Consider the following 288,358-nt stretch of genomic DNA (forward strand, 5'->3'; position numbering starts at 1 on the left):
TAATACAAACTAATTATTAGAATTGTGGAAAATAATTTTTAAGAAAAGCTTCCATTTCTAATGGCATAAATCTTCATTATCACTTATAACCGTGCTTTCCTCAGGCATTTTCTAGCAGTGACTCTTTTAGCTGCAAAAGAAAAAAGCTCCGAAGCACTGTGATTGAAAGTGTGCTAAACCTTACTGACAAGGAAATATCAAGGCTTTGGAGGACTGTGGAACAGAAGCCTATGGAGAAATAAATACATGATGTATAAGAATACATTATAGAGTATGCCCAAAGGGAGAAAGTAAGTAGACTTGAACAAGTGTGACAAAGAAGAGGCTTCTAGCCTGGGTGCTTACATTCCTGTTAAAATCTGCTGCGGAGAACTGATCAAGAGGCTGAAATCAATGAAAGACAACTCACAGGTTTTACACAGCAGTGAGCCACTTTAAGTCAGTCGGATGGATAGGAGAGACAGACTGGGGAAAGATGTGGCTGCTCACTTTCTGTTAGAAATTAGTAGGAACTAGGTTTTTAAATTCCCTAAGGGACTTAGGAAGAAGTGAAATGTAACTTCACTGTCATAAAAACTCACAGGTTACTGTGAAACTGCATGAAGTTAAAAGATGCATGGAAATGAAGTAACTGTTAGCAAATAGGAAATTTCAGCCTGGATTTCTGCACACACATGGCAGGCAGAGTCAGCAGGCATAGGAAACGCCTGGAGATCCAAATTTACTCCAGACCTTGACAAAAGCAAATAAACAAACAAACAAAAATTGCAAAACAAAAATAAAACAGTAACCAGCTGACAACTGGATTTATATGGCCGCGGCCAAAAGCCTTTCTCATACAGTTCAAATTCTCTAGTGATCTTAGTAGTGCTTTGGTTTGGGGCAGTCACATGTGCTTTGGTGAGAAGCTCCTCATGTTTCAGAAACTTAGTTCCACTATGGAGCTTACTCACAATTATCTTAAAAATGAGGTGTTGTTTCATAATTAGTACAGTTTAATCCAGGCATCTCCAACTTGTGTCCCACTGCCTGCATGTGGCCAGGCACAGCCCTGACTGCAGCCACTCCGTGCCATCATGCATACATTTGTGAACAATTATTGTCAAGGATGAAGCACAGGGAAAGTAAAATTTCATCAAAAATCTCTGATGAGCACCTTGAGAACTCACTAAGAGTTGCCACCACTGCCACTGAACTAGACTGATGCATTAGCTTCACAAAAACATGGTAAAATATCCCACTACTTTTTGTTTTTGTCGCTGTCTTTTAAAAAATGTTTTAATAAAAGACATTAAAAATTAAAATATGTTTTGTTATTTATATATATGAACTGTATTATAGATCTTATGAGGGCTGCTCTGAAAGTAATGCCTTCTATTTTTTGATGTTGGCCCATGCCTTCAGAGGTGAATGTTGGTGGGATGGCAGTAGGGGTTGAACCTTCCCACCAATATTCTTTTGCATGTTGTTGCTGTGTGACAGATGGCAGCAGAGGGGCAGTCTGACAAAATGGTGTCTAGAAGTGCATATGGAGCAATGGTTTGTCATTGAATTCCTTCACGGGGAAAAAACGGCACCCACTGACATTCACTGACACTTGCTGAAAATTGATGGAGACTGAACAGTGGATGTGAGCACAGTGAGGCAGTGGGTGGTGCGTTTCAGCAGTGGTGACAGCAACAGTGCCACCTCCACTGGAGCAGATTGTTGTGAGTGCAGCATGCAGGCTCTTGTTCATTCCTGGTAAAAATGCACAGCTAATGGTGATGACTGTGTTGGAAAAAAAAAAAAAAAAGAAGAAGTGTTTTGTAGCTGAGAATTTGCTCTATTCAGTAGTGTTACTGTGCTCTTTGTATTGGTTGTAGTTTCCATGGAAATAATCAGGAGGCATTACTTTCGGAGCAACATCTGTTGATGTGGCCTAAGACAATTCTTCTTTACTCACTGTGGCCCAGGCAAGCCAAAAGGTTGGGCACCCATAGTTTAATCCGTCCCAGAAGACCACTCCCAGCATCCCAATCAGGTGACTGCCTGGCTGAGCTTTCCAGACACTATATGAAACAAATGGTTTAAGTTCTAGCAAGGTCGCACATGCCACCATTTTAACCTGCAATAACAGAGAGAGTAATTGTTTTCCAGGAAGACTGTTATGTTTAACACAACACAAATGCCACTGTAATCTACTGGAGTCCTTTCTTCCCTGCCTCTTCACACTTTCTCAGAGTCCTGCTTAGGGTTCCCAGCTCATCACAAAGGAGGACTGAGCTCCCCTTTACTCTGTGGGACACCCCCAGGAAAGAGGAGCTGTTCTGTGACTTTAGCTGGCCTAACTGCAGCTCAGTGACAGAGTGAAGTTTAGTGCCCCATGGCACTCTTTTTAAGTTGGAAAAAGCTGCTGGAAGCCGCATTCAAACCTGCTTTCCTGTTCTTGTTAGTGCACATATTGCACAGTCCCAAGCAATTGCTCTTGAAATGCTGGTTGCAAAAATAGTGCTTGGATCGTTTGCACACTATGTTTCCATCTGGAGCAGATCTTTTTTTCAGCTTTTTCAAACACATGGAGATGTAATGGACCCAACTGTCACAGCTTGAATAATGGCACCATCAAATAGGGAGCAAAACTCACTGACTGATGAATCCCAAAGAGCACTGAGTCCTCCAGGTCCAATTCTGCAAAGCTGTTAAGCATGGATGTACATTATTTTAAGCAACCTGCTATTACAGCACCTTGCAGGATTTATTGTTGGTATGCCAAAGTCACAAATTGATTACTATTATGGGCAGAACTGAAACAGTCATTACAGAAATTGTATTTAGAGGTGTTACACCTGGAGCACTGTATCTTGGCTCGCTGTTCCAGCCAGTTTATCTAGGCAATCTCTCTGCTCTTGTACCTGCTCATCAATATCCCATGTGCAGCTATCCTGTTTTGTTTTTCAAGCAAAACTTGTTAAAGCATCTCAAAATGTGATTGATTCTAAGATCACAGCTAGGCCCACTGAGCTCCACAGCCACACCCTCAGGAAACATTTGATAAGCCATCTGTGTGTGCAAAAGCAGTATTTGCTTTTCTTTGTCAGGCACAACAAAATACAATTCAATCAACTATCTCCAAGTCTATCTCAAAATGTAATGAATGACTGGATGTAGGAGCAAATTCTGCCTGATGCACCAGATCAAATCCATCACTGGCTGAACTCTGAGAAAGTCCATAGAGTTCTGTGACTGCAGACTGTGGGGATCTCTGCAGTAGAACAGGACTTTTCATACTTGATATACTCTAACAACATATCTCAGCTATCTGGATTTATCAGCTTTTCACGTTTAAAAAAAATCTGCAATATTTGGGGCTGTAATCTCTAGCTAGATTGATTTAAAGTTTGGAAATTGGCACTAAATTAACAGAACAAAATGTATGTATTTATTTCAACTGGTTCTTTTTATAAAGCCCTATGATTTCTCCCACGGTGCCTGTGATTTTGGGCTCCTTGATTTGGCAGTAACCCGACAGGTTTTGTGAATGACAGTGAGGCTGTAACTTGGTGGTTCCCATACGATTTAATCACAGTCATGCTAATGAGATAATATAGTATCAAACTGCATTTACGTCTGTTCCTGCCTTGCAAACAAACAATACGCCAGCATTATGCTGGAATCATCCCAAACTGTGCAATATGGCTATCTCAAGATGAAATGTGGCATAGAGCACTTAATGTCGAATACTACAAGGATGGGGCTCTATTAAAGGCTGCTGGAAACCAGCTCACAGCAGGGGAATGTCCTTCCTAAGGGGCCAAACACAGGTACCTTAGGCAAAAAAATAACTGGGGGGCCCCATTCCCACAGAATGTGAAGCCTGCACCAGCTTTCCTCTCATTACCACACTGGTGCTGGCTCACAGCCAACAGAGATAGGCACCCTTAAGGTCTTAAGGTCTGTACAACCCCTCAACTTTCCTCTTTCATGTTTGTAGTGCTGTACTCACAAATTAGACAGGTTTGCTTATTAGCACCCTGTACTGACAGCCTGGCCCTACTAATGACCTTCTCTTTGAACTACCAAACTCTTCATGGTTCCTTCTGGCCTCTAAAGGCCTTCTGGATTCCTGTTCCCTGATTTAATGAATTACAGTGAGATTTGGATCATAAGAACTGCAATAGCTCTGTCTTTCAGAAGAGCTGTTTCCTGGGTGGATGACCAGACGGGCCCTTAGAAGAGAAGGCCAAGCACACACATCTGCAGCGTGCAGGCAGTTTGGGTTTCAGAGAATGGCAGCCTGTTTTAATAGACAAGCATTCTGACATGCATGAATCCTCATCTTCCTGCTAGAGCCAGAATCTGTAAGATGGGATAAAAATGACTGCATGCTACACTAGTAGCAGCACCTAGTCCAGTTACAGCCCTCTGCTCTCCATCTTCAATATACAGCCAGGCCACTCCATGCCAGCCAGCGTGCCAAGCTTCTCCCCCGGTCAGGATTAAAGGCGCCCATGCTATCAGGTTCCTCAAGTGAGGTGCTGGCAGCCCATCTTCCCAGGCATTGTGTGCAGCTCACAAATCACTTTGTCAGTGGGGTTCTTCTCAGACGAGCCACTCAGTCTCCCAGGCAGAAGCTGCTGGATGCTTTCTCCAGTTTGGCAGTGATTGAGCGGTGTATGCAGGTGTCCAAGGAGCCAGCTGTTTGTCAGCCATGGCCGCAAGGCCTCACAACAGCTTATTGCAGACTCCAGATTTGATAGTAAAATCCCCGCTGGTGTATGCAAGGTATCTGGTGGCCTTTCATGTATAAACGTCAGATCTAAATGGAAGCTAACCATGAGGAGGCAATAGAAAACCTTCCTCTTGTGCCAGGTACAATGAAAATTTTAAATAGACAAGGTATAAATCAGACCTCATGTCAAAGGGAAAGCAACAAGATGCATTTTTCCCAAGTCTACAGTGTTTAGCTTCCCAGCCTGTAGCTACTAGTCTGAATTTTGTTCTCAAGTGTTGCATGTTTGCACTTGTTCTTAGACAGCTGGCCAAGGTCCAAAACCCATTAAATCCATTGAGTCTTCATTTACTCCCAAGTCCAGATCCTCTCAACAACTGTTTAAATATGACTAATTCAAACTCTATCGCAATAAAACTGTTTCAGCTCTATAACTGTATGTATGGGAAACAGCTAATTATTTGCAATAAAAAATGTATTAAATTTCACAACTGCATTTCTCATTCATATTGGGTTTTTTTTTTCTTTGTTTGTTTGTTTTGCATGGTAATGAAACCTTCTGGAGAATCACAATTATTCACTGCATTACTGGGCATAGAGTACTTGTTCCATTGCAGGCAATGTACAGCAGTCTTGTTACAAAAGCTTACGTTAAGACACACACTGAACCTAGTCTCTGAACAGAGCAGAGCTCAAAAATTCCTAGTTTCTATATTCTTCAGACCTACAATACACGTAACTGCTACCGATGATCTCAATGTGTTTTAGCCTGCTATACATTCAACACCCACATACACCTGAGTCGTGAGATGCAGGCACAGTTTCTTGAGCAACCTCAAATAAAGTATTAAATATTGGAAAAGGTAGGCTTGTTAGAATCTGACGAATATGGATTTGCAAACAATGTATCGATCCATAGTTTTACATCGATTTCTTTCATTTATATGGAATGAAATCTGATATAATAAGAGGCTGTCCTCTAGAGAAGTGTCATTCTGACTCCATCTATAACATATGGAGTACAACAAGCAAGCTGCCGTATCAAGAGCTAGGAAAAAAACATCCATTCTAAGCAACCACTGCTGCAGATAGCATCTATCTTTTGTACTTCCACGCTTTTTAGATGATGGAATACTTTCTGCACAAATGCTAGACTTCTACTTGTTATTTCACATCATCAATTTGTTATTTCACACTGTCAGTTCTTAAACAACAGATAACACTCCATTTTGAAGCCAGCTCTTCATCGGCTTGAGAAACACAATGATACAGGATCCGAATTCTTTCACATTGAGCCTGCTGCTGTAGGGACAAGCTCACAGGAACTCTGCTTTCCCCAGGAAAATCTTTTCCAGTACAGCAAGGGGACTGTATGAAATCCAAACAGCAGTTACATCAGAATAAATACACTGAGTAAACACAGCACTGTGTTAGTGTGAAATAAGCCTGAGTCACCTTTTGTGCTTTCCAGTGAGTGCGTGAAGAATCCCATGTGGGCGTGCAAGTGCAGAATTTGGGCCACAGTGTTGAGAGAACAGCCCTGAAAATGATTTCAGAATAAACAGAAACATATGGAGTTCAAAGAAAGCTTTCACACAAGCCAGACTGAACAAAAAGTCCAAGCTTTACCGGGGACTTTTCTGCTAAGAGCTGCTGCATGGAAAACATCATAATGGATGTAGTGAAGCTTTAATAATGGATATTAATGAACATCATCATTGATGGTAATTCTTTTTTATGTACAAGGGACGGGGCTGTGCTTACACACAGAGCATGCAGCTACTTGGATTTCCCTCAGTATAAATCTCCATCACAAATGGCTGTGCTATACCTGATCCTTTTCTTTTTGCCTTTCCTTTCCATCACCTTTGAGCTCAGCGGCCAACAAGGCCTGCGTATTTCAGGGATCCAGTTATCTCCCCTTTGCCACTCACCTCAGAGGTGGAGCAGGTGAGACAGGTCCGAAGCACTTAGGCTCTGAATGGACTGTGGGTACAGGGACCCCAGTAGGAAGAACTTGGTTCTTTATCGTCCCGCTTTGTACAGGTACCTCCTGTCCCATGCAAGCTAAAAGTTTACAGTGTGCTTCAGGCCCTCCAGGAATGATGAGAATGGTTAAGTGCTTTTCTCACAGTCTTTTTATGTTTCTCATTCCTTCTCTCTGTACTTAAGGGAAGAAAGTTCATATCTTCTGCTTCTTGTCTGGATATATATATAGATAACTTAAGCATGTAAGTTTGTTCACATTGGGTTTGACCAAAGGTCTTTCTAGTGGAGCAAAAATGACACTAAATATTTTATACATTTTACACATACATGTATATATTTGCAATTGTTATTATTTTTCCAACTCTAGTTAATTTTTGCCATCAATACCATTCTTTAAGTGACTGCTGCCTTTCTCCTTGACTAGTACAAGCACCTACAAATTCGCTTCCCTTAATTTTTATATTGGCAAGTACCAATTTGCAAAAGATGTTGACAGTGTTGTATTTTCACTGGGAACAGGCACAGCAATAAACTTCCCTGACACTTGCTATGTTCAGAACAGCTTCAGCTGAGGAGCTCAGGGGTTATTCACAACCACCTCTTCCATCTGCATTACATTGCACAGGTCTCAAAAGCAGGTTCTGGAAAGTTTGGAAAATTCAAATGCTATTCTTATGACGAGCAGCTGAGGGAGCAGGGATTGCTCAGTCTGGAGAAGATGAGGTTTGGGGAGACCTTATTGCTCACTACATCTCTCTGAAAGGAGGTCTCCAAGTGGAGGTCAGTGACGAGTGGCATTCCTCAGGAATTGGTGCTGGGACTGGTGTTATTTAACATCTTTGTAGGTGACACGGACAGTGGGATTGAGTGCACCTTCAGCAAGTTTGCAGATGACACCAAGCTGAGTGATGCAGTTGACACGCTAGAGGGAAGGGTGCCATCCAGAGGGACCTGAGCAGGTTTGAGAGGTGGGCCCATGCCAGCCTCATGAAGTTCAATAAGGCCAAGTGCAAGGTCCTGCTCCTGTGGCACAAGGCACAAGAAACTGTGGAGATGCACTACAAGGATTTAGCCATCATCTTGCCTACCCGGAGGAGGCATCACAATAACACAATTATATCAGTTCTCTTCTATAGAGAATTTAACTGTGCGTCTTTACGGCCTACCACTTCCACTCCATTGTGTACTAATGCACTGTGACCAAGGCTACCTGCAGCAGCACTGCACCAAAAGAAAGGACACGGCTTGGTTTCAAAAGGTCATGAATATTACCTTGGATCCACAGAAAAAATGGTGCTTTGAGTGTTGTGTAGAAAAAAGACTCTGCTTTAAGACCTCCTGCAATTAAAATCTTTTGTAAAATACACAGTTTCTTCTAGTACATTGATTTCATGAGCAATAATAAATTAAAACTATATAGCTCAATTTTTAGTTAGTGCTACCTTGTTAATTGCAAGGCGCTTTATCACAACTATCAAGTTCAGAGTATGGAGTCTTTAGAAAAGTTCACAAAAATCTTTGCAGTACTTTTAATTTCAAATAGGAGTGAGTTCGATTTTATACTTCAGCAAATAGGAATACATTCATAAATTTAGCTCAAATACAAGATTTATTGATTTTCTTACTCAAAATAGCATTTTTCCCTCTGCTGATTTTCCTACTAATTAAAGAGCAGATATTTATTGCTGCATGAGCACTCTCAAGTTACAAATAAGCAACGAAGCACACCAAACAGTGCAATGCATCTTGTCTTTTTATTGTTATAGACAAAGAGGAGTACATCTCATCAATGCTGTCACATCTGTAAACTTGCAATGTCACTCTGGTCCCTTTGGGAGCCAGAGAACATCCACTCATCAGTCATTCCACCTTTTTATCATAATAAGCTGCATATCAAAACTCAGCTGTGTGCAACCACTTTTCTAAATAAAAACACAGCCAAAAAAAAAAAAGAAAAAATAACCCCAAACCAGCATTTGCTAACAGGACTTTGCCGCATTCTTTAAGGTACCAGCAGAATAAGCATGCACAACAGCAATACAAAACCACAGACATGCTGCCATCCCCAGAAAGTGAGCTGCACTGAAAAATTCACAGGTTCAGTGCTGAAATTCTACCTCCTGCCAAAAATCAATTCAAGATCTGTGCATTGCTTATGTCCGAATCTAAGTGGGAGTAAAGCAACCTAAGGCTGGTATTTGAAAGCAGTTGTGTTATGCCTACTGTTTTAGCTGTAAAATAAACCACTCTGTTATGAGACTCTCTATTGCTTCCCCTCAGCCAGTTTCCAGTGCTACAGTGGAGTGTAATGCTTCTAGAAGCAATGTGTTGCTGTGTCATGATGCTTCTCTCTTATACAAACTGGGTCCTGATGACCTATAAAGGGTTTTTCTAGAATGCTACAAAGGACAACAAAATTCCTACATAAAATGAAGGTGGAAGGATGCTTTTCCTTACTGAGAACCAGCAGCCTTTCAAACGACTTTGGCAGAGTGTATTCTGTGTATTACTGACTGTGACTGCACACAAAATATTTTGGCAGTGGGTCACAGTTCCCTGTGCCTGCAGTGGTGGAATAAAATGGAAGAGAAGAGGCTTGGAAACACAGAGGTTATTAGCTGCCATCATACATCACTGAGCTGCCTGACAGCAGAACATCAGCTGCTTATGGAGAAATGGGCATTTTAATAAGGGTTGATAAAATAACTTTGAAAACCACTGTTGTTAATACTGCTCCCAAACTCCTGCGTGTATAAAATTACAGATTCGTACATAGAAGCTCTAGCTGATCTACACATTTCCATTCAATACACTTTGGGGAAGATAGCTGAAGTTTTATGAAAATCTGTTATTCTGTACCATAACTTTCCACTGGGGGAATCTTCTGTTTTCCCCATCCCGCCCACCCCAAATAAAAAGGAAAAAAAAAATAAAAAGGAAAAGAAGGGGAAAGGATCTGCCACTGTTTTTCAAAGTATAACAAGGTGCAATCTTGTCTACCACTGCTACACTGCCTGAACCGTTCTGTCCTCTCATCTCCCACTGACTGCAGCAGGAATATTAATAGCATCAGCGCTGTAACCCATCACTATGGAGTGAAATTCCTCCCCGCGTAAGTCCGTGCAAGAGCTGTGGGCCATTTTGCTGGAACCCAAATATTTAAAGAGTAGAGTTTGCAGGAGGCTCCTGGGTGCGCGGCGCTGTGCAGGCGTTCTGCCAAAACCCTCTGACGCGGCCAATGAGAGCGGCTCAGCCCAGTCTGCGATTTGCTTAATGAAAGACACTTCTCCGGAAGATTTTGGCAGACGCAATCGGTTCTACTGCCAGGCAGCATTCATGTGATTATAAACGTTAGTGATCGCATTAGATACTTAATAAATCCCTCCAAAAAGATCACAGCGACTGTGTGGCTCTGAAGAAACAAACGCTGGGTACAGATTACTGTTTGCTGTGCACTGGATTATTGATACAATCGGGAACAAATACCTTCTGTGGGCTGCCAAGCAGGCAGTGACAACTATTAATTTCTGTATAAAAGCATGACTGCTTGTTTGCAAATTTACAGCTAAGCATCACTGCAAAGCAGCTTCCTTTTCTTTTTAGAGACACATTTGTAACATAAATATATCAAAGAATTTGACTCTACTTACTTTCACAGATCTATGGCCATTTACATAAGCTGAGGAGTTGGCCTGAGAGTCTAAGGATAATTTTTGGCTTGAAATAGCAGGAAAGTGAGATGCTGTCCTCACACAAAACCCAGGAGTGAGACACTAATTTTTCTTTTGACATCTCAGCAGATACAATATCACATACAGTACTGACAAAATACATCAAAGCAAATATGATCTAACTGGGCTTTAACTGTTTGGATAAAAATTGTTTTCTTGTGGTGTGGCATTCTGTATCTTCCTGTAATTTATTCAATAGTGTTTTAAAAATGAATACATAATACATGTCCATTGGCCTAATCCCAGCACTCGTTTCAGTGTATTGCAGGAAAGCAGTCACACAGGCCTCTCTTCTCTGCTCTCAGGAGGAGGGTTTCTGTCTGCAGAAAAAAAAAAAAAAAAGAAAGATAGAAAAAAAAGAAAGAAATAAAAAAAAACTGAAAAAAGCACTTCAAAAAGGTATGAGTATATAATTGATTAGACCTAATTTTGCTACATGGCTGTAGTCAAGGTGCTTTGCTGAGTGAAAAATCATAGTTATTAGACTTGGTTTCCATCCAGAAAAAGTGATACAAAGTAAGTATATTCAGAATCAAGAGGCATGGAGAGTAGTTTTGTAATCCAAATGTTTTCATTTCCATAGTTAACTTCCAGGGACAGGGCTGTCAATATTATTAAAATATCCTTTCTAAATGCTGAGCAAAATTCCACTTTCAGCTGCACTGCTCTTAATTCCTTCCCAGTGATTGATGGCTTCCTGTTGATGAAGCCTTCAGAGCTGTATAATTTAATTGTGCCAGACAGCATGTGCTAAGGGGTTGATTGTGCTCTCTGCGTTACACTGCTGTTTCTCCAGAATAAGTCTAGGTTCAATCCAGCTGTCAGTCTAACCATGTTGTCTGAAACTCACCACTTTTTTAGGGCAGATCTGGACTTGAGCTCGTGGCTCTTATTTCAGCCTGAGTTAGTTCAGTGACAGTCACCTTATTACCAACTCCATTTGGAGCTGAGCCTCCAGAATCCCATCAAAAGCTTAAAAACCATTCTCTGTACAAATCATTTAAAGCTATTTGTTCTTGGTTTTGGAGTGTCTTGGTAGGAAATCATTTCCAAGCTTCTGTTTTCTCTGTATTCCAGGAAAAAAAATAATTTCAGATTCTCAAAGATATTTAAATATCACGCATTATTACAGCTTAGACCTTTTGTTGGCCTTGGTCTCACTTTTTGAGAAACAAAGATTGAGCTTCCCAAATACCACCATCATTTCAGAAGTGGAGTCTCCTGGAAGACTCACAACAATGGCAACAACAGGCTGCCCAGGGAGCTAGCGGAGTCACTGTGCCTGGATGTGCTCAAGAAACATCTAGACAAGGTACTTAGGGACATGGTTTAGTGGGCAATATTGGCGGTAGGTGGACAGTTGGACGAGATAATCTTAGAGGTCTTTCCCAACCTTAATGATTCTATGATTTTAAGTGTAATCACAACTGAAGAGAAACATTTTCCTGAGCATAAATTTGTGACTATCAACCTGTGGTCTGTGGTCCCTTAAGTAGTTTGTAGACTGACTTTGAAGTTTCTTGGGAAAAAAAAAAAATCCTTAAGCCTTTCCAGGCTTAAATTCAACATAAATGGGTTTCCCATTTGTATTAGAGGAAAAAAAAAAAACAACCAAGCAAATAAAAACACTAAAGCCCTGGAGATTTCTTGTTAAAAGATCAAAAAGTTCTGCGAAACACAAACTCTTTAGCTGGTGTCCCCCTTACAGGATGCTTCCTGACAGCTTAAAACCAGCAGAGGCCTAATTAATGAAGATACCCAGTTCCCATAGCAGTAGCTGGGCACTTCTACCCAAGGATCTACTCTGCTGAGCCCAGACTCCCTGCCCACCACCCCAGTCCCTGGGCTCTCTGTCCCCAGCCTCTGTCCCCAGCTGCTCCCACTCTGCTGCTCACCTCTTGATCTCACAGTGCAAACTTTGCAGGCAGAGGCTGTTTGAGAGATGCTTTTCCCTTCCCTCCCTCTATCCTTTTCAGCCCAAACTTTTGACATCTACCTTTGCATTAAAGAGGACTTGCTCACAAACCTTGTCTGCTTTCACCTATCAGCTTAGTGCAGTGGCAGGCATTATCACTGTACACGCAAGAAGAATTAACTGTGGCCATGTTGGAATTGGCATAGGAAGTCCCTGACTGATCTGTCCTCCATAGGGTTTGCCCTTAGAACAAGAATTTTAAAGGCTCAAATAGTTGTCCAATTAAGCTGTTTGTGTGTAAAACATAAGAAAATAGAGTTGGGTCAGCATCAGCCAAGCACCAGCAGTTAAGTGAAGATAGGAAGGCTGTACCTTTCTGAGAACAGAGGACCATTTGTAGAGGTTTGGCCACTGCCTTTCACTTTCGTAACTCTGCATCGTTCAATAATTCGTACTTCACTGAAGTATCTCTTCCAGAAAGGTCTTTGGAGTCTCAGTACCTCCTTCATATGGTCATGCATAGGCACAAAACATTTCAGACGCATCTAATCCAAACAGGTGGTGCCCAGCTGTGCACCAGAGCAGCCCAGCCCAGCTGGGGTGGAGCTCCTCTATGTGCAGCCTGACGCCTAGCAGTTATTGAGTTTTAGGCTACTGCATGGGAAACTTCTGCAGTGTAACCCACGCTGCACACAGATCTCTGGCCTAATCAGTTCACTATTGATAGCTCATGAAAGCTCAAGTGACTCTACCCTCATTGTCTGGGGCCCTACGTGATTGCCCAAGGTCACAAGAAACCAAAGGCAAAGCAACATAATTGCCGTTCAGTGATACAGCTTGAGACATAATTTATTTTACTTCTCTGTGGCTGACTGCTGTGAATGACAATTTGAGCAGAATGTGACTTTGAAGGAACGAGGAGCCCTACCCACCCACCAATAAAGATGGCACTGGCCAAAAGCAGCCACCCAAAGGAACTGCAGATGAGGCTCCAGTCTGACTGCACTTAGCAAAAGTTGCTTACTGTCATGTTGCCAATGTATATGGAGCTGTTAGGAAAGCAGAGATAGTACAAGGCATACGGGAGGGCTTTGTTATAGAATCATAGAATTATGTGAGTTGGAAGGGACCCTTAAACTTCATCTAGCCCAACTCCCCTGCAATGAACAGGGTCTCCTTCAGCTCCACCAGGGTGCTCCTTGCACCCTCCTGCTCCTTGCAAACTTCAGACAGCATGGAATCACTTGTGAATTTTCATTCAGCCCTACCCCAGCCAATATGCATGTATATTTATGAACCCACATATGTAGGCAATGTTGAAATCAGGGCAATTTATTACACTCTCATGTTTTGATTTTTGGGACCTCTGCAGCACAAGACAGGCAGGCGAGGATGCAAAATGCCCTGTCTGCTGTGACAACTGCCCAAGGAAATGTGCTTTCCCCTTTTTTCTTGGAGAGTATCAATACATGAACAAGGAATATACATGCTTGTCTTTCCTCTCTGCCAGCCCTGCTTGCTACCTTCTTGCTATCCCATTCATCTGCTGCTCCTGCCCAGAGGGTGATGAATCCACTGCTCAAAAGCAATGCTACGAGACAGAGAATAAGCCATCTTTCTCATTCTTCTCTCCTGCACACATCTTTTCTTCTTTATTTTATGCATGAACTGTCTGTGGTAATTCTTTAGCCTGTTATGCAAGGAGTCAGGCTACTGAAGCACTCCAGCTGGGTGGAAAATAATCTGCAGTTGGTACAGTCCTATTTGCTGGAATGAAAGTGAGTCAGCAGAGATGTCGTGTCTGCTGTATGCAGACAGGCAGACCTGGCTGCTTGGAGACAAAGGCTAAGGAAAAGTTTGTCTACAGAAGCACATACCCGCGTGTCTAGATTATACGCCATCTTCTTTAAATCCTGCAACGCCCTCTGCATGAACTCAAACGCATGGCAGTCAACACAAGGACGGCCTGGAAAAAGGTATAGAAAAAAGACATCACTGTCGCAGCATGAAATTTGGAATGCAGCAGTACAAAGGGGGAACAGTCAGAGACCTTGTAATGCCAGGAGAAAACCCATTTTACCAGGACCCACACCTGCATCTGTGCAAAGTTAGGGCTGCCTATGGCCAGGGCTCTACCTGTCACTGTGCAAACGCTCACTTCTTGAGTGAGGACCAGCAAAAGCACGAGACTGCTTTGCTGCGTGGCCTTTTCTGAACACAGCCCAAGCTTTGTTCTGCCAGATGCTGAATGCCTTCAGCCCCATCTTCTCTCTTTGAAATGAAAATCCCCTGTTTCTCCTCACACATGGGTTAATTCTCCACAGATCTACTGCAAATAGCAGTTGCAGTGGATCAAAAATCAGGCAGCCAGCTCTGTTTTTACAGGAGCTCTTACAAGAACAGCTTGGTAAGGGTCAGCACCAGAGCTGTATTTGCTTCCTTCACCTGCTGCTGTGTTTTTTCTCTGCCAGGAACGCAGTGTCCCACTGGCTCTGCAGCCGGTGGCAGTGTGCGTGCACAGAGGGGCAGGGCAGGGGGAGGGCAGAGAGAGGAGGAGGAAGGGATGTGCCAACAATCTGCTGCCTCACTGCTGGGCCTGGGCATTTCTGCTCTGCCAGGATTCACCCTGCACTGACCTCATGCCCTTTTGTTACAGAGTAAATGGAGCGCACACTTTCAGAGGAAGAAATTGCAGACACTGGAGGACATGCAGGGGAATGGAGAAAGATGAAATTTTACATTGATCACAGAGCCCTGACAGTGTATATTGGCAATGCTAAAATCTTTGTCCCCAGGCAGCCACTTGTGCTGCTCTGACAAAGCAAAGTGAGTGCAAAGCTGCTGCTGAGATGGATACAGAGCTCCCTGCAGTCTGTTATCAGTATTTTGACAGTCAAACTGTTCTCACTTCTGAGCATGGAGGAAGAACCTGAATACTCAGTGTGCTGTTGGCAAATCTGCCATTTGCTTGGGGCCGTGGCCTACTCCTTCCTATTGCAGTGCTCTTCTCAGAAAGCAGCCTACCCTGGCCTACTTGCCTGCCCTGAAGTGACTGTCACCATACTGCATGCGGAACCAGGAGCCGCACTCAGTGATCCTCGTGGGTCTCTTCCAGCTTGGGATATTCTATGACACTATGACATCCCGGGATGGCAACATCCAGCTGTTCAAGCTGCCCTGTCACTTTGACTTATGGTGGCACAAAGAGAGCTCACTGAAGCAGCACCACTGCAGATGAGGAGACAGCTGTACCTGGGAGGGGAACAGCCAGGAAGGCAGCTGGCTGTGAACCTTCCACTCATGCAGTCCTGCAGAGCATGCATCTGAGCAGAGCTCTGGAAGTTAAGGCATTGTTGAACTCACCGTCGAACTTCTTGCACTTAGCACAGAACAACCTGAATGCTGTTCCCCAAATAAAACAGGGGCAGCAAATCCCCTCTGTCTGGCAATACTACAGCTACAGTCTGATTTTTATCAGCAGGAACACACAAGCCCTGACTCTGGCTGAGCTTTTAAACTATCATACTAGCCAGGTTCTTGCAGTAGACAATACCAGACACTTTGATGATGTCTAAGATTAAGCACTTGGTTGGTTGTTGTTTTTTTCCTTGAGTGTTTGTTATTTGTTTGAGCAAAGCTATGGGAAATGGGATGCAGCCCCACAGGGTCAGAGCCTTTGCTCATGTGCCCATGCACAGGATTTACCCATTCCCCTAAGCTGAGGCCATCTCACTGCTGTGGGGCAGGTGGTGCTCACTGGGTGTTCTTCCATACACTATGTACTGTTGTTAGTGATAATGGGTATTACTGTTAGTGATTCCTAACCGGCCTGCTGCAAAGGGTGCAGGTGTGCTCATCATGGGGTCTACTGCTGGAGTCCGAGGGGGCTAAAATTAACCTGTGGTACTCCCAGAGACAGGAATTAATAAAAAATAATTGCAATAATTAATAAATAACCCCGGTTTCACAGTGGTGGCCATGTGAATGTGTCCAGCATTGCTTCAAGCAGGCAACTGATGTAAAAACTCTCAATAGGAGTAATAGCGGGGTGGGATGGGATGGGATGGGATGGGATGGGATGGGATGGGATGGGATGGGATGGGATGGGGTGGGGTGGAGTGGGGTATAACCTACTGCAGGGAAGCTGCTTTAGCAGGGGGGTTGGACTGGATGATCTCCAGAGGTTCCAACCCCTACAACTCTGCGATTGTGTGATTAAACCTCTAGATTAGACCTCTAGCAGTGTTATTCTAGGCTACTAAGAGATGTGAAAATAGACATTCTGAGTCTTGGACCTGAGAAGTCCTCCATGGATTTTTCTCACATTATTTTGACACATTGCTTCTTGAATCCATGGGAACTTTCAGCATCTGCAGCATTCTATGGCCAAGTTCCACAGCTCAGCAGCTCACTCTATGAGCAAATTTTCAATTGTGTATGCTCTGAAGTTAACTTCTACTGGTGTCACTTTCTGCCTCCAATTTTTGCACTGAAAGAGACATTTATTACATAATCACCATCTTTGCCCCACTTCTGACTTTGCTGATCTCCATCACTCCCTGCCTCAGTGTCACCCTTCCAGACAGAAGAGCTGGCCTGCAAGCTGCTCTATCTAGCTGGGCTCATCCTCTCTTTATGCTCACTACATTTTCACTAAGATGCTCGTGGACATTTCCTCCAAGTAACTCTGCCTGGTTTCACATGGGAGTTAAGCAAATCTAAGCACATTCTGCTTTCTGCCCTTGGCTGCGTGTTCCCACACTTTCCCTTGCTCACAGCAGCAGTGACCACGCAGTTGCTTGGTCAGCTGAATTGCTGATGACTTTTTCTCCAGACCAGCTCCTGAATGCACAAGTCCTAGGGCCAGAATGAGGACAAGGGAGAAAGTTACAGTGAGAAGGGCAGAAGTAGCACAGGCTTACACCGGCTTAAAGCAATTGCGGAACCAAACCTTAAGTCCCATCATAGCAAAGTACAGCAGAGTGCTATTAATTCCTTGCTGACAGCTGGGAACAGGCTATCATTCATAGGGAGACTTAACAGGTTTGTGGATTAACATAATGAGAATTATCAAGAGTCAGCTATAATTCTTTAAATGGATCCTGTCAGCGTGAAGACTGTGTCTGCCTTTGTGTGTTTGGGGAGAAGTGGGGGAGGAGAGCTTAAAATATGCTTTTTGGCTTCTTCTTGGTGAAAAACTGGAACTGAAAGCACTGTAAAAGTCTAATTTACTTTCCCTCGCATAAACATGGCATTTACTCTTTGTATTTCTTGCACCTTGGCTAATGCAACCAGACTGACCGGCTTCTGTTCTTCAGTTCCACACTTCAGCCTTCACAGTGGGCGATCTGGGCTGGAAATGCAACGGTAGCTTGGGGATATTGCTTAATTATTTTTTAGTGGATTGCTCTGAACTTTAAAGAAAATACTCTGAAAGCATTAGCAACACCACTTTATACTTGAACAGTCTTTGTAAATGCAAAGCAGTGTTTATAAAGTATAAGGACTTGATTAATCACTCCTAATTAGCATTATTCATTAAGAGCTGGCCTGGTTCTCTGACTGGCAGACAGGAAGCAAAGTGGAGCATAGGAGTTGGCACGCCAGACCAGAGATCAGTGTCACACAATAGCACAGGACCTCTACAGCACTGAGAAGATAACACGGACTTAAGCATAACAGCAGCACTGACCCCAAAAGGAGTCAGCGCCCAGGAGGACAGAGACCTCAATGAGAAATAGCCTGTGGAGCTGACATCAAGCAGGGAAAGATTCAGGAATGTCTGTACTAGATCACATCAAAGCTTTGTCTGGCCCAGTGTCCTGAATTCCAAGCACTGCATCTCATTTTACGCGTCTAGGAGCATTTCCAGGCTTTGAGAGCAGCTGGCACTGATGGGCAAAGGAGGGTACCTGGAGCACTGAGCAACTGTGCAGCGTTTTCTCAAGCACTGGCTGATGAGGAGCATTGCAAGCTCCTTGTTGCTTTAAAACTCTGTCCCTACAGCAGCAAAAAAACAATTTATAATTCATGATGAGTCAGGAGCCTCCCTCCTGGCCTGGCCTCAGACATAAACACCATCCGTGCATTCACAGCAATGCTGCCAGCCTCTGTGATTCAGGGCACAGCAGCGTGTCTCTGCAGAAACACTGAGTGCCCCTCATTCCTCATTCTCACATGCAAGAACAAAACAAGACAAGGAATCTTTCTCAAGGGCTCCTCAGGGGACTTAGTAGCCTGGTCCCAGGATATCAGAAAGATTAGATCTGATTTGGAGTCGGTGGCCAAGTGTTTGTTCTACAGATAAAATGGGAGTTTCCACTACACGAGAGGAACAAGGAACCATCACATACTTTTCCTCCAAGACGTGTTGACTTACCTCTGCTAACACAGAAACACAAAAGTCACATTGAATTTATTTTTTAAGCACGATATTTTCCTTGAGAAGACAGTATAAACCACTTGCCACAAAACTTATTAAAGTTAATGAATTCATGCCTGGAAAACAGACACAAGCTAGAGGTGAGGCCTCTTTTAGAACAGAGCAACACTTATCTCTAATTGAAAAAGCAGAAGAACAAAAAAAGAAGGGAATTCAGCACTCAAGTCCTGTGGAGGAAGTCATGGGTGTATTTAAAAATTAAAAAAGCAATTTTAGGAGAATAGGACGCAGTGACTAAATCAGATCTCATACTAAATATTTGAGTAGTGAGATAAAAAGATAGCTGTGCTACAAAGTGCGGCTAAGAACGAGAGAATGGTTTATATGCAATTACATTCTGTTTAAAAAAAAAAAAAAGAAAAAAACATAAAAACTCCCAGCAGGTATTTAAGCTTTCAGTGAGCAGCTACTTCAAACTTCCTGACCAAAACACCCTGAGAACGCTGACTTTTCCCTCGTGTCTTCCCACCATTGCCTCACTGGAGAGCTGAGGAAGTTTAACTAGACACTTGCTCAAAATGATAGAAGAAATTAGTACAGAGCTGTGATCCAAAGCCAAGAGCTCCCAGCTCCAAGCTGTGTCTGAGCCAGTCAGCAGGGTACCCCCGGAGCTGTCTGTGTAGGGGTAAGAGGAGGGCACAAAGCAGGACGCGTGCAGCGGGGCATGAGCGCAGCACGGCAGTACGTACTTTCGGCAGGAATGACACTCCCCGAGTCCTGGCTGGCCCCCACAAGCCTCACGCTTAGCAGGCCCAGCACCGAGACGAACGGGATCGCCACGCGCATCACACTCCAGGCAGACGGCAACGCCATTGCTCGCGTCAATAATTCAAGCTCTCTCCCCAGCCTGGAATGAGGAGAAAGAGTGAAAATCGGCGCTTTGTTCCCTACAAGGAAGGAGATGAACGGTGAGATGCAAAGACCCACACGTACATGCAAGGCCACATGCACGCGTCACGGTGCTGACATGCTGTGGGCTGCAACATTCCCCAAGGACCAGTTTGCCCAGTACCTGAGCTTTCTCTTCACCCGTGGAGCAGCTGAAACAAGCAGGCGAGACTCCAGCATTCGATCTGAGCATGCGTCCCCCTGCATCCCCTCTTCCCCGATTAGGGTCATTGCCATGGAGATTTGCTATAGCAACACGGAAAAATTGGAGCTGCCAAGTGGAGGAGAAGATTTAAAGGGACCACAATGCCGTGGATAGTCACTGCTGTTCTCCTCTGCCTCCACCCCTTCCAAGGCCACCTCCTCAGTGGACACCAGCTGCTGCCATCCATGTCAGAGGGTCTTGGGCAATGTTTGGGTTGGCTGCTTTTATTCTTGAAGGGACCGTGCTGCACAATGCAGCTCCCATCCTTTGCTTTAACTGTAACTCACTTAAAGTGAGATTTTGTTCCCAGAGATTTCAAATAAGAAGGAAACTCAGAAGTTTGCTTGGACGAAAAAGAGATCCAGTAACTGTTGGTGGTGTCTCAAGCCGCCTTGGGTAGAAGGTCCAAAAGTTGTTCTCAGCCACTGGGATCTTCTTAAGGTGTTTCAAGGCATGTGTGTCCACCAAAATATCTCCACTGACACTATGAGAAGATAAGACTCCCAGCCCAAACTCTGGAGTTGGGTACCTGAGGTGAGGCTGTGTGAGATGGCCCAGGTTAACGCTGTCTGGCTTCAGATGCCTGCTAAATGAGCAGCTCCGCAAGAGCCAGGATGTAATGGAACAACATTGTACAGTTTGACTGTACACTCATCTAGGGCTGGTCACACAGTCTAGCCCTGATCTGCAGTTTTAAATAACACCAAATGGAAATTCTGGCACAAAATCTAAACCTTACACTTCCATTTACCCTGGCATATGTGTTTCTTGCACATTCACTCATTATGGTCCTGTAGACCATATCACACTCCTCATAAATGAACTTAAAGAGGAGGACAGAAAGCAATTACCTACATATGCAATGGCCTTTGTTATGGTAGAAAGCAATGTTTAGCCTAATATTTTTTTCAAGGTACCAATATAGTCCTTTCTATAGTTGTAAAGATTATATAAAATCATTTTCATAGTTGCTTGGTCTTTTCAGTAGGTAGGTAGAACAAGCAACACAACTCACAATGAGATAAGGAAAGAAATACGACATCCTGGGGAAGGAAAGCAACCTCAGAATTAAGCAGAGGTTTTTCCCATCTTAAGTATGGGAAGTATAAAAGGGGATAAGAGCAGAGAACTTGGGAAAATTTGGAACAAAGGGAAGCTGAATGTCCTGAAATATGCCATTCCCAGGATGCCAAGACTCCAAGGATACCTACACGTAGTTTGGTTATAACCTATTATTAGGGTCTAGATATCACAGCTTAGTTTTGCTTACTTGTGTCTACATGCAATACAGCTTATTTGTTAGTGGATGGACTGACTTTGTCTTGTTTTCTGACTGCTCAGCCACCCACTATCCAGGCTTAACACTGTGATAGCACCACAGAAGGAGTACTTGCTGAATTGGACTACTGCCATCCAGACAGTGCAACACCACTGAACCTGCTCCCACTTGTACCAGTGGGAGAATCTGCAGTAGAGCCCTCTCTATCCACAATCTAATGGGTGGAAGGTGTTACTTCTGTATTAAAACACACTACTAAGCTTAAAATAATGCCCTTTTTTTTTCAATTGCTTGATGCCAACATAAAATAATCAGACATTGCACTTGCAGAGTCTGTCCAGTTTTTGCCTCAAATACCACGGTCTTTAAGAAGCGTGAAAAACATTCTCAATACCTCTTGTTAACACAAGTGTATGGTCCAAGATGCATTTCTCAATTCATAGGGAAAAGAAGCAGTGTCTGTGGATAACTTCCAGAAATCTGTGTTGCTCTATCACCTCCAGCAAAGCTGAAGAAGAGAGAAGGAAAGTACTTGAATGACTTCCTTTGCTATTACATTCACTATTGCATACCTCTATGACTAAAAGACATCAGTATAAATTTGCTTTGAAGAATGAGAAAATTCCAAGAGAATCACAGGAGTCCATTTGCTGTCTGAAGAAGGTCACAGTGAATCCTAGAGGGCTCCTAGAAATATTTATTCTTCATTTTCTCTTTCTATCTAATCTATATCTAATTATCATATGCTAACAAAAAAGGGGTTTCCTGCAAAATAATCAGAAAAATCCAGACACATATTGGAAAGATGGTTAGTGAAGAAAGGCACCTGGTAGCTCCCTAAAAAAGTCTTTCATTGACTTCTAAATGTTACAGGTATTGAAAGTTACATCTTTGCAATGAAGGAAGAAAATGTATACACCTAGTTAAAACCACTAACCTGAAAGGCCTGAGTTTAGATATGTTTGCACAAAAGGAAGATGCGGGCAAGTGCTCTAATGTTAGAACTCCGTTATCATGGTTATGGGTGCACATGGCAAAGTTAATCCCAGTCTAATTTGCAGTGCTAAATCATTGCCTGTTAACATGGCTGTAAGTCCTTTGCTGAACTCAGAAGAAAGCACAGAGACAGAAGAATCTGGGTCTGGTTACTATTAGTTGAATGGCAAGAGAACAGAGGCACAACACCAGAATGGTCAAGAAAAAAAAATGTGATGCAACTAGTAAGAAGCACGAAGGCTTTGTGGGTAGGGAAAAGCCAAATTTAATCAACTTCAGGCAGGTTTCTGCCAGGGTGTCACACATCACTGTGAGGAGAAAAGCAACAAAACTGTTACGGGGCCCACAGAACTGGCTGGGTAACTGTACATCGTTATCAGTGGGTCATCATCACCATGGAGGGACACATCACATGGGGTCTGGAAAGATTCAGTTCAAGGGTTATTCAGCATTTTGTTAGTCACCTGGATACTCAATAAGCAAAGTGATTATTTAAGATGTAACACCAGCCTAGAAGGTTATAAGAAACACTGGGAGAGGGGACTAGAATAGTAAATCATACGGACAAGTTGGAAAAAAAGTCTAAAAACAGAATAAAATTGATAAGGATGAGGACAAGGTGGTACACTTCATCAGGAATAATCAAGAGCTTCCATTTAGAATGGGGAACAGCAGGTGAAGTGGCACTTCTGTGGAGGAGTTAGGGAATCATGAGCTGAAATCAGTCTGCAATATTCTGTCATTGCCAAAAAAATGGCAATTATACTGGGATGTACAAAAAAGAGTGCAAGAGCTCATATTCTTTCCATGATGAGGTCTCGGCAGTTGTACTACATCTGGTTTGGTCACCGCAGTACAAGAATGGTAGGAACTAGCAGAAATGACCGAGGTTTAGGAATTGTGCTCTCCGAAAACAGTTGGAAGAACTGAGGTGATGTGGTCTGAAGGAGAGAAGGGGACATGAAATTTCTTCAAGAATATACAAGGCTGTTGCAGAGAAGGTATAACATATTCTGGGCATCTCTGAAGGATCAGATAAGAGGTAAGAGGTTAAACTTTATCCAAGAGGCACCACCAACAGCCCTAGAAAACTTCTTTATGATAAGAATGGCACTGGAATGGATTGCCTGTGAAAACAGGGGGATATTTAAGACTGTAAGTAGAAATTTGACATCTTTTAGGAATAGCATGGGGATAGTTGGCCCTGCAATAAGACAAGAGGTAGACTGGGTGATTTCTTATGGATACTGTTCCTTTCCTGCTTTTTGTGATTCTACATATGATTACGAGAATCATTTTGCTTCCCAAGTTGTTACTTCTCAGCTGCCTGTGTAGCTACTCCAGCATAAACACAAACACTCCTGGGAGAAAAGTACTGCCTTCATGCAGCATCTGAAATTCTCCTTCCTCATTTAGAAGGGCAAAGGCAATGCTTTTCTGGTCTAAACAAGTAAGGTGTCAAGAGAGCATTCCCATTTTGGGACAGTCATTGATAAAAGAATTTAGAGACATTCAGCTGCAGGGCAGCTTCCAGGGTCCACAGGGTCCTAATGCTCCTTTAAATTATTATTTTACACTCCTGCAGATGAGTTGAGGGCTGACAGGCTGGTGCACTGAAGATGTTTCAGCACATAAACAGAATACACTGTATTGTTTTGTTCTGACAGACAACTCAAGCCCTGAGATGGACTGAAAATCAAAGCACCTTCTGCATGTTGTATTTTATGCCATGAGACAATGATTCACCTTGGCTTGTTGGCTGATAGCTCGATGGCTTTAAACACTAAGTCAGAGTTCTGGCAGGGAAAAAAAAAAAAGTCTCCCTCATGTGAAATGATTATTTTGCTCTTGTCAACATTGCTTGACAAGTTCCTCATCTTAGGGCTTCCTGGAAAACCCTTCAAGATTCCAACCACAAGCTGAACCCTGGTCAGACTATGAGTCTTTAAGACACTGCAGCTGTTCCAACAAAGCGCACGTGACACTGCAAAACAAGAATGTGGCGGCAAACAGGGAGCAATGATAGAAACTCAGTGCCAAGATACCCTTCAGTGCAGGAAATAATCAACTCCAAAAGGCCTCCTGTAGCACAGTGTAAGATTTTGGGAAAGATTCAAGCTTGATCAATTTGCAAAAAATCCACTGAAGCCATGGGTGACAAGCATCCTGAGGCGATCCCTAAAGCCTAGAATGCTACATGGGAGGGGCAGCAGTCAAGTTATTGTGAAATGAAGGTCAGTTCATGATTTTGGTTCCAAGAAAAAACAAGAACCACTGGCAAAATATCAGAGTTCTCCTAGTTTACATTTGAAGGTTTGCATCAGACTACTGCAAAACCAGCAACTGTTCACCGTGCTAAGCAGGGCATAAGTTTACAGCATAGGCAAGAGTGATGTATTACATGTCCACACACTGCCTGAGCACCATGGAAGGAAAAATCAATCTATTTGCCCTGCTACCGCTGGTATTATCCCCGCCTGGGAAGCTGAAAAACGCATCATTTTTACTTGCTTGAGAGCTATGTATGAAAATGCCTTCTGAATTCAGGTGTTTCGAGAGCAGTTGATGCTCAGGAAGAACCTCCTGGCACTTCTTTAAGTGATGAGAGTTTTGGCAAATCATTCTGTGGCTACCAAAACCAGCGCTGCAGAAGGGGCAGGCAGCTCTCCTCTGAGCAGCCTGCATATGCAGACAGAAAGGGGAGAAGGTCTCATTTTGTTCTAGAAAAGCTACTGACATCTAGGACACGGTTCAACCCTCTGTGGGTAAAATACAATTTGATTTTACATCATATAAAACCATACTTCAAATCTGCAATATACTGGCTGTCAAATGGCACTTAAATATTGTTCAGCTCCCTCTTCAACACAAGAGTGAACTGTGCATTAGTTATATTCAGTGGTGTTGGCTGAAACCAAGCACTTTTCACAAACTGGATGTTTTATTACACTGTAGATGTAGCCCAGAAGAATTCAAGAGGCATGTGTATCAAACTTACTGCATGGATGATTCGATGATTTGTCTTTAGATGGGGAAGAGAAATAACCCACGCTGCCTAAAGATTTGAAAGTCAATTTATAGTGCTAAAGATCACTTCCAATGAACTATAAGCATTCACAAATGCTAGCAACTTTGATTCTGGTCCCAAAGTTTGTGCCTGTCTCTGGCCCCTACATTAACCTGACAAGTTTCAGAGTAATACCATTAATTAGATCTTTCTCAGATGGTCACCTTTTTAGGTTGTGGTTGACAGTTCAATAGATACAACCTCATTAAACCTGGTGTCATTGGAAACTTTAAAGTTAGTTGGGATTTATGCATAGGAAATTGTCAAGTTTAGGCAGTTTCTGTGCAGAAGCCACAAAAAAATGACCAATTTTATCAATATGGTTTGACAAATGAAAGTTGTTTTGCTCAAAAGTTAGTCCAGATTTGACATATAAATGTACTTTATGATAGCGTATCTTTCGTTAATTTGGACTAGACACAATTTTGTTGTACAAACAAGCTCCTACACTTTCTGCTCGTTTCTTAGAAGAGCCACTTAGATAATCTAATAATCACACCAAATAAGCATGCATGAAAATTTCTCTGCACTTAAAGCAAAACAAAAGCTGTGATTTGGCTCTTCTTTCTGTAACGATGAACACAAGACCCAAACTGCTTCAGTGAAACAACCGACACTTTACAGAGGAAGAATACAACCCTGCAACTCTTTTTTTTTTCCTAACGTTTGGGAACTTGAGGGCCTTGAAAACACTATTTTCCCAACTCCCCATAACACTACAAAGTTAGAGTTGGAATGGAATTGCGTCCAGGCCTGGGTGCCCCAGCACAAGAAGGACATGGAGCTCTTGGAATGAGTTCAGAGGAGGGCGACCAAGATGATCAGAGGGCTGGAGCACCTCTCCTATGAGGAAAGGTTGAGGGAACTGGGCTTGTTTAGTTTGGAGAAGAGAAGGCTCCGGGGAGACCTCATTGTGGCCTTCCAATACTTGAAGGGAGCGTATAAACAGGAGGGGGAACGACTGTTCATGAGGGTGGATAGAGATAGAACAAGGGGTAATGGTCTTAAACTGAGACAGGGGAGATGTAGGCTAGATATCAGGAGGAAGTTTTTCACACAGAGGGTGGTGACGCACTGGAACAGGTTGCCCAGGGAGGTTGTGGATGCCCCGTCCCTGGAGGCATTCAAGGCCAGGCTGGACGTGGCTCTGTGCAGCCTGGTCTAGTGGTTGGTGACCCTGCACTCAGGAGGGGAGTTGAAACTCTTTGAGGTCCTTTTCAACCCAGGCCATTCTATGATTCTACGGCAGCTGGAGTAGGGTTACAGAATGTTTACATGGAGTTTAAACTGCAAACCCATGCTTAAAGAGAAATACTTTTTTGAAACTAGAGCAACAGTCCAGCATATTTGACATTGTGAATTGTATAAGTTCACAACACCTGAAGGTGTGACAGCCACCATCCAGTGCTATAAATAATTTGTTTGTTCCAAACAGCTTTCAGCGCAGTCCCAAAGCAGCAGACAACCACATAATGCAGTATAGGATAAGAAACAGGACAAAGTGAACAGTGAGAAGCATGCATGCATGCTCTGATGGCCCTGTCAAATGCATACAAAACAACAGTTTGGATTTAATGGGGCTCTTGGGATTTTGAGTTAAAAAAATCAGTTCTTGTAGGATGCGCAGTGGTGATATTAAGTATGATCAGAAGAGAAGGTCAGCCCGTTTGTACTAATTCTTCCTAGCCCTCAAACTTGCATTTCTCACGGCAAAGCCATAGGGCAGGGGACGAAAGCAAGGCAGGACCAGGTTTGCGTAGTACGAAGGAGACTTTAATATCTGAGTAACTCTATAGCTCCTTCTTGGCAGTAGGCAAATGGTTTGCAGTATCATTTCTTTCCCTTCAAAAAGGAAACTTTACTCCTGCTTTCGAGCAGCCTCTGCAATGTACTGGGCTGCAGAAGCATGGCCACTGACCTACTTAAGGGAGAAGGTTTGTGCTGTGAATTTAGGAAGCAAGAGTTCATTTCTACACATAAGGACAACTGCACCAGATCACACCACAGATCATTCCAAGGCCAGTGTCTTACCCTTGGCAGCATCTATATTTGGGAAAAGCATAAAACCAGGGCAACTACAAAGCCTTCCTAAAATGCTATTAAATGGCAACAACTTGTGGTTCAGGGACTTCATGAGTGCCTTTTTTTTTTTTTTTTTTAAATCAAAATCCAAAAGTCTACAGTAGTTTTCAGGCTTGAGTCTGAACATCTGCTTTTTAAACTTATACAAATATTTAAAATCAGCAACACCCTGTAGTGACCACACTCAAAACTTTAACATGCAGTAAGTTATGAGTGTCATCCTTCTATTTGCTCTGACTCCACCACCAGCTGGTTTTAATTCACTGCATCTCTCTTCTTGTTTTGGAAGGGACAGCAAGCAGTCATTCTCAGGACACTCACGATTTTGTAAACCGTCGTCATCTCCTTCTTCAATCATCTCTTGTCCAGACAGAAACAAATTTCTGATTTGTTCTTTGCACATTACTATGCATAATCCCAGTCACTTTTATCTGCATTTTGCCTGGTTCTGCTGTATCCTTTTGCTCTGTGAAAATAGTCTTGACTCTCGCCATTGTGCCATATTAAACCTGAGCATACATACTCAAATCATTCAAAAGTTTCTGTTCACTTGCCCAGAACAGACATTCTGGTTGATGGATGTAATTTCCAGACCTCCTTGCCAATCCTTTTTTTATAATTGTGTGCCATGTTAGTTGTTTTCTGCTCTCCTGCTATTATGATGGTATTGAACAAGAAGTAACACAGGACAGTCATTCAACTAAATTAAAATAGATAAAGTAGGTTGTGAAGAAGCATACAGCAATTACCATGAGGAAGTTCCTGATTCTGATGGATCTTCTGCAGGCTGAAAGGAATCTCTCATTTTTCAGATTCTGAGCAAAAGAATGAGAAATTTATTCCCTTTCCCTCTCCTACAGACAGGGAGTGACATATCAGTGTTGCTCAGCACCATGTTCACTCACTTCACAGCAGGTGGGAATACCACACATTGCTCCTGCGGGGTTGTTAGCTGGATCTATAGGGACAGCAAACCAGAGGAGTATCAGTCCCAACACCCACATCTGCAGCAACTTACACACACAATCATCAGGATGGGCACCAGGGGTTCACCAAGAAAGTCCTAGGCTTAGAGAGCAAGTAATTCCAGACTGGAAGGGGGAACAAAGGTTTCACTGGAAAGGAGAGCCAAGGCAGGTCCAGAGCAAGTAGAACAACAAAGCCAAGCTAGAACAAGATGAGGAAGACCCGACTGCAACAAAACCCAAGAAACTCTGAGAAGCTATTCCACTCTAACCAGGATCAGCTGAAGCCCTCTAAAGGCAGCCTGTATAAATACTAGCAGAGCAGTCTCTAAATCTCCCCTCTTATCTACTTACAGTAAAGTCCCAGCAGTTTAGTTAGAGAGGTAAGGCCACAGGCAGGAGGGTAAGAAATTGAAGACTTTAATTAAAGACAATGACACTCTTACACAGGATGCCAGAAATTCAGCACTAACATATAAGCTCTTCTGGTCTAAACACAGCACACATATACCTCCTCATAATGCATGCCTCTTCACAGCCAACAGGATGTTTGAATGTGGTCGCAGTGTAAACAACAAACAGGAAGGACTTCCATCACCTTTAATACACCAGCAAAGCCCACAGAGACCACAACCACCTGTCTCAGTATAATTGGGTAAGTTGTTACAGAGATATGCTCTAAAATGTTAGAGACCAAAACCAGCTGCAAGCATCTCTAGAGCATTGTTGGCTCTATTTATCCTGTGGGTTACACTTGGCCAACTGTGATTTAAAAATCAAAGCAAGCAAAATTTTTCCCCACTCTAATACCAAGTAGCAGATTTACTGAAACTGAGCCCTTACTGGCAATGCAGTGACGCGAAAAGAGAGGACTATTTAAAATCCATCAAACAGAACAAACACATAACACACAACCCCCATTTCCTCAGTACAGTGGGATGTATGAGCTTGCAACGTGAGCTCCAAAAAGCTGTGTTTTATACAGCTGCATTTTAAAAACCGCTGAACAGGCAATACAGTTGGCCTCCTGGATTCAGTTCAGCAGATTTGCAGTTACACAGTCACACAGATTTCTCTTTTCCACCTGAAGAAGCAGTGTTTCTGTCTGTAAGAGGAGGAGACAAAAGCAACATAAAAAAAACGAAACGTCAGCACTGTAAAACCAGTTAGCTCCCAAAGAAAAGTCAATCTCACTTCTGTTCTGAAATTTGGAATTAGTTGTATGAGATGAGTCCTAGCATAACAATCAGAGGTATTGCTTTCTGGCTGCAAAGTAGTTTAACTTCTGCATGATTAATTGGCATACACACATGGCAGCGCTTCACGTGATGCGGAGAAATTCCGTCTGGTACCCATTCATTTTTTTCACATTAGCACATTCAATATGTGTCTAGGTGCTGCTATTTTTTTTTTTTTTTTTGTCTTCCTTACAATCTTACTTCAATTGTGCACACTGGAGCATAAGCTACAAAGTTAATGAGAGGTTTATGAAAAACACAAAAACCTACCAGGAATTCTCTTTCATTTAAAAACAGGCTCAAAAAAGTTAAATTTAGAGTACTGCAGTCTGGTCTAACTACCGAAAGTTACACAGAGAAAGCAAGGTATAATTTACCTGTTTTAACTTCTCTTGTTTCACTACTGTTATAGCTAACATGCTGTTAGCCTAAAAAACACTAGGTGCTGAGTTAGCACATGGAAATATAGTTAAAACATGTGATGGGACTGCAGGCTTCTTTAAAAAAGGAAGTCCCAAACTTGAAAGAACAAAAGCCCCTCCACCTGAACCAGGATTACTGCCTGCAGGGTTTTCTGGAGCAATAAGGGTGGACTGGGAACTTCCTGAGCTGGAGCTGGGTACAATCTGAAATGCCTGCACCTGTGCAAGAGTGAGCTGAGAACCAGGGAATGGACAGCACAGCTGCATAAAGGAGATTTGTGAATCCCTCCTCTCTAGCACACACGTGCCTTGCTTTTCCTGTCTGTGTTGGGGAACCTGTGGCTTCAGTGGATGCATGAAGGAGAGCAGTGCTGCCTGACAGCAAGGTCATATCCTCATTTATTATACCCAGTCATCTCTGTCTATCACGAGAGGAAGATGTATCTGGGAATCGTTCTGATCCAAGAGAGAACTTCCTCCTTATTGCTATGGGACAAACTAGCTGTGCCAAGTCCGCCTACCAAATTACTAGTTACTGGTGTAAGCAGTTATACAAAAAGGGGCACTATAAAGACTATCACATCTAAATGCCAATGAAAGCCGCCCTTCACTTGCCTCTCTTGTGATGGCCACATGATTAAAGGCTATTTTTTAGAAAGTTATGATATCTATTGACCTACACAGCCAAAGGCACTCAGAGAAGAGCTGGGCTAAAACATCCTGCTTAAAACCTACCTTCCCAGTACAGGAAGAGGCATCTGTTGGGCAGGTCTTTTTCTCAGCTGACAAATCACTCAACGCAGCCCTGCGGTATTATCTTAAATCAGATATCACTTTCAATCATTTCAGCTACCCTGCAAGGCTGCAAAGATCTGATTAGACTTTGCTAATTACCTGAAAGATACTCAGTCACCACCTTCTAACCGTCTCCTCGACATCTTTTGCAATGGTTTGTCTAAGGGAAGCTGACAGCTTTGGAGTTAAGCCTCAAGGCTGCTTACCATCTTATTAAAGATATATAACATTTCCAAGCTTTGTTTTTACTTTCATGGGTACATCTTACTTAATGGGCTCTGAATGTTCCAAATAACCACTGACAGTTTAGAAAGAAATAAAGAACAAAATGAATGGCACTAAGTACATCTTTACTGACTGTTCTGTGAGCATGATTATAAAGTCATTTGCACAAAGATTTGTTATTATCCCCTTGGTGGGTCAAAGCACATCAAAGAAATACAAAAAACAGGGCAGAGCCCAGATTCTCAGCCTACAAAAAAGCTGGTAAGCTCCAGCTAAAAAAAATTAAAAAAAGCAGATCCAGAGCTTTTTAAAGTTGTAATGGAATAGCCACTGGTCAGCTCTGAAAAAATTGATTGGAATTTTGAAAGTGTTCATAGTGCAGATACATAGTGGATTGTGTAGCCCATGGACTGGATTTGTTTTATGGGAGCTGTTTTATTGCCTGCTCCCTGCTGGCCTCTGTCCTGAGCAACTTGCAGATGCAGCAGGGGGCTGGCTGTGGGCTGCTGGAATCGTTTTGATGGTAGTAGCAGTACAACAGCCCTCTCCTAGTTCGTGATAAGAGCTGCACCGACCAAATTTGGTTATTAAGTGGAAAATCATGGGTATTCCCAGAAAAGATTCCTCAGAGTTGTTTACTGCAGTTAAAACAATTAATCCAGCCTGCAGCCTGCTCCAAGGGGCCAGCAGCAACAAACAGGTGGAAAGCAGGATGTGGAAGGGGACAAACAAATCTGGTACCTGCACAAGTAGCAGCCAGCCTCTCAGAGGTGGTCTGAGACCCTTCTCTCACTGCATGAGGAAAATGCATCCAGTCCATCAGTCAGTAAGTGATCACCACTTCAGTGCAGGTTACAAGCATTGCTTGTCTCGTAAAAAGAACAGGCTATAGCTTATGACCTCCATAAAAAGTTAGGTGACCTATGCTGGAGTTATTCTGCTTTGTTAGGCACCATGCAGATCAACACGGGGCCAAATTAAGTGAGAAAACTCTGAGCTGTGCAAAAAAACTACAGAGTTTCCACTGTGCAGAACTGCAGAGTGAGATTTGCAGGAGGAAATTAATGGGAATTTCCTCTCTAAGCTTTTGGGAATCCCTCCCCCTCCAACACAGTTAGAAGCTGTTTAGTCATCAACTAAAAGAATTCTTCAAGGAAATGAGTGTATCCAGAGGGAATATTAACAAAGGGCATTGTATTTTTGGGACAGGAAAATTTACCCCACTCAGCCACAAAACAGATCAAAACAGTCAAATGTAAAATATATAAGTGGCTTTTTATATGTCTTAAAATACTCAATTTGCATCAAATTGGGCTACAGCAGAATAATAACCCTAAGAATTGAAACACTGTAGGCAGCACTTCCGTGATCCAAGTAGTCCTCAAATATTAAATATTTCCATGTCTTTTGAAGATTTAGGCAGAATTCCTTAGTAACTGGAATAGGCCTGTTCTATCCAGAGGCACTGAAAGAATTCAATATGGATTCAATTGTTCAGATTTGAAAGTGGTAAGAAAGAGAGAGATTTGTGGCAAGAATATAACACGGGGCTGCTTTTTCAGGCTTGCTGTCAAATCTACAACTGTGAAACTCAACTATAGGATACTCCTTTTCAGCAGAACCTTTTTTATAACCTTGTTTCCTTTCCTTGGCTGTCTTCACAGAATCATAGAATGGCCTGGGTTGAAAAGGACCTCAAAGATCATCTATTTTCAAGCCCCCTGCTGAGTGCAGGGTTGCCAACCACTAGACCAGGCTGCCCAGAGCCACGTCCAGCCTGGCCTTGTCTTTTATTTTTATTTTGAAATAGTAAAATACAGTTGCTGGTTTTGGGGCTCAGCTGCTCAGTCCTCATTATTAGCTTTCAGCTTTGGAAGTCTATGTTTTACAAAGCTTCACTCTCAACATACAATCTGTAGGTATCATAAAGGTAACTGCCATAGCCAGACAACCAGAGAAGATTTTAGTACTCGAGATATTTTTGAATTGATATTTAGAAATTCTAGCGAAAAGTTCAAAAGTTCTTAACAGAAGGAGAAGTTGTGATAGAATCACTTTTCAGCACAATCCGAACCTCGTTTTGGCTGTATACAGTACTCAGCAGATGTATTCATTAACAAGATTTCTTCATGAAAGAGCCCAAAATACACTTGACCTGTACCTACTGAACAGATTTTGCTTAACTGCAAATCCACTACACGCTAATTTGGTTCTGCTTGAACGTTTGTTTCTTGAAGTGTGTCACAATTCAAACCATCTTTATTCCTACATTTTCATCATGCGCTCTGCTTGGAGTTACTTCAAAGTATTCTTCAAAAATGTCAGTTTGCAGGCTTTGAACTGTGAATGACCCTGACTGTAGATTAGAATCGCGGAGAAGTTTAAATGCCTTCCGCTGAAAAGCCTGTGCAAGACGCAGATGCAGCAATTCACCTAAAGGGGACATGGGAGGTAGGGGAAAAGATGCCCTACCGAGGCACTACTATCTGACAGCAGCTGGGATGCAGCGAGCCACTGCAGGCTGCAGCAGCAAGGGACAGATTCAACTTCTCTCACAGAAGGGGGATACCAGCCTTGGCAAATTCTCCACACTGACTACAAGCCTAACAAGTTCTGTTTGTGATGCTCTTCTAGTTTGTGGCATGCTTCACCTTTATAGAACCAGAGCAATGTAAAAAAAAAAAATCTATGAGATGATGTTTCCTCCCTTAGCCTCTCTCTAAGGACAGAAACATGTATAATAGCGTATTTCAATTTAGTGTGGTTTTTTGTTTGAGCTGACTCTCTCCTTTCGGGCAGTAAGTATGATGTTCTGATCTTACTCCCCCTAACATAAAAATTAAGGTGTGCGCACTGCAGTGCTAAAGACTCTAACTTGTCCAAGGGAAGGATAGAGAGCTTAGGTCTGACAGTTCACTCTTTACTAAGCTTCCTAGTTTCTCTGATAACCCAACTGAGTATTCCACAGATTACTGCCTAGAGGAGTGAAATGTAGTTACCCAGCATCACCTTAGAAGATAGGACTCTACAGTCAACTGATAGTGCCCTGTGCAACATCCATCCACCTTATCTACTGCTATCCACAGCATTTTCTGCCATAATAAAATACAAAATCAAAGCAAGAAACAAGCAAACAAACAAACAAAAAAACAAAAAGAAGTTGAATGTTTCCTTACCCGTGTATCTAGATTATAGGCCGTTTTCTTTAAATCCTGCAGAGCCCTCTGCATGAACTCGAATGCATGGCAGTCAACACAGGGACGGCCTACGAGAGCATTTAGTAGAGAACAGAGCATGAAGTACTAAGTAGAAGGAATAAACAGTGATTCTGAGCAAGATGAACTACAGAAGAAGGTCCACAGTGAATACTGACATATGTACTCTTAAATAATCCAGGTTTTTCTAAGAGGTCCATCATGATGGTCCACCCCGTGTCTCAATGGCAAAAGAATGACTTTGACAAATTTGCATTAAAATAAAAAAATCGTATTTCTTTCTCCTGTGCTTCCTCCGTTGTTGTTCTCCACATACATCTTTTCCTCTTCCCCTTTCCACTATCTCTCTTCTCTTGTCACCATTTGTAGAAGTGTGGAAATACTAAACCTATAACTTGAGTCTTCCATTTTGTCCCACAATGCCTGACCACATGTTCAACCTCATCTTCTCCAGAAATGATCTCTAAAACTATGATCCTGTTTTCCCAGGAAAATTCTGTCTCCTAATCTCACAAACTTGAACTTAAAACACAAAGCTAATGGAATACAGATGATATCCTTATCACTAAGATAGATCACTTCAACTTCAACTTTGAATACAATACACCTTTGTAGGAAGCTAGTGAAGCAAGCAGCAGATAAACTCAATGCCCTATCATTAGAGGGTATTGCTGATAAGCAGAACTGATGCATTCTGGAATAATTGTAGTGTTTAAGATATCCAGATAATCCACGCTTAAGGTCACAAGGCTTGCTTTGCCTTGATCATCGTAACACAAAGCTGCTCTAGAACAAACAGCAGTACAGAGACTGAACAAATAGAGACATGATAAGATGTCTTAGAATGATAAGGCTCTGTATATACTCTTATTTGCTTCTCAGTGCCTGTGCTTCTCTGACAACTTTACAGGAAATATTGGGCAAGTAAGGAACTCTGAGCACAGGCACAGTTTCTCTTTGAAGTATGGTAAAGAAGAAAGGATAAAACCTAGACTGAGGTTGGAATATCCTGCAGTGTCTGTCTGCCTGTTTTGCAAACACTGATATTTGACTGATTACTACATTCCTGTGGTGAATTGGAGTAGAAGCCTCCAGCTCATGACCTGTGTGCTAACAGCAGAGGGGGATCCTGCCTGCATGGAGAAAAGGAGTCTGCCAAATTCTTTAACTGGCTAGTTTAAAAACAAAAAAAAAGGGGGGGGGGGGAGAGAGAGAGATAAAATAAATATCACGGATTAAAGACTCCTCTCTCACCGCTGAATCACAACTCAACCTTAATGTTACCTTACATACACTAGATACAAGGAGAGAACAGCACTTTCCACTTAAACAACTTGATGCATGGACCTGCCATTATGTTGATAACATAAATTAAACTCAATACAGATTAGCAAGGAGGCTTAGGTGGTTGAAGGTAGCAAGGCTAACAGTTGACAAGTTGTGCTTTCCTGACATCTTCACTGTGAAATTTTAAAATAAGAACTTCTAACTTTACCAAGAATGAAACAAAAGATGGATTTCAATGCCAGTTGAAATAAGTAAGTCTCAAGAATGTCTCTGAAAAGTAAAGGTAGTGATTCATGGCATAGAAAAGACTAACACAATGAAAGGGCTGCACAAAATAAAAAGTGCAGAACATTGCTGGACTGCATATGCAAGCAAGACAGCAATAGGCAGGAGACAAGGGTAAGAGACTAGAGAGCCTTGGATGAAGAAGGAAAACAGTACATACTTTCAGATCATAGTTTTAAAACAATGTAAACGAGAAACTTCCAAAACAGTCTAAATTATTTGGACAAGCTTCAGCAATGTGGTGCCTTGCAACATTAAAACTACAGTACAAGATGAATGAGAGAGCTGTATGGTACATACTTTCAGCTGGTATGGCTGTTCCTGCTTCTTGATCAGATCTAGCAGGCTCCATGAGAAGTAGTGCAGCCACAAAAACTAAAGGAACTGTTAGGACCAGTCTTCTCAGAAGGCAGGGTACCAGCATCGTGGGAACGGGCGCTTCTCTCTTTATCAAGGGACAGAAACAAGTCAGGGAGGAACATTACAAATTGTTACAAAGGACTTTATGTGCCTGATGGCTAAAGCATTGGCTGTTCTCCTTTGAAAGAAAAGAAACAACAAAATAAAACTAATAAAAAAGCAATCAGAAGATCTATAGCACAGACAGAAGTTCTCTATACTTTTCCAGCATTGCACATAAAACCCAATGGCGAATGTCCATAGATGTGAAGGAGGCCTAAAGTCTCTGGTTTTGGTTTCATGTGAATACCGGGATGCCATCAACTTTGCCCCCACTGTGACTTCAGTCTTTTTTCTAACGACACAGTCAGAGACCAGAACATGAATCTGGACTGCTGGCTTGCTGTTAGACCTTGAGATCAAGCTTGTAAGGACATTTTTAGAGCTGCCTGAGATTGACTTGAACCTCAAAACAAGTTTTTTGCTTTATTCGTTTCTGAATATCACAGCCAGGCCACACCATGTCCTGAATACAGGTACAATCTGGTCCTGCAACACCCACTCTTTCGTACAAATGTTAAATGTTTGATAAGTACAAAGGCATCAAACAAAGTATTTTCTTGATCCAACAAGTAAACTGTTCAGATCAAGAGCAAACACAGGAACCTTGGACTGGCTCAAGCTGCAACTGCCTGGTAGAGATTTCAATCACAAGCCTCAAGCATCCTTGCAAACTAAAAAGATGATCCTTAGTTCAGCCAAGTTGACCTTCCGGTCCTGTATGTTCAAAGAAAAGAAAGAATCAAATAAGATTGTAACAACACAATAAAATCCACATGAAGAATTTCTTTAGCTAAGTCCAGGAAAGCAGGACAACAGGCCATTTCTTCTTCATTTTTAAGTAGGTACCTACTAAACAAAAGATGCTGCATATGAACATCAAGTGCACGTGTGCTGAATGCAGGAGAATAGCATTCCCCCAAGTAGCCTGTACTTCACATGTGGAAGTACCATAGAGGGAGACAGAAAGGGAAAGGTTTTTTCCCATCTTGCCACAAATACAGAATTGAACAAGTCTACTCTTTGATACATGCCAAGTCACTGTTACAGACACAGCTAACCTGAAGCTGCAAATTCTGTACGAACACTTGCAGCCTGTTCAAACCAGCCATTTATCCAGGAAAGGTGCAGCATTACACACATCCCCTTCCTGTGCACCTCAATCTAAACGTAGGATCAGAGGATGGCTCAGAAGAAAGACACACACAAGCACATATAGAGTAATAAATGTATTTGCACCCATACCAAGTAATACGTCTGATAATTTCTGTAATCCCAGAACAGGGTTTCCTATTCCTCCCATTATTTAGAAGCAATCTGCTGTGAAGGCTGTTCTCACAGTCAACTATCAGTGCTACAGAGGTTCAAAAAAACAAGGCAGATAGAGTGCTCAATTTTTTTCATGGTACCTCACACACTGACCACCCCAACCTCACCTCAGCTTCCTATGTGAGCCGTGCTGCCAAATAATTGCTCCCTGAGCGCAGCAGTCACCTCAGGCCACATTTAAGTACTGCCTCTCAGTAATTCTGTGGGAATTTGCTATCTGTGAGGAATGATCATGACAGGCTTCCAGGGTGGTCTCTCTCTGCAGTGTAACCACAAACACAGACATGTGCACGGTTCTATTTGTAAGAGAAAAGTCGCCCCCTCCAACAAAGGAAAAAAATATCAGTACCTGATCTCTCTCGTGTCTTTGTGGTGGTCTCTTTGAAATGGCCGCTGCGAACTGCTAACAGAACAAGTGCAGCTTTTCTGAGCATGTGCACTGTCTCTTTTTAACCTTCCCTGAAAGAGGTTATTACTATGGGGAGATTTCTGCCATGGCAACAATGCAGAGCACTGCAGCACACAGCACAGATTTAAAGAGGAACAAGCTGTGTCTCTCAGGTCCGGGGAAGGATGTTTCTGCTTTGACATGGGAGTCCCAGCAGAGACTTACCTGCTGTGGGTATGGTTTTTAAAGCCAGGCCATTTGAATCATCTTACTTCAAGTCCACTGCATGGTCTTCCCCAAGTCTGCTCAGCTGGATGCAGTGCCTAATTCAAGCAACATGCTTCCTCATGCCTGAAAATAATCACGAAAATTACACCTGCTTTATGGGAAACTAGGAAAAGCTATTTGATCGTACTCAGGAACCGCAGTGCATGTCACAGCTGAGATTTTGGGGAAGGCCAGGAACTGTTCAGTCCACAGTCTGCCACATGAATAGTTCTGAGCTACGGGGTTGTAAGCACTCGTGCATTCTTTCCCGGATGTTTCTGCAATCCCAGCCTCAGAGCCATCAGAAACAGCTGCAAGTGAGAAGGCAATAAACTCTGAAAGGGAACTGGAGTCCAAATCCAGAGTAAACTTCACCTCCCTTTTCCAGACTGCATCTCTGTTCCCCTCTCAATACCTCATGAGCTATACTGCACAACAGCACACTGCGGGTGTTCCTGCTGAATGCAATGCAGGCATGGAACACAGATGATCAAGTACTGTCGTTAAAGCAGAGCTAATTTCAGGGGTTTCCCCATCAGAAATTAGACACTACCAGTTGTTGTTGAAGTGAATGAGCACAGCTGAGGGCAGCTGCAGCACTGGGAAGCATGCACAGATCTTCTGAGGGATCATGCTCTGCGTCTGCTTTTAGCCACCTCAGTAGGGACTCAATCTTAAAGGCTCTTATGGCAAAATCTGGGGGCACACTGTGCCCAGGAAGGTTGGGAACAATCTATTGTCTACCATGAGCAGAAAGTCCTTTTTCAGAGTTATGAATAAATTGCTGGCTAACATTTTTCTTTCCAACATGCTCTAAATCCTGTCTCTCTTGTACAGCCCTAGGGGAATGTTTTGCTCCCATTAATTCAACTTTTCAAGTCAGATGCTGAGATTTCTGGTTGTTCAGAGTGCAGCCATGATGTGATACGAAGATCCTGCATCCATGAGCAGTGTCAAGGGAGGATTCATTACAGCACTTCCGTTCTTATACATCAAAAAAAAAGAGAAAGAAGGGGAAAATAATTTTTAAAGACTGTTCTTTGGGCAAACAAGATTTAGCATTGTTCTGGGAGAGATAACTTTATTCATGGTCCTTGTCAGCCATCTAATCTCACTTCCTGTCTTCCTGATACATAACATACATATACACATATATACATATAAATACGCCTTTTCTTAACCTGTGCTCTTGATCATTCCCAGTAAATCTTACCTTGTTCTCCCAGCTCCTGTCCCATCTCTGTCACAGTGGTAACAACAAGCAGGCAATCTGGGCATTACCCCTGATTGATTCCCCCACGCAATGGGCTACTGACTCCTCACTAAACGTAAAAAATCTGCATCTGTCATTCCTAGCTGCCAAGTTCCTTGCTCTAATCATCTCATACCAGATGCTGAGACTCCCTTCTTCAGCCATCCTGCAACCACAAGGACCGACTTCCTTCTTGGAGCTTTCATCACATTTCCCTTTCACTCACCTCTCCCAGTTCTGTACCATGCTGAGCACCAGCTTTTCTCCTCACCAAAGCTCATTATTTTCTCAAGTGAAAAATACCAGTGTACTAAAGTGGAAGTTTTCCATGGAGAAGAAATAAACCCCGTTTTAGGACACTTTTACTTGAAAAAAAATGTTTTGGAAAAAAAAAATCATTTTGACATTTCAAATTGATTGTTTCTGGCTCTGTGCTTCAAAATTACTTCCTTCTCAATCCCACGATAAACAGAGTAAAAATATATGTCATGCTCAGTAAATGAAATTGAAGAGTGGGAGCAGCTCTTATCTTAAGGAAATTAGAGCCCATCCCCACCAAAACTGTACAACTGTGACAAAATCCTTCTGATTCGTACTTCTCTCATGTAAGAAGCGTAGGTAGAGCAGATGCTAGCCCTAGGGCACCCAGATTTCATCCCCAAGGTCTGCGGCTGCACAGCACTGCATAGCACACTCAGGGGGATTTCGCTGGCTGTGCCTGAAGCAGCAGCTTGGGCTGAGCACTGAAAGTGGCACTGGGTGAAAGCTGGAAGCTCCTGTCTGTCCTGCTGCCTGCTGGGATCGTTCACGAGGAGAGCAGCGAGAACGCACAGCTTCTTTGCATGATGAAATCGAACATAATGGATTTCTTCTTGAGAGCCCCAGCAGCTAAAAAACATCGAAACACTGTTTCTGAGGTTTCCATTTTTCATCCTGATAGCGCATGTTTTGATACTATAAATATTTCTGTGGGATTGATAGAAGAGCTCAAGCCTTTCCTCTAAGCTACTGCTTGGTCTCTCCTTAGCTCTTAAATCTAATTCTCTGTCACAGCAGAAAACTTTCTTCTCTGACTAAAGATAACACATTCTATCACTTCTCCTTCAGACACCTCTATGCTTTCTCACAGCCTGCCCTGTAAATCATGGTAAAAATCTCCCCGCAGAGGTGCCATCTTCCCTTGCATCAAACCCCCGTTAAAGCTTTCCCTCTGCCACGAATCCTACAAAGCCTGGCAGAACCTGGGGAGAAAACTGGCTGTGACTGCTGCCGCTGTGCAAACATGCTGGTTCTAGCAATTTCTGCCTCACACCTCTCCCCAGCTCCCCTGTTGCCATCCATCCCACAGAACTGCTTGCTGAATGCTGCAGGGCAGGGCCTGGGCCTGTTGATGTGGCACCGCATGGCTGCAGCGCCGGCTGAGGCCTGTGGGCAGATGTGAGCAATAATAACACTGAACACTCAGTGCTGATCGCATCGCCCCACACGGGCACCTGAGCTATTTGCAGAGCAAGGCTCTGCTTGTTCTCCTTCCAATTTAAAGCTCTTGGGAAGTGTCAGAGTGACCAGATGAAGAAACAAAGCCTTCCTTTGTTCCCCAAACACGTCTCGCATAACTTGGTTGCAGCAAATAATTGTAACGGTTCCTCCTCCCTTTTCCCCCGTCCAGTAATTTTAGGAGTAATCTCCTTGTCAGTAATTCCGATTCCTGCAGTCCCTACCTGTCAGAGTATGGCTCATCTGAAATAATTCAAGTCCCCAAAGTGTTGAGTTCCAGCACAACCCCAAGGCCGGGCTCACGTCCGACCCTGACTTCTCTGCATGGCTCTCGGGGAGACCTGCCCTGTCAGAACAACTTACTGCTTTTTGGATCAGACATCAGAATAAGGGCAAATCTTGCAGCCTCTCGCTAGGATTTGAGAAGCATTTAAAGATCCCAAGGCAATTTGCAGGAAAGGTTACCATTAGCTGAACTATCCTTGGCTTGTCCTGTTCCCATCCACCATCCTGCAAACACCTTTGGGGAAATAAACTTGTGTTCCAAGCTGTACTTGAGCTATTTCTAGGTACATAATTGTTGCAACTTTAACTATTTTGCAAAGTCCACAGAGATGCCTTGAGTATTTCGCTATACAAATAAGCACACACGTGAACGTGCGACTCCTTGAAACAGAGGGGAATAAACTGCCCTTTTTCCAAGATTTCCACTCTAGAACCAGAGCTAGAGAGCTTTCTCTTAGCTAAGAAGCCATGCGGCAACACCAGTTTCCTTGCAAATGCTCCTTTGAAAAACAGCAACTAAGGAAACTAAAGAAAATTAGATTGAAAAAGTTGTAAGATAATCAGTGACCTTTTTTTTGCTCCAAAATACATATAGTCTGCCCCAAAATATATAGTCTGTGCAAGGACTCTCAGGCTTCAGAATCCAGAATACTCATATTCAGGGGGCTCTAAATCAATTCCCTCCTCTGGGAACCAACTCCTTTGCAAGCAGTCACCTGAGATTGATCCAGAATGACTTGTGACAGCAGTATGTAGATCTCATTAGTAATAATTCTAGCATTAAGATCTCTCTGACTTAACGGCTTAAAGATGGATGCATATTTGTGTTTGAAAACAGTATCTTTAGCCTGAGTTCATATTTACAAGATATTTGCAAGCTGATACACATGGCTTCTCCTTTCTATAATTTTCTTCTTGTTTTCTACAACTTCAGTGCTACAAATTGCAAGCTGGTTAGTACAGTATTAACCTAATGTTGCACAAACTGTAGCTGCAGCTTCCAGCTAAAGGTTTACTCATGTATTCAAAATGTCCTGTTTACGAATTCCTCATTTGTGACCCAAGTATACTTTTAGACACTGGCCAGTGATGAATGAACAATGAATACTCATGAAGGGTCATTATAGTGGTCACCATCTTGGCTGAGATGATGGAGAACAGCCAGAATTAACACTGCTAAAAGCATAACTAGTTTCAACATAAGTCAAGAATCACTGATCAGAGCAGGAACAGACTCCATTTACGGGAGGCCTAGAACTAGCTCTGGCAGGGATCCCACACTCATTAACAGATTACACTCCTCAAGTCCTCAAACTCACCTTATTATCTTTCTAGAAGTGGGAGACAGTGACCACAGGGGTAGAACATATCTCATGTTCCTGGGAGAATTTTTCTACAATTTTTTCTATGCAACTGCTGGCAAAAAAAAAAAAAAAAAAAAAAAAAAAAAAAAAAGGTGCAGGTATACCACCCTCAGTTTACATTCGTCTGAAGGAAAAGGTATTGGGCAGGAAGGACCTATATATTACTCTTCCCATTTACTAACTTAGTAGAAGCAACAACTGTCAATCTGTGATAGCACCCCCCATGCAAGATGTGCTGTCCAAACGTTACGCAGGGCCTTTCTCACACTGTAGCTGATCACCTTCATGTGCTCTGACATCCAGACAGTCTCGATTTCTAAACAATGCATCCTGGAAAATATTTTTGCCTTCTTCCACACTTGTTCTTCTAGATGTGTTATTGGCTTTCACTGCACAATGTTGTAAATCACAAGGATGTAAGCAGAATGACAGCATGTAGGCTCCAGTTAGTACAAGATCTCCATCCAGTTTTAGGCAGACAAATGCATGGCAGCTCTGCTTTCAGACTGTTCATTCACTGTTCACTCCCAATGCCTGTTAGAATACAGTAGTCGCTCATGTCCCAGCAACATCAAACTCATCTTAAGAAATACCACAGCAGATCTACAACAGTGAGACTATGTGAAATATACTTTAAGAGAGCCATGAACAAATCAATCTTATTGAGAGAAGCTTGCATGTACAAGTAGCTTTAGAAGTAAGAATCAGAATTTGGTAATGCTGCAAAATCTTCCCCTTCATAAAAGCCCTTCAATAACTGGCAACCTCCTTAGAGGCTGAAATACTCAAGTGAATGCTCCTTTTTCTCCTGATCTCTTTCTTCATATCTTCCTGTTTTAAAAGCAATAAAAATCCCTGCCACATGCAAAAGCATGTATTCCAAGGGGATAAGGATGCTGAAGAGAAACAAAGATACCATGATGTTAGGGGCATTAACCAGATGGTCATATTAACAGATAGCAGAAAATCTTAGAAAACTGAAAAGCCAGGAAAATGAATGATTTCCTCTCGTGAACAAAAAATAATAAGCTGCCCATCCATGCAAAGAAAATTCTCCTCGTACTTTCCTCCTTCTTCATGGAAGGACAGAGATCCATCTATAACTCAGCCACTAACACAAGAAAGAGTTAATGATAAAGTGAATCTTGCCAAGAAGTTTGAAGGTCATGTAGGAGCAGCCACACAGGTCACATTGGAGGGAGATTTTCTTTTGTGAAGAAAAGAGTGAGTATGGTCATGCAAGATGCAAACAAAAGTAGGGAAGTGAAGTTAACATACATTAACTTCACCTCCAGTGAACAGCTGCAGTGCAAAGGCGGGATACAATGAGAAAGTAGGTTGGGTAAGGGAGAGAAAAAAAGGCCAATTTAGCTGTAAAAGGGGAGGAAAGATCCATGTTCTCAAACCTTCCAAGTCCTCAGACAAGATAGCTATAACTGTGATAGACAAGAGTACTTTATATCTAGGGATGAACAACAAATATTTTGCTCCATACCTCACGAAAAATATCAATAGTGATGTACAGCACTCTGAGGAAGAAACAGATATCCTGACCTTGAAGATCTAGAACTGATCTGTGAACCACAAAACGTGGTTCACACAGGCAGACAGCTGAGCACCACCGAGCTGCTCGCTCACTTCCCCCACACACCTAGCAGCACAAGGCACCACAGGAGGAGCCGTGAGGAAAATTAACTCCATCCCAGCAAAACCCTGTACAGTTGCTTGAGGAACGTAGACATGAAGGTAATATATCATAAGGAATGGAATGCCATAATACAGCTTTATTGTACGGGGTGTTCTGCAGACATGACCCTTCGCTATGACTTCTCTGGATTACTGTTTTTAGAAACTTAAATCTCACCGAATCAGGAAAAATAGGATTTTCACTGTCACACTGGAACCCAGAACTGTCACAAAGCCTTAAGCATTTCTGTCTGACAGGTGAATCTGCCTGCCAAAACAGCTGAACACCTCTTCCAATACTCAGCCCTGCCTGAGTGGGAGTTGGATAGATGCTCATACAGTTTTAATAGCCTGAAACAGTGCTTACACTTAAAAGTAGGAACAGGTTATTTACAGTGCTACCAAATTTTCAAGGTGAGGAAGAAGAGAAATCATTTTACCGTGTGCTTAGAGATGTACGCAGGACATCTACCACCTTAGACCTCTGCCAAAATATTACTGCTCTCTAGAAAGGTGGCTGGAGCAAACGTATTGGCTTCTCATTCCCTTGTCGTTGATAGCCTGGCGTACTAAGCCACAATGGATCACCGAGTGCTTTATAAAGGGCAATGTGCTGTGTCATTGGATGACTGCATGCTCGCCCCATCAGCCAGAATTAGCATCAGCTTGGCTGCCTTTCTGCTCCTAACATGGCCAGCTCCAAGCAGTGCAAGTTGTACACAACGATGTAAATGGATGTAAAAGACAGACTCCGGCTTTAAAATATTCTGTAACCACCCAGAGAACTTCAAACATGCACGGAATTCACTCAAAATATTGCAGAGATGGTCAGTGGCATGGGTTTCCCAAGATCAGTCAATAAGCATTGGGACTGTGCTGAATCAGTGCACATTAGATATGAGGGGACAGTAAAGCACAAACATACACTCCTTACATAATAAATATATAGGATGGGCTGAGAGAAAAATCCGTCCAACTCATCTCCCTCAGAATAACTGCTAGCTCTGAGCTGAATCTTCAGACATTACTAGGAGGCCCTAAGATTGCTGAAAATGCCTTAATCAGAATTTTCTCACCTTTTTCACGTTGAGGGTCACCTTGTCTTTTGTAGGACTTTCTACCTGTTTTTAGGGAGATGGGAAAGACTGGGCAGTAAGCACTCAGTTATTCCTGTTCATTGCTTCTGGATGAGGAGCCTGAAACAGGGAGGACCACCCTCTGTCCAGGAATGTGGGCATCCCACAGTACCATTTACATTATTTAAAATATTATGTCTGAATCTGTGATAATGCACAAATTACTTCCCATCGCCTCAACTCAAAAAAGGAAAGAAAAAAAAAGGCAGAGCTTTCAGTTGCATAAAGAGTTTTCTCTTGCCAAGGAATCTTCTCTGGGCAGGCATCCTGCATTTTTATCCCCAGAGTGCAGCATCCTTTCCTCAGACAGCAGGTATCTTTAACTTACTTCCCCACTGTGTTCTGGAAATGGCATCAGGAGTGAAAAGAAAAAAAAAAAAAGATTATGTCAGTTAAAAGATCCTATTATTCAAAGTGCTTGCAACGTCTATGCTAGTGGTGTATTTGTGATATGCTAATTTTGCTAATATCACCAGACAACTCTCAAGTGTTAGTCTAATCTACTATATCCCTGAATCACTATGGGGTGATGGGTTCACGTATAGGGCATGTGACTGCCATAGGGGGAGATATTTTAGTAGGCAATTTGATGCAAATATTTTTCAAGATTCCAAAAAAAAAAAAAACCAACACTTTACTGAATTTATGTCAACTTTACAGCACAGTTGAAGCAAAGAATGATCTTCCAGTAACACTAGATGAAGTATCCTTTCAAAAAGGAAGCACTTAGGCTCTCTGTAGTGTCTGGAAAAGCACACCCTATACACGGCAGATAAACGTGGCTACGGTGTTCTTGGTTATTACAGCTGAATTGCAACTTTTATTGTGATCCTCACTTAACCTCTCCCATTGCTAATTTTTTCATAGACTGCCCTGGCACAGAAGTAAATTTAGGGAAAGCACTTTAAACAGAATTGATGCACTGGTTTGAGAACAAAACAAGCCTACCATTCCTCCTTGCTTCCAGTGGTATTTTCTTTATGAGCCCCAAACATTCATAGTTGGTTCAGCTGTTATTGTATTTAAACTTGAACAGCTCCGAGTTAAAAAAAAAAAAAAAAAAACTGTTTAGCAGTTTTAAAGCTAGAAGTATTTAACATTTCTCCCTTGATATGCATGGTTTGACTCAGTGCCCTGTTGTATCAATGTTACTGGAAGGGCTTCATGCAAGATTTAGAACGGAGAACAGCAGCGCAGGACATTCAAGATGACAAGCAGGCAGACAGCATGCTGTTGAGCTGGGGCAAGGCCAGGAACCACAGCATCTTTAGAGAAGCATTTTTGAGAGGCAGTAGCTCTCAAATTGAGTTCAGATTGAGTCCTGAGTTCAAGCAAGAGGAGCTGCTGCCTTCCAGAGAGGCAAGGTACCTCCCATTAGCTACCCAGGCTCAGGATCTTGTTAACATAAGAGGTAGGATTTCCTTGCTCCAGCCAGGTTTCTGCAGGAATCAATGTCTTTTTCCTAAGGAGAGAAAAACAAAGCACCTCCAGACTAGCAGTGTAGCTCTCTTTACCCTGCACCTCAGGAATGTCTCTCCTCATCATTATCACTCATCCCTGCTTTTCTGCTTGCTAAAAAGAAAAATAAACAAACAAACCCAATCACATGCACATACCCTACAATTTCAAGACTTAAAGAGAGGAAAATATTTGCTGTTTTACCATCAATTATTTTATTATTTGGACTGGTTTTATTTACTCAGCTGTTAATTGGAGAGTGTCAGATGCACCTTTTTTAAGAAAGCCTGTAATTAAGCACAGTCAGGAGTCATTAAACTTACTCAATAAGCCTGCTGCTTCCTATTAACTAATAGCAGCTTCCAAAACAGATTATTTTTTTATTGGCTAGGCTTGGTTTTAATTGTAAAACTATCTTTGAGGGCAAACACACACACTGTACTTTGAGATCCCACCTTTAGGACTTTGTACTGGACAATTAGTTCCTTCTAAACTGGAGTTGAAAATTTCTTCTTTCCTAACACCTAGCTTAACAGAGGATTAATCTGTCACCTTTTGCATAAAAATGAGCTTTGGAGATTGACTATGTCATGAGTCACCTTTCACCTTGAGATCAGCCATTTAAATTGCAGGTTGTGCATCTTTGCTAGTGCTTTTCATCTATGTAGGAAAGAGACCAGATGCTGTTGTGGAATGCTTCTGAATCAGCGAACTATTTTGTCTCTAAATAGTTTTAAATTGCAAATGTTACTATAGAAAGACAGGAGGGTACAAAGATATTAGAAATGGCAACTCTGAGAATAAAGAAAATGTAATTTTAAGACCCTACTTTCAGATGAGACAGGCAAATGTTTAAAAAAAAAAAAAAAAAAAAAAACCTTTTATTGCACTAGCAAAAAAAGCCATAGGAAAATGTTTGGGTGCTGTTCATGTCACACACCATATTATGTTGGAATTTCCATTTGACACACAGTCTTGTCAGTTTGGAGCATAGCTGTGAACTACAGATGCTTTTAAAGTAAGGGATAGAGGAAATTTATTCCCATTCAAAATAGAACCTGTGCTTAACATTTATTCCAGGTCTAAAAGAGTCTCAGATGTACTGGTCATACAGTCAATTTTCCAGTTACGCTAACACTGAAAGAGACAGAGTACATACCGGGTGCCCTCTGCCCTTTATCTTTCAAGCTGGTTTCGAAATCTCCAAACAGAAATATTTCTTCTGTTTCTAGAGACCAGCTGTTCAACAAGAGGTGGGAAATACAGAGAGCAACATGCAAGCAGCTTTGAAATCTGCTCATGCTGGCATGGCAGAACTGAATTAACTCATCCTTTGGTTGACAGCATGCAAAAGACAAGACAATTCACAGAGGATTTTCCCACCTGTGCATGTTTAAATATACAGAAGAAATTGAGTTATAGTCTCTTTTTGCCACCTCTCCAATGGTAAGCATTTAACAAAGGGTGACTGGAGAGGGGCATGCTTCATTCTTGCGGTGGCTGGGGTTCAGCAGGTGCACGACCTTTTGTTTAATCACCTCCCTTAGGAGCCCCTGCAGACACTGTGGATAGGTGACTGAACTGAGGACAGATTAAACAGAAGGGCAAGCTGCAGATGCTGTCAGCCCAGGAGCAGCCATTCACGCAGCAGACAACAAGAGAGGTGCTGACAGCAAACTACCCACTGGTGCTGTACTGCTGAGGCGCATCTGCCTCTCATCTAGAAGAGTTTTGTCTTCAGTCTGTTATCGACTCCCAAGAAATGCATCTATGTTGGCAGTCATGACTGTGACAAAGGATTACAAGTCTTCAGCCATGTCAGTGACCTCCCCTGCATCTGTATGCTGCTTTGCAACACCAGCTTCCACATTGTGCTCCTTAGTTCTCCACCCAGCCCTGTCTATTTCTTCATTTTCTTCATTAAGTCCTGCCTCTAGTTATGGGCAACAAAGTAAGAGGTATAGTGCCGCATGGGACTGCTGCTCACCACTACCCACACTTGTAGGCTGCAGCAGGCAGGTGAACTACACGTATCACATTGCTTCAGAAAAGCTTCTGAATTCAGACTGAGCAGCTGCTGGGGTTTGTACTTTGGGCATTTCTTTTATAGGCAGCTGGTGAGCTCAGAAGTGACCCTAAAATCTGCCACAATTATTAGACATATTGTTAACTTTCTGTGTATCTATTCTTGAGCTGGCAAATGGGGTAACCAAAGTTCTCAACTCTCTCAAGCACAGAGAGGCTTTATTCACCCTGGTACAAAGCTTAATAGCACGTCATAACAGTGCTGTTAACCACAGCCAACACCCCAGAGCAGTGTCTTCTACTGTCCCCAAGCTAGGCCAAAGAGCAGCTGGAAGATCATGACTGAGACCCCAAGTTTGAGTTTGGGAAGGCAGTGCAGAGAGCAAGAATCAGTCTGATATGTTTGTGGGTGCCTTGCTACAGAACACCTGACAGTGTTTGACAGTGTTCTGTAGCAGTTGTGCTTCCTGAGGACTTGTGGCATTGTGCCTAGTATACAGTACCCCTGCAGATCTGAGAGTAGGTGATACTTCAGAATGGCTTTCTCCTCCTCCACATCTCTGTACCAGCCTAAATGGGAAATGGTTGTCTTTGAGTATCTTTCCAGAAGCCTACAAACTGATGTACTCATGCAGCAAAACTCTACTGGTACATTCTTATCCTTTTCACTTTGGTATTCACACTGCACAAAGAATTCATCCCCCTTTTCCCCTTTGCTGCTCCTTCAGATGCCCACCAGCATTTTGTCTAGTTACCACAGCAGGTAGTAGCTAAGTAGGAACAGAACTGAGTTCAAATCTGACAGATCAATAGTATCTGTCAGATACTACTGGCACAAGCTTCTTAACTAGTTGATACAATTGTTAGGCTTCAGAGATATGTGTCCCTCCTGAAGTTACACACCTGAACTGCAATTTAACCCCTCTTCAAATCTCAAGGCCCATCTGGCTGCCTACCTTTGCATCCTTCTATAGGGAACCTGCTTTAGCGGGGGTTGGACGTGACAATCTCTAGAGGTCCCTTCCAACCCCCATGATTCTGATCTCCAAAAGTCAGTCAGACTGCCACTGAAACAACTGAATAAAATCACCAGTCCTTGATCTATTCCTGCTTCTATTTAAAGGTGATAAACAGATGAATTCACATCAGATCTCATCAATGTTCCTTAGTCAGCATGATTGTTCTGGACTTCCTGGCATTCCTACAAACTGAGCAAGTAAGGTTATTTAGGGGCTAGGACAGAGGGGAAGGGAAAGTAGATAATATGCTGCCACCTTTTGGTTGCAGAAATGAGAACAGGTACTATCTGGAAAGATCTATCTGGAAGAAATTAAAGAACATCTGTGCTCATTTTCTGTAATGAAGCAATCAGAAAGACCATATAGTGAGAGAAGCATCCCATCATGTTCTACACTGTTGCTATAAGTTCAGCACGTATATTTCATACTTTTCAGTCCTGTTTGGGATAGTAAGTAGTAATCAATAATAAATTAATAATTTCTCTCATTTAAAACACATAAAGTTGACAACAGTCACCTAAAATGAACCCTCTGCATTGCTAAACAGGTTTGACACAACACAGAAACAATGTTGTTTACAATGGATACTGCATGCTATAACTCCCACTTTACTACTTACATAGATACACACACTTAAAGTAGCCTGACACCAGCGTTACTAGCTTCGTTATCAGTAACTCATAACTTTTAACCTTAACTGTTTGGGAAAGATTTTCTGTGCTCGCTGACTGCTGAGGATCTGAAGAGTATTTTGCTTGTTTTTCAAAATGTGTCTAAGAGAGCAAGAAGATAGAAGAACGTCCATTGTAATATTAAGAAATGCAAGACTGTTCTGTCAAAGATTTTGTGCACGTTCTACGCTGAGGCAGAGCCCTGAAATTTAACAGAGGAGCTATCTGTATCAGGGATGTGCTTCTCACTGCTCCTATGAGTCACTGCACAAATTTGCACCAAGCAATAAGCCTTTGAAAATCCCAGTTCAAATATGTTCTGTGAAGGCTCATGGGGGCTTGTGAGCTCAAGTCCGTGATGTTCTGTTACTGTTAGCTCCTACACACCAGAGGCTCTTTACATTTACTGTGTATACAGACTCACTGAGTGTGCCCTATTGCAGAGCATAAAAATCTATCCAAGACTTGATCTTCTTGTTTCTCCAGGCTAGCAATGAGTTTTCAATCGTTCCTGATGGCAAATGGACAATGTAAAGGAGGAGAATCCTGCATGCCTGTTGCAGAAGGGACAGGAATTCTCCACGCACCACCAAAGCAGTGTTGATAAGTCTGTATTGCCCTATATTAGTGACACATTGGTCCTTGAGCCCTGGAACTCTTTACAGTTTGCAAGCTCTAGCTCTGAGATTACTTGACAGGGTGTTCTGAGGGTCTCCTGGGTGGAACACCAGGACAATACACCCTAAGAGTATCTGGCCAGGAGATCACCTTACAGGACACTGTTCATACAACTTGTGCACACTGCACTTCGGTGCACCTCCCACCTGGCATAGCCCCAGTCAGTCAACCATGTGCAAAACTGTGCAGCAGACCTGAACGAGGCCCTTGTGCTATATCATGCTGTCATTATAGTTCACACATGGCTGCTTATGCAAAACGTCCCTGCCTCAAGAAAGATTTGCAGACCTCAGATATACTAATGGTGCCACCCTACACTGTCCACTGACTGCACTACCCTCCAAAATCTGTGTCAGAAAGGATCCTAGTGCCTTTACAAGTTCTGTGCTTTCTTGCCATTTGGAAGAGTTCCCAGAGAATGAGAGAAAAGCACTAAGACTTATCTTTTTTATGCATTGATCACTCACTGACAGTCCCAGCAGAGGCACTCACAACCATCATCAGATAAAGATCAAGAAGTTGAAGGAACCCTACAACAAGGTTGTTGGTAGGAATTTTAAGGTAAAACAGTCCCAGTCTCTACATTCTTCAGGGAGTTTAGCTCCATCAATCATCAAGAAAAGGGTAAGAGGAACTGATTTTATCTTCCCCCTATAAGGAAGGATGTGGTGCATGGATTTATGATACAGTGCCTGACTCAACCTCTCAATCCGAGCCAGCTGTGGGAAACAGCAAGACATATCCTTCCAAGGGTAAATATGAAAGTTTCTTTTCCTAACAGTAAATTCCCCCAGTCCTCTTGGCAACTAGGATTCCTCTCCCCATCTCAGCACTAGTTTTTCATATATCGTATGAACTTTCTCACCCATCTTCCAGGGCTGGGTTTCTAATCCAATTTACAACACTGTGCCATGTTGTCTTCCCAAATTATGACAGGGCATGGTATACCATTACATCTTTCTACTGAAAAAAAAAAATATCTACAAGGGGAACAATCTGCTTATTTCTCCTGAAGACTTCCAGCTCCACTGGGAAATCTCTTCGAAGGAAACATACCTAAGTCAAACTCTGTGCCTCTATAAGACAACTCTGCTGGCTGTGGGAGGAGGTGGAACACTGGCAACACACAAGCAATGACATGTATACTGGGAAGATACAAATCCATGTCTGGCTGTCAGCTACCCACAACCCTTGCCTACATGTGTATCGTGCCATAGCTGAGGTACTCCTTGCACTGTTCCAAGCCGTCCATAACAACATGCCATCAGTGTCCTGGCTCCTGTGCACCTAAAGTTGGATGACCCCAGAGAAAGCTGCAGGAAATGGATGCCCTCTGGGAATGTCCTACACCCTCAGCACTAACAAAGATAAGGAGTTGGCCAAAGGTTAGAGAGGAAGGAAAATAGCTGGACCATCAGGCCTGCTAGAAAAGCTCTCAAGGACAGGCTTTTTGTTTTCCTTTCCTTACATCTGTAGTTGTTCTGTCATTTTTAGACTGGTATATCTGGCTTGCTGGTATCCAACTATATATAGCTACAGAATGAATGAAGATGAGTCAGGATTATATAATGAATCAGATGTTGTCCAGTGGATCCTGCGCTCATTGAGTGCAGGAAGAAAAAGAGTGCCTGCTGCTCAGGACTGGATTCTACTTTTGTCTTTAACACAGACTAGTAAATTACTTAAAAAACATTTTTCATGGGTGGCCATGAACTGGGCCCTAAGTTTTCCTAAAAGGCTGAATTCTAACCTTGTGCTTTTAATGCTAAAAATGTGGCTGCAATGTAATGTCAGTAGCTGTAATGCTATCTTCTCCTTACCATATCAGAATGCATTGAATTCTGTTTGTGAAACTCTGTGAAGCTCCTACATTGTTGTTTACCACTCAAAAGACTCACAAAACTAGAAACTGTCTCCAGAGCAGGGTTTGAACAGTAGGTAATAAGGCATGGAGTCCCACATTAAGCAACAAAGAGAGAACAAAATATTGAATAGCTGCTCACTAAGTAACTACCATCCTTTCCGTGCACTGAATGGGCTCGTGTCATTAATGACTACCATTTAACTGAACACAATGAAGGCAAATCAAAGTTTCTGCAAACAACATGACTTCTGACGTTTTCTAACTTCAGAATGCTTAACTTTGCACCCTTACAAGCTTCAGAAGAATTTTTGTGTGGAATTTAATGATACATTATGTAGAAAAGCATTATGAACCATAAAAGGAATCCCTGTAGATTAAAAGCACATTAAGACTGACATTTCTGAGACTTCTAGAAGCATCCATTATCGATGCACACAGAGCTGGCAGAGATAACAATTTAATTTCTAAATTTCTTAGCACAGAGAAATTGTTTTAACCCTGATTACTGTGGATTAATTTGTACCTATAAATGTATCAGTGTAATCTTTATCGTAATATTAGAATTGTAAAAGAGTCTACAGAGTTTTGATCTAGCTTAAGTAAGCTACTGCCAAACAGTACTGAAGCAGTGCAACTCTGCGCATAAACAGACTTAAGAAAATAAGAGACAGGGAACGTGTCAATGAATGAAGAGTATTTTGCTATTTAAACTAATTATCCCCTTTGGAGCATCACACTGATATAATTATGCCTGTAGCTAACATATTTGGGCATCTATGTCCCATGCTTCAGTGTATAGCTGACACACTTAGCCCTGGGTCTGTGGCACTGCACTGACTGGTGTTTACAGCTCCTTCTCTGTCTTGATCCACAGAGGATATAGTTTGTTTGAGCTGTCAGCAACAGATCCTGCCTCTTTAGTTCGTGCTGTACGAAGTAAAACACAACCCCAATACATCAGCCAAGAGGGTACGATCACACTTGTAATTCAGCTATCAGAACACCAAGTGTTTTCATGTTTATGGTTCTACACAGAAGATCTCTTTCTATGCCCACTTTCATCTGTCCTTGTATCTCATAAAGCTGCCAGAAAAATGTATTCCAAAGATCTTTAACTGAATTTTCTCAATGATCTACATGTGTGACTGAACTGCCCTCCTCTGAGCTTCCTCCCTGCATTCCTGCAAGTTCTTCTGAAAAGCTGGTTCTGGAACCAGTTTGTAAAGGTTTGTACATGAACCGTCAGGGATGAGCATTTCATTCGTGAACGTTTTAACAGCAAAAAATAAAAAAGAGAAAGATGATAAAAAATAATAAAAAAATGTAAATCCATCATTGTCTTCATGTTCATAACCATCCCATGCTTGGCTGGGATCAGCTTTCCCTCTGCTTGCCCATTTCCTGTTCTACATTTTCCTGCCATGTTGTCAAATGTGCAAAGGTTTACCCCTGCTCCTCCAAAATCAGTGTTTTACCATGTTATTCTCCCAGTTACTGTGGAAAGGTTCAGTGCAGCCTGCAAGTTAGCACTATGTATTTCCACTTCATTTTTTATGTGTTAGGTTCAACAGACACCATTATGAGGTACCTGGCAGTTCTGCACTTGGCAATTTGCAAAGAAGATGGTTCATAGTGGTGGAGTGACTTTCCTTGTTTTATATCATATGGTATGTAATTAAGATACAATTGCACTACTGGGCTTTTCTCATGTCGCTGTACAGACAGTCTATTCCACTAGTCACAGTGTATTAAACACTCATAATCATTCAGTGAAGCAGTATAGCTAGTACCTGTGAGTCAATTGTACTCGACAGACAGATTGCTCTGAGTTCAGCGTGTTCATTTTCATGCCCGATCTGACCACTAAGCTCAACAATGGTGCCCCACTGATTAGAAAAAAAGAAACACCTGTGATTTTAAGAAATAGGGTGAAAATTGCTATCATTAACTTTTTGTAAAACATTTAATGATATCAAAATGTTTATATAATCACTATTTTTAAAATTTTCTCATTTTTCTCTTCCCTCTTTTCACACTTTCCTTCTCCATCAGTCTGAAAACCTGTCTAAAATATCTGCTTTAACACAGGCTTTTAGAGCTGTAGATCAAAAAGTCTTACATAGAAGTGTCAATTCAATACATTTTCCTTCAAGCTAATTTGTATCACCCTAAGAAAAAAAGGAATTAACAGATTAAGCTGGATTTAAACATTCCCTTTGCTAACAACTGCAAATTGGGAAGAGTACAATGGTATTTGTAACTCCAGCTTTCTCCTCCGAGTTTAGTGCAGTTAAATTTCAAAAGAGTTAAAATGAAGAGGAAAAATCATCAATTGGTTGCTGAAGAACTGAGTTAAATATCTGCCTCAGATAGACTTCCTACCTGGTGCACAGCACATCATTTCATCGCTCTTACTTCTTAGCTCTCTCTTTGTTAAACAGGGTAACGCATACAAACTTCACAAAATTGCTAGAATTATCACGGATTGGTAATCAGTAAAATCCAGCTGCAATAAGAACCATATCTACAGACACAAATAGTACTTGTAAAGCAAATTTATGCCCTCTGAAATTCCCTGTAAATGTGTCCATCAGATCATCATCACAGGTGTTAGCATACAATAAAAATTCTTTCTAAAGTGGTAATAAGAAAATAAGATCAAGAAAATTCTCAGCACATCAGAAGGAAACAAATAGTACTAATCAAAAACCCATGGAGAACTGTTTAAAAAATTTATTTACCAGGTCTATAATGAACATGCAATGTCAGTTGGTACAGAGAGTAGCAATGTCTCCAGAATACATAAACAATCACATACTAAATACTCTAAATTTGCCTTCAAAAAATGCAGCTTCATAAGCTGGAAGGAAAATCCAGCCATGTTGTATAAATCTATGCTGAAAAATGAAGTTCGTAAGGACAGGTAGTAACTTTTATTAGATGAAATCAGACCGAATGTAAGGACTGTGACTGTAGAGCCTGTACTTAACATTTTAGCAATTCTGATAGATCTACCTTTCTACAAACTCAACCTTTCCAGTAGACTACAATGTTATTGCTTTAAAAAGTAAAAGTTTTTACAAAAAAACACTTTAATATGGTTGGTAAATATCAACAAAGAAATTGACATACAAATGGCATAATAAAACTTGGAACCTTTCTTTCATAAATAAAGTTTAAGATAACTTAGAACTGAAACAGATTAAAAGATCTAAAATCATTTTCACTGTTCTTTACATCATTTTCACTGTTCTTTACATCCTAAAACTCCGTAAAGCTTCCTGTTTGTTTGGATTTTTCTCATAGCAATAAAAAGAACAAAAATTGAAAACCTGAAAAAGTGATTGTAAAAACATAAAAATGTGTGGAGAAAATTCACTGGCGTGAAAAAGAACTTGAAAAGCATTTAGTCAATTTTGTCTATAAGTGACTATAGTTCAAGTTCACAGGACCCCTTGAACTATGAGAGATGCTTTAATTTCAGCAAGGCTCCTCAGTTACACATATCTGTTCATCACCTTTGGAGGTCTCTGTCCTTTTTTTCCACTACAATCTGTTTTTCAAAAAGACTTCAGTTCTCAAAGTAGTATCTGACAGATTAATGCTAGAGATCTTCATTTACACTAATTTACATTTACTGTCGGTTTACTCAGACAAGCTGGAAAGCTTGTATGCACTTGAAATGTATTGTGGTTGAATCTGTGTAATTTTATAATTAATGATTCACATCAACTAGTTCCTTTTTTTTAGTGAATTCTCTGGCTTTGTATAAACTATTATTAGAACTCCTTTAGAAAAAGTATTACTCAAGCAATGCTCATTAATCAAAGCATGTATTAATGAATCACTGTCCTGAAGCTACTATTTTGTAATTGCTAAGTGCTAAAAAAAAATCACAACTTTACTGGTTACCAGGACTGACCTGTGTACTGCTCTTACAGATTGCTCCCAGACCCGGATCTATTGGTGTTCCAACTTCGGGCACATTCCCACAGCAGCAGACAGGTATTTTCACAGCCAAGCTTCACACGACAACGTGGTCTGGTTCTCAGGTTTTGATCTCATTGTCCTCGGAAAAGAAGTACATGCTGTCCCACTGGAATTCTGCCCAACAAGCTGCACAAACACAGAAGCGGGTATCAACAAATGAACTAAACAATCTGAACATGAGCAAATACTGCAATAGGAGATTTCTCTTTTAATTATAACAGTAAGAAATACACCAGCCATAAGTTTGGCAAGCTCCTTGGGTCAGCAGCTACCTTTAAATTAGGAAACTTTGCCTATGGCTGCTTCTAGCTGGTAAATTCAACTGTCTCTCTCCTATGTAGCTACCAACAGAATCCAGAGTCCAGAGCAAGCAGAGATGGGCTGTGAAATCCAGGTTCTCTGTAAACTCATAAATATGAAAAGAGTTTCAGGCCCAGATACCTCCAGCTCCTAAATCACACCTAGAAGATCCCCTGTGAAGTCTCTCAAACAATGAAATAAGGAATCTGTGATAGAACATGACTTTATGGTAAAACTAAAGTAGCATAATTTCTGTTGGAGTATTTTAGCACATCTTTTCTCTGCCACCTGGACTTTAAAATATTTTCCCAGTGCTCAGTATGGAATCTATGCCTAAAAGGTTACAAATTTTCAGTTCTTTTCTACTTTAATTTATACAGTGACACAAAAACGTTCATTCTCTTGGAAAGCATGGGCTAGGCCACCACTCAATCAAATGTTTTGAAAACTGGCTGGACAACCACGCTCAATCAATAAAGACCAAAGACGGGCATACAGCCAGTGAAGAACAGCATTCAACATCTACATCAGGCCCAGATGATGACACAGAATGCACTCTGCACAAATTCATGGACACCAGACTAGGGAGTGGCTGACATGAGGATTGGGAGAACTTAATACAGAGTGATCCCGGTACGTTTGAGAATTAGGCAGATACCTCGCCGAACTCAACAGAGCAGAATAACCTCAGGAATAAGGATAGGGCTGATGCTACCTGCCTGTAATAGCCCTCATTTGGGAGCACAGTTTAATTCCGAAAGCTGGCTAGAAGCATTACCACTTGTAACAAAAGAGGAACTTTATGTTTTATACAGCATATGCCATGGCATGTCAAGTAACAGATGATCCTGAAAGATTCTCTTGAATCCGTTATCTACCAAGCAGGGTCCTTCTACCACTTTTTCATATCATCATAAGCAGAGAGCTTTTGAGGCACCATGCATGCACGAGTAAGAGGCTTTGGAAGAACGTGCATGCAGCACTTTGTGTTTTAGGTTCTAATGGTTTTTAAAAACTCCTAATGGTGTTTAATTTTTCACATTGATACATCTGATTTATGCTTACTGTGATTGCATTCTTGTTTATTAAAATGTAACTGAGAATTGGGCTCTGCATTTATTTTACATTCTAAATTATATTTTAATACCTCCTTCTGCTACAATAACGCATTAAGCAACTTACCACAATCAAAAGTGAAAGAAAGGCAGTGTAGGAGGTAGCAAATGCAGGTGAGTGGCCGTGTTAGCATCAGTGGAAGCAGCTGTGGTGGCTGCAGGCAGAAATGCTCACAAAAAGCTGCAGTGTTTAGAACTCCAGTTACACACGCGAATGTAGAAATAAAATTGCAGATAAATCTAATTTTACCTCTGAAAAACTCAGTTATTCAAAGTTAATGGAAATGTTTTAATGGGGAATGGAGGGCACACTGCATAGTAGCACACAACTGCTTTGTCTGCCTGCTGAGGCTGGCTCCTGTCATTGTGGTATGAATCACCGCCTGAACCCTTGTTGGCTCAGAAACTGCCATACTTGCCATTGCAGGATGGGATGCCAGTGGAAACTCAGTGCTGCTGCTAATACTCATGTCATGTTTATTGCACATGCCTCGTTGCTTTCTAAAACACAGTAAAAGCAGCTTCCTGTTCCCTGAGAGCTGAATGCCAACACCAACTTCAAACATCTGCCCGCTAGTGTACCGCTCCTGGTGCTCAGCAAAGATGCACTGCCACTTCCCCTCAGCAAAAGGAAAACCCTAAGCAGCTGTAACTCCTTCTGAATATACACAATTATTTTCAGGCAGACAGGCAGCACAGCACCCTGCTCTCACTAGGGCAGGACTAATCTACCCAGTATATTTGTTTTTCAAAATGCAGCCAGACAAACAGCAGGATGAGAAACTCCTGGAGCACTTGTTCTTTTACAAGGTGAAGACATGCTTTTCTTAAAACAATTATAAAGTGGATTCAAAGAGACAAATCTTTGTCTATACCCATTTGTATTTGAATTCTATCACAACTGAGCAAGTGAAGGTAGGCTGTCTCCTCCCAGTCTTTCTTGTAGCATGCATCAAAGTTTCTCAGCAATGTGATGTTCAGCATCACCAACTTTGAGACAGGAGCTTGCAACTAAGAGGAGAAACCATCTCCAGACAGTTGTCTGTGTAATGCAACTTCAGATGGGATTAAAGGACTTCCAGAAAAATCAAGTATGCCCTTTCTAGCCTGAGGAATGAGCATTTTTTTGTATTTGAAAGTAAGTACTCAAACAAAACCAAATTTAAATAAATAAAGTTTTCTTATATTCAAGCATAAAGTTAAGGTACTAGTAACTAAATGGGACAAAAGCCTCTTCCTAAAGTTATCTGGCACTTTGTCTTAACGTCCACAGCATCTGCATGCCCATTCAGTTAACAGCTGATAGGGACGAATTTGCAGGTGGTAGGACCGGAGCCATAGCAACTATGTAAAACCTTATATTCCAGATATGCTTCACTGAACAGGCTCTCTATTCAAATCACACTTCAGATAAGAATGTAAGTGATTGCACTAGGTCATACCAGAGAGCTACGCAGCCAATAGCTTTAACTCTCAACAGTGGCCAAAAATAGGTGCCTCAAGGAAGGTATAGGAACAAGCTACATAATAATACTCCCCTAGTTTCCGTCAGGGCGTAACTTCAGCACTGCCTGAGAAATTGCTACCTAATCCATACAAAGTTTACCAGAACAAAATTACCCTTTCAAAAACATTCAGCCCACGTGAACTAAGTGGTAAATCAACGCTGCACAATTCCACACTTTGTTCTATGGAGTCGTATTTGTCAAATCTGGTGTTTAAAAAACATTATTAGAACGAGTCCAAGTCTCTGTGTTAACTACTGCTTGAAGAAAGCTGCTGTACAAACCACTGCACATTCCATGTTTTGCTTCTTCCAACCCACCTCTAAAAGGAGCTGCTACTCTTCTCCTCCATCTGAAGGTGAAATCGCTGCTAACTTTCCTTTCCTTCCACAACTAGATTTTTTATAATTACAGTATCTCTGGGATTACATATTTTCAAAAGTTTTTTTTTTTTTTTTTAAGGAAAAATATAGCACAAAGCAGAATTAAGAGTGAGATTTTAAAATTATGACTCACTTGTAGATTTGGGGAATTCTGTCACAATTGTGCCACACTGCACTTTTCATTTTCAGGATGTTTTCTCACAGCAGAATCCATAACCTCAAATAAAATCAGATCTGATTCTGTGGGAGATTACATTAAGTACAGAATCTCACACTCACTACCCCGGGCAACCTACAGTCCAAAGCTTGCCCTCCCACCGCACAACAGTTCCAGTGAACTCAATGGGATTTTGCACTACAGATAAGCAGGTGCCTAAGTTTTAAGAACTCAGCATTTGGGTATTAGTAAAAACAAAGTGCAGCAGGAGTTGGGAACAATAAAATACCATAAGTTTTAACATGGTTTAGTGGGCATAGTGGTGATGGGTTGATGGTTGGACTAGATGATCTCAGTGGTCCTTTCCAACCTTAATGATTCTATTTCCCAAAACAGTTTTGAGGAAACATCGAGAACATAAAGTTCTCCAGCAAGAATTTCTCTTTTGTCCTGGAGAAGTCCGGTTGTAAACAGCCTCCTTCATAAGAAGGAATTTGTAAAGAAAATGTTTGCATTCAAAAGCTTGGAACAGCAAAAGCGAGTTTGCTGCACACTCCTACCTCATCTTTGCTTTGTTTTCAGCTACAGACACTAAAATGAACCGTTTATGCCACACTCCGATAATTCCAAGTCTTCTGGGACTTAAGCAATGGATTAATTTTCATATTTAAATAACAGGGAGCTGAATCACAAGGGAACATGAACGTATGCTTAATAACCCTCCATTTCTGAGCACCTACTGCTTGTCTCTCAGTCACAGAGATACCCTCCTACATCCCTGAGGCACCCAGCACAGAAATCTCCGGGTAAAACGATGGAAAAACCCACTCAGCCCCGCTTTAGTCAGCTGGCAGCATTACAGGGGTTTTATCACCCAGCTTGCTGTGCCAGCAGGCTGAAAGGAATGCTAAAGGCGGACAGACTAAGGGAGCAATGAAGAACCCAGAAACAGGGAGCTGAATGCGCTTTGACTTGTTATTAGCTAGAAACACAGCAGCAGGGTGCTGACAGGGCTTCGTGGGCGCCACTGAGGAACCGTTAAAGGTGAAGCGCAGCCCTGGGCTCTGTGAATAAAGGCGACGCGGGGCTGCCCAGCGCTCCGCCACCCGCCCGGCAGCAGGCCCAACCCGCGGCCGAAGGGCGGGCTAGCAGTGGGGCTTTGGCCCTCCTCCCGCCTTCAGCTCAGCGCGCCGGGCCACGGGAAGGGCGAGCACAGGCTTCTGTCCCTGAGCCATGCTGCGCGGCGCCTGGCTGCCAGCCCTTCAGTCCCCAGGAGAGCCTTCGGGACGTTAGGGAAGGCCATGACGCACAGTGAGCGGGAACTAACAGAAAAACATCTCTGCGCTTATGCGGCGCCATCTTGCATTACGGAAGAACCGCGATGGCAGGCGCCATTTTGCACCTGAGCGGGAGAGAAGAACGGCCTCGCTGTTTTCCGGTTGGGCGCCGCCATTTTAGGTTACGGAAGAATCTCCGCCTTCCCTAAAGCAAACTCATAGGGCGCCGCCATTTTGGGTTACGAACGAGCCTGCGACCCGCAGGGGTCCTCACCCCCTCCCTTCCTCCTTTTAGGTGTCTTCATAAAATGCCTGTGGAGAACCCCCTCTTTTTTCGCTCCGCTCCCAAGATGGCGTCGATGCGGGAGAGCGATACCGGCCTGTGGCTACACAACAAACTGGGCTCCACGGACGAGCTGTGGGCGCCGCCGAGCATTGCCTCGCTGCTCACGGCGTCGGTGATCGACAACATCCGCCTCTGTTTCCACGGCCTCTCCTCGGCCGTCAAGCTGAAACTGCTGCTGGGGATGCTGCACCTGCCCCGTCGGGCGGTGGATGAGGTGAGCGCCGTGTGGAGGCAGCGTGAGGGGAGAAGGGGGCTGCGGCAGCGCCGGGATCATCTCTTCCACCTGCCTTTACTTTTTTATTATTTTTCGAAGCGTAGTCCGCGGGGCCGCCGCCGCCTCACGCGGCCTGCGGGCGGTTGAAGCCGGCCCTGAGGGAGGGGGCGGCCGCGCCTCAAGGGCAGCGCCGGGCAGGGGAGGCCGAGCCCCGCTTCTCCTTGCTCGCCGTCTGGGGAGGGGAAGAAGCGAAATGCCGGCCCGTAGGGCCGTCGGCTGGGGCCCGGAATGTGGTGTGAGGGCTCGGGTTCCTCTCGATAAAGGAGCGCAGTGCAGGTTTTACTGCTTGTTTGGGAATCTGGCTGGTTCTCGTCTTCTGAAAGCAATTTGGACCCCAAACCTTTCTCACACCTCCACACAGACCTGTAGTTATAATATAGGTTCCGTGCTGCTTTGGAGAAGAGGGCTTCTCAGAGCCCGCTTTTGGTCCAAGATCAGGAGTAGCGGTACAGTTCCACTGGCAAGGCACAGGGATGTGTGTAGGGCTGCCTGCACTCCTTCCCCAGTAGTAGTGGCTGCCTGCATAGGTGTCCTGAGCTGAACATTTCACGTTTAGGAAGGACAGCAGCAAGTGCTGAAACTTTAGGAATGGAAGATCTGGGGTCTGCACTCAGCAGTGTTTTTCCCCAGCTTCTTGTAGTTGGTTTTCCCCTCAAGCAGGACCTGACACATCTTGCTTCGTGTTACCTGTCTGGGAACAGCTGGTGCTTTCCTTTCCTACCCTACCCAGTTTATGAGCTGGCTCTGTCAGCAGGCTTCATAGATCCAGAAGAGCTCCTTCACTGGCCCTGGACCATACCTCATCTGCAGCTGACTTATTCCTACCAAAAAGCAGCTGCATATAGTCAGGACAATAGTCAAAGAACAGCTGAGAAACATTAAGTTTCTTCTGCCAGGTTTGAGGAATTTCCACTAGTGCCATGTGTAGCGTGGTTTGTGGTCATGGTTATGGAGATAGTGCACATTTAATTACTTAGACAGATTGTTGCGTCTCCTTCTCTGGAGATATTCAGGACCTGTCTGGATGCTTTCCTGTGCAACCTACTGTAGGGAACCTGCTTTAGCAGGAGGTTGGACTTCATGATCTCCAGAGGTCCCTTCCTACCCTTGTGATTCTGTAATCTGCACCTCAGCTGTGCTTGCACCAGCCTCTGGGATAGGACACAGCTGCTTTGACTTTATTTACATGTATACTAAGCATAGTGTGGGGAGATTGTACATAATTCTGGTTGTGTGCTTGGCTTTTATGTACTTCTAAGTTGAAAATGAGTGAGGATGGGGGACTACACATAGGCTCGCATAGGCTGTTGGGTATGTGAAAATTGCCTGGAGCATTGTGGAGAAATTATAAAAATTGTCTTTAAAATGATTCAAATAGAGGAACCTTTACCTGTAACAGCCTGAAAGCAAAATTCTTCATTTGGGAATCACTCCCATATATGAAAATGATTTAACTCAACTTTGGAAGTGTTTTTTTAGTCCCGTTGGAAAGTCATATGTACGTTTTCCATGCCACGTGCCAGTCTGTAGATGATGTGTGAGGAGTACCAAGCTGGCATTTGGAAACTTAATAGTGTTAGAAAATATATTGCATCAGCTTTGTAAAGCTTTGGGCATCTTGATAGTGGATGCAGGATATAATAGAGGTGTGTTATGCAACACGTTAAATGATATTCCCTTCTCTAGATAACAGATTGAACTTAGTTTTCTTCTCAAATCTTTTTAATATTTTTTTTCTATATAATAGCATTTTAACTGGCGTAGTATAACATGGAAACAATTTGGGAACAGACATCTGAGTAAAAAATTGTGTGGGAATCAGGAAAAGTGTGGTATTACTTGGCTTTGAAGGGATTTAATTGGCTGCTGGTCTTTCTAAATCTCTGTGAAGGCTGCAGTCTAGACAAGCAAATCTTCAGTGATCTCTCTTGAAAGCTCGGTCCTTAGCTGAAGTGTTACATTTCTTCTTAAATGTAATATCCTGCAGTTTGACACTATATGTTTTCATTCGCTGCTCCAAATATTGTATACATTTTAGTGCCTTAATCCCGTGGGATAAGTAATGAACTTAAATTTTTATCATGCTGTGAACCTCATTACAGCTCGTTTGTTCCTGCTGACTAATAAGAATAATTGGCTCCCATTTTCATTTTCACAGTTAAGTGTTTTGTAGGCAGTTATCAAAAATATCCTTTCCTGCTGCAGTTCTCTGGCAGAATTTTCAAACTCTTAAATCTCTCTGCCTCCAAGCTTTTTGCTGCTATTTTTTTTTTTCTAGATTATCGTGCCTATTTTAAACGATGCCTAATGCTCAGTGCAGTGCTGACCAGAGTTTGGGTGGTGATTTTGGCAGATATTGCTTCTGTTTGGTTTGCCTGTTACGTTCCTGTTAACTCGATGCACAATGGCAAGATCTTGTGTTCAGTCTCAGACTAATGCTAGAGTCAAGGCTGGAGTGAGGACTGTGTGTCTGTGCTCCATGAAATATGGTGAAAGGCAGGCACTGCCTGTCCCTGTAGTTCTCTGCCCTTTTATGACAGTTGCTATGGAGAAGAGAGCGCAGACTTTCTTCTTGCTTGTATGAACCAGGAGCCTTCTAACCACAGAATTGAGAGCTGTGGAATAGTAGCACGCAGGAGTAAGCTTTTGCCTCCCTCTTCGGAAGAGGCAGGCTGTTCTTTTTGGCCTATGCTTAATGTTCTTTGTTTTTCTGGGTGTAATGTGGTTTATTTTAATCTAATGTTACTCTTGGCCACTTCTGTGCTTTTTCATGATTAAAATACAAAACATACGATGATGCTATTTGATCCATCCTAGTTTTGTATTGCATAAATATTAATACTGCACTTTCCAGTGCTTTTAGCTTAATGAAAATGCTCTATAATATTACAGATACTTATTAAACGTCACCTTCTCTGTGGCCCTGAAAGTTTAAAACTTGACTGGTTTTATTAGCCAGCTGTTGATGCAGTTGTGTAAAGGCACAGCTACATGTCAATTTAGGCCTAATGGAAAGCAAATTAATGAGACTGCTTTACAAGGAGTCTTTTTGGAGCTATGACTTTGTGAATTCCTAGTAATATTTCCTTTTTTTTTCTAAAACTCATTCCCACAGTGCTGATTCTATGCTCTTCCTGCACAGCCATTATTAATCTCCCTTTGTCTCTGTTCCCAGACTTTTTCCATCCTGCCTGATCCTTTCTTCTCATGTTTCTAGTGATGTCCTATGCCAACAGGCTGTGAAAAGTACTTAAGATCCCTGGCTTTTAGATGAGAGAAGTGCCAGAACATGTTGCTTCAGATCTTGACGTTCATGCTTAACAAGACTCTGGCTGGAGCCGATTGGGCTCTTGCTTGACCCGGTGTTGCAATCTTAATTATAAGTTTGAGATTATGGCTGTGCTTGGTTGGAAAAAACATAGGATTCTCTCTTAGTGAGTTGCACTTCACAAATCCTCGAACTACAACTTTTTCTCAGCTGTGGGTTCAACGGCAAAGGGAGAACGTATATAAAAATCACAAATTGAAGAAAAATCTGAATCAAAACATGAATCCAAGCTGACTAAATGCAAACCTGTTCTCAGGCAAGATCTCCGCTGAGCTTACAGTGTCTGTTAGCGTGCTTCACTTGACTGTGTGACAGTGACTGTTCTTTCTCTGGCTGCTATGAGGCTTTGTGGTAGTGTTGCTTGTCTGGTGCTAGGCAGACAAGTTGTTCTTCAACTCCTTCCTTGAGGGAACCAAAATCATGAGGCACGGGAGCTTGGGCAATGTTAGGTGCCTGAGCTCAGACTGCCCTGAGTGTAGTGTGGGTGCAACTGCTTGACAAGAGCTCTGCAGGAACGTAAATAGTACAGGCTGTAGCTCTGTGATTATTTATTAATTTGCTGCAAGGATGAGTTTTGTGGAGCAGACATGGAGGGTCACGTAGGAGGGTACAGCAGAAATCTTTCTTCCAACCATTATCTTTGAGTTTTTGCTAGAAGAAATTGTATTCTACACGCTTTGCCTGCATTTTTGGTATCCAGAGTCCAGCTGGTAAACAAGTTAGAAATCAACCTCAACTTTGTCAGTTATAGTTACGTGTTTTGAGGTGTTTTGTGTAAAGCAGTGGTGTTGGGAAGTGCTAGTTTTCGGTCAAATTTGTTGGTGAGCATTAACGTGAGCTTTAAACAAGAATGCCTAAAGGACAAACTACCCCGTTTTATACCTGGCTAAAGTCAGAGGGCAATAACATTGCGTGATTGAAAGGAATTGGGAAACGTCAATGTTTGTCTGCCTCTGAGTGCTGAGGTTTAAAAGTGTTTGGGGGAAAAAATGGAGGGCGAAAATTCAGCTTTCATTTCTTGAAGTTGCATTAGATTAAGCTTATGAAATCTTTTTCATGAGAAAAGACCAGTTCTAAATAAAGGGAAAGAATGACAGCATTAAGATGAAGAGGAATCTTTTTGCTTATTTCCCTGTGTTCAGAAACAGGTAGACATAGTAATTAGCTATGTGTGCCACAGTAGGTTGTGAGAATTCAAAAGTCAAATATTTTCCCTGTACGTATTATAACTTTTAATGCTAATACCATACAGATAGATTATGTCTAAATACTTTCCATGGCTTTATTGTTCTATTGCTGGACAGATAACACAGTACATCTCAGAAATCTCAGTTCTTTGAAGCTACTACTTTTAATGCTTATGTAAGAAGAACAATAGAAGAGGAGTTCAGTCTTTATTTTGGGGGGTTTAAGCTGACTATGAATGAAGTAAAGCAGCTGATTTAAGAAATCATAATTCACTCAGTAAAATCCCAGCTGTGGTCTCTTGATTTTTCTTTCCATAATGCTGTCACATGTTGGTCAGTAATTTAAAAAATGACTGTGACCATCTTATTCATTCATATTACATGTTTTTTCCTCTTCTTCAAGACAGATAATTGAAAAATATATTTTTCTCCCTGTTGAAACTTTGGCTAGGTGGAAAACCTTGCTACTTCTGGTAGTAGAGAGCTGGGTGCACTACTTCAATAAGCAGATTTTGTCGAGCAATAGCTTATTAGCATGAAACATAATTCTTGGCCGAACTAAAATTCTGGGGATTTGGCTTACGTTGATGTGATGTAGATATGATCGGTCTGCTGTTCTGTATCACAAAAAGGGGTCCATCTTCATTTAGACACCTGCTTAAATACATTGTTTTCAGGTTGAATATTGTTATCACTGACTAAGGTGTGGGTACATTAAGTTGCAAGTGGGCTGGAGAACGTACTGAGACAATACTGTAAGAATCTGGCCTGTTTTTAGTTAAAATTATCTGAGGAGAGCAAAGCTTTGAGCTGTGAGAAGCTGAAAATGTGCTTGTTGAATTGACCAAAAGCAACGTTAAAAACAAATCTTGGTTCATTCTTTGCTTTGTTCTAGAGTTAATGTATAACTGTGACGCAGTCTCCCTCTTCCCTTCCCTAGTAGTAAAATGTTGTGCATGTTTATCCTAGTGTCTAACAAATATAAAATTAACCCAACTTCAACGTGTTTAAAACTGTTTCCAATTGGCTGATTTTCTTTTTCTTTTTTTGTTAGATGAAGGGGGCACTGACTGAAATTGTCCAGCTCGCTACCTTGGATTCAGACCCCTGGGTCTTAATGGTAGCTGATATTTTAAAATCCTTTCCAGATACTGGCTCCCTTAACCTTGATCTTGAAGAACAGAATCCCAATGTTCAAGATATTTTAGGAGAACTTAGAGAAAAAGGTAAGTGTTTGCTGAAAACAGCAGAAATATGACTCCTCTTTTCAGGAATAGCCTGCCTCTGCACAGGCAGTTGAGGTATCTTAGCGGTATTGGTGTTGGGACAAGCAGTATGTCTTCTCTCAACTGCCGCAGTTCATGACCTGGTATATTCCTGAATTGGCAACTGTGATACTTGAGGAATGTTAACCTCTTAAATTATCTTTCCACAAATCATCAGAACTTGCATGTCAGGTCCCTAAGTAATTGTGAAGGGCAACATAGAAGTTAATGTGGTTTCACTAGTTTTGTAGACAGACTGTGGAGTATTAGGTAAAAACAGCTCAATTTATTAATATGCAGTAACACTTTAATATACTTGTTCTGTATGTTGTTGTATTAAAGACAGCAGTAAGACTTTTTTTGCAGTACCTTGTAAGTTTGGAAGCAGCAGCATTTGCATTGGGAATGTGGGGTGCCCTCTGTTCAGTCTCCCTTTATCCAACAAATGGAGGCGTGAGGGGGACTGATCAAAAGGAGAATTGAGTTGCTGATGTCCATCTAGCAAAGCTATTCCTACTTCAGTGGGTTTGATTCAGCAAATTGTCCCAGGGAAAAAAAACAAACTCTTAGGCATCAGTGGTCAGAAATGGCTTTGAAGTTAGGACTGCTGTAAGCCAGTAATGGAATGACTCAAACTTGGTTCTTTCTGTGAAAAAATGAGCACCTTCCCTACAAGAACAGGCTGAGAGAGCTGGGACTCTTCAGCATGGAGAAGAGAAGGCTCTGAGACCACCTTACAGCGGCCTTCCAGTTCCTGAAGGGAGCCTTCACTGAAGCTGGGGAGGGACTTTTAGAAGGGCATGTAGAGACAGGATGAGGTGAAATGGCTTTGAACCGGAAGAGGATAGATTTAGACTAAATATTAGGAAGAAATTCTTTACTGTGAGGGTGGTGAGAAACTGTAACAGGTTGCCCAGAGAGGTTGCGGATGCCCCCAACCTGGAGGTGTTCAGTGCCAGGCTGGATGGGGCTTTGAGCAACCTGGTCTAGTAGGAAGTGTCCCTGCCTATAGCAATGGGTTTGGAACTAGATGGTCTTAAAGATCCCTTCCAACCCAAACCATTCTGATTCTGTGATCGTTTGTGCATTCACAATTTTGGTTTGGATTTTCTTTCAGTAGTTTCCTTTTCATGTGCAGTTTTTGAAAGAAACTGAGAATTTTATAATTGCTGTCATTTGACTAGGTGTAGTTAGTATGGGAGCGTACAAACTTAATGTAGAAAACAAACACCCTAATATCTGGCTACGTACTGTTCAGATCAGAACTAAATTACTCATAGTGCTTAAATGAGTAATCTAAACTTCAGTAAACACCTATAGAGTCTAGTTGTAGAATGTTTTGTAATGCTCTGTCAAAGAGATGCTTATACCCCTGTGTGCTGTGTTAACTCTTTATGCAGTAAGTGAAGGTGAAACATCAGCTATGTTGCCACTGGAATGCCAATACTTAAACAAAAATGCCTTGACAACACTAGCGGGGCCACTTACCCCCCCAGTGAAACACTTCCAGCTGAAAAGGAAACCTAAAAGTGCCACTCTCCGAGCTGAACTCTTGCAGAAGTGTAAGTAGTGTTACAGCCAGTTATAATGCTGAGTAACAAACAGTGAAAGGAAAACTTGTTGGTCTTATTGTGCAGTATGGAGACACATGCCAAAATTGCCTGTTATAAGAAATGTGACTGATTGCACCTCAGCACCCTCTTGATACCATGTGTGGAAGAGCACGTGCAAGTCATTCTAGCCATGATTATATTAAAATGCTAATCTTGATTTAAATGCTGTTCAGACTTGAAGTGATACAAAAAGCTGTATCTTTTTAAAGCATAGATATGTTGTCTCATAAGTATATTTAAGTCAGTGGTGAGGGCTTGAGGGACAGCTTTGGTTAAAGCTCCTGAAACAATTTAATACGCCATATGTTGCTGCAACAGGGAGCAAGAGCTGCTAATTAATGCTTCATTTTGCTCAGTATAGCTGTATAGGGGGTGAAAGCCAATAGAGTTTTCACTAACAAAAGGCAGCATATGTGTGCATCTATATATTGGTAGCTAATCTGACTGATCTTAAAATAGTTCCCTGAACCTGCTGCTGTGTTGGAGCAGCTTGATACTTTCTTGCTTGTGACCCAAGAAACTGGTGTTAAAAAAGCTGTAAATCTTATATGAAGATGTTATATCTAAATCTTATGTGGATCTTAAATTATTTCAATCTTTATTGAATAAATTGTCTAATGATTTATTGTAGCTCAGACCATCCTGTCAGTTGCAGTTGTACCTGTTTTACATTTCTCCAAGTAGTGTATTGATCACAAACTGCTTGTTTTTTTTTAATTACAATATACTTCTTGTTGATATTCCCAGTTTCTTATATATTAGCTGATAACATTTTATATAGGAAGCCTTGTATTTTCTAGCACAGATATTATAATAACTGAAGCTTTGGGTTTTGTTTCCTTTTTGTAGCGACAGAAACTGCTCAACAGCTCAAGAAGACTGCAGGAGTGCCTTTTCATGCCAAAGGCAGGGGACTGGTCAAAAAGATTGATACAACAAGTATGGCTCACTCGTATCACTTGCCTGAAAGAAAATCTGATAAAATAGCTTTGAGGACTGAAATTACTGTTTCCTACAAAAGCTTAATTCATTCTGAAACAAACGATTTATCCCCTTCTTTGTCTCACTTTACTGCTTTGAGTGTTTTTAACAAGTCTAATGAGAAGGAAGGGTGGTGGTTTGTTAAGATGTCAGTGTATCTGCCATGCTTTTCTAAGATGCATGCAGCTAGATCATGCCTACAGACTTAGTAAGAACTTAATTTGCATTAATCCAGGAATAACTTCTGAGTAAGCTGCATTGCTCCAAGAGGGAGCAGAGTGAGTGGATCACAGTAATCCGTGGTCTCAGAACTACTGTGAAGTGGATTGAATCTAGCTTGGATTTATATAATTCCCTGTGGAAAAGGGGAGAGGAAAATATGAAGGTAGTGCATGGAGTAATTTATGATTACTCCAGAGGATAGTTTAAACATAGGAAATAAGGAAAGTGCATGTAAAGTAAATCTCAGTCACAGATTCAAGCAGAGATAAGGAACACTTAAGAGCTGACAAATCATTCTGATATTCTGATCTACTTTCTAAGTGTTAACTAGTGCAGTATTTTAGTGGGAAGGTACACTTACTGTAGCTAAGACTGCATAGTGTGGCTTCTATTCAACAGACATGAAAAATTTAATACCGTGTTTAGCCACGCGTTTGTGCAGGACATGCAAGAAATGTGGTTTTAATTTGAACTAAAAATTGTCCCAGTGTAAAAATTGACTGTCGGTTCTGTTGACATTTCTGAGTTCTAATTTTTATTTAAACCACTGAATAATAAAGCCAGTCTTTAGAGCCAGGTGGTTTCTAGAAATACCAATTATGGGACCAGCTGGGGTTTCCAACGCTGAAACTTACTCTGGTTAGAATTGTCCTATGCTGAAAATGTTTTTGGTAAAACATACGAAGGGATTCAGAGTATCCGGTCTCAAACCAAAATTGTATTTGACCTAAAATGTAGATTTTTCAATCTGTAGGGCATAACGCTTGAAGACCTGACAAATATATTTGACTGCCTAATTTTTTAGCAGTTGGTGAATGAATGCTGTTTTTGGTGCTTATTTAAGTGTGATGTGGAGGGTTAACAGTGTAAAGTCTGGGGAAACAGCTTCATAGGTGTAGCAACTTCTGCTGAGCATTGTGACAGCAAGTTGTTCTGTTTGTAGTATGGAGCTAAGTTGGATACTTCCTGTGCAGACCATAGCTCCAGCATTTTAAACCCTTCAGTGAAGTGGTAATTTATCATTCCACTGGATTACAAAATGTTCGAGCTCTGCAGAGCCAATATTGCAATGTAATATAACTAGCTAAAGACTGTCTGTGTCTGAGGCGGCATCCCACCTTGCAGAATGTTGAAGCTATATCTTCATTTCTCCAAACTCCAAGGCATTAATGCTTTTATTCCTTTGTGTCTTAAAGGCAGGAACTGGGGAAATTGTGAGCCGTGGTTGTAGAAGTTGTAGAATCACAGAATTTCACAAGTTGAATGGGGTCCACAAGGATCATCAAGTCCAACTTGTGGATCCCCATATGACCGCTCCAAATTCAAACCAAATTTCTGAGAGCGTTGCCCAAATGCTTCTTGAACTGCAGCAGTCATGGTGCTCTGACTGCTTTTCTGGGAAGCTTGTTGCAGCTGCAAGGTGTAACAGTCATTTTTGTGAAGGAACCAAAAATTAAAATTTGGATTGATGTAACTTCAATAAAAAGTGGTGATTTGGGACGCTCTGGAAGAGCTGGGCTGGCTCCCCTGCTGCTTAAGAACTCTCCAGGTGTGGCTCCCCTGACAGTGCATTCTTGCACAAGAGTTGTGCAGTGTTGACTGCCAGCCTCGAGTGGTGGCACCCTTGATGAAGGGAGTATCACAGTACTTCTGCTGTGATGTGCTGCCAGAGCTCTCCTGCCTTCTTAACTCTCAAAGGTAGGCAGCTGTGTGTTGTGGCATATAAAGTTAGGTAGGTTGATCATCCTGCAAAAACTTGCCTTGAATAAAAACAATTTGTATTCCACAAATGCTCTGTGAATCTTGGTTATTCATGATATTCTGTGCGTTATGGCATCCACCAATAAGTCTGATTCTGACCCCTTTATTCCTAATACAGCCTGTGCTGTGTTGAGACTCCTCAGTAAGCACAAACAGTAAGCTCACTGAAAGGAAGGAAGCTAGTGGGAGCACTGGATAATCTGCTACAGGAATTCTAACTGCTTTTGGCCAGAGTTCTTAGATACAGTTTTACCAAGTAACTAGATCTAAACTTCAAGAGTAACTGAAAGTAGTAGGATTCAGAACATTCACACTTAGTAGCTTTTTATGGGTTTGAACTTTGTTTTTTGTAAGTAAGGAAAGTATCAAAATGTGTAGAAGAGTATATTCTGATAGCAGTGTACTGATTGGATTACTTCATTTAGAACGTGTAGGAAAATACTCAAGATATAACTGTAGTAAAAATTACTTCAGCTTTGGGATTGCAAACATTAGTGGGGAGTCACTCTTTCTCCTTGTTTGAAGGGTAAAACCCAATCAGAAGTTTGAAGAACATAGTATTTTGTAGACAGTTCCATTTTAGAGACTTTTGAAATTAAGGGGAGTGTTAAGAAGGGGAAAAAGTGAAAACCTCATTGTGTTATTTGTAATCAGTGAAGCAGGTATTTTAATCGTTGCTTTTTTTTGATCTTACTTAAGCACCACTCAAAGGAATACCAAAACAAGCTCCATTCAGGAGTACTTCAGCACCTAGCGTATTTAACCCTTCTGGAAACAGAAATCCTATTCCTCCTTCAAGAACACCTCTGCGTAAAGAAAGAGGAGTGAAGGTAGGTGAATTCCTGCTCAGTTCTCCTCTCTGTTTTAAAATAAATTTCTGATGCTGTCTTGAATCAAGCATCAGCATGTTAAAGAAAAAATTAAGAATAGTATTGAGATAGTTTAAATTTACACTGCTGTTACTAAGATTCTGCTCTCTTTCCTTCAGCTTTTAGAGTTTTCTGAGCTGGATATGGTAGGTGCTGGCCGTGAAGCAAAGAGAAGAAGAAAGACATTAGGTTAGTATGGAACACTTCAAAGGCTGTTAATATACCAGCAACTATACCTCTTTTATTCTTGATGTGTTGAAACTCATCTTCTGCTGAGTTTACAAGAAAAAAGGGCAAAACCATCCTAAAGGGAGGAATTCCACTTTTTTTTTTTCCTCTGGTGTTGCTGGTTGTACTTCCATGTGCCTTGGTAGTAACTTGACTTGGTAGCATGAAAGGATTGAACCAGCCATTTGTGCTTTGCACAGCGAAGTTAGACCTGAAGCTAGTCTCACATCTGAAATTGTTCAGAGATTCTGATATGCTTATTTCTACCGGTTGCATAGCCAAGTAAAGAAATTCACAGTAATCTTCGTTTAAAAAAAAAAAACCTGTCTTCAAAGTTGTGGCTTAGATTTTAAGAAGTGAATAGTATCTTATACTCAAGTGACAGTACTACTTAAGCATATCAGGAAGATGTGCTAGGCAGCTTATTTTCTTATTAAAAAAAAAAAATCAGGGTTTTTTGGTAGCAAATACTGTCTCAGAACAAAATGATGGTTGCAATGAGAAGTTCTCGGTGCTTTTTAATATCAGGAAATTAGGCTAATTAGTGCTAGCCACTGCATCTTGATGGATTATTATATTGTGGTTCACTTAATCATTGGGCTGTTCATAAAATTGTGTATGGAGATTGCTGAAAGGTTACAGTAATGAATATACAGTATATGCTTCTTAAGCATGGTCTAGCAGACTCTTCAAAAATGTGATTTTTAGGTTGCTGTTTAATTCAATATTTAAGAATATTTCCTTGAACTGACTTTTGTTTTTATGCAATAGATACAGAAGTGGTGGAAAAGCAAGCCAAAGAGGAAACAGTAGTAGAAAATGCTACTCCAGATTATGCTGCTGGCCTGGTGTCTACACAGGTAAAAACAAGACAATAAAGGAAATAATCCTACCCCACAGTCAAATAACAGAGATGAGAAAACCATGATGCATGTTGTTCTAAAACACTTAAACACTGTAACAATATTGTTCTAAGGTGTTGAAACAGATTTCAAATTTAAAAAAAAAAAAAAAAAAACACCGTTCCATAATTATTTTAGAATTCCACTGCACTATCTTTGAACAATATTTTTTAAAAAAAATTCAGGATCATGGTGAAGCTTAGTGCTTTAAGGTATGGTATTTTTTTGTCTTTACGAAGCATGTACAATGTTGTGCTTTAAGTACAAAACAGTGATTCCTTTTGCTTGATCCAGGGTGATATCTGTGTCCTACACTGATGTTGGTTGCCAGTTTGAGTGGAGACAAAGTGTTACTTAAGCTTTTACCTATGGTTAGGCTTTCTGTATGCCTATGTCCCAGAGGCCTTCTTTGCATTCTTTCTGTAGCCATTTACCAGGCATAACACTTTTGTGTTTTCCAGAAACTTGGCTCACTGAACAATGAGCCAGCACTACCTTCTACAAGTTATTTACCTGCTACTCCCAGTGTGGTGCCATCTTCCTCATATATCCCAAGTTCTGAAACACAGCCAGGTAAGTAAGACACTTTTTTTTTTTGTGCTACTGGAACTTAATACCTCTGATTCTATTTGGTTTTACTGACCGACTTCTTTTATTTACCAACTTATTGTCCTTCAACTCTCGAGCTCTTGGCAGTCTGAAAAGCCATTGCAGGAACCTGGCCTTTAGGTTAAATGGCCTAAATGTCTGTACCTAAAAAAAAAACAAATAAAGGAAGTGCTTGTTCTTTAAGACTTAAAAATGGTTAACTGCTTTGCTTGCTTAATTTTTTTCTGTCCCTATTATAGGAAATACAACATTTTTTTTTAATTTCCAAAGAAACACTATTGATATACATATAAATCTTAGAGTATACACTCAATATATGCACACCCATCTCCATGCACTTAAAGAACTGATAATTGCTTTTAAGAGTCAGATATGTTCCTAGAAACAAGAACTATTTACTTTGACACAGGCATTCTTTTCCACTTTCCTTTTACCTTTTAGCAGGTCGGGTTGATAACAGCTGAGCTCCTGCATATTTTGAGGGGGTGAAAACCCACACCCTTTTGTACAAATCCTTTTTCTCCACCCTTTACTACGCTGGCCTTCAATCTTCCTTCCCTGCTGCATGTACAGTCTTACAGGAGCATATCAGCTTGCCCTAACAAATGTGCATGACTGAGATTCATTACCAGAGCTTGTCGTTAACAGGGAACCAGCACTGCGGTTCGTGTTATTTTTGTTCTTGCTTGTTAAATGTTACTGTAGCTTTTGCCTATGTGAGCTGTGGCTCGTTGGTCCCCCATAGAAAAAGTTGTACACAAAAACTAATCGCTTAACTTGTCTCTGAAACTGTTCAGAATCTCTCTGAAGGTCTCTGCAAATCTCTCTGACAGAAAATTGGCATCTCAGAAAGGAATGCAGCCAAAAGCGCATCAGTGTTGTCAGCAGATAGTATTATTTTCCAGAATGTTGGCAATGTATTCCACATCAGAAAAAGCCTAGTTTATAATTCTCTGTTGTCTTTGTCCCCTGATTTTTTTTTTCCTAACTCTCCTTAGACAAGGAATACTGTTTTCTTAGAGATCTGTGGATTTGGCTTCATATTATCTGAGGTTACATAATTAAGACATGTTACTTCATGCAAGTCAATTCTGACATGAGATGGAGCCGGTAATAAAACTGGAGATTTCTGCAAAATTAATGAGTAGCTAGTTATCTTACTGGCCAAGAGCCATATTGCTAAAGCCAGTGCTGTATCCACGCCTAGATGAATGAGGGTACTAGAACCTTCAAATTCTCTAAAACTTGATCTGAAGGGCATCAGCTGAGCTGTGATCTGTATCTGTCTTTTCATCTGTTGTGAACCCAGTGGGTATAGGTTACTTCAAATCTCATGAGACTTTTACAAGGTACTTAAGTAGCTGTGCCCATGTCAGAGAGCTGCAAAAGAACGTAACTGACTTGAACATGCACCGGCTGACTGCTGTCTGCTGGATAATGTGGTAACTTGTGATATACCTTACCTCTAGCTGCAGTCAGGTTTGGAATAGGGACTTCCTTGCATGGCTGAGTACAGGTGACTGAACCAACTAATCAACTTGAGAGGTTTTAGCCCTCTTAGCAGTTAGTGTTGAAATCAATTATTTTGGTGACTGATTTTAATTTTATCTGTTTATGTATGTATTTTCAGTATTTGTTACTGTCTGAGACTTAATTACTGTTTTCTTGGGAAGGTGCTGCTGCATTAGATTAAAAAAGAGGATGAAATTTTGTGGTTTTGATTTCTATGCAGCAGTATGACAATAAACTTGGTGGGATCAGCATACAGTTGTTATAGCAACGTATGTTAAAAAGTAGATCAATTTAAGTTTAATTTATGCCCATTAAAGGTTAAATTTGCTTCTAAATGGAGTGTAGTCCATACTGGAAATCTAGTCACTGTCTAATTGGTAAAGGCATTTGAGAGGGGAGAGCACTAGCTCTTCATGTTTTCAAATGGGTATTAGGTGGCATAGAGTCATTGTGATAAATAGAAAAATTGGAGATCTTAGATCCTTTTTAAAATCCATTGGTGTTGCTGAGCCTCATTTAAGGATTATACTTCTCATTACTCTGTTTCTTGCAGCTGGCTCTGCACGAGAGGCCTTGCAGACTAACAGACAGACTGAAGAGCCTGCAGCTCCAAATGCTACCACAACTCTTCCCGCGCAATTCAAGCAAAGAACACCCATGTACAACAGTAACTCGAATCCACCTGCAACTACACCTACCTCACCCCTCACACCTACCACACCTCCTGCCATTTCCCCTGCAGCGCAGGCACCGCAAGTGGCCCCTCAAACTCAGCAACAGCCACCACCGAAAAAAAGCCTCTCTCTTACAGTAAGTAACAGCTTGGTTGTTCTTAACTGCTGCTTTTGATGTAGATTGGAAAAGCAAATTTTTATTATTGATGTTACTTAAATTTGACCATTCCTAGCCTTAAGATCGTGACATAATTGAGACTGCTTGTTTACAACCAAAGATAAAATATTCTTGCTGCCTGAAATGTTAATCACAACTTTTTATTTGTGCAATGTTAGTGTTACAGTAAGATGTCTTTGTTTCCTGCTGTTCATTACATAAAATAATGTTGTGTTCCTTGTTGCAAAGAATTTTTGGGAGAAAGGCATAGTTCCAGCAGTGCCCTTAGCCTTGCCTATAGTGTAAGCTGCTAGAAGAGATCACATTGTTGCAGTGATAGTAATGAAGGTATCAGTAGAATAAAGGCAAAACTCCTGATTTCTCTGGGTCTCCCCCCACCTCCATCCATTATTGGTCTTTTAAAGCCTGAGAGTGCAGAGGTAACTAAATAGCAGTGACTTACCCTGAAGCTTCTTACTGCTCTTATGTTTGTATGTTATGTGCATGCTTGAAATTAGTCAGGTAACCAATGTGAGATACAGCTGTCTCTGAAGACTTCACAAAGCACCTCTGTAAGCCCAACTTACAAGATCTGAACCTTAAGAAACTGTGATTTTTCTGTAGCTTTGCTTCATTTAAAAAGAAAAATAACTTCTCTTTGAAATTACTGCAAGTCTGCATTTGTTAGAATGTAGAGACACTTTTTTTTAACTAAGATCATAAAGAGCACAATACATAGTGGAAACAGCAGGTCTCTGAGCACATGTTTCTGTAACTATTTAAAGTGTCTTCTTTTTCAGTTTAAGTTTCAGAACTGTCATTGCTGGAAGTGTTAGACATAAGCATTAAAGAGGAAAAGCTTTGAGGTTAAGGTGTTTATTTTATGTAAGTTACAAACTTTTCTACTGGAATTCATATTTGTTGTATCTGTTGCAGAGGGAGCAAATGTATGCTGCACAGGAAATGTTCAAGACTGCAAACAAAGTTACAAGGCCAGAAAAGGCTCTTATACTTGGATTCATGGCAGGATCCAGAGGCATGTATTGAAATAAAATTACTTTACTTGTCAATCTCCAGTCTGAAACACAGTGTAGCATTTCTGAATGTGCATACGTGAGCGCACGTCTCCTGCTTTACCTTCAGTCTGAGTGTGCTAGAATCTATTTTACTCTGGACTGTGTGTATGTTAATGGATTAAAGTTCTGACTACCTGGAAGTAGTTTTTTAGTCTTTTTCTAATAAAAATAGAATAATCTCAGAGCAGATTCTAAACACAAAGCATATATGCGCTTAGTTCAGTTCTGTATAATACTGCTCAGGAGTTGAGGAGACACAAGCTAAACAGCTGGAACAGTGAACAGACTGATTGGGTTCTAGTATTCTGTCTACAAGACAGAATGCAAATTCTTCCATGGCAAGCTGAGATACAAATTGCATAATACAGAGCCTCTTCTCTAGCTCTGTAGCATTAGAAATGTAACAGCTATTTTCTCAAACTTCAGGTGTAGTTGCTGTAAATCTTAAGGAGATCAACTGTCTAGGTCTCGTTGTATGTTGCCCTTGATAGACCAAGACTGTTCTACTCAGTCATCTACTAAATGTAAGATGAGAAGTTGCCTAAGTGTCTTTAAGTGAACTTTGTCATCTGCACTGGCTCTGCTTTCTAGGTTGGTATTTGAGGGCTCTTATCACAGGAGTGCTGGAGTCTAAATGTGGCTGATGTGTTTGGATTAGCGCAGTACATCATTCAAGATCACCAGGATAGAGTTGCTATGATGATCCCGGTGCTTAAAGAAAAGTTTGTGTTTATTACGTTCAAGGGTGCTCTTGGTACTAGATACCACTTCAGAATGCTGTAGCAGGATGTACTTTAATAGCTATATCGATATTTTTTGTGATGCAAGGGAAATGTTATTTTGATAGTGTGCGCGTGTTTCCTGCATGTATGAATATTTACATATGTGAATGTACATAAGTAAATAATATAAATTCCTAACTAGTAATGTTAACACTTCTTGAAAGCTGGGTAAATAACTGTCAACTGTGATATTTCTGATTTTCCTGGCTGTCAGTTCCAATAGTTGGACATGTAACGTTTGGTACTCGTGCAGGAATAGAACCAGGTCTTAGAGATGAGTGATTTCAATGAATCTGTTAAGGCTTCCCCAACTACTAAAAACCGATGAGTTTTTTTTTTAACTGTGAAGTGTGTCCTAAGCAGTGCAAGTTTGGTAGGTTCAAGCTTAGCAAATCCAGAACTTCTTACAGTTCTTGAGGCAGACAGAAGAGGCGTTGACACGCTTCCCCTGCACTGACTTGCTTTTGTTCTTCCAATTACTTTATCTTTGCGGTTCACCCCTTGAGGTTTGGTTTATTATAGGAAAAATCAAGTCCATGATGTATGGCTTAAAGAAGGTCTGTGGCCACATGGTATAGAGATAAACCCAGAACTAATAGAAAATAGTGAGGTTTTTTTCAGCGTAAGGTTTTGACTCTCCATCAAGTACTCATCGCTTTCTTATAATGCCAAAATGTGTAACTTGTTTCTGTTTTTGTTTTTACAGAGAATCCTTGCCAAGAGCAAGGTGACATCATTCAGATTAAACTTAGTGAGCATACAGAAGATTTACCAAAGGCGGATGGCACTGGCAGCACCACTATGTTGGTTGATACAGTGTTTGAAATGAACTATGCTACTGGGGAATGGACCAGATTCAAGAAGTACAAACCTATTACTAATGTTTCTTAAGAGATGCAGCAACAGCAGATTGGACCAAATCAAGCTTAGAGTCAACCAGCTCATAGAGTATGTCAACTGTACAAAATGGCATTCATGTGTACATTTATTACCCTCCAGCATAGAAGTTGTGGCTCTTCAACCTAACTGGGCTCAGTGAATGCAGAAGATGGTGTTGAATTTACTTCTTTCCTTTTTTTTTTATTATCTGGGAAAGGTGATCTTAGGGAGGAGGTGGTTGGTGGCTTTTTGTTCTGTTTCTTTTTTTTTTTTTTAATACAGTTTAAGATGCTGGAAGAAGAGAGGAGATCACAACTGAAAGATGTAAGATGGGAGCAGTTTACTTCTGAGTACCTGAAGACTACTGCACAGTCATTGACAGTTTACCATTTAAACAAGGGCACAGATCTTTATTGTTTAAAAAAATATTTTCTTTGACTACATGGGTTCCATGAGCACTTAAAGCACCACATGGGTGTTTAATTTTGTAATTCAGTTGCAGCGTAACTAAATACTGCAAGTGGTAGATGTCTAGTGTCTAATGGTACCCACTGTATGTTTAGCTTACTTATGCTTGAGCCATAGGATGGGATTGAGCAGCTTTAATTTGCTATATTGTCTATGTCCATACACAGCATGAGTTAATCTGTTTGGCATTACTTGAGATCAAAAGAAACTGAATATCATAGTTTTCTGAAGGAAAATAACAGCAAAACCAGGGAGAAATTGAAAGGTAGCAGTGGGGCTGTTGCTGTGTAGAAATTTCAGTTATTTGCCATGTCATTCTTAGGGTAAAAGCTTAGCAGTGGCTCTTGCATGGCAAGTCCTTCAAACAGCCTGGGAGGAAATGAAGCTAGAACATATCAAGACTGATTGCAGCATTTTTGTTTTTCAAATGGCCCTAGAGATGGTTGATGAATCTCTGAATAGGACAATGAGGAGGTGGTGGTAACGTATGTTTGGTTGGGCGGTCATAAGGAGCTTGATTACCTTATCCAAAAAGTTCAGAATGAATATAGCTGTGGTTCTTACCTGTGTAATTATCAGTATAATCATTAATGTGGCTGCAGTTATTCTGGCATATAAATGTGCCTTAGGCATGTCCCCTTCTAGTAGAAGCGCATTTTGATCTTCATAACTGTGTTCACACCACTAGTTTCACCTGTCCTTAACTGTTCACGTATAGCTTGCATTTATTCAGAGGGATTGTGTACATAGTTCAGGATTCACTGTTTGGAGACTTGCTTGCATTCTTTGAGGGAGACTTGGTTTAAATGTCTGGTTTCTGCCAGTGCTTGCATGTGCAGCTGTGCTTGGTTGGGAATGGTGCTTGGAAGGAAGGCGTACAACGCGGAGCAGCACAGTGGGTTTTGTGGTGCTCAGAGGGTACCTTAGGCTGACTAGAGGTTCATGTTAAAGTGGAACTCGTAGGACAAAATGAGGCTTTCCTCTTCTTTTTTTCTGGAAGGAAAGCAGACCAAATCCCTAACTTAAGGTATACTTAATAAGATGTTTAGGTAATGTTTAGAATATTTTGTATTGGGAAATTTTTATTGCGTTTTTATTTTTAGTTGTTCAAACTAATTATCCAACTGAACAGGGAAAGCATAAGTGACAAGAAAATCTGTATTTACAGCGTTTTAAAATATGACCAAAATTAGAGATTCCTTAATTTTATTTGAGCAAATATGCAGAATGTTCTAGCTCCTGTAGTGGGCAGGCTATTTAATGGTGTCTGCTGACATTACGGAGTGTTGTGCATGTTTTAGTGTGAATGTTAGGCTCCACATTTAACCATCGCACTGGGGGCTCTCCTCCACATCTTATTAGCCCGTTTCAGAAGCAATGCAGATTGTGGTTCTGATTGTGTGGTTGTTTTTTTTTTCCTTTAAGCAGCTAGAAACCATCCTGACAAGTGAGGATTAGTCGTGGGTTTTAGTTGTTAGAATGAGTTCAGTAAAAATGCATTTTCATGGCTATAACTTATCTGATTATATCTTACACAGTAAGGGCTAATAATAGAATATAAAAGCATTCATCTTTTAAAATAAAGGCTTAAAAGAAAGTAACATTCCTTTTCTTGTCTGCATTCAGATTTTTAAAGGTTTTTTTTTTATGAAGACCAGTTTTCTTTAAACACGTTTAATAGTTGTCTTAAATGTTCCTACTTGCTAGGTAAGCTGCAAGTACGAAATATGATTTTAGAATAAATGTTTTAGAAAATTGGGTGACTCGAGGGGCATGTACTGTTACTGTAAACTGCCGATTCAAGATCTGTTGCAGTTTGGCAGTGAGAAGCAGCTGCTGTGTGTTGACTCTTTGAGCTTTCTCGAGATCAGTGGAGGTACTTCACTAAACCTGCAGTCTGCACAAGTCTGTATTTCAGACCTGTGGTGCTGGGATGGAGACAGCTGCCCCTCTCTTCAAGAAGTCATTGTAGAATGAATTTGAGTCATCTAAATGGGGGTAGTGTATTGGAAGCCTACCGTGCTGCTACCAGTTCTTACTTGCTGTGTAACAAAGTTGGTCTCCAGGCCTGTTTGTTTGAAGTCATGCACAGTATATTGAAATTTTAAGCAGAAGCATAGTATATTTTTAATTCTGTTAGGTTATTAGGATGAGACGACGCTGCAAAATAATTTATTTTTAAAAGTGACTTTATGACCCTCAACACTATAGCATTACTGCAAGCTGACTTATGAATCTTGAAAGGTTTCTTAAATGCCTAAAGGAAGGGAAGCTTTTGCAACGTTACGGTAAGAAATGAAACTACATGGAGCTCTTTGGTTCAGAGAAAAAGTAGTGTGCCAGGCAATTCAGAAAGGGCAACGCTGACATTTAAATTCCAGTGTAATGGAATTGCTGCATACAGAACAACCTGGCCCTGGAACTTGATATTTTTTGTCTTAAATATTCAGTCACTTAGCTGTTAGCGGGATTCTATACAGTGATGCTCAGCGTGTGCTGCAAAACTAAATAAAAACTTTTGCTGACTCTGGAATGATTTGCTGATGTACTAACCAAACGGCCGCAGAAGTAGTTCAGAGTTTTCTTAGTTTTGCATTCTTTCCCTCTGCCCAAGCATGAAGCGTTAGGAAATAGCAAGCCCAAACTTAAGTGTGTTACTGGACCTCAGCAAGGCAGGATGTCCCAGCTTCTCTTGCCCTTGCTTGTAAAGAAGCAGCTGTCTGAGCATGTCAGGGCACAAAATGGACAAAATGTGGCTTGTAGCAATGAACGTGGCTTGTGGTTTTTTTTCACCTGCCCAAGTTTGTTAGGCGGGGAACGGAAAGAACACATACATGCATACCCAGGCTTCTTAAGAACTTGCCCTAGAAAGTTCTGGGTTTCTTCAGGCTCCGTTTTCTTCATGAGTGAGGACCAGAAAGTGAAATGAGTTTAATGAAGGTGAGCCCAAGGAGGATGCTGAGCAGAAGTACTGATTACAGATTCCTTCCTCCTCCTTTTTCCTGCTCTAGTGCTCTGTAGTTATCTCCATACAATGCTGTTGAGACTTTGTGTGGTTAACACTCTAGTGTTGGGCCAGTGTTCTGTGGGTTAACTTCGTTTTTCACTGGTAGCTTTGCCATTTAATCTTTCAGTTAAATGCCATAGGATACTGGATGCAATGGGGAGGAGCCTTTGGTTGCTCGATACCTCTGTGTGAAATTGGTAATATCACTAAACGATGTCTAAGTGCAGACTGTTGTCTGGAGAGAAGAAGCTTAAGACTTTGACATCATACAGTTTAAGAGTGAATCACATTCTCATAGTGTAATCTGACTGGAAAAGACTAAAAAATGTTAAGCCAGAGCCCTCTGGGAATCTGGTGCCTTTAACAAGAAATGTCATTTTGTGAAATGTTACATCTATTGCATAGTCTGTATGTTTTCTATTGTTTGTTGGTTTTTTTGTACAGTTGTAAATTCAAAATATGCTGTCTTTGGGTACGTATTTTCAGTGTAATACAGTATGTATAATAAAAATTTAGATTTTCTATGGAAGCAGACTATTTTTTTTAATAGATACATGATGCGCGTATCCATTCTAAATTTGTCACATTGAAATGTCAGCTTTGAAATACATCTACAGAAGCAAAGCTGACATACACTAGTTTTGCTGGTTAGGATATTTGTGAGGAGGAGGTGTTAGCAAAATACCTGCTTTTGCTTTCTGCGCTGATTCAACAAAAGCTGATCATCCCTGGGTGGTAAGCCTCCATGACGCGTGGGTGTGCGTGTTCTTAAGCACTCCAGCCCTAGCCTAGGCCTGGCGCTACAAGGATGTGCCCTGTGCGTGGTTGGCCCATGTGGCATGGAAGTGTGGAATAAGCCCTACCTGCTGTCTGCCTCCTGTGGCTGAGCTGCAGCAACGGCCGCTTCCCTCAGTCTTAGAGTGCCGTGGAAGACTTCTGTGGTTAGTTTTTGTCTTTATGCTTACAGACTGTAGTCCAGTTTGTGATAAATGTGAAGACTGACTTCCCAGTGTTGAGTGATACGGACATGTGTGGCTGGCCTCGTCCCAGCTTTCTTATCTTCGAGCCTTGTGACATGGCTCTGTTATGCTTGCCTGCTCCTGTGTGGTGCCAGGCATAGTCTGAGGTTTTTCTTTTCTGTCGCATCGACCTTATCAAATAGCTGGGAAGCAAATTCTGTTCCAGGTCAACTGCTCTGTTAAAGCACTTGTGACAAAGCTTTGAGAGTAGATTGGGATGTGCATTTCACTTATGTCGTGGAGCATTTGTTCTGTGAAAGATTCTTGGCGTCCATGTGGGTGAGTCACTAATACATTTTGCATGAATAAGGATGTGCCAGGCTGCCTTGTCTTCCTCAGAATGGCCTATTCAGAATCAGACTCCTCTATTTTTAGTGATCTCTGTCACTAGACATTTTGGACAGCATAGCTGGCTCAGGCAGCAGAGGTTTTATTACATGTTTAGGATTCTGTGCTAATACCAGGTTTCACAGTTGACCAAACATTGACCTTTTTAAGACCTGGACTAACTAGTCGGATACTGTCCTCAAGCTGTCCTGTATTCCTGATACCTTCAGATAGAGCACAGAAGTTGCTTTTCTCCCAGCGCTCTTGCTCTCAGGTGTGCATGAACGTGTTCTCCTGACAGCAGGAAGGGAAAAGTAAGGCATGAAACAAAACTGGTGAGTAGAAGACATGATCTCCTTTTCAGAACCTGCTGTGTTTCAAGATGGTTCCAGACCAGAGGAGGTTCTCCCAGCTGCCTTCTGGAGCGTGGTTTTTGAAAAGTATTTGGTATTAAAATATACTTACTACTTCCTGAGACTCATTCATGCTATATTTCATGAAGGAGGCAGGTCGTGGGAATGGCTCTGGGGTTATTACAGGAGAATCTGACATCTTTAGCTTGGTTGTTCAGTGGTTTAAATTCCAATGGGATATCTTTTTTTAAGGTATTGGAGAGTCTTCAGTTGCTGATGAGTGACTTTCCTGATGTGATAACATTCTTGGTGTCTGATCCCGGAGAGGTTCTTGGAAAACGTTTCAGATAACCACGCTTGCTCAGTTTTTACCAGAAGACTTCCCTTTGTGTCATTAAATTCTGCTTTGTATTCTGCTGTAAAGCAGCTGACTGGTGTGTGTTTATTTATTTATTTTGCCCTAGGCCTCTAGATGGGTTTGGCCTACGTCCTTACTACTGACTGTGCTTGAGAGGCTGACACCGGTCCATTTTGGAGTCATACATCACATTCTAAGAACCCCCTTTTTAACTCCTGGGAACTAATTGAGAAATTAAATGTTGACTGTTGTCTGGGAGCAATTCCTGCTGGACTCAGTTTTTCCTGTCATGCTTTTGCTTGTATAAATCATCAGATTCTTGTTACAGTAAGTTACCTTTCCTTTGGCTATTTTTTACTGTTTTTAATTCCCTCTAAATCCAGAAGATACACACCTCTCACGCTTCCTTTTTGAAGTGTTTGCTTCAGAGTAACTGTAAGAACAAATTACTTGGATTACTTCAGCTTCCCTTCCGGGGGTTTTGCCCTTCTATTTACACTGCGCTCATTATGAAGGTTTCTGCTGGTGCAATTCTAAAACATTGCTATCTTACCTTGGCTAAGATGGTTTTACTCGGAAGAGTATTGATGTGTCTTTCGCTTCTCAAAGCTGTGGTGCCATCGTGCGGCCACTTGGACTGGTACAGCTATCAGTCTGTCCGAAGCGCAACCCTCAGCTGTGCCTTGCTCTGCTCTGCCTGCGCGGAGTTGTCTTGGCCCTCCTCTGGGCACCTGCAAGGGGCGTTCTGGATTCCCGCGTGTCTGAGGGCGCTGTCCAAACGCTCCTCGAGCTCCAGCAGCTCGGGGCCCTGCTCACTGCCCTGGGCAGCCTGTTCCACGCCCACCGCCCTCTGGTGCAGACCCTTTCCCTAACCCCCAGCTGTCCCTCCCCTGTCACAGCTCCATGCCGTTCCCTCGGGCTCTGTCGCTGTCACAGAGAGCAGAGCTCAGCGCTGCCCCTCCGCTCCCTGTGAGGAGCTGCAGCTGCCATGAGGTCTCCCCTCAGCTCCTCTGCTCATCAAGAAAAGCCAACGTGGCGTGGAGGGCGGCAGCTGAGGCTGCTTATATGTGGCTCAGGTCCATCAACCAAGAAGGGGTGTGGGAAGGGCTGTGATGCTGGCACACCTCTCCAGGCTGTGCTGAGGAACGATTGGGATTTGGGTTCCAGTGCACAAAATGGTGGCTCACTGTGCCTTGTTCTGGGTGACCGCTGTGGATCAGCCGAGTCCTGATAGCTGAAATCTCGGTAGTGGGGGTAGGAACTGTCTTGGGAGCAACGTGCAAACACCTGAAAGGAGAGGAAGGAGTGGCATAAACAGTGAACAGAATAGCTGCTGGCACACACATGGAGAATGGGATGGGGCCTCATCTCCAAGTCATCATCACAATTGGTGACTCTTCAACTCTGGTGATAACCCAACACATCATGTCTGGCTTCCTGGGGATCTCCATCTGGAATTCAGTGCTTTGAGAACAGACTGAGCTCCTCAGAGCAGGGATTTGGGTTGTGGTGTGGCTTGTCTGCATTCTCCAGCACAGGAAGAATGCAGAGCTGCTGGAGCAGGTCCAGAGGAGGGCCATGAAAGGTGCTCAGAGGGCTGGAGCACCTCTCCTATGGAGAGAGGTTGAGGGAGCTGGGTTTGTTCAGCCTGGAGAAGAGAAGGCTACGGGGAGGCCTCATTGTCACCTTCCAGTACCTGAGGGGAGCGTATAAACAGGAGAGGACCGAATTTTTACACGGACTGATAGCAGCAGGAGAAAGGGGAATGGCTTTAACCTAAGGAGGGGAGTTCAGGTTAAACATCAGGAAGAAATTCTTCACTCAGAGGGTAGTGAGACCCTGGCACAGGCTGCCCAGAGAGTGCCCTGGGCAGCCTGATCTGGTGGGGGGCAACCAGCCTACAGCAGGGGTGGGACAGGATGGGCTTTAAGGTCTCGTCCAACCTGATGCGATTGTATCAGTTAAAATGGGAACTGCTTTGAGCTGTGGTTCTTCTTGAGTTGTTGTTCTTGCTGCAGGAAACCCCGGGTATCAAGAAGTGCAATCCTACCCCCTGAGGAGATCACGGGGCCTGGCCTGCAGCCCAGCCCAGTTCTGCCTGTTCCTCTTTCCTTAGCGCCTTGCTCCCCTTGAATGAGTTTCTGCATGGGAAGAGAATAAGGTTTGCTCTTCTGCTCCAGGTTTAGCATGCACTGCACCTCGAGGAGGCCTCACTGAGACCTGCCGCAGCCTCTGTGCACAAACACCCCCTCTTTTGGGGGGTTGGCTGATCCGGCTGAGCCTCATGATCACAGTCAGGTGACGAGCACAAAGCGGCGCGGGATAAGCAGCTCAGCGTGAGAGATCAGCTGCTGGCCTGGCCCCTCTGCGAGCTGTTAGTGCTCAGGGAAAATGAGCACCTGGACCCCTCCTCTGCTTTGGAGCTTGACCACAGCGTGTCTGACAGGTGAGCCCTCCCAGTGCCGCTTTGCTTTGTGGGGCTGAGCGTGGGGCATGGTGACACAGCGTGTGCTGGTGAAACCGCTGGGCTCTGCTAGCGTGGGGTGGACAGGGGGAAGATGAGGAGAGAAGTGCTGGGAACAGCACCTTAAAGACGCACAATGCTGCAAGTGGGCTGAGCAGCCTATCGCAGAATCATACAGTTGTTCGAGTTGGAAGTTGGACCGTTAAAGGCCATCTAGTCCAAGTGCACTGCAATGAACAGGGACACCTACAGCTCCATCAGGTGCTTTTTAAAGAAAAGAGTGTAAGTTCAGTTGCTCTGCAGACTGAGTGCACTGGCCTTTGTGTGGCCTTATCTGAAACCCAAAGGAAGAAGGTGCCCTACTACGTTCCCTTTCTTAGGGGTGTTCTGGTAACTAGGTCTTCCTAGGAGCATATATAAACATGCCTGAATATTTCTGTACTTGTGCCTCTGCTCCTGCAGCCCTCAGGCACTCAGTGGGTTGGGGACTTGCAGGGCCCATGGTCACCAGCCTTGCTGGAGCAGGACCCCACCAGCGGTGCTAGAACAGTGCTCCTCAGTTCCTTTTCCCCTGCCCACTAGGCAGCACTGCTGTGCTGGGTGGTGCCGGAGCACTGGCACAGGGACCAGAGGGGCTGTGGGATCTCCTCCCTGGGGGATCTCCAATAGCCACCTGGAGGTGGGCCTGGGCTCCCTGCTTATGGTGGCCCTGCTGGGGTAGGGCTGGGCCAGAGGGACCCTGAGGTTCCCATGATGTGAAAAGTTCTCAGAGCAATTCTCAGGCCATTACCTCTAATCCTAAAATGCCTGGGGAGGTGGTGGAGTCACAGTCTCTGGAGGTGTTCAAGAAACTTGGAGATTAGCACTGGGGGCAATGGCTAGGGTGGGGATGGGTTGGCGGTTGGACTAGATGATCTTAGTGGTCTTTTCCAACCTTAATGATTCTATGATTCAATTACCTGGCTGCCTTGTCATAGCTGTGTGTGTCCGGGACAGCCTGAGCGTGTAATGAGACATGACCTGTAGCCTGGCACATTCATGGAGTTTGGGGAAACTCAGAAACCAGTTATTCACATGTAGGAACTCACCAAAGATCATCTTTATACAGACAGCTATTGACTTGGTTATGTTTTATTTGGCTTGAAGAATTAGTTCCTTCAAGAAGCAATAGCAGACTGATGTGGGGGAAGAGAAACAAAGGGGCTGCCATCCTACTTTTTTGAGTTCTCAGCCACTGCCATGTGCTGCATGTTCTGTACATTATGAAGGTTCAGATCTGTCATCAAAGGTTCAGGAACCTTCTTACCACGACATCCTAATTGTTGTGACATTGTAAAGTGGACTGATTTAAGACTGCTGAGTTGGACAAGGGGAATAGTGCATCTTGGTGCTGGGTCAAAGTGTGGCCAAGGCAATGTGGCCAGGAGCTGCTCTCCCTGTGTAGGACGAGTGCTGATGTCTCCTGGTCTCTAGGATGTGTACCGTGGGCAAACAAACATGAAACAAAACCCTCACTGTTAAATGCAGTGTTTCTGTTTTGGGAGAAAAAACAGCAAGATGCAGGCAGTGGTGCAGATGACTGGGTGCTCATCTGCTGCCTCTCCCAGGAGTTACAGAAAGACTGGGTTTTCTGTACTCCTGAATACAAAGCAGTCAGTATATGCATAGGAGGGAGTGCTCTGAGCAGTCTGTTTCCATGTGATCTCAGGTTTGTAAGGACTCTTTCATTCAGCGTCATGATTTTGCTGTAGAAATACAACTGGTGTTACCAGCCAACTTCACTGATATGTTGTTGTTGCTTATGCTGAGGTGGTGCTGAGCCCCAGTGCTAGAGATGTCCAGCATTGTGTGGGTGGACGTATCTCAAAGAGTGAGAAATCAAAGGCTCAGGGAGAAGAAATCAAAGGAGGTCACTTTGGGAAGATCCTTGCAGTGACCCGTGCATCCCCAGCCACCTGGTGCCTGTCTGACAGCCTCCTCCTGTTCCCATTGTTCCTCATCCCAACCTCGCCGTTGGGTGTCAGCTGTGCTCTTCTGTCTCCGTCACCCTCCTAAAGCAGCCCCTTAAAATAGTCCTTCGGTTTTCCCTGTGGTGTCTGATGGATTCCGGCAGGCTCAGAGACCTGCGCTGGCTGGAAGAGTGCGAACATCGGGGAAATGTACTTGTGGGGCAATGCAGTACGAACTCACTACTTGTTGCATTTAGTTTTATGGGTTTTTCCTCCATCCTGAGACTGAGAAACATCCATCCCTTGTGGTCATGTGCTTCAGAGATCGCTTTCATCAGCAGGCACCATTTCAGTCTGTTGCATTTCACAGCAAAACAACCTGCAGTGCAGTAATACCCTCAATTCCCTGAAGATTACAGCTCCTTGGCTGTGAAGCACCCCTGCTCTTACAAGGGAGGGATTTTGGAATCAAAGCAAGTCTGCCCACAGCCCGGTTCCCTTTGGGTTACTGGATGCATCCAGAGCAGCTTAAAAAAAAATCCCAAACCCATGACTTTTCTTCCTTGATCCCTTTAACCAAGATGGGATGAAACAGGCAGCTACTTGACAAGCATCTTAAATCAGATTGAGGGATCTCAGGGTAAGCTGTGTTCAGCACCACCAGCAAAACCAAGTGTTTCAGGCAATTCTCACAACCCTTTATCTCAGAGAGTCAGACCTCTCAGCTCTGGGATGAAGAGCTTAAGGTTTTTTTCCAGTCTAAATGATTTTATGATTATAATGCATGTGCTTGATTGGACTCTCGTGTGCAGGCGATGCTGCACATGAGTCACTGTCTCCCACAGTATTCTCCTGGAGAAGCTGGCAGCCCGTGGCTTGGACAGGTACACTCTTTGCTGGGTAAGGAGCTGGCTGGATGGCCAGGCCCAGAGAGTGGTGGTGGAGTTAAATCCAGCTGGCATCTGGTCACGAGTGGTGTTCCTCAGGGGTCAGTATTGAGGCCTGTCCTGTTTAATGTCTGGATGAGGGCATTGAGTGCACCCTCAGTAAGTTTGCAGGTGATACCAAGTTGGGAGGAAGTATTGATCTGCCTGGGGATAGGAAGGCCCTTTGGAGAGATCTGGACAGGCTGGATCACTGGGCTGAGGCCAATGGAATGAAGTTCTACAAGACCAAGTGCCGGGTCCTGCACTTTGGCCACAACAACCCCAGGCAACGCTACAGGCTTGGGGCAGAGTGGCCAGAAGACTGGAAGGAAAGGACCTGGGGATGTTCAGTGACAGTCAGCTGAGCATGAGCCAGCAGTGTGCCCAGGTGGCCAAGAAGGCCAATGGCATCCTGGCTTGTATCAGAAATAGTGTTGCCAGCAGGAGTAGGGAAGTAATTGTCCCTCTGTACTCAGCACTGGTGAGGCTGCACCTCGAGTACTATGTCCAGTTTTGGGCCCCTCACTGCAAGAAAGACACTGAGGCCCTGGAGCATGTTCAGAGGAGGGCGATGAAGCTGGTGAGGGATCTGGAGCACTAGTCGTATGGGGATTCGCTGAGGGAACTGGGATTGTTCAGTCTGGAGGAGTCTCAGGAAATCTTATCACTCTCTACAACTACCTGAAGGGAGGTTGTGGTGAGGTGGGGGTTGACCTCTTCTCCTATGTAACTAGCGATAGGACGAGGGGGAATGGCCTCAAGTTGTGCCAAGGGAGATTCAGGTTGGACATTAGGGAAAATTTCTTCTCCAAAAGAGTAGTCGGGCACTGGAACGGGCTGCCCAGAGAGGTGGTGGAATCACCGTCCCTAGACGTGTTCAAGAAATGTTTAGATGTTGTACTGAGAGACATGGTTTAGTGGGAAAATATTGGTGGTAGGTGGATGGTTGGACTGGATTATTTTGGAGGCCTTTTCCAACCTTGGTGATTCTATGATTCTCTGATGCTCAGATGCTGCCAGTGTTTCTGCATTGCTCTGTAAGTGGAATAGTAGCAGAAGACAATTTCTGGACACCAAACAAGGACACAAAAGTTAAGCAGTTGGTTAGGACCTAATGGTAAGCCTTAATTAAGGGGAGAACAATAATTTGATCACTAATGATGGTTTTTTTCTTTCTCTTAGGTATTGCTTTAGGCCAGACAGCTACCACCCAGGCCCCTGTTGCATCAACCCCACTACTTCTGAGTGCCACCACCACCCAAGTCCCTGTTGCACCAACCCCAATGTCTTCTAGTGCCTCCGCAACCTCAGCCCCCACATCCCCATCTGCTGTTGGGACACTCTCAGCTGGAACAGTGACAAACCTCACGACCCCTACAGTTGTGCCATCTGCTGTCCCAAGCACAAACCCTCCCGCTCCAGCTCTGCCCACCACCCCACAAATCACTATGCTCACCTCTGGGATTGCGACCACAGCTCATGGACCCACAGCACCGATGGCCACATCCCACAGTGCCTGGGTCACCTCTCCAGATATGACCGCATCTCCTGGGGTCCCGTCAGTGGTCCCATCCCTCACCACCACTGAGCCCTCGAACTGCAGCAGAGTGAACGTGACAGCGTGTGCTCCTTGCTCCCCGGGGACCGTTCCCAGCAATGGTAAGAGCCAGTGCTCACCTCAGCTCTCCTACGCTAGGTGGCAAAGGGAATGACAAAGGGAGGCAAGACCAGCATGTAGTGGCTGCTCTAGGGTAACTCTGCAGAGGACAGGAGGTAATTTCCACCATCCTGTGTACAGGATGTGTCCTAGCAGGACCTTCTCCTCTTGCCCATGGTTAGCTCCTGCAGTGCCAAAGACTGGTTTCCGCAAGGAGCTGGGGCATGAATCTGCTATGTGCCACCACTGCAAGTCCCATACAGTTATTCTGTGTAGCTCAGATTTGTTTTGTGGAGCACAGACTGCCAGAGCTCATGTCTGGTGGGAATGCTGCGTTGCCCGTGCTCAAAGGAAAGCTGTTTCTGCTTAAGGCAGATTCTCTGCTTTGGGGTTTTCTGCTTCAGTTCTGCTTCCTACAGATGTAAATTTATCAGAAATCAAAAGGAGTGCATTTATTTTTATTGTTGTGTGGTGGTGGGGAAGAAGGAAAGCCCTCCTCTCTCCTCAAATTGGAAGAGGAAAGAGCAATCTTGGTAATTACCTGAAGTTCATGTTGATAGAATTGGGACCATAGATTGCCTCATGGCTGTTCTCCTGTCTAATGGTGCACAGCAGCATCACTAGCATTAATGCTACTATTTTCTACCCCAAAAACTGTCTTGATGGAGGAGCTGGATCCAAACAGCTGTGTTTATTGCTGTGACCCGTAGACAAGCCAAGGGGATGGATGAGGGGTTGAAGTTAAACCTCACAGTGCTGATCCTGCTCTCTCTGTCCCTGTTCAGACACCTGGAGCTGCTCGTGCTGTGCAGAGGGCTCATGCATGGACCCCGGTGCCTGTGCTCCTTGCCCAGCAGGGCACTACCAGCCTGCGAGGGGACAGCAGCAGTGCCTGCCATGTCCAAAGGGACGTTATGCCAAGTAGGTGATGGCCTCTGCTGGGCCTGGACATGGTTGTGTTCTCCCTCACAGTGCTTCCCCAGTTTGTCAGCCTTGGGGCCTTGCAGGACTCCAGGTGCCTCAAATCCCTGAGGTGTCAGCCGGGCCCAAGGTCTGTCCCTGCACCATGATGGGTGCCAGCCTTGGTCTAGCCCAGCCTGTGGCCTTGGTGCCTCAGGGCACGGGTGGCCTGCAGGCTGGGCTTCTGTGCCACGCCTTTGGAAATAGCACAGAATCACAGAATGGCTGAGGTTGGTAGGGACCTCAAAGCCCACCCAGATCCAACCCCGTGCCGTGGGCTGGTTGCCCCCCACCAGATCAGGCTGTACAGGGCCCATCCAAATCAGGATCTGTCCCAGGGCACTGCACAAATTCTTCTGAGCCAGAAGGAGGAGAGGGACAACGGAGAGGAGCCATGTCAGCTGCCCAGGGCTCCAACAGTAGCGCTTCACATTTGTAATATTTGGAGAACCCAGTGTCCCTGGCCTGTGAGTGGCTCTGGCTGACACAGAGTCCTGTGCCAGTTTGCTTTAAGAAGTATTTGATTCTATTCCTGTTGTCTTCTTATTCCCCTCCCCCCACAAATCTTGCTCAGCCTTGGGGTTTATGTCTTTGTTTTCCTCCTAAGCATCCCTGGCTGTTAACAGACTCCTAAACCCACGTGCTTGTGGCTGGGGATTTGGCCCTATTGGTGACAAATGCACCAGATTTCCTCCTCCACTGCCTTCCCCACTGTCCTCCCCCTCCTCCCAGAGGCCTGACATGGCACATCCCTATTCCCACAGTCCCTGTTAGTTCAGGTCAGGACTCCCCCACACCAGTGCCGGTGGTTCAGTACCCTTTCCATAGAATCAAAGAACTGTAGAAATTGGAAGGGAACTCTGGAGATCATCTAGCTCGACCCCCTGCTAAAGCAGGTTCCCTACAATAGGTGGAGCAGGAAAGCATCCAGGAGGATCTTGAATATCTCCTGAGAGGGAGATTCCACAATCCCTCTGGGCAGCCTGTTCCCTATTTCTAGACTTGGTAGTGAAACAGAGCTGTGCTCCGCTGTCTCGAGCACAGAGGAGCCTCAGTAGGAGAAAACCACACTAACCTCTGCTTGATTCCCCCAGCACTACGAGGAGCACTGCGTGCTCACCCTGCCCACCTGGCCACTACGCCAACGAGTCGGGGGCCACAGCCTGCAGCGCGTGCCAGGAAGGTAGAGCTGTTTGTATGCAACCCCATGCACTCCCATCAGACTGCACAGGCTTTTACCCATGGCCAGATGCAATTACTGCGTAACTTAAAAGCACCGATGAGTAAATGGGTTATTTTGTTCAGGCCAAAAATAGAACAGCATATCTCTTCCCACACTGTTACTGATGTTTTTATGCAAAATGAAAGAACAGGTCTCGCATGCAGTCACGCTCCTGTTTGCAACAAGCTAATAGCAATACCATAGGCAATGCTAAATAGCACATGCAATGCGGGAGCTATTCTGGACACCAATTAAGCACTCTTTACACATGCACAAGTCGTCCTTTGAAAATCTGTGCACAAAACTGCTCGTCTCACACCCAGATCTTGGCTATCATTTGCAGCGTTTGGGAGGAAAAAAGTAAATAAGCAGCAGTTGGAGGCTGTCATGGGTGACAGTGTGTGGCACCTCACTGCCTTAACTCAGTGAATTTTTACATTGGACCACAGAGGAGTCCGTGAGTGTGGCCCATGGATCATGCAATTATTAATGTTAATAAGCTGCTTTTCGTTTGGAAGGCGAGGGAGGAGGCTTTGCTTCCCTCCTGCTCAGCTGTAGCTCGTGCCACATGTTTCTGTGCCTCCTGCCCTCCTCCCCACCTTGCAGCGGGGAGTCTGAGTCCATTTGTTTGCATGCAGAACAGGAGCAGCCAGCAACATGGGGACAGGGATAATGGAGGAAAGATCCTGAGAACTTTCTCCTTTTTCCTCCAGGTTATTTTAGCTCACATCAAAATGCAGCTTTTTGTCTGCCTTGCCTGCCTGGATCGTTCTGCAAGTAAGAAATCCTCGCGTGACCTTAGTTGGGGTGGAGCAGCACATCTGGTAGCAGCCACTGAGCACCAGCAGTGGCCAGAGGGAAGACACTGTGGCTCTCCAGGCTGTAGGGATGGCGGTGCTGAGATTTGAAGGAGGTTCTCCAAAAGGGGGAGGATTCTGCCAGCTGTGTTGCAGCAAAGGGAAGGACAACTGTTGGTTTGTGTGTTTTGGGGTTGGTTCTATCCCCACTCCCACCTCAGCTGTTCTGGGGGCTTAGGGAGGAAGAGGGCACCTGGGAGAGGTGAACTTTGCTGCCGAAGTTCAGTTTTATTGCCACAAAAGCAGTGCTGGGGCTTTCACAGCCCTATGGCTGTTGCTCATTTCACCATCTACTGAGCAGTTCCAGTCAAGTGTGCTGGAGAACAGCCCCGGCTGGGAGATCGAGTTCCTCCAAGCTTCATGCAAATAAGAGACCAAGGAGAGGATAGAAATGCCGTCGTATTCCCAACCCTAATTAGACATATGGGAGAAACTACACTGGAGAGAGACACCACAAATGCCTACAATATGGTAAAAGCTGGCAGACAGCGGAGCATTCAGCCTCAGGCTGCGCGTGCATAAAGAAGCAGGCGGTGGGATGGGTTGGGTTGGGCTCTCAGTGCTGGGCTCATGGTGCTGTCTCGCTGCGCTCCCTCCCAGCACCAGCAGCTGCACGGTGTGTCTGGCCTGTCCTGCTGGGCGTGAGGCTCCACGTGAGGCTGCTGAGGAGTGTATGCTGTGCGGAGCAGGTGGGTCGCGTGACGGGTTGTGATGGTGGGCACTGAGCAACCTCAGTGCATTGCATGGTTAAGCAAAATAATAGCGTGTGACCCCACTGCCAGAATGGAGGGATTTCTTCCCAAAACTTGGTCCTTTAACCCAGAGGATGTTGCTCCCTGCCACCAGGAGTGGCCTAGCGGACAGCTGCTGAGCAAACCATTGCTGCCTCAGCGATGGAAAAGTGCTGCTGGCTGTCCCACTGTGGCAGGACGCGTTGTGCCAAGCCCTCCTCTACTGTGGGTACTGCTGGGCTGCACTGGAGCACGGCGGTCAGATGTATTTCATGCAAACCAGCATTTATCTCTTTGAGACCATGACTTCCCTGACCTGTCATTCCCACAAAGCTTAGGAAACTGAGCCTTGTCTTATACTGCACTCTGCAAGCTCCAAACAGCTGGGAAAGGTGCTTGAACCTGGAATTAGAGGGGATGAAACGCTGCTGACCTCTGACTCCTACCTTCCCTCTGCTTTAAAGCTGCAGCTCAGCACTAACCCAGCTCCCACCGTACTCCCACTCGAGCTGTTCTCAGATTTGAAACCAGGTATCGCTCAGTCTCCTTCCCTATGCTTTTGTTCTCCCCTTCCTGCCCCTTTGCCACCCAGCTACTACCAAAGTTCAGGCTCAGCTTTTGTCATGCACATGAAGTATTTCATGCTTTTTCTCCATGTGGCTTTGAAAGCAAACTCATCCATATGCAATTGCATATGGGTCCAGTCCCAGATGCTAATGTGCTCTTTTGCTATTTAGGTATGTTCAAAGGTCCGGGTGATGACGCCTGCAAGCCCTGTGAGCCAGGGGAATACCAACTGCAGCGGGGCCAGGAGAGCTGTGACCCGTGCCCAGAGAACCACTACTGCCCCGTGAGTCTGCTCCGGCTGCTTTGGCAGCTGGGATGAACAAGTACAGCTAATACACTTTTAATTAAGGCTAATTTTAGCTTAGCGTGTTTCCTTTTCTTAAATACAGATAGAGCCCTTGTAGAGCAGTGGGGTTGCAATCAGAGCACCAGCAGGCTGGCTTTGTTCCACCCTTGGCCTCAATGGGCCATCAGGGCACAGTGAGGGGATGAGGTATCCATTAACTAGGTACAGAAGTGTTTAAAACACCACAGGACCTGAGTTCCATGATAGCAGGTTCATTTATTGGTCCTTGGATATTGCAGGCCTCCAGGTGGCTGGCTGCTAGTTCTACTTCTGCCTCAGTTTGTCATTTCTAATATCTCTTCTGAGACAGCAAGGCAGCTGGTACTTTGTAAAACAGGTTTCACTGTATTCCCCAACTCAAGAAGGCATCATAGAATTGTTTGAGTTGGAAGGGACCCACCCATAAAGGTGGGTCAATTTCCCTGCAATGAACTGCGACACCTACAGCTTGACCAGGTGCTCAGAGCCCCTTCCAGCCTGACCTTGAGTGTCTCCAAGGATGGGGCATCTGCCACTTCTCTGGGGAACCTGTGCCAGTGCCTCACTGGAACACTCTACACACATGCTATATGTAGCACAGAGGCAATGCTTACCCTCCTGCCACCTTCTCTGCTGTTTGGCGCTGAGGAATTTGCCTTTCCTCTTGGTTAGAGCCCAGATGTGAACCCAATAAAGTGCCCTCCTGATGCCTTCTGCCCCGCGGGCAGCACCGCACCCCAGTACTGCATGGAGATCTTCCTGTACAAGGTGGGCAGCTCCTGCCAGCTGACACCACTGGTGATCATCTTCCTGGCCCTCTTCTCGGCAGGTGAGCATTGCTCTTCTTTGGTTATGTCTCTGCACAGTGCACGTTATGTTTCCTTAAATTTGGATTTCTAGTAAAGGTCTTTCTGGTTGCTCATCTCTTTAAAAGGGAGCAGAAAGCTGGTGTCCCTTCCTTGTTTCTAGCAAAAGGAGCTGCAGAGCCCTAAGCTATCCTAGTGCCCGTTCTTTCTTAAGGCTTCCCCCATCCTGACAGCACAGTGACCTGCAATGTCACAATATAAAAGACTGGAGTCAGGCTGAATTAACATGCTTAACAGGTTAAAAGTGGTTTAAATGCAGAAATTGTCCTTTAAAACGTGCCTCCTCCACATCACACAACCTGTCATTTTTATGCACTACTTTCTATGCAAATGATAGTCCTTTCCGCATTTGTAAGTGGGGATATGGCTGAATATTAAACAGGGATATTATACTAGTAAGATAATGGATTTCTGGTTGTTGTTCATCCTTGGGAAGCAGCTGTGTATATAGGCTCCAAAAGAGGCATATCTTTGCCCAGAAGAAAGAAAATGGACACTTTCCCTTCGTGTGTGAGACTTCAGGCTTCCTGCCCTCAGTTAATACTTTTCCAGCTCAAGATGAGCCATTCACTGCAGTGATGGGGAAGCAGGCACTGGGCATGGGAAATGCAGACACCTGCAACCTGCAGTAATTAGCTCATTAGTGGGTAGGGCAGGAAGCCAGCAGGTGGATGAGTTCTCAGCAAGGAAGCTACACTAGGAATGCTCATCCCAAAACAACAAATTGGCATTCGTAGTCCTACCAAAGGAAAAAGAATTGTGTAGTTTTAGGTCCAAGTCTGGGGGAAAAGTTTGATCAGAGGTAACAGTTATGATGCAAAGTGCAGCTCCTACTGTTTGAGACTGCAAAATGGGCAGAAGAGCAAGCTGGAATAGGGGTGTTCAAGCTGAGACTGATCACTGCACAGGCACGTAAAATGAACTGCAATGCTAAGTGCCACTTGTGCAAACAGCTCTCCTGCCAGGAGGCTTTCATCTCCTCCTGGTATTCAAAGGCATGAAAGCCACATACCCCCGAGTTTCTGTTTTAAGCTCAACAGTTCTGTGACCCCCTCGTCCTCCAGTCCAGCTCACCGCTGTTAGAAGGCAGAGGGGAGATCAGACAGATTTTACTCCTCACAGCAAACAGGGAGTAAAGCTTCTCCAATGACAGAGCAGCAGTAGCATCTCTTATCAAAATCCTGTCTTAGCTTAGGACTCAAAGGACATAAACAAGCACAAAAAGCACTGCTGTGCTGGGTGGGTGCTGGAGCACTGGCCCAGGGACCAGACAGGCTGTGGGGTCCCCTCCCTGGAGATGTCCAGGGGATGTAATCACAAACCAGGGACCATGCAGAAGCTCCTCCACCTCAGGTGCCCAGATTCTGCTGTGTCAGGCTACAGTCCAAAAATCTGCCAGGAAAGATGCCAGCTAAAGCGAATATTAATTAGAAAAAGTAGTTTTAAACGAAGCACATGAAGGGGCCATCCATGCAGGAACAATGGCCAATTAATCAGCGTTTCTGATAAACAAGTCTGAGAGTCACAGAACAGTGCTCTTCTGTGAAGCCCTGGGTGGCAAAGTTTGCTAAGAAGAGGGGCAAAAGAAGCAGCCTGCACAGGAACCTGCGAGCATTTCATGGCTGGGTAACAGCTCGATTGTTTGCTGTGAGATTGTCTGCTCACGCAATCCAAATTTGGATGCATTTGTCTGGACATATTGCATCACGGCGACAGATTCACGCTCTTGTGTTTAGATTAATTTTCCCTGATTATGCTTATGCCAGAAACAGACAAACAGAAATGTCACAGTACTTGATATCTTGCAATTATTTCCACGTCTATGCACAGCCTAAAAGAAATTTTTTCTGTCAGTCCCGATCCCAGTCTAGACTCACAGTTGATCTAGGTCAGTTACTTCTTGAACTTCATTATAAGCACCATACAGAGCAGAAGCATTTCTCAGCGTGGCCTTTCAGTGGGCTGGGACAAGTGCAACGAGTCTGCGTTGATAAGATGCCAGGTGGGAAATGAGAGTTCCGTGGAGCAGAGAGCAAACAGGACTAGAAAAGCAAGTAACTGAGTTTTTTCATGAAAACCCACTGCTGTTCTCCACATCTTTCAGGGTAAAGCTGAGATGCCAAAGCTGAGTTGTTAAAGTAAGCCACATTTTTTAGGCGTTCAAGCCAAAGGAGAAGAAAATACTTTGTTTAGAATCAAAGAATTGTTTGAGTTGGAAGGGACCCTTAAAGGCCACCTGGTGCAACCTCTCTGCAATGAACAGGGACACCTACAGCTTGACCAGATGCTCAGAGCTGCGTCCAGCCTGACCTTCAGTGTCTTCAAGGACAGGGCACCCAGCACCTCTCTGGGCAACCAGTACCAGTGTTTCACTACCTTTATTATAAAAAGCTTTTTCCTTATAGATTTACCAGAAGATAATACAGCAGTCAGCGCTAGAACAAACCTCATTTGATGCTTTACCTTCCTATTTGAAAGTTAACTATCATCGTTTTCATTCCTTACAGGTGCAATTCTTATAATCTTTGTACTAATTCTGAGGAGGAGGCAAGACTATAGCACGAGGTCTTTGAAGTCCCTGCTGCTACCAAGAGGATCAGGGCGGCACACAACGTATGGAGTGATGGAGCACACAGAGCCGGTGTATGCTGGCTGGTAGTGGGGGAAATGCTACCAGCAAGCACTGTGTTCCCTTTTCTACAGGGTAATGCACATGTGTGCATATGCAAAAAAACATTTAACTATCACCAACCTATTTCTGTATAGCTAAAATAACTACAGAGAAATGAAACACAAATAATTTTTCAGTTGTGACTTTTTGTGCTTACCAACCTGGCTGGATGCTGTTCTACATGAAATGGACTGAACAGCAGAAGCTTCCCCTTTAATTCCTAGCTCCACTCACAACAATTTCTTTTTTCTTAGCAAATTTCAGCAGTCAGCTCAACAGCTGGAGCAAAGAGCAGCTGCTCCAGATACTGGGGTTCCCACAACACAATTGTTTCTACTCGAGCAGGAACACAAATACGCTTCCTTTAAGGAACATGCACATTTACTTATTTATTTGCCATTCTCAAAGCTTTACCTATACTTGAAAGCAAGGGTCAAATGAAAAAAGGAATCCCAAACTTTCCCCTTCCTCTCAGCCGTGGGAAAATATGCGCAACTGAACTCATGGTTGATTCCTGGATAAATGTGTCCCTTCTGTTTCCTGCTGCAGTCTCTAATGCAGTGCTTCATATTACTCCATAGAGCTGCAGAAGGAACACCTTCCTCCTCCAGTGAAATTCATTCCCAAACCGGGCAGGCTGCAAAGCCCTGCTCAGATCATCCAGCTGTGACACTTCCACGGTGCTGTGCTTCATCAGCTCTGAGAGCCCTGGTAAAAACAGTACTTACTGTCATGAGAGCTGTGCTTTTAAGTGAGCGTGCACGGAGGTGAAAGCAGGTGTTACTGCTCACTGGAGTCCTTTCCCTGAGCTAAAGCGGCAGCAGCCAGCTGAAGGAACCCAGCTGGTAGGGGTTAAGTGGCTGCTGCCCTCCGCTGCTCATTCTTCTCATCCCAGGGGAGGTTATTGTGCTTTTTAAGAAAAAGGAAATAAACAACAACCAAAAAAGCAACTCTCTGATCTGTTTCAGCTCTGTCAGATGAGTAAATGGACAGGAAGACAGGTGTGTTATCCTCTGTGGTCAGCAGTGATGCAGATGGTAACCCTGGCACCTGGATCAGCAGCAGCATGGACCAACCACACACCAAGCTCAGTCCCATCCCAAGACTCTTTCTGCCCCGGGTCTCCAGTTACCCACTGAAAGCTGGTTACCTCCCGTCCTCGTGCTTTGTCCTCACTCCCAGCTACTTGCTTGAAATGCACTGGCTCTCAGAATCCCCCCTTCTTGGAAGAAGAAACGGGTCCTCGGCAGCAGTGACCACCTGGGGACAGGATGGGGTCCTCTCCTCATGGCTGATGTAGCTGCAGGAAATGATGCCCCAAACCCTCTTCTGTTCTTCAGTCCTGAGAGCTGGGGGGCCAGGGTGTGCGCAGCCCCTCTGCTGGGCTCTCTGATGCTGTCCACAGCACGCAGGCTCTAAGTTTCTCAGTGCACAAAGTCAGGGCTTTCCACAGGAGCAGCAAAAGGACGGAGTCCTGACAGCACAGCACCAGGTTATCTCAGCAGAACACTAAACCAACAGTAAAGCATGTTTCTGATTTGCTCTTAAGGAAGCGCAGCTGCAGTCGGGCATGGAGATTCCACCCATGAAGGAAACCGGCCCCAACCTAAAACCTGGCTGGGAAAGAAAAATGTGGTTGAATTCAAACCTGGCCGAACAGGAACAGCAGCAGTGACAGCTGGATGAGCCCAGCTGAATGGAGCTGGTAGCACTGCGTGCCTGCAGCTCAAAATAACTGCAAGTCTATAAAATTCTGAGTAACAGAAAACAGCACTGTAACAGGAGAAACGGGACTGCACAAAATGTCAATTTTTTTTATGGTAAGCAACACTGTGAAAACAAGCCAAAATACAATCATTGTCACCTCCACGTGAGCTTTAAGTATTATTTCCAGCAAGTCTCTTAGGAAATCCTAGAGTGCAAGTAAGTTTTCACTATGGAAACATCCAGTTCCTTCAGGTTTGAAGCTTGCTCAGACAGCACGCGTTTGACTAAAAAATAAATTAAGGAAAAAAAAAAAAAACCAAAACAGAAAAAACTGCAAAAATAACTACATAGATCTGTTTTTCCCCCAAAAGAATTAGCAACTTCTTAAATAACTAAGAATAAATTTTAATATTTAATAAGACACTGAAGGTTCTCAAACAGTCAGACATGGAATGTGATTCTACACTGTGGAAAAATCGCATTAATAATCTTTCAAGGTATTTTGCTTTTCAAAATAAATTCAAACAAAAGAGCCCCCCAAAAACTGACCATAAACACAAAGCTACAGGACAAAACAGACATTTAATTTGATTATTCTTCCTAGATCGTAAGCAAATTCTTCTAACATATTCAACTGAAAATGGTTTCTATGCTTGCTCACGTGATAAAGGAACAACAAATTCTGGATTTACCTATCAAGTACCAGCTTTGACGAGTTTGCTGGAAAAGGAAATACATATTTCTAATACAGTGGGCAAGATGCTAAGTACATAATTTAATGTCACATAATATGCCATACTCAGATGCTATTCAGTTGCTAAGAAGTATTGAGTTGCATCATGAGAAAGCTCAATTTTTCCAGGGTTGTTTTCCCTTGTATTTGAACAGTGGGAGAAGCAATAGTGAAAAAAACTTATTTTGTTGTCTTTTAAAAACAGTACTTCAGTCTCTTTTCCCAGTGCCGCAGAGTAAGGTAGAGGAGTCTTCATTAAAAACCACCTTTTCTGAACAGGAAGCAAAACTTTTATCAGGTCACCTTCTGAGTGAGGGGAGGCTCATGGGGTCAGTACATGTGTAAGGAAGAACACAGTCCACGCTTCTTGTAAGGATCAATCTCCAAAGCGTGTAATCAGCATAAGAAACGATTCCCTAGCAACTCAAAAGCAAACTTCTAGTTTGCAGTCTTTTTGTCTGTGATGCAAGCTTCCATTGGCCAAGCAGCTGAGTAGCAAAGAGCAGAGAAGAGGTAGAAGGAAGCAGAAAGTCAAACAGCCACTCGCTACCATCTGTTTGTGTCAATTCAACGGTATGAAAAGAGTGCTGAGAGGGATTGCTTTGAACACTGAAGTCTTTATTTACCCACAGACAGATACAAAAGGGGTGGCTGTCCTGCATCCTGCCATACTAAATGTGCTTGTGGCCCCACCTGTGAGGAAGGCAGGGAGTTGTAGGCTCCACAACCGATCTCAAAACCAATGGTGTTTCTGCAACAGTGACAGTAACTATTGGAGCTGGTGGTTTCTGGAAAGGGGAATCTGCCTATTAGGGCATCGGGAATAACTGTTCCGGGGTGCCAGAGTCTTTGTACGAAGAGAAAAAGCAATGAAACAACTACAAATTTAACAAATCATCAAAACAGTGGAATGTAAAGGTAAGATTTTATAATAACTTATTTAAAGGTATTCTTATAAAGTCTTCCTTACATGGTATAGTATTCAAACAAATAATGGTCCCAATGACATAAAATTCCTTCATTTTGTTTCAAAGTGATGAGGATAATCTTTCTACTTTACTACCTGATCTCACTTTCCTGAAGAAGTGATAGAAATGTACATAACACATTTTTTTGGTTTTCATTTTAGGCACAGGCCTATGCTTCAGTCCTGGTATAACAAATATCTATAGAAGAGGGAAAATTTCCCTCCAACTCAACTAAGAAACCTTCATTGTTTCCTTGAGTGCAAGGCTTGGCATACCAGTTTAAAAACACAAACACGTAACACTTTCCCCCCATTTTGAACTGAGCTATTTTTTCCATAATTATTCTGGGGAAAAAAACCCAACACTTTCCAACAGTGTTTACACAATGGATTAAAAGCAAAAAGCATTCGTTTGCTTACAAAATAGAAATCAAAGAGTTCAGGACAAGGGCAAGGCTACATTTAAAATCTGTTTCAGTTAATAACTCCTAATAACTCCAAAGTTTTAAGTGTTGGGAATAAATGGGGATTTCAATAATTCCAAAAACTAAATCTGTAATCAAATTCTCAAGAAAAAAACGTTTGGAAAGAAACATACATTTTAGGATATAGCAAGGCTTCAATTTCAAAATGGCTACACAGATTTTCTGCACTATCAAAGGCAAACTAAGCTAGAACATGCACAAATTCTTCAATGGACATGAAGGCACACATTCTCTTCACATAGGCTGGATAACATGGCACAAGTCAAAACTTATAACACTGCCTAATCAGCCACACACCAATGACACGCACTGGGAAGAAACAGGTAAAGACATTTTTCTCTACCATTTTTTCCTAGTTCTAATATTATTTCCATTAAAACTAGATCTTGTGTATTTATCTCACTGCAAGAGTAGGAACCCCACGGGAGCAAAGAAGTCAAAACAGCTTTGTTGGCACAATACAGTGGTCATCAGCTAGTCAAGAGCACAACTCCTAAAAGAACTCAAGAATGATTTCGAGCAGTCTGCCAAGTCAAGTAGCCAGTTCTACATAAATCGTGTAAAAAGGAGCTGAGTCGGGCTAAATTTCACGTTAAAATTGTTCCTCATATGCTTTTTTCAAAAATTGCCTTCACTTTTAATTAGTTGTTTGGACAAATCAGTTTTAGCACTTGGGCAGCTAGTCAAGCTTCAACTTCTGTTCCATTGTTTCATCCATGGTTTTCTTTTTTGTTCCTTGTTGGGCATTTTTTGCATTGCCGCGAAGTTGCAATGCCTGGAATCCAAGCATTCCAAAGAAATGTTTGCCTCTGCATTGTACTTGGCATTGAGAAAAGAAACTTTTTTTTCTTCAAATAGGCTTGGTATTATTTATTCTTATTAAAACAAAAAAAAAAAATCCTAGGGCACTGGGCCTAGATTGCAAGACGATATCCCTTCAAATCCATACCGGTACAGCTCTACAAGATCAAATCACTTCTGTTTTGCTGGAATGAAATACAGGAAAAAACAGTATAGAAAAAAGTCTCTTACAGGGCAAGATTTCCCATCTCTGGTACGGGGTGTGCCTTTCCCACCATGTACCACATTTCTTAGTGGGAAGATGCTGTAAAATATGTTTTGAGAATCACTGGAGAGTTATTTTATAAGAGCACAAACAGATTGTTATGTGTGTGGTTACTGTCGGGATATGCACCTGGATCGTGAATGGCATTCAAGCACTTGCTCAAAAACACACGAGGCAAGCAAATCTCACTGGGACCACAGACCAAGCCATTTCTCACTTAAAAGGACTCAAGAGCTAATATCTTCTTTCAAGGATATACTATTTTAAACATCTGTTGGTTGACAAATACTATCTCAAAATCTATGTTTACGCCTACCTGGTTTGATATTAACCTACCTCCAACCTGAAAGAATATTGGAGGGAACCTTATACATTCGTAACAATTCAAGTGTAACTGTAATGCTGAGTAATAAGTCTGGTTTGTCCTGAAATTTTCTGAACTATGTAGTTCGTTATCAGTGCAGAAGCAGCAGAAGACTGCTGTGGTTGGCTCAGTGGATTTATAAAACAAAACAAAACAAAAACAAAACAAAACAAAAAATCTCCCCCCCACGTAACCTTTACAGAATATATGTAAAATTGTGTCCTTCCCTGGTAATATTCACAACTTATCTACAAGATAGTGTTGGCAGCAGTAACTGCAGTCCATGTCTATTTGCATTCGGCTCTCATCCATCTGTTCCTCTCCTTTCTCTTAGGCTTCAACTTGTTCAGTTTTTTGCGGGGTTTCTCAGTCTTCTGAGTTTCAACAGAATCCACCCCAAGAACATGTTCAGAGCAGCATAACTGTCCGTTCAATGTAGAATTTAGTACTGTCCCATCTTGGTGTTCCTTGCAAAAAGAATTTGGGCAGAAGTGGCAGAATGAAACAGAAGGTTTGCCACAAACATCACAGTGGTGCCAAGGACACTCCCACTTCCCTATGACCAAAAACAAAGAACAAATTAGTAGCGAGTAAAAAATGTCATAGACTTTTAAAAAAGTTTTGCCTTTTAGCATCTGAACAACACACAGCTTCCTTCAGAAAACAAGATGAGACAGCAACTACAATGGCCAATCTCAAAAATCAAAATGCTACATTGTACTTCTGAAGCTCATTTGAAATCATTAAGTACCAGACTTGACATCATTTAAATACAGCAGTGAATCCAAGAAGAAGAAATTATTCAGGTTTTATACAATAGCATTTTACAGAACTTGCAAGCTGGCAGAATACTCAAGAAAGCCAATGGCATCCTGGCTTGTATCAGAAATAGTGTTGCCAGCAGGAGCAGGGAAGTGATTGTCCCCCTGAACTCAGCACTGGTGAGGCCCCACCTTGAGTACTGTGTCCAGTTTTGGGCCCCTCACTGCAAGAAAGACATTGAGGCCCTGGAGCGTGTTCAGAGGAGGGTGACGAAGCTGGTGAGGGGTCTGGAGCACAGGCCTTATGAGGAGCGGCTGAGGGAGCTGGCATTGTTCAGTCTGGAGAAGAGGAGGCTAAGGGGAGACCTTATCACACTCTACAAGAGAGATACGGTACCTCTTCTACCTGAATGGAGATTATGGTGAGGTGGGGGTCGGCCTCTTCTCCCTTGTAACTAGCGATAGGACTAGAGGGAATGGCCTCAAATTGTGCCACGGGAGATTCAGGCTGGATGTCAGGAAATACTTCTCTGAGAGAGTGAGAGTTTAGATGTTGTACTGAGGGACATGGTTTAGTGGGAAAATACTGGTGGTAGGTGGATGGTTGGACTGGATGATCTTAGAGGTCTTTTCCAACCTTGGCGATTCTATGATTCTATACACTGTGCACAAGTGAAGTTCTCACCATACAAAAAGAATGTTTTCAAAGAGATACTTGTGAGGGTTCTGTGAAATAAATGAGTTATTTATTTAGTCAAGTTAGGCAAGGTGACTCACCAAAAGGACGTTTCACCAAACCAAGACAGGAGAGATGATAGGCTTTAGTACAAGATTTCCTGTCGCACAATACCAGCTGGCCTCCATCACCACAACGGAAACAATCATCTTCAGATTCTTTCTTCCCTTCATTTTTTGTTCTACGTCTCCGTGTTCTCTTTTTGGTCTTTTTGCCTTTTTCTTCTGAGGCATTAGTGGAAGAATTCTAAAAGATTAAGTTGCAAATCTGTAAATGCCAGTTTTGCAAAAGAAAAATTTAACACAAATAAGCAAAACTGTCGGCATTCCTGGTAGACAATACTTTGACTTGATGCAGACCAGCATCCCTTCTCTTCTTTAAGGAACAGACAGAAGAATTTCAGGAACTATAACTGTGTCCAAAGTGCTAGTAAGAATACACCAAACCATATCCCTATTTCAATCTGACATTTTCTGCTTACATTTTATCCTATTCTATCCACCAATGCAGAGAGTCCTGCAGAATGGAACTGTAGCATTTCATTTCCTCATGGTTGTCTGCATAAACTGATCACGAGCTTATGTGAAACCCTGCTTAAGCTTCTCCCTTAAAGAAAAACAGCAATGTAAATTCTGGAGATTTTAAGCCTGCCCTCTGAAGCACCTGATGCCGTGCAGTGTGAAGGACCACAAGGGGGTTTTTATATCCACAGCTGAGAATTTTTTTTTTCACTTGGAAACATACTTGTGTCTTCCCTTGCACTCCTAGACCAGGTCTGGATGACAGTTTTAAATTAACATGACCTGAATCACACAGGCCATTTTGTGACACAATTTTACATCTATCTTTCCCCCCATTATGTTTATTTTTCAAAACTCCCACTTTTTACTCTTTAGTTTAACTTCAGTTGAAAGGTCTTTAATGAACTTAGCACACATTCTAGATTTTAGGAGGAGGAAATACAAGCTGCAAAGTCAGAACAACTTCACTGGCTACAGCCAGGCTTTTCAGGATAGGATTTACTCAGTGACATTCAGTTTTGTACTACCATCTCTCCCTGAATTCAGTCTAGTGCAGCACTTGAATACCTTTGGTCAGTTTGTTCTAGTGTCTAGTTCCTACAACCCCTCCCTTCCTTCATACTTCCAAGGGGACCAAGATCAATTGAAGGCTATTCCAGTTAGTGCCAGTACCTAGCCAAATTTCCTACTCAGGACCTGAAGTGATTAACTCTTACCACAACATAAAACTGGTCCACCTACACATATCTCAAAAGAAAAAACAAGGCTAACAGTTTGACAAGACACTGTCAAGTTCTCGTGACATATTACTTGCCTTTGGTCTGTCCCCAAGAAATCCACTGCAGTTTGGGGCACCACACTTGCAGACTGTTTTTTCATTGCCCAGACAGTCAAGGTTGTAATTGAAAGTCAGCTCTGTTCCTAAGTGAGATAAGACATACTGTTTTATTACAAAGGACAAGGTAATGAAGTCTATCAAAATTATCACAACAAACAAAAGTTTCATTATCCGCCTTCTGGTTTTGTACTTGCTTGCTGATCTATTCTCATAAGATTTTTTCCCCCTTTTTACTGATCACAAGCACTGACCACATAGACCATATACCTACATATCTATGTGTAGCTGTAGATATGTGTGATACAGCTTTAGCTAGACACGTGTGTCTGTGTGTGTGTACAGAAACCAGAATATACGTATTTTCAAACATCCCTTTAAGATTCACTCAAGTTTACCTTTTTCAGTTGAAGAAAAGATGCAGAAATACTGTTTGAGATCTCTAAAACAAAAACTGCTCTGCTCTTCTGACAGACAACACAAAACGAGTGCACAGATACTAAGGGCTCTTTGGTGCACCCTCAGAAGTAAGCAATAAAAAACAGCTATAGGATTCACTGATAAGAAGCAATACAGTAAAAGGAAGACCAAAAGCATCTCTTCCATGTGCTGAGTTCTCTACAAAAATACTTCTACTGAATCAGTTAGACCATGAGCTCCCATGATTTAATATAACCACATAAAATGTTTAGCTTTGTGAATTAAAATAAAACCAACATAAACTGAATTACCTGCAGGAATATCACACACAGCAAACAGGCCAACACGAGTATCTCCATTTACCGTCCATTTTAGAGTTTCACAATTTGGTTGGCAGCTGTGATTCATAAAACGAGAATAGTTTCCTTTGGGGCCAGCATCAATAATACGGTCCTGGAGATCAAACCAGCAACAGAATGAATGTTTTTACTTTCAAAACAGACATGGTTTTGCTACCCAGAAAAGTCAAAGTAAATTGATGTTACATGTTGTATTGAAAACTGTAGTGTCCCACGGGGCCTGAAATGAGACACTCCCAAAGCAATACTCTTGATCTAGCTCACATTGTCTCGGAACCCATCTCTGCCACGCGGCAGGATAAGTGTTCTTGTGAGCACTCTGGTGGTCCTTCCAAAAAAGCCTCAAAACTCAGGCTCAGTCTATTTACCTTTTGCTTTGCATTCAAAAAGCTGTTGTGCATTTACAAGTCCTATGCTTTATGTTATTTACCAAGTCACTGAATGATTACCTGCAGAGATTATCAGTTTCTCACCAGCTTTCTCTCCTCAAATCAGCCTATTTAACAAGCTGATGTTGTGTGCCAGTTTAGTAGAGGAGCGAGAAACTCAAGTGTTAAGAGAAACATGGTTTCATCATTCTCAGGCAATAATGCCTGCGCAATAACTCCTTGGTTACAGAGCTAACAAAAACCAGTAGTGGTAGAAATACAGAGCAGCACAGTCTTGGGGAAAAGTGATTCGGACTGCGAAAATATGCAGGACTGACATCCAACTCTTCTTTCCTTGGGGATACTTTTTTTCTCCTAAATCGCTGTCTGGGGACTAAAGCAATGAAAAAAGCACGTGTTTATAATCAATCTGCCCCAGTCTACTGGTTTCCCACTTTCTTCCTCTCAGGAACAAAACACTCAGAATGCTGCACAGAAAACTGCAGATGCTGAATTAATTTGCTGCACTGGCCAGAATCAATTTGTGCAGTGCTAGCTGGCTACTAATGAAGATGGTACACTCAGGAGAGAGTTGCTACAAAAACCATGAGCTTATTGTAGCTGTAAGCAAAGAAAGGGGTAGATAGTTGAAAATAAAAGTTCAAATGCCCAATATTGGACGCAGCCTTAAAATTATGTTCCACGCTGCACACAAATTATTCTTTTTTTACTTGAAATTTTAGTAAAAGTATCGTTTACAGGCACAGAAATACAAACTTGTGAATATTTGAAACAGCAGAACATCACAGGTAGCTGAGTGACCTACCAGGGTGATCAAAAGAAGGAAGAGAAGGGGAGAAATCAAAGTATTGTTACAAATAAAATCAGGGTATAATTTTTAAATACTCTACCTTATCAATAGTAAGCATATAGAAGTGAGTAATGTCATTTTCATGTGCATATTTGATTCTTGCCATACATTCCTCTTCATCAATGAGCTCACCAACGTACTCATTCACGAACTCTCCCTGAAAGATACCGAGTATCACTAGTAAAGTATATACCAAACCCACAGACAACATCACAAGTTAACAATTCTTTGCTAGGCAAGAATGATTCATACCTTTTTAATGTCCCTCTTTGCAACCAAACCCCACCCTTTCCCATCTGTTTTGATGATCTCTGTCTCAGGGTATTCACGTTTTGTGAAGCACTGGTTTTGGCATCGTTCTCCTGCTGGACAAACTTGTGGATGACATTCATACATCAACATCCGATTGAGGCACTCAGAATCAAAGCCACAAGGGTTTTCATCTGTGGGTTTGCAGTTGCACTTGGGAATCTCAGAAATGTCAGCAGTATATATCTGCACTTTACCACAAGGTTTATTCACCTGAATGATACATTAAAATAGTTCAAACATCACTTTAAAACATTTGTATTTATGGTAAGAATTATTACAGTTGTTAGTAAGTTGGTTTTGCAACACTAGATGTTCCAACAGTAATGAAATTTCCTAATTATGTGACTCTAAAGGAAGCACAGTTACCAACACATCATTACAACCTCTCCTCCCCATCTCACTATTCAGCTCTTCCTCTCCAGTGCTACCCTAGATCTCTGAGCACCCAGTGTCATTTCCTCAAACTTTACCTTAATATGCTTGTATGGTGGAGGTTTACGTTCACTTTCTTGGGTTTCTTTGGCTTCTCGCTGTAGCTTTATTTCTCGAAATCGAGCTTCAGCTTCTTGCAAAGCTTAGGAAAAAAAAGGACTGTTGTATCAACAAAAACACTAGAAATGCAATGACTCTCATCAAGTTGACCCGCTTGGTCCCTTGCGTGTTAAAGAAGCATTTCTACTTCCTAGCTAAACCATTAATTTTCTTGCAAACAATGCTTCTAGATGTTAACACTCTTAACAAATTAATTGGTTCTACTCTGCCTCCCAGTTCTATTCAAGCTTTGCTTCCCAAAAAGCCAAACCCATCAGAAAGAATTTCAGTTAGATGCTAGTATTTTACAAGTAACAGAAATAATGCTTTAATTCACAGCTAATAATAGTGACTACCGCACAGGACACCAAAACTGAGTTTTTAATTCATTACTGTAAAACACATGCACAGAAACAGTCTCAAGGCTACGCATGAAAATGTAAAGCATGGATGTAACAAGATTATTTTTCCTTTACTTCTAGCTATGTACCATTTTTGAAGACTTTTCCAATTCCTTTAATCCCCCGGTATCTACTCCCTCTGTCTCCCTCCATATAGGGGAACACCCGTGCTTGGTGCGTCCAAAAGTAATCCTTAGAACCAAAGAAAAATACAGGAAATTCTCCGATTTCATGCTTCATTTTCTGGATATTTGGGGGAACGTTTTTCGGATGGCAAACTTCTGCAGGCCACCATCTAGCACAGAAGTACAAATAGAAAAATACAAAATTTCTGTAAGCTTAACTAGGTCACCTTGTAGAGCAGTAACTGATTATTATTACCACATATAAGAAGAAAAAAAACAAAGTGCCCCAAAATAAAATACAAAACAAAACACCGTGAAGGAGATATGTTCCTCCCCACACTCCAGCTCACTAGGCACAGGAAGAAGACTGGGTAGAAAAGGCAAGTCTGACACTCAGAGCTGTGGGACTTCTGCCTGCTTGCAAGATACACATAAATCTCCTTGCATCTGGTTAGCAAAAATAACATCTTTAACGAAGTCTGCAATCTCCATATTTGTCAAAGATCAAGGTGCAGTGTATAACAGCTATTAATGCTTTCTAGGATAAACCCCTCCCATCTTTATCGCACCCAAATCTCAATATAAATGTAAAACAGCCCAAGTGACTTATCTCCGAGCCAAGGAGGGCAGGAATTTAGCCTATTACAAGTTATACACACTCAATTATTAGAAGGGAACTCTGAAACAAGGGGCTGAAGGTCTGAATGGCAAAAGCACACATCAGAAGTCAGCAAGGAGTCTTGTATGGGCACTGCCGTGGCAGAGAGCAACAGCAAAGCTTTCAAGTCTTGGAACAGGGGTGCTAAGCAAAGGCAAAGCTCTAAGGGAGATGTGGTTCCTAGCTTAGAGACGTGGGAAATCTGTGTGCAGCAAGGCAAGAAAAGCCAGCTGCACGACCCTTAATTAAAACATGCCAATATCACTGGAAAAGAAAACAAATTGTTCATCAGACCTGTAATTTCCCAGTTTAACCCAAATGATATCCTGGAAATGGAGTTTCTTCCCTGCCCTGCAGTCATTGCAGTACCAGCTCCCATCTGGCATTTCGATGTTTAAACAGTCCGGGTGAAACGCTGCAGGACACGACTCGCAGCACAGCAAGCTTCCTCCTTCCAAGAGAAAAAAGATTGAAAAACATCAAGACAAAAAGGAAACATTTGCATTCCAACCAGATTCAAAGCAGTGAGTTTTGTGGTAGGGTCTGCCAGAAAAAAATGGTTGAAACATGACAGCTTGCAACAAACACACATCGTTTAGCTGTGCACAGAAACCAAATGATCTTGACTGATTTGAATGCCTGGCAGACTCCAGTTAGTAAATACATACAAATTAAAGAGCAAGCTAATGATTTAAAAGCCAGAATAATGCACCGCAGGAAAATTAGTTTGTTTTACTTTAATGACTACAATATATTTAACACAGCTTAATATATATTAGTAATTCACCATACGTAACATTTTAACAACAAAAATTAAGCCTAATTAAATTTCTCTCTTTTTTTTTTTCCCCTGCAGAGAAGAGGTAGGGATGAGATTGTTTGTTCCATGAATTACCACTAGAAAGTTAGCTGCTGCTTAGTAAGCTGCTATGCTGCATGTTAATTCGTTAACAAATCAGGTAAATTCTCATTGCCACGGTTTAATCAGCACGATGCATTTTGTGCTTCTCAATACGAAATAAATTTATTGCTCAGCACAAAGCAAAATGCCCTTAATTAGTGGCACTCCAGACACTAATGTGGGTTCAATTTGCTGTCTGCTACTAAAGTAAAAGCGGCTCTTAAAATATTTATGTTTTAATATTATGTATTAGCAATAAGGAAACACAAAAAGCTTCAGTACACTGAGCACGGGGGAAAGAACAGAGGAAGATTTCTCATTGTGAGTCTCTGGTAAAGAACTAAATCAGTCTTCTGGTTGCTGGACAAGGTCCGAGTGAAAATATTCTTTAATAAATTATCTCTGCAAAGAAAGGACACTCAAAAACTAAAAGCAGCACAAGCCAGCTTGGGGGTATTTCAATACCTAAGGGAGTTGAACTTAGCACGCCACATTTCTAATAGCTTTCTGTAAAGAGATTAGTAAAATAAAATTTAAATTGAAGAATAACACATTTTGATGCTGCACATCTGTAAGAGCTTTGCATCCGTTTACCTTTGGAACACACAAAGCACCAGCTCACATTGACATGCGCGTGATGACTTTTTCCTTTCATGGCAGTGAAATGATTCGTACAAACAATGCTGTTGGAAGCGATGACTGCACATCCCGCAGCAATGCACACGTCTCCAGCATGGTATGCAACAGGACAGCGAACACAGCGCATCATCTTTCCTAGCAAAGCAGAACACTGCCATATTTATTTTCCAACAAAAACCATTCGTTATTCGCTCTTCAAAAACAGTATTACTGCTGGGAATAGCTGACAAGCACAAGAAGTGTTTCAATTGTATTTTTCAAGGTTTGCATCTTTACTTTCAGTGACGACACTGAATTAACAAAGGTCTTTAGAGGACATTATACTGAGCTTAAAGCACTACGACATTTAAATACAAAGGCTTCACCTATGAACAACAGAGCAGACAACCTTTCTTCAGTCACACAGTCGTGTCTACAAATGTTCCCCAAGGCTAAAAAAATGCACGGAATCATACAGAATCACAGAATGGTTTGGGTTGCAAGGGACCTCAAAGCCCCTCCAGCCCCAACCCCTGCTGTGGGCTGGCTGCCCCCACCAGCTCAGGCTGCCCAGGGCCCATCCACCCCGGCCTCCAGCCCCTCCAGGGATGGGGCACACACAGCTCTCTGGGCAGCCTGTGCCAGGGCCTCACCACCCTCCAAGCAGAGAACTCACTCCTAACTGTATCTGCAGATTCAGCAAGCCTTGCTGCAATATTTGAATCAATCAATACCTGAAATTGCAGAGAGGAACTACTACATGAGCAGATTCCTTACCTTAACATACCACAAACAGACTTAATTTATCAGTCATAAACATGCAAAAAATGAAACTACCTTTTGAAATTCGTGGATGGGAGGGGTTACTAACATGACAACTGAGGCAGCTGTGCAGAGGACATCGAAAACCCCTGTTCTCAAACACGGTCAGATGGAATTTTTTCACGCAGGCTTCATGGTAGAATTTTCCACAGTGGGATACGACACAGCGCTTCAGATCTGCCTTCCTCTCTTTACACACAAAGCAGGTATGCACACCTAGTGGCAAAAGTAATAAAAATCACGTCACTAATTTTTCATTTGGACCTGTGTATTTAAAACACTGCTGGGAATTTTTGTTGTGTGTGAGGGAGAGTTTTTTTTTTTAATTCCATTATTTGAAGCAGCAATTTATCTGCTTTAACTCTTCAGTGTTAAATACTGATTCGTTTAGATACAGATAAAACAAAACACAACAAAAATAAAGTTACAATGCAAATCCACACTCAAAGCCTCACTGATCTGCTTTTGTGTTCTTATTTCTAAGTGTCAGTATGGCAGGACAACTCTGAATTTTGTTTTTAAAGCAATGAAATAGGATGCTAGTTTGTCTGCAATCCTGTAAAATTTGGATCGTAGGCCCACAGAGTAAGGACAAATATCCTCTAATCCTCTCTCTGGACTGCTTGGAACAGCCTTGTTTAGAAGCACTCTTTTTTTCCAGCACGGTTCACCACCTGCACTGAACTGAGCTTATGAGCAAGAACACAAATCTTTTATGTAACATTTTGAGACTAAGAGCTCCCAAGCAGTTATTGCAGGATTAAAAGCAAATGAAATTAATAGCAGTGAGGTGGTCTTTCAATGGGAAAAGCAAAAGACTTATGCAGACACAAAAAGAACTGAGAAAGGACTTAAAATGTTTCACTTGCTGCTTTTTCCCAGTATTTCTCAGGTCTTTGTGGCAGACCTTAAATCTACTCCGTAATTGTACACAGAGATACGATCTGCAATTATTAAGGCAGTGGAATTCAGAGCAAATGAGCCAAGTCGCAAGAGATTTCTCACTGAAAACAGAGCGAGCATCCTAAACCACGGCACAGGTAATGAACATGAATTCCCACACCACCATGCACCAAAGGGTAAGTATAGTTTGTTCACAGATACATAATCTGTACGGGATGATTTCCTGCAACAATGTACGGGAAAACGACATCTTTTCTTTTTAAAATTTAATAGAAAGGGACAGACTTGCCTGATGTGCATTCACTACAAATGAATTTTCCTGCTGGTCTTCCAGAGAGCCCAAGGCAGCTCACGTGAAAAGCTTGATAGCAAAGTCCTTCACACAGCAGGAGATCACCTGTTTTTTCACATAGCTTTTACAACACAAAGGCATTGAATGTTAAAGAAAAGTTCATATGCAGAAAAAAAACTGTATTCACTATTCCTTTCCATACATTGCTCCTCAAAATCTCTTTTCCCGTGGTCGAAATCAAATTTAACAAGTGAAAGACAGCTCTACAAGTATCATCACGTGCCCTCGCTTCCTGTTGCAACAAATACTAGTCATTAAACTGCCAGAAATACCACTGATAGAAACACGGTACGCCAGAACACACCCAGAAAAAACGAAAAGAAAAAAGCTTGAGGAATTTTTCCCCGAGCAAACTGATGCATCTGAGCAGGGTTACGAGAATCCTTCTTTTCCTTTTCCTTGGCAAAAGGAAATTAATCTAGGAGACACAACGATACTTCTATATGCAGGCTGTCAGCAGTGACAGAAAACTAAAAACGAACTCCACAATAATGCTGGCAGAATTTAAGTGATTAGCCAACGTTTAAAGACAGATATAATCTCATCGCCGTTACGTGCAAGAAGAAATGGAAATATAACTGCTTTTCCAGCCTGCTGGAAACAACTTTAATCAGCCCAGAGCTATCGTGTTACCCTTTCACAATCTACGAACTCTGTGAGCACAGTTCCAGGAAGTGTTCTGCTTGCAGTGAGCATGCTGTAAGTGCAGGGCAGCCTGCGCAACCAACTGTGTCAGATTTCCTTCTCTGTATTGGCAGACAAGCAAGCAGCTCTCCACCATTTAACCCAGTGACCTGGCAACATTCATGCGCTGTCCTTGAGGTACAAATCACGTTTATTTTAGCAATCTGAAAACTAAAACAGAAAGGCTAAGTCTCTTATTTACAGATCAAGAAAAAAAAAACCAGGAAGGAAGAATTCCATTGACTGATCTGGGGACCTGCTCACTAACGTCTCCTCCACGCGATAGGCACAATAAACCTGTTTCTGTCCTAATACTGCCATTTTCAAATTTAAAAATACCTTTTCCAGGATAACTCGGAAAACACAGCTCCCTGCCCAGCTACCGTCTCTCACCTGACACACATATTCTTTTTTTGTTCCCGTTCCTCGCTCAGATTTTTTGGATGATATAGACACTTCAGTCTGAGTTTCATCAGCACTTTCATAGGGGGACTCTGAGCGCTCATCTCCTGGGCCATCGAAGATCTGAAGATTAAACATACACGTTAGAGAAAGCAGCCACGTATGTGAATTTTGTTCAGAACGTCAACCGAAGGAAGCAAACAGACTGCAATTCAGGCTAACGGACCGAGGTTAGTTCTTTAGGTTTTGTTTCCCCACCTTTAAGAAGAACGTTTGATTAAATTCAGAGTATGCACTTGTGGAAGTCTCATCAACAGGGCAATACAACAACTATTTTCACAAACTCAGCGGCTGCCAAAACAAAACACCAAGACTTTGTAAGATGGCATTTTATTTGTACTCAGTCCTATAACCCAGTTAGTCAGCGCCTAGCCGGTAACACAGGGACATTGTAAAAACCCATTGTGAAAGCTCGAATACACGCTTTACAAGGAATTAACAATGTATTTTAGAAAGAAAAGTAAAACTTCAAGCTGCAGACCAAAGTCTCTGAGTCAAATATTCTGCCAGAAAGTGGTAATGTTACACAGAGGAGAGAAAAACTACGCGTAAGAAACGTCATAGCTAACAGTGAATCCAAAATACTCCAAAAGATGACCTTGTCATGCATGAATCTTACATAAAAAGTCCTACCAAATGTATTAAAGTTAGAAGGTTTCTGAAAAATATATTCATAATTTACTTTAAGGACAAAAATCCTAACATTTAAGAGAAAACACCGCGCAGTTTTCAGTTCAACAGAATTCAGGGATGGGATGCACATACGAGTCATATGTCCTACATCTTGTTACAGCAGAAAATGCAGAATTTCAGATTGCTGCCCCCGGTCTGAACTCAAATTGTTTTGGCTACCAACATTCTCTAGGAGAGCATAATGATTTGCAACTGTAAAACAAACCTGTCACTTCTCTTGATGCTTGTTGTAATGGTTATTCACACACATCATCAAAAATAATGCCTCAGGTCCCTTCTGAGCTGTCTAACTGCTACCCATAGCTGATGATGCTTTCTTGAGGTATTTCATCTACAACAAAAGCCCTCTGGAATCACATTTTTCCTCCTGTGGAAGCATGCCACAATTAAACCCATTTCAATCCTTTTTGCTAAGCCACAATGCAGTCTAAATTTCTCACTACAGATTTTCTTCCAGCCTCAGGGGAATTTTGGTGAGTTTTCTCTAACTGGAGACAATATTCCCCAGGTCTCCAAGTACAACATTCAAAGCCAGTGAGCATCTGACTTCTCCTCTGCACGACCCCTGTTCCACTGCCTAAGCACCCGCCCAAACCTTTTCAATACAACATCGAAACTCGCTGTAAATTCCTAGAGTGCTCAAGAGATCACTTTGCCAAGAGCTGTTTGTCAGGACACAAACACCCCACTCTGTATGAAGAATTTGATTTCTGTTTTCATACATACAATCTTATATGCATCCGCATTAAAACACATTTGATCAAAACTGGTCCGGCTCACCAAGTAATGGAGACAGCAAAGTGCACGCCACTCCCTATCAGCCGATCTCCACGTCATGTGCAAATTTATTCATTTATTTTGAAATCAGAGATAAAAACATAAAGACATCAGGCCCAGTATTAGTCTTTATAAAATCCCTTGTGAAATGCTGGCTTTGACTGATCACTTCTCACCATTGCTGCCAGCTAACCTGCATTCCTCCATTTAACATTTGCTCTCGACTGTGTCTAAAAATATTTCATACATTGGACCTGACTTTTTTTTCAGATTATTTTCAAGACTTACATTACAAATGCATTTTCTCTGTGCGAATGCAAACAACTGAAGTGATTCCTACCTGCATTTCATCTACGAATACTTCTACAACTGGACTGATCCCGAGATTTTGCCCAACGGTTTTATAAGCGGTATCTTTCAGTGGGTTAAAAGAAACTGAGTGTAAAACCATTGCTTTGTTCAGATACCAGGAAATCTCTGATCTCTGGAAGGAGATGGAAAACAGCAAACTGCAACTGCACGCTGAATGGACGGCCAGGAGCAGCCAGGTTTTGCCGGGAAGCGGTGGATTAAGAAAGATAGTACTGGAGTTCAGCAGAAAACCAGAAGTGTTTTCCCTTAGGGTTTAAGTAAACCTACACAACAGTATTTATTTCTGTTTAAACTCTTCCCACAGAAACGCTACTTAGTATAAGCAGTGCGCTGCTCTAACTTTTCTTATTGCGTCATTATGTTCCTGTTAGAACTAGCCAAAATTAGTCACTTACAGAATAATATTTTAAAAAAAAAAAAGCTAGGCGTTAGATCTGTATTTCTCTTCTATTGAACGAAAAAAAAAAAAAAGGTAAGTTTTATGTTCTGAACAGAACAGGCATACACTAATTTAACACTACTGTTGCCCTCTGTATTTCCCCCACAGCAAAACCTTTTTCTTAAATCCTAAGTAGAAACTTTTGTTCACACATCTGAAGAGTTAAGAGAATTGTCTTCCCACTGTGCACCCCCTGGGGGAGAGCACCCTGCAGCCCTGGCTCCTGCTCTGAAGGCAGAGCACAGAAACAGGACAAATACGTATGCCAAGTCACAGGACAATAAGGCTTGCTGTAAAGCAACAGTTTCCTGACTTGTCTTTGGTTTACGTGCTTGTAAATACTCAAATGAAGGATGCAGACCTCTATATGGAAAGGCAATCCTATGGACAGATGGCGGCCTTCCAGAAACCCCTTAGACATGGGCTAGAAAACCACAGCCATGCATGAACTGTAGGTTGAAAACCATTTTCTTACAGACTTGGAATTTTACTGCCCTACTTAGAGTTAATGCAATAGCCCTTCATTTACGTTCAACGATTACTGAGCCAAAGCAGCGCTGGCAAGAATTGAATGCTACCATCACAGCCACAAAACCCAAATTCTTGCCAAATTCTAAGACAAAACTTGGCAGTTCACAGCAGCCTATAGATTCATGACAGATTTCAAGCATGAATACGCATAGCATGAACAAAATATAGATAGTCAATCAGCTACAAGGCTACCAGGCTGACAGTATGTTGCAGGAAAAATGTGACCTCTGCTTTGCAATCGGCAGGAGCCCTCAGCACATCACAGATCAGATCTCCACCCAGCACCAACTCTGCACTACGCAGCTGAGCAGGGACACACTGCTGTGATGCCAAAGGATCACTGCATCCCTAAGCTTAGCACTGGACTTTAATTGCTTCGTGCAGGGTGCTACGATCCCAAAGGTTCATCCCACCCAACACTCAGAGCTAGTATCATCAACACTTAAGTTTTCATACTGGCTAATTTTAGGGAGCAAATGAAGGGTGTGGCGAGCAGATTCCCCCTTACACTTTTAAGAGAGGGATGCCTTTCTGGAGGAGAATTCTGAGTTTAAACTCGTGTTCTTAATCTCACTGTCTGCTGGCCGCCTCCCTCGGTAAATAACCCTATTCTGTACCGTCATCTTTTGGGTCTGCTCCCTCTGTGATGAGAGTCAGAATCAGAGAGCTCAGCTCCCGAGGCTATCCAGGAAAAGCTGACGGAGATATAACAAAGTCAAACGTGTGCCTGTCCCCTGAAGGCCTGCGAAGGAGAGGCTGGGACAATCTGTCGAAAATGTTTCTTGGAGGACCTACAACAAAATGGTATGTAGAACAGGAAAAGGCTGGGGAGACTGCCTGCAGCCTGAGCATGCTGCGACAGCACAGCCAGGGCTCCCAGCCACCAGGGAACTGTTCCACAGTAAAAATACCTTCAGATTAAAAATGCTAACCAAAGAGGATGGATAGGACTGCTGAAAATCGCTTTCTACAGTAAAACAGTGCCACCTCTAAAATTAAACACTAACACTCCTGGGATTTGTTAACACAGCTAATACGTCACGTCATGACAGATGTGATGGATATGCATTCTGCAAAAACCAATACAAGTTTTTGAGGTCTTTTTTTTTTTTTTAAACTGTTAAGTTAAACGTAAATCTTCCCTGTGATCATGCCAGAGCTTGCCCTTTCCTTATTTTTGTAACATAATCTCCTTAGAAAAGAAATTGCACGTTAATTACCTCTTCTGATATTCAGGCAAAGGTTCAAAGGAAGCCACACTTAGATTAGTGGCAAAACCTGTTAATTAGTAATTTACAGCAGCTGCTGGTTTGCTGTTTTGTTCTGTTGCACGTGTCGAGTGATACCTTATTTCTCACAAAGTAAAATTTTTAAGAAAGCGTAAATTTAGGGAGAAAAAAGGCAAAGCTCTGCAGCTGTACAACCGTCAAGTTCCGGCAATGAGATCACTCCCAATCCTACAATCACCTGCGTTTTTCATTAGCAACTAATGATGTTGCAACGCAGAAGATACTGTTCTTCTGCGGAAGTTAGCACTGTCACAAGCACCAGCACACTTCATATTCTGCACGTCAGTCAGACTTTCATTGCAACTACAAAACAACTCAGTTCTAGAGGAGCTGCCGTCAGAGGCTTTCACACTGCGCTGGCTGAACACAGAGCAACCAGCTGATATTTGAGAACTCCCATCCAGGTCTTTTTACTGAAAACTGCGCATCTGTGAGCACGTAGGAGAGATGGGAGGGAGAGCGAAAAATCGGACCTGAAAACCTGGACTAACTGAAATCATCAGGAGCTTTACTTCCTTTTCCCATCAGATTCTCACAGCTCTTTCCTTTTGCATGTACATTATCCATTGCTCACACATGAGAGACTCAAAGGGAACATGGGAGGACATGCGCCTACTTAAAAAAAAAAAAAAATTTAAACATACTCTCTATAGCTTTGTTATTGGGAAAATATACATTACTGACTCAAACTGGGACAGAATTTCTGACATTTCTATAAAATCTTCGGTGTTAGTATTGTATTTTTATCACGTTTTAGCAATTGAAAGATACAGATTCTGGCAATAGATCACAATATTAAGAACTGGGTCTACTGATCTCAACGTACATTGGTCATACATCTTACGTACTTCAATGTTTGGATAACAGTTATTCAGACCTACAATGGTACAACAATCAGGGCACCAAGACTTCACATCTCCAACGTTGTTGTAATTTTCTTTGGAACCAAGCCTTTTGCATATGTTAAAATTCCCTATTCACTATAATCAAAAGAAGCATTTAATGGATTCTTTCAGACAAACATTGACCTACTTTTAGAAAGACTGCGGAAGAATGGTTATAAAAGCAATCTCCAGCATTAATTCTTCACTGAATGAAGATGCTTTGCATACTGCAATATTTGATGCATAAAGGCAGATTACACCAGCAACCAACACGCTGGGCAATTGTTTAAATGCTAAATACAAGATTTTCTACTGCTTAATTACTTCATCTAAAAGGTTGTGCAAAAGTGATATTCGTTGTGCACAGGGATGCGAGCACAGTTTGTAGAATGATGTACTTTCCTTCTCAAGGTTATGCTGAGTAAGAATTCATTTTCGATGGAGGCTGTTGGGCAGCCTAAGAAAGGGAGAAATGTGCGTGTATTTACATTTAAAATAATAAACTAGAGTACTAAAAAGAAGTAAATCGAGTCAGCAATGTATATAATGTGATTTTGTATGTTTATATTCTTATTTTTGATCTTTTCATTGAAGCTGTCTAAAAAAAATATGTGGGGAGAGGGCAGGAAAAGGATTCAACAGAGGCAGTATGTAAAAATCACTTTAAAAATGTTTTTCTTGTAACACTTTCCTCAGCTACACCACTGAGTTTCAGTTCACTGCACCATCAGCTAACGGCATTCAAAGGTGAAAGGATAAAGCACTGACGTATGGAAACATCTTTCACTCTTACATCATTCAGTACATCTAAACATTAAGCTCAACTCTACAACAATTTTCAAGTACTCTTTGCAATCAGACACTCGATTCCAGTTTCAGCCACAAATTCCAGCAGAAATGTGAGCCAATTCCTTATTCCCTCTTTTCTTTTTTTAAATTTACTTGCAAGTTGGTATGTACGCTCAGCTTGCGAATTTCTAGAATCATGTGGATGAACTCTGCAAGTGGCACCATTAGTTCCACATCTGGATGGCTGAAATGTCATGTATTTAAAACATACATATATATATATGGTACTGACATACATGGGATGACTGGATGGCAACTGAGAGTATAATACAAGAAAGGATGATGTGTAATTTAAGAAGTCAAACGATCCCGTGTTTCGAAGAAGTAAGGATGAAGTGAAATGCTTTGTGGATATTTACTCCATCCACCCATTTTTTTTTTTCCTATTCAAAATTTTCTACTCCATTTACAGTTTGCCCCTTCCTTTCTGACAGCTCCCAAATCACACAGCAAATACCAGTGCCAGCAAAACCACTATGTCATAACTTCAAGGAAAAAGATGTTCAGAAATTCTAGATCTGAAAACAAATGGGTGCACTCATCCAATCTGCAGTCCAAGAATTTGAAGAAAAAAAAAAAAGTTGCCAAAGGATGAACATAAAATGCAACTGTTCTGATCTTTAAGGCTGACTCTCAACCAGCTGTTGACCTGGCCGTTAAATGTGCTTTTTGTTTTAACTTTAGGATTAAGTCTTCATTTTTAAAAGCTGATATCTAAAAACCATTTTGCTGGCTCATGTTATCTCAGGAGTGGGGAAGGGGGTGTAGGTGGTGACCTTTTTCCTTCACTGTCTCTAAAGGATGAGAACATCAGTATTTGCTGAGGCGAAAGCACATGCCCCATGAAATGGAAGGTTTTCAAACACTATCCACTGTACATTAGCAGTTGCAAAGTGTAAAAGGTTCAAGTACACTTCAGTGCTTATTGGCATCACCAGGAATTCTCGTTTCCTAGAGCCATTTCAGACACGCTTTCCCTGCCCGGAGTATGAAGGTTCAAAATGAAACTGGAAATTTCAAGTGGGAAAGTTGCTAGCATTTATGCATCCATGGTGCACACACAAGAACGGGCTCCGGTAGTCATCACTCCACCAGCTGCAAAGCCCTTCAGATTTTTCTAGCTACCAAAGTGCAACTTTCATTAAAATGTACATACTCTTCCTCAGAGCACTTACTTCATCAACACATTCGGTCTTATGAAAGCAGTTCTTGTATTACTCAAATGTGCTTGTTAAACAGCACACATTAAGAATACAAGCAGTGGACTTAGTCAGATTACGATCAGGTTGCTCTTCTGTCATGTTGTGCTTAATCAGTTAGAAAATCAACTAAAGGGCAAATATTTTCAGACAGGAAAGGTAACCCTTCTGCTTCCCTTTGTTTGACTCAAACGTCTTTTGTTTTATAATCCTGGCTGTAGAACATAAAATGGAAACAAAATCCACAACGTAGACTTCCTTTAAAGCTAGGGGTACAGAAAATGAAAAGAGAGCATGGCAGAAGCAAGTCACCCCTGCTGCAAGTTCATCAAGATCCACACAAAAAAAGTAACCTACGACTTTCAGGTCACCCACTATCTCTAGCAGCTATTTTGCATCTTCTTGTAAGCATTTTAGAAGCATGTTTCCATGACTTCTGAATGCTGCTGGCTATTAAGCTCCACTGTGCTTAGAACTAAGGGACAGTGTTACAAGCTCAGACTTCCTGCAGTGACTTCAGCATCAGTGATGTCTGTACCACAATCAGCCAGGAGGAAGTGGACTAGTCTGGCTAAGAGCTTCCCACTGAAAGACTGGAGTATGGATCTTCTGATAAGGAAACTCTTCAGTCTTTCCACAAAGAATTACCAACTGCATTTTCTTTTTAACAAAAGTCTTAATGACTAGTTGTGTAGTTGTTTCTTTTTAAATCTAAGCACGAGATATATAAAAATACATAAACATGCAGATAGATCAGACTGTATTCGAAAGACAATCTATTGTGCACCCACACGGAGACAGAAAAACTGACAGAGCCAATTGAGTTACAGTTAACATTTCCTTTATTTCAGTATAAGAATTCCTGAACTGAAGAATGGTATTTTGGCCCATACTCCTAGACTAGATAAATTCTTTAAGTATGCGGTGCCACAAGTGTACACAGTACTATCATAGCAAAAAGACGGCCTGGGACAAGTTTCATTTTTATTATTAGCAGTAGTTAGACGTTTCAGGTAAGGATATTATGCATTTCTGAATTTGCCTGGAAAGTTAATTAGAATTTTGAGAACATTTTAAAACATTATAAAATTACCTATAGACACCCATGATACTTTGGTATGAGATGTGGAATAAAAACCTACATTAGATAAACATTCAGTAAACAGATTCTCTGCACTCTGAAGCCTACGTAATACACAAGTTGAGAGTAATTACATAAGAAACTTAATTTTCTACACAAAACGTGCTGCCAAAGAACAAGACTCAAACCTAGAACTTTTTTTTTTCCATGTGAAAGTGAAAGCATCATAACAAAACAGTATGGCCTGGTGGGCAATGCAAGTCATTTCAACTGTTAGAGGCTTTGGCAGAGGATTAGCATGAAAGAAGTCCAATTACTTGCAGCGTTCCACAAGAACATACCCCTGACTGCTTACTGGTGCTTTGAAACAGGGAAGAGAAATCCACAGGCATACAGAAACAAACAGGAAACAACTGTCTGCTAGGTCACAAAGGATGTAATGAGACGCTACGTATTATGTTATTCTTAAGTCTTGTTTGGAAGAGAAAATAATCATTGAAAAAAGCTAGGAATAAAATGCCAGAAGCACATCGGTATCTACGTTTTAAAACAACCTGCAAGCATATCTTCAACTATTTTTTCTTCAGGGCAGTAGTTTCTTTACAATAACGTGAATTTCCTTCTTCCTTTCTGTTCTTAGGATCACAAAGGCAGTTATTTTTACCTTTAATAAGCATGCCTAGAGTATTTTAGTTGTGTAATGTAGGACAACTACACTCCAGGGTTGATAAATGGAGCTGACGTACTTAGTTGCAAGTTGTACGTGTCTCATGACTGCCTCCTGGATCAAACAGCTTACCTTTAAAGTTCTGTACGTATTCTTTCCATTCTTATACATACTAATACCCATTAAACAAACAAAAAAAAAATGCAGATAAAAGAAATCTGCCTCAAATTAGTAATAAAAAAATGTACTGTTTAATAAGCACAAAAAGAGCACAACTTAAGGCTACTGTCTTACATTATTAGGCATTGGAAACACAGGAAGTTGGAGCTATAACCAGCAATTGAGCATGTTTTCACACTGGATGTTATACAAAGAATTCCCTCTAGGGAAGATACAGAACTTACATTAAAAACAACACTTTCAAGATCTTTCACGGCCTTCTTTCAACTGCCATCTGCTGGTCAGCTCCTACTTCATGAGGGTAAGATGAATGACAAACTAGCTAAGAATTTAGAGTATTACATGTTTTTTATTTTGTCCTCTTTAAAGATATTATGATTCTCTGACAAAGTTCAGAGGTAGTATCTGAACCCTACAGGATACTATGACATTTATCTACTGTGAACAAATCCATTCAATTTAATGAAGCCAGCCAATAACCACAGAAATTGACTGAAAAGCTAGAACAGGTACGTCCTGTGCAAACACACAAAATGTACTAATAATCCAACAGCAATGGTAATGCAAAGCCTTTTTTTATTTATTAAAAAATACTGGTTACAATCTACTGGCACCTGTAACATTACTGAGGGGTAGAAGGAGAAGGTAAAAGACAGCACTTGCATCTCTTCTCAAAAATATGAGGTTTTGGATGGTTACATCAAATCTTATAGCAGCAGTAAAGTACTACTCTGAAGTTTTGTAGACTTGGAAATGTTGATTATCTTTCTCACACTATGCCCCAAAGGTGCTCTTTAAGAAATCGGTTTTAAGGAAATTACTATTGATGCCAAGTGCCTAGAAGTAAAATTAAGCATTTTTTTCCCCAAGATTAAATGCAGGTATGACACTTACTCATTCACGTATAAATACCAAATAAAAACAAAGGCATTGCTATTTTTTGCCCAGTGACTTACAAAAAGACCCTACTGGTCTGGTCCATCATGTTAAAATAATTAAAACCCCAATTTCCTGAAAGGAGCAGAGGCCTACCTTTTCCCCACTGGTATGTTAAGTCTATCAGTGTTTGTTTTTCAAGGGAGAAGCCCACTGAATGCTTCTCTCTCCCTTCTAAATTAGGCACCTAAAGTGACTTACGGATTAAGAATTTGGCTTCCGTTCATTTTGTAATATTTCAAGTAAATCCCATTAAAAATACCCCCAAGTAACAACAAAAACCATCCAAAATCTTTGTAAATAGTCAAAATAATACGATCTTTCAAAGAAGAAGAAAAAACTGTGCACACCCCTCCCTACTGAACACACTTTTACTAAACTTGAGTTGCAATGCGTGACATTTAAGAGGTTTGCAACTAGCCACAGTCCTTGACAAATAACAGTTATACGCAGGCTCCCTTCTGGAACAAGCTGTCCACAAGTAGTGAGGGAAAAAAAGAAAAAAAAGAACAAGCAAACAGCCAGAATCCACTTAATACTGTTTGTGGAGGTGTATGTGCTTGTGGAATATGCAGTATTTTTTTTTCACCTTTGTTAGAAGATCATTTAAGTCAACATTTCGAAGTGTAATAGTGAACACAAAAATAAAAGTTAGTCAGCAAATGTATTTAATGTTGAAAAGAATTACATCCTATTCAATTAGTGGAGCAAGGCTTTCAGCATTGCATCATTGTGTTTATTTCTTAAAACTCTTTCCCTTGTCTTTCTGGAGAAGGTTTCTCTCTGGATCAACATTCTCAGGACATACATGTATTTAGCTGTTTAGACAAGTGCTAAATGACAATAGAAAAGGGAAAAAGGTTTTTAAAGCCACCCACAACATCCAAGGTTTATAACTTTCCTTGTTTTGTAGAAGATAGTAAGTTCAGAAACACATGCCTGTAATATTTTTTCAATATTTATTTAAAGGCAAAATATATCTAATATCATAGGAAACAAACTGGGTCCAACCCTTAGCTGGTAAAAGTTCATGTCAGTGCAGCTTTAAACCATTTAAGGATCCAGCCCACTGTTATCTACTCCTCAACCCACCCAGCACCCCCCAGATCTCTGTTTTTTTGATAGGGTACATTTTTATTATGTTGACTACAATTGTTTTGAAACATTAGGAAAAAATGAATTCACTTTCTAATCTGTATGTCAGTCTTATGAGCTGTGTATGACATGAATTTTTCTCAAATCTTTTGCTGTTCAGCAGCAGCTGAGGAAATAAAGAGCTAAGTTTTAAGATTTTCATCTCAGCCTAAACAATCGTTTCCATTTCTGCACATGAACTGTTAAGACACAACCCCAAATCCTACAAAAACAAGTCTTTTATGGAGAAAGATTTTGGGAGACTTTTTTTTTTTTTTTTGTAACCCTTTAAGTAGAAATAGAAGGATCTTTCTGCTGGGATTACAGAATCGAGAGATGTATATTTAGAATGAAAAATATACTATGATCCTTAAACAGGCCTGGCTTAATAGCTGGTCCCAAATACAGACAGCTTAGACTGCAAGTGCCAATAGTAAAGTCAAAATGGCAGAAAGTGTTACGGCAATAATTGGGAGTTTCTCAATTGCAACAACAAAATGAGAACAAGTATTACTTTTCTTGACCGCTGCTGCCCTGGACATTTTTTTTCTGGTGGGACTTCTTTAGTTTGTTTTATTAGGGTACAGGAGGGAGAATGTGAGGTGTGGTTTTTTTTGTGTTTTTTTTTTTGTTTTTTGTTTTTTTTTATAAAAGGTATTTTTCAAGTTACAGTAAGATAAACAGCCATTAACATGCAACCTTCCCCACCCCCCAAAGGCAAACCATTTACTGAACATAGTCTAGATATTTTAACTGCATTCATTATAGTGTCTAAGCGCCTCATGCTTTTTCTTTAGGGAGACTGAAGAGTCTCTAGGATATTTGGAAGCCCTACTCCCTCATTAGCAGGCAAGTATTTTCTCTACAACTTCTGGAATACAAACTTCTGGAAGCTGTTTGTCCATGGATATTTTACTAAATCCTACCAACTACATTTCTGAATCCACCTGCAACACAGCATGCAAACTTGACCCTCATGCTGCTACTCTTTGGCTGATTTGTTTTAACAGCGTAGATAACTCGGGAACGGTTGAATGGATTGTATGAATACACTTCAGGTACATACATCTCATTTATTGTATGTCGATTGAAAAGAATTACAGTTCCAAATATGCAGAGCTAAGACTATGATTAGTAAGTATCAAAAGATACATCTTTCACTGCCTGCTTAACTCTACTGACAATGAAGCTATTTGCATCACAGAGAAATAGCACTTAAACAGCCTGAAAACTAATCTGAGCTTTAAGGGGCTCTGCTCAGAAAACTGTCCAGTTCTAGATTGGAGGATTAGGAAACTTGCTTCAATATAAAAGCTATGGCAACATGACAATATTGAGTTACATAATGTAACTAACGTAGTACGCTTACATAAAGTCTGTAGAAGAAAATACAGAACACACTGGCATTTTACTTTGCCTCTAACAGAAGGTTACAATTCTAAAACTTTGTTGGTAAATACATTAAAAACCACAATAATATTTTGACGTCCCCAAATCAGACGTTCTTGTTACAATAAATGAATTTGCAATGCACACATTAACAGGTTTCACAGAGGCCAGAACTGTAACTTGTCTAGAGCACCAACGTTAGAGAATTCGCCTTTGTTTTTTTTTGCTTTTAAACAAAAAGATTCACACCTGAAAATTCCTGTAATTAAATGGCTGTGTGCAAACACCATTTTTTTTTTACCTCATTCTCAGTTAAGGAAGCTGAAGGAGATGAACTTTTGCTAAAAGCAAGAGTTGAAGATTCTGCTGCTGAAGCCCGATTTCGCTTCTTCAGAGGTTTACATGCATCAGACAGATTTTTCGTTGCTGTAAAATAATTTTGGTTTACAAAGTGAAGTTTGGAACTTTAAAACGTTATCTCCCTGAAGCCATTTAAAATATTCCTTCAGATAAAGGAAGGAATGATTTAGGTAGGTCTTCTGGGCATCTATGTAAGGCTGAGAGAACAAGAAGTTTCTGAAACCATGTGTTTTTGCTTGATTTTAAAAACAAAGAGGTTTCTCTTAAGCAAATACATACTACAAATGGCTAAAAAATGTTTTCCCCAAGTACTTATGTCTATTAAAAGCAAAACATCTTGTGACTTATGACCTCTTTAAAGCAGAGGTAACAGGTTCGTCCTCAGATAAACACTAGAAGGTCTATGTAATCTCATCACAATCCGTGTACCACTAATACTTTGTTAAGAGAAAGCTTATATACAGGGACAAGGTACCAGACATATTGCCACTTCCATGTTGCGCAGAACTTTCTGAAGCTTATTCATCTTTGGAATTTCATTACAATACCTAAAGAGACATGCTCTTACAGAAATTATCTTAAACTTGAACATCTGATTTTTGGATTTTGGTACAAGGTTATTTAGAATTCCCTCTCATGCGCCACACTGCCTCCCATAAAGCATCATTTGAAAGGTCTAAAATGACATCGTAACTGATTACAATGATGGTCACTGCACTTGTTTCATTGGGCAAATGAAGAACAACAAATTGGAGCAGTAGGATTTGTATCACTGCTCTCCAAGATCACGGGGAAATAGCTTTAATTTGGTGCCATCAAATGGTGAACTTGTGAACTGCTGCTCTAAATCAGCAATACACAATTTCAGGCAAGTATAATGTTGCAAAATGGTGGTAGTGAAGAAAGAGGGCACAGTCCCCCCCCATCTGTGGCACAGTGGCTGCATCTTGTGATGGCATCAGCAAATTTAGCTGGCTGCCTCAGACAACCTGTTTATTTTTATATTATTTAATTGAAAAAGTTACATTAAAACTTATTCTGACCACATTACCTGACTGGTTCTTTTGTGAAGAGGAGGTTTCTGTGACCTTAGCAGAGTTTGTTTTTGCTGTTTTGTCATTGCTTGTCTCCCTCTGTCACAAAAAAAAAAAAATGAAAAAAATAAAAAAACTCCTAATTTAAGAGTGGTTGGACAAAACTGGCAATTACTTCTGGATTTATGTTATTAAAGTGTCTTTACAAATACCTGAATGGTAATGTCGTTAAGCTAGCCCCATTTAAGTAATTTTTTTAAAGTTCATGTACAAAACAGGGTACAAACCCATAAACAAATGAGTAAAATTAAAGAACAAGGCATTCCAGCATCCCACTTATCCATCCCAAACTCAGCATATCAGAAAGGGGAGCTCTGCATGAAAACAAAACATGTACATTACCCTTCCTATCTTTGTCTGTACTGGTCAAATTAAAACCTTTAATTCTTTAGGGTAAACTGCAGAAGTAGTAAATAAATTTGAGAATAAAAGCAGAATTTAAGTTTCAGAGGCTTGCTTTCAATTCCACAACTTGCAGCAGTGCCACTTGAAAAATTACTATGGTTAAGATTGTTCCAGCATTTCCAAAATATAAACGCTATTATCAAGGGAGCATATACAATGAATAAAGTTGCTCCAGGCTGAGAATTTGTCATTAAAAGTTTAGGCCAAAAACTGGGGAAACTGTTGTCAAAGCTGCGTCAAAATTAGACACAAACTGTTCCTTACAGGATATCACTGTTACTTTCTTCGTGTGTTACAAATTCATTCAAGTACAAAGTCCCTAAAATTGCAGCCAAGAATGCTCATCACTAAAAAATGCTCAAATGAGCAATAAGAAAAAACTCTAGACAACAAATTTTATGCCCTTTTTCGTATTCTTTATCTGACTGTTTCATAAAAGATGTCCAGGTGAATACCTTGAAGGTGAGACTGTACTACAAATGTGCTGCACCACACTTCTACTGATGTCACTTAGACTAAGGCACCCTACCACTGATGCTGCCGTGTACAATGAATGAAAATGTACAGGATAATTCACACAATTTAAAGCAGGCCTTACAGCATCCCCACTGTTAATGTGCATTTTATATACATCATGAAAGCATCGATGAACGAAAGGTTTTTTTCAAAACTTTCATATACTTTTTATAATCTAGTCACCTGTGAAACAACATTCAGATTTTGTAAGAGCTGAGGACAAAAAGAAAAGGGTAACGCACAGCGAGAGCTCATGAAAAATCATTAAGCTTTCACCTATCCCAAAAAGTTGTAAGGTAAGTCTGCACGCAAACTGGGAATAGCGGAGGGAAGCGCATAGCTAGTGTTTGCATTTCTGAATCACTGTGTAGACACTGTTGCAGACATTCACTACATTTTCTACCAAGTAGCAGCACATACAGCTAGCATCCTGGGCTGGTGGGGGCAGGAAGATGCCTAAAAGATTATCCATTAAAAAAAAAAAAAAGCAGAGAGCAGCCATTCTACAGTAACTGATCCTTCTGTGGGCAGAAGCATAAAAACTACTGCCTTAGGCATTTACAGTTTCCAAATCGCATAGTATTTATACATACCAGACTCCTCGCAACTAATTCTGATATATTAAACAAAGGACATCACTTTCTAAATGTACGTAGCACGTTACCTAAGTCAGTATTATTAGTGGTATGTATCTTATAAGAATCACTTATCCCAATTATTTTGTTTTCCCGTTAACGGTCACATCTGCATCATGGTATCAAAGACATCAGAACCTCCTCTTCATGAACTATACTGTAACCACCTTCCATTGTACTTGCAATCATCTAGGCCAGCTGTTGCAAACAAAAACTGGTCAGGCAATTAAGAAGGAACTTTTATTTCATTCAAAACAGGGACTTTGTAACAAGGGTTAATTTCAATTAATAAACTTAATTATTTCCCTGTATCTACTGCATTAGAATAATTTGAATCAATTAGACACATACTTGACGTTTCTAAATAATTTCTCCTAGAATATAAAATGGATACTCAGTGACTGACCTCTCAGAGCAGAAAGTGCAAAAAACACTTTTGGCCCTCTTTTCTGCAAAGGCAACAGAACTTCTCTAAGAACTATCTTTGTTCCTTACTAACAGGCTACTTACGTCCGGTTATCTGAAATAATACTTACTGTTTACAGTGAGCTTCAACCAAATTGTCTGGATATCCGCAATATCAAGACAAGCTACTAAAGTAACAAGCATATCAGACTGACATCTCTGAATGCGACCCCCAGAATTCATCTTCAAATAAATCTATCACCTTTGCATGTATTAGCTTGCTTCATTTAACCAATCTGACACTGAAATCCCTGGGCAAGGTTTGCAATACCCACACCACAGTATGGTACTCTAGTAACACATCTGAAAACATCTATTAGCTTAACTCTTCACAGAAGTAAAACCCAAGAAGTTCACTGGTCTGAAACTGCAACTAAATAAACCTACACTTGAGCATCTACAGGATTTGGGCTGACACCTACATACAGAATTTTAGCGACCTACGTAAGGAAAAATCTCATCCTCACGAGCAAGTTAAACTGAAAAGAAGCTTGTGATCTGCATGATAACGATGCTGTATGTACCACAGTTTCCTATCTTAAGCAATTAGACGTCACTAAAACGTACTGTAGGATTCAATCCAGTTCTTGAAAATTCGTTTTCCTGTTCTGCTTAACTTGCATTCCTCTCGTCCCCAACTTTTGTCTAAAAGAAGTATCACTAACACGTTAAAGATTCTTGTACACGTTCTTGTATACACACCTGAAATCTGATTCATGGGGAAAGGAAAAGTACTATAAGGCTTGGCAATAGTGAGATGTCATGCCTCTGCATATTCCTTTGGGAAACAGATTTTCTCAGCGTACATTTTCACCACAGTCTAAGTAGCAAGAGCAACTTCACATCTCCATGCTTGAAACCAAAGAAGAAAACTCATGGCAATAAGCTCACGTTTCTCTAAATATTTACAACAGTTTGGTTTGATATAAAGACATTACTTTTTTAGTCCTGGAAACGGAAATGCTGACAAACTTAACTACAGCAATGTGATCGGTGCTGCCATAAATCCACCCAAACAAACCAACAACATAATTACCTTCCGATTATTCTGTTTATCCATCCTGAGTCTTTTCCTAGGTGCCTCCTGAACTTCAAAATCTTCTGTAGGTTCCTTTGTCCTCTTTTTTTGGTTTCTTTTATTTCCATGTAAGTTACCTTGGGATGGGGGATGGGGGAAACTTACATGAAAAATAATCTAAAACCCACTTTCAAATTATTTTGAACTGATCTAGTTATTTAAGTTACTTTTCTTTCAGTCATTATATCTAAACACGGTTAAACATTAACACAGTTTGATGACCTCTTAATGCCTACGGTCTGGTTTCTGTTGCTGAAGGTAAGCTCTAGACACATCCAAATGCTTAATAGTCATTTTAGAAAGATGAGTCTACCTACATAAGCACTAGCGTAAGATCTGAATATTGCTGCCCAACATCTGTTTCATATTGTCAGATTGTACGTGGTTTTAACTCTTCTGCCACTTTCTAATAGTGTCTTATCACGGAAGCTAATTTTTACATCTCCTTCAGGAGTTCTCCAGTTGATACTGGTAAAGGTACGGAGATCAGCTTAACAGGCTTCTGGAAAGAACAAGCTATTACCAACTGTACAGATTAATTCTCTCTTTCTGGCATAGCAATTCCAGATTCTTTCCAAAAAGCTTACTTACGTTTTACAGGAGACCATAATATCCCCTTCCTTTGTGAACCAAAATTCTTAAGAACAGATTCACTTTGGCCATTTTAAACCAAAACAGACTTATTCACACATCTACGTGATCATTCACTGTAAAGTTCAAAAGCAGCTAGCTAAATAACAAAAGGTCACTGACTAACCTACATATTCTTCCCCCAGGTTCAGCAATTGTTTATACTTGCTCTATCACAAAAAGATAGATGAAGGCTTAAGAAGTATACTGATTCATCAGGATGAAACGACAACATCATTACATTCTCCAGTACTCTCTAGTTTATGAAGCTACAGAGTATTATTATTTCAAAGTTTGTAAGCTCCAGGGGCACAAACATGTTAACTGAAAATTGCCCTACAGCTACAAGTATTCCATTCCAGTGGGAACAAATAGTCGTAAATATTAAAAATATAGTAACTTGAAAATATGAATAATTTTCAAATTAACGTTCCTATCTAAAAAAACTAGGACTCTGATTTCATAAAGCAGACTGAAGTGGCTCCAGGAGAACCTGCTACTTACAAAAAGCCAGTAAAACAAATCCCACAGTATTCTTCCAAGTTTAAGATAAGAGGATTTGGGTAGGGAAATGATTCAACTGACAAGTTTTCATCTGTAGATAACTATAAATGTACACAATATATGTACTAGAAACACCTGGTACAGGTACAATTTCAATTACATTTCTTGCAATATGACACCGAGGAAGGTGAACAGAATTCAGTACTACAGTGTTTAGATATTTAATTTGGGATCCATTAAAATTCTATCGTCAAGGAAGACAACATCTGAGATAAAATAAAGAGATTATGAAACGTGGGCGATTACATAAAAAAATACACTCAGTAGCTACTAATAATCAACTATTTGCACACAACACAAATTTCAATTACTTCTGGATCTTGATCTCCTTTTAGGTGAGTCTTGAAACACTTTACGTTTGGCCTCTCCAATATTCTTCAATGATGAACCTTGAGAGATACAGAATGTGGTTTTTTTTAAACTGATATCCAAATATTTGACACTTAAATTTTAAAGTTAAAAACTTTTCAATTTTCCACAAAATTGTTATTTCACACACACACAGATAGTTAACAAAACTGACTGCCATTTTTATACAAGTTTTTCCAAGTCTCACAAACTTTCAAACACTCAATCTCATTCTTGTCATTGCCCAAAGCAGCACCTGTTGGTTTCTAATACTTCCACATTATGTCTTCTTACAGTGCTGAAAAACTATTTAAATTTGAAACGTGATAATTACTAAAAATTTGATAAAATCCTCAGGTGCCAAACTACCATCCTCCTTTCTCAAATATGTGACTCAACAACAATCAAGTCTTTTGCAAAATAATTGAGACTGATCATTAAAAGCAAATGCTAGACAACAGCAACAAGAAGAAAAAAAATCTACTTGAAATCTTGTACAATGTCCTAAAAATTTTGCATAGTACAATAAAATGCCAAGTAGATGAAAGATTCAGAAGTTTGGAATGCTTCTTCCTGAGTTGATGATGATGAGGTAATACACTATCAATATTCATATGAAGAAGAGGCGTAGCACTGATCACTTTTCTGAAGCCTTTTACTGACTATTCTATTTTTTAAAAAAGGGCAACTCTAATTTTACTAGTATTAACGCTTCATTTTCCCTTCCCAGCATCCACATATAACAGGCAATGGATGCAATGGCAGCTGCTTATGGGCAAAAGAAGAATGAGAAATCAGCAATCTCTAAACAGTAGAAGGTTTACATATAACAACTTTTCAGAACAATGAGCAAGAAATGTAGACTTCATGGGTTGCTTTTATTGTAACCATTGGCATTTCCTTTGCTATTGGCACAAACACCAAGAATTAAAACCTGGAAAACAGTGAAAGCTGTTTTCCCTACAGGTCTCAAATATGTGCTTAGTTTAACACCACTATGTTTATCAAATTTAGTTAGAGTACACTAGCACAGTTTTACGTTTACCAGAGTCTTCTTCAGATTTGGGAGAGGTCACTATGGCAAACTTTGTGTTATAGCGAGCTTTCTGTTTTTCACTAAGCATGTTCCACTGCGATTCAAGCAACTCTTCAATCTCCTCACTTGATGCATCGGGATGTTCAGCAACCACCTATACATGCAGAAATAGGGTTTTATTAAAAAAAAGATGACCACTGAAAAGAATATGTTCTTCTATTGCTTCAGAAAACTGGATACGAACAAGCTATCTTACGTTTCTGCTACGGATGGAACTACATTTGAGCATTTTGTACCCAGTGTCGTCGTTGTTTTCTAATAACCACTTCTCTCTCTACAAAGAGAATCTTTTAGCTGATTCAGAAGGATTAAGAACCATTTTGGAACCATTTGCCTTTCAACACACAGAAAATTGAGTACATGTAAATCCTGTGGCATGATGATTCAAAAAGGTTTTATTATTTCTGGATGAAGTTAAAGTCTATCCCACAGAACACAGGCAAATCACACTGGAATAAGTGCTTGCCTGGAAGGACATCCACCAATTTACAGTAGAATTCACTATTCATAGGGAATCTCATATCTTAGCAGAGAGATTTACCCCAACTAGCACTTGAGGTAACATTTTCCTGTATTCTCATTTTATACTATTTATACAAATACTAGGAATTCAAAAAGCTGTGCATCTTTCCTTAATATAAACACAATACACAATAGCCATCAGCACTGAAATTAACTGACTTCCTAGGAAGTTTATTCAACACAAACAAAAAAGCCAGAAACTCCTTCAGTATTTCTATACTTTCTCTTACGGAAAGACAGATTTGACAACTTACAGAAATCAGGAAACTCTTAAGATTCTGCATTCTACCAAATTGAAACAGTAACTTGAAACACAGCCCTTGGTCCCTCTCTCACTAACCAGCATTCTTCAATTCTAACCAGCAGTCCCACCATTTATTACTGTAGTGATGCAACCACTACCCCCAAATCATGGAGCAAAATAAAAGTAGGCCAAAAAAGCCAAGTGTTTAAACAGTAACAACATTCAACAGAACAGAAAGACATTTTTTTCCATGGAACTATTCTTAGAACTGAGTATTTTTACATTACAAATTCTGGTGTCAAGCAAGGTACAGGTGTGACTAAAGCTTCTCCAGGGGTTGGAAGAGCTGCAATATCTTCCTTCCACTGATATTAATTAGTCTAATAAGAAAACACATCTGTAATTTTTCCTCTAGTTGAGTACTAAGATTCTTTTTGCTTTTATCTCGTATGATCTACTTGCTTATAGGATATAAAACTACCTTTGGGGGCTTCTCTTCAAACTGATTAAAATTGAGAAGCATCCAAAAAGTTATTTAGAGGAGACAACATAGATCTACAAGACATCTGTTCCAGAGATCTCACTTCCTAAAGCAACCGAGGTGGTATCAATTTTGACCACTGGCCGCTGAGCGTGTATAGTTCACTGGGCCCAACTAGGGCATGGAATTCTTAAACTTTCTAAGGAATATCTACTTTTGTTTGCACAAATGAGATATAGCTTAGTGTTACCTCCATTTCCAATAAAATACAAATAAAAATAATTGTCAGTCGAATAGGAAAGCAGTGAAAACCCATGTTTCTTAATGATTAGCAGACACATGCAAAGAAGGACACTAACATCTTCACACCATAATACTCAATTCTTGGCATATGTAGTTGAAACAGTATATGTGAAAGTCACGCACTTCTTCAAGTTATTTTTCTAAATATGGACAAAATATACGGAAATTCCTGGATCTAGGAATCAATATCACTATAGGTGTATAAAACGTGGTGCTTAGATCAGGCACATACTAGCTCATCCAAGCAAAGCAAATTACCTCCACTCTTATTTGTCTCGATGTTCAACAATTCCTTATACTTGCAGAAAACTTCAATTGTACACCCTACTAATGAAATTAGATCTTCATTTACCTCAAAAAAGACCCAAGGCCCAAATCAATTCATTAACATAAGCAGTATGGCTCTGTCTCTCGCTGAAAATACCTTTATTTCAAGTCAAGACACTTCCCTTCTAGCAATTATGATGGTTGTATTTCACAGAGGAAGTGCACAAGAATGCCAACAGTACAAAATACATCGGAACTCCTTTGGTAACCGTGCAAAATACTTAGTGTGCCACTAAAACTACAAAAGTGTTCCAAGTTTAAATCCCTCCTTCGCTCATGGAAACACTGCTAAATCACTAAAAACATTTTCCGGCAGTCCATAGAATTAAAGAATGGCTTAGGTTGGAAGAAACTTTAAAGATCATCTAGTTCCAATCCCCTGCTGTGGCTGGTTGCCACCCACTAGATCAGGCTGCCCAGGGCCCCATCCAACCTGGCCTTGAATGCCTCCAGGGATGGGGCATCCACAGCTCTCTGTGCAACCTGTTCCGGTGCCTCAACACTCCCCGAGTAAAAAATTTGTTCCTAACATCTAACCTAAATTTCCCTTCTTCTAGTTTAAAGCCATTTCCCCTTGTCCTATCACTGTCAGATCATGAAAAAGTTTCTCCCCCTCATGCTTGTAAGCTCCCTTTAGGTATTGTAAGGCCACAATGAGGTCTCCTGGGAGCCTTCTCTTCTCCAAGCTCAACAAGCCCAACTCCCTCAAACTTTCTGCATATAAGTGGTGTTCTGTCCCTGTGATAATCTTCACGGCTTTCCTCTGGACCCGTTCCAACAGCTCTGCATCCTTCCTTCACCCAGTTTTCAAGCAGCTGCCATTCATTTTTGAAAATTTCAACTATTCCTGTCCCATCCTCAGAAAAGCAATACAGAAAGTAGTAATTAATAAAAACCAAACTGATAGAAGAATCCTGATACGGTACAAACATGGACTCCACACATGACACAGCAGAAATTTATCTACTCTTAAGATACCCTGTGATTATTGGAAGCCCCAAATGAGTAGTCTTTAGTCCTTCCTTTCCATTCACTCCATCTCTGACAGATCTGGGAGAACCTCTTACAAACCCAGTTTTCCTTTTTCCTAAATATCTATCTGCAAGTACTTAAGGAACTATACTCTGATCTTTCAGATGCCACCAACACAAGTGGCTTAAAAAGTGGTCTGTTTTTAGCAAATGTTATCATTTCATATAAAATAACGGTATCTACAACAGGAAAAAAGAACAACCAACCAAAAAAATCTTATATGGATAGCAAGCTATGCAAGTTCAAACAGATAAGCCAAACAGAAGGGAAAACACCAAATATTATTTGGATACAATCTCCGTGTTCCACTGAAGACATGAAACTGCCAAGAAGTAACGTAACAAGCTTGAAGTGTTAACTAAACTTAGCAGGTATCTAAAATGCCAGTCATCTTCACATAGAGAGAAAGGAAAAATCAGGCCCTAACAATTTTAATTTGAGAGAGGGACTGGTAGTCGCTGATATCTGTTACCCATCACTTTTGTATCCTCATTCTGTTCTATGCACAGAAGTGCTTCAGTATCTACTAGAATGAATCATATTATCAAAAATATTTCTATTTTCATGACTGATTTTTATTAAAAGGTATTCTAGGTAGAAAAGACAAGATGCCCTCTCTATATATGTCATATTTAAAAACTCTACTTTAAATTCTGTGGAATATTAATCATTCTCATCAGTGTGATTTTTCAAGTTTATGCAAGTTTTTCCAGCGTCTCAAACTGACACTGAAGACAAATTAATTCATCAGTGTTAAATAGTGCAACATCCTTTGTATTTTCCATCTATTTGAGAGCTACAGTATAATCACAGAAGGGAATGAAACATGTTAATTGGCACAGAAAATGAAAGTATAACATCAGAGACACAGCATGTCTCTTCTGTGGTAAGATGTGTTTGGGTAAAACCAATTGTAATAATCTCAGTTATTCCAGAGATGTAATTTCATGTGCCTCACTGCTGCACAAGACTTCTTGTTGCATACCTTACAGGCCAAGGCATTACTCTCTTGCTATAACACAAGATGCAAGGTTATTTACAGAAGAAGTGGAAACAGAACTCTCTCAAACATGAGACAGATGTTTCACACATATAGCTTTTCATAATGAATATATTAAAATCTATATTTAATAGTCTAGCTACAAAATGCTCTTGTTTCCGGAGCCCAGCAAATTCAACTGCCAATGTTTTTCTCAAGTAAACCAAACCCACAAGAAGCTATATGTACACCGTATTCATTTTTACTCTCATCAGTATCCTGAGTTGTAATGAACTAAAAAGATCCTTAAATTGAACAACAACTAATTTATCACCCTACAATGTAATCTGGCTTTCAATTTTTCTTCATAATGTTCAGATTTGTTAATATTTTCTAATACAGATATCTTATATTGAAGTCAAACATTTAACAGCTGAAGTCTCTGACCAAGTCATCTCTAACTTTCTGCCTCTGTGGGTATTACAGAAAAGTACAGCTAATAAAAAACATCAGAACTCACGCTTCTACCAGTGCATGGAATTGTACTGCAAATGCAGCAGAGGGTTGTAAAGAAGAAAAATGACGTTCATGATTTTAAAATAATAAGTTAGAACAATGGTACCGCTTTTATACCTCTAACAGTCTTCCTAGGAAATGTTGATATTATGGTAGTTATTAAATCTACCTTGCCCTGGAGTGTAGTCCTCTCAAGAAGGCCTAGTTTCTGTCCCAAGATACTGCACACTGACAGTGATTTTCATACACTTTGGTAACTGTTGAAGCTTTTTCTGAAGCTCAGCAAAGGACTCTAGGTAGGGAAATTGAGTTTTTGAGGAGTTAAAAGACATGGGAACACACTGTATAATTTGAGCCATGTTATCAAAATGAATGCACAAGCTAACTCTAAGTAGATAACCATAAACAGTACAACCTTGCTTATATTTGCCTGAGCGTATGTATAGCATATCTACTACATTTATGTATATTAAAAAAAATTGTGACTAATAAAAAGGACTGTTACATTATGTAGGAAGATACTAATGTGACATTTGAAGTAAACGCCAATATTACTATTTTGCTCATATTATTTATATACATTCTCTCTCCTTTCTCTGTTACTGTCTGGACCAAGATTTGATGCAGGCATACTTTGCCAAACTCAGAATATTATGGATTCTATAGTAACAGTTAGTTGTCAACTAAAGCGAAGAATTTCCTTTAAGTACAGAAATGAGCAGAGGCAATCATCCATAGTAACAGCTAAAAGAGACTAACCTCATCTCTGTGCTTCTGACAAAAGACCAAAAACTGAGATACTGCATCACCCTTTCTGCTTCGTGGAGTAGATGCTGGAGTTTTCTTTCTACCGAGAGGGGAGCCTATCCCTCTTTTGGATTCAGCCTGTTCAGATGACTTTTGAGGAGTAGTATTCTTAGTCTCCAACTGACTGCTTTCTTGCGTATCATCAGTGGCAGACAATTTTGATGTCCTTCTCCTCCTCTTGTTAGGAATGCCCGACTCCTTCACTGATTTCAGATTTTCAGTGGTTTCTTCGTTTGAGTAAGATGACTCATCTACCTCCTCCTCTAAAAGCTCCACAGCAATGCCAACTTCCTTTGCCACTTGAGGATTAAGATGAGGTCTGTCCCTAATGTAGATGAAGGTGTATTTGGCCTTCCGTTCTTCCACTGTCATGCCTACTGCTTCACTTGCTTGCTTAACACCCATCTCCCACTGCGGTCGCAGCTTCCCTGGAACAGGCTTTAACATCTGCAAGATAAGAAAACACTCTGAGAAATTTGCTTGTTTTTCATTCCAAGATACCAACATCTACAAAAAACAATTCCAAGAGACTAAGTGTAACACATATATACAGTTCAGTTATTCAAATGGAATTGTATTTGAGACTAATAACACCATGCACTAATCAAAGACAAAGCAGAACAGTAATGACTTCTAATAAGTAACAGAGATGTGTCACCCCATGCTTCACATCTATACATAAAATATAAGATTACATGCCAGCTTAAAAGCTTACCAGAATATCTATTTACATCTATACATACCTATAACAGTAAAATAAAAGTCTGAAAATCTTGCCTTATTTGGTAGCCTTCTTACCTTTATTTTCTCTGCTTTAGTGAGGGCTTGTTTTGCACTTTCCTGGCATAACTGTTCAAACTGGTCTTTTCCTTTGAAAGGCACAAGGCTCTTCTCAAATATCCAGGCTCGTTCTGGAGCATCTCCAAAAAACTGAACATGATATTGACGAAAACTCTTTTTCTGTCCTGAAAAATAAAACCAAATGTATTTAAGATCCAAATGAGGTTGTTATCTAATTTTTGCAAGCTGCTACATTTACTGCAATGACCAAAGCACAGTACCAATGGTTTACCTTCCAAACTCCCGCTTACTGGTTCCAAAGTCTCTAAGTTAAGTGATGAAATTTGACATAGAAGTCCACTAGTTTAACCCAAACAAGAATATGCTTTGCTAAATTAACGTACAGTTACAAACATCTGACAGTGCTTTCTGTGTACATTAAGTTATATGTAAGCCTGCATTTTTCTGAAAATTCTACATATGAAAATGAATTAAAAATCCAAGATTTCAAAGCTTAGTCTCTGCACTCAGGCTGATCTCCAATATGCCTAAACTTTATCCTTTTAGTATTCTTGAACAGAAGCACACACTTAGCTAACCTTAACAATTACAATAAAAATTTAATCATAACCAAGCTTTTAAAGAATCAGAGCAAGAATGGAAAAGGATTCGTGTGGTGGATGGGAGAGTGGGAAGATGAGAGAACTACTCCGAAATCTAGACAAGAAATATTCTTCTAAGATCATAAAGAGGAATACTGTCTTCTTCTCTAAGAAACTGGCGTACAACCTTTCCTTTCTAAAGATATCAGGTACTCTAACAGAAAGGGGGAACAAAACACTTCGAAAATTCATGGAGGAATTCACAGTTAACAATGAATTTTTAAATGGCAAATGGCAGAGAGATGAGAATCAGATTTGAAGTATCTTCTAGCATCTCCTTCATTTATTTTTAACATGCAGATTTGATATCTGCTAAGTATTTAGATTAGGGTATCCTTTAAAGAAAAGTTTTAACTGTAGTGAGCTACACTTCTGTGCTTGTCAGTCCTACTAGAAAGGATTAGTTGTCCATTTTACAGTATTCTATGGTTTTTCAAGGTACCACCATATCAATATGTCTAAGATGTAGTCTGTGAGAGAGAAAAAATCAGGGAAGGGTTCTATACAGGAAGGACAAATAACAGCCACAGTCATCAGCAATAGATGTCTTTAAACTAGGTCTCAATTTTGTTGTTTTTCACAGTATACCTTTTGCTTTAGTCAGAAAATACTTCTAGTTGATTGCCTCATACACTGTATCATTACTGGGTTTTCTAGGCTTACAAGGAACACTCTTTTTGTAATTACTCAAGACAGTAGTTACTTTTCAACGCAGTTGATCTTGCCTCAAGATGTGGCATCTTGAACAGTAATATGAAATTAACCTAATTAATGGCACGAGTGGACATTTTATTAATCATTACAACCATACATACTACATACATGAGATCTAGAAGAATGACTGCAACTCAGTTGAGATCAGGCACAAGGGTCTAGAGGAATGGCACAGGAAAAGGTCTTGGTCTGTCTGCATCATACACACAATCCAGTATCCTAATACACATTCCAGTAAATTCATAAAGCTTGTCCTCACTGAGAAAATTCTTAACTAGAGACTAGTGAGCTCCAATGAATTATCTCTGATGAAATAAAGGCTAATTTTTGTATTTAACCAGGATGCCTAAGGTGCTGATAGAGAGAGGGTCCATGCTACATTTACAACCACTTGTTAAGATCTGCCTTTGATCACTCAACAGCCCAGTACCAAGGCAACACAAATGCTCTCTACCTTTTGCAGCTGGGTATCTGTAACTGTCTAATTAATTAGTGTAAATGATAGGGTCTACTGATACAATAATTGAAGCTATTTTTGAATCTGCAGGTATCTCCTGTGGACAGAATCCATAACAATGCTCTTGGGTAAAATAAGAGACATTACTAAGGATTACTACATAAGAAGACACTATTTTTGGCTCAAAGAATCCTGGAACCACCAGTTACTAAAGGTTTGGGAGAGTGTTCTGTGGGGCTTACCACTATTATTTGTCTGCTGCTGTACCCTAGCATCTGTTCTTGACCACTGTCAGAGACAAGATACTGAATGAAATGGGAGCTCTACTCTGAATCAATATGGGCTTTCTTATATGCAAGCACGCATCCTGCCAGCTGAAAGTTACAAAATTTCTCAAGCCAAAACAGCTGGAATGATGAAATCAAGTATAAACAGCAAGAAATTCAGACTGTTTATACATACTGTTGATCCTAACCCTAGAAATGAGAAATGCAGAGACCTAACTGGGGATTTCTACAACTCCACATAAAAGAACTCTTCTGCTTGGAACAGAAGACTTTTGATGGTGTCTCCACAGTAAACAGTAGTGGAAGACAAGACAAGACTGGAAATATACACTGATGTTTTGAACATCATTAGTGTGCATTTATTAATTATGAAGGCTGCCTAGAGCTAGTCAAACTTTCTGAAGGAAAAGGAAAGCCCCAAACCAACTCCAGAGTAAATTTCAGAAAAGCCCCCCATATGTATTTCTTCAAAGAGGTTGAATTTAATAGCTGAAAATATGTGGGCTCGTCTTTCTGTTAATACTCCACAAGTCAAACTCAGAAATACGACACTTTTTTTGCTACATCTGTTTTTATAGTTTCTTTTAAAAAGCTACTACAGAGATTCTTGATAATGAGGCATCAATCTCGCTCCTTTCAATGAGCAGTTATTCAGTTAGGAACAATAATCAGCTTTGTTTCTCTCAAAATCCAGCTCTTCTATATCATAATAGATCAAAGAGACAAAAGACTAAAATTACAGAGGCTACCTGATCAAAACTCAGAAAGACTGGTACAAGAAAAATTTGTCTGAAGAATCTATAATAGCCATTTTAGCAATCACAAGAATGCTTCAAAGGGATCTCAACAAGACACTTAGTTTACCATCAACACGGAGTCTACTTACAGTCCTAGACATCCTCCTTCTATTTTAAAAACCTATTGCCAACAAGCTCATGCAATCTCTCCTGGCAATCCATTCCAATGCTTCACTGTCTGTTTCACTTCCAAGTTGTTCTTCATAAGTAGTCTAAATATTTTTTGCTACTAAGCTCAATTCTTTCCAGAGCAAGAAGAGTTTATGCTTTTTCTCCTTTGCATGTTGTTTAAGGGCAGTTAATGGGCTTTACTCATCAGCTTAAACAATCCAGTTCCTTCAGTTTGTTCTCACACTACATTCCTGTTTATGTTCACTCAGTACCTTCTCCATTTGGTCCACATCTCTTGAAATAAGATGGCTCAAACTGGATGAAATGAACACCATGCTGCCACTGAAAAAGCAAAGGGATCTACTTCATGTATTTTATGAACAGCATTATTTATGATAGTGTAACTGTGGTCTTACTGCTGACAAAACTATATGGGGCTATTTTGACCCTCGGATTCTTCCCTGCAGTAATGCAGCTTTCCACTCATTTTCCAGCTTGGTCTTCTACGACTCTACAAATCCACTTACTCCTACTGAGCTGAATTTTTCAGACCACACCCACAAAGCATCAAGATCACCCTCATTTCCAATTCTACATGTTTACAGTCTCTCTACATTAGATATTCGTAACTCTAATATGAATTTTACATGTATAGTCTGTTTTCCAAGTTCTCAGTGCAACCCTTGATAATAACTGAACAGTGAAGGAAGAGTCCCCTTCCCCCCTGACTAAAAAAAACCTCTCTTTTCTGCTCTTTCACACACATACAAAAAAAAAACTGGAAATACATACTTAGAAGTTTTGTAGTAACAAGTAAATGCCCTACTCTATTCCTAGCAAAGAAAACTGATACCTATTCTTGACCTAATAAAATATATCAAAGTATTTAGGAGCATAAATAAAACAGCAAAGTTATGTGCTCCTACTGTGGTTTGATATTCCTATTAACTTGCTTTTCCCCTTAATCTCCAACTTTCCTGGATTCCATTAGCAGGTTTTCCAAACTTTCAGTAAAACTTGAAATAAACATAGTAAAAATACTTTACAGTGTTCAGATGGAGCTAAAACTAGTGACACAATGTGCCTGCAAAAACACTTTCTGTAAATGCAACAGTAGCAAAAGAAAGCCTAAGGAATGCTCACTGTTTTAAGTACCATAGGACACTGAATAGGCTGAAACACTCTATGCCTTCTTTGTCTCCATTTTTTTTTTTTTAATTGGTAATGCCTACCCCAAGCCTTCAGATCCCTTAGTCTAGTGGCCACAACTGTAAGAATGAAGCACCATCCTGAGAATACTGAAGAAGCACTTAGGCAAATTGGACACACATTACATTATGGAACCAGATGGGATGCCTTAGGAGGAGCTGAAGGCGTTGGCCAATGCGATTGCAAAGTTGATGGCTGTAATTTTTGAAAGGCCACACTGGAGCTATTCCTGATGAGTGGAAAAAGACAAACACTGCAAACATCACACCTATCTTCAAGAAAAACAAGAACAACAATTTGGGGAACTGTCAGCTTAGCCAAGTAATTTAATGCCTACAAGATAATAGTGCACATTCTCTTTGAAGAGATGTCCAAGCACATGAAAGAAAAGAAGGTGCTTGGTAACAGCCAACAAAGATTCACCAAGGGCAAATTGCTCCTAATCTGTTTATTTCCTATGAGAGGATAAAGGAAGGGCAGTGTTGTTTAACCTCACAAGTAAAATGGTTTCCAGTGTTTGTAAAACACTATATGAGAGATGATTAGGAAAGAGAGAGAGAAAATTGGCTTAGCCACCGGGCTTTATAGTGTTGTGAAGAGAGATACAGAGTCCAACATGTGGCCATTACAATCTGTGTCCATCTATACTAAGGCAAATACTGGTTGACATCTTAACAATAATCTGGACCACGCCTTTATCAAACTGGGGGGTGATTCTAGTCAATATAATACTGCTGCTCAGAGGAACTTGAAATGTGCTGGAGAAACAGGGTGATAGGAACCTCATTAAGTTCAACAAAGTCATATATGAAGTCCTGCACCTGAGATAAGATAACCTGATATAGAAGTACCAGACAGACTGGACTGTAAAAAAGATGCACGGTCCTTGTAGACATTAAATTAAACTTGAAACTACACTGTAACCTTGCAGTGAAGAAGTTCAGGTACTTGCATTACCAAGAATAAAGCCAGACAGATATGCTTATTGCCTTCTATTCACCCCCTGTGAGACCCCTGGAATACTCTATCTAGTTTTGGATTTCACAGAACAATGAAGACAGGAGGGGCAACAAGAAGCTAGAGCACACAATGTACAATAAGATGTTCAGAGAGCTTTCTCTTCTTGAGTCTCAAAAAACCAACCAAACAAAAGAAAACCAACCACATGAACCCAAGCAACCCACTGACTTGGTGAGATCTTACTGCTGTCTTCAACAACTTAGCAGGAAAGATACGCAGAAGAATGAGACAGACTCTTTCTGGATTAACATGGTACTAATATAAAAGGTTGTACAGTCTCCATCTTCGAAGACATGAAACACTGCGCTGGAGAAGGCCCTATGCAACCTGGTCTAGCTTAGAGACCATACATCTTCCAGGGATCCTTTCTAACCTTTATTACTTTGTCACTCTACAACCAGCACAGATAAGCCTTTACAGTTTAAGGTATAAGAACAGAGTAAGAAACTACAAATGAGATGATGAAGAAATGGGTAGAGATTTGTGCATAAGAATTTCACTAACGCTCAGTAGTGCCTGCATTTAGAATCAACTAACATCTGCAGGTAACTACTGATTCCACGAATCACAGAAAATTAAGCTGAATTAGAAATTGCTTTTAGTAAAACATAATCATCAGGATTATTTAATCCCCATGAGCTTTCAGCCCATATCACTTCGCCAAACATCTCCACAAAAACAATGGAAAGCATGTATCATCAGGTAATTTTTTAATAGGACTTCAACCAGTTTCACAGATCAAAATTTTGATCTCTTTTTTATAATATTCAAGTTAAAAAAAAAAACAACACAAAAAACAAAACACCAACACAGTAGAAAAAACAAACTCAGGCTGCTAAATGCTCAAGAACAGTGCTTGCAGGATTTTAACATCCCTCTTGACAGTGATGAATTGGTTCAGTTACTGATTCAAACAGATAAAATGAAGAACAAAATTTTCCCAAAATAATATTTATATACTGAAAAAAATCCAGATGTTTGTAGCATCACAGACATACCTTTTAGTTTAGTGTAGGAATGGAGAATGGGATCAGCAGAAACCATACATGGCCACCACGGAAAACCTGATACTTTTGACCACACTAGATCTCCTATATTATACTTCAACAGATGGACTTTATCATCTTTGATGGTACCTTGTGTTGAATCTCTCTTAGCAGCAGCCTTAAAAAGGAAAAAAAGGGGAAAAATATTATCACAGTTTCTCCTTCAGATATACACTAGTATTATAAAAATACACAACAAACCAAAGTTTGTATTCTCTTTAAACATTCTAGTTAAATGCAAAAACATAGTGATAATGAAAAAAAGAAAGAAATAGCACACTAAAAGGGTTATGGAATTTTCTAGCAAACAATAATTATATTTCACATGTAACAAAAACTAAGTCACATTTTTTGTTCTTTCACGGCAAAAAAATCCCAGTTCCATTTGTTCTTTTCAGTTTGAAATATTAGCATGTAAGCTGTGGCTTGCCTTTATCATTTTGAGTAACTGCTGAGAGACCATCAGGAAGGCTTGCTTTAATTTCAAACACATTCACTGAGCACCAACTGAAGATGTAGAAGAGTCGGTCTCAGTTTTTATGAACATTATCAATCAAGTTAAGTGCTATACAAACAACAATTCTGTTTTGGATTAGAATCTAGAATAGGTTGAAATGCCTTTATGTCTAAACAGAAGCAGCAAGTATAACCACTCAAGAAAAAAATTCCCCACATTTTGCATCTTTTAGCTCTCTTTTTACATTGTAAGGAAAGCATGACACAAACCCTACACCCCCACACCCTTTTGCAAGGTCTTTTTTTCCCCTGTTCCAGTTTTAGTAGCAGGAGTTAGTAAGTGTCCTTAGTTCGTGCTCTAAAGGCAGTTCAGTTGCTGGAAAACTATCACAAATCTCTTTCCACTTCAATGGACAGATTTAAATAGTACAAGGGAGTTTTATGTTTCCCACTGGCAGGTACATATTCGTACTATTTATAATGAAATTCACCAGTGCAGACATTTACTCAGAAACTAAAACTATGTCACATTCTATGAAGTTAGTGACATTCTCTCTTCTTCTCTTCATTTGTTCTATTTGTAAATAACAAATGCCCTTATCTAGGTAAACTTTAACACTGGATCTGAGAAAGCACAGAACATTTCTCATGGAAGGTATCTGTTAAAATTATTACTTATTTTGCTTTTCTGTTTTTCTATATATACATGCAACGTGTTTTATCATTCATCTTTTATAGTACCAGCTCAACAAACAGAAGGCAGACCAGAGCTTCAGGCTTTCAGTGGATTTAATGTTACTGCTGGAACAAAACTCTGTTTCAATTAATACAAGCAGCAAGAGGAAAGAGGAAATACTGTTAAGAACCTGAAAACCTACAAGGTGGAAACATACAGTATTTGAAACGTTATGTTGAATCAAAACAGACAAGGTTATCTTAAAAATAGACTTTTAAACCCAGAAACACTATTAAGACTAACCACGCATTATTTTCCACAACCAAACAACCAATCTTTGACACAGCGCAATAGCATTGAGGATTTTTAATATTCAAACACAGAGGCGCATCCTGCTAGAAAATAAACTTCAAGCCCATTGCACTGAGAAACTCCTTTCCTCAAAGCTTTTAAAGCTGCTCCTGGTAAACAGACATGATGCTATGTCATCTGATTGTTAGGAGCAGTTACTCATCCAGTGATTCAGCTTTTCTGATGAATTTAGACTCAGTTCATGTGCCTGCAGCAAGAGCTGTGTTCCCATGTCTCAAGGTTTTTGGCTCTCTAATGAATCTGCAAGACTGTCAGAAAACCCCTGCCGCTGAGCTTGCCTCAAGTCCAGCACTCTCAAAGGACCTAAAAGATTCCAAGCAGATGTGAAAAACCAAACGCTCTTTCTAGCAGTTAAACATGACAGAAAAAGTTGGGCTTAAAAGCTACAAATTAAGAAATGTATATGTTAAGAACAGATCCAGAAAAACATTAATCCTAACATACAAAAACCAACTTCAACATGTAAACAGAATAGACTGGATAAAAATATTTTCAGAAAAATCTAACTAATGGAAAATGCGAAAGTTATTCAGGATTCTCAATCTCATTTTTAATTTACAAGCCCCAGTATTTTTCAGAAAGTGCAAGTAAGCTGAAGAGATTTATGACTAAAATCTGAGAGGGATCTGGCTGGAATAATGAAAAGGCTCAAGCAGTGCTTCTTATTGCAGCGTAATCTAAAAGGGATGGCACTACAGGGGTGAATATTGCATTTCAACACATCTATAAGCACATCACGAATTTTAACTTCTTTGATGGATCATGATTAAAAAAATGGGAAAACGACAGCCCTCTGATAAAAACTGCACGGCTGATCTATGCAATACTTCCCGTATTTATGCTTTCTTCTATTGATAACATGTACATGCTTTAAAGGATGGCAAAATGCAGCACAGAATTCGACACACATAATTCTTTTGAGGAGCTCTTTTATGAGGTTATTTAAAAACCTATAGACAATATTGTCGTGAGCTCATTCTCGTCCCTCTTACTTTCCCACATCATCCTGATTTCATTTGATTTCCTCATTCTCAAAGCTACTCTGACCCATTTTATAGGTATCTTAGCTATAAATGGTGAGGTGAAATGCCTGGCACGTACTTCTGAGAAAAGCAGCCCTCTGACATTAACAGCCTCTTTAATATTTCCTCTCTAAAATATTTCTGCACACTGCCAGCATAGCATTAGAAATTGTAAGTATTAAAATTGCTTAAAAACCCTCAGGAAATGGTAGACACTGGCAGGCAGCCACATACATAGATTCTACTCCACTTTCCAGGTTGGTTTTTTGTTTGTTTGTTTTTAAATTACTGGTGAGGTGGGATGAAAAGAGCATCTCTACACATATGTATGTTACTGTATGATGAGGGCTGGAGGTTCTTCAGGAGACACTTGTATTCACTGTACAGAAACAAGTACTGTGGCTTGCAGTGTTTTTCATCTGGAGGAAAACAGGAATTGCCGTTTGGACAATTTTTTAAAGAAATAATTGAGTATCCCTAACAATACACAGTTAATAAAACAGGCAATCCAACTTTGCATCTGTGGAACATGGAGAGGCAGGGCTGGAAGCATTCCAGCCATTCCAGTGGTCTATGATGAGTAATCCATTCTGCTTCAACAGTAGATCAATTCTTTCTGTGATGATTCTTAAACAAGCAAAATAAGATGGAAAACTTCTGGTTTAAGAACATAACCGCGAAGTGAGGGAAGCTCAAATGAGTCCAAATTACTCTCCCCTCAATTTTTGCTTGTAATGATGATGTTCTTGCCCGAAGTAGAAAAGAAATAGGCTTCCTTAAAATTGTTCACGTTTCTAATGAGATATCCTACCCACAAATGGAAACAAATGGAATTCTGTAGGACTTTTTGTGCTGCAGAGGAGCATAAATCACTCTGCGCTTACTGTAACTGCTAAAGTCAGTCAGGCCTGCTGTTTTGCCCTATCCCGGTACCTTCTCCTGTAGTTTTGACAGAAGCAAACATGTTTAGTTGTAGAATTTTCCCCGGTTCTCCCACGTCAATTATAAGCAGGCTCTGCAGCCTCCGAGATAGACACCTCCTCAGTCACCTCCCCCTGAACTTTAAGACAACTATACCCAACAGGAAGCCAGAAACAGTTTGAGAGCATCTTTCTTTTCTACTTTGACCGATAATTTCAGTGGCTTTTTTTCCTTTTTCAAACACTAAATTGCAAAGAAATTACGTAAATAGGATGCCTGAAGCCTGCGTGAGCAGGTAATGACTGAGGACCACACAGGGCAGTCCCAGTGCTGAATACACAGGCCATTTGACAGGCTCCACACTCCTAAGGATTGTAGATATTGGTTCAACAGAAATCCCTGGCTTTCTGGATTTGCACCCTAATGAAAGCCTTGCTCTGAAAGGCAGCTAGACAGATTTCAAGTTTATTTTGTCTGGGGGACTGTGGAGTGTGGAATAGCGTAATTCAATTACCATAACTGAGTTTTTCTGCAAGAAATTATGCCTTGAAGAATACCAGCATTCTTAAAAATTCATCCAAGACAGCAACTGCAATAGGCTGAGATATACAAAAGAAGAAAAGAATATTTAACGTGCCTTTCCTCTTCTCTTAACGTTTCCAACATTTATTTGCCATTTCTCTCAGCACTTTCATAAGTGATGAGTGACAGGCAGATTGACAGGAATTCCTGACAATTCTGTTAGCATTCTACCAGACCAAAGAAGTGAGAAGTGATGGCTTGGTCATAGAAAACATTTGCATTTAATTAACTTCATCTACAAGCCATCAAAAGAATTCATCCCGTTTTCGTTTAATTCTGGCCTGACTATGAATGTGAGGAGACAAGAACACGCTGTGTGGGATGGGTAATTTCAAAGTTTAAAGTTATTTTAAAACAACTACAAAGCACGATGCATTTAAGAACAACATTGTTACCGTACTGAATGCAGAGCTTTACATTTGATTGTAGAGCATTATAAACAGCTTTAAGCTGGCAAAGGACAAATGTACTCTTTTTTTTAAAAACACCAACCAGGCTTACTAGGTGACGTCAGACTGAGCTAAGTTATCAGTTTTGAAATGATCAGTGGTAAAGAATAAAGATATTAATATAATAATAATGATCTTTATCGTGTACATGTGCATGCTTGTGCAAGGAACTAACCCCTCAAATTCATTGTGAATTAACTGAAATGTCAAAAAGAATAGTATTTCACTGAACTAACTTTGGAAGCTACAGAAATCATGAACTTCATCTAACTGTAAATTGTCACAAGGGGATTAGGCAAAGAACACTGTCAAAAAGTGGTGGAGAACGTATCACCAGAAAAGAGAACATTTAAGACAGATGAAGACAGTACAGGTTTTATTCTGTAACATAATGGGGAAGCATATACTGAACAACTTGCAGGTATCTCCCCTCCTGCTTTCACTTTCAATTTGATTTGTATGAAAGTAATATCAGTTTGTAATCGTGCACCATGGACTTCTCCTTGGCCGTGCTACACATACAGACTGCTGGAGGTCCACTTGCACTCTGGAATAAGAATGTGCTAACATTACAAAGAAACTAGGACAAAATAATCAAGGTTCACAAACAGAATATATGCGGTTAAAATGTACTTCTAATCAAAATTACAACACAGAAACGCAGTCAAACTTCTTTCTTCAATATGGAATAGTGCTCATTGACCAAGACCATATATTTTTCCAGTCCTGCTATCTACTTCAGAGTATTAGTGGATGAAATACAATGTGTTTTTTATCCTGACTTGTGTAATAAAAATAAAAATAAAATGTTTTGTCTTCTCCTGCCTCTCTATTAGGAAAGACTGTTGTTAGGAAAGCAAGTGGCTACAGAACTCCATTCCTTTGAGAGGTTCAGGAGAGATGGGAGCTTGTCTGGAGAAAAGGGGTGCAACAAAGCAGAAAAGACTCAAGTTTTGTCACTTAAATTGACCAATGACTAGGTTCACTATCAACAAACAGACAAAGAAAGTCTTCATAAAAAAAAAAAAATTCCAAACTTATCTTCCTTAAGAACGAACCGTCACAATTATGTCCTAAGGAAAGCTCATGCTTCCTGAAAAATTCAAGACTTTAATTTGATGAAGGACAAATCACTGTTCAGTCTTCAGGCAACAGAATGGAAAGATGCAGCTACTTTCCTAATGAGTTATGTTCTATCATTCAGGACACAGAAGTGGCTTCTCACTCTCATTAAATGCAAAAATCTCATTAAGTCACTTCAAAACCAAAAATCACAATTAAGCTTGATTGAAATTGGTGCAAATATATACTATTACTTCAAATGAAAGGGTTAGCAACCCAAGACTCATTCCAAAGTGAGGCCAGTACTTATTCTAAATGATTCTATTAAATACAGTATCTTCATAAAAATAACCACCTCAGTGATGGTGGTTTTTTTGTTTTTTTTTTTTTTTTTTTTTTTTTTTTTTTTAAAAAGCTGAATTATTGCTAGAAAATAGATAATGATGATGAAACATGAAGAAAGAAGCAATGAACTGTTGAAGTTTTGGGTTTCCTCTTCAGCACAACAGAATATTAGAGTACCCAAAGACTGCAGTTCTCAAAACACCATTGCATCCATGTCTGCAAACTGCCTTGGCTCCAAACATCTGCAACACCTTTGTGTAATACGCATCATACTGTGTAGTGAGGTACAGACTGAAGGGGAAGTGAGCACAAAAAGCTCATATCAAAACAAGATGAACAAACTATGCTGGGGCTTCTCTTACTAGTTTTTCAGATTTCTGTACAGATATTTTACTAAAAGCATTCATATTCGATTTTTAGAACAACTATCTTCAAATTATCTTTTCTTCTGTTACTAAGTACCTGAACAACAGAGTGACAAAGTCCTGACACTGTGAAGAATTACCTTTGAAGATACTGTTTGATTCTTCCCAGCACAACCACAGTTTATTTGTTTTTATTCCATGTGACTATTTGGTGAAGCTATGAAATAGGAAAACCAAAAAAGGATAGAAAAAATAAATAAATCTCTGCTCTACTTGTAAATCCCCTAAAAACTTTGCTAGGATGGTTGAGGCTTTTCAAAATCAAATACAAGCTTAATTACAAGAGCTTTTTTTCTTCCATTGCTTTCCACAAACTCATCTAGAGCAGCTCATGACACCATGCAGGATCCTCCCTTCTGAGATGAAAGAAAGCAGAAGACAAAAAGCAGAAGACAAAAGGAAGTTTAGATGCGGATTCATCATTTAGATTATGGATTTTAAAATAAAAGATCAAATTTATATTTCAAATCAATATTATTTTTTCTGGCTTTGCTTCCCTCATTATTGAGTTCCAAGCCGATGACACGTTTTCTAGATGCTTTTACAGTTAAAAACGAATCTGTCTATCCAAATCAGCTATCTTCCCTTACACAAACACTATATGAGCAAGCATTTTAGAAATAATCTTAACATGGCATTTTACTAACTAGGACACTATCTTTTTTTCAGAGTATAGAGTTGAGAAGAAACAGATTCAATCATTCACAGATAGATCCAGGAAGATATAAGCTCTGGAACACTTCCCAACCCTCAATCCTTCTGCAAAAGTGGAGAGCAGTTTCATTCAGCAGCTTTACTGAATTTCTACATTTACATTTAGATGACCTCTTAAATCACAAGCTACTGGCTTACTGTTGAAAGGTTCCATGTTCCAAAAAATCAGTATTTAAATTAGATACAGCTTGATCAGAACGAATGAAACTTTCTTTTATAGTAAGTATTATAAAAAGATTTCTGCCTACACTCAACTTCTCCAACATTTGCCCATCCTCAAAAGTTTTAACTGTTCTATCTCAGTATATAAGACACTGTGGATATGAGATGCTACAGAAGTCTGGAAAAGCACGATGACAGAGCCGTGAGGAAGTTTAGAAAATGAAGCAGTTTTTTTCTGAAGAATTCCTATAAAGATTTGACATAGCTTAACAGAAACAAAACTAACTCAGCACACATACACGTTTTCAGAACGCTGCATCCACGTGTATTCTGTAACCTGCTTGCACAATGTTTTCACATGCGTTCCAGATTAGAATCTGTACGAGAGCCCCATTCTTAACACTCTCCTAACATCCTGATAGGGTTGAGTAAATAAGAGATTTCCCAAAGCACTTTATTAAACAGATACGCTCTTGGTAGTTCACAAAGATCCACATTAGCACAGGCAGATGTTCTGAATCCTAACACTCTTGGTAGAAAAACCCAAGCCTGGATAATGCTACCAACTCCTGGACCTTCTGAACATTGTTTTCTGGTGAAGACAGATACTTATCTCTACGCTTTCTTGCCATAAGAACACTTCTGAAAGAAACGGTTTAGATTTAAGGAAAAATGCTGATTTGGTGCAAAGGGCAGCCACTAATAACATGACAGAGTCCAACAAATACTTAGATTTTGAAAGTAGGCCTTTAAATTGAACACCATACATAAAATCAGGCAAGAGAGGTTTCTAGGTAAGTAATTTCCATTGTGTTACTAAATATAGCTAGCAGATCCTCCAGTTGTAAAGGTTAAACACAAGAGTATCGGTGGGTTAATCAGCCTAGTGGCAAGGGGGGAAAAAAAATAAATAGACATTACAGCACAGTGTGTGCTGGCAGCCCGGAAGGCCAACTATGTTCTGGGCTGCGTTAAAAGAGGAGTGGCCAGCAGGGAGAGGGAGGTGGTGGTCTCCCTCTACTCAGCTCTTGTGAGGCCCCACCTGGAGTACTGTGTCCAGGACTGGGGCCCTTAGTGCAAGAAAGACGTGGAGCTCTTGGAACGAGTTCAGAGGGCTGGAGCACCTCTCCTATGAGGAAACGTTGAGGGAACTGGGCTTGTTTAGTTTGGAGAAGAGAAGGCTCCGGGGAGACCTCATTGTGGCCTTCCAATACTTGAAGGGAGCGTATAAACAGGAGGGGGAATGATTGCTCATGAGGGTGGATAGCGATAGGACAAGGGGGAATGGTTTTAAACTGAGACAGGGGAGATGTAGGTTAGATATTAGAAGGAAGTTTTTCACACAGAGGGTGGTGACGCGCTGGAACAGGTTGCCCAGGGTTGTGGATGCCCCATCCCTGGAGGCATTCAAGGCCAGGCTGGACGTGGCTCTGGGCAGCCTGGTCTAGTGGTTGGTGACCCTGCACTCAGCAGGGAGGTTGAAACTCGATGATCTTTGAGGTCCTTTTCAACCCAGGCCATTCTATGATTCTATGATTACCTTGATTTGGCAATGATGAAGCATATTCCAGAAACATTTCTTATTTTCAGCAATAATGATGCACTGAAAACTTGGAAAATGCCAATCAGGAATACTCCGATCCCATATAAATAAGGTGGTCATTGCAGTAAAATATCATAAAGCACAAACTCAAAGTGCTATCACAATTCCACAAGATCTAAGATCCCAAATCATTTTAGTTTGTTACAAGCATCCTCAACACACATTCAAATTCAGATTTATTTATCGACTTTCTACCTCCCCCTCAAAAAAAGAAAAATCAAGCTTTTCTATCATTAGGTGATTTGAGATTCATCATGCAAGGCTATGGTGGCGATGGTTTGTGCAAGATCCAGTTTTCCCTCCTGTGCTAGATTTCTAAAATAAAGCATTTTTATAAGCTCTCTTTGTGAGAAAGGAATTAATTCCTTACTATTGACAAGTTACATTTTTAGCTGCTGTTTATGATGCCCCAGAAAACAATTCCTCTAAGAGTTTTCACAAAAAGCAGTTACAGAAACATTAGCCAGGTTGGGCCTATTTACTCAAAATAAAATGATAACTAAACAGGGGTAATAGGCAAACTGACAACTAGTGTCTATGAACAAAGAAATTCGGAGCTCTTGAAGTCCATGTGCCTTACATGGAAATCCACTCCAGAAGAAGGAAACTTGTAAAGGCTGATCCCACTACTCCAAGACAGATCAAAATATTTTGCTTTTGTTACTTTCTTTCACAGTTACTACAAAGCATCTTTCTTTCCTGACAAAAGGAGGCTTTAAGGGCCAGAAATGACATCTGGTACATATCACTTACATTTCCCAAAAATCTGTCTGTAAATCCAACCAACCAGCATAGCCCTGAACTGGAGATCTAGCTCTCAGCTAAATGCAGAAGTTAGATATGCATTATTTTGGTTAAGAGAAAACTGAGCAAAGTAACAGAAAGGCTTCACCTATCTTGAACAGGAAAGCAACAAAACCAACCAAATAGCTTGTCATTTCAACTACTACCAGCCAGTGCAGTGCGAGGACAAGATGCTGAGATGACAGTGTTCATGTCGAGTGTTGAGTGATAGTGTCACTACTGAGTGACAGTACTAGTGCAATGACTGAAAATAAGTCTAGTCAAAGCAAACAAATAAATGTCATTCACCTTAGCTGTGTTATGGCACACCATCCGCTGCTGAGATGGAATGGGAAGTTAGTTAGTTGTTCCAGAAGAATTTTGCCTGCTCTACCATTTCCACAACAAATGCACAAAGAACAGAATAAAAACCAAATCCTGGAGCACACAAACCACTGACGAATATAAAACAATGCAGCATTTGGTAACACTCTTTGAATCACTTAGATTCCTTTCTATCTGGTCAGCTCCTTAGGATCGTTCCAACTTTCACGTAGCTGGTACCACAGAGATGCACAGATATGATGGACAAGAAAATTTAAAGTCGAGCACCACATCTTCAATGCTCATATCATTGTGGAGCAGTCTTTTGGGCTGCACGAGGGTGGTTAAGGAAAAAGGGTTCAGCAATGTCAGGATTCACACCTACTCTTGCAAGCAAAGGGTAGTCTCTGAAAACAACCCAATTCCTTCCTCAAAACACACCTCTTTGGTTCATGTTTCACTGAAAAACTGCAATATGACAGCACCGCTTCACAGCTAGCCGCTGCACTATTAGTCCAGGCTTAGAAGCAGTACATTCTCATTGCTAAGGGTCACTGTCACTGGGTGCTGAGTGGAAAAAAAGCTCTGGGGATCAAAACCATCTTGTTCAAGCTGGCTCTGTAAAGGCTACTAAAGCGTAAGCATGGGTGTTTTCACTATCCTACATCAGACCCAAGGGGTGAGGTGTGGGGTGGGGTACAGAGGGAAAAACGCATCCATCTGATCTAGAGTTTAAGAATCACAAAGCTATTAGAATATTTCTAGACATGTGGAAGACCTGGCTCAAGGACTTTTAGGTACTTCTGTGACAAGTGGCTTGGAAGCAGTCAAGAAACAACAAAATACCATTATATTTTTTAATATTGGATGTATATAGTATAAAACACTATTTTCAATATGGACAATAATATAGAGAGACATATCATGCCACTGTATATATCCACAAGACAACTGTATCTTGAATGTTGTGTACTGTTCTGGCCCATATTTCTCCAAAAAGACGACAGTGGAGACCAAAGCATCAAGAGATATAGCAAAAAGAACCAGCCCATTACATCATACACATCTTGCTCCATTACCAAATGTCATGTATGTAAGAAGTTTGCACTGACTCAAAAAGAAGCCGAGTTTTACTCCATGAATTCAGTCACCTACAGCTACCAAGCACAAAGTCATCACCATGAGCTCTAGAAACCTCTGAGTCACAAAATGCTGGGGACTGAGCGTGTTTGCAGAAAGCATTGCTCCACGCTTTGCCCCTCTTTTGCACCCTCTGCTGACAGTCACCCCCCAAGCTGAGGTGCTGAATTTGACGGTTCTTAAACTGACTTGTTACAGCTAGTTTTAAGGATTGTTTTTGTCATCATGTCAAGATACTATTTCATATTTGGATTCTTCTACCCATGCGTTTAAGAACAGATGTGAATGTGAAAACATTTTTTCCACTTGGTACGCAAAAAATGTATTGAGACAACAGCTTGATGCAGAAAGCACACTTATTTCGGCCACTTCTGTACACAAGAACGAGAAGCCTGGAACAGAGGAGAGCCTTGAACAAATACTTCAGCTTTCTGCAATTGATTTTGCATTCACTCTGAGACAGCCCATAGCTTCTAATCTCCCCTGAAACAAGTATACTCTTGATGCTGTATGCTTTTGGTGCTATGTAACATACAAGTAGTTCTTTAAAATACTATTCCTATGAGACATTAAGAATGAATGATTTGAAATTCCAGAGTAACAATTACTGCTGCACATTGTGAGCTGCTGAGAACGAACTAATGTGTAGCTAAACATAATCCTTTACTGAGGACTAAAGAGTAACAGGAGCTATGGAATCCTTCCAAAAAGGGTAAGAATTCATTTCTCTTGCTCTGGAAGGGATCACATGGGAAAGATTTTAAGGTAACTCCTACTCCACTGGGATTATAGTGACAGCATCCAGGAAGGCTACCTTATCATTTGCCTGAAGACAGGCTCTGAAAACTCAACAACAGCCTATTAAAAAAAAAAAAAGTTATACAGAGTCCAACTGCAGACATCAATTCATGTGGCTGTTTAGCTGCACATTTTACAGCGAGTTGACCACGAATTCCTAGTGACTGACAATGCAAAACAATCAAGTCCTCTTCCTGGAAAAGATCTATTTATTTGAATTTTTTTTTTCTGTACTTAAAACAAAACAGGTCATCTCAGGATCTGGCTGTTTTCTCCACTCCTAACAGCTATAAACAGGATAACAAACAGGATAATCAATTATTTGAGGAGAACGGCTCTTCAGTCTTACAGAGGGAACTTGTTGATTTCTGCCTAGCTCTATTAATTAGATGGAAGCCGTGGCCTGAGCAACAGCAACACCTCCATGGTGCCCATCTTCCAGTATTTAGCATAGAAGCACAAAAAACAGCAGATAATCCTGAAACTGCTTCTGTTCTTCCTCTATGTGGTTTCTAAATCATTACCATTCACTGGGAAAGGCACTATAACATCATGTAGTCATCAGATAGAATGGAGTTGGCCAGAACAGTTTTTCTCTGTGAATGCAAAATGGCAATGCAAACACAAGACACAGACTAGTGGCATGTCTCCAGTAACTTGCAGCTGCCCCCCAAGTAGCTGCTGCAAAATCATTATAGGCTGTGCTGAGTAGAAAGAGCAATGAACTGCCAACTTTCTGGTGCAATACTACATGAGGACTGCAAGAAAACTGGATAGGAAGCTTTGTGAAAGGTACAGCTTTTAGATCACATCCATGTTGCACAACTGGCATCCCTAAGCTAGCAAGTATAGCAGTGTGTGGACCTTCCAGGTTTGTTACGGACACAGCATTGCTGCTTTTCTGAGCTAGTGCACCCATGCTAGGTAGTCATGCCAGGAAGCTATGCCAAATGGGCAAGCTGCCACTTCAAGGCCCAAATTGGCTTATGTAGAGCAAGCTCAAATGTGCCAGTATAGTACACCGAACTCTTATTAGGACTGCAGAGCACTGCAGACCGACCTTGAGATCACCAGCATAAGAGCTAGAAATATATGTACCCTCTCTATTTCCTGTGCAGAAACTCTTGATTACTTTAGGGATTAATCCGGATTACTTTGTGTTACTGCATTAAGCAAATCTCTGCCATCCTCCTCCAACAAGGAGGAAAATCACCTCCAACAAAAGCAGCAAGTGACCCCATTCATAACCACTAGCATTGTGAGAATGCAGCCATGACAAGATCTAGAACAGAAGCATCCTGCCACTTAACATGAGCAGCACTACAAAGTGGGCAACTACCAGGCTCCATGGGTTTGGCATTGATTCAAACATCCAACACGTAATACCTATCGCATGCAGAGGTGTTCTTAGACCAGTATCAACGTAGTTCCTCAGTGCAGAAGCTGCTAATTGCTAAACTCACACTCATTACAATAGGCCTGGACTTTAAAGCGAACTCCTTAGATGGAGAGATAAGGGAGTAGAGGGAAAGGGGTGAAATGGAGGAGGGTGGGGGAAGGAAGAGCCATGATATTTGTCTTACTTCCTCTCCTTCAAACTGGGAAAGTGAAAGCACTACAGCTGTCCCTCAGAGGCCTGGAATAAGCCGTGGTATCAGCAGAAATCTAATTCACATCATAGCCGAGTAGATTGCATTTATTCCCAACTGAAAACAGATTTGCAGATAGATTTTTAAACAATTTTCCTTTATGTTAATGAAAAATGTCCAAACAAGCCAGTCCAACAACAGAGCAGTGGAACATTTGTTAAATGATATGCCTCTCACCTCAGCAAGATAGTAATCTGGTATGTCCATCAGAGATATAATTACCTTACACAAAAGGCAGTATTTGAACCATGGCCATTTTTGCTGAATAAAAGAATGAGAGCTTGGACAAGAAGAAATCGAGGGAGAAAAACAGTCCAGAAACAAAACCAGACAAACAGGTTCTACATTAACTTGTAACCTACAATAAACAGGTATCTAAAAACAAAATGTATCAGCTTTTACTCCGTGGACATTTTTCCAACTTCCTCTTTGCGACCATAACCAAGGAGGTAAAAGCACAGCACAATCCACTAATTAAGCCTTGGGATACTGGCAATGAAACAACACTTAGAGCAGGAGCTTGGAACTTAGGTACATCGACAATGAAGATATTACAGTTGTTGTCACAGAGAATACATATATATCACTAGTCCCCAAGTGGACAAACATGCTCCCTAGCATGGCTTTTCTTCCTTTAGTTTAAACCCATACAGTTGCAAGCTGCCCTTGAAAAAGAAAGAAAAGCCCCAGACTTCTTACAAATAAGGCATTTTATCATAAAACAACATCCTGTGATCTTCAAATGTTTTTCTGTTCGCCCTTTGTGCTTTGAAGTGAGCCAGAGGCTTGACCTGCTCTTCCAAGTGCTCTGAAAAGAACAGGGTTGTAACACTGGGAAGGCTGTGATCACGCAGTGGGCTGCCCTGCCCTGACAGTTTGGTAGCCCACCGCTTCAGCACCACTCTCCAGCCATCGTGTTTCTGGTGTTCTGGTATTCACACAGTTTGCCCCAACAATGTCTGATCATAGGACTACTCAGACAACACAGATCAATCTTATAACCTTCAACAAACTGCTCAGCACCACAAGTTACAGGCCAGCCTTCATCGACAACCAATGTGAAAGGATGATCAGGATGAATTATAGAGATGGGCAGACTAAATATTGCCTTCGCTTTAATACATAAATAGTGCAATAATAGAGTTGGTAATGATAACAAATATACCATTACCTTTGTTAATGAAAACAAAGGTAAATAAAATGAGTAATACAGCAGCAGTGCACATGGCTCTTCCCTGCATGTGTATCGAGAGTAAGAGTCAACATTAATTAACAACCTTTCAGATGACAGAAAAAAAAGTTTTAACATTCATTTTGCATTTAAAGTGGGTAAAAACTGGACCTGTTCACCTGCCAAAGCATTAATTACCATTTACCATCGCCTTCATACAACACTATTGTGAATTACTCACTGGGAAACTTAATATACACGAAAATATCCCTGCTATGCAGGTTTTTTCTCTGAGATGAAATGAGCGCAAGCTACCTTCCTTTAAATGAAGCCTATTAATTAAAACTGAAGAGGGAAAAGGTCTAACAGCATTCTTACTTTCAACTCGGTAAATTGGATTTAAAAAAAAGTGAAACTTCCATTTCTGCCCATGTTTAAAAAAAAATTCAAGAACAGACTAGCTGGATCACAGATGTTAATGACATCATAAAAGTATCCAGTATTTTCAACTAGTACAATTCACTAGGTTATAGCAAAACTAGCTAGGTCACAAGTAAGTATAAAAACCACAATTGAACTGCCAAAAACAGTTAAAGGCTATATGTGAATTTCAAGGCCTCCCAAGCTCCCTTGCCCAGGTGCACATTCTGGCTATGCTCTGGCTGTGTGTCTGGATGAAGTTTCTCTTTCTCTCATCCCATAGAACTACATACCCTGATCTCTAATAAAGACTTACTTGACTTATTTGGAATTGGTTTAGAAAGTCCTCCAAATCTAGACAAAAAACATGGAGCAGAACTAGAGGGCACTGGTTCTTACTTGGGACACTGAGAATATCACAGAAAGTGAACTGCTCACATGAAGTACCAATGGAAATACTTGAAATAACGATTAACACAAGAACAAATGAAATATCAGTATGAATAACAAATGTAACAAAAGAAAAAATGTTTTTAAAAAGTACCTTATTTTCAGGGGAGCTTGAAGTCTTTGACACCAGCGCTGCTTCAACAAGACCCTGCTCAAGTAAGGAGTCATATTTTATGCTTCTTTTTCTGTTTCTCCTCTCCTTGTTTGTTGTTTTTTGTTCATTTTCCTCTGATTGAGACACGTCTGCACCATTGTCTCCACAAATGGAAGATTCAAACAGAGGTTTTCCATTCATGTAGGTTTTAGTGATTTTCAGCTTGATTTCTGGAGAACCATTCTTGATAGGAGTAGTGTTTGGTGGTGTTCCAACTCCTTTTATTTCCTGAGGTTCAAAGCGCAGCTTGGCATCCTGAGCCCCAGACTCGCCATTGAACACACGAGAAGTCAGATCTTTCAACTTATCAGCTGGGATGAATGGAAGAGCGTCGTGGCCATTATATTTTTGCATGACACCTTCCTGCAGACTGGCAGAAAGTTGTGCTTTGCCCAAGTAGACAGAACACTCACGATTCACTTCACAATTCTGAGTTTTCCCATTGGTATTTCCAAGGATCTCCGGTACTTGCTTCATTTTTAAGTAGTTAATTTTTCGAGTTAAAAGTTGAGAACTTCTTTTGATGCTAAAGTCCATCCAGCCCAGATGTTTCCAGTCTTACACTGCTATGTGAAGACAAAAAAAAAAAAACAGAAAATATTTTTAGCAATACAGAAATAAGAAAAGCTACTAAGTATTTAGATACAGATATCTCCAATGCTGTAACATGAAGAATGCATTTATTCAAGTTTTACTAACAAAAAGTGTTGCTTAGAAACTTCATTACCAAAATACTTTAATATCTGTTAATACGCTTTATGAAAAATGCCAAGAAAAACAGATAAATTATCAGTATTATTAAAATAAAAACATAGAGCAAAGTCACAGCTTTCATTTTAATAATCTATTATTGACCTGCAGCAGGGTCCTACCCCCACTAATTACATAGAGGTACTGCACTGTTTAAATCAAGTAAGGTTTAGACACAAGTTAATATTAAATATAACAATGTAATGAGTTTAGTTCTAAGAGGTTGCGCCAGAGTAAAACCCCACAGGGCTCCATTACTGTACTACTACACCATGGACAGCAGCATGGCAAGCTTCTCCACCTCATCTGAAGAGCAGGATCTCAATTTTCCACGGAAGCATCCCGAGGAAACCACCCATACAGCTCAGTCTTTCTACATAGCTCACCGATCTCTGTCTATGAGAATGAATAAAAGGCGGTCATTTTGTAACATAAACATCAGCCCAATGGGAACCAGCTCATCCTACGAGCCCATGGATAGATACATTGTGCAAAATAGCATTTCTCAAAGTAACTGCTGTTATTGTTATTAAAAAGCAGAAACTCCATTATTTCATACAGAGATTTGAAAAAAAAAAATCCAACAAGTCATATCTACTCTATTATCAGCCCCAGGCAGGTTTTCTGAGCGTTCTAAAATCCAGCCCTGCCCATTTCAACTTTATACCATCTTAGCAAACAAACGTATCTGGCAGAAAGATTCCTTTGTGCAGGCATTACCTCCCAGATCAGGCAACATGATTGTTTTTCATTTATAAAATTCATATGCACAGACTCTTCACATTAGCAAGTCCAGTACACACGATATCAAGAAAAACATTGCCATAAATACTACAAAATCTCAGCGCAATAATCATCATATCCATGCTTAAGGTAAGCCATTTCATGTATGATAAAGCTCAAGAAGCCAAGTCACTCCAAGTCAAAGATTCATAACATCTCTTCCCAGCGTCTATCTCTGTACAAGCTATACTCATCTGAGATGAAAACATGGGGTCAAAGTAAGTTACATTCTCCACGGACAAAAAGTAGCCTGAAAATCTGGCATTAACAAAGTAAGGAAGAGCAAGTGCACACGAACTCCAAGGGAGAAAAGGTTTTGTTTTTTTTTTTTAGCCAGGTGAAGTCTGAATTAACAATAAAATCTCTGATAGTATGAGTAGAAACTAGTCAGATGTATTAACTGTTTTCAGAGAAGAATCAGAAGTAAATGGAAAACCTAAACTTCACCAGAGCAAAACAAAGAACTCACTAAACCAAAACAGAACTCATGCAATTTTGCAAGATCTTCTCTAAAAACATGCACGATTTTTAAAAAGATTCTCAACCCAATTAATAATATGACAATGTTTCAAACCGTAATTCAGCGGATTTAACTGAAATCACATTTATTGTAAGTAACCACTGATGACAAATTCAATAAATCTTAGCAGAAAGGCCAGCCCATTACAGAATGCGCGAGGCTCAGCTACACAGATGACAGCAAAATATCTTTGAAAAAAAAAGAAAAAAAGAAAACCGAACAAACCCTGAAACACCGAATTTTTAGAAAATCCCTCAGATTCTTGATAGAGTAAACCAGAAAGCAAACCAGAGATTTGATCTCGGCTTCTAAATTTCATCTATCTAAAAAAGATAAGCCTACAAATGAGCAGCTGTGAATTCAGAGCTCCCTTTTTTTTGTGGCTGTGGACGCCCTCCAGTGGCTCTGCGGACCGGCCAGAGCACCGAACGCCACAGCTCACTGCTCCCTTGCCCAACAGGAATGCTGCAGACCAGAGCTTCTCACAACATGACCAGCACCAAAAATGTCTTGTGCAACTACTTCCAATCCATGAACGAACCAGTAAATAAATAAATAAATAAACAAACAAATGGCTCCATTAACTGCTTACCCGGCTCCGGATTTCTAAATTAAGATGTCTGCATTTTGTAACTCTGTTGTTTTCCATCTGTAATTCTACTAGTATTCTTTTTTTTTCCTGCTTAATAATAACTCTTCATTACTTATTACTTTAAGCTAGAAAGCCATCAAGCTTGAGGCAGACCAGGACAACCCCAAAAAAGCAAGAACTAATCAAATCAGACTATGTTACTAGTGTGCTCAATATAAAAAAAAAACTGCATGAGCTGCAAAAGTGATAGCTGCAGAGTGAAGGTTTGGTTAATGACTCCCAGTAACACGGATCACCTTGAAAAGCTCTAAGCACTGAAAAAGGCTCCTCAAATTGCAGGAGCCTAAAGAGACAATTCCAGGTGCACGACTGGTAAAAGGAAGTCAATGCAGCCAGGTCTATGGGAAATGCAAAGGTGAAGACAAAGACTGTAATCTGAGTCCGAAAGACTGTCACAACTGGCAGCACGTAGACTTTAGAGCATGGAAAATAGATCGTGTTTGTACAAAGAATTAACCGAGTCAAATGAAAAGAGGAGTAGAGATAGAATAATGGTAAAATATAAAGATATGAGTACCTAGAAGCAAATAAAGTCAAGTAGCCCCATTTCGGAGATGAGACTTGTAGAGAGCAACTTGCAGGTTGTCCTAGAAATGATGACTGACCCAATGGAAAAGAGGGAAATGGACAAATCACTTGTTGCATCTCTCAGTCCTTATCTTGAAATAGAAACTATGTTGTGGGATTCTGTTAAAATGAAGAAGCTAGGAAATTCACACTCACTGGAATAACAGAGAGCCTTGGGAAAGAACGGCAAATTGGAAGCTAGTTAAATTTCGCACAATTTTTGCTGTCTTAAATTTATGGTAGCACAATACCATAAACAAGAACGACTGAGCATTTTGTGAAAAGAGGACAACAGAGCAGAAATGAAGAAAAGGAAGAAAGAAAATAATCAGCAACAGATACAGGAGGTACTACGAGCTTAGAATTAATGCAAGGAGAGCTAGAATTCAGGACGTGAAAGGATGAAGTGAGACACATCACAGGAAAGACCTGGTTGATCAGCGCTGTAAGAGTAAGGTCCTGAAGCAGCTCAGCATATGAATAGGTTTTGTGGTTAAATTAACTTCATTCTTGGACAGCCGTATCACAAAGAAACAAAAGCAATCCCTTATCTTTTTCTAGATGACACTGTATAGAAAAGGAAGCTTGGGGGAGGGGAGGGAAAGGCAGGACAATAGCACCATACAGTAATAGCTGCTAATGAGCTTACGCTAGTAGCGTCCCATATTGACTGTCTGGTGACCCAACAAGTACCATTTTCTCTAATGAAGAGGAAAAAACACGAGAGCCAAGAAGTCTGCTGAATAAACACGGTATTTTGGCCTACGAACAAATAGTTTTCAGTAAGCAAAGGGGATTTGACTTATCAGAGAAAGGTCTCTAGATATTTTAATGGCACAAAGATACATCCTGGTAGTGGCTTTGTATGTACTTTCATAGTAAAACATAGGTTTTATGCAAGGCAAATTATTTTGCAGACAATTTAAAAGGTTTTATTAATTACTTAAAGGTCTGTCATCTGACAGGAGTCATGTGCCAAACAGAGTTTGCCTGCATGTCACGTTCCTCCTTTACTGTCCAGGCCACTATCAATTATGTGACATTTATTATTCACTTCTTCCACATCTGCTTCAATTTCGGAGATGTTTTTCTTATGTGTCAGAAATAATGGAGCAGTCCATTCTTTCCAATTCGGTCAAAGGGAGTGAACAGAGTAAGCAATCAGCAACAAACATCACATGAACTACCACTTCTGTTTTTGTCTAAGTGTTTTCTTAAAGACATTTCTCAGGTGAACACACATTTACAGAAAGAGAACACGCACAGAAGCTACATTTATTGTCCACAAATCAGGTTTCAGCTGGTACTAAAAAGCTAATAGATAGCTACTGTTTGTTTTTTTTTCTGTCACTTTGTGGTAAGTCCTCTCCATTCTCTCACCAATTTTAAGGTCAAAGGCCTTAAAATTCCTGCTTTCAGATCAGAATTAGACATAATACTTGAAGATGAGCAAAGTTACAACACATTCTGCTAACAGCTGAAAGCTTGGAGCATGCTCATTCCTACTATCTTGTATAAAAGAACAAAGCAGAATATCAAATAGGAATAAAATCATCTGACATACTCTCTGTCGTGCATTACACTGTGACCATTCTTCACTGCATTAAAATAATGAAAGGTTACTAAAAGACTACTAAACATAATTTGCTTTTAGAAAAAAAATGTAAAGCTGAAAATTGCATTGTGGGTTTGCCAATAGTTGTTATAAACCAGCTCTATCCAGCAAATTCAAAAGCATTCTCTCACGAAGTAAAACATTACAATAGCAGCTAGTAGACAACTGAAAATCACTATACCAAAACTTTCTAACAATTTACCAGTCTTGGAAACGACTGGGAGACTTAGAAAAGTAAAAAGAAAAACCTTCAGTACAGAGAGAGCATTTTAAATTTAAAAGCACCTGAAGTGTGCTATCTTGCAGCAGATACACAATGATTCCAGGTAACCTGTCAGCTGACAAAGCTGACCAACAAGGTATTTTTAAAGCAGTATATGAAAATTTCTTCGTGTTTACAATACAGAATAATGATTATAGAGACTCTGTATGCATTTACACAAGTGCATTTTGAAAATTGTGTGAAAAGTTTAGAGTAACCAGTGTACTAACAGTTGCACTTGTTTGCCACCAACTATATTTTTTTAAATTAGCCTAAGTATTTTTTTAATTGTTCTTTTTCCTAATGAATAAAATTTCAGAACTTAACTGGAACAATCTGTTTTCACTGACTGAACCAAGTATTTACTGCCTTCTCCTGAAGGCAATAGGCAATACCAGCTTGTACAGAATACTAGCTTGTACAGTTAGGAACTGTACAATGGCAACTAAACAATTTCTTCACTCTAAATGTTACTTGCTATTGCTAAAGGAAGCTTACAAAACTTATTAACCTCACATTTTGTTCCTCCCCAGAAAAACTTTTTGTAACCAACCTTTGCTGCTGAGGATAAGCCTAGAAGACTCTACAAAGGGACTCTTCCCCATTAATTTGTTTTCTTCACAAAATCACAAGAATATTTTTCATTACTGAAAAAATTGAATTTTGTTAATTTTTTTCCTCCCGAGGGTGCGTGGTGAAGGAAGAGGGATGGATTTGAGCAAATTCCTCTAAAATGTGGTATTTTTGACTGAAGAGAGATTATAGATCCCTTCTTCATTTGCAGGACCACAAATCAAATAGAAAAGAATTCCTGTTTCTCTGCCGATAAGCAGAGAGGAACATCAGTGCCTACAACAGTAGAAACTACAAGGTTTACCACCAGGATATGATAGAATAGGTAGCCCTCAACAGATGCTTAGCAAATGGCTCAAAAAATCCATTATGTTTTCAAATGCGTACTTGAGACATTTCTCTCTTCTGGGGGGGTTCCAAATGGCTCAGCTTAAAAGAAGGCTGCTCTCTGGCAAAACAGGACTCAAAAATACTACACAGTCAGAATGCCTGTGCAGTCTACGTACTTGCTCATCAATGAAACGTCTTTCTTGTAAGAGGGACAGAATCGTGTTCCTGACTTCTATTTTAGACTGGGAACGAAGAGCAAATGCAATCTCAGATAACAGAACACTTACTGGCACAGCTCCTTCTTCATTTATGCTGTTGTGTTCTTTTTTCACCTGTCCTAAGCCTACCTTAATTTCCCACTCCTCCCTTAATCCCTATTGCTTTTTCTTTTCAGCATCCTACCTCTGCTCCTTGCACCATGAGCTTCAGGACATGGATCCTCTGGTTCTACATAATATTCACAGCTGCAGATTAACGCACTCTAACTTGTTTGTTTCCTCTTCTCTGTAGCCAGTGATTCTGCCCTTTCTCCCATGAAGTGATGACAGCACAGTAATTGTCTGAAGCCTTGCTGTGAGCACCATGAAAATTTCTGATCATGCATATTCTGAGGAGGGATGATCAAATCTGGGATGACATCACAAAATAAGTTATCAATGTAAATAATGAATTAAACTGTAGTAATACCAAAACATTACCTGCTACAGCTCTATAGAAATAAACAATGTTGCCTAGATCAGATCACAACAAATTTTAATAAAGAAGATACATCCATTTTGTACGGACCCTTTAGAACTCTATCACTGCGTTAAAAACTCTTTACCTAAGTAGGTGGATTTAGATGCCAAAAGCACACACAGTGCATTGCAATCATTCTAAAAAGCACTGTTGTGCCACTAGTGATACATGAGGCCTTGTCAATAGCATGAAAGCCTAGCTATGTGAATAGTATAATCCTTAGCACAGAGCAGTGCTTGCCTGTGTCTTCTATTTATACAAATAGACACATCGAACTGATAATGCACCTCTAACATGGACAGGTAACACTTGTAAAAATATACAGAACTTCTTCCACCCAGCATATTAAATTTCACACTCCCTAAGTAAAAAAAAAAAAAAAAAAAAAGGTAGGTAATACTTTACTGCAGTGTTTACTGATAGACTTGCACCTATCACCATATCTGATCAACGTAACTACATCCATAATGTACTCCTGGCACATAGTGCTAATTCTGGTGTATTTCACATGTATATTGTACTGTAACTATATACATCCAATTAGGTTAAAAATTCTATCAGTGCATTATTTCAAAGTAAACTACCACACACATCTGGCAGACGTATGCCAGGAGTACTCAAACCAAACCCAAGCTCACAGGAGTCTTGGAACATTAGACACTTATCAAACGAATCCAAATACTTTCTAGTAAGTGGCTTTTCTGGTTGGATACCATTTGAAGTACCTCCCTCTGCGTTAACATACTTTTGCCAAAATGCATTACCAGCATTCTCACGGCTCTTAATTCTCTACTTTCTTCCTCTTAATCTACACCAAGAACGTCCCCAGAGCAGAGATTAGTATGACTGCTACAGGTAAAGGAAACACAATTTGAAGCAAGTTGTAGGTTTCTGCAGATATATTCTGGGTTACTCACTCAACACGGAGACAGAAAGATAAAACACTTTCCTGTCCAACAAGCCAGTTCCTTTAACCCTCTTACCCACTTCCCAAACCCTGCCTTGAGGGGTTTACCATAGGTATCTTTGCCATTTTTGCTCTCCTTTCATTTAGTATAGTGTTAGTTCTTGCACACTAGTTCACTGCCTTATTACATTTAGCTCTTTTGAGAAACTGAGGTAACTGCTTATCGGAGCATCTTGAGTTTTGACTGCAGAAATATTAAGCAATTGTAGTTGCTATCGTCAGCTGAAGAAGCTTTGAAGACTCAACTACCACTACCACTCCAGAGTCAAGCCTTCTACTACGGAATAGATAATCCACACACACTTTCTACTCAACATTTTAAGCCTATTACTTTTTATTTTATTAATGATACACCTTATTTTTGTACTATTGCTGAATTCCGGTCATGATCCAGACTGGATCACAGAATTTTTTTCCAATTTATTCAGGAGTGCTACTATACAAGAACTTCTGATAGCCTACATTTTGCATCCATAGAAAAATCACATTTTCAATTTCATTCTGAAATGTCTGATTTGAAAGTTCTTGGCAACCACTCCATATAGCAAAGTTATCCATATTCATATTTTTCATCCTACACTGCTCTCCAAGGTTAGTATTTTGGCTTAAATCCCACTGGCTTTATTAGCAGACTAGAATCTGGGTATTCTTTACTACAGAGACAACTCCCCAGTTTAGATGTTTATGAGTACTAACCCAGTCAGGTTCTTTGCTCCAATGGCATCCCATCTAGGCTGACAAGTTCCACAATTGCTCTATCTGATACATCATCTTGTGAACTTCAGCTTCACAGACTAATCCATACCAGGAGGAACACTTACACTTCAACATACTACAATGAATAATAAATGAAATGGGTCTCAAACACTATGACGGGATGCTGTTTTACTGCATCTTCTCCCTGTTGTCTCTTTTACTCTTTAATCACCAGTTTTTCAAAATATTTCATATGCAGTTCAGACCACATTTCTAATAAAATCTTACCTAACCTCAGCTTTCTTGCTTGAAAATAATTTTGTCACAAAATAGTCATCTTCTGTCCGTTGGTGTATCTATTATTTAGCAAGGCAGAACCTGGAGAATGGGACAACATCCACTCCATTACACTTTTGATCACAGCTAAGAAAAGATGGAATTCCAATACTAGCCCTCAAGGCCAAGTATCTTTAAAGATATTTATTTTAAAACACAAGTTTTCTAATCTGTGATGTGCTTTAGCACAGATGGAAGATGTCAGTATTTAATTTCAAGGTACAGACGAGGAAAGGTTTCACAAAGACAGTTAAATGCCCATCTCTGTTGTCCAACAGAGCAAGATTGCCCTGCGCTTCTTCGAAGAGTCACATCGAAACCTGGCAGTCTTTCAGACAGCAGAAGAAAAATGTTAAAGCTTTTACGAAAGTCTACTCCAATGTAAGAACTCCTAGTAAAGAACGTAAATAGGACTAAAAAATACTGAAATATTTGGCTTTCAGAAGTGTTTTTTTTTTTCCTTTGTTAGCTTTGTATTTGTTTGTGCTGCAAAAGGATACAGGCAGGAGGAAAGCAGTGCTTCAAGCTTTAGTTTTTCAGTCATTCACTCCAAATATGGATGAATATAAAATAACTCTGATTTGTGCTGGGAAGCTGAATATCAAAGTTCAAGACAAGATCAAACTGCTATCTTGCACCAAGTTAAAAAAAAAAAAAAAAGGACAAGTTAAAAGGATGGGGACAAAACTGGAAACTGAACCATCACCTGTTGAGCAACCCTTGTAATTTAACACGTGCTTTAAGTCATGTACTTTATTTGCTCCAAATGATGTCAAATACCAGAATCTGTAACAATGATGACCAAAGTAAGGATACTCTGAAGTACACATGGGCCAGCATTTCACTTTTCTGTACTTAGACAATTTAATTTCATTGCCATGAAACATTCAAATCAAGGTTTTCAAACATCTCCTTCAACATGTAGTTCATCACAAGAGAAGCTGTCCTAAACATGGGCAAAAAGTATAGTAGAAAAACCTTACTTTTGGTCCAACCATGATTAACAGGTATTTGTTTGCTGCACATCAAAATTAGACATTGGATCAGCCTACTTCATGCTTCAGACAGAAGCAGCTTTTCAAATGTACCAGAGACTCAGTAGATTACCTGGTGCTCAAGTTTAGAGTTGCTTGTGAGCAAGGTAATGCACAATGAACTACTCACAATGAGCATTAACCTCTCATCTCTAGACACAAGGTATAAGCATAGATGGTTTGTTCTCCAGGAATCTTGGGTATTTTCGTAGTTTGCTGATCCTCAGAAGGGCAGCAGAACAGAGAATGATCTAAGTTTCCTTTACAACATGTTCCAAGTACTTCCTGCTGATGCTTGAAAACACAAAAAAAAACTATCAACTTGATAAAATGACTAAAAATGATAGATATATCATTTTTGTAATTTCTGTCAGTGTAAACTGAAAATTCTAAGTACATTTATATAGCTGTCTTATCACCTCCAACGAGAAGCTAACTTGTAGTGAAGGTTTAATTCAGGTAGTTTCTCTCTTGTCCTTTAAAAACTTTCCCAGAACCAAAGTCTTCCCAGTAACCATTAATTTTACAAGATTGACTAACTGACAAGATTGACACTAACTGACCCATTCGAAAGGCCACTGGATTTACAAGCTGCAGGGTGACTACTGACATGCCAACAAGGATCTCCTCACCCAGCCCCCAAATCCTCCACAATTATTCACCAAAGGAAAATCTGGACTCCTGTGCCAAGCTCCAATGGAATTTTTTTTCTCTCTTCACTTTACCTCATGGCTCAATTTACTCCTCCTATCCTGCTTGGCATATTCCACCTCCACCTTCTCATTTACACCACCAATACGCGGGTACATCCTCAGGGAAGGCATTTGTCAAAGCTACATTCTAACTGGAAAGTGATGCCTCCTAGAAACACAGACTTACTTATCCACTTAGATCCACTTCAGTATCTCCATTCTTCCTTCACCCAGAGGCTGAATAAAAGAATTATACCAGATCATATTTACTCAACCATAAGGCCATTGCATTTGTCTTTGCAGAAAATGAAAGACTTCAAACAGTACACCACAAGCACAGTATTAAAAAATGCGGTCATAATCGATGGCTTTATTATTATCTCCATCACACGTTTCTCTGTGGATGTCTGTTTACTGAACATTAGGGTTATCTGCTGCTTTCAGCAACACCACTTAGCAGTGCTTCCCATTGTGAGGCACGGTGCTCCCGAGGAGAGGCAAAATTTTCCCCCAGAAAAGGCGAGGTATTTTGCCTCACTCTACAGAGAAAACAACACTTGCAATTTTCACGCATCCACCCATATTCCGTGCTTAAAACCTAAGAGACATCTTTGCAGTTACGTAAGCGGGAATGACCAGAGGTGACCAAAACACCGTGCAAATAGCGCTTGTATCTTCTGATCATAAACTACGTCCTTGATCCAGTCATCTGCCCAGAGCAGGTGAACGCACAAGGCTTTGATTGACCACAAGGAAAGACGTGCATTTATCAGTCCACTGAAATAAGGCCTTGCCTTGAGAGCATACTGACATCGGTGGAACAAAAAGCAGGCTCGGTGCAAAAAGTGAGAGGTGAACGGGCCACAAACAATAGGACACTGAAAAACAATCCCTTCTTTCCATTCCTATCCTGCCTTGCTAGAGGGATATTTTGGAAATGAACTCGGACATATACACAAGTACACACGCACACACACACATATATATACATACGAGCCTACATCCACACAGATCAGTTTCATCACCCAAATACTAGAAAGCAACCACTTCCCCCCCCCCAATCATTTTTGCTTCCAGTCTAAATAAAGTTTTTTCAGGTTGTAATAACCAGTCCTTTGCATGCAGCTGTAATTTAAACGCAATATTCTCATCTGCAGAGCAACCACAGGCTTCATAGAAAGCACGCGGCCCTACTGATAGTAAAATATGGTATTTTCCTATTCTTACTAAAAGGAAATATATATTTACATTTAACTTCAAATGTATAAGCTACTTAAATTTCACACCCTCGAAATATCATGGCCTAGTTTTCTTCTGACATTTTCAAATAACATTTGATAAATTAATAGCTTTTACTGTATTTTCCATATCTGAATTTTTCTGAACGTGCGTGAGGGTGGAATTCCTATAATCACAACAATCAGCCGTACAGTCTCCAGGAATACCCAGAGCTTTTACATTTAAGCTCTGTGGAAAATTGTTGTATTTTCTGATGGCTACCAACAAGATGGAAATCTCAGCGTGTTCTAATAAATGGGATACAGATACTCACCGAAACAACCAAAAAACTGCATATACAGTGAGTACTGAGCCCAGAATAGCCCTGCAAAACAGTGGTTTTATTCAACGATTACATCCACGCTATGAAATTGAGGAGTTTAATAAGGCTGATAAGCTGCATTTCCTAAGCAAAATTCCCACTGCAAAACATGCAAATAACAGCCTCAACAATACATTCATGGAGATCGTACGAATGTCCGCAGATTTTGGTGAAGAACCCACTGATTCTTTCAGCTGAAGCCACACACTCCATGTTTTAGGAATTTCAGTGAGCATGTAAGACCGCATAGACCAGCAGCAAGGACTCTTTGCAAAATCTGTTACAAACTTCATTCCCAGCCTTCAGTGTTTACAGTTACCTTCCTTAGAGGTCTGAAAAGGCTTGTAAGCCAAACAGATCTTCCTTTTTTTTTTTTTTTTAAAAGCAAAGCAACACAGAGACCTCGTTGAGTTTATTCAGTGCAGGCGGCACTAGCTCCTAAATCTACGAATCGTTATAAAGCAATTTTAATGCAAATGTCAATAAGGAAACACACAAAATAAACGGGCAGTGAGTGATACCAGTCTCCTGCCTGCTTAATGGCTGGGAGCAAGAGGCCTGTTTTCTCTGAAATCTGTTGAAATACAGTGTTTACCATCCCTGCACTTCTACCAGTACGCACTCCTCCTTTCACCCGACATATTAAAAAAAAAAAAACAAAAAACAACAACAACAAAAAACAAAACCGAAATGCAAGCATAAATACATTCAAGAAGTGTGGCGAATTCCCTCCTCCACCCCCAGAGCGGTACAGCCACAGCGGATGAGCTGTAACTGTGGCCCTGGGAATACAAGTTCCCCAGGCTCTTTACCACACAAATACCAATCCAACTTGCATGAGCCCCATCCCTTCCTCAGTGAGGATGGAGACGAGGAGCCCTCAGCCCTCGCAGGAGCGTTTCCTCCCGTGTGCTCCCAGCCAGGCTCGGGTGCAGGATGGAGCGCAGGAGGGTGTAAGTGGCAGCAGGATCATCGCACCAGCGTTCAGAGGAGGAATAAATCAAACATGGCTGCTTCCCCCTCCATACATCTCCCGAGTTACACGCACTCCCGCTGCCGGGAGAGCCGGTCCTACGCGCGGCGGAGGGCACGGAGAACCTCTCCAAAACCACAGCCACGGGGGCAACCCAGCTGCCCCCACCTTTCGGGGGAGGGGGTGAGACGCTGGGGGGGGGGCTTTTTATGCGTGTTTTTTGTTTTTTTTTCCCCTTCCCACCTCCCCCCCCCACCCTCCCGCTTCTCCGTCCTTCTCTCCTACGAGCACTGCTTGCCCCCCCGGCCCGCGGCGCTTTATGCAGCACCGACCTCCCGCAGTGCCCAAGGAGGAGGAGGAGGAGAAGGAGGAGGAGGAAGGCAGAGGGGGAACGGGATGAAGCCGAGCAGCATCGCTGCTTTCCGTCACACAGCAGTCAGGCTGCAGCCTGGGGGCGGCGGGGGCACCAAGAAATTATAGATAAAAAACCAAAAATCTCCACCCAGGGATAGCGGAGCTGCGGTCCGCCTGAGGAAGCGGAGCCGGGGCTGAGGGGGTCATTCGGGGGAGGGGGAACGGGTCCCGGGTCCCGGCCCCCAGCCCCACACCGCCAGCACAGAGCGCCCGGCCGCTCAGCGCTCGCCCGCAGCATCTCCCAGGGCGCCGCCGCCGCCGCCGCTCCCGCCTCCCGCCCGGGGCCTATGGGAGCGTGTGCCCCGTTGCCGCCGCCACCGCCGCCGCTGCCGCCTCCTCCTCCTCCTCCCTTCCTCGGGGAGCGCAGCCCGCCCGCCCGCCGCGCTCCCGGCCCCACCGACCTGTGGCCTAGCGCATCCTTCTCCCCTGGGAGCCGGGCGGAAGCGGCGGCGGGAGCTCGGGGTCGGGGAAGCGGCGAGAGCCAAAGCGACTCAGTAACGGCGGCGGCGGCGGTAACGGCGGCTCCGGCGATCCTGCGCGGCGGCCCCGCCCCCTCCTCCGGCCAGAACCAGCGCGAAAAATCCGGCGCGCTGATTGGCCGCCGCCGCTGCGCTGCCCCCGGAGCGGCTGTTTCAAATCCCCCCGCACGGAGCCGCCCGCACGCGCGGCCCGGAGCGGCGCCTGCCGTGCGCGCGGGGCGGCGGGAGCAGCCGGGCCCGGCGGGGGCCGCGCTGACGGGAGCGGGGAGGAAGAGGCGGGCGGGCCGGGTGCCAGGGGAGGGAAGGCCGCGCGGCGAGGTGGGGCCGAAGGCGGGAGCTGCGCGGGGCCCGGCCCCAGGTGGGCGAGAGCGCGTCGAGGGCCCTGCAGAGATGTAGCTTTCCTCCCCCTCGGACGCGGAGGCCCTCCCCGCACCACGGTGGTAAGCGCTCATGGCATGCTGTGTGGTGAATGTGACTTCCTCAGGTACGCTGGGTGGTGAATGTGCCTTCCTCAGCAGCCCTACATGTGTGTTCTCTTATAAAAGGAAAGGAAAAAACACGACCTGATGTGATTCAAATGTTTTGACTTTCTAAACAGTTCTGAAGGCTTCATTGTCTTTAGGAACCCAGGTGTGCCTGGCTGCAGGTTACCTGGGCTGGGTGTGTGGCCTGGTTTATTTTTCTCAAGCTTGCATCAACTGAAGTGCATGTGCTTGCAGTTTGCCAGTTGAGCGCATGGCTCTTTTTCCAGGTTGAATCGGTAAATGTCTGTCATGCTCTGACAGGAACAAGCATTCCCACGACGTGTCAGGTGAGGAATGGAAAGCAGGGGATGGCCGGCTGCCACAGGGCTCAGGATGCTGCTCTGTGGTGGTGAAGGCACTGATCCTGGGAAAAGTCAATAGGAGGTAATAGAGGAACAGCACTGTCTTCCCCAGGGTGAGTGCTTGTGCCCAGAGAGGCTCCCAGAAGATGTGGGAGGCTGTACGCCTGTGCCTAATGGTGGGTGCACCTTGCTTAGACTGGCAGTTAGCAGCCAAACAGTTTGTGCTTACTGCTAATTACTTAGTAATGAGAAAGTTAATCATGGGCTGATTAAAACCTTAATCAGCTGAAGGAAACCTATCTGTGGTGATAAAGGTATCTTAACTTGTTTCACAGCCTTTCAGTTAAAAAAAAAAAAATACTTCGAGGTGTTCGGTTTGTGGGATTTATCTTTTGGATGTCAGTTGTATGGTATTAAAGAAAAAAAAGTTGTTCCAGAGGAAGTTCAGGCTGGATATTAGGAACAATTTCTTCTCAGGAAGAGTGGTAATGCATTGAAACAGGCTGCCCAGGTGGTGGTGGAGTCACTGTCCCTGGAGGTGTTCAAGAAAAGGGTAGAGGTGGCACTGAGGGACATGGTCAGTGGGCATGGTGGGGATGGGCTGATGGATGGACTAGGTGATCTTTGTGGTCTTTCCCAACCTTAATGATTCTATGATTTTGAAGGAGCTAATTTGAGTTAAACGTCATTGGCAAGTTTCCTGTTTCCTCAAGTTCAGTTACGTTTGCAGAAAAAAAGATGCTTTCTAATTGAAGATAGAGGCAAGTATCAGCACAAATTAATAGACATACAAGTGTGTGGATCCTACAGTTTTGCTACAGAATGGCATGTATAGAAGCACTTTTCTTCTGTAGTTGAGCAATAATGTGAAAAAATACTAAAAGCATGAAGCACGGTATGTGCTCGAGCGCTGTTTTCTGTTGAAAAAATTTATAAGAAATGAGGTTAGTTATCAATAACTAATATGCTACAAATGCGTTCTCTCGGCAACAAGTTCTGTGCTCACACTTGGTAATGTAAATGCTTCTATTTACAATTTTTAAATAGAGAAAGAAACAGATCTATTTATTCTGTACTTATTACTAATCTATAAGATCCTCCAGATAACGTCGTTCTCATGTTTGCCTTCTCTGTCTGTCATTCCAGATTTAAGTGGAGGGATTTTGCTGTCATGGTGAAGGTGACAAGAAATCTGTCTCGCACCTTTCAGTTTATGTGGATAATTGGCCTTGTCTGCGCTATTAAGATTCGCTACCATGTAATTGCATCTTTAACTGGAATGGCACTGACTCATACAGTACATAGACATTGGTGTGAATTTGAAAGTTAAGGCCCATTTAGAGATAAACTGCATGTGCCGTTTTTTTTATTTCAAAACCAAACAATGCTTTTTGCCAGTTTTTGTCAGTTTTCTTGAGCTCAGGCCATGGTACTGAAGTCTGTTTTTCTATAGCAGTACCCAATGAGATTGATTCTCTGGAAGTAGATATTTATATTATGCTTTTGAAAACTGAGTTTAAATTTTGATATATCGATGTAAATGACTGCATATATAGTGCAGAATGAGGTTATGCTGGGAAATAGGAGTCACAGTGCCTTGTTTTTGAGTGATGGCCTTGAAATAATTGAAGTAAACGTCCCCTAATCTGTTTCTGCTGGTTGCAAATTTCCAGACTGAACCTCTAGGGGGTTTTACTCTTTCACTAGCTGTTCTTGTAACTTTGAATTAGCTGGTATTTTTTTTAACAGTTTGTCTCTTGGATAACAGAACAGGTCACTGAAGCCAAATGATGTATACCTAGAGCAGTAGTATTCTCTTATTGAGTCCTGTTTCATTTGGTATCTAAAATTTTATTGCTCTTTATGTTCAACTTTTATTAACAAATAGTATCAAGATCAATATCTCTTTTCAACTCAATAAAGAAAACTAAATAAATGTAGCAGTTACATATCATTCTTGAAACACTGAAATGTTTTAAAGATTACTAATTAGTTAATAGGCAGAAGGAAAATTTACAATTTAAACGGTTTTCCAAGAACATTTTCACTATTTACTCAGCAATAATGGTAGTCAGTGCCCTTGGCCTTAGGCGTGCATTAGGATACTCTGAGGTTCTAAAGCAAAGGAAGATAATTATTTTTGTTGCCACCACAGGGACAGGCTGTGCCTGAAAGGCTAAGGCCCGTGCTGCATTTGGTGTACTTTCACTGCATTAGACAGAGCTCTGAAACAAATTGAATGTGCATGGCACTATTCCACGCAACAGTGCAAAAATCTCTCCCCTGAGAGTCTGGTCAGCCCTGCTAACAAGGGGATGGGGCACATTTTGGGGCATCTCTCACTATTAGAAATAATGGAGTTTCTTGTTCCCTGTGCTAAAGCTTTGCCTTTCTCATGCCAAAGGCCAAACAGAACAAAGGTGCTGTTAGCAAGCGCATTTAATCTAATTGTAGATCTTTGTGGTAAAAGCTTCAGGTTCATATTTATCTCCTGTACAGATCCTAGGGACTGATTGCTCTCTGAATTCTTCTCTGAATCCCTTTTTATTTTTGTTTCAGTTATGAGAGTGCAGTCGATGAATTAATCAGATCTTCAAAAGGTAGTAAAACAGCACAGCCTATCCACAGTTTTTACTGTCCTACAGGTGTTTAATGAGATAAGAGATCTGCTAGACTGTTTTGAATCCACAAATGCTGATATCTTTTGTTCTGCTGCTTTGTATCACTTTTTCACCTTTTATGGTTAAACACTGAATACGTTTGTTGTTCTAATTAAAAATGTGAATGCACTGGGAGAGTTAATGCTGCCTGTTGAGTGTTGTGATAGCACTGATGTAGAGGTATCTTCCCAGCGTCATCCTTCACCACTACTGCTCTTTCAGACTGTCAGTTGGTAACCAATCACCTGAGCACTGGCTTCAGCTAGCAGTCCACGATTTTTTCTTAGGACTAACAGTGAATAATGGTTATTTACAACCTGCCTGAACCCTGTCTGAATCTACCCTTAGCTGTGCTAGGTATAGATAGAGCCACTGATCTGTCTGTATGTCAGTCCGTGTGTCATCAAGGCTGCTAAGAAAAATCTTTGTAAGCATGTGTGCATTTGTCTTCAGCCATGCAACATTCTGTGTTCTGCTGGATATGAAGAGAGCAAGCTGCTGATGTGGAATTAAGAAAGAATCACTTAATGCAAAATATTTGGAAACACTGCTTTAACTGTAGCATAGCAATACTAAAACTGTAGTTCTAAATGAATCCTCAGGAGCCTACATTTGCTAATTAATTTGAATGAAAGTTCATTGGAAATGGTAATTTAAAAATTGTCTATTAGAATTCCTGAAATGTTAAATAATTTGAAAATGAGAAGGAACAAGGTTTTTAGACTACTTTGCATGTTTTTTTTATGGTCTCAAAAATGGAGCAATAGTATTTTTAATTGCAAGTTGATTCTTCAAGAAGAAGAAAATATCTGCTTGGAGAATTTCTAACATAATTAGTCTGTCCAAATGAGAGACATCTCATGAGCAACTACGCCCTGTACCTCAAATACTGTTCAGAGTAAGAAATTAAAACCTCAGTGAAAATTGACAGTTAACTCATAGTATGAAAAGATTCACATTTATGCACCGGTCTGTTCAGCAGATGCATTTTTCAGTGAGGAAAATAATGGGAGTAAATGTCACTTCTCGCAAATAAGCTATTTCTGTTTGCATCATTTGTGCTGAGCAGAAGGAGGGGAAGTGTCACTGAGGGTGCAAAAGGAGAAGGAATGTTGAAGACATGACAGAGTGGGATACATCTTCAGGGGAAGGCAGAGGCCAGGAGAAAGGAGAACTGAGGATCATACCCCTGCTGTTTTCCAGTGTGTGATAAAAAACAGCTGTATACCAATTCTAAGTAGTTAACATACTTCAGCCTGGTATAAGTAACTTCAGTGCACTGATAAGTTATCTATAGAAGTTATGTCTCTAATTATCTTCAACATCAGTATGACTTAATTTAAACATTGCTGACATTTAGAATAAAATAAACGTATGTAGAAATACACAGCTTGATTCAAAGTGTTAACTCTTCTCTCTATCTGCATAGTATGTTCCTGTGTTTATAAACATAATCTCATTTAGAAATATAAATACTGAAATTCATTGATCATCAGAATTAATGTTTAGCTTTAGAGTAGAATTACCATTCTTTAGAATATGTTTGGTATAAATTTCTAGATCTTAGCTTGTTACAACTGAAGCTCAACTCTAACTCTTAGCTTTTGAGGTTCTATACTGTAGGTTTTACTGTTAAGTCTGTTATATTTCAAATTATGACTTGATGCTTTATCTTCACATACTTATTGTTCAGTGATTAGTATAAAGCATATTACTTTATGCTTATGTCTTGAAGTTTTTTCATTTTGGCAGAGAAGTGACTAACAGATATTTCTACTGTTTGCCAGTGCCAAAGAGTAAAGTTTGTTAAGGGTTAAATAGAACAGATAATGCTACTTCTGTTTTCAGCAGACTCTAATGCAGTGTTTTATTTTGCACTTATATTAATCTTTGCTGCCTCAGTGCAGAATGGTGAGGGTAACTTTGTCAGTCCTAAAGGTTAATTTCATTCTTCTTTAAGGCATGCCATTATTCTGTTAACAGTAATTGCTCTTTTTTTGAATGATTAATTTCATCGTATGAACTGTTTCTAATTATGTTGGTGGCTGGCAATTTCCTGGACTGAGAAACTGTAGCTGTGATCATATCCCATTTACTCAGTATATATGCTTTGAGAATAATGCTCACTGACAGACGTTCTCAAATATCCAGTAATTTTGAGAACTCTTTGGGAATGTATATAAGATTTCTAGCACTTGTTTTACATTTGTTTTGGGTACTTGCAAGTGTACTTGACAAATAAGGGCTGAGACAACTGGATTTAAGCCATAGGATGAACAGGCTTGCAAATGCAGGCCTAACTGCTAAATTATCACCTGTCCTGTTCTTGCTGTGAAAACTGAAAGGAGTAGGATGTGCTTCTTGCACATTTTACCATGTTCTTACGCTGTTCTTGAGCTTGATACGCTAGCTTCTCTAAGCTATATTTACTCGCTTCAGTTATTGTTAATGAGCCAGAGCTTACACTTTGCAAATCAGTGCAGGAATATTATGAGACGCTTCGTGAACAAGCCCTAGCAGGAGGTGCAAGGTGGCTGCTGAGCTGCCTGCAGGAGTTACGTGGTTCACTGTCAGCAGCTCAACCCTAAATTCAAGAGTGATTCTGCCATGGCAGTTCTGGCTCCAGCTCTGGATCTGCATTCAATTTACATAGAGTACAAAGACACCACACTGTCTCAGCTGCATTTACAGCAATTGAATTCAACAGTGATTCAAATGAAGAATGGAATCCTTGGAGGTGCTGGGCTTAGCCAGCATGTAGGAGTGTCCCGCGTGAAGATTCATCCACTTGGTTGGCTCACACTGAAGCTGGGAGCAGTTGTAGTACTGTTGTGCTGACAAAAGCATCATTCCCATGGATACAAGCTGTCATGTGTTGGGCATCTCTCTTCTTGCAATTGCTACAAACATTGGGCATATGGTATTTGCTGAAGGGCTGAGGTTATGTGAATCTTCTGGGTTTGAGACAGCTCTTCAAGGCAAGAAGAGACTGTTCACAGCATCCAAAGAAGGAGATAAGCACTTAAATGGCACTTAGAGAATTCAGGTGTCTAACCTGTTAATCTAGGCCTCAACTTCTGTTTTATCCCGGAAGCCCTTTATAGGGGCTAGAACAGGTACAGTTGCCTTTAATTGCAAGTACCCCCCTCCCAGCATGCAGCTCATCTAAAATACAAGGATCCCAAAGCTGAGTGATACCTCCAGTGACCTGGCAGAAGTCTTCACAGTTTGACTAACTGCTTTGCCACAGCATACCATCTTAAAGGCATGTTCTGTGCATTCCTTGTTCCCTGTATGCTTGTAAAACACTTAATTTGACTTGTATGTGGAGTCACTCTGGCAAATAAAAAACAAAAATATCACCTTAACCCTTCACATTATGTATGTGAATGGTCTCTTTGCAGTCCCAGTTCTGTATCTTTCCGTGCAACTGTAGTCCTCACCAACTGTGGTAAATCTCTGGTCTAGTTCACTCTTCCTGCAGGAAGGAATAGCTGCATGCCTTTGTGTTCGCTAATCTGCGTATAATCTGTCCCTGAGGATTTTTTTTTAGGCAGGCTGCCTGTAGGTCTGCTACAGACATGTGCTTTATGATACATTAAAGAACTTCAACTGGCTAGTTAAAATTGGACCAATGATCCCCACCCCATAGACACATGTACTGCCTCTGCAGTCATGTATTGCCCTCCCTGACTGCTGCTGCCACTTCAGAGACATGTGAACTCTTTGTGATCTGCTTGGGCACTGCTGCTGTTTTCAGCCAGGTATGCAAAAGTAAACTAACCCTCTTCATGAGTGGATCACAAGTTCCTATTTCAGAGGCCATAGGCTTGGGCCAGAGATGGCAAGCGGTTTTTCTACACAGCTACTTGTCTTCATCTGCCTGATGCCTTTCTAAAACTATTAAATAATGGCGTTACTGGTTTCCTGACTTCGCAAACAGTAAATAGGAATCTGAAGGACACCTTGGAGATGCTCTTTCTAATGCAGTACAAACAAAGTGACTAAGTCTCTGGAAAGGTCTACAGGTATGCTGGGACATGTTTCTAGGGCTAAGCCTGTCTGATTTAGGAAAGGCCCTAAAGAAGTCACTGGTTCAGTGGGAAACGTTTACTCAAGAGTAGTGTTTGAATAATGTGGGTCTTGGAAGAGAATTCCACTTTGATAGCGGTCAGTATTTTACTCAAATGCATGCTGTAGCTTGTAAGAAATAAATTCTAGGTCAGTTGAAATAATCTGTTATTCTAGTCTTTCATTGCCCTTTAATGGCATTGTAGGCAAATTAATTTTAAGACTTAATTTATGACCCAACCATACTTGCCTTCTAAAAACTCTCCAGGGCAGGGACTTAAAAAGTCTTACATGTTTGTAAGGCTCTGGTACAGGCGTTCTCTGTGTGTTGGTGTCCAGTAGGCAATATTGAAATATAAATGCTAAATATTGGTGTCTACAGAAGTATGAACCACATGTCCTGTATGCTTTTGGCACACTCATGAGTGTGTGCCAGGTAGAGAAGCGCTTTGGAGTTTGAAACTTGAACCCCTTTTGAACTATAAGCATCTCATCTCAGCATAATTCCTAGGGAGAAAATCTTTTTCTCTTGTCCAAGCCTTTTGGATTTATGTAGGCTCTGTGGAGTTCACTGGTGGGTTTATTTGGCAGGTGGGCCTTATTAACCTGCCAGCAAGGGACTGTTTGACCTGCTTAGGTTTGTGCAGCTTGTAAATAAAGGTTCTGTCAGGGAAGAGAGATTCTCTTGTGCTTTGGACTATTTATATCTCTTACAACTGTGGCTGCTAAAGCTTAGAAAGAAACAGAAGGTCTGGGATGTGAGACAGAAAGCCCTGAGAGAGTCTTATGTGTTGCACTTGGATTGCTGTGTTAATATCCTAAAATAAACACAGCATGTGAGAAAACAGGAAATTTGTTATAATTATTATTAATTCAAAGACTTAAATTATTGGTTATTGAATGGAATATGGCTGAGCTTGGCTGCAGAAGACAAAAAAAAATACCTCTTAATTTAACACTAGAAGCTATTGGCAATCAATGGGAACACGATGTTTAATGAGCTTAATTTCCCTTGGTTTTTTGCATTGTTCTCAAATTTCATAATTACTAGTCTTCAAGTTTTTACAGCTCAGGTTAATAATATATACAATAAGTTTACAGTGAATTGTAATCATAATAAAGATCGAGCTATGACTGGTAGACTGTCAGTGCAAATACTTAATCTGGAAAAAAAATGAATCCTTTCAAAAAGTCTGTTGGTCTGTCTGATGCAGGCCTGACTATAGAGTCATCTATAATATATAATTTCTTTTATAGGTGTATCTATCAATGGAAATAATTATAATGCAATTAAAATGTTTTCTTTTATTCAGAAGCCGCTGGTTGGACTAGCTAAACAATGATTTCTGAGAAAGGTTTCCTTCTGCTCCACTTGACCTACTCAGAAATCCAACTGCTACTGCAGATCAAATGACTCTGTGTTCACTTTCTGCCAGAGTTGAGATTTTGAGCATGCAATCCTTGTTCATTCATTTGAAAGTCAATTTTGCAATATTTTCACCTTTTGTCCTAAAGGGCTCAATAAAATGTTCTTTGGTCTTAGGTTAAACTGATCTGCTACTTATATATACTAGTGATATTTTTAAATATTAACAGCCACCAGATTAAAGAAAATCATCTGAATTTACGATTATAAACGTATTGGCTGCAAATGTACTTGAACCAAAAGTTGCTGCTGTGGCCCAAGAGAACTCGATCTTGGGGAAGGACAGGTAGGATGTTATCACTGATGTGCACTGAGGAGAGAAAACCTTCCAAATTCTACTAAGTCAACGTAACTTTACCAGCAGAAGACACTAGAGATGCCAAAACAGGTAGTGCCCTTTCTTGGTTTGCTCCAATTCTTTTCCAAATGGGCATCCCTTTTATGAACTGCATTCCCTGGCTTCTGGCCCTGCAATGAAGAGGGACTGGCAAACCACTATGCACCTGTTCCAGACAGATTAGCCACTGGTGACAGCCTGTACCCAGAATTTCCTCTGCAGATGCTACCACCCTTCAAGTGAGTCAGAACCATTTGACTTAGAGCTTTTTATAGTGATGATAATCATCCTAACAAAGTCTAATTCTTAATCTCTTGTACTTAATGTTCTGCCATTGGTCAAAGATGATGATACGACGGTCTTCTTCATTCTCATCCCTATTTGCTTTACCAGCACAGCAAAACATTGTTAAGCTTTTATGGTCATCTGTCACTATGCAGGAAAGTGAGTGTTGTCTGGTGGATAAGATGCCAGGCTGAGTTCAGAATTGACTCTGCTAATGAATTCACCATTGGGAAATCTAAGGCTATATTACTTCCTCTGCTGTTTTGATTTTTCCTACTGATAAATACATTCATTTAAGAATTCAATAAACAACTCATGCTGAAAGTCAAGCATTCTGGTTTGTAGAACTGGCCTTTACATCAAGTTGCTAGTCCAAATTTTGTCTGTATTTATAGCTCTTGATGTGTACCATATACAAATATGGTGCTAATTATAAAAATAATATGCAGATTTCTTCTCTTTGATCTACTAAATAATTTACTTTAACATTCTTGAACACTGCGTCCATTATAACTAAAGGGAACAAACATTTCAAGTTTGATTCCCTCCAAGTTTTTAGATTTTTTTTTTCCTTTTTTCTTTCCACAAATGCATTAAAAGAATCAAGCACTTCCAGTTATACTCTAAGCACAAATTTAGTTCCTGCTATATCCACTCTAATGTATTCAGGAAGGAAGGAATGATCTGTTTCAGTCTGTAGTGCTTTTGCAGTGCCTGCATTACCTGTAGCTCAAACTGTCTATATGCGATTAACACTGGAGGAGTTGTGTAATATTTGATCTTTGGAACTAATAAGGAACAGGCCCATTCATAGGTGAGAATATATATATAAAAAAAAAAAGCATAAATATGCTTGGGTTAGCATTGTGCAATACACTGAAGCAGACAATGTTCCTGCACGGAGGAGACTACCATCTGTGAAAACTAAACAAAATATTCATACCAGTAATGAAATGCACTGAATAAAAAGAATTCTAAAATAAAGCCCTTTGCTTTCCAGACAGGATAAAGTAAGATTGATTAGGCACCACTTGTAAAAGGTAGAATTTGCAGAAGAGGAGGATGTTAAGTGCTGTACAGAAGGATTTGCAAGTGAAGGATGATAAGATAAAGATTTGTCCAAAACAGGCCTGGGAAGTGGCTAAGTGGAAACTACGAGCTGACTGTGTGGGAGGGAAGGACGCAAACATTCATTTCGCTGCACAGTATGAACAGAAAAAGGCACAGGTTGGGGGGAAAACTGATTTTTTGTAGTTAAAATTAAACAGCATGTTGATTTTAATTCTGTAAGATACTAAAGCTGTGTAAATTGGGCTTTTAATGTTAATTTATCAAACAGTTTGGTGTGGATAGTTTGTCCTTTCTTTAGAGGAGGATTGAGAACTGGCTGACTGGCAGAGCTCGGAGGGTGGGTCATCACTGGCACAGAGTCTGGTTGTAACTACCTGTGTTCCCCGGAGGTTGGTGCTGGGTACAGTCTTGTTCAAAATATTCAACAATGACATGGATGAAGGGATAGAGTCCACCCTCAGCAAGTTTGCTGATGATACCAAGCTGGGACGAGTGGCTGATAAACCAGAAGGCTGTGCTGCCATTCAACAAGATCTGGAGAGTTGGGCAGGGAGGAACCTGATGATATTTAGCTAGAGCAAATGCGAAGTCTTGCACCTGCGAAGAATAACCGCATGCATCAGTACAGGTCAGAAGATGACCTGCTGGAAAGGAGCCCTCCGGAGAAGGACCTGGGTGTCCTGGTAGACAACAGGTTGGCCATGAGGCAGCAGTTTGCCCTTGTGGCCAAGAAGGCCAGTGGGATTCTGGGGTGCATTAAAAAGTGTGTGGCCAGCAGGTTGAAGGAGGTGATCTTCACTCTCTACTTTGCCCTGGTGAAACCACATCTGGAATGATCCCTGTTCAAAAAAGGACAGGGATCTCCTAGAAGGAGTCATGGGAAGCCATAAAGATAATAAAGGGCCTGAAGCGTCTCCCCCGTATGAGGAAAGGCTGAGAGACCTGGGTTTGTTCAGCCTGGGGAAAAGAAGACTGAGAGGGGAACTGATTAATGCTTATAGATATCTAAATGGAGGTGGGAGGCAAATAGATGAGGCCAGGCTCTTCTTGGTGGTGTGTAGCGATAGGATGAGGAGCAATGGCCTAGGAACAAATGCGATGACGTAGGAAGTTCCACACAAATATGTGGAAGAACTTATTTACAGTGAGGGTGACAGAGCACTGGAACAGGTTGCCAAGAGAGGTTGTGGAGTCTTCTTCTATGTAGATAGTCAAAACCCATCTGGATGTCTACCTATGCGGCCTGTTGTAGGGAACCTGCTTTAACAGGGGATTCGGACTCAATGATCTCGTGAGGTCCCTTCCAACTCCTGCAATTCTGTGATTCTTCTAACTTCTCTCTCTACCTCACCTCAAAAAAAAACAAGAAGTAAAGAATCCAACTCGATTCACCACTCAGTCCAATAAGAGTTTTCTCTTTGGCTTAAATCCAACTACTTTGGTTTACAGATAACATCTATTATTTTGAAGGGATGTTCTAGTCTCACTTGCTAGCAGTTAGAAACAGGTCCATCAAACCCTCACAGCATAGAAAAGTCTTTCCCAGGTCCCTGTGACAAGCTGATATTTGAACAGAGTAGTATATAATAGGTTATTCTTCTGGGCTTGGAGTAAAACAGCCTGGTAAACCAGTTTTTCAGCCTTTTGTGTATTATATCAGGAATCAGGAGCTGGCCATTTTGCCATAAATTATTTACTGAAAATTTCCTACAGCTTTTAATAAACAGTTTGTTTCATCCTGTTTATCTCTGCTATAAAAATGTATATAATTGGGAGAGATTTCTGAGTGATGGAGTGGATTTGTGAAAACGTCTGCATAATGTTTTTCTACTTGCTTTCAGCCTTGTTCTTGGGTTTGCTGGCTGAGACAATGTTTGGAGTAAATCACATGATCAATCTGCATTTTCTTGCAGTATTCCTGAACTGTTGCACCAGTGTTTTTCATGCTAGGTATTCTGTTGATCAATCTATCTAAGCTTCATTTTTTAAAGGTAATAAATCAAGATTATACAGTGTTAATGATTTCAGTCAGAGAGATTATGTCAGAATTAGAACATTCCTGAGAGAAAGTCATATAAATCAACCCTCCAGTTATTCCATTTTCAGTTTCATTGTAACGAACAGTACCCTGCTTGCAGTGCAAAGCTTATGGTGCTGGAATACTGATAAGATGATATTGCATTCAGAGTACATTTTCTGCTATTGAATGAAATCTGCAATGCGATATATGACATACGTACTGGGGTCTGTGTTGAAATGTCTTGAAATTGTCAAATTATGATATTCTAGAGATGAGGTTGGTTTGTAAAATCATTGAATCACCTTTATTGCAAAATGTTAATGATCAAAGGAATAACAAAGCTTTAGTAGCAGAAATGTAAAAGAAAAACATATAACTCTTTCAAAGCTAGCATATTAAGTTAATGGAATATCATTGTGCATTCCTAATGCTGGGTTAGTAATGCCTAATAGTTAACATCACTCTTCATATTTTAAGTACTTGACAAATTATATCTAATATTATAATGTAGCTAAGTAGCCATTTTAATTGTTTGTGGAATTGTAACACAGAAGTAAGGAATCTGTGATTAGAATCAGACTGTTAGTACTTGGTGCATGCTGCTGATTCTTCAGGTTGTTGTCTAAATTCCTCTGCATATAACCTATAAATACTTGTTAATGTGTATATTGAACCTGTGCTCGCAGCAAATACTACTCTTTGAATGCAATCCTTCTCACTTTACCCTGAAGCCATAGCTAAAGCATGCACACCTGTATTTATTAATTTACTATGTGCGACCTTCCATGGACATGCCAGTATATCAGAGCTTGTATACTCTAGTTTTTCTTACAGCTTTCTTCCTTTCTAATCAGCCATGCTCTTCCCCTACCTCCCCTGTTTGGACATTTACAGTTACCAGTCACCTTGATGTGCACTTGACTCACCTTAGCCCTGGTCCCTATGCCTCACTCAGATGCTCATGGAGGCAGCAAGAGGACGAGGAGCTCTCCAGGGTTCTGCTCAGGCTGAGCTGCAAAGAGCTGGAGGATAAGCATTTGGGGAGAAATACCTCCAAACTGCCCTTTGATCCAGCCAGCTTGAGTCAGCTTGCAGAAATGAGGCTATGCCCAATGGCTAAATGGGGTAAATAGTGCCTTAAACTGCTAAAGGCTCTCCACTGCAAGATTAAAGATGGAAACTAATTCTGGCAAACTCCCATCTACCTGCCTACATCATAATGTTCTGAACAGTGCATTGAGTCTTCCACATTATGTTTCTGGAAAGGTAGTTCAAGTAGACTGATGGCAGTGGGACAATGGTTGCGCTGGAGGAGGCAGCTGAGGAGGAGCCAGCAGTTTCAGAACAGTGAAGTTGAGAGAAGTGGACAAGCAGTTGATGGATTCACTTTCTGAGGATGAGTTCAGGAATGATCTAATGCTGAAGAGCAGTCCTGAAGTAAAGTGAGACATGTTTTTAAACAAAAATTTTAACAGGAATTTTTAGGGAGATTACTTCAACGTTATCTTTCTGGTTGTACTGGAAATCTAACATTCACCTTTTCATCAGCAGCTTGGGCTGGATGTTAAGAGTCAGCCTCTTCACATGACTTGATAGATTGACTAGGGCTAAGCAGTCCAGGTAAAACATTTGCAGAGTTCTTATGCTGCTCTGAGCCTGCTTTCTGGAGCCAAGGAACTGAGAGATGACAAGCTTAAGACAAAGCACAAGAACCATAAGGATTGGTGGTGATAACCATGTGAAAAATAGAGGAATCAGGAAGAACAGGGGAGAGTGAAAGGGGCACAATAAGAAGTGCACTGGGCCATTATGCAGCTCTTGCAGGAAAAAAATCACAGACGTTAAGCAGTTTGTTAGAGAGGCACAAGTCTCTCTAAACGGTAATACCAGATCTGAGCAACTACAGCACGAACGTGTGGGTACCTAAGCATGGGTTGTGTGTGCCTCTGCAGTGCAGAGGCTGGAAGACAGGTTTGTTGCAAGCACACGTGCACACAAGCTGGGACACAGCAACAGAAGTAACCTTGGTGACAGCAGCAGGACTGAAATGCGCATTCATAGCTCCCAGCTCAGTGCTCAGGCCACTAGACCACCTTCTGTGTTATCAGCAGTGATGAAATACAACAGTCACTGCTGCAGGCAGAGTAGGCTAATGGCAGCAATGCTCTGTGCTTGCCCTATTTCCTATACTCTTTCCCTAAGCACTTGTTTCTGACTATGGTCAGAGATTGGATAAAGGGACTCATAGGCCTTTGGTCTATGCCAGTACAGTTGTTCTAGTTTCCCTAATGCCTAACAAAGCTCTCATCCACTGTAAATAAAGAACAGGATGTGGCACAGTAAGTTTCTTTGTTTACAGTGTCTTAATAAATTCCAGAACAAATGTAGTCAATTTGGAAGCAAAAGAACGTTTTCTTACTGTCAGTACTACAAGCTCATCTTGAAAGCTGATAGTCATTGCTTGCTTGCTTTCCTGTACATCAATGCAAATAAAGCTCTGGAGACAAAATCTGTGAATTTCTTCTGCAGTATCTTCTCTCTGCCTACAGTTCAGCAGTTCTTACCTTCAACAGGTTTATGAAATGTCTCAGCTGAATAAAAAAGTGTTGTTACTGACACAGGAATTCATTTCATCTATTTTATAGTAAAATGAAATTAGTTATGTTATCTCAGTTTTAAAGGGAGCAAAAACTGTATTTTTTTAATCCATGCACGTGAAATGACCCTTGACAATCCTGATATGCTATATAGCGAAATTATTTTTGTATGATGCTGTCTCACAAAATAATGTAAATACAGGAGTTACATAGGTATTACTAAGGGCTGAATTAGCTCAGAGCGAATGATTAATGACACTGTTTTTTTTTTCAGTTAAATTCCAGTGTATCATCATTTATTGATTCTCCTTGTGTTACTTAAGTTTACCACAATAAAGACTCTGCTGGGATTCTAATTAGTAACTTTTGAGGGACACCATTACCACACTGAATTGAGAAGTTCAGTGCATCAGGGAATCTGTGAAAGTACTTGTGTTGGAGCAAAATGTCTCTCCTGTCCCTTTATTTAGATAATTCAGAGTTTTAAACAGAAAGATGGCAGATAGTGATTACTACAAAGCCTACTATCACTAGAGAAAAGTATTATTATCAAAGCCTGACACAAAAATCTCTCCCTGCCAGATCTGTCATTTTCCATTTGGAGAATACTGGCTTGTTCATCTTGTTTTTTGAAATGTGCTTAAACAGACAGAAATTCAGAGTAGTCACAGAAGTGAAACACCTTTGAGATTAATTTTGAATGTATTTCCATTAATCTGAATGGAGTAACAGCAATAGTATTTTGTCTGTATGGACTGCAAAGGAAAGAAATGCAGTTCCATGACAAAAGGCATGCTCTGGTTAAATCAATTTCTATAGCATCTTGTCTCGACATATTTGAGAGCACTATCTTTCTCAATTAATGTCAGCTCTGCTCTGGGAATACTCTTTGGTAGTTAACTATTGCTGTTAGAGAGCTAACTTTAGATATAACACAGCTGGCTTATGTATTTTGCTCCTAATATTTTTGGTAATGGAACAACAAATTATAAGTAAACAATCTATAAAGCAGAATCCAGCAGATTTTCCACCCAAATAAGTCAATTTAAGGATAAGAAAACGCAAGTGTAAATTTCTTTTGACTGACTTGAGATAGAAAAATCAATTATAAAGCTTGGGTCTTAGGGGTTTATTTTTCCCAGATTTCTACATCTCTAGAGTACTGGGGTCTACGTACACGCCTGTGCAAAACCAACAATCTCTAGAATATTTCATTTAAAATTAATTACTGGGCAGCTTCTTTACTTTCACTTCCACTTACATCAAAGTGAAATAGAAAACCCTCAACAGCGTAAATCCTCACATAACATAAAAATCGAGGAAGAGAAGACATGATGCTCAGAGGGTATCAAGAAAACAGCGGATTTGGGAAAAAAGATCATTGAGCAAAGAAGAAAAAATTGAGGAAGAAGATAATGGGAAGGAAGTGCAAGGCAAATTTCTAATGCATGTGTTCCTATTGCTTCCATAGGTAACTACCCACTAGAGGGAGATAGATTGTAAATCGTAGCCATGAGGCTTGTTGTAGAAGTTGGACTTTCTCAAGATTTGGAAGCTGGAAGCTTTGTAGTATGAAAGCCAGAGATGATATGAGTTCCCTACCCCACTAGAATTTCATGGTGCAAAGTTCTGTGAAAGTCACCATTTGGACTTAAATCCTTCTGCCTTCTGGCCTACTTTCATTACACCTTTGTTCAGAAAATCCCCATCTCTGTTAGCCTGTTCATTCTCTTTTTGGTGACGGCAGCACCAGGAGCTAAGGATGGCAGAACCAGTGTGTTGTCAGTGTGCTCTCTGGGACTAGTGGACCTGTCACAGCCCCGCAGCACTGGCTAGCCACACATGCCTGAAAATCAACTGGCTTGAGACCTACCAACAGTGACCCTGCAGTTCACCTCAAACACCTCTTCCTTAGTAGCAATTTACAACTCATATCCTCTGGTTTTCATTAGCTGCCCATGGGGAATCATTTATGGTCTCTTATTGCTGCCTCTCTTTATCTACAGAATGAAAACGGCTTTTAAACTTAAAAGCAAGCTAAGCCATGTCCTCTCCTCAAGGAAAACCAAGAAGCAAAGTATGTAGTAATGTATATCTAGAATTGGAAATGGGGCATAGGAAAATTAGCCCTTCCCTGGTTGCATCATGCATGCTTCTCAAAATCAGTAGTTTAGTGACTTCCTGACGCAGATGTATATAGATAAGCAAGTGTCAGAGACATTGTTGGGCCTAGCTCCCATGAATTTGTCTATTTTCTTTTTCATAGAATCATAGAATTAGCAAGGTTGGAAAAGACCTACAACGTCATCCAGTCCAACCATCCACCTACCACCAATTGAACTGCACTAAACCATGTCTTTCAACGCTATATCTAAACGTTTCTTGAACACCTCCAGGGACGGTGACTCCACCACCTCCCTGGGCAGCCCGTTCCAGCGCCTGGCCACTCTTTCAGAAAAGTAGTATTTCCTAACATTCAGCCTGAATCTCCCTTGGCACAACATGAGGCCATTCCCCCTCGTCCTGTCACTAGTTACAAGAGAGAAGAGGCCGACCCCCAGCTCACTACAACCTCCCTTCAGGTAGTTACAGAGAGCGATAAGGTCTCCCCTGAGCCTCCTCTTCTCCAGACTGAACAATCCCAGCTCCCTCAGCCGCTCCTCATAAGGCCTGTGCTCCACACCCCTCACCAGCTTCGTCGCCCTCCTCTGAACACGCTCCAGGGCCTCAATTTCTTGCAGTGAGGGGCCAAAAACTTCCCAACTCCTACTGGCAACACTATTTCTGATACAAGCCAGGATGCCATTGGCCTTCGTGGCCACCTGGGCACACTGCTGGCTGATGCTCAGCCGAGCATCAACCAACATCCCCAGGTCTGTTTCTTCCACACAATCTTCCAGCCATGCTGCCACAAGCCTGCAGCATTACCTGGGGTTGTTGCGGCCAAAGTGCAGGACCCGGCACTTGGTCTTAGCGATCCAGCCTGTCCAGATCTCTCTGTAGGGCCTTGCTACACCCAGGCAGATCAACGCTTCCTGCTAGCTTGGTGTTGTCTGCAAACTTACTGAGGGTGCTCTCAGTGGCTTCACCCAGGTCATCAATAAAGAACCCATTTATTTATACTTTGGGGTTTTACAATATCCTGTGGCAAGAAATTCATATGAAAATATATTTCCTTCTGTTCTTTTTAAACTGCTCCCTGATAGACTCCCTGAATTAAGATGGTATTATACGAAGTGGTAATAACCATTTTCTGTTCACTTTCCTCCCATCTTCGTTATTTTCCAGACCTCTATGTATGTCCCTGCTGTTGCAGTATAGAATGAAAGTCCCAGTCTGCCCCTGTTTATACTAGGACTTCTGAATGACATGAGGGCTTTTCAGTGTTAAGCTATTAGCAGTGACAATAGTCTTCTCTCAGCAGACTGCATAAGAACTGTTGGGTAAGTAAGTACATAATGCAAACTCAGAAAAGATGCATAATTATTTCCACACACTGAAAGAAAGGAACACAGGAAGTCTGCACTTGATAGTTTGGTGTCACAGATAGAAATGACTTGTCTAACGTGCTGTGAACCAACTTGGAGCCAAAGCAATTATCTAATGCATGTGAACCCTCAGGGTCAGCTACACTCTGCTACCCTCCCTGATGCCAGAAAAGTTCTGTGACAAACACCAGCCATCAAAAACACTTCTTCCTCTCAACCACCACGTGACCAGTTTCCAAAGTGGCCTGCAGTTATATCCTGTTCATCTTCAGATTCCATCAGACATAGCACAGGGATACTGGGCACTACTGTAGTAGTTTAACAGCCCTAGTTTGAGGATTACAAAAAAGATGGCATAGCTCTGTTTCTCAGTGCCCTGTTAAGATCCTTAGAACAAACCAGGCCAAAGTAATTTTAAAATAGTGTATCTGCAAAAATCCAAATATATGCAACACACTAATATTGCTAATCCAAAGCAATGTACAGAAAGGAAAACAAATAGGGCGTACAGGACATTTATGGACCTGGATGAGCAGCTGGCCTCACTCCGTAAGAAAACTAGGCACAGGTGCTGGGATCCAGCCCAGAGCCCTGATTCCCAGCTGGCACACTGAAAGAGGCTTCCAGCTCAGAGAGACTTAGATGTCTGTTCCTTGGGAGGAGAGGCCTCAGAAAGGGGAGGAGGCTGTTCCCTTAGCATGACAAGAAAGCACTGTTGCCCGAGCCAAAGGGGAATGGAGTCTTTTTTTTTTTTTTTAATATCTGTTGGGTATACTTCCTCTTTCATCTGTTAGATTAGCAATAAAAAGTAGAAAATGAGAGATATGTATCATACTGGAATGAGCGTGGGGCATGTAATCCCGGCTGACAAGCAGTCTGGATGGCTTACTTTTACCTGTTGCTCAGATTCGTCCGAGTTCCCCTCGCTGTATCCAGTACAGCTGATGAACTGTGAGATACGTGTGGCCCCAGCTGCATCTTCGGCTCTCACACAAAGCTCCCTCCTGAAGTTGCTTTCAGAGAAGAGTTTCCGGTTTGGGGGACTTTACTTCCCCAGTATACTGTTCAAATGCAACAGTAAAGCTCTTTTACATCAACTTTGTGTTTTCTTATATGCAGATACAACTTGCTAGCCACACTTTGTACGGTCGCATAGACAGGATTAAAGCATGTAATGCATTACTGAGAAGAAAAACAAAAATAGCTTTAAGGTAACAGGACGTTTGGGGGTGAATGCCTCCGCAGGCTGTCTCTAGGGGACACTATAATAGTAGTAAAGTGAATAGAGGCCTAAGACACGGGAGAGAGGTTGCTGATTACATGGGAAAACCTAGACAAAGCGTCTTCTGTTTCTGATGCCTGAAATTCAGCCACATAGGAAAAAGGCAGGATAGAGGCAAAGCACCACTAGCATGTACTTGTGCTTGATGGCTTTTTGTTATTTTTCTATAGCTTCACATCACATTTTACCAGGTATTTCCCCTCAAGATTCTTATATACCTACACATCAGTCCAAACCAAATATCAATAGAGCTGTACTTTACTTGCCTTGGAAGTTGCTGCTCTTCCTGTATCATGTAAACAAAGATTTAGAAGATGTTTATTTTCAGCCCTTTCCAATACTTCCATGATATTATCTGCAAGCACCAAAATTTGATCCTACAAATACCTAACTGTGCATGTTCCCTTACCACATTGTATCTGTTAATGTTGCTAATAGCAAAGGGACATGGCATGCATATGCATGCATAGGATTGGGGCCCAGCAGCTTAGGTCCTGCTGAGGTCAAGGCACAGACATTCAGACAAACACTGATTTAGAAAATTTACAGTATTAGAGGATGGTTGTAGAAAGGGAAAGCTCACTGACCATTCCAAAGGAACCAACTCCTTTTTTAAATCTCTTAATCTGCTTTTCATTATCTCTGTGGGGAGGCCTCTTGAGAAAAGCAGCTCTTTGACTTGAATAAAGGAGGGGCTGCGGGCTTGCATGCTGGAATGGGAAGGTCATTGTATGGCAGCACAGAAGATGGGAGTGTTAGTCAGGTCAAGGAGAACAGGATAAAAAAGTGTGAGATCTGTGTTACAGCCTTGGTCTGGATTATGTAAGGTAGCGAGTTTAAACCAGAGAAGGTAAACAAGAGAGAGTGATTCAAAGGCTGAAAGATATTCTGGTAGGGTCATTTGGAGTGACTGTTAGGAAAAAATATATGGGCCAGGACTGATACGATCATCAGCAAAACCAGCAAGAAAGAGGCAACAATAGCTGAGGCCCAAGAGGGCTAAATTCTACACAGGAATTCTTTGCACTGGGCTTCAGCAAATCAACCTTTCCATCCTCAATATCTTTCTTATTTGTTCTTTTAAAAGAAATGCTCAGTTCTTCCCTCCTTTCAGGCAGACAAAGCCCAAATATGCATGGGAGACAATGAGACATAGCATTTTCCCTGCTACCCAGTCATACAGCTGTGTACGTGTGCTTGTAATCCTCTCTCTTCTAAAGCAGTGCTTACCACGAGCAGCCTCAGCTTTACCAAATTGCTAAAGAAAGTTAGGCTATTGCCACTAAAATGGCCCTTGGAAGTAGCCCATTTTTCTCCCTGTCTTTTATAATACACAGCTAAAAAATCTCCTAAAATGGTGCACAGTCCTTCTGCTGTTTTTTTAATGGACACAGACTAGAAAGTATCTGGCTTGCAGGACCTTTGTGTTCCCCAGCACTCCTGTAATCCTGGCTGATTTCACCAGGAGTTTTAAGATCTATAAGGTGTGCAGGATCTGATCTACTAAATCCGGGATTGGGTGGGGGGGACCCCCATGGTTGCAGGATTTTCTTGCCTTACTTCCTGACGGGTTTATGAAAGTAGAGGTGGCAGATTTCAAGCTTTTATTGACAGTAACACAACATTTGGTGTTTTCTTAAAGACCTAACTCTGAGAGGCAGATGATGGCACAAGATTGTCAGCTTTCTCTGTTTCTAATTGCAGACAGGAACTTGCAAACCCTCCAGATTCAAAAAAAAAAAAAAAAAAAAAAACAAAAAAAACTGGAGGCAAAGAATAACTCAAAATGCCTATTTTTAAAGCCTGTAATTCATAAAATCAAATTGTCAAACTGGAAGGCCTAACAGGTTATTTTAATTACAGCATTGGTAATATTGCAGAGAAATCTCAGACTTCCTCATATCAGCTGGCACTAACAGGTACATTTTTCACATCAGAGACTCCTTTTGTTAGTGTTTCTTTCCCCTCCATATTTTACAATGTCTAAATCATTTTACACATCATAGCAATTCGCTATTTTATCTTTTTTTTTTTGCTATGTGTATAGTCTGAACACTGCCTACCCTCCCTCCTCTGCTTGCTCCTGCCTTGGCCAGAACCTTCTAGCTTTTTCCCTATGTCCTCCTCCAGTCCTATAGACTGCAGTGACCCAAAACACTGTACAATGATTCTGCATCTTTTCAGCTTGTTTGTTTCACATAAGCTCCACCTACTGGTTAAAGCCAGAATCTGTACGACTTCACTGCAACCCGCAAATGCTACTTTTCCCTCACTTTGAAAATATACCATATCTGTATTCTTCCAGTGCTGTTCTCGTGCCTGCCTACAGGTCAAATTTAATTAATGACCACCTGATCTATTATTTTATAGGGCCAATTTGGGTCAGGTTTATGCAATGTTTTAAAGCACTCAAAATTTTCTAGAATTTGAGCAGGAAATCATCCTTGGACCCGGAATGACTGTTTACAGCACATTATTACTGTTATGGAAATCTCTCCAGCGTTTTTAACTGCATTGTTTGAAAAAGCACACAACTCCCACTGTTTCTGTGCTGCTGATAAAGTGCAGCCACTGCTGCTTGGTTTTGGCACATAAGGGACAGGAATGAACTTGTGACCTGGATGTACATAGAGAGTGAGTCTGTAATCCAGCTACCACTTGAACTTTTACCTTTGGGTTTTAACATTTAGAAAGCAAGGGGCTTTGTATCCTGGGAGTCTCTTCAAAATATCTGTGATTATGAATGGGAGTATTTTTGACAAACTACTAATAATCCTTTGGTTTTCTCCCTCGAGTGGAAACATAGTGTAACTGCCTACGCAGTAAGGTCTTTTTTTCACATTTATGCTGAACAGTGCTGAATACAGATGAGGTTGATTCCATATTGTTGAATCTATTCAATGAGACAACATGGCAATTGCTATAGAAACAGATTCTGCAGACTAAAACCTTAATTCTACTTTTAAATATTGTATATAGACCTGTATCACTACGGAGTGTATAGTCACGCCATGTAAACAAACATGATTCTGCATCAGAGAAGCAGCAAGCCTGTCTTTCATCCCGTCAGATGCTAATTGTGTTCCCACCTCCCCCTACTTCCAGCCCAGAGCATCACAAATTCGACCTTCTTCCCCTTCATGCACTGAGTCTTATCTCCCCAGTGCCTTGCTGCCAGCTCAGCTTGTCACTTGTGTGTAATGGAGAACTGAGGCCATGTGTGTGAAACAAATGTGGTCCTGGCAGGAGTGTCACAGATTTCCTCTTGCTATACAGCTACTTGCACAAGCTAGAGGGCAACTGTATTTGAGCTTGGGAGTGAAGGTCCTGCTATTCACTCTCCAAAAAAATGAGCAGGATCTAGGAGGTGCTTCCTGGGACGTGTCTATCCTTGGAAAAAGAGTGACAACTGTGGTAAACAGCGGGATGCGCCCTCCAAGCAATATTTTTAGCAAGCCACAGGGGAATCCTGTTCCCCATATGATCTGCCTACCACCCACTACAGCTTATTAGATGGTAAAGAGGGAAGGAGTAAAGGACGGTAACAATTAGAATTTAATGTAACTGTTTACTGTGGGAAATCCGTTCCACTAAAATAGAGGTTTTCTGAAAGAGAATACTGCGTATATAGATGGCTACCTTAGTTTTGCCCCCTGTTCATATTGACGTGTGTTCCCCAATTTCTAGGCAGATCTCTAAATTTCCTCAAAGAGAACTGAAGGTTTATCTGCCCCCTTCTCAAGTCTATGCCAGTAAAACACAGATGTAGGCATAATCTGTGTTTTCATAAATCTTATGCACATCTCTCTTTAAACAAATAAAACATTCTTGCTTTTTTTTCCATATCACTGGGTTATGCTCAGTTATTAGTAAATGTTTTGATGTGTTATTGTGCTCTTTGTAGCTGATGTAGTTTTCGTGGTAATAAATAGGAGGCATTACTTTTGGAGCAATGTTGTAAACTATGTGATTGTTTAGCCAGCTCTCATGTTGCTATTTAACATGCAGGGGGGAAAAAAGCTGATGCTTAATAAGAAATAATAACCTTAATTTTGTTTAAACACTGCATTTATTTTCATCATTCTCAGATCCTCATTAAATCTGTCTAAAAAGAAGGGTTTGTATTTCTTCCTTTTAGTCTTACCCTATTCCTGCCACAAACACATATAATTTTCAACAAGATGGCTGACAATTTTTTCCAAACAACATGGTTGCTTTAAGAATCTGGTCTAAAATGGCTGTAGTAGCTTAAGGTTTTTTCAAAATAAAACCCTAGTAACTACATGTATTGTGTCTTATTCTGTGTTTGAGTGTTATTGTGAACTTTCAGGTTGTTTGAATGAACTGGAAGATGCTTTTCTTTAAAGCAAAAACTGACATGCAAGAATAGCCCACATATAAACCACAATCACTGGGCCTTTTCATATGGGAACAGTTCATACAACTACTTGAAAATTATTCATACTTTTTTTTTCTTAAGCTTTATTTTACAATACTTGTTAACTGCACAAAATCAATTCATGTTTTGAAACTGTGTGGTTGTTTAGGAAATGTTCACAGAGTGTATTATTTTTCCTTTTAATATATGGTAGAAAACCACGCAACTTCCAGGTATAAACAAATCTGGAACAAAAGGCTGTACAAAAACATAACTGATTCAGTTCTGAAAGGCTTGCGTGTACATTGTCTGGCGTGCTGCATACCACTGAAATTAATGAAACTGTTGAGAGTCTGGTTACTCGTCTGCTTAAGTGTATTGAGTCCACTGTAATCATCTGTTTGCTGTCTGAAGGCTCTTGTCAATAGTTTAATGACTTCAGAGCATATTCTTCTTGTTCTATAGACTTCATATGGTGTGTCTACATAATTAAGCCGCTTTGTTAAAAGAACTGCCATTAGTTGCCCCATTTCATTTAGTTTAGTTATCAGCCAACCAGAAAGAAAAAAGAATAACAAGAGAAGGCTACAAATCCACTCTAGTGATTGGGAAGATATATATTTTTTAAGATTGCTGTAGTAACATAAAGCAATATTGTTACGTCACACATTTCATGCAACTTTAACCATTTAAATGTATCAGACTCTTAAGTACTTGTACAGCAAAGACTGCTGTCTAAAAGTCTTGCAGTATGTTTTGGAGCCACTCATTTTAAAAGCAGCTCTGATAAAAAGTACATAAATAATAACGGTTACATTTTTAATAGTCACTAAATATAACTAACAATAGTGGTTTTGTAGCCGATACAAACAAAAGATACATGAGAAAATGGTATCTTGATTTATTTTAAGATTTGGTCAATTGAATATTCCATCCTTTGGTATTCTATATGATGAATCACAGAATTATGGAATCACAGAATTGTAGAGGTTGGAAGGGATCTCTAGAGATCACTGAGTCCAACTCCCTGATAAAGCGGATTCCCTACAATAGGCTGCACAGGTAGGCATCCAGACAGGTCTTGAATATCTACATAGAAGGAATCTCCACAGCCTCTCTGGGCAACCTGTTCCAGTGCTTTGGCACCCTCACTGTAAAGAATTTCTTCCACATATTTGTGTGGAACTTCCTGTGTTCCAGTTTTAGGCCACCGCTCCTTGTCCTATTGCTATGCACCACCAAGAGCCTGGCCTCATCTATTTGCCTCCCACCTCCATTTCGAGATCTATAAATATTAATCAGTTCCCCCTTAGTCTTCTTTTCCCCAGGCTGAACAGACCCAGGTCTCTCAGCCTTTCCTCATATGGGAGATGCTTCAGGCCCTTTATTATCTTTGTGGCTCTCTGCTGGACTCCTTCTAGGAGATCCCTCTCTTTTTTGAACGGAGGAGCCTAGAACTGGTCACAGCACTCTAGATGTGGCCTCACCAGGGCAAAGTAGAGGGGGTGGATCACCTCCCTTGACCTGCTGGCCACACATTTTTTAATGCGCTCCAGGATCCCATTGGCCTTCTTGGCCACAAGGGCACACTGCTGGCTCATGGCCAACCTGTTGTCTACCAGGACACTCAGGTCCTTCTCTGCAGAGCTCCTCTCTAGCAGGTCATCCCCTAACCTGTATTGATGAATGCATATAAATAACAACATAAATTTTATTTAATTGTTCATACTTAGGAGAAACCCTGATGATTTTCTTTAAATGCATGAAAGAACTTTAAAAATCTATTATTTCCTCCATTTTCTAAGTCTCAGGAATAAAGGGATGACTTCAGACACATTTGCTTTTTCCTCTGTTTCAGTCAGTCACGTTTTGGGTCAATCCTGAAGATCCTGCCACCCTTTGCAGACAAAGAAACAGAGCCCATTTTCTTCATGACTTAGGTGGGTGTATAGGTGAGCAACTGCCTGGTGTTATAAACAAAAGTGAAATGCCAGAGGTCTATAGGAACGGAACCTTTGCCGTTGTTCAGGGCTGCCCTTGAGGCAGCCATCTTGTTGCCAGCGGTGTCAGCCATCTTGTTGAGAAACACTTGCAGCAGGTTTTCCCCATTTTCAAAACAAGGCATTACCACCCAAACTTCACGTATCTTGTTTTTAGCATTTCATTATTCTCATATTAAATGATCATTTCTGCCGTTTGATTCTGGCTGTTCCCTATGTCTCTGTGACTAAAGATTAAGCAAAACGAATGACACAATTTATACTGTTCTGAGCACGTGGGTATTTGATAAAAGATGCTCACAGCAGTCCGGAGCAGACCGGTGTTTGCCGAACAACATGCCCCCTGCAGCCCGACTACAACCAGCACTAGCGAAGCACCGCTGTTACCCGACCGCCTTATGTACTATTTTAGCTCTAAAATATCCTAACACTGCGCAGAAAGGTGTTTTTTTTTTTTTCCCGTCACGTCCTGCGATACACATGCACGCAGTAAAACAACCAACTGCTGCTGCTGAGCAGTAATTGGTTTTAGCCTAAACCAGTGAGCTCGCTTGGCCCCGCGCGAGCGCTGCACGTCACCACCGCTGGGGCGCGGGTCCGAGTCCCGCCAGGAAGAACCCCGCCTCGGCGCTGCCGCCGTCCTCTACGATAAGCGTCACGGCGGCACCCAGGACTACGGCTCCCGGCGTGCCGTGCGCCCCTGAGAACTACACTTCCCGGCGTGCCCGGCTCCTGCGTGGGGGCGGAACTATGCGGACGAGCCGGCTGGCCGCTGCTGGGCGTGGCGGGGCGCGCAGCGGGACACGAGCAGGCCGGCAGCCCGCCGCTGCCCAGCGCCAAGATGGCGTCCATGCTGCTGCAGAGCTGCGGCCGGCGGGCCTGCGGCCTGCCTCGCGCGCTGCGCCGCCAGGCCCCGCTGGGTGAGCCTCCCGCGGCCAGGAGGGAAGCGCAGCCCTGCGGCGCCGGAGGGACTGAGGAAAGAACGGGGGAGGGAGGAGGCGCCCTGGGGGCTCGCGGTATGGGCGGAGAGGTCGCGGCCCGGGGCCGGTCCCGGTGCGCGGCGGCGTGGGGGGACGCGTGGCGCTGAGGCCGTCTGTCCGCGCCGGGGGCTGAGGCAGGGCCGGGCGTGCCGGGTTCGCTCCGCTGCCGTCGGGCCTTGCTGCCCCGTTCGCAGCGCGGCTGTGGGGTGCTGCTCGCAGCTGTGTGCATCCCGCTCTTCATTTCCTTACCTTACATTACGAAGGTAGTGTAAGTTTGATTTCGTCCAAGGGGCTCTGAAGGCGGTGGAAAGCGAAGAGGAAGCTTAGCCATACGCGTGGTACGGTTTCTATTACTGAGATAAATTGGCAGTTGAAAATACCTCAGCACAGTGGGGTTTAAGGACATGGAGCAGCTGATGCCCTGTGACGTCCGTGAGCCTCGCGCCTGCTTTTTACGTCCGGGATCTGGAGCGGCGAGGGTTTAGCTGTGGAACGAGGAGAGCTTAGCTGTCAGTACTTCTCTGCTTGTTGTAAAGCTCATCCCAGAGGAAAACTTGTTTCCTGGAATACTGTGGGTAAAACGAGATTGCTTTTGTGCTGTAATGCTCTATGCTTATGGTATCTTCAGTACTTTTAATGGAGCGTTAATCCATTATTAATATAGTGTTTTATGATGTCATTTTTTTATGGAATCATTAAGGTTGGAAAAGACCACTAAGATCATCTAGTCCAACCATCCACCCATCCCCACCATGCCCACTGACCATGGCCCTCAATGCCACATCTCCACAGTTCTCGAACACCTCCAGGGACGGTGACTCTGCCACTTCCCTGGGCAGCCTGTTCCAATGAATTACCGCTCTCAGAGTGGTTTTTATATACTGTTCTGCTTTGCTGAACTCATCTCCTTTGCTTTACATGTCAGTAATCTAAGATTAAGTTAAAGCTAAGTGCTTCTAAGAATCCTAAATGTTCTTCCTGTAAAGATAAAGCTGCTTACACTTTGTAGGAACTTACTTCCTGTTAGCTTTTTTTTTTTTAAAAAAAAACATAATCTCTGTAATAACAGCACACACCTATTCTACATTCAAAGCTTCCATTTTAACATTTCATTACATTTGAAACTTTCTGATGGCTTCTTTTCCGTGAGGAATATGTTTATGCATATCTTCTCTGACACTCGCTTTCCCTACTTCCCAAGCAAGTCATCCTATTGCATATTTCTCAGATGAGCAGTGTTGAGTATGGTGAGCTGTATTCACCTTGCTCAGATGCGTTTGGATTTCTGTCTTACCCCAGAGATCAGAAGTATGGACTTTGCTCTTTTCTGAAGAAAGTGCGTATTTCACTTCAGGGCTTGGTTGCTCCCAGGTACTGTGATTAGAACATAGATTCAGTGTACCTTATAGAGCTCTTGTAGTCAGAACTAGCCAAGTTCAAATTAAGTTATTCTGTAGAACGCTCCGGTGACATCTGTGTTTCCTTGTGCCCATTCACACTCCAAATGGCAATATGACAAGAGTTGTTGGGAGTCAGCGTGTTTTCTTTCGTATGGTAACTATGGAGTTTTGTTCTTTGCCCTTTCCTTAGAATTAATGAGTCCTAGCTGGAAGACAAATAAAGCTAAATGAAAGCGTCTTGCTCTTACAGAGTTTTACGTAAGAAACTTGAAGCCACCTTTGAACTTTTCCATATCATCCCTCTTTGTTCTGTGAGCACCTGGCTGTAGTGGATAATGTCCTGTGCCAATAGGACTCTCAGTTTTGGTATATGTGCTTTGTGTACTTCCTGACGCTAAGGCAGAAAAACATATTACAGTTTTGGTGCTCATCTGTGAAGATCTGGAGTGCTTCTGGCTTGCTCAGCTGTTCTGAGGAGCGTCTTTTTGATATGGCTTGATACTCAGGTCAAGGAATTCAGCCACTGATCAGAATGCCTTCACAGGTTTCCAAGGCTGGTTTGTGAGCCAGAAGGGACTGTCTCTCCCCTGGCTCTTTCTTGCAGTGACAGCAAGTGTCTGTTAGAGTTTCATATAACTTGAGATGGGTAAATCCTTTCCCTTTGACTTTATAATGCAGTAACTTTTTCTGTAATGATGTCAAAGCCCACTTAGCACGAGACATCCAATGATTATTGAGTGTTCTTTGGGAAGTCAACTTACTTTTTTTTTTTTTTTTCCCCCTATCCTTCCACCCGTGCCTTTTGATGTCCCTACCTGACTTTGGAGGTTCTCTTCTTGTAATAATTAGGGTTTATTGCTGGGGAATGCCTTTGCCAATCAGATTTGGTACTTTCTCAGGTATGACTACCTCTACTTCAGGTTCTGTTATAGGTTATGTCTTAACTTTTGTTGATGGAAAAGTTGACCAGTAACCTCCAAAATCACTTTTACACCCGGTCATCTCCTGAAATTGACAAGAAGTAGTGTAGTAGGTGATAATCCATCTGGATCATCTAATAACATGTTGTTGTGGAATCAGTCAAAAACTGCATTTGCTTTCAGTGAGGTTGTTCAGAGTTGCAGTTGCTTATCCGAAGGACTCAGAAACCTGTCAGGAAATTGAAGAAGTTCATGCATTACCTTGCGTTCCACAAAGTTTGGCTGTATGTGGGGACAGTTTGCCTGTACACATACGGAGGTGTCAGCCGTGTTACTGAAGGGCTTCCTGTCTGTTTTCCCATTTTATCCTATGAGTCAGGAGATTGCAGATTGAGAGAAATAAGGAGAACATGCCATGTGCTTTGACTCCTGTTGGAATAGGATGAGGTTTTTGGGCTTCAGTACTTCACATGGTAATTGTCAGAGGAAAAGCTCCTCTTTCATGGATGTTTGAGATGCACAGTCATCCCAAGTGTGAATGTGCTTACAATAAATAAGACCAGTTGCTTAACAGCAGTTTCTTTATTGTGCCTTTATTGGTAGCTGCTTCTTAGTAAGACCGGTCTTTTTAAGTCACATTTGCGTACAATTCAGTATATGGGTAAATGTATTTCTGAATTCAGAATGGATGCTAATAATTGGTGTTTTTCTAGGTAACTTGGGAGATCGCGCTTGTCTTAGTTGTACATCCCTGAGGTTGGCAAACAAAATGTAAGTAAACATGAACTGGTTTTTTTAAACTTAAAACTCTACCAAACTCTTGGTTATTATACTGCAACGAAACACTGATTTCACTTCTGTACTTAAAATGTGAAAATACCAGCCTTATCCTGTTACTGACAGATGTAAGGAAGTCTGAGAATCATTCTCTTCATCTACCTGGTTGTATGTGGGAGGAGGAAAGTGATATCTTTTCCTTTTTCATCCACTTTGACCCGTTTTGTTTCCTTATGATGTGAAAGCAGTAGAGTATTATTCTTCTTTTCTTGCCTGATTCCAGTTGACGTAATAAGATATCATGTGTTTCTTGCATCCTTTCTCTGTGGAGTTCTGTAGAGCCTTAAGCTTTCAATCAAGGCTAGATTGAAAGAAATAGCTGTCAGTTAGGAACAGTCGCTTGAGCTGTATCTTGGTCGAACCAAGGCAGTGTACTGTAGAATCGTAGAATCATAGAATTAGCTAGGTTGGAAAAGACCTACAAGATCATCCAGTCCAACCATCCACCTACCACCAGTAACCCCACTAAACCATGTCTCTCAACACAACATCTAAACATTTCTTGAACACCTCCAGGGACGGTGACTCCACCACCTCCCTGGGCAGTCCCATTCCAGTGCCTGACCACTCTTTCAGGAAAGTAGCTGTACATTACGGCCTTGGCTGAGGCTCATTGAGGAGGTGATGGTCTCTTTTGCAAGTATATCCAGTTGTTCTGTGCTCTTATGTCTATGGTTTCTTGAATGTTTTATTGAAATAGAAGAAATAATAGAAGGCGCTTTATGTTACTTATGGTTTTACAGATTTATTTCCAAATGGAAAGCACTTCTGCTTGCTGCTTTTCGTTTAACTTGAATAAAATAAGTTACCTTTTCCAAGTAGTTTAAAGGGGAGTGCCCTGCAGGTTGGATTTCTTCAGGTTTTGGTTTTTTGTGCTGGTTTTTTGTTTGATTGGTTTTTGTTTGGTGTATGTTGTTTGTTTGTTTGTTTTGTTACAAAGTAAAGCTAAACACTGCTTTCAGTTTTAGACATCCTGATCTTGAGATTTATAAATAAATCTCAAATAAGTAGTATATATTTCTCAACTGTTGCAGCATGTATTGTTAGTTTTTGAATGCTGTTTCTTCTTTTCTTTTGAAGGACTGTACACTTTAAATATTGCACTAGTGTCGCTCCTGTTTACGCATACTCCAAGAAAGATCCCTACTGTTGTTGGACTAAAGGATCGGAACGAATGTACTTTACTCTTATGAGCTCTTCTGGCTCATGGACGCCACTGGCAGCCATGGGTGTTTTAGGACCCCAGTATCTTCCAGTGAGGTGGTTGCATTCTTCACGTTCCCTTCAAGATGACTCCATAGTTGAAAAGTCTCTGAAGTCCTTAAAGGACAAAAACAAGAAGTTGGAAGAAGGAGGTCCTGTATATAGTCCAACAGAAGTGGAAGTTGTGAAAAAATCTATTGGACAGAGGATTGTGGATGAGCTGAAGCACTATTACCATGGTTTTCGATTACTCTGGATTGACACAAAAATAGCTGCAAGGATGCTCTGGCGAATACTTCATGGAAATACGCTGTCACGTCGAGAACGGAGACAGGTACTGAGTAAACACCAGTTTCATTTTAGTATCTTTAATGATTGCTCCATTTTATTGAATGTGAAGTCATTCTTTTTATTGTGTTTTGTTCCTAGAGTTAAAATTGCTATGTGAATTTCCCTCCTCTGCCTTATGTGGATGCTAAGTCTTGTCCCTCGGTATAGCTTTTTGAATCTGCCATTAAAACAAAATATGCTGTTTAGAAATATGATTGTTCTGTTTCTATGTTACATGAGTATATATCTCCTCTTGCTTTGTGTTTGGGGAAAAAAAAAGTTGAAGATAAATTTATTTGCTAATTAGAAAAGCAGGTTTTTTCTGTTTCGGCATGTGCGAAGCAACTGTGGTTTCTTCCCGAGTTCCCATCCAGTTACGTGTGTAAACATGGTCACTTTCTCTGCTTTATATTTTTAGCTGGAAACCCGGAGGGAAAACACTTCTAGCAAGGGTTGGTTTTGTGCTGATACGGTTTTAAAAACAAAGCCAAAAACCAAAATAAACAAAATAAAGTAGAAGATGTAGTTTAACTTCATGATTGACATTGAGATATTATTTCCGGTTCAGTTACAAATATGTTTGTGAGGTAATCCTAGTCCAAACAAGGTAACTTGAGAAAAGTGTTTTATACTCCTGTTTTTCCACGTGCCCTGCAGCTTACAGTCTATGAAATTGTGTAAAAATGACTGGTAATTTTAAAGAAGCTTTAAAGAATTTTAGAGAAGAGGAAAACTGAATACATTCAGTATTCAAGTTCACCAGGTCATTGGTAATATATTAAAGGCACTAATTTGGTTGTTGTTTTGCTGCTTTTTGAAGATGATATATGTGAACAGCTTATACAAATAATCAAATCTGTCTCTTTTTAAAAAAAAAACAAAAACACTTCAGCTAGTACTGGAAAAAATTGAGGTGGATGAGATGTTGGAGACTAAAACGTGTATGTATTCTGGCAGCAGCAGTGGTTGGTGCCTCTGATAATTAAATGCAAACGTCTGTGGATTGTACACTACAAAGGCAATGTGTTAGATTTACATCTGCATGTCTAAAAGTGTTCCTAAATGTTCGAAAATATGAATGCTTTAATGATTTATTGATAAGCTTGGGTGCATAATCGAGCATTTTCATGGATAATTTGAAAACAGCACATCTCAGTGAAATCTGCAGAAATGTTTCTTTTTGTATATCCACAACATTAGACAAATGACAGAGAGGCATGTGTAGCGGTTTTCATCATTTATTATGTTTGGACTTTCTCTGCAGCAGCAGTGGTGGATGGCATTTGGTCTCAGCATCTTCACGCTACTTGTTCTTGCTCTACTCTTTAATGCTAGTACAAGAGTGTATTTGGCAGCTGAGCCAGCTGAAGCGTTGCTCAGCAATAAATTTAAAAGTGAATGTTGACATAAGATAGGGGATTATGTAGTGCCAAGAAAGAGCAGCTGAGGAGAGCAGGCAAAACGAGGACAGCAGGACCTTGGGAAGTACAAGCAAGCAAGAGAAGTTAATTCACAAAAGTCTTCCATAAGGCAGGATTGGAACCATTGGCTTTCCTGCCTGTTTCAGATCTGCTGAGCCATACTTCTGAGAAATTATACAAACAGGAAAAAAGAGAAATCCCACATAGGTATTTCTGCTGAAAGATGAGAAGTGTGTACTAGAAGGCTTGAACCGTCAGGAGTAACATGTTATCTTTGGACGAGCATGCACTATTCAGTCAATAGAAAAACTTATTCACTAGATTCCTCTTCAGTACTGTCATCTAGTGAGCATAGAGCTGTCTTTCTCATAGCTGTGTAGCTGTCTGGCCTTCTGGAACTTTATTTATTTATTGGAGAGGAGAGCTTCCACTACTGACTCTCTTATTTAAAATGAAATAGAAGTTTCATGTGCAGATAGAAGTTAGTGTTCACATTGATAAAGCTTCTCGTCTCTAATGATGAAATCTGTGGGCAATCCAGTGTAGAAATTGTAGGAAAAAAAATGATTTTAAGAACTACAGCTGTTATTTTCTCAATCTAAGTTGTGTACATTCTTTATGTGGAGGTACAGGATGTCCTGTCTCTTGAATGGAGGAGTCGTGGTAGGTGTTGAACCCAGGTCAGTGAAGGGCAAACCGATCTACCACTGAGCAAAATACTTTGGATGTGCTTCTTTAAAGCCTTTTTTAGCTTTGTTTCAGCACAATTTTGTTGTTTTTTAAAATCAGGTTACCCTTAAATTGTAGCATGACAACTGATTTAAAGAAGTCTTAAAACTTCGATGCCTGATTTGTAAGAGTTGTGCCTGAAATTCTTAGTAGTTGAAGTACGTACTGCTTTAAATATAATAAACCATGTATGAACTGACAGTCCTAGAAAAATCTTATCTTCACTCAAACTGACAAATGAGTTATTTCTGCTTGCCTTTTCCTTCCTCTTTGGAGGCAATACTGGAAAGATATCTGAGTAATCTAACCACATTAACAAGCAATTGCAGCATGGTTAACGCAAAGGAGCTATTGCTTATGTAAACCAAAACTCAGTTACAAAATTCTGCTTGTACAAATGCTGGCAGGGTTTAGATTCAACAGGATCACTTATGTACACTTAGGAGACAAGTCAGAAGAAATTAAATGTGTAAAATGTAATACTGACTATTTAAAAATTAATTTTATTTAGTGCTGCTTTTTGTAGCAGGGAAGTGCGGGACATGGAATGCTACTGAGTTTGTGGCATATGTGTTGGCTTTGCAAAGCCTACTGTCCTGCAGAAGAGTAAAGACTGGAGTGCTGCAGTACATGCTCTGTAGCAGCAGATACAGAGCAATTCCAAGTTCTTCATGCTACTGCCAAGCAATATGTGGAATCACACACCATTGTGTTTGGTTTCTGTGCAGAACAGTTGTTCTTAATGCAGAGTGCAGCTCCGTGATTTATGTAAGCTGATCCAGGACTATGCTGCCGCAGCTTGACTTGGGGCTTAAATGCAAGGTCTACATGCATTTTGGGGCTTCCCTTCCCCCTGCTGTATCGACTGCACCACTCAGCTTGGTGTCATCTGCAAGCTTGCTGAGAGTGCACTCGATTCCATCATCTATGTCATTGATGAAGATGTTGAAAATGTCCCCCACAGCATCCTTGTGGAGAAGCTGGCTCCCCATGGTTTGGATGGGCGTACGCTCTGCTGGGTGAAACACTAGCTGGATGGCCAGGCCCAGAGAGTTGTGGTCAATGGAGTTAAATCCAGTTGGCAGCCAGTCACGACTGGTGTCCCCCAGGGCTTGGTGCTGGGGCCTCTTCTATTCAACATCTTTATCAGTGATCTTGATGAGGGGATTGAGTGCACCCTCAGTAAGTTTGCAGACAACACCAAGTTGGGAGGGCGTGTTGATCTGCCTGAGGGTAGAGAGGCTTTACAGAGGGACCTGGGTAGACTGCATCGATGGGCCAAGGTAAACTGTATGAGTTTCAACAGGGCCAAGTGTTGGGTCCTGCACTTTGGTCACAACAACCCCAGGCAACCCTGCAGGCTTGGGGAAGTGTGGCTGGAAAGCTGCCTGACGGAAAAGGACCTGGGTGTGCTGATGGACTGTGGGCTGAATGTGAGCCAGCAGTGTGCCCAGGTGGCCAAGAAGGCCAATGGCATGCTGGCTTGTATCAGGAATGGTGTGGTGAGCAGGACTAGGGAAGTCATCCTGCCCCTATACTTGGCACTGGTGAGGCCCCACCTCAAGTACTGTGTTCAGTTTTGGGTGCCTCGGTACAAAAAGGACGTGGAGGTGCTGGAGCAGGTCCAAAGAAGGGCAACAAGGCTGGTGAAGGGCTTGGAGAATATGCCCTATGAGGAGTGACTAAAGGAACTGGGGCTGTTTGGTCTGGGGAAGACGAGGCTGAGAGGAGACCTCACTGCTCTCTTCAAATACCTGAAAGGTGATTGCAGTGAGAGCGGAGCTGGTCTCTTCTCAGTGGTGACAGGTGGCAGGACAAGGGGAAATGGCCTCAAGTTGTGCCAGGGGAGGTTTAGGTCGGATATCAGGAAAAACTTCTTTACAGAAAAGGGCTGTTAAGCACTGGAACAGGCTCCCCGGGGAGGTGGTTGAGTCACCATCCCTGAATGTGTTTAAAAACCATTTGGATGTGGTGCTCGGGGACATGATTTAGCAGTGGGTTGTTAGAGCAGTATGGTTAGGTTGCGGTTGGACTTGATCTTGAAGGTCCTTTCCAACCTGAGCAATTCTATGATTCTGTGAAGAGCACCGACCCCAAGACTGACGCTTGGGGGACACCACTCGTGACCGGCCTCCACCCTGACATAGAACCATTAATCACAACCCTATGGCTGCGACCAGCCAGCCAGTTCTTAATCCACTGAACAGTCCATCCTTCAAATCCATACCTCTCCATTTAGAGAGAAGGATGTGGTGAGGAACCATGCCAAAGGCTTTGCAGAAGTTGAGGAAGATGACATCCATCGCCCTTCCCCTGTCCAGCGATGCCGTCACTCCATCATAGAAAGCCACCAAATTGGTCAGGCAAGATTTGCCCTTGGTTCTCATTGCCCTTGATATTCATCTTAGATGAATACCTTCAGTATCTAAATATAGAGAGTGGGTAGAAATAGGAGCAGTGTATTGCGTTCTGTATTTTTTTTTGACGTTTTTTTCCAAGGGAAAATGTTTGTGGTCTTCTGACTCTTAACATTTTCTTCTGAACTTCCTTACATCCTTTTGAACTCTCTGGTTGCAATTTATCTGCTATTGTTGGAGTGAATGGAAATGCCTTTGAATCTGTAAACAATGGACAAAGCTTCCTTTCTGGGAAACTGAATTTTTTATATACAAAGAAAACTGCCCGCCTTTACATCTGCGAAGTTTGTGCTCAAACTGCGTATAAGATTTCTGGATGGTTTTATGCTGAGAAAATGGATTAAAGCTGTATTGGTTTTGTGCTCTAGCAAAGCCGTTCTATAGCAACGTGCAGCCTGTAACGGTTGTTGCTGTTGCACTCTGGATTGGCACAGGCTGTGGGGAGGGGACGCAAGGGGAAACATATTTACTTGTGTAGTAGCATTTATGTTGCTATTTTTTGCCAGTCATAACTGTGTTTATTAAGTCATAGTGTTGACTGACAGTGCTGGGGCAGTAATGCACTTCTGGCCTTCAGTCTCTGATTTAGAAACTGACGTTATTCCTAGTAACTGGTTATTTACTTTATAAAATGAGATTAGTCGAACAGCACACTTCTCCAATATAAACCAAATTATTAAGCTTCGGAGTTGTAAAAATCTGATTATAGACTGTACAGCCTAATACATGCAGTTGTGGCTGTGCAGAAATCAAAAGGATAATATTTATTTCTGGCCATTCACAATTCAGTAACTAACGCATCTGCCTGCTGCAGAGGACTACTGCCCTAGATAAGCCATGATTTAAAAAAAAAAAACAAAAAAATCCAACAAAAATCCCTCTACCAAGCAGAGCTCATTACCCTGGATTTAAATGTACGTTACAATTGTTGTAAGGCAGAAGGGAGGAGTCTTTCATTTTATTCTTGATCACTCAGTCCACAGCAGCTCATGCATGTAAGAAGTGGTGGAGCGCAAATAAAGATGAATAAAAGAGGTTAAGCAGCTTTAACAACAACAAGTGACCACCTCCTGTTTTCAGGTGCTTTTAAGAGGTTTAAATGAGATACTTGCTCAATAATCCTATTGAGACACAGTGAAGGTTTTGAAATGCTTTCCATGGAATTGAAAACTGGTGACTTGGGTGCTCTGTAGCATAAAGTAGCTTTAAGAAAAAGATAACAGAAACTGACTGACTTCTTCGCATTCTACTTTTTTTGTGTTATTTTAAATTTCCTTTCCAGCAAATAAATATGTGCATGTGGTAGTGGTAAGGCAGCTGATAATATCAAATATTTTTAAAATAAATGTATGAAACTTTGCTTATCTGTACACTTATTTCTTCCAGTTTCTTCGAATATGCGCTGATCTCTTCCGCTTGGTTCCTTTCCTCGTTTTTCTTGTTGTCCCATTTATGGAGTTTCTGCTTCCAGTAGCTCTAAAGTTGTTCCCTAATATGCTTCCCTCTACTTTTGAGACAAAATCTAAAAAGGTAAGTCTGAATTTGTGATCCAGGAAGACGTTTGGAAAAACTTAAGCTTACGTAGTGAACGTTATCTGAACATATTTTATACCCGCTGTACCTGTTTGTAGAATCTCATTAATAAAAGCAGTAATTTAATTCTTGGTGGTAGGATGAAGCCTTTTCTTCTGAAAAATACGTTGTTGTAAGCAACAAACATTACAGTGGTTCATGTTTGTTTTTATTTTATGGGGCAGGAAAACGCATATGTTCTTGTAGTCCAGATCACAATTTACAAGTTATTTTACTCTATAAAAATTTCAGCAAGAAGATTTGGCAGTTTATATTCAATTGATATTGAGCTGTTCTAATGATGCATAAAGCTTTATATTGCTATATAAAATCATACCATAATATTACTAAATAAATATTTTAAGCCCAAGTGAAACTTTACATAACTTATCAAGAGATAGGGAATGGAAAAATCTCCATGAGCATTATTGGTAGCTACGCATTTCAGTAGGGTTAGGTGATCAGGATTTTAAAGTAAGCTGTGTTTCAGTATTTGCTGAATAGCGTTTCAGTTCCTTGTTTTGTCATATATACGGAAAATTGTTTTGTTAAACAGGAAAAAAAGCTGCTTATTTTATGAAATAAAAGTAGGAAATAATGCTCAAAAGTTACCGGTGAGCAACAAAACTCAAAATGTGTTTATGTAAGACTGAGAGGGATTTTAATGCTGGTCACTCCAAATGATCTAGTGTAGACCTAACTGTGTTCTGAGTATTTTTTCATTCTAGTATTTGACCTAAACGATGTTTCAGCTGCATCCAACACTTATTTTAGGTTATTATCAAAGATGACTTACTGTTTGGACTACTAGATATTATTTTTCTTCAGTATTGGTGAATGTTTTTGTCTGTCTTCCTGCTGTTTTGACGATTTTGTTGTTGACATTTGGTAGTGAACCAGTGGCATCCTGGTTTTCCTTTTTGTATGTGTAAGTGCTTAGTGTGTTTTTCTTTTTTTTTTTTTTTTTTGTTACTAGTTGGATGGGTGCATGTTAGCAGTAGCAGGTGAGGCCTTAAGCTGTACATCACTGTTGGCATTGCACCTTGTGCTTCGTGGAGCTTCCAGCTGATCAGCTTGTCTGTCAGTGTGATTTGGTGATCTTTGGGTACATATCTTCTTGTGATGTGTGTTACAGCAGAAGTACAGATAACTTGTCTGAGGGCAGAAGTGGTATTTGAGTGCAGGTATTTCTGGATGAGGCTTTTAAAAACCAACCTTTTTTGTTTTCTAACAGGAGGAAAGATTGAAGAAACAATTGAGAGTAAAGCTTGAATTGGCTAAATTCCTTCAAGATACAATTGAGGAGATGGCCTTAAAAAATAAGGCAGCTAAAGGAAATGTTACAAAAGATTTTTCAACGTTCTTTCAAAAGGTAATTGTCTTTTTTTAAAGCATTTTTTTATTTCTACTGTAAAAAATATATTTATGCTCTATGGAAGTTAGCAGCTACCTTCCCTCCCCTTTATCTACCATCAGTTACCTGTACCACGGGATTTGAAAGAGTAAGCTGTAATCTTTCCTTTAGGATACATTTATTTTTACAAGTAGTTCAGTGTGCTGAAGTTTCACTGCTCTTAGCTTTGCTGTTCTTGCTGGTCCTTGTACTCCTAGAATTAAGGAGAGAGTAAATTTCTGCTAATCCTTGTTTTCATAGAATCACAGGATGATTTGGGCTGGAAGGGACCTTTAAGATCATCTAGTTGCAACCCCCCTGCTATAGGCAGGGACACCTCCCTCTAGACGAGGTTGCTCAAAGCCCCATCCAGCCTGGCCTTGAATGCTTCAGGGAGGGGACATTCCTCTCTTGTTCTCTCTTTGTTCATTAGTTAATTCCAGCATTGAAGTGGTAACACGTGCAGTGATAGCTCATGTAGTTTTTGGCCTGTTTTTGTGAACACTTGGTGTAAAATGTGAAGAGAAATTGTTATTTCATAATTACCTGATTAAAACTCAGTGGGGTAAGTGTAAAACTTGCACTTTTTTGTTATATTTAGTCCCATCTATAAAAATGTTATTTTAAAAACATAGTTTCTGTGCTGCTGAAATCCTTCATGATAATGACTAGAACTTGGGATTTTGCTGATATGTTTGGTACAAAATTTCTCTGTTAGCAAGCAGTTGCTGGAACAAAGACTGAGTCAGATATCTGCCTCCAAAATTGACCGTCTTTAGGTTGTTAGTGTTTCCTTTCACTGAGTTCAAAGTAAGCTGTTCTCTGGGGAGATGAAGAATATCTTCTGAAATCTTCTCAGCATAGGATTCATCTCCATCCATGCGCGTTTCTGATTTCTGTAGTCATGGGGCCGTCAAATCAATAACCATCTGCTACTGCCAGGTGCTTTTTTGAAAGTAAGTGTAATCTGTTATCATCAGAGGCTGAGAGCATGGCTGAGAGTTTTAAGCAAAACAAGGAGCACTTGCCTTTTGCACTGAAAAAGGCACAAAACTGGGTATTTCAGACCTGGGAGCTTTCAAGCTTGAGCTTTTCCTACTTGTGAGTGCTGAGAAGTTGTTAGAAGATGGGGTAATAAGTCGATGGCAGCAAATGGGTTGCCTCAGATAATGGTAGTGCTGCTGACAGGTTGTGCAAGTATCTGCTTGCAAAGGCCATGTGCTTGTAAACCTATTTGCAGTCATTTGTTTCTGTTCTTTTTCATCTGCAGAAAATCTCAGTTGGTTAGTTACAATGACTAGTAGCTGAAGCATGCCACTAGTCCTTATGTCTGCAGACTCTGGGAAGCACGCCACTGCTATGATTCATATTTGGAGCATTTCATTTTCGTCTGAAACAACTACTAAGAATTTAAATTCAAAGGTTGATTTCTATGGAAATTAACGTGTATCACTCCACATTTGCTAGGGGGAGTTCCAACTTCTTGTGATGACTAAAATGACTAAAAAGAAGCTTCAGGCTCTGCTTTCCTTATGTGTGGGTGTGTTTTTTATGACCGTAACTTTCTCATTTAAACCACAGAGATGAACTTTACTGATGTCATTTCACTGTAATAAGAAATACAAAAAAAAAGTTTAAACGTTTCCCCACCTTTTTGCTGTTCTCTTATGCTGCTTCTGAGGTGAAGTGTTTGCTAGAAGCCACAAATTATAACATGTTTCCTTCAGAATTCCACAACTTACCAGTCTTGCTTTGGAACTCATGATGAAGTTTATATGCGCTCTCAGGAAATAGGCTTTTTTCCGTTTCTGTACAATCATAGAACCATTTGAGTTGGAAAGGACCCTTAAAGTCCATCCAGTCCAACTCCCCTGCAGTGAACAGGGACACCTACAGTTCCATCAGGTGCTCAGAGCCCCGTCCAGGCTGACCTTGAACGTCTTCAGGGATGGGTGCATCCACCACCTCTCTGGAAAGAAGAAGTTTTCTTCTATCAAATCTAAATCTCCCCTCTTTTAGTTAGAAGCAAATGCAGTTGTGGAGAGAGCTTACGTAGGTGAAAATTAGTGTTTCGTAGGGACGCTAATGTCACCAAAATTTTGCCATTTGAAATCACAGTGTGCTTCTCGGTATATCTGCAGAGGATGGTGCTTTCAATGCATTTTTATGTTTACTAAGTATGGTACCAGAAAGAGAACTTGCCCATGTGACTCCTGTAGCAACTATTTATCCTCTCAGGTATTTTGAGTTATCTCAAGGCAATGCCAATTCAGAGGGAGCTACTCCTTAGTGTATGCGTGCATCCAATTGTTGGTTTTGATGGGTTTTATCTAGCAATGTATATTAAGCATTGCTGTTGGAAACTGTTAATACCATTAACACCATTCTTTTGCCTTTTATAGCAAATAAGTACTTTTTGAAGCAAAAAATTCTTCTATGCCTTCCTTACATCGCATTTCCTATTAGCAAAACTGATGCAGTGTACCTGACAAGTTCGAAATAATGCCCAGCTGTGAGACTTGTTTCAAAAAGCTTTTTGTATCTCTGTTTTTCTTACAGATCAGGGAGACTGGTGAAAGACCCAGTAATGAGGAGATCCTAAGGTTCTCAAAACTGTTTGAAGATGAGTTGACTCTGGACAATCTAACCAGGCCTCAGCTGGTGGCACTTTGTAAATTGCTGGAACTTCAGTCAATTGGGACAAATAACTTTCTCCGCTTCCAGCTGACTATGAGGTTGAGAAGTATAAAAGCAGATGACAAAGTGAGTCATTCTAAATATGTACTTCTTAATGATGTTTACATGTAAGAAGAGAAAATAATATGTGTACGTATATAGCTTTGTAGGCATTTTCCTCTTCTTGTTTTGAGCTAACTTGCAATAAAAAGGCTTGAAGAGCTTAAAATTTTGTCTCCTTGTTTATAAAGAAAAAACTGCCGTTTTATCTACCATTAATTGCAATGAAATCAATCATATGACAGAGAAAAATGACAGTTTTGTAGAAATGTTCGTGAAGGAACTGATGAGAAATAAGAACTTGGGAAGAGATTTGACTGCAGTGCGATGTTCACTTCTGTTTATTACAAAGAGTGGAGGCTGCTTTGTGTTACCACAGCAGCCTCTAGTGGCTGTTTTAAAAACGCAGACTTCTGAATGCACGTTGATGGCTCTTCAGTTTTGAGCAGTTACGTATTTAAGTTTATTTTACATTTTGGGCAGATGATTGCTGAAGAAGGAGTCGACAGCCTGACTGTTAAAGAACTGCAGGCAGCTTGTCGTGCACGAGGAATGAGAGCCCTTGGTGTGACAGAAGAGCGTCTCAGGGAACAGCTTAAACAGGTACGTTTTCTAAGACCAAATACACAGACTTACTTTTAATTCCTAACTTTGATTTTTGTTATCATCCTGGCTTTAACTGGGCCATAATGTTTTGATGATGATTTAAACCTTAAACACATCCAAAATACATTGTCAGTTTTGCCTGTTTGTCTTGTTATTTATTTGTATTACTCCATAAAGTACGTTTCTTTTGGTAAATCTTGGAGAAAAGAAATGTTATCTTTTGGTTATCTGATTCAGAAGAAGATGCGTATGAAACAAAATACTTTCACAAGTATTCTTTACTTCTTCAAATGCTTCTTCAATGCAATTACTGTAATTCTTTACTGTTACAGCCTGTAATTCCTGTGTTAGGATATTTATCCATAACTAGTGGTTTTAAAAAAATTAGTTTTTACACTTTTGTGTATGCTTGTGTTGATTTGTAAAAAGAGAGAGATTTCTAAAAGCTGAAGGCTTCTGTTTTATGTATTTCGTTTATAGTGGCTAGATCTGCACTTGAACCAGGAAATCCCTACTTCATTGCTCATTTTATCCAGAGCCATGTATCTTCCAGACACCCTTTCTCCAGCTGATCAGCTCAAAACAACACTTCAGACACTACCAGAGAGTGTTGTAAGTGTGATTTTACACAATCTGTAATGAACGTGCAGTATAATCACTGAATATCTGTTTCGAGCAGTAAATGTTCTTGGTCTCTTTCCTTTCCTTGAGAAGTGTTTTTTTTTTTTTTTTAAAAAAAAAGGAAGGGGAGGTTTACATAAATTATATTAAAACATGGAAATTTGCTGTGGATGGCTTTGATTAAGGCAAATGAAAGGCACTATTTCATTGTGCAAGGGCAGAAAGTAGTAGTGTAGGAAGGTAGAGCATACACCTCTTACTTGTACCTAGTTATGCTGTAGGCAACATAAAGGTGCTGAGATAGAGTGTAGGCTCTCCACTGCTGTGTTAATTATGGTTCATAAGAGATGGAGGTAATGTTTGAATTACTCTATGGATTTTATTTTTTTCTGAATACTGGTGGTTGTTCTTGATGAATTCAGTCTCATGTAGGGATGGGATTTCTCAGACCATAATGAAGTATATCAACTTACAGAGTCTTTTATGTACTTCTTGCATTACTTTTAGGCCAAAGAGGCACAAGTCAAAGTGGCAGAAGTTGAAGGTGAAAAGGTAGATAACAAAGCACGACTGGAGGCAACACTTCAGGAAGAGGAAGCCATCAGAAAAGAAAATGAAGAAAAAGAGATGGAAAGAATATCTGAAGCCGCAGAGAAAGCCAAAGAAACTCTTCAGGTTGCAGCCATGGTAAGTTCTGTTCTCAGCTACTGAGAAATAAATGTCAGTGGTGTAAACATTATCACTTTGTGTGTGATTGTCTATGTTTTGGGCATTGTCCGCAAGAAACTAGACTTTAAATTCACTTATGGAAAATGTGGGAAAATATTAAAATAGAGTGCAGTATAGGAGGGTTCACTGTATCACATATCTCTGATTCTTCTTAATCAGAGTGATAAAACATCTTATTCATCTAGCAAAGGTGGTAGCAGTTTGTGTTTTGCTTGTTTTTTAATTTTTGGGTTGATTTTCTTGTTTTTTTCCTTAGTGTAAATTGTGATTGTTCTTAGATTTGGGCTCTTCCTTTTTGTCATTAACCAGGTAATATCATTGGTGTAACACTTGTGCATAAAAGCTGCTGGCCTGGCTTACTGCATGAATTAAGCCTCGTGTGCACACAGGCACAGTCCATTAAATGCAGTTTGGCATTTTAGCATGAAATCACTCAATATGTTGAAGGTTTTTAATGTTATCATTAAAATGTCTGCATCTACTTTGGCAATTATTTGTATTTTAAAAAAAAAAACAACATTATTTGCTGGTGCTAATACAGATAATGCTATCTTTGTTTTAATTAAACTTCTTGGGTCTGTCAAATTTAGAAAGAAGTGCAATCAGCAGTAGATCTTGAACCAGCTGTTCTGCAAGTTAAAGAAAGTCAGATGGCTGTGGACAGCAAACAAGAGCTGGCAAAAGCAGATATGGAAACGCTGAAAGATACAGCACCCGTCCTGGAAGGCATTAAGGTAATGTGACTGCAAATTCTTATCGCTGGTGCAGAAACTGAAATTGGCACAAAAAAATTCAATATCTCCTTTCTGTATTACTGAAAGTAATATGCATATTTTGTGAGGCCATTTCCACTGGCTGTAGACATGCTGTCTGTGTATGTTTATTACATGTGTACTTAATGTGAGGAAGGTGTAGATGTGAGTAGGTAAAGGTGAGTGGGTTTTTTTTTTTTCCTTTTAAGGATGTTGATAAGACTAAAGGATTAAACAAGGAACTAGACTTTCCAAAGTTTGAACTAGTCTGGACTAGATTTATATTTACTACTTCTTATAAACAGATGTATGTACTGTATGTACACTAGAAAACTATTCTTAGTATACTTTCCCACCATTTCTTTAATATGTTCTTCAGCATAGCTTAACATGGTTTAGTCTGCACCATCACGGAGGTCATTAATTAAAAAGTGTTAAACAGTGTACCCCTGGGGTACATTAATGTTGTACCATCTTCTATTTTTCCTGGGCAACATCATTATCTGTTACTAGCATAACATTATTTGCTTAATAAGCAGTTTCTAATGGTAACAGTGTAATTTGAGGAATACTAAAAGATTATTCAAGGTTGAATAATTAAAGGAACTAAACATTTTGTTTCAGACTTTTTTTCCACGTTGGTATGCCATGTCTGTTACAAGGGGTTGTATATTAGACTACTGACTTCTTGAAGTTGTTTCATTTTATTTGAGGCAGAGGTATTTTTCATACTGAGCTACTTTCTGATTGTTGAGTTGTTTTTTTGGAGGTGAGGTTTTTTTGTTGTTGTTTTACAGTTAAAATCAGAAGCAAGGTTGATGTCTGTATGGGTAACAGTGCACTGAAACTGAGCTGTTAAAGGGGCTGAATATACAGGCTGTGACATTCTGTGTTTGTTTCTTGGAAGCTTATCATCCTTCTATTTGTTTATGGCACCTTTGCATACACGTCTTTCTGTACTCTGCTTATATGGCTGTTCAGAGCTTTTTCCTTCAGGTCAAAAGCTGGTATCTGGGTAGGATTTTTGCAGTGCACTAACTGGATCTCCTGTCTTGGGATTTTGGCACTTTTAGCGAATCATTCTTGAAATTGTATTTTTGATGTATTCTGTTGGGGGTTCCATTTTATTCTTAGCATTTCAAGAGGCAAATAGACTTCGCATACTTTGAATGTTCATCCATATTATTACAAAAGCTTTTGAAGATCATTTTGTTTCAGCTCAACGTCCTGAACTTTGCTCTGCAAAATCTTCTGTGTAATGAGTATTTCCTGTATATGATGTCTGAGTCATTTTTCAGTTATTCAGGTTTTCCATTCAGTAAAGAAGGAAGTAAAACTTTTTTTTTAATGAGACAACTATGTACAGGATTTCAAAGAGCCAAAACCCATGTAATGAATCATACCACCTGAACGTAATACTAACGTACTTAAAAAGTACCATGGCAAGCTAATTCTCTTAGCCTTTATGATCTCTGTGTGTTAGCTTCGGAATGCCAGTTTATACTGTGTTGGCTCTGAACAGGGATGAAGAACCTGAAGCGTGTCCTTCCTATCTTGGAATTTTTGAGGAAAACCACACTTGTATCTCTCATTAACTTGTATGTATTTTCTTCTTCTGTTGCAGGGTGAGGAAATAACTAAGGAGGAGATTGACATGTTGAGTGATGCTTGTAACAAGCTGCAGGAACAAAAGAAATCACTAACAAAAGAAAAGGAGGAGCTTGAGGAATTGAAGGGTGATATCCAGGAGTATAATGAGGTGAAGTTTCTTAAATAAATAAATACATATATGTTCTTGCTCAGTTTTAGCATAAATGACCCACATAGTTAAAGATTATCTTACTTGGATGCCTGTTAGCTTGTATTTGATAGCAGAGTAGCTGAGTTTTATACTGCTTTAGGGGACAATGCAGAGCTTTAGGCTTTAAACACATTAAACAAGTAGTTAAAATCAGTGGAGTGGTTCCCTTCAGATGAGAGTCCTGTTCCTACTTTTATTCCCAGTGTGACCAGAATAACAGGTGCTGAACATGCTGTAGTTCTTCCTTATCAAACATAATGTCAATACTTTAGATGTCTTAAGTTAATTAGAAGGAGTTCTATTTAATCTCTTGAAGGTTGTGGAAAATACCATTTAAAGAATTCCTGAAAATGGCTACAGTGTTAAGAGTTGGTTCTGATTTCACTTTGGCTTTGTATGTCTTTTCATTTGCATTTCATTTCCAAATGGTGCCTGTCTTGAAAAGCTAATCTCTTAGACTGCAGCGTCATTGAAAATTCAGACCTGCAAAAAGTTTTTCCTCCTCACCATTTCTTCTAGGATTTGCAAGAAATAAAGGAGCTCTCTAAAGCTGGCCAGGAAGAAGTAGTGGAAGAATCAAAGGCGAGCAAGCGACTGACCAAAAGAGTGAACCGGATGATTGGTCAGATTGACAAAATTATTAATGAGTTAGAGACGAATGAAAAGACGGTGGATGTAAAGCTGGATAGAGGTGATAGTCCTCCTGCTGGGTAAGTGACCTGAGAGCACTGAATGTCTCTCCGACTGTTCACTTTAAGTTGTGCATTTGTCTGATGTGTATGTGGTGTAGAAAAGACTTACAAACAAGTTGTTCAGAATTTTAATGTTTATTCTAAAAACCAACTAAACTGCTGTAGATTCTCTTTCTGAAATATGTTAAATATGGTTGAAGTAAGTAAGAGGTATACTTTGCTCAGACACTCGCCTGATGGTATGATACTGTTTGACACGCTGACTTTCAGAACCCCATCTCTTTCATGCATGTAGGCCTAATTGTGATGCAGGTGAAATCGTGCTTTCAGTCATGCTACTAGAGCAGTGAGTTTGACTTGTGTCATTAATTGAAACAGTATGCAACAATTTGAGCATATTTTTGTTCTGCTTCAGCGCTGGACATATCGGGAGAAAAAATGGCAATAAAATCTGTTTTGTCAGGTGCAAGGAGATATCTCTTTGAAGAGAAATGTGAGGACATTTAAAGGAAATTGAGATAATTTTACATGGCTCCTTTCTGAAGACGTCATTTAAGTCTCTTATCGTAACTAAAAGCTAACAATTTTCATTTCAAATTTAATTTACGAAGACCTGTAGAAACGTTGATGTTACTGGAAGGTCTTTCAAGCAATCACGTTTCACAGTCATATGTTACTTGTTATGAGTACTGAGATGGAGATAAACTGTGACAGAATTTTTCAATTTGTGTTTGTAAACGCAGTATTCATCTAGTTTGTTTGCTTCCCAGCTTCCAAAAAACATCACCCAAACCAAAATAAGGATTTTCTTTCAGTTCCTTCCAAGCTGTTTTCTTCCAGTCCCCAGGGGAAGCAGTCATTCGTTTCAGATTTTGCGTAAGATTAAGGAGGCCACGTGAAAGGTGCTACAGGGAGTTGTTAATCAAAACCATCCGAATTTATAAATTAAAAATGAAATACAGCAGCTTTTAGCACTAGATGTCATTGTACTTAATGTAGTGAATGGCAACCCTGTCCATGGCTGGGGTTTGGAGCTAGATGATCTTCAAGGTCCCTTCCATCCCAAGCCATTCAATGATTTCTGTGTCTTAAAGTGGTAAATTTAAACATTGCTTAGTTGTGAAAACCTTGAAGTCAGTGCAGTCAATACCCAGCCATCAAGAATCATAGAAACAAGAAGTCCAGGGCATTTAATGGCACTCTGAAAAATAAAATATCTGAAATCTGGTAGTCATAATGTGAATTGTAGTACTTTCTTCTACAAAGTGTATTTCTTTGTGTGAACAAATGAAGCCTATTTTAATGAAACAGCAAGTTGCTAAAGCAGATAGCTGGTTGTTTTTGTTTTCCTGATATTTTTCTGATTTGGTGTTTTGGTGGGGTTTTTTTCCCTCCTCTGTCTGCTTGTTGTGTTTCACACTGACCAGCCTCTCCTAAATTCAAAAGGATGATGAACACATAACAGTGCACCTTTGATAAATGGGAAAAGCAAAGGGCATTATATGTACTATGGAGGAAGTTACAGAAAATACACTAAAATTTTTTGACTTGTATTTGTGCAGTACAGCATGTGGAAACAATAAGTGTGAGATTCTGTGGATTTGCATGAAATCTGCTTTGCTGATCAGTAACTCAATGTTGGTGGGTTGTTTTTTTTTTGCATTCTGTTCAGAATTATAAATGATTATTTAATATTTTACAAGTGACCTGCAACATAGTGACTTTCAGTGCTTGTCTTTTGTGCCTTTTACTCCTATGGAGTAACTGTTTGCCATATACAGATTGTGCTTCCTCTTTAGGGAGAACCTCATCAGTATTGCTGAGCTAATTAATGCAATGAAACAAATCCAGAAGATTCCAGAGGAGAAACTAACAAGGATTGCAGAGGCATTAGACGAAAACAAAGATGGCAAAATTGATATAGATAACGTTGTTAAGGTAAGTTTGTGGACTGTTTGAAGAAAATAAGCTTAGTCATTCTTCAAATATTATGCCTATGTTGGTTCTGACTTAAATTCATTTTAATGTCTTTTGCAAGAATCTTTACTTGATGCTGCCTATTTGCAATACGCTTCCAAAAACTTCACTGGCATCAAGTAAAGATTCTTGTCATCTTCAGAATTTGTATGGCTGTTTCAGAGGGTGACGATGATTCTTATCCTATGTCTGTTACCTGTATTACCTTTAAAGTTGTAGGTTTTCCTTACGTATGTAAAATGGTGTGTGTGTGTATATATATGAATAATGTATTTTTAATATATATTTGTATATATACTGTATATATAAACACACATAGGATAATTTTGTTATGCTACTGAAGAATGGAAGTGAGGATGGAAAGGAGTTTTGAAAGAACTACTTCAGTATTACTAACTTTTCAACATATATGGATGTATACTTTAAATATTTCATTATGACTTTTATTTCCTGTGGTTGAAAGACATCAGACCATTGTTTGCTATTTAGATCCATTGTAAATGACTGAACTCAGATCATATATGTTTTAGATTTATCAGCCACTACTTCTACTGCTAGACAATTTGGCCATTCTGTCTATTTCTGCTCCTTTTAAAGTAATGTCTTAATGCTTTTGAGAGGCATTTCGTACTTCATGGATACTCTATTCCTTATGTGATACTGTACTTCCAGATACCTCTTAGCCTGCTTTGGTCCTTTTTTCTCAATTCACATTTTTCTGAGGTTGCCCCTGCATTCTCCTTTGTTTTCTTGTTTCTCTTCTACTTTAGAGATGTCCTGAAACTTATTTCCTTGCAAGTAACATTCTTACTCAATACAGAAGTAGTTTTTGCAGGTAGAACACTATGGCCAGCTAAAAAATGCAGTATCAACCTTTTGAAACGCCTCTTTCTCTGTACTGAAGTGATCTGGTGATGATGGCCTTCACTGTTGGTCTGAACAACTGTTGGCAGTAATTTATATTTAGCAATACAGGGAAAATAAACTTCCTGAGTTCTACACGTAATAATGAGGAGTTTTGAGAACTTGATCATGTCAAGAGCTATTTTGTACAAGAAACTTTATAAAGGAATTTGGAAATGCCTGCTAATTTTTTTTTTCATTTTGCTTTCCAAAAGACCTACCTCTTCACTTCATTTTTTGTAAAAGTATACCTTTTTAGTACAGTAGGTGTTCTCAATAAAGAGAAGCATATGATGCAGATTCGAAGTAATGTTTCAGAAGTACTAAACACTGAATCTGAGCTTTCTGTTGAAGTGGGTATAATAAAGGGGCACGTCTTACTAATATTCTAAAATACGGCTTTGTGTGCTAAAGCTCTTGAATATTCCAAGTATGAGGCAGTGGTTGTGATTTGAATTTATTTCCTGTAGGCTAAAAAACAGCCACTCTTGAATGTGAGAGAAGTGGCTACTTTTTTTCTTAACAATTTAAGATACAAGAATGTCTTACATTATAAAAATGCTATTTTAAATTTCATTCACCTGTTTGTGTAGGTAGTAGGATTAATTGACAAAGAAGACGTTGATATTGGCACCAGCCAGGTTGCTGAGATTATGGCACTGCTTCAAAAAGAAGAAAAACTGGAAGAAAAGGAGAAAGCAAAGGAAAAGCATGATAAAGAAGCTGCAGAAGTGAAGAATTAAGCTTCAGAATCTGAAGCAAAGCCCAACTGTAACCAAAACTGTGTATATCTTTGTGTCTAATGGCTACATATTACTGGAGCTTTTGTGATTATGGAAAGTGTTTTGAGCTGATACTAGTAATAAATTATAGATATGTTTTCTGACATATGGAATGAAATTTCCATTCATCAAAGAAGTGATTTACTGTCATTCCATACAGATGAAAACAAAATATGCTGCTTCAGCAGTGTTCCTGCCCACAAAATCATGTATTTGCACTCATTGTTGTGGTACAGTGATCCAAAAATGTTTCTCATTTATTTACTTTCATCATTACATGGGGCCCAACCTTGCTCTGCTTCTACCTTCTAGCTTTTGCAGAATTTAATACAAACTTTCCCTTCTGTCACAATATCACATTTTTTGTAACCTGTTAGTGAAGATTCTGTGGCTTCAGTAGTAGCTCTTTAGGTTGAGCTTTATTTAAGCTGAATATCACCAAGCTGTTGCCTCACTGACAGAGAATGTGACGTTCTAATCACTTATAAATCTGTTTTTTTTTCTGCTGAAGGGAAAATAGGATTAATTTTTCCCTAGAACTGAAACTTCCCATGAAGTTTGTGTCATATGGGTGCCTTAAATTAAGACCAGGGAGTAGGACGTGTCACTTCTACTTAGAGTTCCATGAATTACTAAAGCATTGGAATCACAGGAGCCTTTCAAATAGTTTCAGAACAGATAATGTGTTTGTCTAAATAGCAAAATGAAATTAACTGTAAGGGGAAAATGTCAGTTGTGATCTCTTCGCGTATATTTTTTTAAAATGCAGTTAGGGAGGCATGTTTGTTGTTATTTGTGTGACAGTTACTTACACCATAACTAGTTCTTACCTCTCAGTTGTCATCTCAGGTGTAACATCACTTACCGGGTACATTCAAAGTACTTAAATGCTTTCATCAAATGACCTTCCTTGCTGTGCAGCCAGCAAGTGCTGTCTGATATTGGCAGTGTTTTGATTACAACTTTGGCTTTCTAATTAATTGATTGAGTCTTTTGACTTAATACTGACAGTAGGTCAAAGTTTACTCATTAATGGCTGTCCTTAGTAGTAAATTTTTAAGATTCAAAACTAATACACCACCTGTAGGATGTTCATAATTCCTGGTAGCCTGAATTTCCCTGATTCTTCGAATTTGTGATAAAATACGAGAGGTAGGGCTTGACCCAGCTGGGTTGTTTGTTTTTTTTTTTATTTTGCATCCAGTATTATAAATTACATGAACATTCTTGATTTTGTGTACACTGTAGAGAGCACATCTTGTGGTGCTGTACACAGCAATATTGAAGGGGGGCAGTTAGTAATTAGTGCTTTTGATAGTAGTTGCATATTTTCCTAGAAAATATTGACTCCTAAGTGTATTTCAGCATGACTCTACATTCAGTATTTATTGAGTTTGGCTAAATTATTTGTAAAAATTCATTTGAAGTTAGTGGAACAAAAAGTGTTTGGACAGTCTCAGGGCCTGCGTAGTCATGGAATCATAGAATGGCTTGAGTTGGAAGGGACCTCAAAGACCATCCAGTTCCAACCTCCTACCATGGGGTGGTTGTCCCCCACCAGATCAGGCTGACCAGGGTCCCATCCAACCTAGCCTTGAACTGAATTTGTTTTGGATTTGGCAGTGATCCCTTAGTGGTATTTTAACATCCAAAGTAGGAGACTTGGTATGCAACAACTCCCTCTACTGAAATGCCAAAACTTTGGTACGGACCAGGAAGTCCATCTGCCTTGGTAGTTTTAATAATACAGTCACCAAGTCCCTGGAACTGTTGCTCAGCAGCATCACTTCAAATGTCTGCAGGTAACAAAGTTTGTCCAAAGTCTAATGGGTATGCTAAACACAGGGGTGCTACTCCTGCTGCTCTACCAGAAGCCAGGTTTGACAAAAACCATATCCAGAATTGTTTATCCATTTTGGACTTTTTTTTTAAAGCAATGGTTAGCAGCCTGTATTTAAAAATACTGAATAACTTCTGACAAATTGCCATGCCAGAAGCTGAGAAATCCTTGCTCCCTGGGGATGCACAAAAAGCAGTAGATCCATGCCCTTGTACTGCTGATCCACCCAGATCTGTTTGGGCAAGGCAGTAGCAACTCCACCTGCCCCATGGGCACCATGGCCATCTTGGAGATAATGGACCATTGTATTCAGTTGTTTCCAAAGCAAAATGTACAGTAGTATGTATAATACGATTCTAGAAAAAAGGGTCAGTGTTTAACTCATATCTTGGATTAATCTGTACGTTTTTGGAAGATTGCTTACCGTAAGCGATATGACTGATCTTCCTGCAAGTTACTGTAATTATGGAATCATAGAACCATTTGAGTTGGAAGGGACCTTTAAAGGCTGTCTTGTCCAACTCCTCTACACTAAACAGGGGCAGCTACAGCTTGACCAGGTGCTCAGAGCCCCGTCCAGCCTGACCTTGAATGTCTCCAGGGATGGGGCATCCACCATCTCTCTAGGCAGCCTGTGCCAGTGCTTCATTACCCTTACTGTTAAAAAAACAAACAAACAAAAAAAACAACATTTTCTTCAATCTAAATCTCCCCTCTTTTAGTTTGAAGCCATTTCCCTTGTCCTGTCACAACAGACCCTGCTAAAGAGTCTGTCCCCTTCTTATAGCCCCCATTTAGATAATGCAAAGGCTGCTAGCAGATGTCCCCGGAGCCTTCTCCAAGCTGAAAGCCCCAGCTTTCTCAGTTCTCTCTTAGGGGAGCTGTTCCATCCCCTGACACATCATTTTTTGTGTAAAATTGCTTTGACAAAGCTGACATTTCAAACCGATGCAAGCTTGTCAATTAATGTACCCCTAAACAAACAAGTTATTCTCATAAAGTGGGATTTACTTGGAGATTTCAGCATGAAATCAGTTTGAAAATTTTGAAGATAGGACTTCACTAGGTGCTCTTTGAGGCTAAAATTTTTTCTTAGCTGAAAATGCATGACAAAAACTAATGTCACAATACAATTTTAAAACTTTTAAATGGTGTAAGTAACAGATTGGAATTAATGGACTTTGAAGTACACTAAATTTTTCATTTGCATATTTTCCATTTGAAAGCAGCATGTAAGAATTTTAACATTCCTGAAATGTCATCAAGTTGTTCTAACTAAAATGGCCTGCTAGCTTTCATGCAGTAGCAAAAGCTGAAGAATGGTGCGGACTTGAATGCATACAAGTTTAAACAGGGAAGCAACAGAACAAGCTGTTTTCAGAGCTTTACTGATTTAAGTTTCATGCAGCTTTAATTCACCTGGCATTACATTATCTGAATGTAGTGTTCAGGAGCTTAGGACACATTGTTGCTTGTCTTGTCTTGTGTTTGCTGTTCACTTAAATTTTCTGTGGACTAAATAAGAAGGGAGCCATAAGCAGCCGATTCTTCTTTTACAAAGAATGTACTGATTAAAACAATTCTGGTATGCTTATTGAACATTTTTAGCTTTTGGACTGGTTTGAAATTTGGCATACTGTGAAATTTTAATCGTTCACAGAAAACCCATTTCAATGCATGGTTTTCAGCCACAAATGTCAGCTTTCCCCTGTTATCTGAAGAGTTGAAGTGATGTACGCATCAACCACAGTGAGGCATTTTGCAGGAAATCTCTCTTCTCGTGCTCTGATGTTGAAAGTAGGCAAACCCACGACATCTAGACTTTAATAGCTGTTCTGCAAGCTTAAAAAGCTTAGGAAGCCCTTGGTGATTGACGCTTACCCGGTGCTGAGCCTTGACAAACAGTTCTGTACGGGTGATTCAGGCAACGTGAGGTCGGTGGCTTGTGGCCTGGCTTCAGGTAACCTGCTTTGTCTTTCGTGTTGACCAAAAACCCAGAAGCCACAGTACTTTCAGAGAAAGGATGACTTCCAAGTGTACAGTAAGTGGTCAGAACTTATTCCTGAATGAATATTTAATCAGGAGATGTAAATATTTGTTTGGATAATTAAAAGATGTATGAGATTTGTGTGACGTTGTGACTTACACAGGCAAAGCCTCTAAGCTCAGAGTTGGGTTATCAGTAAAGCCATTGTTGGAGTATTTTCAGAGCCATGTGGGGTCTAAGTTTGATTATATCTGTCCAAAGAGGGAAATTAAAAAAAAATAATAAATAAAAATAGAAAAAGCTTAAAATAGCAGCACAAGAGAAGTAAAGTATGATTTCTTCCCTATGATAACAGGTTATAGAACCTATTTTACTGAAGTTTTTATTTCCAACTTACATCATCTCAAAAGATGGTTTTTACTGAGATTTGAGTAAGTCTGCCTGCAAGTGAATAACCAGAAAACCAATTTAATAGGTGGTTTGTCAGCAGGACTGCATGCAGATTGAGAATGCTCTCTTGGCAAGATTGTGTATTGCACTATAAGCTTTGTTTGGGGGAAGAAGTTGCATCTTTTATACAGCTCCAAAATACTTCTTGAACTTTTTATCTGCATATCTTGCTAATCATTTGAACTTCAGCTTCTTCAGCATGTATTTAAATCCTTTAAAATTGTTTATATGAAATTATTGGGTGTATTTAATTAAAAGAACAATCCAATATTCTGTTCTTTATACGTATATTCAAAGGTTTACTTTTGGGTTTAAGAATTTCAGCCCACGTTAAAAACTATTGGTCTGTGCTCTGAGCATACTGGTCCTGTGTTTGCCATAATGCAATATAAAATTTTTAAGTTAATTGGAGCTTGTGTCCTTTGTTTAGTTTTAATAAATGTATCATTTTGAAGCCTGCTCTGTCCATTACTTTTTTTTCTGTTGCTTTTCACTCTTCAGGATTGACTGCTGCTCACGTGAGATGGTCGGTGGTGAGCTGAGTATTGTAACTAAAATGTTTGGGATGGAAGAGGGCAGGTAAGAGGTGGGATGTATGTACGTTCCTCTGTATTCTTAATGTTCTTCACCGAGTTCACTTCAGTCTGTGGCAGACTTCTGAGCATATCTGACATCTGAGAGCTGCTGGTGATTTATGGTTGCCTCTTCCTGGAGCTTTGGCAGCCTGGGTGAGAAGGCAGATGGAGCCCGAGTCAGCAAGGTGTTCCAGTGCACGTGTGGTCCCTTGGAAACAATGGCGCTATCTCAGCCATCATTTGTGTTGCAGTTGTTCTTGGAAGTTTCCGCGCCTGGCCCAGCTGTGGTCAGCAGTCAGAGAAGTGTGGAGCCGAGATGAGCCAGGCCCCGCCGATGGGGAGGTCCTGCTGCAGAAGCCTGTGCTGTAGGCAGTCTCCTGGCTTCTTTCAAGCCAGATTTGGGAATATGCAAACATGTGGATTTACTTTCTAGTATAAATTTCAGCAGATGGCTGAAAACAACTTCCTGTCTTGAGACGCTTTTAAAATGACTGACTGGATGGGTGAGGGTCGGTTGCGGATTTTTGCTTTTTCTGCTTAAAGCCAAATGTCATATATCGAATGATGGCTGAAAAGGAACAAGCTCTGCTACTTTCTAAGCTTTTGCTTTAAAATTTCCTTTTAATGATGGGCTTATTTAGGGTGAATGGGATTATTGTGCATCTGTGTAGTAAAACAGCGGAGATATGGTGGCTTGGAGCGTGTAAACGGAGTCTGCGTGTCGACAAGTGCACCTGATTGCAGGTGGCCTGAGCCCCCTGGCCAGACTGACTGCTGCATCCAGTGTGTACTGAGATATGTTGGTTATATGAAAAAGAGTTTTAATTATGTATCCCTTCTGATAGATGGTAATTATCCATTTACCTACTCTAGGGAACCCGCTTTAGCAGGGGTTGTACTCGGTGATCTCCAGAGGCCCCTTCCAGCCCCTGCGATTCTGTGATTCTATAATTACAGATGAAAATTTATACGTTGCTCACAAATACGCAGAAAAGGAATGATAACTAACTTTGCTAATTAGAAATAATGGAGATCCTGCTCCACTGATAGAAACCTCTCTTACATCAGACTGGTAATACAGGCATGGAGAAAACTGGCTGGAAAAACTTCTGACTTTGTGAAATCAAGCTCTTAACATGTTAATATAGGAGGACTTCTGTTGCACACAGTTGGGTGAAATGTCATTTAACGTTGAATACAAATGCATAGTGGTGGGCGGGTGTGGAGTCCGATGGCTGTGTGGCTGTTTCAGTGACTCAAGGCTTGAGAAATGTGTGCTGAGTCGATGCCTCTCCTTCCAATAACACATTACATGGCTCTTGTGTAGCAGTTACATACAACTTTTTTGGCCATTGCCTCGGTAGATCTTACCTTCTCCAAGGCAGCATCTCCCCATAGGGACCTGTTACGGTATTTTATAGCGATAGGGTCTTCAAATACTTAAGTAAAACAGTGGCAGCCTATTATACTAAATAGTTTCTCTGGCCAAGGAACCTTGCTTTTCTCATTGCTTGTATATTGAAAAGTCTTTCTGGTATTTTCTTGAATTATTTCTCAACTCCGATGTGAACAGGAGGATGTTTGTAGTGTGTTTCTAATTCCCTGTACTCTGTGCTCACTTCCATTTTGTGTATTACTGGATATAAATCTTTCTCAGTAGTTAAATACCCTTCACAGGTCAAAATTCTTTGGGGGCTCATTAGCATGTACAGTTTTACGTGTGCCAAACCTTCTGTGGTTTTCAAACATCGGTTTCTCTCATCTAACTGGCGTAAAAGACTTCTGCTATGCAAGAGATGGATCTAATTCAGATTTGCCTCTTTCCGTCTAGCATTTCTCTGTATGTATATTGGCAGAGCTGGCCCCTTCATGAATGGCCTGATTTATGGCTCAGTGAATGCTGCAGCCAGCAGTTCAAGATGTCAGATCTCCTGTGCGTGTCGGGAGCAGCTGTGGATTCTCCCTCCCCTGCTTTATGTCTTGGCTCCGTTGCGAGAGCGAGCAAAGAAGTTTCCTCCTCGTGTTTTCTAACTGTGTTCTCAGAGCCTTGGTTAAGCAAGGTCTTCAGAACCTGTTCCACGGAGAGCTTCTGTGAAGAGCTGGAAATGAGCAAAAACAATATATATATATAGGTATGTATATTTTTAAAAAAGATCTTAAGAGTCTTACCAAATCAAGATGAGAATTAGTAGCCTTTTATGCAGAACACTTGGGAATCAAATCTTGCAGCTCACTTCAGATTTGAAAATGTAAGATTTCTTTTCCCCTATATTCAATGTACCCTGTATAAGTCAGCACGTTTTTATTCTCTCTCCTTCCTACACCCCAGCTTTCCCTTTTCTCTACCCCTTAGTCAATATGCAGCACTTGGTAGGGAAGATTTATGGAGCTCTTGCAGCACTTCAGTCTCCCAGTTGCTAGCTTTGTGCTGGTGGAAGCAGAGTTGAAATATAGCGACCATTAATCTTTCCAGTCATTGCAGCTCACTAGATGGATTTTGGCGCTAGACCTGTGCCAATTCGGTGCTTTGCCAGCAGCCTTCATTAAGCTCTGCACTCACTTTGTTCCAATGCAATGATGCCAGTGGGCAATGACCATGGGCAGCGCCCAGGAGAGCAAAATGGTTTTATCATTAAGGTTGGAAAAGGCTACTAAAACCACCTAGTCCAACCATCAGCCCGTGCCCACTAAGGCATTTTCCAGCAGTGTCATTCTTTCAAGTCCCGTGTGTTCCTATTGCAGGGAGCTGCGTGTGCCCCATCATAAGCCACAATTTATTAAAAGAAAAGTATGCTCTTAAGCTTCATCTTCAAAAGCCAGAGTGACATGGAGAGGGGAGGAACACACATCTGTGATTTTAGACTGACTTGCAGCCAAATACATCCAAATATGTGGAGCACTGTGCTCTGTCAGTGACGCAGTACGATTTCATTTGAGGAGCACCTGAACCACTCGAGTCACCTCTTTATCTAGAAAATTCTTTGTACCCATTCTGCAAACGAGAACCTTTTGGCAGTCTAGCATTTGGGCCTGCAAGCTCAAAATTAACTGATGTCAGTCCAAAAAACCCTCTTGAAATAAACAGGGGGAAAGCATTAGCACAGAACCCCAGCCACCTTTTGTATGCCAAACGCTTTGTGGTGGAGACCTGTGGAACGGCAAACTGACCGTCGAGCCGGGCTCTTACGGAACGTACGTTGTGCTCAGCCCAGGTCTCCGTCCCAAGGGCCACCCCACGCTCCCCAGCAGACGACTCCGAGCTCCTCCGATCTCCGCCGGCGGAGCGGGGACGGAGCTGCAGCTGCGGGGTCCGGTCGCGAGGTGGCGGCATGGGACTGCCCGGCGCGGGTCGGGATGGGACGGAACGGGACGGAATGGGATGGGCTGGGATGACGTAGGCTAGGATGGGATGGGAGGGGACGTGACAGGATGAGTTGGGACGGGATGGGATAGGATGGTTCAGGATGACATGGGATAGGACTGGATGGGATGGAATGGGACACGAGGATGAGCTGGGATGGGACAGGATGAGGTGGGATGACGTGGGTTAGGACAGCATGGGATGGAACATGACAGGATGAGTTGGGACGGGTTGGGATGGGATGGGTTGGGTCCAGATGGGACAGGAGGATGCTGCCTGCACACGATGCTGCAGCACGAGGCATCACACTAGGTTATGCTGCTCAGTGCTCTTCCCCTCTTCCACTATGTACCTGATGCTTTGTGTCTGGCACACGTGTGAAATTTCCAGTTTTTTACATCAGAGTTGTAAGTTCACTGTCTCCAATTTAAAATGCTGCTCTGAGCATCCCCCTCCCCACATGCACGTGACTTCTCTCATGAGATCCCATACCTGATTTTCCCCAGCCTGTATTGATGCCCAGTGCCCTATCCTGCACTCACAAGCTCAGTTCCCTGGGTCATTGTCCTTTTGTCTTCTCTCGAGGCCACATGTGGCTGCCGCAGCTCTCCCATCCCATGCCAGGTCCCACGTTTCCTACTCCTCTCCTTTTGTCAGCATGACAGCACTTGCTTGCAAACCAAAATAAACCTTTGGCGGCCGGTCTTTCCGAAATTAATCCCTGTTTGAAATACAACATAATTTCTAAGAAATTCTCCAAATCTCCTGTTTAAAAATTGACAGTGAAAGAGAATCCACCGCAATCCCTTGGTGAGCCCTTGTACTGGTTTATTGCTATCACTCTGTGGTTTGTGGGGGTTTTCTTGCGGAGGGAGAGAGGAAAAAGAAATTAATTCCTCACCCTTGGAAAATCAAATAAGAAAAAACCGAACTGTTTCTAATGAATTCATCTAACACCAATTTTTATTCATTTGGCTTCAGTTTGCTTGGTAGAAAAGCCCTTGAAAAGGTTTTCTTTGTTAGACCGATTATGGCATGCAGTAACGTGTAACAAGCTGCACAGCTTCTCCAGAAGTCTCCTGACATTCTCATCAGCAGTCTGTGTGTGTCCTGCCCTGCCCCAAGCTCTTCCCCATGGGCTGGTGATATGTCATGTTTGAATAATAGAATGGTGTTGGTTGGAAGAGATCTCAAACCCATCCAGGTCCAACCCCCTGCTGTGGGCTGGTTGCCCCCTACCAGATCAGGTTGCCCAGGGCCCCAACCAACCTGACCTTGAGCACCTCGAGGGGTGGGGCACCCACAGCTCGCTGGGCAGCCTGTGCATGGACTGTGCATGGACTTGTCCCCAGGTGTAGGACTTTGTCTTTGGTGTTGTACGACTTTGTGATGTTCCTATCAGGCTTCCCCACCCATTGCGTTCCTGCCCTGTGAGCTCCACACTGGAGGGAGAAGGGTGTGTAGGAAAGTTAGCAATGAAAACAAGAAGGTCAAAAGCACAACGTGGAGCAGTGAAGTCTCACTTGCCAAATGCACGGGGTTATTCACGGTGAAACTAGCATCATGGCAGGCATGGAACTGATGACAATTTACGCAATTGTTATAAAGTGAACGAACTACCATGTGGCACTATAGAAGGTCTGAAAAAACAAATTAATAGACTGTTGGTTCAAATATGAAAGCACTAAACTCATCGACTGTGATGTGCTCTAGAAACAGGCTTGAGCCTCTGCATCAAAAACATAATCCTTCCCTTAGGAAGACTTACCCAGGCCTACTACCTACCAGGCCTACAGTCCTAAGCAGAAAGCTCTCTGGCTGATGCCCAGCTGCTTTTTTTTTTTTCTTAAGTCTTGTAATTAACTTTCTTTTCATTATTTTTTGGTGGGAAGTTTTCCTTTTTCTTTTCCCCATTTTGGTGTAGCGGCGGTGTGTGTGCAGTTGCTATGAGGAGAAGAATAATTGCATTCTTACTGCCGTGAAATGGTGTAAAGTTGAAAAGTTTATGTCATTTTGTACGAAGTGGACTTACAAGTTATAAATGACTTGTTCATTATTTACCTTAAACAAAAAGCTGCTCTCCCATTCACCTTCCCATTGTGTGCTTTCTGCCCTGCACGTTTGTATAGGGTTGTTCAGCACATTTAGCATTGCTGGTCACCAAGGTTCAAAGCTGCTGTGTCGCAGCACTGGAACTCACCAGATCTTTGTCCAAAGTCAATGGGCTATGTGATTTTTGCTCAACCTACAGATTCCTGAACTGTTTTACCCCTGCCCTACAGCACTGGTTAAGATGCTGCCTCAGTAGTTCAGAGTAGCTGGATGTTAAAAAGTACTCTGCAGCCATAGACCACTGGGGTGTTTGTTTCTCAGCATACCTGAGGGCTATAAAATACTTACCAACCCCCTGAATTTCCAGTTTTAGATCAGGCTGCCCAGGGCCCCATCCAACCTGGCTTTGAATACCTCCAAGGATGGGGCATCCTTGTTGTCCTTCCTTGCACAGCATGGACAACCCTTAATGGGGAAAAGAACGATCTGTCTGAAAGATTTAGTTGAGAATCTGCAGCCAGCATGGTGGATCTCAGCAAAGATATAAGCAGGAAGGTCTGATCCAGCGCACAACTTCACAGTGAGGAGGCAACAGCTGGCAAGGCTGTGATGTGATGGAGAAACATCTGGATGTGATGGGTGATTGTCCCCACATGAGTGGCACCGTGTGGCTGCTGCTGGATCCTCTGGGCCATCTTTACAGCAGCACTTAAAGGATGAGCGAGGTGGTTGCATGGGTGCTGATGAGGTCTGGCAGCTTGAAGCCAGCTTTGGGTATTGCTCTCCACCACTGGTAGCAAGGGATTGGAGCAGGGCCAGACTGAGAGGGACAATGTGTGGATGGTGAGGAAGTTAACAGCACTGCAATGCTTAAACCTAGAGAATATGGGAAGGATGGGAGGGAACCCCCACAATGTTTGCTGCTTTAGTGCTCCCTTCTCCTCCACAGCTACCAGGGCTGGATGGGAGGTGACGCAAGTACTTGGCTTCACTTGCAGTGACATAATTCACAGAATCATAGAATCATTAAGTTTGCAAAAGCCACTAAGATCATCCAGTCGAACCAACCATCTGCCCATCTCCACCATGCCCACTAACCATGTCCCTCAGTGCCACATCTCCACGTTTCTTGAACACCTCCAGGGACAGTGACCCCACCACCTCCCTGGGCAGCCTGTGCAAATGCATCACCACTCTTTCTGAGAAGAAATTTTTCCTAATACCCAACCTGGAAGTTGGAGCATTGTAAGAGTGAGGCTCTCACCAGGGGCATCTCCAGTCCTGGGTGCTGGCTGGGGGCTGCTGACGTTGCAGATAACAACAGGCACCAACTCCCACTTAATTTGGGTCTGAGCCCCACAGCAGTACGACTGTATTAGCTGAGCAGTGGCCTTATGGCTGTCCCATCCTATTGGTTCCTCTCCCACAAAGTTTTGCTGCACACAGCCAGCTGTGTCCCTCAGAACATCTGCATTTTCACCCTGTGTCAGATCCCTCCCCACCCAGAGCTGGTGCACAGTAGATGGAAGTGCCCTGCAAGACTTTGGGATGAAGAGCTCTGCAGAGAATGGAGTTGTTCATTGTTCTGATTGCTAAAATTAAACTTCAGAGCATCCTAATGTAAGGAGTTTGTTGGAAGGTTTACAATTTGGGGTGTTTGATGAGGGGAGAAATTATTTCCAAGAACCAAATTACAGCAAGTTCCCCCTAGGACAAAGCAAAAAGAGAGTTCAAGTGTATTACAAAATGAGTATGTCTATGGCTTTCTGAGCTCCTAGCATCCCATAGTATCAGGGGGAAAGGGGAAAGGAGAGTCAGGCAGCCAGAACAGGAATCTGTCTCTATTGGGAAACCCTTAGAAAGATGCAATGTGGTGGCTGGGACCCAGACAGAACTTGAATATCATCCCTTTTCTATAAATCATGTATAAGCATCATCACATTTTTAAATGCAGAGCCCAGAGGGAAATAATCTCTCTCTCTTGAGCTGAGACATAGCGTTGTGGACTGGAATTTGGGGGTCTCAACTTGAAGGATCCTGGGCAGGGGAGCAAGTGGCAGGGCTGCAGCCTCTGGCCTTGAGCAATGTCCTGGAGGAGGAAAATGGGATGTTTGCCATCACTCATGTGTCATTGCTGCATGAGTGGGGTATTGGCCACCTGGTCCCGGAGCCAAAGGGCTGCACTGGTGTCAGATCAGAGCGATGCAGCTCAGACAGAAAGCTTGCATGGATTTGGCTGTGACTTGGAAGGCTTTGAGGGTGAAGCATTGCTTGAGTCTTCTCCACTGCAAGCAAAAAAGGAGAATATAACTTTTTGACCCAACTATAGTCTCCCACAGTGCTAAAAAAATGCCTTTGGGTTGCAATATATGTTATACATTTTTACGGGGACTGCTTATCTACACAGCCCATCCCCCTGCTCTTGCACCAGATAAAACTGATGGAAGAGAAACACAGCGGTTACTAATTAGCAATCACTTCATTTATAGAAGACATCGGTTTCACATTAGGTGGGGAGAGATGAAGAGAGTTGAATCTCACACCCTTAGTGGCTGCTGCTTGTGGGATGGGCATTAAAGTAGAAATCAGGTTTTTTTCAGGTTGCTTTTCTCTGTCTCCTTACTCTGTGGGTGAATGTTGCAAAGCAGAGCAGGAGAAGGCACAGCTCCTCTAGGGCAGCAGAGGTTTCCCTAGAAGACAGGAGGGGGAAGAAGTTCCTCCCTTCTCCAGAGAAGGACGATAGGGAGCTCCCCTAAATTTTCCCCAGCTCTCCTCAGATATACTTCTGTCCAAACTTTCTTCCCCTCCAAAAGCTGGAATGCTTTCATTGTATTGCAATCAAGTGGAAACTATACCTGAAAGTGATATTAAAAAAAAATAATAATAATGCAAAAACCTAATCGTACGAAGTGCCATTTTTCCTTGAAAACAAACTGTCTGAGCTCAAAACTTCTCCTGTTGAAATAGCAAAGTTCCCCTCAGTTTCAGGAGCTGTGAGGTGGTCTTTCAGTGGGTTTTGATGCCCCCAAGGACAGCAGACTCCCGACTGATTCTTCCCCCCATCACCATATGGATATTTTGCCTATGGACCGGGCGCATTTGTGCTTTGAGGCTTGTCTGCCGGGCACAATTAACCAGAATAACACAATAAGAGTTGTTCTGTAACTGCTGCTCATCTGAACTCTATTTAGGAATCAAAGAGTGTATATACCAGAGCAATTACTTTGCTCTGGAGGAGACCATTAATTATTCTGCCGTAAAATGACTCTTATTGTGGAAGACAGTGGTCTGTGCAGGGAGCTATTCCAAAGCGGGTATTGTGGAACAGCTCATTCTGCAACAGCTGTTCTGGTCAAGCTCCCTGTGCCGGCACCAGGGGTGGAGGCACGCAGCCTGCAGCTCTACGGGCTGGCACGTGGCTGCGAGCTGATGGCTGCAATTGCACTGTTATCATGCTCGCCTTTCAGCGAGAAAGGCAGAAATCGCTCTCATGTCTCTGTTAATATGCTGTCTCCTGGACTCTTCACTTCCATTAGGTGTCATGCACTCCCTTTGGTTCTCTCCGTGCAGGTAGGCAGGGTTGTTCGCCCTTTCTCCATGAAAAAGTTGAATTTTGCCATGCTTTATCCGTGTTTCTCAATCTCGTGGGATTTATCCCTCTGCCCAGATGGCTGCAACCCTCTTTTTAATGTTTTCTCAGTTCTGCATTCCCTCTTTTTCCCCTGATGGCCAAGGAGGTGAGACCGAAGCAGGTCTGCATGTGCCATTCCTGCCTTTGCTGTCATCTCAGGCAGCCTTCAATCTGCACGACAGCGTTTTCCTGCCGGAGCCAACGTGAGTTAATGTGGAGCATAAGATTTCAGGAGACAGTATCAAACCCTTCAGACAAATCCAAATAGATTGCAGCTGTTCTGCGCTCTATTAGCCCGGTAATTTTGCAATTCTGTCCCCAAAAACTGGGGGAAGGGCAAAGAAAGCTGGAGGCTGGCGGGATTTTGATTCCGCAAAATCAAATGCAAGTCAGAGGGAGCATAGGAAGCTCTTTCCTTGGACAGGTCTGACAGATTTCTGTCTGTCGCATGGGCTTCTCCCTTTATGCCAGCAAGCCCCTTCTATCCATAATTAATGACTGACATCCCCCCTGAAGTGCAAGTATTTAGGTCTCCCACGGCTAGCATAAAATTTTCTAAAGCAGTTTTTGGATTTTAGATTCTTAGCTCCTATTGGCTACCAGAGAGACTCAGACAGGGTTCTTCAAAGTTGAATGTGGGGAAAAAAAAAACCCAAATAATAATAAAAAGTCCCCTGCATCCCCAAGACTAGAGATAAATAGCTCAGTCTGAAGCTTTGTAGATCAGAACTAAGCCAGTGTGGTTTTATAGATCAAGAGGTGGCTATGGAGGTGCACCAGCGCCTCACCTTTCAGCACAATGTGACATTCCCTGGAGATGACTGTCCCTTCAGTCTAGAGGGCAGTTTTGGTGTTGAGAAATCCCAGAGAATCCCAGTACAGTTGGGGTTGGCAGGGACCTATGGGTCCCTCTGGCCCAACCCCATCAGGGCCCCCCAGAGCAGGGTGCCCCTGCCAGGCCTCCTAATTGCTCCTGGCTCTGTTGTTCTCCAGCTTTTAATGGTCTCTTTTCGTTCCGTCGTTGCTGTTTCTTCCTCCCCCTCATTAGGTGGCTTCTGGCTTCGTAACGATCTTTGGTATTTGCTGTTCACCACGTATAAGCATGTCCTGGTCTTCAAGTTCATGACTGAAAACCAAACCAGAAGCAAACATCTTGATGGTATGAAGACCCGCCAGATAATCCTCACAGTGGAGTGAGAGAAGAGGAGCTGAGCAAGCTCATATGTGTGTGTTCACTTTTTCCAGGAAAGAAGAAATTTTTCTTTCCTAACTAATCTGTCTGGAGTTGCCCTTTCCTGCTAAAATATACAGCCATTTGCCATAGAAGAAAAACTCTCTGAAGGGCGTTAAATGCAGTGAATTTATTGGGGTGATTGTTGAGTCGCTGGGATGTTGTGGATGGTTGGGGCTGTGTCTGTGTAGCACCTAAGGCAACAGGGAGGTTTAAACAACTAAAAGCGCAAGGTGTAGTAATGAGAGAAGCCTCTAGTAGCCCCTGACTCAAGGTATTGGGCTGCATGCATGATGCAGCATTGTAACCTAGCTTGGGGATCTATGCCAGCCTGGGTCCCTTGCAGTATCAGGGCTTACCCTTGGCACCCTCCCTGCAGAAAGGACTCACCGCCCAAAGTAGATATTTCCATGTACAATGCCTGTGCCTCTGTGGCAGCGAGGATGTAACTAAATACTACTCGAGTTTGTGTAGGAAATTGGATGTTCTCCGGTGTTTCTGCTGAGTGGGGCCAGGCTGTGGTTACATACTTCAACATTGTGTGGGCTTTGCTGATCTCAGTATAGTCCGTATCAGAGCAGGGAGGGAAAGAAGTTCAAGATAAAACCTCAGGAGCTGATTTCTGCTTGCCTTCCTCCCGGAACATTCACATGGGAGCACACAGCAGCCAAATCTCTCTCTGCTTCTCATTCTGTCTTCCTCTAAAAAATGAATAAAACCCCCAATAGAAACAAACTTCCTCTTTGTGCTCCCAACTCCAGTATATAGTTTTAAGCAGAAGAGCTCCCTCTCATTAAATTCTGTACATTAGCTCAGAAGAAAGAAGGTTATGACAGAACATCTCTTAATAGCTGGAATACATCTGAAGCCAGATTTCTTTTTCCTGTTGAACAGCAACAGTTCAAAAAGAATTTTTTTCCCTGTACTTCTCATATAATGAAATAGAAAAGGAAGAAATAAATATCTTATGCTAAAGTTGAGAGGAAAGGATCTGGGATATTTCTATGCTGTCTCAAACTCTGGTACTGACTCCCAGTGGGAACTGTCTTAGCAGACCCTGTATGAGGACAAGGTGCCTCAGGATTTTGGCATGCTCAGCTTTATCTTCTCTGAGCCTCAGTTTTCTTGTCTACAAAGCACAGGTAGTACCACAAACCCAACTCAGCTCCAGTTCTTCAACTGAGGCCAGCAAGAGCAGCTCTTGCGTGGTTGATGTTGTCTATATACTCATCTGCTTGCATTGCATACGGCTCTTATCCTCCTCGTGTCATCTCTCCCCTGGTGATTTATTTGTCCTTTCATGCTGTCACGTCTTGATTTATGCCATTGCTGCTGATAGCAAGGCCTTGGCTAGATGCTCTGTGCCTGGTGTGCTGCTCTATGCTGCCCAAAAGTAATTAACAGTAGCAGAGACCAGGAGGTTAATTCCAGGCTCCTTTCCTCTGCCTGAGCCAAGCATAAATCCTCACTAAGAACAACTGTGCAAGCAGCTGCCACTCAGTACAGAAATTAATAATTCCAGGCTTAAGAAAGCAATAATTTTGTGCAAAGCATAACAGCAGAGGTAATATTTAAGGCTATTTTTCTAGTTTCATCATTAAACTTTCTATATAGAGGCTTAAGTATTGGTTATCTCAGTCTCTTCATTCAAAACTCAGCACACATGCTCCAAATGGAGCAGAGATCTCTAAAAGGGTCCAGAGCCATAAACTTTGTTGTTTTTTTTTAGATGGATGGAGAAATGTTAAGCGTGTGTTTCCCTCTTTAATTACCCATGCTTTAATTAGCATTATGTTTCAATTAAGGGCAGTGAATAATATTTCTCTGATTGGCACTCTGTTTAATTGTGCAAACTGTTTGCTCTTAAATCAAACTTAATTGGATCTTTCTGTGAGTTATAGATCTTAGCTGTAGTCCTTGAGAAGGCTGATGGCAGGGACCATCAGAAAAGGGTGAAATTCATATGGTGGAATGAGTTTTTGCCTTGTTCCCAAGACAATTTAGTCCATCAGCAGGACAGCCTTGCACACAGGTTCAGCTTGTATATGGGCACATGGCATGGGGGGGAGGGGAGGAGGTCTTGCACAAGGTGTGCAATAGCTACATTCTAGTCCTGCTGGCTTGAAACGCAAAAGCAACACCAAGGAGGGTCTGTGCAGCACCATTGTTTGGGGTATGGCTTTAGTGCCTTTTTTGGCAGTCTTTCTTACCTAGCAGTTGCCTCTCTCAGTAGTTTTCTTGCTCATTACTTAGTGACAGTTTTGCCTCCCTGGGAGCAGATGATGATTGTTTAAAGCAACACAGAGGGAACTAAAATTAGGTTACATAGTCCATGGGTTACAGCTGATGTCTAAAGCCAAGGTTAGGGGGCAAGCATAACCCTAATGATCTGGTTGCTGCCATAGGGGTAGAAGACAGCCTGGAGCGATGACTGTAGCATTCAGGTGGTGTTCAGCAGAGCTGCAGTCCTCAGCACTGGCTGATTACACCTGAGAGGCCACCAAAACTCCTCTGAAAGTGTTTATTCATCCAGTAATTGCATCTGGGCCTCACCTGGAGAAGCTCAGCCCCAGACTTCTGGTAGGATGCAGCTGGGACAGTTTACTTCTGAGGTATAGTTCTGTCTTGGGAAAGCTTTTAAGCACTAGGAAATCCAGCATTCTGGCTGGTAAAAGGGGATGGAGGTGTGTGGGAAATTGTACCAGCATTGGGTAGGGTGTGGCATGGCAGGTCCTCGTATGCACAGGAGATATGACAGTGCTCTGGGAAAATGTAAGTGAAAGGTGGGTTGTGTAAAAGAGCTTTGGATCTGAAGCAGACACTGGGGATGCAGCAGAAGGTAAGGGAACTGTTTAAGTGAAGAGGTTTTACAAAAGAAGCTGCTCAAGGTGAAGGTCTTCTGTAACTGGTTTACGTACAGGCCTTACTATGAAAAGCCTCGGTGTGTTGAGACTTTGGGGTGTGATAAATGTGTTATGGAAACAAGACGGCCTTTGGCTGTGCCTCTCTGTGCGGTTGCAGAGTGCCCATGTAACTCCTGTGCTGTCACTGGGATTGTCTTTTGCTCTGCTCTTGTGAAGCCCCATCTAGAGTACTGCATACAGGTCTGTGCTCCACAGCACAAGAAAGATTTGGAGCTGTTGGAGTGGGTCCAGAGGAGGCTACAAGGAAGGCTGCGAGCCCAAGAAGGGGCTGGAGCAGCTCTCTTATGGAAACAGGCTGAGGGAGCTGGGCTTCTTCAGCCTGGAGAAGAGAAGGCTGCGAGGAGACCTCACTGTGGCCTTCCAGTACTCGAAGGGATCTTATAAACAGGTGGGAGACTGACTTTTTACATGGACAGATAGTGATAGGTTAAGGCAGCACGGCTTTAAATGGAAAGAGGGAAAATTTAGGTTAGATGTTAGAAATTCTTTACTCCGAGAGTAGTGAGTCACTGGCATAGGCTGCCCAGATTGCTGTGGGTGCCCCATCCCTGGAGGTGCTCAAGGCTGGGTTGCATGGGCCCTGGGCAGCCTGAGCTGGTATGGTAGCAACCAGCCCACGGCAGGGGATTGTGGCTGGATGAGCTTTAAGGTCCCTCCCAACTTCAGCCATTCAATGATCCTCGTGAGCAAGCAGGAGATCTCCCTGCAGATGCTGCTCAGCAGGCCCGGCCCCTTCAGCCCTGCTCCTGCAGCTGCTGCACACACGCATATTGTCAGAAGCACATGTACCTGCACGTCCCATTGTAATTATACTCCTGTGAACATTTTTGCTGGACCCAAGGACTTAATCCCACAAACCTTGCTGATCCCATTGCTGAATGTAAATTTATGCTTGCAGGATTAAACCCTGCCTTCAGCTATGAAGTGAATAATTGTAAGCAGAAAACGTGCAGGGGTGGGGAAGAAGGGCAAGGTTAAAATGCTCATGCTAAGTGAGAGATCTTTCATGCTGGTAGGTATGAATTTCTGTCACTCGGGCCTGTTGCTGGGGAGCTGCTGTCCCAGGCTCCTGGTTACATGGCAAATGATTACTCTGTGTGACACAGAGTGGAAAATGAGACCTGGTTTTAATTCCAGCCACCTAAGTGTGCATGTGCCAGAAGCCCTGTGGATTCTGTGCAGCCCGTTGTTTGTAAGTAAAGCATGCTGAAGTCACCTGGTTACTTGGAGAGACCTTGTCCATATCCCAGTGATTCTGACAGTGACTCTTACCAGGTGTAAATCAAGAAGAAGAATCATGCCTGCTGAAGGCATGATCTGCTGTTATAATTGATCACAATCCCAAGGCACTTTGCCGAAAATGTAGACCAGACCATTTGTCCCTTTTACTTTCCTTTCTCAACAGTAAGGAGATAAACTAGGATTTCCAAGAAGCAGGATGGGACCTGGCTTACAGCACTCTCTGCTCAGCAGAAGGTCATCCCTTGCCTTCAGTAAGTTTTAGGGCAGTCAAAACGCTCAGTACTGGCATGGCAGACGTACAGAGCAGCGCTGCCCTGTTGAGACTGTGGTAGTCGAAGGTTACATCTAAAGCAAAGCTGGAATTGTCCTCATGCACTTCACCTGAATGTCTGGGGGCTAAGGGTGTCTTGACTATGATGTTTAACACTTACATTTCAGCAAGTAGATTGTCAGCATTCAGGATGCTCTGCCAGAAGCCCCAATGCTTTGGTGCATTTTCTAAAGCTCATGCCTCTTCTTGTTTTCATTGATGTCCATCTTAATTATTTTATATATATGGTTCCTTGCTGCATGAAAGGGTTCAGAATATGTGAGAACAAGGCTTTGTTGTCTGTTATTACTCATGTAATTAGGCAGTACTGGTAACTTCATGTAAAAGAATATGAAAATAATAAGGTTGCCTTCGGCCAAGCTCATTGCAGACATCAGAAGCCCCAGAATTCAGATTAATACATGTTTTTCTGGGGTTGCTGTGGTCTTGATCTGCATTTAACCTAGTTAATGGCACAGCCAGTGTCTCTGAATCTTTCTTTCCCTCTGTTGTTATATATCAATCTCTTAAATTATGAATTATGGCAATGTCATTAGTAATTTCTGGGAAACATTCTCATAGTTAAAGCTAAACTAGCCCACATGTTTTAACATGGAAATGTTTGTCACCAGTTCTGCTAACAGTGGAGCAAGCAAGTCTTAAGCAGCAGTGGCTCTACAGGACTAAAGAAAGAAACGGGAGTCTTCCTGTTTTATTAGCTCAACAAACTATTTTTCACTCCTGTCTCTATTTCCCTTTCTGCACAGCAATATATATCCCTTTTCCAGAATGCTCATGTAAATAATGGAGTGGAAAGCCTTTTGTGTGGCTTTCACTGAGTTTGCAAGCTGTGTGGTCAATCTAACTCAACAGAATTTCAGTGAGATTTGTAGACCTCTGTGTGCATAAGAAAAAATTTAACAACTCATATTTTCTCTTCATTGACTATTTTTCTTGACACAGTAGCATATGTATGAAGGAAAAAAGGGAAAATGCGTTGACAAAAAAAGTTAAGGCTACCTTTGAAGAGCCAAGGAAATTTTTCCTGCGTAGATTTCTTCCTTCTGTAATTAAAACACCTTGATGAAAATGTGACATACTCCAAAATCTTTGAATCACAGCTTTGCCTGGTGCTCAGGAAGTCTCTTTCCTTTGGTCAGTGTTCTGCTCTGAGTTGTATGTTATGCAGTGTTTTGAAGAAACACACAATTTTTATTTTAATTTTTCTAATTTTGATGCCAAGTCTTCACCATTTGGCTCCAGATGTAATCCAAGATTTTTGACCTCCTATTGTCTGCGCAATGTCCCCCTTAATTCTTGATGTGTCTAGATAGCTATTGCTTTATTCTGAAAGTGACAAAGAACTTAGGTACTGCTTGAGTGTCCAAATTTGGGTGGGTAATGAGGAATTCAAACTGCTGCCCATTTGTAGGTAGCATTGCACTGTGCATTGACTACTCTTGGCAAATTGTGTGTGTGTGAAAGTCTTGCAGCTCTCAACAGTAAGGTCTGACCTTAAGGAAAGTAGTGAGACTACACCAAGTTTGTGCTGGGTGCTTCAGCAGACTGACTCTTGCTTTCCATCACCCTGTTGGCATGCAGGGCTGGATGCTTGCACTTCTTAGTTTAGTTTTTGTTTTCCTCCATCTCTGTCAGCAGTGCAGTGTCTGTTTTATATGTGCTGATAGCAGCTTTGGCAAAATAAAACCCCCCAAACCTACAAAAACAAATACAATCGCTTTGGGCATCTCCTAAAAGATGCAAACAATGTGTTCTTACATTAAGAAAGTTCAACACTGTGAGACAGGGATGTGGGCTGGGTAAAATTATTCCTTCCCAACTTTTCCCCTCTCTGCAGTTTTGAAGAAATCACTGGGCTTTGTACAAAAAAGGGTAAGACTATTACCTTGCCTCTTTTTTGCCTTCATCTACAAAAGCAGGGAAAGGAAGATACAGTCTTCATTTGCACAACAAGACCTTGGGAGCAAGGTGTTGGGTAGGAGGCAGAGGCCAAGCAGCACTATGTAGATCAAAGATGTTATGTGGAAGAGTGGGTGAGGTAGGTGGGGTTGAGAAATAGGAGGCAAAATGATCTCACCCACAACTTAATGTTAAAAGGACAAAAGTATGAGGTGCACAGGCCATCTGGAAATGGAGTTAAGTTGCATGTGTGGTTAACTGGCTATGTCAGAAGGATGGTGCAGAGAAGTATGGGCTCATGGGGTAACCCAGGCATGGTATGTGCTGCCTGCCTTCTCATAGCATGGAAGAGGCTTTGGGTAGCAATGATGTGCAGTTCAGGAAACACATAGACTTGGTGTGTAGTTTGTCTTGCACAAAAATTTGTATACGTTCTCTTAAATTATGAAGCTTGGCAGTGTTTGAGCATGTAGATGCATGCTCTCAAGTTCTTACTGGTTTTAAGCAAATAACATTGAAGCATAGAGAATAGAAGAAAATTAAAAGGAAAATATCAAGCAGGTTGTTATACAAACATCTACCAAGGGCAACCATGTTATTGGAGTGGCTAGATCATGCTGCATTGCATTTGCTTATGAAACCTCTCTGCTGGACCCGTGTGGTTGGGCTTGACGAGACTGGTCCTTGGGAACGGTGGATTTACAGATACTGGGGTAGATGGTTATTGTCAGAGTGAGCAGGTATATCTCAGAGGACTGAGAGTGGGCCAAGGTACTCAGCATTCCGGTGGTGATTTGTGGAAAGTGCGGCCACTTGGGAGGGGCAACACATAAATGGTGGACAATTAAATGGCTACCTTGGATCTCTGGGAATTTTGTTCCACTCTTCAAGTGGATCGACTTAACTGATGTGCTGACAGTAGAAGGGTGGCTTCAAGGAACCTGTTCTGGGGGCACGGATCATGCTTCTTTTTGGCATCACTTTTAAGTAGACAATGAACATTGCTAACGCTTCTAGGTGACCAGTGAAAAATAAGGAGACGCAGAGCTTGGAGGTGGGACTCTTGGGAAGCTTTCTATAGAGGAACCCAGACACCAAACCTGGTACAGGGAACCCCCTATCTCAAGAAGACACAGAGCAGTGGGAAGGTTGGGCCCTGAGAAGGGTGCTGGACATTGAGGCCAATCTCTGCTCTCTGCTTCATTGGAGGACATCTTCAGATTTTTCATTCTCTCTTCAGAATCTCAGATCTGAACTTTCCCAAAGCCCGTTAGCCACGTCAGCTCTTTCTGTGAAAAAGCGTGGGGCACCCTGACTTTTGTTTGCAAGTGGAGGACTTGGAGCTGATCCAGCACAGGCAGAAAGGTGACTGCCCTGGGAAACTCTGCCAGCAGTAATGGAGGCATTTCTGCTGCCACTGGCATCAACAGGGCTTTTTGTTTTATTCTTGGCAAGCAGCAGTTGTGCTGATGTCCTGGGTGAGTGGGTGCAATGGGGAGCTGTGCACAGTGGGGTGCTGGATTGAGTTCTACACTAGGGAAAGCCTCTGTTCCCATTCTAGCACAGTCACTGCTACAGAGCATCAGAAGAAAATACCTCTCTCGATCTTGTAATGCGCTGCCTGAGCAAATGTAAAATATTTAATCTGGCATTGCCAAAGGGTTGCTTTATGACTTATGCCAAATTACATTATATAAACATAATTAAAGGGTTAGCTTTGTTTGAATCTGTCATTCTAAGCAATAAAGATGTCAGATAATTTAGTGTTACATTTTGATACTCACCCTATTAAGCTAGTAAGTGTTTTTGTGTGTGCATGTATGTATGTGCAAGCAGTGTTCTCTGAGTTAGGTTCATTTAAAGATGACTGAGTCTGAAGATGTTGCTGATGGAGTCAGGGAACACTGTTTGCTGAAAAACTGGCTTCCAGTATTTGCTCTTGAGTCTGGGCACCTATGGTTCCCAAAACTGGAGGCTGGGAGAAGAAGGATGCCCTGGTGCCCCTACAGTAGTAGGAGAGGGCAGGTGCTGGTGCTATTGCTGAGGCTAAGCTGGGATTGTGCTAGGGAACTCTTCACATTTATGGTGGGACATGACTCTGCAGACCGAAAATGTGAAACTGGTGGGCAAGGAATAAATAATTTGAAAAGTTTAAAAAAGGTTGATGCTTCTCTTCTGCCCTGTTGACCTTTTGTGCCTGGAATTTTAATCTTTTCACCTACTGGTGGATAGCATTCACTTATCCAGTGTGCTTCACTGAAGGTCTGCTACTTCAGACAAGTCTTGTCTGGACTGTTGAGTTGTGGAAGTTGGGATGGCTAATTGGGCTACTTAAGACACAGGAGAGTTTGGTCAGTTCCTGCTTTTGCTCTGGGTACCAGCCCTGAGCAGCCTCACTGTGCATGGGATAGAGCAAAGCGGTTGCTGGAGGTCCACCCTTTGCTGCTGGGGTGATTTTGGCTCATGATGCTGGATGCTGTGTGTGCCACTATGCTGAGCCTGGCATAGGTTGATATGCTGAGTATATACCGGCTTCTGGAGCAAAAAAACACCCTTCCTCCTCCAGCTACTCTATTTTGAGACCTGTGTTACAACCGCTAAGTTAATGGAAAAACAAACCCAAATCCTGTCAAGTGCTAGGACAAATATTTTTAAGGTTATTTTAAGGTTTGTAAAAAAAATTCTAAACTAGAGAGTAAAATGTACTTTGCATGATTAAACTGTCCCAATTTTAGTGAGTTGAACAGACGGACTTTTTCTGGGATATAAAAATTAAAGGTGTCTCTCAGCCTAAGACTTGCGTTATTTATGAATTAGTAGATGCAATTATCCTTTTGAAATCTGTTGTCAAGATAGGCTTTGTTGGAAGTTGGCTTTCCTTTTGGCTGCTATTAAGTAAACTGATCGAGCTATAACATGCTGTTTGTTCACCTTTCCAGAACAGCAGGTACACACAGAGCTGAGTTTGTCATTCATTCATCATTCAAATAGCATAAAGACTCCTATTTAATATTGGGGAGTTGCTGCTGGATGCCTGAACAGCTCAGGCATACTAGAGGATTAAAAAAAAAATACATCGCTCAATTAAAGATGGGGGAAAAAATAGATTCAGGGTTTTCTGTTTCAAATTAAACTCTTAAAAGCCACTTTCATGAATTTCTTCCATCTGAGTTTTGGATCCAGTCCTAAATGCTGGGTCTCAAATCCCAAATTACTCCACTGTAGTGTCAGTGATAGGCTGGTTCCAAATGGCAGATTTGATCACACTAAAGCTTTGGGTCTTCTGGCTAGGTTCAGCAGAGCCCCATGGCTCATGTGGGTCCACAAAAGACCTCCATCTGCCTCCCCACATTCTGTCCATCTCCAAACAATTCACCCAATGCCCATCTGGATAAATATAATCAAGTATCTGAGGCCAAAAAAGAAAAATACCTCATCTTTCTATGCCTCTGCTTTGAGCTCCATCTCAAGCATGTGGAATTTGTCTATCATGATCATGCAGTGCATTTGCTGTAAGATTAGTACTAGCTGTGGGGCTGGTAGGGGTTAAGCCTCTTATAAGTTCAATTAATAAATTAAACTTGGTGGGAGACCTGCAACGTTTCCCAGTCATTCTCCAAGTATCACAACAAACCTTCCTCATCTTGGGAATGGTATCTAGGGAGGTATCTGGCTTTCTAATCTGGGTTTGGTTTGGGCGCATCTCTACCCAAAATATTATTTTAACCACTCTTTGTATTTCATTTCCATACTTTCCCTTCAGTATGCTTTGAGAAAAGATTCTGCCAAAGACAGAAATGCTTTGAGCCCTGGAAAACTTTTTTTTTTTTTTTTTTGCCGTGTATATGGAAGGCAGTGTTTTGCTTGGCTTAACTTGTGAAATACATGGCACAACCTGCATGAAATATTTGAGGCTGTGAGGAGACATGAGCAATTCTTGAAAAAAAAGAAAGGGGGAGGGGGGCAGGGAAGTTATTTTTTCTTTCAGTGGTCTCATTTGCTTAAAGCCACACCCAGACATGAGGTATGGGGCAGAGCAGGGAAGAAGAGTTGATTTATGAACTCATAAAATTAAAGTTCTTTTAAAATTAAAGAGAAACAAAACAGTCTCCAAAAAAGCTCAGACTCATGGTGAGGCTTCTACATATGAGAGCAGGAATTAAGCCATTAATGCTTGATAAAAATTCATGAGGCTTCCTAGGCAGCAGGGGCTGAGATGAAAGCACTGCCTCTTGTACTCTGGCTGTTCGGGAAAAGGGCTGCCAAGTGCCCCATCCTCATCAGGGTGGGCTTTTCCCATGGAGCGTCATAGCAGGTGGTGGAACAGTAAACAGGAGTTGATAGGGTCTTAAGATATCTCAGTCTGGCAGAAACCTCCATATCATTTCTGTTCATCCTCAGGAGGCTTCCAGTCCAACATCCATCTCAAAGCAGGGTCAGCAAGAACTGGTGTCTTCTGCCCTTGGAGTGGCCAACTGGCTCCCAATAAAAGGGTTGTGAAGACATGGAAGAAGCAATATTTGTCCCACATTTCAGCATCCAGCCCAAACGAGAGCAGCTCTTCGGCTGTCCTGGTTCATATTAGCCTGCTGGTGCTCCTCAGGGGCCCTGGCACAACTGCAATGCAGCAACCATTGATGCAGCAAAAGCCCTGTCCCTTTTGTGCTGGGCATCCCCCAGGAAGGAGAAGTGCTGTGGACGCTGTTTGCTTTCTGCTCCTTATGGCAAGTCTGAAGCAGTGTGTTTCTCAGAATGACTAGATCAGGACAGGCAAATTCCAGACTCTCACTCTGTCATCACACTGTCTGAGGGCCTTGTGTTTGGTTGTGATGAAGCAAATTGGCCATCACTTGCACCCTAATGCTCCCAGGGTGCTGTAATACCACACCAGAGCAAACCAAGATGCTAATCCTGCCTCTCAGGCTTCAAAATCCAAAACCTGGCTCTGTGGAGGGGTAAGACAGGTCACTGGTGGAAACGTTGAGCTGCTGCAGGACATTAGCTGGCTCCTTGGCACTACTTCTGTCTGCAGCTGGTGGGCTCTTGGTACTCTGGTTTGCTTGGAGCTTTTTAGTTTACACCTTGCCTGGCTGCTTTCCTAACCTGCCTCCACCTGCAAGAGAATGTCTTCTCCCTCAGTCTCTGGCACAGCAGACTGTGCCCAAGTTTAGAGAGTTGGCGGGATGCTGGAGGGCCCGGGAGTGAGAGCCAGTGTTCGGAGAGCTCTGCTTACTCCACCTTTCTGCATCTCAGAGAGCTTTTGTTTTTCAAAGTATGTTTAAAAAAAAAGTCAGCGATAAAAAAGGAAGGCTCAGTCTCCTTCAACACCTCTGCTTGTTTGCTGATTTTTTTTTTCTTAAATTGCAAAGTGTCCTTTAGAGGTGAACAAGGGGGCTGCCAAGGGCTGTATTTTTAGCTCAGGTAGATCTGGTAGCTGTGGGATAGATGGGATCACCCAGCTTGAGAAGTTGGTGATTTGGAGAGGTTTTTGCAGCCAGCGATGGCATGGGCCTCCCATCTCTCGTGGCCTCCATGGGCTGCACACCAGCAGCTCAGTCACGTCCCATGTCTCTTAGATACCTCTTTATTTTGCTCCTAGCTTTTAAGGGTCTTACAGGCAACAGGGGTGTTTTGGAGGGGGAGGAGGAGACTTATAGACATTTAAAGCAGAAAAAAAGTGAAACTGGCCCAAATTCCTTGATCCCACCATTCCTGATGGTAACCTGTACTGTGGCTGGAGCTACTGCTTGTCCTTCACAGCATGGTGGTGTGTGGTTCTCAGCATAACCATGTGTTATTCCTAGAGTGTCGTAAGAGGTAATTTCTTCTGCAGACCTCCACAACTCCAGTGCAACTCTAGGGCCAGATTCTATAAACCAAAGAAGGCTAAAAACTGCACTTCTAAAAGGCAGCACTGGAGAATATATGATGTCCATAGTGGCTCCCGCAATGACTTCTCAAATCAATCCTTTCCTTCAGAAATGTAGGAGAAAATGTAGGTAGAAATGAAAACATTGCACTGGGAGGAATGAGAGCACAATCATCATGAAGACGTTGGTTCCTGATATAGTCTGTCTATGATGGTTCCTCCCAGTAGTAGTAGCTCCTCCAATTTGAGTATCAACCATCCAAGCCAACATCTGCAGCTTGTCTCCAGCTTGAACTTTTATGGTAACTGACAGGGAAAATTGCCTTTTGGGTAAAAGAGGAGTACTCCCTATTGGGTTCCGGAAGCAGAGTACATGTGCAGGGCCCTGGCACTTCTGTTGCAGGAGTCATTAAGTCTGTTTGATTTGGATGTTCTTGGCGTTCCTCCTGCGCGGCCCATGAGCAAGCACTGACATCAACCCCTTCCCAACTCCGGTACAGAAAATGCTGAGCTTAAGGAGAGGGAAGAAGGGGAAATTGGAAAACTGCTCTCAGGGGGTGAGGACTTGCCATCACTTGATGAGGATTATTTAAGTATCGTGTTAAGGCAGGAGAAAGGAGCATTGCCTCCTGTGCTCTGCTGAGAAGAGCAACTTGTTGATATTTTCTAGCCAGCAGCCCCTTTTTTTTTTTTTGGACCCAGGAACAGAAGTTGTTGTGCCCAACAGGAGGGTGGGCTCAGGGGAATAAGAAAGGATGTTTTTGCTTAGGAGAGACTAAGCACTGAGCAGGTGAAATAAACGCAGCTGCGATTTCTTTCATTCTGATGCATGGCCTAAACATAATTTTGAAGAGTTAAAAATTGGGCAAAAAATCATCCAGGTGCTTGGCATAATGAGCATGAGTCCCACGTGGGCACCCTATTCAGTCAGACAGGTTCTGCCATCCATGCTTAGTTTGATCTTCCAAAATAACTGGGTGTGAACATGGATATCTCCATGTGTATGGCAAGAAATAACGTGTCTGTAACAGTTCTAATCCTGGGCATTACTACTTCTCCAAACTTCAAAGATGTACTGATATACACACCCTGCCTTCCTGCATGCGGGTGGATAATTAGGAAGACAAAATCCTTGTCTGTTCATACATGTCTTTCTGAGCAACTCCATTTTTCACATCGAACACGTGTGGTGGAAGCACAGTTGTTATTGGATATTCTGTGTACTGTGCTTGTAACCCAAAACTGAGACAGATTTTGGTACGTAATCATTTTACATGACACAGTTAAATGATGGCTTCCAGGGAATTCCAAGGAATGAATAATGTGCCTGACATTCCTTAGAGGAAATTTCAAGACAGGACAAATTGATTATATTGAATTGAATGACCACGTAGATTTTTACCTTTGCCTGATTTTCTTTAATATATTTTCATGATAAGGGCAAAACCAATGACTGAAATTATCTGATTGATTAAAATCCTCTTGGCTGGTATTATGAATAATATTTAAATGTTTCTATCTCATAGCTACACTTCCAAAGTGAGAGTACAGAAATGCATAGGTAATATTTCTTCCAGTAATCTGTTATCAGCCTGGTTCAGTTGTCTGTATGTTGCCAGGTTACTCTGCCATAATTCAGGGGGAAAAAAACCTCAAATCTAAGGATTTATAAGGGATTTTTATTAATATTTTTCCCTTTTTTTAAATGAATTCATAAATACCTCTTTAAAAAAAAAAAAAGCCTTACATTTTCCTCCAGGTGAATATCAGCTCTGAAAAAGAGACAATAAAAACCTTAAAATCCTTTTGCCAGCTCAGAACCATAGAATCTTAGAATTATTTAGGTTGGAAAAGATCTCTAAGATCATCAAGTCCAATGCCTCTATTTCTGCTTTAAATTCTAGCATAACTGTGTTTTTTGTGATGTTAACTGAATTACTAAGTGAGCTGGATGCAGGATGAAATATGAGTGCATAATACAAATCCATACAGTGGTTAAAGAGATTGGGAAAAAATGTATTTGGAATTGTAATGAAATGTATCTTCCTTGCAATTAATGGATTTATCTTGTATTCCTTCTCTTGGAAGTAGGAGGTTGGCAGCAGCCATGATAAGAAAGTGGATTTCTCTGAAATACAAGAGAGAAAGGAAAGAATACAAGATCTGAAATGGCACAGAACTGGTTTCTCAAAAATCCTCTTTCTAAAGCTTTTTTGTCTGACTTGACATTTTTTGGGGAAAAAACAGTTGTAGAATGGTAGAGAGGTTTGTATGAGTGAAATGGGATGGCTTTGTTACAAAATTTGAAGTTAATCACCGAGTCTTTTTATACATTTTTATTTAATCAGAAACTTGATGTCCTTGGGTTGAAGGACCGCCATACGCGTGCACCACCATATCTGCAAAGATAGCTTTGTCCTCTACCAGGCTTCTAAATTCCACAGCTCCACTAAAATGCAGTTTATCAGTCCACACATACAACAAAAATGTTAACTTGAGAGTTATGGGGTTATTGCTTTTCATATTTGAGGTGAAGTATTCATTGATACAGCCTTTTAGCAGCCAACTTTCAATTTCCAGCCAGGCTTGGGTGACTATTGCACAGAGATTTTCAGAAGCGGTGGAGTAGTTGGGGCAACTGGGCTAGCTCATGGCTACCAATGTTTTGAATAACTCCTGGGTGGGCTGGGGTGTCATTAGAGCCAACTGCAACTGGTACTCTGTCTGCAGAATCTTAAAATCGAAATTCAGTCCTGCAAACAGACATCTATAGGCACAACGAATGTTTGGTTGTAATGGAGATTGTAACACACCTCAGCAAGGCTGTGACACATTTGCAGTATGATGGTATAGGAGACAGTGTAGTGCTGTAGTTTTCATATAATCATTTGAGTTGGAAGGGACCCTTAAAGGCCATCTAGCCCAACTCCCTGCAGTGAACAGGGACACTTGCAGCTCCATCAGGTGCTCAGATCCCATCCAGCCTGACCTCGGGTGTCTCCAGGGATGGGGCTTCCACCACCTCTCTGAGCAACCTGTGCCAGTGCCTCACCAGTTTGTTCAAGTACATTCAAATGCCTTTAAAGGAAGAAGAAAGCACCTCAACAGATATTTGTGGTTTTCTATTTGGTCATTCAATCCCAGACACACACAGGTGTGTTGGTGTTTATCACAGGAGCAATTTGAAAATATTTAGGTCAGTTTTAATGCTTCATGCCTTTCTTCAAAGGTGTGTGGAGTTCCAAGTGCTGTGATTAATGTGGCATTATCGCAGGCGGCACTTGGTGGTCCTAGATGGGTTACTGAAATTGGAGCACACAGAACAACCCAGTCCTTCCTGGGCATTGGATATGGATGCTGAATGGAGAAAGCTTCAGATGCAAGTTTCTGAGCAGTCAGGATCCAACCTGGCTGGTAACTCATCAGCTGTGTAGCTGTATATAGGAAATAACTCTCTTGTGTTCAACAGGCAGAATAAAAGGGTGGAAAATGGGTTAAATCACTCGCAAAGAATCAACCTGTTGTGTATGAAATGGCAAATGGTTATTTCAAAGGGTGGCGAGGGGTGTCCTCACAGTATTGAGGGGATTATGAGTTAAACCTTGATGTGTATGAAGCCCTGGAAATGAAAGGGTAAGCTTTCAAAATGAGCATGTACAGCTGCTTGTACTTGCTCACTAACCCTTCTAACATGTGTCCCGTGGGTATTCCCCCACAGCATCAAGCTGAGGCAGAAGGAAGGCACGCTGTATGTAGAGCAGTGATGAACCAGAAGTTGCTTTCCTCCATGCACATGGTGTCTTGGTTGAGTTCAGCCTGCTCCTTCTCACCTGGTTGCAATTTTTGTCATAAGATTGAATATGGAAACTTTAGTGCAAAATACTTAGACTGCAGTGTGCTGTATGTTTCTGAACTATACAATACTTTCTCTCTACATGAAGACCTCCATGTCATGTTCTGCTGTTTCTGAGCATTTATTCAAGGCTCACGAACACAAGTAAAGACAATTATTGCATAACACCAGTCTGATGGCTCTTGCTTTCCTAAAACACGGTACAGAAAAAGGAGTTGGAGATCAAGGGCTGCAGAATGAAACTAAAATGCACTATATGTCTTTAGCATAATATTTTAACATGAGAGAACACATGATCCTCTTGTCCTACAGAAAGATTGATAAGAAACTTGAGGTTGGCATTATGCTAGCCCCAAGGGAATAGTAGTGGTGAATTTGCATAACAAAGATAAAGTTGCATAATCCTTTCCATTCTAACTCATTTTCAGTTAGCAATTTGTTGAAACTTTCAGCTTTTGGGCAGAAAATTTCTGGGCTTGTTTTCAACCTGGAAAAAAGCATATGTACATGTGTAAAAAATACTTAAGCCAAAAATTACTAAGTTGTCTCTGCATCTAATGGAAAAAAAGAGAAAACATTTCTCCCATTACTATTATTTTTTATAATTCCTTCTATGAATGTTGATAGAGAAGAAACAGCTGGTTTTGCATGCTGAAATGTGGGTTGGGAATAGCCTTTGCAGAGCAGTGTCTTTCTTTGTTAGAATAATGCCATAAATCTGTTCTAACCTTGTAAGTTTGGGGTGCAGGAACGTCACCGTCAGGGAGCTGAGCTGCAAACAATTTCTGGAGTGCAACTCTTCACTTAGATGTGGCTGTGAAAAATTCCTGCACAGAGGCAAAAGTAATAAATAACATAGTTTGTGCTCAGCCTCCATAATCTTCAGTTAAGGAAGGTTCACTAGTGATACCTAATGAAAAGCATAATAAAGATATAGATTCATAGAATCATAGAATGGCTTAGGTTGGAGGGGACCTTAAAAATCATTGAGCTCTAACCCCCTGCTATGGGCTGGTTGCCCCTGCCAGCTCAGGCTGCCCAGGGCCCATCCAACCTGGCCTTGAGCTTCTCCAGGTTGGGGCACAGACAGCTTCTCTGAGCAGCCTGTGCCAGGGCCTCACTGCCCTCTGAGTAAAGAATTTCCTCCTAACATCTAACCTAAATTTCCCCTCTTTTTTTAAAGCCATTCCGCCTTATCCTATCACTGTCAGACCATGTAAAAAGTCAGTCCCCCTTCTGCTTGTTTTCTTATTATACTATATAATAATATCTATATATGTTATGCTTCTTGTATTATTATTATAAACATATTACTTTAAAATGTTTTTTTTTTCCTAAGAATTTATTATAATTAGAAAACAATATTGCTTAGGAAATTCTGAGTTGGAGGGAAGAAGTTCCTGCTGAATAGCTGAGCCCACATACCTGCCACTTTATATTGGGTAGCTGGGGGCTGTGACCATATCCTCACATCAGCTTTTGCACCTCCTCAGACTGCAAGATAAAAAGAAACATTATCTCATCTCCCAACATTGTCTCATGGGGGTCATTCTCTGCTGTGTGAGGCAAACTGTGTGCTGGGCTGATGCTGTGATATCATGGCCAAGCACGTCCCATGCATGGGGGCTGACCTCATGTGAGCTGCTGCTGTTCTTTTTGGTTTGAGGATTTTTTGTGGGGTTTTCATTTTTTGTTTCTTTTTTTTTCAGGCCTGGAAAACTCTCTTATTGCAGCAAAATCCATATAGAATTCATGCCCTTTGGCCGAGCTCTGCAGCATCCCATTGCACACCAACTTCCCAAGATGAAGACCTCTGTGCTGTAACCACAGTGGGGCTTGCTTGTAATGACCCCCACATTTGACACTTTCTTTTAAACAGCACATTTTCAGCTTGTGTGAATTAATTTCCTGTTGGGTTCTTTGCGATCCCACCTCTCTCCATGTCAGCCGAGCAGTTCCTGGGTGCAGTGGATTCACTTTTGCATTTGATGGTTTTTGTCATAAACCAAAGCCACTCAGAATCAACCTAATGAGTCTGTTCTACTCTTAGTGCCATAGTTTAAAACCCAGTGCAAAATGTTCTGATGGTGATGCTAAGAACACTAAAAGCTGATTTGAAAATCATCCTTTTTTTTTTTTTTTCTTAAAATGCATGTAAATGCAGATCTTGACATTTGAGCTGGTGGAACTTTCCCGTGATACATAAAATTAGATCACTGCATTTGTTTATGTTTGCTATCTGCCATTCATGTTGTTTGCCTTGGTTAAGTTTCCAGTTTTCCTTTTATACAGTCTCTGCATACTGATTAAACAGACTCAGTGGGAACATTCTTACTTGGTGCCTGCTTTGTCGGAAGATGCTCTGCTGAGCTGGACCTACACTGATACCAGGCAAAGAGACTGTAAATAGCCACCTTCCCTGGAATCTCAGGATGTATTTTTCCCTCTTGAAATCAGGTCCAATAGCAAATACCACACCTCAACTATCACACCAGGTGGAGACAGGGAAATAGCCTGAGTGCTGTATTTAATAGTAGGGGTAGAAATCCTATAGCTGGATATGACATTCTTGCCATGGTTTGCTCTATAAATGGATTTTAGCCCTGGCCATAACCTATCAACGAGGCCAAAAACACACAGTGGGGCAGCCCCATTCCTGAGCTTAGTAGTTCTGTTGGCAGAAAAAAATAAGCTTTGAGAAACAAAGAGTTTTTTTTCAGTTACAGTTACTTTGTGTTCAAAGCCCAGAATTATCACAGGGGTTTGTTTGATTGATCTTAATAGATAAATGAAATTGACCTTGGTTCCAATTCACATCTACGCTGTGGTGACTGAAAATCAAGGCAGAGAATCATAGAATTGTTTGAGTTGGAAGGGACCCATAAAGGCCATCTAGCCTAACTCCCCTACAATGAACAGGGACACCCACAGCTCCATCAGGTGCTCAGAGCCCTGTCCAGCCTGACCTTGGATGTCTCCAGGGATGGGGCATCCACCACCTCTCTGGGCAATATCTCCTTCTCAGATGAGGTTGTAGACTTGAACTTATCTTCGATGACACGTAAAGCCTAAATATTGACAGTTCATTGTCTTAAAGAGGCTATAGTGATTCTCGTTGACCTTTGGGCTAACGGGAAGACCAGGGCGTTTTGAAAGGGGGATCTCAGGCAAAGCTGGGAAAGATGTGGCACTTCCCAAAATTCCCTTCCAGTTCCCTGAGTGTAACAGTTCTCAACTGTGATATTAAATTGAAACACAGTGTTGTTATGAACCGTTAAATAATAAATGTGCTTCATCTGAGGGAGCTCTGATTTTTAATCTCGGTTGAAACAGTCCATGTAATTAGTCTGAGTTCTGAGGCTGAAAGCATCTAGATGACCTTTGGGGGTCCCTTCCAACTCAAATGATTCTGTGATCTGTTTATGCTGGCCACTATGTCTCAGAGAGGGACTGAGAGAAGTTATCTTGGTAAGAAGGAAGAAAAGGAACACTGGTCATGATAGAGCTTCTGGTTTTCCTTTCAGTGTGGGCAGAGAAGCAAGGAAAGACTCATTACATTTAAACAGTGAGGAATTCAAACCAATAGGATTCTTTCTCATAGCATGAGCCTGTAGGGCTATGGCCCTGGGATGGCCAAGAATTCAGTCTGCTTTGAATATGGAGCAGATTTTTATTTAAAGTAAAACTATCCACCTGGAGGACTCTGTACCCAGCTCTTGGCTTAGGGCCCTCCCTGGTTCCTCCCATGCCTGGAGGTGTCACAGACAACGAATACAGCTGAGCAGCCCTGGGTATGGGTGGGAATGGTAAGCATCCCAGCCAGCCACTGCCAACTCCGCAGGTTTGGTCCATGCACAAGCACTCTGGGTGCATCCAGACTGCTGGTCACGGTGAGACTTTGGGTCTGCATCCCCTCCCTCAGCATCCGGACCCCTCCTGAGCTGCCTGAAGGTGTTAAATCCTGAAAGAGTTAAATCCTGAGAAGGATACATAAATGAAACCAGCATGCAGAGCACTTCCTTGCAGGGCTGTGCATTGAGCCAGCCCCTGGGGAATGCTGAGAGGAATGCAGCCATCAGGGCATAACTCACTCTGTTAATAACGTTTTTGCCTCTATCTTGTGAAGTGTTTATTTTGGCAACTGTGCAGCATGAAGAGAAAATGAATGTTCCAGTTATAAGTATTGCATATCTTCACTGATCTGAAGAGAGCTGCCCAGATGGGATAGGGCAGGATTACTTTCCCGAGAATGAAGCCCAAGCCTTTTCCTTCTGTTTGCTGAGATCCGTAGATGGAGTCCATAGAAGGAAGGACAAGGCTTTCCTTGAGAAACCAAGGGAAAACCTTCTTGGATGTCTGGTCCAACTTGACAGCAGACAGAAAATTGTAGACCAGAATTTGTCAGCAGAATTAGTCCTGGCAAAAGATTAGGGTAGAGCTTGAGAGTGAATGTGGAGTTGCATTCAGTTCCAGAAAGGAGAGAGTTATTTCTACAGTGCAGTTCCATATACACATCAGAAATATTGCTGCAAGATCCTTCAGGAGACAAGACACAGCCGTGTTTTGTTGTGAGGCAGTAAGGCAAAGCAGGTGTGGGTTGGGTGCTGGTTGACAACAGCTTTGACTCAGGCTGGGAAAACCTGCAGAACCTGGCACAGTGCACACCGTCTACTCTCATAGTGGATAAACATCAGGCTCAAAGAAAAATACAACATCAGAATAATCCTCCTGCCACTCTGTATTGATGTGCAAAGAATGACCATCTTACAAAGGTCTTTTGATGAACTAATCCAATATAACTCTTGTTCGTAACCTTATGTTGCCAAAACTTGTGAGAACTCTGAATAAACACCATTATCTGTTCTTCTGTTTTGTATCCCTGTATGTGGAAAGAAGTCCACAGGGTGTGTCTGCCAGCACTGTAGATATCCTCGTACATTTGTGGTCCCTGAGCAGGCAAGATAGGCCATATTATCCTTCGGTGTGAGGATCACATTAGGACCTAACCCTGGATTGTTTCTTTACCTGGATATGCATCTCCGTATGTCTGCCACAGGACTTGCAAACACATTTGCTCATGCTGTCTATAACAGTAGAGGAACTTGTATTTTCCAGACATCTGAGTACTACTCAGATACTACTGAGGACCTTGACATCAAATCACCTCGCTAGAGGAATAAAAGGTTGCAGACGGCACGGCACATGGTGACCACTGCAAGCGGAGCTTTGCTCTCCAGACATTGTCTTGACCCTGAATGTAAGCCAGAGTCTGTGCGGTGATGAGCTTGGACTTGCAACAGCTTCAGTCTGTGCTTGATACTCAGATGAAATGTAGATGAAGGATGTGACTAAAGGGTCAGTGAAGCCAATGAAAATACAGATACCACTGCTACTAATGTCCCAAGGAAAAGCCTACGGGACAGGCCCTTAGAGGAGAAGCTTGACCGAGTAAATACCTCTTTGTTCATCTTGCATCAAACTCTACCATTCAGGGCCTAAGGCTAGAAGCTAAAAGCTATCTAACCTACAGATAGCCCATGGCAGTCGGAGGTATTACTTTACCTTCAGCTTCAGTCAGTGTAGAGAGCAGGTTAACCTTGTTGGTTTAACCACCTCCAGTCTTCAGGCTTGCATAGCCCGATAGCTCTTTGAACTCTCAGTCTTCTAAGGTATTTTGTCTTTAAACAAGGAGTCAATTATTGCTGCAGGCCAAATCCTTTAAGCCAAACCTGAATAACTGGTTAGTTACAGTCCTCTATGTCTTTGGTTTTCAATGTTCCTCTACCCTTTTGTAATGATCAGCAGAAAGCAAGTGACAATGAGAATGGGGTATTTTCTTCTCCTGTAGATGATCAGAAAATTTATTCCCTTAAGAAATTTTGACTGAACTCATGAGCACTTTTAATTCTTATGACTGTAATCTTTCATTTTGGTACCTGCAGTATCCAACCCTGTTTATTTATTTATTTCTGCACTCTGAAGAGCTCTGATTAAGCTCCAAAAAGTGTACTGGAGGTACTGGAGGGAGCAGTGACTAGGTCCGACACTCCCCTCTCACCCTTCACCTCATGTGACTCCTTTACCAGCTCAACATCACCACTCCAAGTGCTGCTTAGAAGTCTTAAATCAGCTTCTGCCATGTTCACACAGGGCAGCTGAACAGTGCTGGCAGCATGTCATTGTGACTTTAGGGGAGGAAGGCTCACTTTGCTGGAAGGAGCACAGAGAGGGTGGTTCAATAACACACACCAGGGCAGATTGAGTTCTCAATTTGTGAGTTACCTAAATCCTGGCTGATTCCACTGCGGTGGTTGTGACCATAGCAGGGCTTGGTGCTGCTGAAACACCTCCTTCCTCCATACTGCATTTTGGATGATAAATCCTCCCCACCTCTTATCCACACCTCATCTGAGAATGGATGGAGATATCACATGGGATCATACCGACCTGCATTTTAGTCATGGAAGCCTCTTACTGACTTTTGGAGGGCTATGGTAGGATGAATAGTACAACGGAGGAATAGACTGCAGGAAAGTTATAAAATACATAAGTTTTGGTGAAACATCTGTCTGTTTTCAGCAGAGGTAACAGGCTAGGTGTTGCCTTGATCCGTTTTTGAATCTCGTAATGGTTCATGGCAAATTCTCCTGATCATTGTTGTTACCTGGCACTGAGAGAAGCAACAAAACCATTCTCATTTTGACAGGCAGATCTACCCAGTAGATCACAAAGCAGTGCTGAACACTGCTGTCCCTCTGGGAATGTCCATATGCTTGAATTTAGGAGGCACCTTGAGTAAAGGCATAAGAACTCTGCTATTTAGCACTCTTAGTGCTGCTATGCATGTTTTTTGTTCCTGGGCTTCTTTTTTTTTTTCCAATTGATAAAATTCTGCAAACCTAGAATTTCTTTCCATAACAGCTATGTTATTTTGGTAGGAATTTTCATTTTTCATTTTCTTGATAATGTTTTAACAGTACCAATGTCATAAGCAACGACTTTGAGAGTTGTGAGGAGCACTAACATTTTTTTCCAGCAGTGAACAATTAATGGTTAAATAAAATTAATTGGCTTGTATATTTTATATCTGAATAACACATGTTAACTGCCAAATAACCAATACTCCATGGACTACTGCAATTGCATAGAAAAGCTATAAGAATGCCTCTGATAAGCTTTATCTTGGTCAACGTTTATGCAAAGAAAGCCACTTCAAATGAATCATTGCAAATTTCCTCCTTTCCTGAGTAAATTACTATGTTCATTATAAATTATGTCCCTGTGAATTCTGAATTATTTGTGTTTCTGTGAAAAGCCTTTTTGCTCTGCACGCTCTGTGAAACTTCCTATTATTCCCTTTTCAGAAAATTCCCTTCCAGTGACCGGGCTCACCCTGAACCTATCTGTGATGTGTGACAAGAACTGATCATTGCAAGTATTCTGAGATTGATTCAGATGTGGCTGTGTGTATTTCTTCTGAGCTTGGCTGAACTCTAATACAGATGAAATAGGGATGGTTTGTTTTCCCGTGGCTGCACCCATTCCATGGATACTTCCATGTCCAACAAATTTTGCTCTGGTTGAGTGTTTTATTGAAGAAAGGACTGATTAATGTGCTTTTTAAAAAGAATCTGCCAGAATAATAGATTATTGCACACACCCATATATAAAATAAAGCCTGTGTTGCAAAAAGCACCTGTGATTATCAGAAACAAAAACATTTTACAAATGCAATTAGTTCGTTACTATTTAATGATATCATAATCATGTGTTTCTACTCCTGATTTTGCTGATTGTCATGAACACCACAATATTTTGGCTTTGCACAGTACAATGAAATAGTAAAACAGAAAGCTGTACTGTTTCTAAAAGCTGCCATGAAAATTCTTCCATTAGTGGGTGGCCAAATAAAAAGGTATTTAGTAAACATGAAAACGGGCATATAAGGGCATGCCTGCACAAATGGATGCAAATAGAAGCGAGCTCCTCTCTTGCTGCCCAAGCCAACTGAGCACAAGCCAGCTTTATCTAGAAGCCATGAAGCTACATTCATGAAGTGCTGGACTTAAATATTATCCACTGTTTTTTAGTAGTGGGCATTAGATCTCTTCAAGTAGAGAGAGAGTTTGTGTGAGCATAGTGTGATGCTGAAACCAGCTCCAGTCAAGACAACTTGGAAGGCAGACACAGGAGCCTGCATGTGTCTGCCCATCTGTGTAGACATGCCCTAAGCCAGGCTGAGTAAAATCTGGTACCTCAATTAAAAATGATGTTAATTAATTCAATAGGCCAAAATTTTGCCTGCTCTCTGCACAAATCTGTATTGGAACAAGAAGAATGTTTTTACACTTCCTGCGCAGACAAAATAATAGAGCTTATATCTTTGAAGTCAGAGATTACAAAATTGACTTAGATCACTTCTGTTTGAAAACACCTTTTTTTGTGTTTTCATCTCATGTTGGGTGCCCATGTAGTTCCCATCCACACAGAGCCTGGGCACTTTGTGGTCTTTGATGTACCAACTCTAAAAACATCCCTGTGAAAAAGAGACATGCTGTTTTTCACATTGGGTGGATGAGGAACAGAGGCCCAGAAACAAAAAGCAGCTTTCCCAAGGTTATGTGCCTCATCATGCAGTGTCATCCTGAACCAGCCCTTTCAAGGAGACATTCAGTGTCTTAAGCCTTCCTTTGAAGTTCTCTTTGGGCCTCTTTCATCTGAAAAAGATTATATATGTATAGATGCTTTTTCTTTCCAGATTCTGTGTGTAACAGGCCATGCACTGCCAGGGCAGCATGAGGTCAGTGCAAGCAGATCCCTGCGCTTCATGGCCATCACACCTGACCAAGCCACGGTCTTGAGCAGTGGCCTGTGACCATGCCTACAGTTTCAATGTTAGCAAATGCCTTGGCAGAGGTTTGACCTGAATTATAATGTACTGTTTGAGCTGGTGTCCTGGAACTGTTTTGGGGAATGCAAGAGCACAGGGCTGTTCCCAAAGCTCATCCTTTGGGATGGAGGGAGTGTGTGCTCAGTTTTGCTGGGACAGGATGGAGAGAGGAATGCCATGCTGTGGGAAAACATCCAGAGTATGAGTACCTTTGGGGGTGAATGATTTCATACTGATGACTGGGAAGCAGCAAAGCAGGCTGAATTAGTGTAGTAAAGTATTAATTAAGGAGGAGATTGCCATAATGTTACAAAAAATATTTCTATGCTATTTTTCCAGCACTGCTTTCAGAAAAGTCAAAATATCAAGCTATGCATCCTAGATGCTCATTTAATTCTGGATGTTTGACTCAGGAAAAGCCTTTGAACTGGCACAGATTTTGTAGCAGTACACAGTGGGAAGAGCTGGGATGTGCTGTGAAGTAGCAGGGACTTATGTGCTTCATAGCAGTGCAGTTGGGAAGTAGGGAACAGGAATCCATTTCATCTCAGGTAGCGAGAACAGGTCACCAGAGCTTTGCAGGTGCACAGCGTGGTGTGTTTTTAGGGCGCTTCTTGATTCCCAAGGTAAGCAGATGCGCTTTGAAGCAGCTGAGGTTTCTGAGCTTTTCTCATGGTCCCACTAGCCTAAGGATAGGGAACGGGGCTGGGCTTCAAATGATGAGTTGAATCCTATCCTCTTTGAAGTCATTGGCAGAAATTCCTGGTACTGGCTATGAGCACTGTGTGTCTGGAGGAGCATCAGACGAGCAAGGTGCCTTGTCTTCTGCTGACCAGTTTAACTGGACGTCTTGGACTGGGAGGTCCCTGCAGGGCACACAGGTCCGGTTGGCCAGGCAGATGTGCAGAGTGCTTCACTGACTTGTGCCTCAAGGTCTCCTTAGTGCACCCTGTTAGTATTTGTTACAGCCAATCCCTGTTTCATCCCTCCTTTGAGAGTCTGTTCATAACTTGTGTGAACAGCCCTGTGTCCTAGGGTATACAGTTACAGTTAAACAGGCTTTAAGTAGAGTTGGCAATTAAGAATATATTTCGTATTTTATATTTCAAAATATGATCAGCCTCTCATCATGGGAAATTAATGTGGTTTTGCTGTGTTTCGTGTGATTTGTTGTGTTTCTGGTGGCTGTCTTGAGGTTCTGCAAGTGGTGCCTGGAGCAGCTGAAGTGAAGAGAGAAAACAGCCAGAGAAGCTGAAGTGACTGATGGTGGTTGGCCTTGGTTTTTCTGTAGATCAAGTGGACTTGAATTCTTCACCTGCTCCTGTACGCTTGTCCTATGCTCCAGTATGTATGATCTGGCATAAAGCTGTAAGTACTAATACACACTTACCAGTGGGATACAGCCATGCAAGAAACAACTGGATGTATCTCATTATCCCAAACAAAAGAAAGTGATTTTGAAAATTCACATTACCATATAGTCACTGATAGTACTGAGCAAGTTCCCCAGATCACAAGCTTGTTCTCTGGCTGTCCTCATGCCCTCTAAAGCCACCGGCACCAAGGGGTCCAGGAAACCAGAAATGGGATCTGCCCGAGCTTGCCTTCATTTCTCAGGGCTGCAATGGCACTAACTGCTATGGGTCACCATGGCATAGCAGCTGCTCCAATAGCAGCTGCATGCAGTGTTGCTCTTGGGGGTATCTCTGCTTCATCAGCTGGATGGATGGTCCCAGCTGTGTGAAAGGCAACACCATGGCTCCTTGCTGTGTCCACTTCTTTTTAATTTGTTTCCCATTATGCAAAGTACCAGGCTTGCCTGATGCCATCTTTCATATAGACTCATACAGTAGATATTTCCAGAACTGAGAAACATTCAAGGCTGAGCTGCCAGTAATTCAACCTCTGCTTATTTGACTGATGTTTGTCTGTAACCTATTCCTCCCCCTGCTTCCAAGACAAATTTGCTGCTATCAAAGTCCTGCAGCTGACATATTTCTAATCATCCCTTCATTGCAGCCTATCTTCTGTAAACAATTAGTGAACCCTCTCTGGGACATGGAGTTATTGTGATAACTTCCTAATTACTTAGCTTTTTTGGCTCTTTTATTGCTTGGCAAGAAAGATTTAGTGGCCAGAAGACATTAATGTGCTTGCTTTCCAAGTTCCTAGGCTTTTGTTAATCACTCCAGCTGAAGCTTGTTGATGTTGGATGATTTCTGGAACTTTATTTTGTGAGTTTTTATAGTAAATTTAACAAAGGAACAATAAATGAACTAGGTGGCAGGCATATTTCTGTGATGGAAATGACTTTCCCTCTGGATCCAGAGACCACTGAAGAGAAGGAGATTCTTTCCACCAACTTGGTGGGCCTTTGATCTGGTCACTGATGGAGTGTGTCAAGAGGATTGTCACACAGCTCTTGGTTGGGACTCCTTTGCTCTCATTGTACCCTGAGCTGATATGGGCTGCATGATGGTTCTGGATAAGAGCAACTGATGAGAAGCAGTGGTATCTACAGCCTTAGTTATGACCCTAGATCTACTGTTGGGGTTTTGGAGGTACTTATTCAATGCTAGCTGTGCTCAGTAATTTTGATTAAGAAGACCCTTTCCCTGAGGATCTCCAGTTGTTGTAGTAAAATAACTTGTATAAAGCAAAATGGTTTTAATGTATTTTTCTCAAGTTGCAATGGTGATTATGAACTTTAACTTACATGAAACTAGAATACAGCCGTTAGCTGGGTTTGCCGCATGGGATTACTCAAGGAATCTCAAAATCATCTTTGGTTGAGTTCAGATATATCCACCATAATAAAATGACTCAGACCAGCCTTTTCTGACTGTGAACATCAGGCCTCTTTATTCTCTGTGGACTGTGTCATCATTATACCTTCATGCTGAAAACTTCCTTTGTTAAGTCTGGTTGAAACTACTTACTCATTGGACTTGGAAGGGGCCTGCTGTCTTGTCTCAGCAAGCTGCTGCCCTGAGCTAGTCCAGGGTAACTTGAGCTTCTGAATGTACAGAATGATTGAGATTGGAAAGAGCCTACTCCAACACCCTGCTCAAGTAGGGCCACCCAGAGCAGTGTGCCCAAGCATGTCCAGATGGATGGACATGATCTCTATTCAGAGGAAAACGGATTCGTCCCACAAATTTTCAGAGCATTTTCAATGTCATTATTATATTAAGTAATGCATTGTTTAAGCTATGTTAACATTGCCCTTTTTCTTGATTACTCCATATTACAGTGCTATGTCAGCATATTAGTTTGTATTCTTTCCCTTTAGCTTTTCAAGAGCTTGGCTCAAACCTTCATATATGTTCATGTTCTCATTGAGCCAAAGTTAAGGGTCATTGCATGAATCATCTTTATGCGGGGAAAAAGAGCATCCATGCAGCACACTGGGCACCATATGGGACAGGATTACTAGATTTCAGAAGAGGAATGACTGAGGAAGCACTGAGGTTTAGGGCCTGGAGTCATCCAATCAGAGAATTTTCCTTTCTTGGAGCTCCAGCTACCTGGGATCCCTCTTCCTTCAGCAGGGAGAGATAGATCTCTCTAGAGTGAAATCTGTATCTTTGGAGGTTGTATTTTCCTCCTGGAGAAGAACACCTCTGCCCACTAACCGCAGGAGTAGCTTGATGGAGCCCTCATTCCAGCCTTACCACCTCAGAAAACTGTCTGCCATTGGCTTTGGATGTTACCTCCACATGGACTAGAGGTACCTCTTATGACCAGAGGCCCAAAGCTTGGACCTGGTCAGGTGCCCAAGAAAGTTTAATCACTTTTCTCAGGGGAAGAACTGGAGAAAGCCATAATACTGTACTTCCCCCCTCCTCCCTGCAGCCAGACCAATAATTAAAGTATTCATCTGATATATGGGAGACTCCTGTGAGTGCTTTTCCTCTGCTTGATGGGACTTGAACTTGCTTTCTCCAAAGAAACGTCCAAACCCAGCTCTCAAAGCCTCTCCCAGCCTCAAAAACTTTTAAAGATGTTCCCATTTGTATAACATAATTAAATTGCCACTGGAACAGTCCAGGTCTTTCCCCTTCCCAGCTGAATGCCCTAATAAGAGGGTGTAATGATTCAGAAAACCTGCCCACACAATTCGTGGCTTTTGTTTGAAGGTCTGAACTCTCAAAGCCTACCTCCATTAAGAAACCCTTTCTTGGCAGGGTGCCCAGTTCCCAGTAGGGTCTTTCCATTGAACATCAGGGTGTGTTAAGTGAAGGTGGTCCTCTCTTCAAACACAGGCATCATGAACAGTACATCAGATCCTATGGAGACCACCATGAGGGTCAACTTTATATTCTTCTGTTCATTTTTGATTTTCAAGCTTTCACTCAGTAAAGCCATGGTCTTTCAGGTCCACTTTACCATAGATTTGCTGCTGAGGACAGTGTGGTGGGCCCCTTCTGTACCAAGTATAATATTTCACTCCAAATGAGATTTTTGTATTAGTAATGATATAAATAAACAGTAAAAAAGAATTATGCAGTCAGTAAGAACCACTGTATTTCATCAGCATTCAAGCAGGGATTCATTAATGTTCTAGTTATATTTTAACACATTTTTTTAAGCATTAAAAAAAATCCATTCACTTTGCAGTAAAATATTTTATTTTCTGATTGTGGGGGGTTCTATTTTAAAGGCATACATTGTATGTGAGTTTATATATTTTTATATACATATGTATATGTATATATATAAAATATGTGTAAGTGTGCGTGTGTATTTTATATAATATAGGCCTGTGTGTCTGTATTATATTTGGCCAACATCCACTCTGGCCTGACTGCCCTGGGCTTAGAAACTAAACAGTTGCAGGCTTGGCTGGTGCTGGGACTGGGACCACCTGGGAACCTGGGTGCTGCAGGGACTAGCCAAGGAGTCGTGGTTAAACACGTGGTGAATTTTAGACCGCAAAATCTGCACGAATGGAAAGACTTCATTTGGCACCATTGTCGCTGTTGAGCTGATGGATGGGAGTTAAAAAAATTTATATATATAAAATCCTCCTCCTCATGGCTGGGTGTGGTTCCTTAGATGTCTGAAGTGCAGAGCCTCCCTACCCTCTGGAGCTTACACTCCGATGCCTTGAACCCGAAAAAACAAAAACAAATATGCTTAACATTATGCATGTGAGAACTTGCGTAACAGTTTGCAGGTCTGAAGCCTGGGGGAGCTCAGCACAGGGAGCTGGAGAAAAGCTCACACTGGGCACCAGGGAAGACTTCAATGTGGAGCAGTGTCTGCATGGATTGTCCCCATCTGTGTTTTACCCTTCTGTCTTGAGTGCAGTGAGGATCATCCTGGGAGGTTTGGCAGAGAGTCAAGGGGAAAGTTTTGCTTTGGTTTACATCACTCCTGGAAGCCCTTTTTCTTGTCCTTCTCTACAGATAGGAGTGTGTGCACACTTAAATAAGCCCAGTGGACCACAGTATATGGCTGTGGGACAGCCTGTGAAGATGCTTGTCCTGACCAGGCCTTGGGATACCATCACGTCTGTGGCTGGTGGTGTGTGTTCTTGAGGATGCTCTACAGAGTCAGGTTGCATTTCCCATATCTTTGTGAAACCTTTTGTGTAACCTGTTGCTGATAGTATGACAATGATGATTTCATACTAAAGGGAGCCCTCATGGTGGCCCACAGCTTCTTCACAAAGGGCGGTGCTGATCTCTGCTCTCTGGTGACAGTGACAGGGCCCAAGGGAAAGGCATGGAGATGTGTAAGGGGAGAGTCAGGTGGGTGTTAGGGAAAGGTTCTGCACCAGAGGATAGTGGGCACGGCCCTGAGCTGCTGGAGCTAAAGGAGCATTTGGACAATGCTCTCAGACATGGGGTTTGGATTTTGGATGGTGCTATGTAGAACCAGGAGCTGGACTCAATGACCCTTGTGGGTCCCTTCCAACATAGGCTATTCTACGATTCCGTAACTTGTAACTAGGTATTTGTAGCTATATCAATACCAGGGGCTGGCCCTGGTGCTGTGCCTGGCGGCTTCTATCCATGTTGCATTGTCTACAAAGGCCCTCAGACAAAAGCAGAGATATGAATGAGGGCCAAGGATCATTACCTTGGGCAACAAAAGCCGTCCGGGAGAACAAAAATAACACAGAAAGAGCCCACAAAAGGCAGAAAATCCTTCCTTCCTGCCGGCTTCTCTTCAGGCCTTGCCTTCAGCTCACGGGAGTGCAAGGGCAGGCGAGACCCTCAGAGCAGGAGCCCAACAAAGAGCGCATCAGCATGGCCCAGCCCGAGGCTACCTCTGTATCCCTTCCATGCCCTTCCCTGAATGCTGTCCTATTGTGTGGGGACACAATGGCGGAGAACCCCACGGTGACACTGAATGAGTTACAATGCCAACATCTGTGTGACAGTTTCTTTGCTGGGTAATGGAGAAGAGGCAATAAATTCCTGATAGGCTGACTTGGGAGAGCAGTCACCCATAGCAGGGCTGGGGCATGCGGGGAAGAAGTCTCCTATTTAAAGTTGCTGCATGTGTCCCCATCTCCATCTCCGTGCCTGGGAGCGGGGGTCAAACGCTGCAGCACCCTCTGATGAGGCGCTGACAAAAGTCAACAGAGAATTAGGGGCAGGCAGTGGACACCGAGCCACTCAGCTCATCTTCTTGTTGCTGTCTGCTCTTTGTACAGCTTAATGTGAATTGACCTGGTGATTGTTAGACTAATTCTTCAAATGCAAGCCTAGATGCCAGCTTTTTGTTGTTTTTGCCTTTTTATTTTTTTAATTGAAATGACTTTTCCAGCTGCCTCATCTCCTCAGAAGGACTGAAGCAACCTGCAGGGTGGCATAGAGCAATAATGATTTGAAGTTTGAGGAATATGGGTTGAAATAAAATTGAATATAACTTCTGGCCAGTTATCTGGCCGGTGAAGATCTTTGTGCCCACCTCTGATTATTTACTTGACTATAGGGCAACAAAGGGTGGATATTTTCTGATTAAAAGCCAGCTGCTTGCGGCCTTTGGGCCTACTGTTTTTCCAATTAATATTGCTTTGCACTTTATCTGATGCAGGCTGTGTAGTATCACCCAGTGCCTCCTGCAGCAAGGCTGTCCCATCGAGCTGTAATTAAAGAGCTTGCAGCTCTTTAATGAGAATGCAAAATTTCAACCTGGAGACGAGATTTTTTTTTTCCTCCCAATTGTCCACTTATTCATTATCAAATATCTGTTACCAACTAGAAAATAAGCCTGGCATTTACATTTACTCTTTCCCAAGGATCTCTGAAGAACACAGAAGTGCTGATTAACAATCCTGTTGCTGATTAATTATCAGAGTTTTAAGAAACCACGTCTATCCGCATGGCAGCATGAGTCCATATATGTTCAAACATTCTTTTTCTACAGTATACATCCTGCTCCTGGGACCACTCCCCATCTTACTTGGAAAGCGTTACAACTTTCAGCTCTTTTTTTTTCTAAGGGCTAACCTCCCTCTCAATGGCTGTATAAACCTGTATAAACTTGTGGATGAGCTAAAGCAAATTTCCCTTCTGAATTCAAACATCAGTATTTAGTGATGTGCAAAATTATTTTTGGCAAAGTCCCTCTCCAGTCAACATGCTATCTCGAGTTAATTATTACAATTTGACCTAAAACTGTTACATGTTCTGGAAACTCTTTGAGACTGAAGGGAATTCCTTCGCATTTCTAATCCCTTAGCACGCCATCTAAAACCAACTAAAAGCTGATGCATTGATCTGTCTTTTGAACTTTTCTCTCCGAGACTATAAAAAAACTGCTGATCCAAGATACCCTCATCAGCAAAAACACTGCATATTTATTTAGTTGTTGTTCTACAGATCTTTACTTCAGTTTGTTGTCCCCAAGCCTCTTACATCCTTGTGAAGATGCAAGAACAATCTGCACAGGATCCAAAAAAATCAACCAACCCACACTCAAAAAATCATTCATTGATGGAGTTACAGACAGTAGGACCAGAAGGGCTCATTAGATGATCTAGTCTCATCCTCTATGAAATACAGAGGTCACAGAATTTCACCCATTTACTGTTGTATTCAGCTCAGTACGTTGTGTTTCACTGAACTGTATCTTTCAGAGAAGTATGCAGCCTTAATATTAACATGTTAAGAGAGAGATAATCCCCGTGGGTAAAAGGCTGAGCAGGCACTGAAACTAGAGAAGAAAAAATAATTTTCCACTCCCTCCTATTAATGTAGGATTGCATCTAGGATGTATTTTGTTTTCTTTCATCCTGTGTCCATAAAACCTTTTGATACTCAGCCTACATGCACTGTACTTAATTCAATTTCCTTAAAAGGGTTATACTAGTTACTCTCATTTTATTTCACAAATGCTTATGTTTGGCAGTCAGAAATTGTGATCCCTTATACTGTACAAATGTAAAAGATAGATATGGTGTTTCCTTTAAATAACTCATGCTCCATCATTTTTTTTCATTCAAATCCCCAGCTTAGTTGGTGACTACATCCTCAATATGCTTCCTTTGGTTCCATTAAAATGAGACTGGAGAGCTCATGCACTGACTTGGTCTTACCTCCTCCATATGTCTCAATCTGTCCCTAAATGGCTCAGAGCTGTTTGCCTCAGGGGATGAAGCTCACTTCATCTGCTTGGGTCTCTGGGCTTCTGGAAGAACAATGTGGCATCCTGGAGAGGATTTGCTGTTTGACTGAATTCCACCATCCCAAAATATCATCCCACCATCAACCGACTCTACATCCTGGTGTGAAGTTCTCTCTTCATGTATAATCATAGAATCATAGTATAATTAAGTTTGGAAAGACCAGTAAGATCATCTAGCTCAACCTTCAGACCATACCTCCCTGGGCAGCCTGTTCCAATGCCTCACCACTCTTTCTGAGAAGAAATTTCTCCTAATATCCAAACTTAACCTCCCCTGGTGCAACTTGAGGCCATTCCCTCTAGCCATATCGCTTTTACCTGGGAGAGGAGGCTGACCCCAATTCGATACAACCTCCTTTCTGGTGGTTGTAGAGAGCTATAAGGTCTCCCCTGAGCCTCTTTTTCTCCAGACTGAACCATCCCAATTTCCTCAGCTGCTGCTCATAAGGTTTGTGCTTGAGACCTTTCACAGCTTTGCTTTGGACACACACCCGGGCTGTAAACCCCTTGGAAACAGGTTATGTCTCTTACTGAGAATATATTCAATGTATCAGAACTGCTGGAAAGGGTTAAATTCCCCATATAGTCACTGCCTGCTCTTAGAAAACTACTTCTCCACTCCTCACCTTTACATAACATTTCAGTGGATTTTGGAGTCAAAGCATCTGAGTCATTCAAGTGAAATCACCAGAGGGAAAAAATTGAGGCTGTCTTATATTTCCTACAGGGCTGATTTGTAAATGATTTTGATCTTCCATTTCTTCAGAACTGGATGCTGCAGCCGGAAGGCTAAAGACAGATTGCTTCTTGCCTGCTCTCATTCCTGACTGTCACTTAGGTCTTCTTGGCTGCAGAGAGGCCCCAGTGCCTGTGCTGGAGGTTTCTCTCAGGCTTTTCCTCTGGGTGGTGGTTGGGGCAGCCCTGTGAGAGCTGCGAGTTTGAGTCCCCTCATCCTCAGGGAAAAGCTGGATCCAAATTTGCTGTTTCTTGGCCTGGTTCCATGGTGCTGAGAGCTCCCACCTCTCCCTTGGAATGTGTTTTGGGTGAAGGTGCCAGTGGCTGCTGTGCTTTATACCAGTACAACTTGTTCTATTGCCCCTGAAAAAATGTGGTGGTGGAAGTCAAGAATCACAGAATCACAGAATTGCTTATGTTGAAAGGGACTCTTAAAATTCGTCTAGTCCAACTCTTTTTTCCTTATATGCAATCTAAATCTCTCCTGTTCTAGTCTGAAACCATTTCCCCTTGTCCTATCCCAACAGACCCTGCTAAACAGTCTGTCACGTTCTTTCTTAAAGACCACTTTTAGATACTGAAAGATCTTTGTGTACCCCAAGTGGATTTGGGCAGGAAATTGTCTTATCTTGTTTTATCCAAGGAAGAGGCAGCTCAGTTCATGCATGGTAAGAGAGCTTTGATCACCCACTTAAATTAAGTGATGAAAATGTATTTGATTTCAGCAACCACTTTTTCATCAAATAGGAAATAAAAAAATGTGATGTACCTTCAGAACCTCTGTGTTGTTAATCCAGTATTGTGGCAACACAATTACAGCTGTCTCAGTGGGGGTCAGCATGGAATCCAGATACCTGGGGCACAGGGTGTAGAGAGGAGGGCTGGGAGACCCGACTGGGCTCGGCAGCAGGCAGTGCTTTCACTCAGCAAGCTGTGAGCTAATGGACGGACCTGGTGATGGTAATTAGTGCTGATGTTAATAGTCAGGGAACTTGCAGGATTAATGTTCTCATGGTTCTGTTCTCCCCATACATGGGTTAAGTGTTTGTTCCTCCAACTTGCAGATTGGGCTATAGCCCTAGAAATCTGGATGCTGAGGTATTGGCATTGATGACTGTTTATTTTTTATAACTCCATTTCAAACTTTGTGAACATGTTTGTTAATCCTCTAAAGCCATTCAAGAGGAAACTCCACTTGAAGTGTCACACTGGATTTGTTAGGATGGGATCATGGTGTGCCTGAGAAACAGCATGGAAATCTGAGTATTAGCATTCACATTGTCTTTGCTGCTGCTAGATGTCTCTGCAGCTTGTGTTTATGCCCATTTCTTTGCATCAAACATAGACATGGCCCGAAATAAAAAATTTGGTTGCAAGAAGTAGGTTGGGAACTCGCTTAAAAACTGGACATCTGGGCAGACCTACACAGAGGGAGTTTGGATCCAAAGGATGAGAGCTGCTCTTGTCTTGGAATGGGAACCACAGATGACACAACGCTATCATGAAATTAAATATTTTCATGATCCTCAAGGATCAGATTAACTGGTCCTTCATTCCACATTAACTTGAACCTGTACATTCCCCCAGCCTTTTTATTATGTCTCTTCGGGACTGTATCAGCAGCTGCTTGAGTAACTGCCAAGTGAATGGGACTGTGCAGCCGCTTTGAATGGAGAAATGTAAGCAGGCAAACTCTGCACTTGAAGCTCTGTTATAGATACTGATGATGAAGATGACTAGGCTGCGTTTTTCTCTGAGTGTGCAGGATCCAGAATACCAGTGGCCTGGCTGCTTAAGCATGCACAGCAGCAGAGGCTAGCACAAAAAGGGCTTGAGCTCTTGAGTTCTCACCCCTTTCCTCTCTGGATCCATCTTTCTGGTTTTGGCTCCTGTACTGGTCCTACTGTCACCGAACCTGGTTTATCTCCCACAACAGCACCAACATTAGGAATCCTAGTGCAGAAAAAACTCCATGTGGCCACAGCTGCCATGAACACTATCCTCAGACATTGTTTGGAGCAGGTGTAAAAGGCTGGCAGATGCAACTGGTTTTCCTAAACATCTTGGCTTTAAAACGCTCCTATTAAGGGTTGCTTTTTCTCCCTTCTCCAAAACCTTGCAGCACTGTGCTGACCCCAGCATGAGTTCCCACTCCCTTGCCTCACTGTTCAATCATTCTCCTCCTTCAAGGCTTGTCCAGACTTGGCGTGAAGGTGCTAACACGCTTGTACTGACACACTTCCAAATGAAAAATGACAGATTCTCAACCGAGCAGCTTCATCTTTCCCAGCTAACAGCTGCTAGAAGTCAGCTCCTTTTGTGCACACTGGGATTTGAAAATGTGGTTGTTCAAATATTTCAGCTGACGTGATTCAGAAATGCTCTTTTTATTGGAGTCAGGACAGGCAGGATGTGTAGGAGTCTACGTTCTCTCCCTGTTTGTGAATGTGGGGCTAATGACAAAGCCTGGCTGATCTGAATGGTGCAGGATCAGGTTCAGAACAAATGTAAAGCCTTGTTTGCACTCACTCAGCATCAGAGTTTGGGTGGGAGAGTGAAGGTTCATGGGCTGTTAGCTACAAACACCAAAATCCTGCAGTGTAGCACCTCTTTTCAGTGGAGCTCTCAAATGTGAGCTCTTTGCTTCAGCACCTACTATTCCTCTTCCATTCCTTTTTGACAGTGTCTTCAGCCTTGACTTATTTTTTCTTGCCCATCTAGAAGTATCTAAACTTAATCAGAAAGATGATTAATTCTGTATTTTCAAAGGAACTGGCATCAGGTACCTCTGGCAAGGCAAACCACCTCTGCAGCCAGCTGGACCGAGTTCCTTCCTCCCCCTCGTGAGTCAGGTCGGGTCAGGATTACCTGAGGACTCATCCCTAAAATCCTCCAACCTCATCCACATGTGGAGCTGATGTGTAAGTTAAGCAAGAGCTGTGGGAGTGGTGACTGCGGGGCTGGGCTAAGAGCCTCATAAGGCTCAGTAATTATGTCTTTGGCCAAAACCTGCCTGTTGTGTCGTGCCTTGCAGTGCCTTGATCCTTGAGTGCTCTTGTCGAGTACACCAGGACCCCTCCTGGGACTAAGGAACAGCTCAATGTGCAGAAGATTGATAGAGTCCTACCATTAGTTAGTGAATGAACGAGACACCAACTATTCCTCCCAGTGCAAAAGGAGTGTGAGATACAAAGCTGGACACCAGGGCACATCAAAGCATAAAATGAATACATTAAAGCAAGAAAAAAATAGGCAGGACTAAGTAAAATTTTATTTCAGAGCAAAACGTAGTATAGCCTGTGTCTCTTGAACCTTCTGCAGTCTCCCTTGTTCAGTAATGCTGGCTCTCATCTCCTCCCCTATGACATCTTTGAGTGCATCCAGAGGAAGGCCACAAAAATGGTCCAAGGGATGGAAAACTTCCCCAACAAGGACAGGGGTTGTTCAGGCTGGAAAAGAGAAGGCTTCAGGGAGAACTGAGAGTGGCCTTCCAGTATCTGAAAGAGGGCTATAAGAAAGAAAAAGATATACTTGTTAGCGGGGACTTCTGGTATAGGACAAAGGGAAATAGCTCCAAACAAAAAGAGGGGAAATTTATACTGGATGTAAGCAAGATGTTTTTTATGCTAAGGGTGGTGAGGCACTGGTACAGGTTGCCCAGAGAGGTGGTGGATGCCCCGTCCTTGAAGACATCCAAGGTCAGGCTGGACAGGGCTCTAAGTACCTGATGGAGCTGTAGGTGTCCCTGTTCATTGCAGCGGAGTTGGACTAGATGATCTTTAAGGGTCCTTTCCAACTCAAACAATTCTATGATTCTATCATTCTCCCCTTCCACTCCATGCCCCAATTTACGCCTGCACAAGCTTTGCTTTGTCAGCCAGGAATGTAACATCTTGCTTCAGCGGGAGCAAGGGTATGGTGGTCTGTGTAGGAGGTGACGGCATGAGGGGCTTTCCCTGATGTCAGTGGAAGTGATGGAAAAGAACTTTGGATATAGCTTGAGAGACAAGAAACCTGGGAGTGTGCAGTCATTAAAGCCACCCCTGGATTCTTATACCTGTTCTTATATTGATTTGTTCAGCACAATGTAGGATTTCATAAGAAATTTGAATAACCTCAGTGATGGCATGGGAAACTTTATTGTGTGTAATCTAGGTAGTGGACTTTGCTTCTCAATGTATTTCCTTAAAGTTACTAAAGTTCACTAACATAATAGGGAAAGGAATGGGGAAAAACCATTTACAGCTACTGTGAGAGCTAACTGCCATTAGCTGGGTTTGTTGTTCTAAACCAGATATTCTTAGGTCAGCTGTACAGCTATTGATGTAAATAGATAATTCTGATTGTGACAGCTTTCATAGCCTCCAAAATAGTTTTCATTTCTCATAGGAACTAGAAAGATTTCTTTTAGAATATTTTCTTAAAATATAATTTGTTAATGTTGTCAGGCTGGGGACAAAAAGCTCATTTAAAAGAAATTCCACACCGTAATAAGATGTCTCTCTTGGCCAGAGATTCCTCAGACTTCCACTTTCAAGCCCAAATGTCTTCACAGGATAACTGTGCTTCAATGTGATGACACGCTTTAACAAAATGGAAATTTTCAGGGTGTCTTGAAGAATCTTTGGTATAGAACATTTCAGATCTCATTTCACATACCTCTATGTCTTGTGAGTTTATCTGTTGTTCAGCTCTCCCTGCAAAGGTCCTTGGGTACGTCTCCTTACTGCTTTCAAACTAATTTTCTCACTGAGGAACTGAACCTCTTTTAAAAATATCTATAAGACTGCAAATTCAGTCCAGCCATTAAAGGTTGTTCTACTCAGAAAATATATGTATTTTCCAAGCAGATAGTTCTTAGGGGGCTGATTGTGCTCTAGCCAATGGAGCTAAGCCAGTTTGCCCCTGTTGGCCCCCTTTTTTAATGAAGTGATGAAAATGGGTCACACAAATGGTAATTGCCTGATAATTTTCATTGCCCTGAGCTCACCAGTTTCTCAGTGTGTTTTATGATCAAAGTGTGGAGAGGATGGGAATGGTGCACTGTTTCTCAGGTACATTCCTCTTCTAGTTCTTGCATTGGCTGGTTCATTACAGATGCATCTTTGACTTTTCACACCTCATTTCAGATGCGAATGTAACTAGCAGTTTTTATTTGATGTGAAAAAGAGAAGTAATCATAGCGCCTAGAAGCAAAAGGCACTGTTTGTTTTTCAATGCACACAGGGATTCCTGTTTTGCAGCTATGATGTGCATATTTCACAGTGTTGCAGACAGCTTCTGTCAATTAACATGAATTATGGCTCCAGAAGCATTCATTTACCATAAACCTGCAGTACATTAACTCCTGAGTTTCAAACCCTGCCAGTGGCAAATTCATTGCAATGCAAAGAGAAATAATTTTGAAACTTGTGACTGGAAAGGCTTTTCTCTTGTAGTACTGCTCTTCCTGATGGTGTGAGGGTTCTGTCTTGATGTAGCTCATGACTCTACTGTGTATATTTTGCATATCAGATTCAGGCTGCAAACCCCTGGACTGTGGGACTTCTTTTCTCCCTTTCTGTCCTCAGCTTGAGAGGCGAAACCTTACCCCTGGCAAGGGGCTAGCAGCATGGGGTGGTAAACCTGTGCTGTCCATTTGCATGGAGAGTGAAAAGAATCCCCTTGGGAAAACCCAAGTGTCCCTATTAGGAAAACCCAGGATTCCCTACTTGGGCAGTGCAAAAAACCCTTTCAAGACAATTGAAGAGTTCACCTAGGACAATCCCCTAGTTCATTCTTCTCTTTCCTCTCCCCCAGGCAGTGTGGTTCCATGGCCCTCCATGCTCCCTCTGGGGTTGGCAACCCCTGGCAATGCACTGCCCCTTCTTTAGAGGTAGAATAGCTTTCTGCTGGTTGAATGCATTGCATTAGGGCAAGATGATGAAGAGTCTGGAGGACAAGATTCATGAGTAGTGGCTTAGGGCCCTCGATTTGTTCAGCACCAGAGCAGAGGAGCTGAGGGGAGGCCTCATGGCAGCTATGGCTCCTCAAAGGGAGTGGACGGGCAGTGCTGAGCTCTGCTCTCTGTGACAGCGACAGGGCCCGAGGGAACGGCATGGAGCTGTGTCAGGGGAGGGGCAGGTGGGGGTTAGGGAAAGGGTCTGCACCAGAGGGCGGTGGGCGTGGAACAGGCTGCCCAGGGCAGTGGGCACAACCCCAAGCTGTTGGAGTTTAATAAGCATTTGAACAGCATTCTCAGACATATGGTTTGGATTTTGGGTGGTCCTTTGTGGAGCCAGGAGTTGGACTTGATGATCCTTGTTGGTCCCTTCCAACCTGGGATATTTTGTGATTCAGTGATTCTATGAATTGACTCATGGAGGAGTCCCTTAAGAGGGAATATAGCAAAAGTGTGTGGTCAGGAGAGGGGAGCTAGGATAGGGTTTCAAAGATTGTGAGTGGTTAAATCAGCTTTGTCTTCTGGCATTGCAACTTGAGAACACATGCTTATGGATAACTCTGTGGACCTTTAAGAAAGGTTTAGTACCTGTTATGGGGGAAAGGACTTGCCAGTATAAAAAGAGTTAACTGCAGAGAGCAAAAGGAGATAATTGCTTGCAGGGGCTCTATCCACACAGCTGAGTCTTGTCTTCTATTAGCAAAGAATGCAGAAGTCACACATTTTTTACAGGCAGAAAGAGTTTGCAAAGACTTATGAGGACTTTCTGTTGGATCTACAGATGGAATTATGGTATATGGAGAGAGCATAAAGGAGGAGTCTGTGTAAGAAAGCAGCAGCATATCTTGTATGTATTTAGGCAGTGTGCTCAGTCACTGCTGTGGAACGTTGACAGATTTTGTGTGGGAGTCCTGACGTGATGCTCAGCTAAGCTCCCATCTTTGCTCCTACAGCTGCAGATTCTTTTAGAGTCCTTGCTCTTTTATTTTGTTTAGCCTCTGCTTTAATTTGCCATCTTTTCAGTGAGGGCAAGAGAAAGAAGAATGCAGGTTTTCTGGTGAAGGGACCCATGTAGGCACCTGGGCTGGTAGATAAGGCAAAGTTTGAAATCCTGGTTAAAAATCAATCCTGACTGTGAGAGAAAGGTAACTTCTAATATATGGACTTCTTAGGCTGTAGGCTGAGGCTCTTTGCCAGGGAAAATCTTTCCGTAGATTTGGATTTCATGTCTGCTCCCATGGTAGAGTTCTCCTCGGCAGCTTGGTAGGAGTCAGTAGGTCAGAGCAGCCATGCCAGCCACTATGTTCCACTATGGCAATGCAAAGCAAACCAGAAAAACTGGCTAAGCTGCCAAGAGAAAAAGTTCCCATGCACTGGAGAATCCTCTGACAGGACAGAATCAGAGCAGGACAGTTCCCATTTCCAGCTCCTGGACTGGATTACAACTGGGGACTGTGCCAGCATTGCTGGTGCCTTGATGCATGATAGTGAGCTTACATAGACATAGTTCAGATGATGGCAGCAACCATCAGAGGCCTCTAACAGTGGACTATACATTGCCAGAGTTGGCTTTGTGTAGCCAGTAGCTCACTGAGTGATGCCCAAATAGTTGTGATGTTCGCTGATTGGGTCTCCAGTGCTGCACTAATGATGCTGTGCTGTTGCTGATCTCTGCCATGGCTGAAGAATATGGATTTTTTTTTTTGCTGTCATAATGTGCCTTTGTGAGCTTTTATCTCTCTCTACATCTCCTGAATGGGTTAACATGTTTATGTGTGTGTCTTTGACCGAGCAGACATCACGTGTGTGTGTAGGGCGTAAGCAGCAGCTTGAGGAAACATCTTGCAGGCACAGCAAGGTTTGCTGTATCCAGAGAGAGAACATTTGAAAGTGAGAAAGCTT

General features: G+C 41.5%; 7 protein-coding genes and 1 long non-coding RNA gene across 26 annotated transcripts in view; 4 read left to right on the plus strand and 4 right to left on the minus strand.

Moving 5' to 3' along the window:
• Positions 8,436–28,091, minus strand: C4H4orf48 (chromosome 4 C4orf48 homolog). 4 transcript variants are annotated; one of them, XM_021393802.1, is made up of 5 exons: positions 28,055–28,091; positions 21,555–21,668; positions 19,478–19,635; positions 14,224–14,312; positions 8,436–10,751 (listed from the first exon to the last, which is right to left on the minus strand). In XM_021393802.1, exons 2-5 carry the CDS (start codon positions 21,587–21,589, stop codon positions 10,686–10,688), a joined length of 348 nt encoding a protein of 115 aa, XP_021249477.1. In that variant the 5' UTR covers positions 21,590–21,668; positions 28,055–28,091; the 3' UTR covers positions 8,436–10,685. The 4 variants fall into 4 exon arrangements, with proteins under 4 accessions (XP_021249477.1, XP_021249478.1, XP_021249476.1 ...); XM_021393803.1 differs by lacking the exon at positions 28,055–28,091 and having other exon boundaries at positions 21,555–26,342; XM_021393801.1 differs by lacking the exons at positions 21,555–21,668; positions 28,055–28,091 and adding an exon at positions 19,722–21,533.
• LOC110397475 (neuropeptide-like protein C4orf48 homolog) lies at positions 28,673–57,240 on the minus strand. Of its 3 annotated transcripts, none has more exons than XM_021393806.1 (4): positions 57,055–57,240; positions 36,038–36,182; positions 34,127–34,215; positions 28,673–29,375 (listed from the first exon to the last, which is right to left on the minus strand). In XM_021393806.1, the coding sequence occupies exons 2-4, from the start codon at positions 36,159–36,161 to the stop codon at positions 29,304–29,306; spliced, it is 285 nt and encodes a 94-aa protein (XP_021249481.1). In that variant the 5' UTR covers positions 36,162–36,182; positions 57,055–57,240; the 3' UTR covers positions 28,673–29,303. The 3 variants fall into 3 exon arrangements, with proteins under 3 accessions (XP_021249481.1, XP_021249479.1, XP_021249480.1); XM_021393804.1 differs by having other exon boundaries at positions 57,038–57,236; XM_021393805.1 differs by lacking the exon at positions 57,055–57,240 and adding an exon at positions 37,633–37,782.
• Positions 61,658–84,511, plus strand: NELFA (negative elongation factor complex member A). 2 transcript variants are annotated; one of them, XM_021393794.1, is made up of 12 exons: positions 61,658–62,023; positions 62,138–62,402; positions 68,032–68,203; positions 69,643–69,804; positions 70,705–70,794; positions 73,519–73,649; positions 73,808–73,877; positions 74,688–74,776; positions 75,280–75,391; positions 77,493–77,749; positions 78,707–78,806; positions 80,335–84,511. In XM_021393794.1, the coding sequence occupies exons 1-12, from the start codon at positions 61,947–61,949 to the stop codon at positions 80,517–80,519; spliced, it is 1,710 nt and encodes a 569-aa protein (XP_021249469.1). In that variant the 5' UTR covers positions 61,658–61,946; the 3' UTR covers positions 80,520–84,511. The 2 variants fall into 2 exon arrangements, with proteins under 2 accessions (XP_021249469.1, XP_021249471.1); XM_021393796.1 differs by lacking the exons at positions 61,658–62,023; positions 62,138–62,402 and adding an exon at positions 66,014–66,046.
• On the plus strand, positions 87,123–103,103 carry LOC110397473 (flocculation protein FLO11-like). 3 transcript variants are annotated; one of them, XM_021393798.1, is made up of 10 exons: positions 88,087–88,485; positions 92,561–93,037; positions 93,821–93,956; positions 95,090–95,178; positions 95,931–95,994; positions 96,675–96,763; positions 97,543–97,655; positions 98,370–98,526; positions 101,071–101,267; positions 102,784–103,103. In XM_021393798.1, exons 1-9 carry the CDS (start codon positions 88,431–88,433, stop codon positions 101,220–101,222), a joined length of 1,332 nt encoding a protein of 443 aa, XP_021249473.1. In that variant the 5' UTR covers positions 88,087–88,430; the 3' UTR covers positions 101,223–101,267; positions 102,784–103,103. The 3 variants fall into 3 exon arrangements, with proteins under 3 accessions (XP_021249474.1, XP_021249473.1, XP_021249472.1); XM_021393797.1 differs by having other exon boundaries at positions 88,088–88,485; positions 102,203–103,103; XM_021393799.1 differs by lacking the exon at positions 102,784–103,103 and having other exon boundaries at positions 87,123–88,485; positions 101,071–102,184.
• On the minus strand, positions 103,341–208,189 carry NSD2 (nuclear receptor binding SET domain protein 2). 8 transcript variants are annotated; one of them, XM_021393784.1, is made up of 25 exons: positions 179,683–179,811; positions 174,521–174,610; positions 172,234–172,458; positions 165,720–166,345; positions 150,054–150,219; positions 143,817–143,983; positions 142,971–143,465; positions 137,757–137,901; positions 136,675–136,752; positions 135,128–135,246; positions 132,028–132,109; positions 130,918–131,042; positions 118,128–118,259; positions 116,988–117,111; positions 115,811–116,011; positions 114,950–115,129; positions 113,749–113,905; positions 112,761–112,966; positions 112,210–112,313; positions 111,680–111,949; positions 111,468–111,584; positions 110,141–110,282; positions 109,389–109,495; positions 108,095–108,299; positions 103,341–107,112 (listed from the first exon to the last, which is right to left on the minus strand). In XM_021393784.1, exons 4-25 carry the CDS (start codon positions 166,314–166,316, stop codon positions 106,844–106,846), a joined length of 4,188 nt encoding a protein of 1,395 aa, XP_021249459.1. In that variant the 5' UTR covers positions 166,317–166,345; positions 172,234–172,458; positions 174,521–174,610; positions 179,683–179,811; the 3' UTR covers positions 103,341–106,843. The 8 variants fall into 8 exon arrangements, with proteins under 8 accessions (XP_021249459.1, XP_021249461.1, XP_021249464.1 ...); XM_021393786.1 differs by lacking the exon at positions 174,521–174,610 and having other exon boundaries at positions 179,683–179,815; XM_021393789.1 differs by lacking the exons at positions 172,234–172,458; positions 174,521–174,610 and adding an exon at positions 177,847–177,897 and having other exon boundaries at positions 179,683–179,802.
• Positions 178,758–188,374, plus strand: LOC110398137 (translation initiation factor IF-2-like). Its single transcript, XM_021395518.1, has 6 exons — positions 178,758–178,847; positions 179,694–180,200; positions 180,512–180,571; positions 180,699–180,762; positions 181,733–181,844; positions 183,146–188,374. Exons 1-5 carry the CDS (start codon positions 178,758–178,760, stop codon positions 181,762–181,764), a joined length of 753 nt encoding a protein of 250 aa, XP_021251193.1. The 3' UTR covers positions 181,765–181,844; positions 183,146–188,374.
• LETM1 (leucine zipper and EF-hand containing transmembrane protein 1) lies at positions 206,966–235,738 on the plus strand. 2 transcript variants are annotated; one of them, XM_021393793.1, is made up of 14 exons: positions 206,966–207,121; positions 210,215–210,272; positions 211,419–211,875; positions 217,825–217,968; positions 219,245–219,382; positions 221,963–222,166; positions 222,623–222,742; positions 223,226–223,357; positions 223,874–224,053; positions 224,686–224,829; positions 226,472–226,606; positions 227,168–227,358; positions 229,140–229,278; positions 230,814–235,738. In XM_021393793.1, the coding sequence occupies exons 1-14, from the start codon at positions 207,043–207,045 to the stop codon at positions 230,961–230,963; spliced, it is 2,271 nt and encodes a 756-aa protein (XP_021249468.1). In that variant the 5' UTR covers positions 206,966–207,042; the 3' UTR covers positions 230,964–235,738. The 2 variants fall into 2 exon arrangements, with proteins under 2 accessions (XP_021249468.1, XP_021249467.1); XM_021393792.1 differs by having other exon boundaries at positions 206,977–207,217.
• Positions 283,764–288,358, minus strand: part of LOC110398653 — an 11,956-nt gene continuing 7,361 nt past the window's right edge. For all 3 annotated transcript variants that reach the window (XR_002438526.1, XR_002438524.1, XR_002438525.1), the window contains one exon: positions 283,764–284,023. This is a non-coding gene — a long non-coding RNA (uncharacterized LOC110398653). The remainder of the gene's footprint in view (positions 284,024–288,358) is intronic.

The sequence above is a fragment of the Numida meleagris genome, chromosome 4 (genome assembly GCF_002078875.1).
Source record: "Numida meleagris isolate 19003 breed g44 Domestic line chromosome 4, NumMel1.0, whole genome shotgun sequence".
NCBI lineage: Eukaryota > Metazoa > Chordata > Aves > Galliformes > Numididae > Numida > Numida meleagris.

Bases quoted from the DNA above. Each gene is read 5' to 3' on its own strand.
- NELFA (XM_021393794.1), top strand. From the start codon at position 61,947: ATGGCAGGCGCCATTTTGCACCTGAGCGGGAGAGAAGAACGGCCTCGC. The intron at 70,795-73,518 runs GTATGGCTCACT...ATCTTACTTAAG, and splicing joins CAAAAAGATTGATACAACAA to CACCACTCAAAGGAATACCA. The intron at 77,750-78,706 runs GTAAGTAACAGC...TATCTGTTGCAG, and splicing joins AAAAAAGCCTCTCTCTTACA to AGGGAGCAAATGTATGCTGC.
- LETM1 (XM_021393792.1), top strand. From the start codon at position 207,043: ATGGCGTCCATGCTGCTGCAGAGCTGCGGCCGGCGGGCCTGCGGCCTG. The intron at 224,054-224,685 runs GTAAGTTCTGTT...TGTCAAATTTAG, and splicing joins CTCTTCAGGTTGCAGCCATG to AAAGAAGTGCAATCAGCAGT. The intron at 227,359-229,139 runs GTAAGTGACCTG...CTTCCTCTTTAG, and splicing joins GGTGATAGTCCTCCTGCTGG to GGAGAACCTCATCAGTATTG.
- LOC110397475 (XM_021393806.1), bottom strand. From the start codon at position 36,161: ATGCTGGTACCCTGCCTTCTGAGAAGACTGGTCCTAACAGTTCCTTTA. The intron at 34,216-36,037 runs GTATGTACCATA...ATGCTCTCGTAG, and splicing joins AACAGCCATACCAGCTGAAA to GCCGTCCCTGTGTTGACTGC. The intron at 29,376-34,126 runs GTAAGGAAACAT...CTCCTCTTACAG, and splicing joins CCTATAATCTAGATACACGG to ACAGAAACACTGCTTCTTCA.
- LOC110397473 (XM_021393799.1), top strand. From the start codon at position 88,431: ATGAGCACCTGGACCCCTCCTCTGCTTTGGAGCTTGACCACAGCGTGT. The intron at 93,038-93,820 runs GTAAGAGCCAGT...GTCCCTGTTCAG, and splicing joins GGGGACCGTTCCCAGCAATG to ACACCTGGAGCTGCTCGTGC. The intron at 96,764-97,542 runs GTGGGTCGCGTG...TTTGCTATTTAG, and splicing joins GTGTATGCTGTGCGGAGCAG to GTATGTTCAAAGGTCCGGGT.
- LOC110398137 (XM_021395518.1), top strand. From the start codon at position 178,758: ATGGAGACGAGGAGCCCTCAGCCCTCGCAGGAGCGTTTCCTCCCGTGT. The intron at 180,201-180,511 runs GTAAGCGCTCAT...CTCTTTTTCCAG, and splicing joins GCCCTCCCCGCACCACGGTG to GTTGAATCGGTAAATGTCTG. The intron at 180,572-180,698 runs GTGAGGAATGGA...TGTCTTCCCCAG, and splicing joins GCATTCCCACGACGTGTCAG to GGTGAGTGCTTGTGCCCAGA.
- C4H4orf48 (XM_021393800.1), bottom strand. From the start codon at position 19,913: ATGGCAATGACCCTAATCGGGGAAGAGGGGATGCAGGGGGACGCATGC. The intron at 19,636-19,800 runs GTACTGGGCAAA...TCCTCATTCCAG, and splicing joins CGGGTGAAGAGAAAGCTCAG to GCTGGGGAGAGAGCTTGAAT. The intron at 10,752-14,223 runs GTATGTGCTTCT...TTTTTTCTGCAG, and splicing joins CGTATAATCTAGACACGCGG to ACAGAAACCCTCCTCCTGAG.
- NSD2 (XM_021393788.1), bottom strand. From the start codon at position 166,316: ATGGACTTTAGCATCAAAAGAAGTTCTCAACTTTTAACTCGAAAAATT. The intron at 115,130-115,810 runs GTAGTTTCATTT...CTGCTTTGCTAG, and splicing joins CCATCCACGAATTTCAAAAG to GAAAGATGATGCGCTGTGTT. The intron at 110,283-111,467 runs GTAGAGTATTTA...TTTGATCTCCAG, and splicing joins ATATGCTTACTATTGATAAG to GACCGTATTATTGATGCTGG.